Source organism: Plodia interpunctella, chromosome 15, assembly GCF_027563975.2.
Source record: "Plodia interpunctella isolate USDA-ARS_2022_Savannah chromosome 15, ilPloInte3.2, whole genome shotgun sequence".
NCBI lineage: Eukaryota > Metazoa > Arthropoda > Insecta > Lepidoptera > Pyralidae > Plodia > Plodia interpunctella.
The window spans coordinates 4,265,816-4,499,144 of NC_071308.1; the positions used below are offsets into that span (position 1 = coordinate 4,265,816).

At 33.8% G+C, this 233,329-nt stretch overlaps 4 protein-coding genes and 1 long non-coding RNA gene across 7 annotated transcripts; 2 read left to right on the plus strand and 3 right to left on the minus strand.

The window, feature by feature from the left end:
• The first annotated feature begins 931 nt into the window (after nucleotides 1-931).
• LOC128675730 (uncharacterized) lies at nucleotides 932-3,095 on the plus strand. The gene has a single exon (XM_053755321.2). The coding sequence runs from the start codon at nucleotides 1,096-1,098 to the stop codon at nucleotides 2,869-2,871; it is 1,776 nt and encodes a 591-aa protein (XP_053611296.1). The 5' UTR covers nucleotides 932-1,095; the 3' UTR covers nucleotides 2,872-3,095.
• Nucleotides 3,096-3,541: 446 nt separating this feature from the next.
• LOC128675732 (odorant receptor 46a) lies at nucleotides 3,542-8,921 on the minus strand. Of its 2 annotated transcripts, none has more exons than XM_053755323.1 (9): nucleotides 8,570-8,921; nucleotides 8,205-8,416; nucleotides 7,494-7,606; nucleotides 7,216-7,291; nucleotides 6,686-6,803; nucleotides 5,688-5,787; nucleotides 4,340-4,453; nucleotides 3,960-4,115; nucleotides 3,542-3,723 (listed from the first exon to the last, which is right to left on the minus strand). In XM_053755323.1, exons 1-9 carry the CDS (start codon nucleotides 8,863-8,865, stop codon nucleotides 3,670-3,672), a joined length of 1,239 nt encoding a protein of 412 aa, XP_053611298.1. In that variant the 5' UTR covers nucleotides 8,866-8,921; the 3' UTR covers nucleotides 3,542-3,669. The 2 variants fall into 2 exon arrangements, with proteins under 2 accessions (XP_053611298.1, XP_053611297.1); XM_053755322.1 differs by having other exon boundaries at nucleotides 6,686-6,854.
• Nucleotides 8,922-17,906: 8,985 nt separating this feature from the next.
• On the plus strand, nucleotides 17,907-110,454 carry LOC128675734 (hemicentin-2-like). 2 transcript variants are annotated; one of them, XM_053755327.1, is made up of 7 exons: nucleotides 17,907-17,954; nucleotides 80,726-80,853; nucleotides 85,363-85,499; nucleotides 91,784-91,994; nucleotides 94,303-94,402; nucleotides 98,275-98,432; nucleotides 105,628-110,454. In XM_053755327.1, exons 2-7 carry the CDS (start codon nucleotides 80,814-80,816, stop codon nucleotides 105,897-105,899), a joined length of 918 nt encoding a protein of 305 aa, XP_053611302.1. In that variant the 5' UTR covers nucleotides 17,907-17,954; nucleotides 80,726-80,813; the 3' UTR covers nucleotides 105,900-110,454. The 2 variants fall into 2 exon arrangements, with proteins under 2 accessions (XP_053611302.1, XP_053611300.1); XM_053755325.1 differs by lacking the exon at nucleotides 17,907-17,954 and adding an exon at nucleotides 76,330-76,579.
• Nucleotides 110,455-127,111: 16,657 nt separating this feature from the next.
• LOC128675902 (uncharacterized) lies at nucleotides 127,112-129,189 on the minus strand. The gene is made up of 3 exons (XR_008405338.1): nucleotides 128,969-129,189; nucleotides 128,617-128,782; nucleotides 127,112-127,598 (listed from the first exon to the last, which is right to left on the minus strand). It is a non-coding gene; the product is annotated as an uncharacterized LOC128675902 (long non-coding RNA).
• An 80,389-nt stretch (nucleotides 129,190-209,578) lies between these two features.
• On the minus strand, nucleotides 209,579-213,378 carry LOC128675845 (uncharacterized). The gene is made up of 6 exons (XM_053755551.1): nucleotides 212,845-213,378; nucleotides 212,197-212,506; nucleotides 211,923-212,019; nucleotides 211,733-211,843; nucleotides 209,879-210,052; nucleotides 209,579-209,711 (listed from the first exon to the last, which is right to left on the minus strand). Exons 1-6 carry the CDS (start codon nucleotides 213,296-213,298, stop codon nucleotides 209,658-209,660), a joined length of 1,200 nt encoding a protein of 399 aa, XP_053611526.1. The 5' UTR covers nucleotides 213,299-213,378; the 3' UTR covers nucleotides 209,579-209,657.
• Between the last annotated feature and the right edge of the window lie 19,951 nt (nucleotides 213,379-233,329).

Genomic DNA, 233,329 nt, shown 5'->3' on the forward strand with positions numbered 1-233,329 from the left:
AAAACTGTACATCCTGTCAAATAAACAAAGCCTTACGCAAAACAAACAGAGCTCCCATGATAATAACTTCCACTTCTACGTCACCATTCGAAAGATTGTCCATTGATATTGTAGGTCCTTTACCTGAATCCGGAACAGCCAAACTCAAATTCATTCTAACTATGCAAGACGATCTTACGAAATTCTCGCTAGCATATCCTCTTCGTAGTACTACTGCAGAAGAATCCTGCGAATGCCTGCTCCATTTTATTTCATTATTCGGAATTCCTAAACATATACTCACTGACCAAGGCACCAACTTCACCGCAGACTTATTCAAGAAAACCTGCGAATTTCTAAAAATAAAACAGTTGTGGTCCAGCCCTTATCATCCCCAAACACAAGGCGCCTTGGAAAGGTCACATTCTACTCTCAAAGAGTATTTAAAGTCATATGCCAATGAAAATCAAGACAACTGGCCCCGTTATGTCTACACAGCCATGTTAGCATATAATACCGCCGTACACTCTACCACACACTATTCACCTTACGAACTATTATTCGGGCACAAACCTCGCATTCCAGACTCCGTTTATGGTGACGCCTCTAGTGTTACTTACCCCGAATACGTAAAAATGTTGCAACATCGCCTAAGGCATTCTCGAAATAAAGCCTTAGCGCTCATACAAAAATCTAAAATTAGTTCTAAGACTTATTATGACAATCGTACTCGCCCAATAGAATACAAGGTTGGCGACTATGTATTACTTAAAAATCATCTTAGATTACGTAAAGCCTTATCACCTCTCTGGAAAGGCCCATATAAAATCGTCAAAGTCCATGGTAACCACACTTTATCATTGTTAATAAATAAAAGGCATGTAAAACATCACTTTGATGAGGTGAAACCTGTGGAAACTCACGAAGTTTAAATTAGGTTTAGGTATAAGTTTATATTTTAGTTACTAATATAGATAGGCACTAGGTCATACAGGTAAAACTAAGTAAAGTCTCTTTCCTTACAGCATACTGGCCCAAGGTCATCCGGAATTTATTCATCAAATCAACGTGAGCTCCGGAATTTACTTTGACCCTATCGGTGAACTTAAAATCCGTATGAGTCATTTAGACGTGGTCACCCCACTCGATATCTCGCACATTGAACCCCACTTGCAAAATATAAACTCAGTATTAGGTACAACACGCTACATATGTAACCAAATTAGATTAGAAAAATCATATAATTTACAATGTAATAACCTGTTAGAACCCTTAACAATAAGATATCATGACATTGTCTCTGAATATTCCACTATTTCGCACTTAGTAAATAGAAGATCTAGAAGAGGAGCCTGGATAGGTGCCGTTGGTTCTCTCTCCAAAATCGTGTTTGGGACCCTTGATGAAAATGACGCCATAAAATATGACAATGCCATTCGAAATGTTCAAGATAACGAAAAAAGACTGAGCTCATTAATAAAAGATAATATCCTAATAACATCTGAAGTTTTGACAAATTTTAATAAAACATTACAAAGTATACAACTTAATGAGGTCAGCCTTAATCTAGTTATCGATAATTTCTCTTCAACATTAAAAAATATTACTTTAATTTCAAACGAATTAGTTGTAAAGACGAATATAGATTTTATACTCAATAGTTTAGAAGCATCTATACTCACCTTATCATTCCACCTCGAAGACATAACAAACGCTATTATTTTTAGTAGTCAAAACATCCTGCACCCGGCCGTATTACCGCCCACGCACTTATACCAAGAAATTGTCAATAATTACAGATACTTACCTGTAGACCTTAAGTTACCTGTAAGCTTAACATTAAGTAACATACATATTATTACAAATGTATCCAGTGTAGTGTGTTATAGTATAGGCAACAAGATTATTTTTGTTCTGAAAATACCTCTAGTGTCCCCTAAAGATTATAGTTTGTATCATAACATAGCATTGCCAACTCCTCATATTAAAGATAAACCTAATACTTTTAGTTTCATAAGACCTAGTAGTAAATATATAGCAATGACCATAGACAAATCCGAATATTGTAACCTTGATTCGTTAAAGGAATGCATAACGATAAGCCCGCGCGAGTACATCTGTGACGTTATGACAGTGTTCCCGTCCAGTGTTAACCCCTGTTGTGAAAGTGAGTTATTGTCCAATACAATAAGTGTTCTCCCCGTGCAGTGTAAAACAGACTTCTTTTATGGATACGTAGATTTATGGCAACCACTCGATAATAATAATTGGCTATATGTACAATCTAAAAGCAGTAAACTTTACATTGAATGTCCTAAAGAAAAACTTGTTGATATTAACATTATCGGAACAGGAATTTTAACTATCCCTAATAACTGTATGGCCCACTGTAAAAGTACAAAATTGATACCTAAATTGGATAATGTAAAAATAAATGTTAATATTGTTCACTCTAACTTCAACTTAATTAATGATTCTTGTTGCACTTTAGATAAGTTTAATAAAATAATAAGTAATGAGCCTCCCCTTAAGTTGCATAATATAAATCTAGATTCATTCACATTAGAAACAAAATCTAAACTAAATTCCATTGCTAAAGAAACAGATAAAATTCTAAATGAACATCAAATTATTAAATACGAGACTCATTACTCAATTATTACTATAGTTATAATCTGTGTAATCTTAATCTTTTGTATAACCAAACTTATTATGTATATTAAATCGCGCAACTGTCTATCCCGTCGCCTTCCCGATACTATTCCTCCAATCCCTGCAGTTTCTCCAACTGATCAGATTCCAATTGCAGAGAATATTACTCCCGCTAAATTCAGTAAACCTTGTTCCGTTAAGGAAAATATACCATCTCCCAGTATAAGAATTAATGTTTAACCCTAAGTGGTTTTCCTCTTTACAATTCTTCCTAAACATAGTTTCAACCCTATGTTTAGTCTACCCCAAGGAGGTGTTATACTATACATATGCACCCTTTAGTGCTTACATCACTCACAGACTGCTGCATCAGCAGATTCGGTTGCGACGTTAGTCGCTAGTCCATTCCTTTCAGTCAGTCGAAATCGAGCTCCTTTCCATGCTAGACGGTTGCCTCAAATCAATTAATTCTTTTTTTAAAAACCTATTTCCTCAACGCCGTATAACAGAACGAAGTCGCGGGCATCAGCTAGTATCATGTACAAGGACTCATTATGAAAATCTCAAATATACTTTTGTTTTTATTGTAAAATATACAAATTCGATGTTATTTATTAAAAACGATTTTTAACTGCTTTAGTTAATTCGTGCTCTTTAATTAATTTTTACTACTTAAATATGTATGAAATTAGGAAAAAGTAGATGAGTAAATAAGAATAAAATTCTCTGAAAATACTTACATTACATGCTATTATACTCTTCAGATATAGGTATATTCCATACTTATAACACAATTTTCGAAAGTACTTGTGATTACGTGATTTATTTTTATCAGATAAAAGAAGATAACAAGGTAAAAGGTAACTTAAGGATCAAAAAGACATTAAAAGTTTATCATTTTTTGTGCGTTTTTATTATATTATTTTTACTACTTTTACACGAAAGCCACGGAGCTCGATTTTTCTATCCTAAAGCAGAGACAAATGGCCATGTAGAGTATTTTGCCCAGCAGTGGGCTATAAACTACTTAAAAATATTTCATTTCTTCATATTGCTCATTACCGCGAATGCTTTATAAGACCAATTTATAAGCTGTAAAAATAAAAGTAGTTTTAAAAGAAGACTGTTCAGTAACAATCCTCTGGCTACATAACTATTAAGAATTGAATGTGTATTTTATATTTAAATTATTAAATATAAACAAGTATAAGAACTTCCAAAGACTTTCACTTTAAAAAATACTGCAAATTTTTTGTAAATATCGATAACATGAAAAATTGAATGTAATAACTGTCTAGCTAGGTACTTTCTTGGAAATAAAAACTTACTATTGTATAGGTATCCAAAGAAAGGGTGAATACTTTCCCCGCGGTTAATTTCATGGGTCGTTTGCATCTCTCCATGAATATGACTATGTACTTCATCGACTTTTGTTCAGTGTTTATCCAGGGACCTTCGAATGCTGCATGGCTGAGGTCAATGCTCTGAAAAAATAATATATAAAAAATATATTGTGACACATAGAGCTAGAAGCTCCGAATATTATACAAATTCATGCGGCACAAGTAGGATTCGAACCTGAGACCTTTTGGTTCACATGCGGGTTTTAACCGCTGGTCCACCGCTTCAATATATTAGTTACACTATGATCTCATTGATTTTTGTTCAAGACTGTCCCTATTTAATTTGTCAATTGTTTTGTACCTACCTTCCAAATGAGGACATCTCCAAACCAGCACAGGATAAAAACTTCAATCAGCATACACGTCAAATAGATCGCCATCCACATTATCTGCATTGGGTGTTTAGCCGGCTCGTGGATCTACAAATAAGAGAGGTTCAAAACGGAAATCAAATTAAAATATCACCTAATTATTATAACGAAAAATTATGATATATTTATAAAATACACCTATATTTATAAAGTTTTTGCTAATAGGAGTATGAAAATAGCATGATTACTTAATTATCAGACTTTCTGGCATATTAGTACCACATATACATAAAATAAATATTTTTAACTCCCGACGACAGCCGACAAAAAGTTATAACTCCCCTTCGGGAGTTATAAGTTTTTGTCTGTGTATCTATATAACTATCCCAAATCTGTCCATGTTTGAATTGCATAAGGTCCCTACATATATTATTTGTCCTGTTTTAGACATAGTCATTAGCAGATCCTGGACTTTAATCCGACTTTTCCTGGGGAAGAACCCGGCATTCTTCACAAATACGAGGCCTTATAGACAAAGTTGACGTGAAAATGTGTCTGTAAAAGGTGAATTCATGAATAAATGCTTTGATTTAGGCATTACTTATCTCGTATTCGATTTATTCACTTTTTTTCTAACAATTCCTATACAGAACTCCTAACAATACAGCTTTTGAAGTAATCGCGAGATCTGGAAGCTGTTAAATTTTATGAAGCTCACTAATTTGTTATTGAAAAGAAATGGAAAGGCGGACATTACAATAAGACCGGTGCTTTTGCAAACTCCACGACAATACATATCCCTTTATTCTTGTTTACCTTTAAGCGAATGAATTTAAACTATTTGTATTTTATGTTTGGGATCTACGAATCTTCTTGTCGAGTGTGTTATTGCTGACACTTGTGTCAGAATTTATTGAAGTCGCCCAAAATAATCTTGTATGTACCTACTGAAAGGTATAAGACGCTGGAGCTCAAGTTTCCTAATATTTCTTCTCCATTTCGCATGGTTGGGCATACTTATTTTTTTCAGAGAATTGTTCTAGTAACTGGCTTTCTAGTAATTGTTTTTCTTTTACAAGAAAAGTGTTGATATTTTGTTTTTCATCCTACTAAGCCATCATTAAAGCCATTACCGATGACTCCAATGTTGGGACTGGGTGGATAAATAAGAAGGACGGACCAAGACCCTGCCTGGTGGCGGGGTCAGTGCGGTTTGCTAAGTTTAGACGACAAAGGTTTTTGAGATAATATATTTTTGGTCACTCTTGCCGTGAAGACCATTACGAAAGGTCGAGTGCGAATCACTGCGTGACCTCCTTTATTTACTTTATCAGTAACTTACCGATAAAAACTGGACTCCAACCAAACAGAGAACCATCACGCTTAACATAAATTGCAGAGCCGAAGCCAGGCTGAAGGCGCCCTCTATCATTGACACGTAACTGTGAACGATATACTCGTTTTAAATTACTCATTCGATCTGAAATTACTATTATAATTATTTGCTCCAAAATGATTTGCAAGAGTTGCTCAATTGTTACATATTTTGCATCCATTTATTAATTTGAGTAATATGGGCGAGACATACCCACTAGACCTTAAAACATTGAAATCTTTATTGGTTAGATACAGTTAGAGTATTTCAGTTATTACTTATAAGTATCTAGGTACATTTTATTAGAAATGTTCGTAAATAAAGTGGTAAATAAAGTTTAAAATAAATAAAAAGTAGATGAAGTACTCTTTTCTGGTTACTACCAAGAATTGTTATCAAAGGTTGTTCGTAATTTTTCTACGAAATTTTGTCAGAATGTAAAATGTTACTTGGCAACACGGTGTTTGATGCCGAATACATTAGCATATTCAGAGCCACAGTCATTGAGACCAATGGAAAACTAATTTGCCTAAGTCCAAATGGAACCAAAATAAGTTATATAGTAAGTTGGAGGCAAAGTTTTCGAGACTGATTTGTAAAGTAATTTTCGAAGTGAAACCTATTTCCATTATTTAATTTAAGTTTCTAGACAATACGTAATCATCCTTAGATAATTAGTCAAGTCAAGACAAAGTCTGCCACGTCTGTTTGTCTGTCTGTCTGTGAGGTCTTGCAAAGGAATCTATGACAGGAACTCAAATGAATGTCAAGTAAAATTTTCAGCTTCATTGCAGTAGAGTTTTATTATCTGTTTCGGGGAATCAATTGTTTGCATCAGGTACATTTCTAGGACAGCTCATAACTTGCTTCTGAATGACAGAGACAACGCATAAAAAAGACTATAAGAAGATTTAAAAAAGTGAAGAGAAGAACAGAGAGAGAAAAGTCTTAAATAAATTATTTACCGTATAATGCTATTGTGGTGTCTAACACAATCCTTGAGTACCGAGTGAATGTGGTAATCTCTGTGATAGGCCCCACTGGGGTCCTTGGCCGCGATGGCCCTCTGGAGACGCCGCTGCGCTACCAGGTCAAAATGGCGCAGGTTAAAAGATAAAATTTCTATTTGACCAACTGTAATATAAAACAATATGAGTAATAATTAACGGAACGGAATTAAGTACATTTGGAAAGCGAACGTGGCAAGTTTTAAGTTGCAAGGAAGGATTAACTGTTTTTTTTTTAATTTCACCTTTCACCAATTTAAATATTTCAAAACATTTGATGTTCAGCTACTTTTAAGGATTAATTATTAGGATACCATTATTAATAGGATTGTAATGACTGGAGTGTATCCAAGCAAAAAAATAATTGCACAAAGTGTATCCAAGCAAAAAAAATCCATTCTAATTTATATTGTCTTGGGCTATATGTGTGTTGAGCATGTTCACATAAAGAATGTGTAGAAATCACATCTCAATTGTAAAGTTCTTACTGGCACAGGCGACGAAAGCTGCAAGTATCGTGTCCATTACTCCGTCAATTATACAAGTCGCTGGTTTGTAATAAATCTGAAAGTTAACCAGAATTAATAAGTCTTAGTTCTTCCATGGAAATGTAAATGAATAACAATAATTAACTTTAATCTTAGCAATATCAAAAGCTATTGAATCAATTAGACTATCATATACAACTTCACTTACTCGCTTACATTTTAATAATAAAACTTATTTAAAACCTCGTCGGCAAAGAGTTCAAAGTCTGTTTACTTACATGATGTACGTACAACGTTTCATACGCGGGTGACTTGTAAACATCGAAAAACGGATATTCCACATTCGTTGGCAAAATGGTGAATTTCTCTGTTAACGGCATAATAATTCCCACTGAAAATTCCAATAGCAGTTTAATACCAATACGATTCATAAATGGCCAGTAAGTCCGCGAATGTGCCAATCAGTCGGGCATAAAAAATAATTTGTACAAAATGTTATTGCTCGATCGTTTGCACATTGGGAATTCTGTTGAAACCATAATCACGGGATTTTTGTTAGTGATAAATAATGCGAAATCGAGGGATGTTAATTTGCTTACAATTGAAATAAGTACATATATGGGTGAAAATGTTGGTTATGGACACATATTTAAACAAGGTTAGTCTAAAATAAGCTTTGCGAAACTGTTTGTATTAAAATTCTATTGTGATCGGCTGAGCCTCAGGATTGTGCGTTTGTAAAAGTTTTAAGGTCAAGTAAGGGTAAGTATTATTATCGTATTTTTGGTGTAATGGACGTAAAGTGATTCGGTTACTTGGAATAATTTTAGAGGAAAATCATAAACCCTAAAATATTCTGTTTCAAAGCAAAATGCGTACGCTTATACGGTGCGAGATAACTAAAATATGTATGATGAAAAATATGCAGAAACAAATTGAGATCTCTTTATAAAAGTAAGAGTATGTACTAAGTCCATAAAAGGCTTTACCCAAGACAGCGCCGACACATATTGTGGAGTAGTATGTCATCACAAACCGCGCCGTTTTAATACTCTTTCGTATAATCTCCCTATGCTCTGCCTCTGTCGGCTTAAACTGATCGCAGTGCAAATACTCGAGCAGACTCATAACTTTGTCTTTATTCAGCCAAAACACGGTTATTTTGAAGTACGTGTACATCTCGCTTAAAAACAAATACAACCTGCAACAAATGTTAATATTTATTGATATCAAAAAGAATTTAATATGGACAAAGTCTCGAGTGAAAGAAATGGATGATTCATCGTTCAATATAATCCATTCAGTCAATGATCAAAGTAAACAAAATACGTTGTACAAACGGAAATATAGCTACCCTTCAGCAATGTTAGCAATGTTTTCGCTTCGCTTCAGCAAATACACGACTTCTCCGATGCCAGGCAAGAAACACACGAGCCATAACACGACTATCGTATACGTCAACTGTACCCAGAATAGTATGTTTTTTGGCGAGAAATTGTTGTACCACATGCCGTAGAATTTAAGCCAGTAAATGTGCACAGCATGGTAAAGCCTGGGGTTTAAATCTTCCCAAGACTCGAGCACGCCATACGGAATTGCTGGTTGTAAAGGAGACAGCATTTTTTTCATATTTTCGGTGAGAATTTTCATTTTTTCTTATATTGGGATGTAGCGACGCCTTTGAAGGCTCATTTAAGAATACCTCTTGAACCTTATCACATGCGCCTTTGTACAAAGCAGGGTGGGAGAGCCGTTAAGTGGGTATTATACATTATTTTACAACCTTCTTTGTTAAGGGTAGACACATTGAAGGCAGATAAATAAATGCATATGATTAAAATTACATGTTCTCAATCAAACTCAAACTGATTGATAATGTGGCAAAATTATAGATATAATTATGTAATTATATCTATAATTTTGCCACACTAATATAGTAATAAATGCAAAAGTCAGTATATCTTATTGTCTGTCTTGCATTCACGGCTAAACCGCTCGGCTGATTTTGATGAAATTTTGGATTAGTAATATCAATCCAAAATTTCATCAAAATTATTCATTAAAGTCAAACGTAGACTACCTAGTCTTAAATGGTTTGTTCTTCAAGAAGCTACCTATAAGTAATCTAATTAGGACTTCTTTATTTGTTATCCAGCGCTGTCATCCGTCCGTATTTGTTTTATTTTTCTTATGTATGCTCATTTTACTAAATTGTGTCCTGTAATAAGTGTAATAAGTCCTAATGATAGCCATTATATTGAACTGTTTAAACTAATTGAGATAATTCGTGTTGCATATAGATATCAGATCAGTCACTTATTTTTTCTCTATCTACTCTCCATTACTTGAAGTTTTACTAACCATGCATGTGCCTTAAAACAGTTAATTTAATATGTCGTTGAAAGCAATTATTATAATTACAACAGCAACATAATTACACTCATAAGAAAGACACCGTCTCCTAACTAGGGATAATTATGTTTCCAAAGAAGCTTTCAGACATTCATAATTTTGTAAGAATCACATAAGGGGTTCTGTGTGATGTTTCGATAGTTAATTCATAAAGTTCCTCTACAAACAAAAATGTTATTTTATAGCAATAGGTTATCTATATGCTTTGCGTCTGCGGAACGACTGTTTCTTTCGTGGCACTTCTTCTAGTGGTTATATATTCCACAAATATTATTAATACGAAAGTATGTGAGGATGTATGTTTGTTACTCTTTCACGCAAAATCTACTGGACGGATTCATCAGAAATTTGGTACATGTGTAGAATATAACCTGTTATAAACCAAAGGGTATTTTTATCCCGAAATTCCCACGGAAGTGAAGCCCCGGGGCGCAGCTAATATCTCATATTATACGATTTTGATAAAAATCACGCCGTAAATAAATTATAACATTTTTTATTCATAAATACACATACAGATTTACAATACATCTAAAATCTCTAACAACACAAATTACCCACATTCCTTAAAAACAAATCATAGTTTAAAAAAGTACCTGGCTAAATGTTTCGGTTTAAAATATATATTTGCTGCAAGGCGAATATTCAGGAGAGCTCTAGCGAAAACAGTTTTTGTTGAATTTACGGCTTTCCACAACGGCCCTCCGCCGATCACTATTGAAAATGGGTTTCAATGCATGTAAAGTTGATAGTTTTTGTGTAAATTCTTTTTTATTTGAATTTAGGCATATAAAATGGAAAATAAAAAAAGGGAGAATGAAACGAGTAAAATGAATTTTAAGCTTTATTTCATACTCTTCGTTTCATTAAATATACCTATTTAAATAATGTAGCACGGTCATTGTAACACGTTCCGAAACGTCCCAGGTTTATAAAAATGGTCCGTGTGCGTTTCATACCCGTTCATTATTTAGGTACCTATATTTAATAGTAATACGAGTAATAAAAATGACGTATTGTAAATTTCTCATTTATGAATCATGGTGTGAAATGCCTTAATCTTTATTAATAGAAATGAATCAATAAATCATCTGTCAAAGGAGACGGGCCTTTGGCGGCGGCTGAATGATCGTCGGCTTACACAAAATATATTATGCAAAAAAGTGATAAAATATGAAACGATTTATGTGATTCGCAAGGGGGCGGACACATTTGCATAATCACCATTCGCGGGCCGCACAAAATGAAATACGTGATCTAACAAACAATGCGAAAACAGTACGAATGAAAATTGCCTTTGTTTTGTAAATTGACTCACTTGGAGCCTTCACTTTAGTGTTTCATGTTACACTGAAATACCTATTTTATATTTTTTATTGGGTTATGATTCCGTGGGAATTTCGGGATAGAATGTATGTATTAATCCAGGTTATATTCTACCCGTGTGCCAAATTTCTAATGATTTTGCGTAAAACAGTAACAAACCTACGACGTTAATACATAATGAATTTTCAAATCGTAGTTGTGGTTCAAGAAATGAGTGAGTTTAAATAAATTGCAGCTTAAATTATTTATTAAGGCATTACTGCACAAAAATACAATTTTTAAATATTCAGTAGGCGCACTCAATGCTAAAAACATTATCTAACAATCGACTTTTGGGTTATGTCAATACACAGGATGCTATGTGGGTGAAAAATATATCTTTATCATGTTAGCGTCAATTTATAACGCACCAGAGTTATCATTTGATTTTCACTGCAGATTATGTCATATCGGTATAAACTGTAAAACGCATACATCTTCCAATTTTTTATTTCAGTCAACGTACCTAAATTTTCGGTCTAACATAGGTAATTAGGAGAGGAAATTTTCGAAAAAATCTTTGATTTTAGATTGCCTACTTAGAGTGATTCATCTGCAGCTATTTCGCGGGCTTCCCTTATCTCCAGTGAAACAAAAGGCAGGCGATATTTTGCAAGAGCTATATTTTTTCTTGCAAAGCCCCGTAATGCTCTCTTCGGCAATTATAGGCCGTTAAATACTATAATGGATCTATTGGACGGCTTTATCACGACTGTATCTTAATTACTAATGTACGGAAATAATTCTCTGTGTTATCTTTGGGGCACGGCACTAATCGCAGATTTATATTGCCGCTGAAACAATATCAGTTTATGATGTGGTGTATACATGAGGGACCGATAAAACTATCACACCTCTCTCGTTTCCGCATGTTCCCGGTTGCGTTCGGGGCTGTGGTCCTACGACGCCACTGCTTAAAAAAAACCTAAAATTTTTTGCTAAAAGCAAACTAGTTATGGTAAATTTAAATGGTTTACATTTTTCTACCTCTAATAATAACCTAATTTCGTATTATCTTTATTCTTTCTACTTTCTCCTTTTCATACATTAAGAGAAATAGATTTGGGAGTTGGTTATCACAACAGAAATTAGAGAAGCACTTCCCGTGAAGCAATTAGATCAGATTCGTTTCGTTAAATCGCGGCTAATTCCCGATAATAAATCTTAGCTTCTAAGAAATCATTCAAATAAACAAACTGTTTAAAATAGTACCCTGTCATTCATAAATAAATATAATATCTATATTTTGTCTCTTTCTGTCAATGTCAAATATCATAAAGTGCGATAGTGTAAAAACATATTTTAGTCTGTGCCTAAAGCATGGAATTAGTAGGTACTCCGTGCAACCGGAGTGCCTATTAATTGTGGCCGTGGCCTTAAAGATGTTTTTACTTTTTTATGAAGAAAGGTTTATTATAATTCCGGTAGTGAACCGCATACCAATTCGACTTCGGTTTCGGTGGTATAATTATGCTTATATTTAAGATATCTAAAAAAAGCGACTCTATGTGTTCTTCTGTTGTCAGATCGTCAGATCTGTGAGTATTTGATGCATGTGATCAATCATTGTTGGTTCTTAGCGTTTCGATGGTAACAATTGTTGGTTGATCACTTTCTTGATAGATTATCATTATATACTATATACGGATTTTCATGCGGGTTTTCCCAATATATAGTGTGATTTCTGAGGAAGGTTTAGGTGGATAATTTATTATGTTTTCACCTGAGTGAAGAAGGGACATGCCGCTAGTCACTATATAACATATTGACGATACGATTTAATACGATATTGTGAAGACGGCTGGCAGATGGCAGCACAAAGGGTAGCACAATGGGGCACGGCATGTTGGGCAATCGTCTTTGTGCCTAGTTTATGTGATTTGTAGTGTACAAACACACACCGTATTGGTGTATTGGAATCCATAATCTAGGATTGCTCGGTTCCGTCCTAATCGTACACCCCGATTCTAATCTATTCAATTGGCGAACCCAATAAAATCTAGTACTGGTTATTTTGTTGTAGATATACATTTTTATTGCATATCTTCCATTGCTATTACTTGCTCATTCATATCATAACTCAACTTTTGTATTTCTATCAAATGAAACTTGTAACAATATTATAAACGAAATCAATGTTAGCAAGCAAAATAAGTGCTTTAATAAATACAAGCAAGGCGGGAGCGTGAAATTTTGAGTCGATAGTCTTTAAAAGAAGACTGAATGAAAGAATAAGTTCAAAGGCGACTTACAGTGAGGTCCCACCTCAAGCACGCCCTTTGAGAAACACCAATGAGGCTCTTAATAGCGAAAGGTCTTAACTGAACTGTACAATGTCCAAAGAACAGAAAGTTAGTGGTCTTATATTTCTAAATATGGGTATAGAACTAATGATCTAAAGATATTGTAATCTATGATGTGTAATTTGGTAGACAAATCCACCGTACTGTGTAAATACGTTAGCTATTTATCCGTTAGATATTTATGACAGAAATTATTGTGACTATTAAACTGTGTATGTGTTGGGAATCAAACTACACAGTATACTGTGTAGTTTGATTCCCAACGTTTATTATTAATGTTTGTTACATTATTTTCCTGTGGTTTTGTAGTGTTGTGTGCATTTCTATATTTGTGTTCATTGGACGCAATACAAACTTAATGCTCAGTAAGGGTAATTGTGTTTTGTCTTGTCCATTTAATTATTTCGTCCAGCTAGTTACGGAAGAATTTTACAAATGTATTACCCTCCTATCCTGGAGATTGAACAACAATTGGATTGCCTACCGATATACCACGCGGGAACCAAAACGTCAAACCTATCAGTAATTTGTAATATTTTATTTTTATCTTAGAAAACATGGCCGAGATTTACCCAGAAGTCTCGTGACACAAAGTTGAATGTAGTGTCATATCTGTGACTTTCCACTGTTTATGTCTGGTCTGGACTGGCATTGCGCGCTCTTTACAAGGACAGGGAGTCCTTGTAAAGAGCGCGAAATACTCGACAGTGGGTATCAAAGAACTTCGAGCATTCGGCTCTAAATCTGGATGTTGTCGATGCCACTCAGAGTTTGTTTATTTGATGATGTCTCATTCTAACTAGCATCGTTTTATTAATTGAACATACTGCTATCAATAGTTGTATTTTCAAAGAGACTTAACGTACAAAGCACAAAGAACACCCTTTTGTCTAAAAGACAGCGGGGTTAAGGTCAGCGCAGGTTAGTTTTTTGCATAGTGCGTGGACCTAGAAAAATAGTTTGCCAATATTTTAAATAGATCTGAAGGTATTTTTTTGAGATGAACAAATAAATGACTGTGACTGAAACATGCAAACTTTTACGCCAAACAATCATTGTATTATATTGTTGTTGATCTCTCTCTATTTGTATTATCCTACTAATTAATATTCTGTTTATTATTGGAAATACTGTTGTGCTTAGAATCAACCACTCAGATGGAAACTAAAGTCAGATGCTGCCACAGTTTCCTCCATTGCAAAGTAAGTTAAGAAACTATCTCGGATCGGTTTGTGGACTTCGGATCTTTGAGCGCTCTATGCAAGCAAACAGATGGTTCTTGTTAGGGCGGGATTAATGATACACGTTTATATAATTTACGAGGTAGACAGAGCCAAGAAGCGCCATTGCGAACTTATGGGTGGAATTAAGATTTTGAAATGGAGAGAAGTGGCAGCCCTTTCTCTTGACTTTGATTGACTTTTATAACTTGTACGGGAGGAGAAGCAATTGGCTCATTCGGCTTAGAACATAATGGAAGGTGTAGGGGTTTAATCTTGTTCTACTTTCTAAAGATAAGCTAATAATATATAGTAGAACTTGTATGGGAACTGACGGAACATTGTTCCAGTATTTTTTATCAGCACTTGATCGCAATCATAACCTGTACTTTTTGTCCATGTACTTTATATAGAAGTATATATAAAATGATTTTTCTATCATCTCTGTTAAGATGAGTTTCAATCGGCATTTCTTCTCAGCAGTAGTCGTTATGTGCGGTAGTTTTTAGCTTTGACAAATATTTATTATAATAATATGCTATTTTTATTTATTTCTTTAAGCCGACCCGTTTAACTCTTATTCTTTTCTTATAATTCTCCAAAAGGTTGCCTGGAAGAAATTGTTGGATTGTAAAGGCCGCCCTTTGTGCATTTAATTCAGTTAAGATTGTAACTATATATTACCCAATGCTTTGAAGTTGACAACTTTAGAGCAAATAAATCTTTATTTACTCTAAAACTTCTCTTTGATAATCATCAAATAAAGGGGCCATTAGCGTAAGTGATTATCGAAACGCGCTTGCATTATCAAAGCGGAGGTAAACTTGTAATGGAGCGATATAGTTGTAATTATTGAATCAGCACGAGTGATTACTTTATACATTTGCACTTTATTGCCCATTTTCGACGTCATGTAGGAAGGTTATAGATCATAGGGAAAAGAAGATATGTCTCAAAAGTATATTATTATATAAAATGTCCGAAGAAATATTTTAAAATTAAGAATTAAAGACATGAGGTAAGTAACTCAGTGATAACACCATAGACGGCGATTGTATTATTTCATTTGCAAAATTTTCTGAAACATTATTATTTAATAGTTTATCGAACCACGAAATAGACCGGTTTGAAATTGAAATAGAAAATATTTTATTTAAATTTCAAATACGAAATCTTTAATTTAAGTAGCAAGCAGATACTAGGAAACTTCATTGGAACGCTGTTATTTCTACATTGGCTTGGAATACGTCTCCCTAGAAACATTTTTTCAAGCTGACAAAAATTCGTATTCAAAATTCTATATACAACTTAAGATGATAAACAGTATACTGCAGACATCCAAAGCGCAAGTGAAGAAGAAGCGCCGCACCAATCTTCACCGCAGCCTTTTCTCAAACACGTCACAAATATAGGTCTTAGAAGAAGTTATCCCCTAGTTTTCCTAATCCATACTAGGACCAAACGTAGTATTGAGGATTAGTATTCGTCACGCCCCACAGGGCCTAATCTATATGATAATGAAGCTTTAATATCATGCGACGATATTGACACATCCTGTAGCTATGCAGGAGCCCTAAGGCTTGCCGAGCCGGTTATATGCTCGGACAATATGGACAAATTGAACTGTCAGTAGGTATCAAAGCGTAGCCTTCAATTTTATAATAATTTTATAGAGACGTTTGAATAGAGAATTTTCATGCGGTTCAATTTTTCCCGCGACTTCTGGAATATTTGTCTGGAGTTGTAACTGTCGTCGTACAGAATGATAAGAATATTTTGTCCGGCGATCGAAATTGAGACTGTTAATATTATTATATTGTTTTGTTTTTATTCAACAGTAGCGACCCCTTCATCGAGTCTGAAGTTTTACATTCTATTGCATAACAAGACACCCTGCACGTTGCTATAATTAATTTGGGTAAGCTTATGTACTGTTAACTGTACAAGGATACTAGCTAGCTTATATCGTCAAGCTATTGTGTCGACACTTAATTATGCATTATAGAGCTCAATTTAGTCACGTCGTTACATGGTAACTACACACGATATTCTGAATAATGTAGAGTAGACTATTATTATTGTGTATTCTTATTAACTAATAGTATAAATGCGAAAGGCCGCCGATTTTTATGTAATTTGGAATAAACACTGTTAATGACCCGAGGTCAAACATATTGTGGACGGAGCTGCGGATGACAGTCTCTAGTAATTGACCATATCTCTTTATTTTGCTCTATATATGTTATTAGTTGTAACTTTTCCAAAAAGAAAATATATAAATAAAAGAACGCTGCTGGCCAAAAATAGGATTGAGATTCGAGATATGTAATTAATACTGTCCCTGACTTGTAGTTAAAATAATAACACGGAAATATTCAACAAAGGAAAAATTATAATTAATGCAATGTTGACTTCAAAAGCAGCTAGTCCTGCTTTTCACTTTTTCCCTTAGTATTTTTTTTGACTGAGAGAAATATTCCATCTTTCATTGCAACTAGGCAATTAGGAATATTATGCTTATTTGGTATACAATTTCAATACAACTCGGCGTGTTTTAAAGAACATTGTCGGTAAAGTTTGATAAAGGGCATAAGGTTGATATAATATTTTCAAAAAGAAATGGTGTCCAATACTCTTAGTATTGTTTGTTCTTCTTTCACGTTAAAGTGGAGCGTTGAATTTCGGTGATTTTTGGTTAGAGACAGTAAGTGATATTATAGGCTACTTTTAGCCGCGGCTAGAGCATCGGTCAACAGCTAGTAATAAATATAGGTAGCCGTAACACACGTTACCCCTCATCTACCTTTACCTGCAGGAAAACCTGCCTAAATACAAGATCTATTCTTATATTATAAGATATGAATGGATATATATCTTACACAATAAGTAACACCTGCGTCTATTGGCTGCGGTGATCACTTGCCATTAGGTTGGCCACATCCTGGTTTTCTTGCTCAGCAGTATAAAATAAATTTGCAACAATGCGTCCTAAATATTGTTTAAAAAATATTTTATCAAATACTACGTTTCACGTACAAAGCTACCATTAGCTGACCGCAACACCGCGGCATTTGCCTCTGCGTTTGCCGTAGAGTGTACACTACAGGACAATCTGAGCGTTGAGGTTGAGGTTTTCCCATTACACACGTTTGTTTCGCCACTAACGATATAATAACCGGTGCTCTCGCTGTTTACTGCTAATTCTGTTATTAAAAAATACTCTGGTTTTGTATTGTTTTTTTTTGTTGGAAACACGGCTAAGGTTAAGTCAATTGCATGAGAAGTATTGCTCAGTATATTGTTTACAAAAATCATGAATGGCTGAACCGATTTTGATCAAACATATATATACATACTTATTCTTCTTCATTGTTGAAGGTCGTGACCGTTTGGTAAGTCTTTGTGGAGAGCCCGACAAGCTGATTCCACGCCGCCTACGGTAAGTGACTCGTTCGAACTTCTTTTACTACCTATTTTTTTTTCATATCAATAAAGTACGATCTACAAAGTTTTTCTTTAATTTGATAACATAATTTCAAATATTTATTGCATTATTAATGCCGAGTATTTACTTTTCATTAACTCAAACTTGTAACTTGCAATAATTAAATCTGAAAGATGTATAAATTAGATGTATAATAAGGTTATACAATGTCTGAGAACATCAACCATGTTACAGCTCTGTAATAATCATCGCACAGTCTGCAGTTCCTGTATTGACCACCTCATTACCCTATTGCGTTCAGTATAGGCGTTAATCACGCTAACTGAACTATGAACTACCTAATACAATTACAGTACAGGATCAGTAGTTTCAGATTGAAATTCACATTTAATTATCTAGACACCTCATACTCTCTTACACATTTTTTGAAATAACATTACTTTGACTAACATGATAAAAATTTGAATATGTTTATTAAAAACTAAAACATCTTTTAATTTGCAAATATTTATGTAAACTATTTACACGTATTTTATGAAATAAATAATTATTTAATTCGGAATTTCGCAAATAAAGATATCTATAACTTTATTTATTAACAAGATCGAGTGTTTAGTTCCGGTGTTCAATTGAACTAAGGCATCCCAAAACAAAATACACGTGAATGAATATCAATGTACTTCAAAGGGCGCTACTTAAAAGGATTTTTATACAAAAAAAATGTTTGGCCGTCATCGGGTTTCGACTGAAATGGAAATAAACATTTTCTTCGTTCAGAAATAACATTTATTTATGCAAATAAGGGGGGGGGTTATACAGGGTGTTACCGCTTCATTTTAAGTGTAATCAGTTTACGCTGCTCAGGAGTGCTCTTTCCTTAATTGCAGACATAGGATTTAACGACGGCGTAAGAAGCCAATTCCTTTACAAATTCGTATATTTTTTACTTTTGGCCAATTAACAAAAAAGATAATTAAAATTGTATGATTTAATCCTGTTTGCTTGAAGTTTTGGTCTAGGGTGAAATTTGAGAGAGAAATTAAGCTTAAGTTCATGTTTTTGTTTTGTTATTGTTTTGTTGTGCCTTAATAGTACCTAAATGAATTAATCTCAATTGTTATGTTTAGTACAGTTTGAAAATACAATTTTATTCTTTTTTGAAATTCTGAAATTTAAGGGTGGTGCCTTCAAATGATCGTTCCTCTGTAACATTTAAATCATCTTGAACACAAAATAATTAATTAAATTGCAAAATCTTAAGTTACAATATATCTAACAGAATTTATGGTTGAATAATATTTTACCTAAATATAAACTGTTAACACAATACAACAATATAAAGACCAGATCAGATTGAATGTTGCCTGTTGGATAAATGCTAAGAAAATAGACACTAGAAATCCCATAAAAATAATTGACGCGTTGTCGATTTCTTAAGATACCGTAGTTATTTTTTCTCAAAGCTAAATAAAAGTTATTGAGATCAGTCTGTTGACATTTTTGATTTGACTTGCTGATTTGTTCACTGGAATTTTTGTGCATTTTGCAAAGTCTTATGAAAACCAATAAATAAGAGAGTTTTTAATAAAAAGCATACTCCGCCACCGGTATGACAAAGCCTTGAAGCTTTTTGTTCCTAAGCGCTAGCGGCTTCTAAATAAAGCTGTTGGAAGAGCTTATGTAGTTTCTCTGAAATATTTTGCACTTTATTTCAAGCATGTAGGGTTTTACATTTATTGGCGCGCTAAAAAACGCTTTTTTTTAAACAAGCTATTGAATTCAAATAGTTATTTATCTGAAACAATCTAAAGTCAAATAAACGTTTAACTAAACTTATTTCAATACTTAGATGAGTTGGACAACATAGACTATTAAACCATTGTTTAAGTATATATTGTTACAAGTTCAAAGTTATTTAGGTATCAAAATTATTAATAAATAGTTTTGAACTATTTCAGAACACATAAGAACTAATTTAGTTAATTTGAACTAAAAGATGTAAAAAATAATATTAAAATAATAATTTAACATAATGTGAAACATATCATATGCTGAGTAGAGGTCATTTACATGCAAATCTCGTAGCTGTCGTAGAGGCCTACAATTATATTCTATAAAACTTCTATTGTGCTACGCTTATAGCATTCTAGCGTATCACAATAGAAGTTTTATAGAAAAAAATTTATGTATTTCGAGGTCAAATAAATTCTTCGATTTGATTTGAAAATTTTGTGTCGCAAAATTCTATTTCATTTCAATATAAATTCGTAATTAAAACATAGAGAGATTAGGTAATACTTATATTTACTGATAGTGTATACATTATTACAGCCATTAATTAAACATTTCTATTCCTTTAATCCTCAAGGATTATAGGTAAACATCCGGTATGAATTATTTTTCCTAGTTTTTCCATGATATATATAATAAGGCGTACTTTGTGAAAGTCGATGTCGGTGGAAGTTAAAAAAAATAGCACATCGTATTCTTTATTTAAAACACAGCGTATAAATAAGATTGGTAGTCTTATTTATATAAATAAATCTAACGAAGGTTGCCGGTTGACAGTTGAGGCACGCTTCAGATGAAGTCGATATAGGCAATCACTATTGATGAAGTATTGGAATAAGCTTTTGTAGATATAATAAAAGAAAAATAGTGTTATTTGCCCTTATTCACCTTCGTCTTGAAATAACACAAAAGCTCTTATATAGATAAGATTACTTTTACTCAGACAACCCTCCAGAATAGTCTGGCACATTATAAAATTTCTTTAATGTAATTTTTTTGAAAAACATTTAAGAAATTTAAAGCTGTAAAATTGTAGTAATAACATTGATGGTACCTATTGTCGTTAGAGTAATTTTGTTTCATTCAATGCGTGATAATCGTGTTCGTGCAGTAAACGGATGAGGAGTTCCCTCTCGAATTTGGTCATGAATATAAAGTATAAGTAATAATAATGAATTGTTTTCCAATCTAAAGTTGTATACAAAATTTCAGCTCAATCTAATGAAGATATTTGCTTCAAAATTGAGTTGCAAGATTCCATCCATATTCCATCAAATAAACGTAGAGACATTTATACTCGTACACACATATTGCAGTTAAATTAAAGGAATTTATAATTTTCGCAATTTTGGCTCTGTCTACCCCGTATGGAATATGTAATAGATACTGTAGCAGTAAAAAAAATAATACATGATATGTATTTATTAAATAATTCATTAAATTGCTTATAACAACTCATAAGCAGGTGTAGCAGATCAGCCGTGGACGACTATGGTCAAAATTCGATACCAGAAAATTATCCCGTATTTTAAGAACAGACGACCCTGTTACAAAGATGATTGACATTTAAAATTATCTACTTCTTCCGAGATATTTAAAGCGCGGAATTAATATTAAGTTCCAAACTTCTACGTTGAATTATAAAGTTTGAAAAGTAAATTGACGTTTTAGGAACCTTCCACATCGATGTCCTCGAACAATAAGAGATGTTAACTTAATTTTAACTTTATCCGCCACCACATTGTTCATGGGGTCGAATGTTTAAGTAATCTCGGAGCACGGCTGTGTTCGTAAAAACCAAATCTCTATTAGATTTACGTATTTTTAGTACAAATACTCGCCTAACAATTATAGTATTTTTAAATCTTTCGCGTTAGTGTATCATGTAATTGTTTTATAAGGGGTAGATTTCGCTTAAATATAGAACGTGGCATGTCATTTATGTTATTCAAGACATTAGCCAAAAATATGAAACATTTGATCAACTCGACTACCAACAGTTTTAAAACAGTGGCTAATCGACCAGCAGGCCGAGAATCTCCGACTTGACCACCACCATTTTTTATGCCCAACTTGGCCAGTGGTCGAGATTTAAATGACCGAGTAACTACCTAAGTCGTGATTTTCACGGTTGATTGGGATACAGATATTCATTTTATAAGCTGATTACGGTTGTGGCGTAAGTTCGGGGCTTATCTTCGATATCTATCCCAAGGAAGGCTAATGCTGCAGTACAGAGGACTTTAAAAATGGCTGAAAATAATGGTTACTTTTTTAATAATATAGATCATAATACAAAGCTACGCATAGAGTAAATCTCGGTTGACGAGCGACACATGTAACCCTTTATCTCTCATGAATATTCCAAAACATGTGTCTTCATTTACATGATAGTGATAGATGCATACGTTACTGCACTGGCTGTGCATCCCCTAATATTGCAATTATGCGCCACGCAATAAGCTAGGTACATAGCATGTCATAAGTAACAATACGAGTGTAATCTACACACATAGCTACAGATCATAGTAAAATGAGAAATGTAAATTGAAGATGTATGTTTGGTTATCCTATTATCCTAACTAGCAATTCTTATTCGTGTGTGATTGGATGTTTATATATATATATATATATATATATATATATATATATATATATATATATATATATATATATATATATTTATTTATTTATTTATTTATTTATTTATTTATACTTTTACAAAACAGCTCTTGTGATTTTTTGTATTTTGACGACTATCATTTAGATATCACTTGCTTCTGGTGGACGAGAATATCATGAGGAAAGTGAGAAAACCCGCTCCCTATTGTTTTTTGATGAGCCACTATGTGAAATGGGATAGGCAAAGGTAAAACAAGTCTCAATATTATTTTTTTCTTTCTGTAAAGAGTCTCTGTTATACTTTCTGTCATATTCGATTTTTTATCCATAACCATAACAAAATTATTCAAATTTATGTTACAGACGTTTATACTGAGGCCTTATCCTACGCCCACATATTTGTGTCTTCGTATTCTGTGGAATATAATATAATTCAGGTATAATATATAATATATATAACTCCAACCAACGAAACGGATCAAAATCGTTCGTGTTACCGTCATCACCATTAATTGTTCCTAATGCTGGGACTCTGGCCATATGGAGTGTTAACTTGGATGTGAAACACAGGAGGCAATGGCGAACCACTCCATTAATAGTGCCAAGAAAGTTGTGTGTTTCATTCCACGTAATGATCACGACTCTCAGCCATGAGGAAATACGACTATGAAGAGTTTATCCTCATCCTTTTGGTACAACTATTTAAATATATCCGTTGTACTGTCTGGGATCTACATTGAAAGATTTACTTTTCTAACAAAAAGCAATGACTGAACATAAAATTACTTTTGAAGATGATTAAAGTCTGCTAAAAATATATTTCTGGGAATTCCCATTAAAGCGGAGCCTTTGGAGTTTTTTTTTACAAAAGGATAGATGACAAATTTTTGTTTTAATGACTATTCAAAGACCTTTATTAATAGAAACACCAGTGGAAAAATGCTGTAATGGCAAGAATGCTTTCAAAGATAAGATAAAAATAAGTAATATGGTCGCAAAAATCTATGCATGTTCGACAGCTAAATATGGCGTTTATGATAATGCTAATAAAACTTGTAACAATTTTTTTTTGTAATATTTTTTTATGATGATGGAATTTATTTTCATAATAGTATAATTTTTTTTAAATGGTCTTTCCCATTAATTTTACATATTCCTATAATGATCCAGCTGCATTTTTATAATACATTACTATAATATTTGACAACTTCAAGAAATTATCTGCACCATGCATTTAATAAGTACTCAAGTCCCTATGTGGTTGATATATGTGCACACACATTTTTATCACATTTTTACCGATTTATTTTATTTTATTTGATTTTTATTTTATTTTATTTTGACTGAAAATTAAAAAATATCTTGACTATATATAAGTGAAGTATTATATAAAACTATAATAATTTGTACTAAAATTCTTTATCTAGTGTGGCTGAATCTGTTCATAGATTTTTTATTTCATTGCTAAGAAATAAAAGAATAATTCTAATAAGTTCGCGGCATAATTATATTATGAAAGAACATCACGTTCTATATTCTCATTTAGTATGAAGCGTTTGGACGAGTTCAAACATATGTGATTTTCAAAGTGATTAGTGCACTATTAACGTGTGATCCTTGAAAAAGTTACTAAACCAAAATAAAAATCCGCCATCCAGTCTATTCAGCTCACTGATTCCTCAGTCTACACAACACAATGTTTTATATAGATTTGCAATCCAATATTCAACAATATAGAAACATGATATTTAATTTATTCTGCGTCGTGATATTGGCAACTCGAACTGAGTTCAGTCATACATTATTGAGGGCTGGCTAAGCCACCGAGTAAGGTTATATGGAGCTGGGAGCCCCTCAAAAGTTTAGGCATGATATGGTCTCTGTCCCCTTGCGGGGTTACAGTTTTACATAGTAGGGTTGTCACCATAAATTCAAACCAGCTGCTCCAACAAAATATGAACGTACTAAGCGATAATTTTTTATAAAAGTTACAAATATATAGAAAAAAAAGGTTGTTTTTCTCTTCTTCTAAATTTATAGATTCGATTTCGCGTGTAAGTTGTGCGAATACAATTGATTAGTTCGAATTAGTACAACCTACCTTTGGAACATGACAATTGTGCCAGAATATACCTTCTGTAAGAAAAGAGGATACGTATTCTAGGATATAGGGCATCCCCTGAGCGACCCGGCGACTGAGGTTATATGGGGTAACCCCTCAGCGAATAATTATTGGCTCATTAATCGAAGGGAACATATTGGGACGAATTTGCTAGCAATTATTCATACCTTATATAACTTTCGAGCTAATAAATTCTTCGTCCTTAGGGACAGGTGTAGCGTTTAGTTACGAGTATTGTTTTCATATTAATAGACTGACCTATATAGAAAATTGCTGCACTAATGTTTGATTTGCTTCAAAAATGTCAAATCGTTTTTTTTTGTATATATACTTCTATACTATTATTATAAAGAGGTAAGCGTTTGTGAGTTTAAGGCGGGTAATCTCAGAAACTACCAAACCGATTCAAAAATTATTCCATCGTTAGATGGTACATTATCCGTAATTTCTATAGGCTATATTTTATCTCAAAATTTTCACGGGAGCGAAGCCCCAGGCAACATCTAGTATTATATAAACAAAATTCATTCATTTTCTGTGACATATCGATCGAGCTTCTTTATCAGTTTTCAAATATATCCTTATAATTGTAAGAAGAGTATGTACCAAAAATAATTATTTATTTTTGTCACCAACAACACAAAAACACAACATACCTACAACACCTCAACTTACAAATCCCGTTTTTATTCTCACTTCACAATGATTTGAAGCTCCAGCCTAAAACATAAACCATTTTCTTTTAACATATTTAATTGTGATTATAAAAACTTCTGGCTGTCTGACTTCAACCATCCTCGGGAATGCTGCTGTAGCCTAGGCTTTTTATCTTTAGTCACCTCATATATTATTATGGTTCTGCTTTGGAGTCAGGAATCACAAGCGTCCACTGACAAATACACAGCCTTAAATTTGACCGCGGCTGATAATAGACTCCAGGACGTTCGATTCCCAGCCGCGGATAAATATTTGAAATTGTGACCACATATATTTGTCTGTAGTGTGTCCATCGGACCTGCGATACAATTTGCTTACTTATTGTGGGCCATTGAGTATTGTTCAATTTATACATACGTAAATTCTAACATTTGTTTAAAGTAGGAAATTCGAGCATTTTATTCTAGCACTCCGTAAAATGGGTTCTGACTATAACATATACATAACATAAGTGGTAAAGTATTCTCCCAGAGGTGCCTGTATTATGATAATATCAAACGGATAGTTATTATTATGAGCGTTTTATTCACGGTTTGCAATTTATGCGTACTGTTTTACATTTATCATGGTTGGCGTGGACTTGTTAAATAACATAGTTACAACAGAGTTCGGAAATTATTTACGTCTGACTTTATTATCTGAGCATTCTCACGTTTACTTCCTTAGCCGTTTCATCGAATTACCTACTTTTTCTTTGGACGATCTTTGGTATATTTGCTATCCATCTCCATGTCTATTTATATGTTTATAGATAGATGTTGGTCTTAAAAAATATTTCTAAATAAAAAAAAATATATATTTTTTTTTTGGATTTAGAAATTAATCAGCGAATTTTCAATCAAATGGAAATTATGATTTATTTTTTATAATATATTTTTTAGGATATATTTTCTTGAATTGTTTTTTATTTATTTGAATGAGGGAAGGCTTGATTTCTATTTATTTGTATGAAGGAACTTTGCAAGTTTTTTAAATATTGAACAACTCACAACTCGTTACCTACCTAATGACACTCAACAGATATTAGTACAAGACGTATCTGTATCAAAACGGTTACCGGGAAGAAATTGCGATAAGGCCGCCTTTAGCGCATATAATTAAGATTACTGTATATTTATTTTTGTTTAGTATTTTGTATCTATACAAGTACCTAACTAAGTATGGTTTACGCCGTTTTATTTATAGTTATAATAGCTGTATCCCTCGGCTTTGCTCTTGTGGGAATTTGGACATAAAAGTAACTTATGTATATTTATTCTATCTATCTTATACATTTTTTCCAGGTTATATTCCCAATTTTATAATAATCCGTCCATTAGAATTTGCGTGAAAGGGTAATAAACATACGAACATATATCCTCCCAAACTTTCGCATTTATAATATTAGTAGGATATATATTCCTAAATTTTGAATGTTCAAAATGCTTTTAAAATATTCAACAACGAAATAAAGAAAGGGAAAAAGTGTGCGGTTTCACAAAGCGGTTGAAAGTTTAACAGCAGTGCTATATCCGAGCCGCAGGCATTTTATAATATTCCTATGAAATATTATACTTCTGTGTGCATATTGCATTTAGAGCGACCAATAAAATGTCGGGAGTCGTATCGCATCACTATACAATATTCTCTAGCTCCTTTGTTCTATTTCTCGGTATGGATATTTCTGTGATTAAATAACTGATTAAGATTAAGCCTGAGGCTATCAAAATTAAAAAAGTTATGAGCGCAGACTACTTTTGAAACCATTTAATATTAAACGATACATGTCAGGTACACGTATAAGCTAATGTCAGGTACACATATTTACTCATATTATACACATATTTTATTATAATATTTGACATTGACTGAAAGTGATAAAACATACTTTAGTGTAAAGTATGCTTCGGTGAATAACAAGGTAGGTATTTTCTCTTTTTCTAACACTTACATTTATATAAATGAGATTTTTGTAATAGATGGATACAATGGTAAAAGCAAACAAACACAACTTTTTATTTTAAATTATTTCAGGCAATAAATAAAATATCTCTAGACTATGAGCTGGAGCCAAAACATTTAGGGTCGAATGCCAACTTAAAAAAATGACGATGCGCTTCGAGAAAAAGTATTAGTGCGCTTTGAACTATCGAACTATCGAAATACGCCAGGTATTTCGATGGTGGCACTCCCATACCTCCAGATGAGACAAAGAAGATTATGAAAATATATATCTTTCAGTATTCTGAGTACTATCCAGAATATCCAGAGTATTTAGCAAGATATTCTGTTGAATACATTAAGAGGATCTCATACGTAACTTGATTAGACATGAACAAGTTGTTAGCATCTAGACTAAACGTGTTTCAGTTTCGGACTTTAAGCTGTACAGCCAAATGCAAAACGTGACGTGTACTGACTTTAGTACAATGGACCACATATACTCCGTAAACATCACTTGTAAATATTTATAAATACAAAAATATTTCTTCAAAAAGACATTAGTAAATTGAGAATAACGCAAGTTTAAAGTAAATAGGATATAGGAACGTCATTACTCCACAAATGACGATCATGATGGGACAAACCATGGATAAGCCATGTGCAGAATATTTCTGTCATTTTTTAAGTATTGAGTGACAACATCAAAATTTAAAAAATGGGATACCTATATGAAAATCTGAGCTACAAAGTAAGTGTAGTAACTTGCGACGCATCAGTCTTTGGGGTATTGTATAACTATTTTCACGTCGATGTGTACAGGATCTCAGCTACATTAGTAACTTTGTTAGTTGCATGCAAGTTGTGGATCTCGGAGGACTACGTGTCGCCGTTCAACAGCTTTGAAACTTCACTGTTACGTCGTAATCTCAAATTATTTCATACATCCATGTCAATGACATCCAAGGTTTCGAGAAGCGTATGGAACTTTATCTATTAGGGGATGTGTTTAGGTTATGACTGGAATTTAAAATAAAATGTATTTATATATATTTAAATATATCAAAAATTTGGACAGTAAATTTTCAACCAAGCTGAAAAAATTATAATTCTAAGAACTTAGATAACTTTGTCCCACAGCACTGTGATTCAGATTTTGAAAAAATTGAACATAGGATCGAAAATGAAATTTTCTCTATACAAAAAAGGTTTTAACATCAATTTTATATACAACATTTTTGCCAGGCTTGTGCCAAAGGATGAAAAAAATACTAAACTTTGTTCTTATCCAGGCGAAATACTTAGCATACTTTTCGGAAGACTGGGCTTGGGGACGGAACGGAGTAGTTAAGTTTAAAATAAAAAAATGACAAGAAATACATTAGAGACATTTTGTTGTCTTTTTCTTCTCTGTTATAAAAATTAGCTGCAATTCGATTGAAAACATATTCTAAGACAATGTTGTTAACATTATATTAAAAATAATCTTTCTGCTATTTAGTTCCCCGATTTATGACATAAAATATGTAAGATCTCCTATAAATATATTACGAGAGAAGAGATATTCGACAAACCTACTCAGTTGATGGGGGCTATTCACTAAAGTCACAGGGGTCGTATCTTAATGAGGGCCCTCGTACGTTGCACTGTAATTTTAGCCGTTTAATGTTTACGACTTTTGTATAGATCTCGTAAGATTCAACTAACAGTCGGCTTTGTGCCAAAAGAACAAAATTTGATAAAGGGCGACGAGACGCCTTAATGTATACGCACCTATCGTCTTTGTGTTAGATAGGTAGAAGATATGAAAGACATTCCGTCCATCTTAGTCTATTCAAACACGATGAACTCTCAGTTGCGAAATTAATTTGTACTTCAAGCGAAATATATAGACTACACGATTTTACTCTGGGTATTATTGAAACGCTGGGTATTATTTGAAACAAATATTGATTTAGCTCCAATTTCGAAATAGCGCCTTCGATTTGAATACTTTAGTGCATTGGTTGCTCTAAACTAGACTAGTAGATCAACGGGAGAAAAACCTCTAGGCACAGCTACTTCTTCATGAAAATATTAAATTCTAGCTGATTTCGCGTAGTGGATCCGCTTCGGCCGAAATTCGGGATAAAACCGGATTTCACGTATGTTAATCCAAGTCGTATATCCTACACATGTACTATATATGTATTACAATCCGCTCGAGTGTTTAGCTGTGCCTGAATAATTTGTTATAACACTTAAATCATGTTAACAATAAGATAGTGGAGAGATAAGCTTTTAATGCAGTAGTATTGTAGTGTAAACTAACTGCTCAAAAATAAATACCTTAACCGTAGATTAATATAAACTGAATATTTTGGCTACATTTTTGTTAGGTTGAGAGTTAATACTAGATAAATACTTAATATGGCTCGAAATATCTACTCGATATTTTAAAATGGCTTTTCTTGTAATTAGTTTACGTGAAACTTACAGCCTATGTTCAGCAGTGGACTTCTTGTGGCTGAGATTATGATGATCAAATTTGACCAACGCATTTCAGCTCTATTTTTAGTTGAGTGCTAGACTTTAAGTGCATTCCAGTTCTAACGTCATTAAGAGTTAAGACGTCAAAGAGCGGTTCCTAATAATATTACTCTAAATGGGGAGAATCCAGGGATATAAATTGCTTTATGATGCAATTAGTTTTGCAGCTACCTACCTAATTTAGAGACCCTGAGGTTTGAGTCTCAAATTGAATTGTGCCAAAGATGTAATCCAAAAGCTTTTAAAAATATATTTTAATTAAATTAAAAGATATTTTTAAATTTTATTAACAGCATATTCAGTATCTTCGAGAATGCTGATCAGCAGCGGCGAAACTTTAAAAAATTCTAATGAAAATACCATCTTCCTAGAAAAAAATGAATCTCATAGTTTATAAAAGTAAAGCAATTGGCATCGATGTCCAAAACACGGCCATTTTGGTTCGTTTCGACTGTAAACTCTTAACGATGCATCACTCCAAAACTTTTAAGGAACTCGAAGTATTTTTAAAAATAACGCAGGGCAGGTTTTTGCCGCCACATAATTTCGACGATGGACCACTTAAGGCGTAGTCAGCTTATCATAAACTTTATAAAAGCGGAGTTCATAAGGCGACTTTATTAGATGATTTCCAGGTGTGGAGCATCTGACGTCTCAGATATTAATTTTGACGGATCTCGGTTCTGGGGATCCGGAATTTTAATGGCCATTCGTCGCAACGTTTTAAAGGTGACTCACTAGACTGAGATGGTCGACAATCTGTTGTATAAAAATTAGAACTTGAGGATTACAAATTGTCTGAATAAAAGATTTTTAATATTCAGATTTTTATGAATCGACAAGTAAAGATAAAAAATGTGAATTCTTGACAAAAATAGTATTTTCAAATGCAATGCTTGTTCGTTCAGGAATTATCATGTATGTGCAAATCTGGTTGTACTTTGTTGTAGTTCGTTTTTGATATGGTAGTGAAAATATATGAATCACCTACCAGTAGACAATATTCGTCTCGAATACATCAGATTAGTGTATCAACCCTATCAACGCTGAATCACTAATAATTTGCGGGATCCTTTAACCAAGGTTTTCATTGACAGTCACATTTGTATTCCATCCATAATTGATGCCAGGATTAAGAGGGGGTGTGATTCAAACTATAACTAGCTTAACTTATCCGCTCATTATTCATTCAGATACCTCAGCGTCACTACTTTGTTCATTTTAAGTGATTGCGTACCCGATAACCGCTGTCCGAGGTGAACAGCTGAAAACTGAACAACGCGGTGTGGCGCTGTTGATAATGAAAGTAATAAATATACCTAGTATAAAAAATTTACCATATAAACTAGCCAGAATGACTCTTTCATACAGAAATGTTATTATTATTCAGATATTTTATAGTGATAGTAAAAAGTTATAATCGATAAGTCAAATGATTTGATTGACAGCACTTAATATGCCATTGCTGGGTAAAAGCTTCCCTCAATATGAAAGTTTTTACATTACACAAATATTTTCACCCTCTTTGTTTACAGTATTGCGTAGATCATGTCTGGCAGGTGGTCGTAAAATTACAGTAAATTTTTAACATTTTAGGGTTTCGAGCCTTACGGTGAGATGAGAATGAAGGTAAAAACGCGCCCCAGATGCGACAAGGTTTTATGTTCACGCATAGTAGCGTGTCGCGCTGTTTTGTAGCGTTTGTCGTTGACCTAGGTCGTCGGGTAACACGCGCACAAAGTTGTTGGATGAATTGTTATTAGCATAATTCTGTTACAAAATGATGGGTGTTTGTCATCGGGATGGTGGTATTACGAAAGTAAAGTTACTAATGAGCTCGAAAGATCCTAAGGGTGAGTTGCACCGTCAAATTTGACTTTGTATTTAAACGGCGCGCCGCAGACGTTTAGACAAAATGGAGTACTTTTAATATTCCTGCGCACGTTAAAGTTGACGGTGCGACTAACCCTAACGCTGATTATGTAGTATCAAAAATAAAATTATGGATTTATATATAATACCAGCCGCGCCCTAAGATACTGCTCCGGCAGTAAATAATTAAAATAATTTGATTTTGACCCGATTTATATGTAGCTCAATTACATACCATTTTTAGTTGCAAAAATAATTCGCTGCGAATTTCGGGGTTAGTGTAAAAAATAAACCGTATTCGGTTTTGATTTTAGAATCGGACCAGAAAGTAATTTTCTTCTTTTTCATTTCTGTACTTTTTTGTATTTTATTATGTAAATTAAGTTATTTCAAACAAACAGGAAATCAATGTAGATATTAAAATATCAAATGTAATAAAACTAAAAGCGAGCTTGTTAACGACGGACTGTTTATCTCGAAATCTGCTTCTGTATACCTAAGGGCTCGACCCAAATAAAAGGGTCGCTCAAAGGTGTCCTACTAAGCAGATTGGGGTATACGTGACAAGACAGACAAGTGCCCAAGGGCTCTAATCATCGGCCAAGTTACCTTTCGCGTGATATTTACTTTACTATTTATTTGGCAACCCGATTGTGGTTTTTCTGCCTAAAATTACTATAACAATTTTGCGCAAATTACCAAGTGGTATTTGATAAAATTAACATAAAACGTAAGTACGTTTTATGTTAATTTTATCAGAATATGCATAAAATAGTTGAGAGACTGAATAATGTACTAAATACATAGTATATAAAAATTGGTTATTCAACAAAGTGAAGTAACAGTACTTAACACTTGAAATGAAAAGTTACAAACAACTAGAAAATGCCATTAAATCCCGTGGCATCTTTATATTGGAGAACTTAGCAAATATTTAACTTTAAAAGGTTTTTTAGTATATAAGAAATATGTATTTATTTATATAGAAGTAAATTTACGTTTATTTATTATTATTTTTATTATATTTGTTGGATGTTGTGCTAATTTGATCCTGTTAAGTTGAAAGTTGGCTGGAAGATTTGTGTACCTACTGTGTTTATGGGCAATGAAGTTAATTTATTATAATGATATAAGTATTGAATTTATAAAATCAATTTGGGATTTTTAAAAAATGAATCTGTCCAGTATTTGATTTTGTATAATGTTCGTATTATTCGAACAGGTTTAAAAAAATAAAATGAAATTACAGTGTATTTTAGTGACTAGAAAAATAAATCGCTTAAAAAGAATCCTTAATTACACAATAGCTTAAACAAAACCGTGTAAAAGTTAGTTCTAATATTTGTTTACTGTAACTAAGTGTATAAACTAGGATATGCCGCATATCGCGATGTTAGAAAGGCACAACATTTAAATTGGGACAATATTTAAACTTGTCCACACGAGACCGGGACGAGGGTCAACACCCGGATTGTTTACGTTCCAACACCGAATTTTAATAACAATCTTGTTTATACATTTTATCATAGTGCGCTCAAATGTTTTCTTAGTCTTTGAACGTTTATAAAATCTCTTCGAATAAGTAAATCTGTTTTAAGTTAGTTGAAGAAAGGTTCATTATGATAATAATATTATCAGAAAATAAAAAAAAGTGACGTGAAATAAAAATGTGTCCGAGTTGAAATGAGGACTCAAAACTCCATTTTGTTCACCCAGGTGATATCACTGAAGGATCGTGGAATAAACAATGTTTAATAGGCTATCTGAGATCTTTAAATATTCATCAAAAGTGTATTGCCTTACTGCATTTATAAATCACAATTACAAATAGTAAAAAATAAAAATATACACCTCAGTTCAGAAAGAATGCCTTAATTTGTGTAGAAACCGACTTACAAAAAAGAAGAATGTTGCGAATGTTGCTAGCGGCTATCAAGCAAATTCCGGCCTTTGTCTGTGCTGCGAAGAGAGCAGAGGTCTCCTTATAAAACAGTTTCATGAATATTTATACAGATTTAAGGATAGTGTAGAGCCGTTGCGCAAATAATTGCGGCCGAGCGCGGTGTTGAATTTAAATCGGTGCTATTCCTAATTCAAAGCATCTACACATTTTATCTTATGGATCAAACGGTCCCAGGTTCGAATCCTACCCATTAACATTACTTTTTATACCAATTTGTAGACTCATGTATGGTGGTAAATGTCTCGAGAAAATTTACCCATCACGGGTGAACTGTTTAGTTTGCTAGTGTTTTTTACACAACTATTATCACTAAGTGTACTTGGTAAAGTCATGTCAGATGACTTTAGGTGACTTAAATAAAAGTTGACGAGTACTTATTGCCAATATTGGTATATTATCAGTAACACACTCAATAGTTTATTTGGTTATATATTAAGAAAAGTTGGTGTCTGTTGTTTGTGGATAAATGTTTAGCCTCTATAACATTTGGAACTTGAATCTCTCAACAGTTACTGAAAATCCATGTAACATAAATATGCCTAACTATTACATCTAATATTCACAAATTCTTCATGCAATTATTGTACCAAATATTATATATTACGATCCATTTAGCAATGACGGATACCTTTCAGTATTCCTCGCGTGTACAGTCTGCATGTTATCTTATCTTTCTTAAAAAGTAAAGAATAAATTAAATACAATAGAAATGTTATTCTACCCGGTTTTGGTTTACAGTGTTTCGGTTCGCGTGCTTTGTTAACAAGTGATCTGTATAGTACACTGACGGTATCGCAAAATGGTTCAGAATAACAATCGTCTGGATTTAACTAAAATGGATTGCAACGATTTTTTAACGTCTGTGGCACTAGGCGTACCTGGGTCGGACATGTAGGATTAGAGAGTAGAAATTCAAGCAAGTAATTAAAGCTTCATAAGAAATTATGAATGAATTAGGACTGTCAGGGATCTTGGGTTATATGATAAAGAAAATAAGTTGGAAATGTTCTTGTGATACGAACTTAAAAAGTACCATATTATCGAACACAATTGCCGCAATTTTTTTCTCCATATTAATGTATGTATGTAAATATTTCTATGTTATGTAGTTAGGTCAATAGTTATACGTTTTATAATGAAGTCTTAAATATATAATTATTTAAACAAATTAATTTGTCATTCCGTTCCGCCATAGCTTAAATTGCAGTGGTAGACGAATGTCCTTCGTTAAATTATCGTTTTATATTCCTCATTAAAATGTATTATCATCCTAATAATAATTACAAATACTTACAAAAGTGAATTCATAATTTTTCATATAGATTAGCGCAAAATGTACATGCAGGTTTGGATGCCTTTGTATTCCCTAGTAGTCATATTAATCTATTCCCACTGTACAATTATAAGACGGAGATACGGGATTATTCATTCATTTCAGCGACAAGATAACCAGTGTAGGACGTGTCTCTTAACATTTAACTACATCGCTACTGAATTAAATTCTTAATAAACAGTATTTTGTGTTATTAAATTTATAGCATTCTGAATATGTGTATCATTGTTTTATGATACACATGAGAAATGTGCTATGTGATAAATTCTTTTATACCTGTGTTGTCTTGTATACTTAACATTATTAATGATCAAAGATGATTGAATTAATATACATTATTATTATTAATCCTGTGTATTTTGTTTAACGCTATTTAGCTTAGAAATAAACTAAGAAATTACTCAGATTAGAGAGATGCTTATCTATCTTTTTTCGGTAAATGACACATCGCATTTAATGCAAATACATTTAAAACTGCACGCTATATAATCATATGTAGTTTTAAATGTATATATATATATACACATTCTATATAATCGTCTTCGGACTCAGCCTGCGCAGTGGTTAACCGCTGAACGCGACTGTACTTTGCAATGGTTTACCCCGGTGAATGCGACTGTACCGACTTTGCGGTTACACGGAGCCGCAAACCACTTCGCTGGTAACTTTCCTGTGAAGCAAAGATCCAGGTATAATTTCAACACAGTTGGATTTAGATGGAGAACATATATTCTTTTCTGTTCTAGCTGAGTACTAAAATGCTGCACGGCCCGACATGGCGTCATGTATCAGTAATTACGGCGACAATATAGATTATAAGTTTTTTAAAAATATAAATATATATGGACACACAAATTGTATGAATTGATTGTATATATAAGCATAGACATTTAAAGACATATATCTAGCAACGTTTATCGTTGATCTAAGATATCAAGGCAGAAACATAATTAATTTAACAATATTTTCTCATCAATCTTTTAAACATATATAATTTAATTATAATAAGATACTTTTGTAGATTTTATTTAATCTACAAAAGTATCTCATAATTAAATGATATAATGAAATTACTATTGTATTTGTGGCTGAACGTTACAGATGCTTCTTTAATGTTGATAAATTAGAAATTATTTTTTACGTTAATTGTATACAAAAGGTCTACAAAAGGGTGTTTGTTCTGTAAAGGGATCCAAATTCAAGTGGTTTGAAATCCATTGTCACGAGACAAAGAAATTTCGTCAGCCCGTTGAAGACGAGATAAGTCGTCAAAGAATTGATTATAACTTAATAAAGATATTTGAGAACGGGCTTTTAACCGACGTCATAAGTAAGCGACAAAAGTGGCAAAATTTTATTAGATGCGTCAAATAATTCTTATATACTTGAGGCCTATGTTCTCGCCGTAATAACTCCGTAATATAATTACAGCATCGAATTGCGTTGTGCAGTGCGTCACTCACCTAGGACGTCAAAATAATTTTGGTAATATATGAAAGTTCTTGGTAGTATATTCGGCATTTTATATGAGCAATCTCTAGGTTGCAGCAAAGTTGTGTTGTAGCTGCTACTATGTTCTCGTAGCAAGTCGTAGAGGTCGTAGCGAGTTGTAGAGGTTTCGTAGCAGATCGTAGCTATTCGTAGCTTGTAAAAGATATATAAGAAAATTATAATGTACACTAGTTATAACTTGCAGCTTCGCTTCTGTGGGAACTTCGCAATGTGGCTGCGGCTGTACTAGATAGATTGCTTTGAAAATACGAGTAAATGTCTAAATTTTTATCTTCGTCACATAAATATATGAATTATAAATACCTATAAAAGACAGTAACAATTAGAATGTCATTATCTTAAAATTTAAAATTATTTAATACAATTAGTAAGTTTGATAGATGGAAACATTGGACATATTTTGAACCATTATGAAAATTGGTTGTTCATACGAATATTTGTTTTTGTTGCAACGCACACAAAGTCTTTCTCATTAGCGACGTCTACAAACTTCGGAAGCTCTAATTACTATCAGTATCAGCTTTAGGGCACCATATGCAGAGCTTAATCCCAAATTGAAACAAAATGGCTTTATGCAATCCAAACTATAATTTCTTATAGAAATACTATGTTTAACTTGAAAGATCTTGCCATTTGAATTCCAATATTAAAAACTTATTAATGTCAAAATATTGAAATTGAATTCTGCTGTTAATTAAAATGTGCATACGACAGTACATCAACCTATCAAAATCCATTGCAAATTCATTGCTATTACCAAGGCATAAAATTTTTTTAAGGTAACTTGACATGCTGTTGACTGTAGTAGATTACAACATTATTATAATCGCAGTGCGTTAGGAAATATATGAAATGGTTTGTGCAGATTGCGTGTTACTCTATTCAGTTGGTAACTGTATAGTGCCTAAATATAGGTATGGCTTACTTTATTGAGGGGCAGGAAGTGTCCGTAATGTACGCATTTATTTTACTGTACGTAACTAAAGACAAAATATGTGAAAGAGTTTTAGGTTTCACCACTATGAATGCAGGATCGGATTTGCATACATATGTACACGAACAGAGTCCATTAAGCGGATATATATTTCAGCACAGAACGGTTTTTCATAAAATAGGCCATGACTACTGATTTATTATACAAATAAATAATGAAAGAAGATCCAATGGAGATAAACAAATAATAATCTATATTTATAGTAATTGATTCTCGGAATCGCGACCACCAATATGCTACTAGGAATAAATGTATAAACATTTAAGGAATTGTAAATTTATGACAGAAATAATAATTTTATGATAGACAGCGATATTATTATACGCATATGCAGCAGTCCTGCTATGTCAATGAGCTGTTGGTGGCGTTTTTATCGTTTTGAAAACGAATCTTAATTTATATCATATCTTTCTAGACGTTAGTTTCCGTATATGTGATTTTGAATCTCACAAACTTGATACAGAACGTTCCAGAAAGACGCGACTAGCGACTGACTGAATTACCTATGTTACTTTTTCTTGGAATGTTGGCGACAACCGTCATGTTTATATGTTTTTAGCACAATTTTTGATGTGATGTCACTTTATCGTTCTAAATAATCTTTTTTAGGAGCCTAAATATAACTTCACGGAGAGTTCTACAAAAATTATTTAACACACTAAAGATAAAAAACGTTAAAACTGTATTGTTGATTCAAAGATTGGCATTAAAATACGTTTTTCTGATAGTTGTGCTATAAAAATACTCTGATAATAAATATCATTATACATTCTTTCTTATTAATGTTGTGATGTTGTGACTACGATTAGTAACGGAATATGTCTCCCTTATCTTTGTGTGTTCCTGATTACATTTGGAGCTGTGACGCCCAAAGGCCAAAGTTCGTTCCATAACATTATAAAGATTTTGATTTTACAACCAGCCGCCTGGCACATTCTACCTTTTACTTTCCCACCCAGACTTGCAAGGAAGACATTGGATAACCATAAGAAAAAAAGAACAAACATATACTATTCAAGAAAATCAACATCACAGCGACTCCAAGCGCAGTTAATGGACGAGTTAACCTAATAGCCGAAAGCACTCAATGCTTACAAAGTCGCGGCGGCCGCTTTATGGCCCACTAACTGTTAATTTCCTACATAGCGTTAAAGGAAATTCGTTTCTAAAGAAAATATTTGCCTTATTCTGTGCCATTGTTTAGTTCGCTCCGGATAGTTCTATTGTGAACCCGTGTAGCGAACAACTAGTACAGATACAGAATAGGCAATGGTATTTGTGTACAGATGCTTCAATTTTGGGAACGTAAGTTGTTTCGAATCGTAACTTATAGTAATATCAACTTTAATATGCCATATCCTCATCGCTTACTTTTTATCATAAAACGATTCCATATTCTGTCGGCAACGCAGCACCAACACTGCTGTTCTGATTTATTTTTTGGCTTATAGTTTTACACTAAATTTAACTTTATTCTCTGGTACGAGTATTCATATTTCGTTTACGGCGTACCAAATTAAGTTGGAGCGTTGCTGATTTTTGATCCCTCATGGGGTATGAAGATTATCGTACCTATACTACAGAATGATGCGGAGGTGATCGGGAGCCGTGTAGAACACAACTAGAATGGTTTTGGCATTGTCTGGCCTTTGTCTGGAGCCTAGATGTTTTGGCATTCACTTGAAATAATGGCATTTGTTGTCTTGTCATTATTACACAGACACCCTTTACCATGAGATTCGTATCACTGACAGAAAAATAATACATTATCTATGTTTTATTACTTTTGCAGTACATACTTTTTATCCATCCATAAAGAACAGCAGTGGGGACATTTAAATGTCTGTTGATGATGATGGCATGATTTTTAACGTTTTAAGTAAAGTAAAATCATTATTTTATACAAAAAAGGATAACGTCATTATTACCTAAAAATAAAGCATTGCCGAGTATACAATTTTTTTTATTAAACGGTTTTTTTATTACAGGAAGTATTTGTTAGCAATAACGGGCAACTTTGATCCGGCCCTTCGTAATGGAAAATACAGGCCGGAGTAAGGAAGATACAAAAAATCCTTGTCAATGTTACACTTGAGTTATTTACTGAATTGCGGCGAATATTGCGTTAATATTATTTACTATCACTTTCATCTTGAATAACATTACAAAAAGCCTCAGAATTATCTGTGGTATGTTATGTATATGCGTAAACACAACAATTAGGTGTTATTACATCTAATTGCTATGGTAGTGTTCGTCGGTGAGCCTGAGTAGCAAAATAAAGCTTGAAATTGTCTTCTTGATACAGAATGTACAAAAATCTTTGATTGGCCCCTTAAATTGTATGAAAAAAGATGGCCGGAGTGAGTAAGATAGGTATGCATTTATTTGTCTCGCATATTCCATTCTACATAAGTTCCATAATTTGAACCTGGGGAAGGCTTATTGATCAAGCGTATGATTATAGGCTAAGGGATTAAATATCTGATGTTAAATTTGTATAATTTTGGTAGTGCCTACCTAAATCGAATTTGTAGATTGGACCGAGTAATCTGGTAGATACTAGTAAACTCTAATTGTTCATTTGTTAGTGCTAGTAATCTATCTGGTTTAGTCTGAATTGCTTTCGTGAAACTCAATTTCAATTTCGAGGAAAATTTTCCACTATCGATATTGATTGTCGGCTATGGTAGTATAATTTTTTTTAATTACAGTTTATGGAAGCCACGTACCAGAAATATCTACTATAATTTGATAATGAGACATCCTGCCAGTTTGTCTGGCGTAAAGCAGCAAAAAACAATGAAATTATTTATTTATCTCCACAACGTATATACCACATCAGCACCTCTACTTATATGGGCTGAGGCGCTTGAAAGTTCATCTGAACCGAATCAACTCACCCAGACAAATATTTGTGTAAGTACTTATGATCACAGATATTTATCTGTATAAGTATATTTGCCAGCGCTGGGTATCGAACCTAGGACTTCCAGATGGGCGCGGGCGCGGTGACCACTACGCCACTCCTCCTTATATCTATCCAGATAATGGAACAAAAGCTTCCTAAAACAAGTTGTAATAACGTATGAAGGTACAAAGGAGATGGAATTAAAGGTGCCAAGAATTTTCTCATTACGGTTAATTAAAGATGTAAGTAGAAATTATTATAGTCTCGTGTAAAAAAATACAAAAGTATATAAATAATTGGTAGATATAGTGTGTCAGAGTTGGTCTTTCTTTATATTGTTGGTATTTTAATAATCAGTGGAATGCAGTCAATCAGGGGGTAGTTGTATTCTCAGTTCTTAACTGTAAAAAAAATGTAGTTTATAGGTGAGATATACATACGATTTATTCAATCAAGAAATAGGCCAGTAGTTTCTAGCTTGTGAGAAATAACTATAAATTTAAAGATTGACGAGAAAAAGTGCCTGTGAAGGTCTAATTTCTGAATAAATGATTTGAATTTGAATTTGAATTTGCCGGAGTTTAAAAAAATACACAAAATGCGTCTTCTTTCTGATGCCACCATGGAGCTGTCGAACTAGTCACGTTTAATTTTCAAGCACTATAACATCAAAGGCGACAGTTATAAAACGCCTTATAATATAAATTATAATTTAAATGTATGATGCTGAATTGTACTTGCACAAGAACTTCAAAAGGAGAGACGTAAATCAAAATACGTTCGTTGATAGCATTTAAAACATATTTGTTGGAGGCATAAAGTCTGAGGGTGCTGAGCGAAATTTGCGCTCTGGCCACGTGGTCCGACTTCCTTTATCCGACTGATCGGACGACATGAATTATTTTTTCATATTGCTTCGATTAACTAATCATTAATTTTATCATTAATTTCCACATTGCAATGGTGGCGGGCAAAGTGATGGCGGGGTGGGCGTAATGATGCTCTTAGAACTAAAAGCATGGCATAGTGACATCAAACAGATAAGTCCCGAGACCGAATCGAGGTCCTGAATGGGGCATATATGTCTTTAAGGACCTTTTTTCTTCAATCGGATTGGATATTTGTTCACAACAGTTTTCGTCTCGCCGATCATCAGTTAATTAATTAGATTGAAGAAGCGGGTTATTTATTTAATAATGAACGTTTGTCCACGCCAGTATTCAAAAATATGGATGGATAATGGGTATTAGACACCTCAGACTTGGCGTGGACATGTTGCGTGAGCAAATGAGAAGAGCCGGGTCAAAGAGTCGGGTCCGGTTTTTAATCGGATTCGTCAGACAGAGAGACGAACTGCTTCATGGCTATGGTCCACGATATTGAAGCGGTACGTGCGATGCAGTAGCTAGCGTGTTAGAGCGGGGCAGCCCACGTTGCAAGACGCGCCGCGCAACGCGCCGCTCTCCGCTTCAAGTCATAGCTCTCGAGTAAAAATCTCAAACTTCATACCTGCACCCCGAAAACAACATTACAATTCATGTCGTTACATTTTAATTTATGTTGGAGCTTAATGCGACGTTGAAATTTATTAAACGTATCCCCTAATATTACAAGTCGTAAAACAAGCAAACGTCTACTCAAGTTTTAAGTTAGACGTATGGAGATAAGCGACTTTTGATAGGTAAAGCTGTAAAGTTAACAATTAAAAGCAAAAGCGTGTCTTGCAGTTGAATTACTATTAGTCATTATATTGTATGTACGTACATATATATATAGAGATTATAGCCAATGAACTATTATAATGCCTATAGTTCGTTAATGATACATTATATCGCGTTAACAGATACGTGATCATCTTATTAATCGATTGATATGACGAAACTATTTTTTATCAATTTTTATATAATTAAATCACCTTCACATTGCATAATACGCATAGATTATATAATGCCATAAGTATTTATTATAGGATGCGAATGTTATTCTATTACATAAAAATTAATGAAAAATATTTTCGTCTTCGTTTTTTTTCATTTAGACTAAATAAAATAATTATTTCAGAAACAGCACATCTATCTCTTCTCAATGTAAAGTCTTTTGAGTTTAAATTTAGAAGTCTTTTGAGTTTAAATTCTCTTTTGAGTTTAAATTTAGAAGTCTTCTTCTTCTTATTCAATTTAATTTAGAAGTGACACGTGACCGTCTGGCATGCCGCGACCAACCAGTCGCGGCATGCCCCTGAATATGCTACGGAATCTACGAAATCCAGGTACGGAAGATTCCGTACCTGGGTATATCTCCTTCGGAAAGCTATTTAAGGCGCGTATTGATGCGGGAATAAGTGGCGAAGTTTCATAGTCCTTGGTGTAACATGCGACGTTCACGGGTCTCTTTTAGCGTAAAAGAATTCTTCGCGTTTAGGGTCGCTAAATTATATTCGTGTATTAAATTTTGTTTGTTGTGTTTTTATGTAACTAATAAAAAACTAATATCTAACTAACACGGAAATCTAACTAAGACTGAAAATACATCCAATAAACTAAGACTGAAAATACATCCAATACTAAAAAGTTATATCGAGAAATTTTATTCCGTTGAATTGTATTGTTTAGTTCGTAAAAATTTAGTACAGTCCTTCAATTTATGTTAATGTGGTTGTAATCACCCACTTAGCAATGAGTGCCCACTACCAAGCCACTTATGAGAGCCTACTCAAGACATGACAGTATATGTATGTATATTGAATTGGAGTGAGTTGAACCAGTCAACTTTGATGTTGACTTTAACCTCCACACAGCCAAAGTTTAGCCAATGAAAACTTAAAGGTAAAAAATCTTAGGTAACCTATAAACCGATCGTTCCGAAGGGCCGCTATCAAATTTAAATTAATAATTCAGGAATGACTATCAGCAACCATTGCAATAAAATGGTGCAAGTCATATTAGACAGAATTTCAATTTAAAAACTACTTCTTGACATCCCTAACGCTGTAGATAAAGTTGTAAACATTTACAATTTTGAAGTGTCTCGTTCAAAGCAACGACATTCTACTTTGTACAGCGTTAATTAAAGGCAAAAACTGAATGCGATTATGAGATTAATTCTTAATTGTTGTACACCGTCGTAGAAATATCCTTCACGGATTATGACTTCAGATTTATTAAGTCAGAAACAAAATATAGGGAGTAAGATTACAGGGTCGGATATACCATGTTCGGGCCCTGAATTGCATCCATGACAACATAATTCGTGGGACATCATATCGGTTATTGAAACCCGAAAGAAATAAGTTTAATGTAATTATGATTGATTGAATAATAAAGATGCAAGAAATAGCATAGCCAAGGATAGTTGGCGACAGGAAGACGGCCGGTTGTAAAATCACAGCTCTTTATTTAAAGGTTTATTTTTTACGCCGACCCAGGCTGACGTTGGCCACAAGTCGTCGTCAGTTCGAAATAGCAATATAGCACTAGCAGCGTCTCCTAACTGATGCTTAATCGACAAGAGCTTATTACACTGTTACACCGCATGTTGATAAAATATCTGTACATATCGAACAGGAAGATAATTTGTGTAATTTCGATTAAAATTGTGTTTCATAAGTATTGGATATTAATGAGTATCTGGCTTCACTTCAGGAAGATTTATATAGCAGTAAGTAAGTTAGTTTATCTGTCAAGTTACTATTTGATATTTTATTGGAAAGTGGTGAAACAGGCTCTACGTTGTTCTGAATCCAAAATAATATGTCATAAAAATATAAAAATTTCGTCCGGGGTCCGGGGCCCCTAGTCAATTTGGGGCCCCGAGGTAGTTGCCAACTCTGCCTTATGGTATAATCCGGCTCTGGCAGAGTCGCGGTTCGAGCGTTGAGCAAATTGGTTAATAAATTAAACGCCGCAGTCTAAGGCCGTCGTCGACAGATGGCGCCTGAAATACGACAGGTATTTAGCGTGTTGCAACACGGTCCACGATCCGCGTTTTAATTTTATGCTTTACGAGCAATTTTTATATCAATTTACGTTGTACAAGAACGAAAGAATACAGTCTACATTACAGCGACGTTCTAACTCATAACCAATTTGCGGTTATTATTGCCGCATAGAGGTCTTTGCAGAGCAGCTTGAGGCGCAGTTAACTATACAATTTAAACTTAAAGTTGAATATAATTTAAACTGTGCCTAATCGCTGTCCGATTCTCACGCAATTGAAGATCACTACTCGTGCAAAATTACAAAAGAAAATTTCGTTCGATCGATCGATTGATGCCTAAACTTTTTTACGGTGATTTTGTGGAACTGCATAAACCTTTAAAAAAAATAGAGAAAACTGTAGAAGTGAACTTCGATTGCGTGAGAAGGGCTCCGAGCGTCACTGCACCGAGCGTCACTGCACATTGCCCCTGGGCTAATGGCCAACGATCTTCTTTTGCTTGAATCTCTTGCTCCAGTCTTTTTTTTAGTTTTGTATTTTATTTATGATCTATTAGAATCAACCATTTTTATTTTGAAGCCAACGTCCAAACATCTTAAATGTTAATTTTTCATTAACCTTTTTGAGCAATCATCGTGTGTAAAAAGAATTTTCAAATCCAAAATAGGGTTATTTTATTAAGTACTTTGGATATGTTCGTTGAAATAAACTCATTACTTTAGATATAATTTATGTAATCATCAATACATATAATAAAATTGGAAAAAGGCCAAATTTGTACATTGGATATATTTTTTTAATTCTTCATGGAATATACTTAGTTACTTTATAGATGACGAAAATATAGTTTAGGAAATGTTTATCTGTCTGTCTGTCTGTCTGAACGCGCATCACTCGAAATCTACTGGACCGGTTTGCTTGAAATTTGGTAGGTACCTTATATACCGGGTTAAATCTTAGATACATTTCATCCCGGTAGATGGTCAGGTTCCCATAGGATAATTGAAAAACGAATTACGAATCAAAAATGCCTCAGAATCCCGGGTTAACATCTTATAGACTTTCATCCCGGAAAATTAGAAGGGTCCTGTAGGAAAATTAGATACATTACATAGTAGATCCATAAAAGACGACACAATACTATCTATCTTTTATAATTAAGTATATACTTAATTATAAAAGATAAGGCATCATTGCAAAAAACATGATGGCACAATATGTAGGAAACCATACGGGATATCTACTTTCATTACATAGCAGGAAGCGGGATTGGACAAGACACGTCTGTGGGACAAGACACGCACCGGGAAACAGGAAATTGAACTTAAGATGAGAAAAAATGAGAATTTGAATCATATATGTTTACCAGTCTTACAGAGTACGGGATAAAAAAAATACTGAGATTTTTCTATGAATTTCACGCGGGCGAAGCCGCGGGCAAAAGCTAGTATAATATAATATCAGAAGTTTTCGCTGCAGATACTGATATCAATTCGCCAATATAAACTTATAAAAATATTAACTACTAGACTCACGTGTTAATAAACACCAAGATAAAACGAAATGTAAAATAATTACACACAAAAGTGATAACAAAATTTGCTAACCAACATTTAAAATAAAAATACAAAACAATTTAACGAATTCAGAATGTTATAAAATTCAAAAGTTGCCGCATGAGATATCTCCGAGATTTTATTCTTGGCTTCTCCCTCAGCAGTTGCGGAAGATAAAAGATAAAACATAAAAGAAAAAGATTTATTCAAACCAATCTGCCTGTTTTGATAGAAATTCAATGAAACATGGAAGTTTGCGAGGAAACTAAATATATGCTTGAAATATACGCTTCTAAAACTACAATGTGACTGTGTTTTTTATCATTTTTGAATAATCTTGTATTCTTTGTTTAAAAATCTTACGTATGAATAGTTACAATCGATTTTAGGAATAGCATTCGTATAGTTTAGTAGCCGTTTCACTTACATTATAATTCCATTAATGAAGCATGTCTATCATATACTATGTCATCATGCATGTCGCACACACGAAATCCACTACTTATGTGTTAACATTTTTAAGTGTTATATGCTCATTAATAAATAATTATAATTATGTACTCATTAACAAATAGTTTGTATTAATGGATGTGTACACTTTGACGATGAACTATTGATCCGTCCCGGCTTCGCTCGGGTAAAAACATAACAAATTTTACACCTAAACCTTCCTCAGGAATCACACTACCTATTGGTGAAAACTTCATGAAAATCCGTGCAGTAATTTTTGAGTTTATCGCGAACAGATAGTATACACATCGCGCGGATACAAAAATACAATCCTTATATCCTTAGTATATCAAATAAATAAAATAATAAGCTGTCAATTTGTATGTGCATTTAAACTTCCTCCATAGTACAAAAAGCTGATTGGGACTGGCTAAAAATAAACATTGTGATATATTCTATGCAAAATAAACGCAAATCTACGATGAATAATTGAATAAAAACAATTTCAATTTGACCTTCATAAAAAAACAGGAAAACATAGTCTGGCAATCTTGCCTAAAGTAATAACAACATAAGGGAAACTTCTTTGTTTATCGATCCGAAAGTACGACGAAGTTTCTGCGCTAATAACAAGAAATATCAAGAGCTACGTGACAACACTCACTTGATTTACGAGTAAAAATACAGCCGTGATAACCTCCCAGAGACGTGAAAGCAAGTACAACTTGACGAATGTTTATCGTTTAGCATTAAGGCTGATTTACATTAATGTCGGTGTACACGACGCGTGTGACTGCTTGCAAAGCGGCAAAGTTATTAAACTTTACACAAATTGCGCCGAAAAGATGAGTGTACATACTGTGCTCGCAGTTTTTAAAGGATGTGTTTGCGATATATATATTTTACCCTGATGCAAATATAGATTTTCACATCAATTTTCACCTATCATCATATAATGTACTTGATGAGAGCAATGTTTCTGGATAAAGCTAAGCTAGTGTACGCAACGAATGTTCAAAATTTTCCAGTACGTTATCATCAACAGCCATTTATACGTACTTACAAACCACCACGCGGGTCCATTGTTTCAGAACTAACACAACACAATGATTCTTATGCGTACATGTAAAATGCCTAAGTGTAGCCTGCCTAGTAGTAGAAATAAAATTAGGCCTTTGCAAGAAGGCTTAGCTTCTTAACTGGTATTAATTTTACTTAATTTCATTTCGTTTTTATCACTTATTATTAGTCACTCATTTGTAACAAAAATCCCAGCAGTCCCACCGAGTATCTACTAGAAGTTTCCTTCCTTAAGGTACATCTAATTAAAAATCATATCCAATAAGCGACTAACAATTTCATTATTAAATTATACCAAAGCCGTTTCTCACTTCAACAATGACATGAAACGCTAATACGATTTATTAATAGTCGACTTAGTCGCATTTTCAGTGTTGCTGTCCTAAAATAATAGTTAAATATTGACACTAGCAAAGGTCAAAGTTTGCGGAAAGTTTTGAAGTGCAGGCGTTTTGTGTTGTTTTGTTGGAATGTAAGCCATTTAGTTTGTAGCTACAAGATGTAATATATAAGTTAGTTGATATAAACAATGTTATTAATGTCTAATGTTAAATAATAAGAATATTTTAAAAAACTATTTATGTAAATTGTTAGAGCCGCACTACAGGCCAAAAGCCTTCCATGTGGCCATTGTTAACAAATAAAATATCCGAGAATAATATCACCGTGTTTATTCTTCGACAGCCCTTACGATAGTGGACGAGATACACTTTTTTTAAGCTTTTAATGGTTTTAAAGTACATTCATTGGGTTAACAATGTTCGTCGTTAACAATCGTTAATTCGATTATATCTAATGTATATATAATAATGTTATGATTTGATGGCTTGACCATCAGACCACACGAGGCTGATATATTTTATTAAGTTGGCAACACTGATTTACTATTTGTCGATATTGTTTCCAAGTTCAAATTGAAACCGAGTGAACGCATGTTTACCAAATTTATAAATTACAAAATTATAAATTTGGTAAACATTGCCGTTAAACCTATTTATAATTTTATAATATCAAATAGAAAATAAATTAAGGGTTCAAATCGCACAAATAATAAGCATTTATACAAGTGAAAGTCATGCGAAATTTTTTCCATTACATTTTCACAGATGTCAAGCATATCCGGCGAACAACCATGAAATGGGAATGTGTTTACACATGAAAACTTACTGATAAGTGATATTATGAATATGAGGTTATTGCCCTTTTATAACCTGAATATTCAGAATAAAATCTAACATTTTTTCTGGAATAACTAATATTGAAATATGAAAAAATATATATGAAAATGTTTTCATGTCATGAAAAAAAGAGGTTTTTTTAAAATATAAAAATCGAATTGTTGTTTGATATTCTATGATTAGAGTGAAAGGAAGGGATTGAAATAGGTTCTTATGACATTTTAATTAAATTTAATCTGTTTTAATGCCCCCAGAGCCATGTTGGAATTATGTCATTCGAAAAATCACACATTCGTTTTGGAGACGAGAGTTCAATCGCGTGGGCGTCATAGACTAAACAATCTAATATAATATGTAATACTTATAAGATACATTGTGTTTTCATGCGATGGCCAAGTCGATCTATTTATTTAAAACCTAAAAGATTTTTAATATTGATATGATAATAACTTGCGTAATAACTTAAGACAGAAGGTCCTTTAAGTAGGGACTAAATAAATTAATCGACTTGGTAACATGGATCTTACAACTTTTTACGGTAGAAAAATTGAGCTGCGAAACTTGGGTTTAATAGAATGTTTTTGATGGCATTTATTTTACATAGACACAAGAAAGAGAGAAACAGTAAATACTACGGGTTCAGTTGAAAATTAAGATGTAAAAAATGTTTGCTCTCTATTTTCGCGCTGTCAAACTTCTTTAATCACGTCTAAAAAATTGATTCCAGAGCGATGTTCGATCCAATTGGTTCCCGTCTACTCCCTCCCGGGATATAAGTACACTGCTACTGATTGTTTTGTTTTTTTTTTCGCTCACACAGTATTGTGTAAGAGCGAGAGCCACATAGCAAAGTTGCCATTATCGACGCGTTTTTTCTGACCTTCCGTGTTAAAATTGATTTCAGCAATCAACGTGATTTGGCCGAGTTACACCGATTTATTTTAAAACAGCCTTATACAAATTCAGGGGGTGTTTCGTCACGTCCGCGGCCAACACATCGGCGGACGCGGAGTCACGCACCCTTGATTTATGGGGGGAAGGTCGGCGGCCCACGAAAAATGTTGCAGCCGATAGCAGCCGAACGTGCGCCAAATGAACGGAACAATTTAGGCTCATAAAGTACAATTACCAAAATGTCGGAATGTACTCTTCCTATTTGTCCGACCATACCAAATTGTCTTAAGAAATAACCATTACAGAAATCATGTGGATCACACTGCAGCTTTTGACAAAGATACATATTTTGATTTTCAGAAATATTTCATGGACTAGATATTAATTCCATCTGTAAGGTTTTAAGTTGAGCATCAAATTTTAAATTTCATAATATGTGGCATGACATGACACGCGAAATTTTGCTATTAAAAATTATATGCAAGTTAATTATTTTAAAATTGGCCATTCTGATATTTAGACAATTTGAGACCGATGACCATTTTGATATTTCGACCTTATGAACCTTATCGGAAGAAACTCATTTTGCCCTGTGCTCGATGGAACTGTGGGATATTTGTCTCATTCGTGCTTGGTGGTCAGTGGGTTCGACCTTCGATTAATCTTACCCTAGATTGATAGCGGCAAACTTTGACAATGTAACACGTATTTGCTCCTTAGCCAACTGCCGTGAAAGGTGGTAAGTACTATGTTTTTGATAATATTTTACTATGTAAACAAATAATTTATTTTTTAATAGACTAGCAGCATATTTATATTCTATCCTAATCCCCACTATCGTTACTAGAATATCACAACTAGTGTTTTAAACAGAAATGTTTATTTGTCATCTCTTCCTGCTATACTAAAAAAAACATAAAAAAGATATAGGACAAAGAAATATTACAACCATAGATAAAATAAATATTAATTGTATCTATGATTGCGACATTTTATTCCGGAAAAAATACTATTCTCGGACTATTCGCAAAAGTTAGTGCCCAATAAAGTTCACTCAAAAAATTACTGCTCAAGTGCTTGTCGGACCACGTGCAAAGTTAGACCAATAAATAAAAAATATATGTATGAAATGTAGCCACAAAATTTATTCATTTATCACGTCCCAACAATAAGCAAAGTCTCTGTCTCTCTTTGTTCTACTGAATGCTTTATTTATATTTTTTACAAAAGTTTCGCAATATGCGATATTTTCGTGTGTATTTGACGTGCAGTTTGCTAAGGTGCAGAGATTTTTGAGCTCAAAGGAGAAATGAAGTCTGTACTTTATAGCGTTTTGAGAGTACTTTGATAGCCAGCCAAAGAGGTTATTTGGAGAGCTCCAAACGTGTGCTGTTGGGACCGTATTTATGGATGTATAAAGATTAACTACGTACCTAGGGAGGTATTTTTATTTTGAGGTTTTCTTTTGGTTAATCCTTTCTTACAATATCAAATACTTTCTTACATATTAAAAAAATAAGTCCATCCCCTGTCGCATAACTGTCTGTCTATCTGTACGAACGCGATAAACTCCAAAACAATTGAGTTAATTTTTGTACGATTGTCACCAATACATAGTGTGATTACTGAGAAAAGTTTAGGTGTAAAATTTATTATGGTTTTACCCGGGCGAAGTCGGGACGGGCTGCTAGTTAACTATAATTTAGATAACCATTAAAACTCTATACACTTGAATCGCATAAAAATTTTATCAAATATACATAGGAATGGTTTTCATCAGTGGTCTTTTTAATATGTACCTATTAAGTATATATACACAGTATTGACAGTAATATGGCTTTTAACTTTCTCATATGCTAGCTCTATACTTAAATTAAATGTTTAGTTTGTACGCGAGTTACCTTAAGTAAATACCAGAAATGTACTCTGAAACTACCAAGTATGGCGAACAGCAGGCCTACCATCAACTTTTACAGAACGATTCCAAAGCAACTCAGTTCAATTTAGGCACCTAAAATGAATCGCATTCACTAAAAATTAAGTCGATGGTACGAATTTGCGATGCAGTTCAGTTTAGGTTCTAAAGTGGATCGCGTTAAGAGATGATGGTAAACCTCCTGTTTGCCGTTAGTATGTAGTCGGTAACATAATCATATTATTTTCCTAGTAATATTTATTTGAAGGTACTTCGAAATACAAGTACTTCGATGCAATAAATGAATATTTAATAAATAGTAAACAGGTATTTTCATAGGCGCTGCAAAGGCAGCAAGGCTCATTATTTATGTTGGAGGATGTGCACGGAAGGCTTAAATATGCTTCGTTATGAGTTACGGGTTTAAAACTGAAGCCAAATTGTCCGTCTAGGACAGCGGTTCCAAACCTCTGGGGCTATCTAAAGCTATTACAATGTGACTTTGACACAATATATAGTAATGTATACCACATTCAAATGAATAATATTGTACAAAATGGATTGTGGGAGATGGCGTCAACTAGTGAGGGGTAGTGGTTGGAAACAGAAAGAGGAGGATTTTGTTCATCAGTGGACCTGGTAGCTACATAAGAAAATATTTTAATTTCACTTTTATATTTTTTATTTTCGGGGCAAAAGGTTAAGAACCCCTGGCTTTAAGTTTTGATAAACTAGAACAATTTGCTCGCAGCGCAAGCTGGCTAGTTTAGCTTGGCTTCATTTTGCAGCCGTGAGTTTTGGCAAGGATGGATTAATCTTATGCGAAGATTTAACTTTTTTTAAAGATCATTCTGATTTTTTATTATATGAAACTGTGAAACATTATATTACAGTATACATACACAGAAATTAGAATAGTTACATACAAAACCTATAAGACTTAATATTGTTTGTAAATATTTTTAGAGATAAGATATAGCTGACAAACTGTTCCTATATAGAATGGGTTAAGGATAGCCGGATAATCTTTTGCAAAGATAAAATTACCACAGAAATATTCTTAATGCAGATACTACAGACAAATATATTTAAACTAGGCGACGAAACGTAGGTATATAATGAATAAATGCATTTTTCAGTACGAATTTATGACGAATACGAGACTCACCTAGATCAATTTTAATAGCAAAACAATATTCATGTCGCAGCAAAATTTAAATCACCTGCCTGATTTTACGTCAGCCGTCTTAAAAGGGCTAGCTTAATAATTAGTTGGCTTATTGTAAGCTAGCCCGTTGACCGTTGATTGGTGCTAGTATAATGATCGGCCTAGGCGTTAAATTGATCGCTGGCGTTTAATGAACGGGCTAACCTTCCAAATAAATGGCTGATTTAACCAGATACCTGTGACATATATAGGAAATAGTTAACACCAATAACAAAAGTTGCTCCTGTAAAATATAGGATGAAATCTTATAAGTTAGATAAACTTAGTTCTCAAGCAGTGACCGGGCGCGCCTCTGAGATACTTGAAAGAAGTTATTACAGTTATTTTCTCCGTTAAGCGCTAAATTACCTACTTGAAGCGTTGAACTTGTAGCTTCTTAAGCCCATAATAGGCTATATAGCAATCTAGGAGTGGAGAGAATTAGCTAAGCTTACCGCTTAATCTAGCCCCGGCCAAGACACTCCGCCACAGGAAAAACAATTTAGTCGACTAATGACAAAGAAGCTTCGAGAAAATATGGTTTTTAGTCGCCCCAGGGCAAATTTCCTTCAACTCAAGTTCGGTCTTTCGCTTGCAATTTCGCGAGAACTAAACTATTTTAACTATTTTAAGAGGACTGTATAATTTTATCGCAATGTTTATCTTGTTTTCATAATTTAGAAGTAGAGTCATTTTAATTAGAACGATTCAATTTAGAATTATTAAAATTTATTTCGTCTATTGTCTTGATTAGGTACATTAACATGGGATAGAATATGAAACTGCAAAAAGGAATATATCATTTCTTTATAATTGCTCAGTGTTAGAGTAATAAATTTTCTTAATTAAAAGTAATTTATACATACAATATTTCAGTAATACATAGAACCAGAATCTAGTTGATGTGATATAGTGACGACCTCGGTGGCGCAGTGGTAAAGTGCTTGCCTCTGAACCGAGAGAACCCTGGTTCGATCCCCGGTCGGGTCATGATAGAAAATGATCTTTTTCTGATTGGCCCGGGTCTTGGATGTTTATCTATATATGTATTTGTTATAAAATATAGTATCGTTGAGTTAGTATCCCATAACACAAGTCTCGAACTTACTTTGGGGCTAGCTCAATCTGTGTGATTTGTCCGTATATATTTATATTTATATTTATTTATATATAGAGCGGTAGGTACTCGCGAGTTGAAGAATTCGCAAAACATAAATATTTTCTTACGTCGATAGACCGTAATTTTAGCATTGTTCTACAAACAGTACGTTCTAATTTCAAAGTGGAATCAAATTCTGCTAGATTCATTGTTTTTAATCGAGAACAAAAAGGCACTTCTCACAATGTGATTGTTCCATTCACACTAGCTGCGAACTTAACATTCAGCTAGAAGCAGCGACGTTCTTTAATGGTTTCAATTGTGCAGAAAATTTTATTGCATTCAATGAATCTGCGGAATCCAGCCGCGGGCACCGCTTTCAAACGTGAACCTTTTATTTATCGATCTTCAGGCTTCGCTTTTCGAATAGTGGACTGTAGGTGGCATATGAAATTATACTAATTGGAATTTCGCAAAAAGAGAATACAATTTATTTTTGTATTTTTCTTTCATGTCTGTAAATTAGTACTGGGGAAAACATTTAAACATAAACAGAATTAAATTTTTGAGTCCAGTCGAAAAGTGAGCAAAAGTTAATAAAATTTATGCGTTTGTATTATGTTGTATTGTATGTATGTAAGTAGGTACATGTAGACATCCAGGTTCTGTTTCTTCTGATGATCTGAACTAAAAAAACGAACGACGAAACAATCGCCTTTAAAAATGTCTTAGTGGGTACTAGGATATGAACAGAAACGGAAGTTAATATTACCGGGATTCAAATCTTAATTTATAAAACGTTGGTCCAAATTGGCGCAGGTGGTCGTAGTGAAGAGGGATTACAGGTATTATTTTATAAACACGACGGAGACTGGGACCGGCAGCGCCCGCCGGATGTCTTCTTGTCCAACTTTCAACGTGGCTTTAAACCTTCAACCTGTTTAAACTTTTCTTGAGGACTCAACCACAAAAAAAGGGTTTCAATAAACAAATTCACGAAATATTACATCAATTCGGTATTTATTAGCTTTGAAACTCGATAAACAGAATTATTCGATTTATTTCCACATTCAACAAGGTAATTGGCTAAAAATTTAACTCAAATGAGCACGCTCTCTCTTATTTGAGCCACCAAACCAAAAGCCTGAATAAAACATTTGAGTCATAATATATTTTTTGTCCGTTTAAATAAAATTTCAAGACTGGCCTCCTGTCCTCCTGTAACAGAAAAGTTAACAGTCAGGTTGCATCTGTGGGTTGCATTATGTTGCGTTAATATTTTTTATAACAATTAATTCTATTAAGTCAATAAAAAGAGACAAAACTTACAGTTCAAATCCATGCTAAAAATACACTTCTAAGAATATACTAAAACTATAATTAAAAATAAGATAAATAAAAATGTAATTTACTAATATAGTAGAAATTTTTTAATTAAAATACTAATTAGTTTTACAGTAATTGTAACTTTTTAAGTACTCTGTTTGTCGGTGCACTGGTACGTTGGCAAAAACAAATGAATAAATACTTTAATATACAACATAGACTTTACAATGTCGTTTTATTTACCTGACAAACATTAATTAGCATTTCGCATGTAACTTTGATTAGTAACATTCATGGAATTCGCTATTTTGCATTATTTTCAAAATTTACAACCTCTTTCTGATGTTATTTGGTTAAATGGAATAGGCACTATACCAACAAAACACAAAATGTGTTAATATATATTACGTTGAATATGTATGTATATCCCACGCTGGGGTGTTGTATACCTAATGGCGAAAGGCTGGGGTACTGAGATCTGCTTGGTTTAGAAACCAGTTTCTAAAAATCTAAATTGGTTTCACGTGTCATCAACCTACCCAAATTCAATGCAAACTCGTCGCTATTACCGCGCCATAGAGTTTCATGCAGGGTAACTTGATGTGCTGCAGGGTAACAATTTACATAGATTGTGGGGGAAAAATAAATAATTTCGAATTTTTTGAATGTTTAAACACACTGGTAGTTGTGCAACAGTACGGCTGTTTGGTAACAGACTGGAATTGGCACAACTACATCAAATTATGATTATGTCGAATAGGTTCTCAAGAAATACCAAATGCTCATCAGCCAAATTATTTGTGACTAAAACTACAGCCGCATGACTACCACGCGTGGTGCTCGCACCTCGCGCCCACACGCAACCTCTAGATTTCTTATGAATATCTGAAAAAAATATTTATTCCCTTTTGTACAAACCTGCGTCTGATACCTCTGGCGTTACAGGCGTTGATAGTCTGTGGTGACCACTTACCATCAGGTGGGCCGCATGTGTTGTTGTGCTAAAAAAAGTATAGTAGTAAAAAATATATATAGTTTAGAAAGAATTGCATCTTTTCAAGAGAGTTATTGCTTGTGTTTGATTCTATTAATCCTCTCACGCGCCACGGAAAACTTTCCTTACGGTGTGAATTCAATAAACCCTCATCAAAGACGATGTGAATTTGACGCAGTGGAGTGTAACTGTTTGTTATAAGAGGTTGTAGGAAATCGATTTGTGGGCTCAAATATGTTTGGGATTGACATTTTTACTCACAAATCGAACAATTGAAGTACCAAAGTTGGCGACAAGACATCCAGATTATGTTACCTTATTTTCAACATAAAATTAAATCAAGAAACCGAAACCTGAAAATAAATAAATATAAATCTATTATTATGTTGATAAAAAAGTATTATTATTGTTATAATTAAAATCGACACGTTGTAGTTTCAGCGCTTTTGGAAAAACAAGGAAATTAGAATATTTTTGCAATGAAAACTACTATATATTTTTATACGTTTTATAATAAACCTGCCTATGGAGTCGCGACACTGTCCGCTGGCTATCCGGAAGCCAGTGCATACTGAATGCATATGCAGTAATTTGCAGTTGCAGCACACATTTTATGGAGTTGAATATGTCGCAATTACAAACAATAATTGTTGAAAACGTATGATTATTATGTGTACGCATTCGTCGTGCTGTTTAATCAGAGCGTGGAATTTTCTTTACGTTCAAAGATATTAGAATTTCACTCACAAATGATACAATTTAGAGTGTTAAAATGTACCATATCGGGACTATAAAGGCCTAAATATCAACTTAGGACCTTCGGACTACTATCTTTGATTAATATTATGTGATTTTTTTAAAGGCATTTACTCCTCGCACGCGTGCGCCGCCTCACATTTTTATCTATTAATTTTATTTCTTAGAGAAAAAAAACAGATTATTCCACACCACATAGCAAAAAGTATCATCTTTTTCCATTCCATAATGTAATCACAGTTGACTAATTAGATTCGAAGGGCACAGGCGTCGAGGTAGATCACGAATAATATAAAAGGACGGTCTAGACAAGTTCCAGCGCGGTTGGCAACAAGCGGTTCAAGACAAACCTATAGAAGACAAAAGGTGAGGCCTTTGCCCAGCAGTGGGACATATAATCACATTATATGAAAGAAAAACATACGTAATTATATTCGCATTGTCAGAGAACAATAGAAGTTGACAGTATAGAACATTTTGTTTTTAAAAATGCAGCGTCTGAAGCGCTTACGCAGACTGCCCGGAAGCGCCTCACTAGCATTAAAGGCTGTTAATGAGGCAGTCGGAGCTCTTGAATTTTTTTCCCTGTTCCTTAACATCAAAAGTTTCCCTTTGCGAGCGCTAACGAGAACTTCCATGTTAATTGCCCCTTGCTACCGGAATATATAATTGCATATATTGTTTCTCTTGTATAAGGGGAGATTTTGTGATTATTTATACTGTTTAATTAGAGTTCGAATAAGAAAAGTTCAGACAACTAATTGTCTGAGTTTCGAACTCGCACGTAAATATTGGCTGTGGTTCCGGCATTCCGGTTTTGCACAGTTTCGTACGTATTTTCGCCAGTTTTCGGCGATGTGTTAGTTATTCATATAATTTAAATAGTTATATAAATAAACGTAGATGTAAGAACTTTTATAAAAAAAAATTAAATCGATTACATACAAATCTGTGAATATCAAAAAGCAGGTTTAATCCAAGAAACCATGTCATAACTCAACGCGGATTGAGTTTAAGTTAATTCCAAGTTTAGAATAAGGTATTTAGGTACAAATCGTTACATGTATTCATCATTACACACATGTGAATATTTATGCAGAAAGTAATACTTGGTAATGATGAACCAAACCAACCAGACTTTTTGACGCCTCACATTCTGACAGCATTATGTGCGCACACTTCAATATTACGTTGTGACATGACGGAAATAATTTTGAAAGAGGGCTCAATCCAATCACCGTGAGATAACAGTGTGGAAAAAGACAATTTTCTGTCAATTCTTTCACCTCTCAAAGTAGGTCACATAAACATTATTTCATTAAAGTCGCTCAAACGTAAACCTTGACTTTTGCATCAGTGAAGAAAATAACAATATTCTTTATAATATGACAGACACGTAAGCCCCGGGCTCGGGATATTTGATGAAAAATAAATTATGTTCCAGCCAAGATTTCTAGTGGAGTCCTTGAGTGGTGACCGTGTTTCAGTGGCGGATTTACCAATAGACACACTGTAGACTCAAACCGAAGCAGATTGTGGGGGGCGACATATTTGAGCCAAAGTAGGTACCCATTTGTCTACAGTCATTATCAGAATTGAAAAGCTAGGCTATTGTGAGTGCAGTTCCACCCACTTTTTTCTTACCATTGCCAATATTTTATTGTTTTATTTCGTGATACGACAGTTCATATAACTAACTCTTGGCCTTCCTAGAACTCTTGTTCATATTGTCTAGAATTAAATATGCCAAAGCATAAAAAATATGTTCCGTTACATCATATTTTAGACATAGATATAGACTTTAGAGTACAAATAAATATGTTTCAATTTTCTTGATTGAATAGCTAGTGATCTTTTGATTAATAAATACGATTACGTCTAGGATATCGAATTTCCGAATCGAAATTGAACAGCCAAGCCAACCAAGTGTAAATTCGTAGAAATAAGTGCGCCACTGTGGCCTAGATAAATCATAAAGGGCACCAAGTTCTGATGTCATGAGCAAGACAAATCGACGGGAAACCCCGTCAATATTAACTCCATCTAAAAGTTTAATAATTAATTGCGTGTACCCATCTTAATGCCAACCGAAATGTGATGAACGATCCAAGTATTTAAACCAATTGGATTCACAAATCTCCTTGACGCAGGCAAATTGTGTAAACGAGTTAATTAGCCTAAACACATTTTAGAACGCCTTAATTGCTTTTGAAGTTTCTTAGAAATGTTTTGATAAAATTATTAAAATGTAATATTTAATTGTAATTTATCAGAATCACTATAATAATAGTTTAATATTCATGTAATATTAAACTAATATAAAGTGATTCTGAGAATGTCAAAATTTGTAAGATGATTTTTAACGTAATCTTGTTTATTTCATTTTTTTGAGATAAAACAGGTTAGCAGTAATGTGTGCAATGAGATGTGAAATGCTCTCAAAGGTAATTTGACGTGTCTCCATATAGTTAAATACAAGGCAGATGGGTGTCGAAATTCGCGATTGTAATGACAGGGGACTGTGTCATAATCACGTGAGTGCGTAATATATACGTACGTCTATGCCTGTGGTAGACTCATAAAATTCATATCTAAAGGAATAAATCTGAAAATCATAATAAACAAAAAAAGGAAATATGAGCAAAGTACAAACCCAAGATATGTATACTATGTTATGAGTTCAAAAATTTAATATTTTCGAAGCAGGTCCAAACATTTATAGTCACACTATTTTGACAGCTATGCTTGTTTTTGTCGTAAAATAAATATTTATAAGTAAAAATATGATGGATGACTGTGAAGAAAAAGTCTTCTGTGTCTGTGACCTCTAAACAAATAAATATAATAATAGAAATACTAGTATATCTAGGTAGTAAAGTAACGAGTAACAAATGATACCTACATCCTCTATATATGCATGGAGCCTATCGTTCGTACACGTGGAACAAAATGTACATTTTTCCTAATAAACATTATTCAGCGGGTTAGCTTCCTAGCAGAGCTGTAAAAGCGACAGGGCAGCGCGACGCGACATATTCTAAAAATAGGGACCGGACAAGTTATGTGAATTATTAAAAATATTTAATTTAACACATTTAACTACTTGTCAACTTGAATGTATGCCCCTGTGTTAATTTATTACCGATCAAACTCTATGGGAAAGTCGATTTTTTGCCGATGACTTAATAAGAAGGTTCAATTCGTATGTGTTTTGATAAGTCTTTAAGTTTTCTGTTATATCATCGTTGATATTTTTGATGTTTTTTTTTTTCACTGACAATTGTTCTTCGAAGAGGCATCAAATCAAAATGGTCATTATTATCGTCGCCGTATTCATTCACTGTCACATAGCGTCAAATATCTTCATGTAGTGTTCCGCACGCAACTAGGACGCTGGGTAACAACGTAACGTAGCGTAAACCAGCGTCGGCTAAATGGCCCATTGCGGGTGGATGTGGATCCAGCAAAATTATCCTAACTTCTCATACTGGCGTTTTTAACAATTAATTCCGTTTTATGCATTTTGCCTGACCTTGGTTTTCTTCTGTACGGTTGCGTGTCTACGAAATTAAATATCTTGTTTATTTCCTAATTTTCTTTTTTCAATTACAATCGTCAATAAAAGGAAGGTAAAAGATGGCTTGAACTTGAGATGCCAATGACCGTGCGAAGTGGAGATGAAAAAGTAGGAACACGGACCCTGGGCCCCGAAGCTCAATGACTATGAAAGAAGCGGGAAAATACCCAAATGAGAGAGAAATCTAATGCTGAGCTACGCTGAAACAACGAATTGTTTTTAATCATCTGCAAGTATCCGTATACTTACGTAAGTTCGGTATACAGAGTGGTATACGGCAAGTTATCCCGTCTGACTCTGTTTTACAAACTTGAGACTGTAATTAGAAATGGACTCGGGCGTTCCATTAATATTTAAGGGTTCTCTACATTCATTATGCACCTGGTGTTTCAGTATTTGCAGGGTCTACTGGAGGTAGCTGTGGTATTTTAGTAGTTGCTGTGATGTTTGTGGAAAACTTTAAAAATACTCATTTTTTCAACATTCCGTCCCTTTTCACACAAATAAGTAAGAAAGGTAAAGAAAAAATAGCGTATATCTTTGTCTCTCATCTCCGCATATTCTCGGTTTCATGGGGAGCCGTGACGCCACGAACCCCGGGGCTAGCGAGAAATTCCAACAAATTTTGAAGAAAACATAACGGCCATCAACAATCAAAACTAAAATTAGAAAAATATTTCATGAAAAATGTAGTCATTTCTCAAGTAGAGAAATAAGTTCTCAAGTTATCTTATGTAAAATATGGCAAGGTTTCCCGGCTCCCCGCGCAATCTTGATATATAGCTCCCTCCATAATACATTAGTATTTGTAATAGTAGCAGTGTAAATGGCCAATTATTATATTCGACATATAGGTAGATATCGATATCATACGAATATTATGATGTGAATATTACCTATATTCGTTTGAAAATTTTAAATTTAGAACAATTGTATTTTCTTGACAACAGCGTATTAAATTGTTAGTTTACTACATTGAATCCTATTTGGTTTACTATTTGTACTTGAGCGGAGCATGCGTAAGGTGATAATATAAAGGAAACAAGTGAGGTTTGTCATTATGTCTACCCTCTGCCTATACGTAAGTTAAGGGACAAAAAATTCTCACGTGATAAAATATGTATGTACTCTGCTATAGCAGTCGAGAATGTAACTGGGCAAGCAAATTTCAACATGGCTTCGGTACAATTCTAATTGTATGTATTCGACATAGATACTTATCCAAAATTCTTTCCGAATTCACATAACTGTTGCTATCGCATAAATTCTCTCCTCTCTTCGTAACATCATAACCACGCTACAATAAACAAAAAAACATTAAATCAGACAATTTAAGTTCACATATCGTTCCATTTAAACAACAAATAATAAAGTAAATTTAAAAAATACCTCTCGTTTCTAATAAAAATACTTAACTGAAGTTTTTATATTATTTTCTGCAACATCGCCCTTTGGCCGTAGAACACATAACACAAGCCATGGTTTCTTTTAAAAAGTCGAGCTACATTGGTTGTGTATACCACGGGACTTTTAGTAACAAGTTACCGTAACAAGCGGCGTATCATTAGGCAAGTCTAATGAGCGAGTCTGACCCGACTTGCGCTGCCGTTGTCATATAGACGGCTATCAGTAGGGTTGCCATATGACAAGTATTTACTTTACAATTAGAATAGTAATAGAGCAGTTCACCTCGTATTACGAGGCATTCAGTATAAGTAATAATTTTAGTTTGCGATTTACAAAAGGTTAATCGAAAAATAAGATAATTCTCACCATAAGTCCCACATTAAGAGCCACTAAAAGAGACAACCCTAACTATCGAACACAGTGAAGTTTCTTTCTTGTTAGCAAACGAGAAAAAGTTGTCTGATCCAAACAATTACTAAAGATGAGAGAATGGTTAAAAATAAATGTTTTACTCTGCATTCCTGATTATTACCCTGATAGTGTTATTAAATAAAATTATTATATAAAAAAACAATTTTAAAGTATTTCTTGTTTATCCAAACAGGTAGGTAGATAAATATCAGTAGATGTTCTATGCAACTACCTTGTAGATTAGGCTGTATAATTCAATAAAAAGAGGATACAGTCAAATAATATTTGACTGATTTATCTGCGGCCTAAACCAACTTTTTAATACCTGAATAAACGCATTACAGTTTTGCATCTCAAAATTGTCCGATACGTGATGTAGCATCCGGCGTATGCATACGTAAATGAGATTACGCGCGAATCCTCCAATGTGCAGGTTGCCCGTAATCCCTGTTTCCACGGAGGCTGCCAAATTTACTAGCAAACTGTTTTGATCGATACTACCCCATCGATACGGTCAGCATTTTCAAGAAATATTAGTTATTAATTCAGATATTGTATTGTCTTATGTATATAATTCACTAAAGGTGTGTTTTATGAGTTGAACCATTTCCCGTAGTCCTGATGGCTGTTGCCAGTGGTCCTCAGTGTCCATTTATGTGGCAACTGACGAAAAGGACCAAGTCCAAATTAGTTATTCAGTACGAACATAGTTCTGTACAAATGTTTAATGTGGGCCATACTTGTATTTTTGTTTTGTTGCCTGAAATAAACGTATTGGTCATAACGCATTGGTATTTATGTTTCTCCTTTTAAAAATTCACGGCACTAAGTCCGCGGTCCTTTGAGAGGCTTGCATGGAGATATGGATCCAAGACGTAGAGGCCCTTTGGAGAGTTTAGATGTTATGTATATGTCTCCCGCCAAAACCCACTCCCGGATATACAATGAAATGGTATGCCCATGAGCAGGTATTATTATTCCAGCATACCCCATATCAATGACCAGAAGAAATGACCTTGAGGAGGCTGTAGGAATTAACACAAATTCCACTAAGATGATCATAGTCAAATGACTCTGATTTTTTTCCCTAATTATTGAAGAAAGCTACTCTACTCTCCTGCCCTCGCGAAATTTTATATGCTTCAAAAAATCTAATTACATAGTTATTTTAAGTAAATTTAGTGCTTTTATGACTATGAAATTTGAGATGGTACACAAGGTAACTTCTGGTCGAAGTGCAGCATTTTTTCTATTTGAGAAATAAACAGGCTTGGAACTTTATAAATGATTTATGAAATATATCGACACGATTATAAGAACTATTACACCTCTTATAATCAATCTGTTTTCTGTATAATTTCTTATTTTTAAATATAGCGGAGAACTATTTTGCTCGCTGTACTGCATGACACAATTTTACAGCATACACTTGCTACAAATTCGTGGTTTTGTTCAATTTTGAATGTATTGAACTAAAACTAGCTCTAAATTACTTTCATGTCCACATGAACCTTATTCGAAGGGCCTTATTCGAAGTACAGCATAGCGGACTTTTCTGACATTATGGCTCAGGGAGTTAACAGGAAATTGCTCGAATGAGAGGGAGAAGTGCAGCACTAAACACTAAAATAAAAAGCGTTTTGTTACTCTGACAGTCATCAAAACAATGAATAATCTTGCGCATCAGTGCACCGTTGCTGACACAGGTTGCTTAGCCTTACGTTATTAATTCGTAATATTAATTAATTCCTTACACAACACAAAATGAAAAACAATTTAAAAAGAGTACTTACCAGTATTCATAAACAAAAGCTTTGTTAATATGTAAATAAGAGGTATGTATGTATATCCCTAATGTTCATAATAACAATGTATCTGGAACGTCTTCCCATATCTACTTACATATAATTAATTAATCCTAGGAATTCTCTCGTATCGTAACTTACACAATGCTTCGACATACATATATGTTTATACATAGTATATATTCTACGAACCGACATAAAGGAAGCGGCCGACCTGTCAAAACTCACAACTATCCTACTAAAACATAGTCGGGCACAGATGTAAAAGTTTCCGCTAAAGTTATCAAACTCCAAATTTTACAATTAACCGACCGTGCGGTACTTCCATATTTTAGCATAGGTAAGCGCTGGTTTCTAATATGCCGCGAAATATATGGGGTCTTTCCTTCTACAGAGAATTAGGCCACGGTCATAAAGGCGGCGAGAAGCGGTAACATTTTTTGACAGAAACTATTGAGCAAGCAGACGGGCATGCGGCCCTAATGACAAGTGATATGGACACAGCCTATGGACGCCGACAACACTAAGGGCGTCACGCGCTGCAATACAGTTGCCCAATGCTCGTTTTGTTTTATAGGAATTTGTTCCAACCCGCTTGTATTTTCAAAGCCCTGGTATTAAACTTGTACGTTGTTTTAATACCTGTATGTTTGCGCTATACAGCCAAATACAGAGATTAGAATTTTACGAACTGTCTAGAAAACTATTTTAGCAAATAGATCCATTTAGTTTCTTAATTGCTCCGTATTTTATTTCTTTACACAAAATCACAAATGTAAGTAAATTGAAAGCATGTCGTTTATTTATTTATTAGCGGTCCATCCCATCTTCGCTCGGGTAAAAATTGTACATAAACTTCCTCAAAAATCACATTATTATATATTGGTGAAAATCGCACGAAAATCCGTGCAATATTTTTTAAGTTTATCGCACACAGATAGACGTGGCATAGGACTTTCTTTTATAATATGTACACAATAAATGTGGTTGTTCAAAATATTTACAATTTTTTTACTACCTGGTCTAGAAAACTATTTTTATATTTCTTCCTTCAAATACTGCACCCAATGGATGCAATTAAAGTATCTAAAGGCAAACCCGAGCTCTAACAAGAAACTTGCAATGGGACCCACGGGGGCGATCAACTATACTTACACTTGCGTTAATAACAGTGCTCACACCGGTGTCAAGGTTCACTAGAGACGAATTTTACCCAAATTATCTACTGAACCTTTCATTTAGTAAGTGGGATAACTTAGACTTAGGAGATAAAGTATCACGTCTTTATAACTTACGGGATAGACAGAGCCAGGAGTTGTGAAACTGGAAGTCCACGTTTAATGTATAGGCCTATTCGTGGGATTAAGATTAAACTAACTCCGTCATTGGCAATAACACCCCTAGATGTTGCTAGTCCATCGAATATGAAAATAATCTCCAGCACTCTCCCTTGATTGACTTTTACAAGCTGGGCGGGAGAGAGCAAACTGGCACATTCTATGTTTATTTTGCTCCCAGACGAACATGACAGACTATTGAAATTACGTATTTATGGTCGAGTCATCGCCGGAAATAAAGCTCTGTAGGAAAAGTGAAGAACACAATATTTTTGTAAATCATCTGTTTTTGAACCTTTTATTTGGTGCTAGCGGCGCGTCTCGGCTTTGCTCAGGTGAAAACTTGATAAATTACACATTGGTGAGTGACGTGCTGATATTACATTAGATATTGTGATATAAAAAAAAATACGCCTGACGCCGGTATTTGCTATTAATACTCGAAAAATAAAGAAGTGAAAATCGAGAATTCTCAGATGGTTTCGAGAAGATAATCAATTGGGACAAATTTAATTATCAATATTTGAGCCACGCCTTTTGAGCCTTAGGTGTCACTGGAAAGTATTTTCAATATTGTTTGAATGTCAAAGTTGAGGTAGCTTTCGTGTTGTGGCATTTCATCGTTCCTAAATATCACTTTTCATAATATTAAAGCCTTCTGGTATATTTTTAGAAGGTATCAACCGGAGAAGGCTTATGTATATCTTAACCTTACCTGATGTGGATATATTTAAAAATTAAACATATAGTCTCACTTATCTAAACGGTAATAATAGGTACTTAAGTCCTACTTTTTGTAACTACAAATTAAATAAAACCATCGTTAAGGTTAGTTGTCATTTACGTAAACGATTGTTAATAATAAGGATATGTTCTAAAAAATGCTTTTATACATTTTTGACCATGTGTCTTTAAGTCATCCATTTTGACGTGAAAGAAGGATAAACAAACTTACATGGGTAAGTTTGTCATTACCCATGTAAGTTTGTTTGTCCTTTTTTTATGTCAAAATGGATGAATGACTTAAAGAATTCTTTGTTCAAATGGTTGGAATGGTCGACATTCACACAGCCTATTTTTACCGCAGAAGAGCTGCTAGCAACAGCTGGTTTGGTATAATTTTCAATCTTCAAGTAATAAATTAGAACGAACACATTACTAATTCTCCAAAAATTCACTTATTAAAATATTCAAGTATTCGGAATGCTATTGAAGCGTAAATCTCGGAGTCAATCGTAAAAACAGTTCCCAAGAGCGCGGATTGTTACTGTTTCATTGGCTCGTACCATTGTCCTCATACGCACTGCGAGAAAAGACCAATTTCTGAGATTTCCGAAGGGCTTAGCTTCATTTCCTTTTATATCTCCCAAGATACTAAATTCGTTCAGCCAATAATAAAAAACCGGCGGGGACACTCGAAATGGACTTCGTGAAATTTACTCACAATCCCTCCGGCAGATTGGACATTATAACGCATTTATTTAGTAGATCATTTTTAACTTGTTCGGATAATATACAATGCAATTGTTCTATTAAAACTATGGATGATTTATTTCATGTTGAAAAAGCATTGCAAAGACGTTCAAAATTTTTGACTTCTGGAGAATTTAACAAATAATTTAGACTGATTACGATATCGATTACAGATATAATACATTGGATAAACTTCTTTTATCTATGGGATAGACACAATCAAACTTATTTTACATAATATACATTACAAAAAACTTACTTCAGTTAAATAAAATATGTATAACTTCTCTTTCTCCACCTTCAGATATATTTTCAGATATTCACAACTAGAGGTAGACTCATCAATGGTTGCTTTATGTATTGAATAGACATGTAATGAACTCGGTAATTTTTTCGTAATACATCATAGTATTGTTCGTATATTTCTTTAACTATGAACCAAATTAGCTATTTACGTCTGTGATCCTTAATAATAAAGCCTAAAATAATTGAAGTCACAGTATTCTTCAATAAATCGAATTTACATCGTGTTTTCTTAAATTTTGTTTTTTATGAAATTTAAATGTAAAAAGGTTTAATTTCTACTTTTAGTTCTTTTCAATGTCTTTTCTAATTTAGAATAGACTTAAGACTAGAATATTGGAAGATAGAATATAGTTCAAAGAGATCCAAGTGAAATATATTTTTTATTTTCTGTTGAATTTTCAGAATTATTTTGCATACTCTCTTAAAAATATTAAATAAATTAAATGAGTGTGATTTTCATGAAGATTCAGAAGAAAGCATTTCTTAGTAAAAGTTTTTTTTTCCAAAACTAATGAATTCCATATAAAACTTGGCAATACCAGACCAGATTCATTAATTACTTACAAACATCCCAACTTTTCCAATTCTCCAACTCCACATTGTGTTACTTTACGGCTTTACAAATAAATTTTATAAGTACGTAACAAATTGATTACGATCAAACTTAACTTTTATTCAAATTAAATTTTTGATGACAATTTTTTTAGGCAAAAAAAACATGTGAATTTCATCGTTTACATATATCACGTCTATTATCTCTTACGAGGTAGACATAGACGAATCTTGCCATTTTAGCTGGGTCACTGCTGGGACTGGGTTCAAAATTTTTTACCGTTTGCTTGCCCATCACCTATAAGAACAATTCCTTGTTTATGATCATTTTCCTTGATTGAATTTAACAATCTGCGAGGGACGTAATACAGCTGGCATATTGTAATGTTTTTTCCTTGCTTCTTAACCATCATGTGCAGTGCTAATTTTCGTGAAACATAACTACTAAGCACCTTAAATTAGAGAATTTCTTGTAATTTATCTGCAATTACAGAGTATCCTTTAATCTTTTTATATTCTGTACAAGGCACCTAATTAACTTTTCACTTTGAACGTTTATCAATAAATATCGATAAATTATTTAGGTGTCAACTTTTATATAACATTTTACACCCACACTTGTACAGATCAAAAGCTAACTTTACTGGTTAGTGGAAAGTGCGTTATGTGTCATTGTATCTACGTGTACAAAGAAACCTCATTCACATGAGAGTAAAATATAAATTCGAAAACGTTTTAAAAACACTTTCGATATAGGTTTGTGACATTCCACTCGTCATCGTCCAACGCTCAGGGGGCTTACCATCATCTCTCGATCCGCTTTGAGACCTAAACCGATCGCAAATTCGATACATCGACTTAATTTTTAGTATGAATCCGATTCATTTTAGGTTCCTAAATTGGACTGAGTTGAATTGGAATCGTTTCGTAAGAATTTATGGTATTTTTTATTAGTATTATTTGAAACCCTCTACAGGCCGCATAGGGTTTAAAATAATAATAATAAAAAATACAAAGCGTAATAAAAACGATGTGCATGTCCAGTTGCCCGATATTATAAACCCATGGATTTAGTAAATACTTCGTAATTCCATTTATAAACCACTGTGAATGTGTATACATATACCTACATAAGGTATATGTATACAAATTCATGGTTCTTCATAGCAACGATTAAATAAACGCAGCGAGTGTCGCTTAAAGGTTGAATATAAATAAAACAGCTAAATATTTACACCTCATGCAGATGTATCCGTTAAATATTGTATCAGGATGTGTCTAATCGATGTATTGTGTAATTATAGTAATTGTGTGTTAGGGCTGAGTGACATCATTTATAAATAAAGCTCTATTTACGACATGAAAGAATCTAGGTTGCCTGGGAAATTCTAACAACTGTGGACATACAACCGCGATGTAAAGTTGGACATGGACATGTATTACTCAACTAGTGATGCCGATAGAGACGCCATTATCGATAGTCTATCGATAGAAAGTTAAATATATCGATAGGATAGCACTAATAAGAGTATCGATAATATAATATGAAATAATATCGGTATTGATGATAAATTTTGCAGACGTCATTTTGATCCATCAGCAACATGCAATGTTGAAATTTGTGTTGATATTATTAGGGTGGTCATGGACGAAATAGTATTGATAGCATTGTGTAGTGACAACCATTATGTAACAGGCAGTACTGACATTTAAAAATCATGCAATACTATGTATTATTGCGATCGATATTTTAAATGTTTTCGAAGTCCAATATCGGTAGTATAACTATCGATAGTTTTACATCACTACACTCAACTGAACAGCAAACTTACTCATATTTCAAAACCATAATGGCTTGTTTCACATTAGTTTTATGCTGAATGCCTGCTGTGCGCTCCGTTAGGTTAGTAGGTATATAATACATTTGTTTTAAATTGTTTTTGATAATGCCTAAAAATATTTACACAATCAAGATATAAATATATCAGATCTGAATCATAGATTTTTAATACGATTATAACACAAAATAATATAAGTCAACATAAAAATGTCGAGTGATTTCTTTGTAAAAAGGATCGTTTTCGGTGTCTTTTATAATAACTGAATCGTAGTGGAATATTTTTATAGCCTTTTCTTTTTTTCTATTATTATCAGTCTGTGTATATATTTACTGGTCTAAATTTATTTATATTTTTCCTATTATTGGAAATATCTTGCAAGTTACATTTGACCCATTTTCCATCACCCGAATGATTAAAATATTTGGTATAGGTACCGCTTCCGATGACAATGAATTATGCTAAAGCAACTCCTCAACGATTAAGTTATTTATAAACCACTAGGTAGTATTTATCAGGTGATATTGAGTAATGTTTAGAAAATAAGACGAAATTGTTCTTACTTCCTTGATATATATTAAAAAGCGATTCCAAGGCAACTCCATTAATGAGATTATCATATTCACAATTCATCTTCCTTTGAATTCTCCGGGATATATTTAAGTCTCTGAAAAAAAGATTCGTATATTTTCAAATCGATTATTCTTTTTTTAGATCTATTTATTAAATACGTTATAAAGTGCTGTTTGGCGGCAGAAATAGATGGGAGTTAGATAATGACGACCTTTGTACCAAGGTATGTCTGGTACTGAAACTCTTACACAAATAGTTATTTTACAAAATTGTGTCGAAATTATACAAAAGTATTTTCTTATTATGTGAAAAAACTATTACATATACGAGTATAGAAAATAAATTTAACCAGACATGTAAGCAGGAACTTGTATCGCACGGACGTTGATTTCAACAATCCAATAGAACATCTTCTCTTCTCTTAATGTTTTGCCTCCATGCAAACTGTGTCGAAAGAACAATACAAAATGCCAACTGCTTCTCCTCACGCGTAGATTGTAAAAGTTAATCAAGGGAATGTCACAAACTGGAATACTTTTTATTGGCCTGGGCCTAACATCTTGTCATCATTTCAGAATCTCAATTTCACCAACACGTGGTTTTCGTTTCTCGCGACTTTTAGCTCTGTCTGTAATTTATATAGATGTAATTATAATGAATTGGATTATTCTCTTTTTAGCTACTATTTCACCTACAATAGTTTTCATTACGTCTGAAGCCCTAGAGAGATGTCGCACTAAAATCGTTAGGACAAAGTTTGTTCCAGGCACAGGCGTTGCTTTTAGCAGCAAAAGTTTGGACTGCAAGCGTTTACACAGAATGCAAATTGTGAGCCGTGCACTGAGGTCATGCGATGTGCGCTCCAATATGAACCATACCGCAATGAAAAAATATGTACTATTACTGTCTTTATCTATACGACCTTTGTTTCACCTAAGCTTAAGTCTGTATTGTCATTGGTCCCTATGGCACGGTCCGGATCTGTACGACCATCTGCACTTATATTACCTTGATAATGTTGTTTTTTTATAATAATTCAGAAACGATTTCCAGGCACAGCATACAGAAAAAGAATCACTATGTTTATGAAATTAACTAGACTGGTATACGCATAGCCAAAAACGAGAGGTCTGTTATCTTTCTACCAAAATTTCGAAATATGCTCAGTTTAAAGTACCCTTTATTGTACTGTGGTTTTACCAAGGAAGACAAAGAAAGGTTCTTGAAAAAGACCTTGCGCTTATGTAATTGGGCAAAAATTAAATTCAATAGCTCACAGACGACGCCCCGTAAAGTGATACAGGTCCAATATAAACCACATAAATTTTAGCCTACTTGCTGTACTGCGTAATTGCGAAGGCTTTTGATTATTTTTTTAATTTGATGATGTCATTTTCAGTTACTTGAGTGCGTGTCGAAATAATGATGTTTGTGATCGACAGTAGCGCGCGGGTTAAATTTAACGACAAAGTTGACTGGTGCTACACACTAAAGGTTAAAAAGGAGAAGAAAGTTGACGTCGAAAAACAACGAGCTTCGGATTAAAAATTATTTGCCGAAATTTCTCAACTTCGACTTCATTAACATTGACTAGTAAACTAATAGATTAAACTTAATGACAACACAAAAGCAACTAAATAGCTGGTCCAACCTAACTTACAAGCAAAGAAACTCTTAAGTACCTTAAAGTTATCGAAGAGTACGACGAGCTTATGGCATTGTTCAAGTTTAATTCACTTTGGCACTTCACTCTTTGTACGACATTTACATTTGCCTGTTTATTTTATTTTTATTTCTTTGGACAACTGTTGTTTTTCGGGGAATTTAATTCATTCCTGGCGAAGGTAACTTGGGTCTTTTGGAACGAAATGCGTGTTATTAGTATGAACAGGTATTTGAAGACAATTTCGTGTTAAAGTATATTTATCGACAAATAAGTTAAAAGAATTGAAATATACAATTATTTTTTAATTATAATAAATGAAATGGCAATATCAAGAAGACCTAAACAATTAAGAAGTTTTCTTTTTTCTAGAACATTTTTTCTAGAAGTATTAGTTTTTTTTTTCATTTTTTATTGAGTCAGGTTACCTGTGGTTCCTGCAATATAGGACCCCTTCATAAGATAATACCTTCCGAGAATGCCGTTGGAGGTAACTGTTATACATTAAATATGTTCTGTAGGTAAAGCTTATTGGTTTAGTTCTATTAGTAACAATTTTATGTAGATTTTTAAGGTGAGTTGCGCCAGATAACTTTGACGTTAACTTAAATCTACGCAGATAAACGCAAAGTTCGCCATTTTATCTAAACAGCATATCAACGGTTAACCTCATCCTTATTGCATGCACAGAATGATTTGCATTATCCAGCGATTTTCCAACCATTTTATATGTCGTTATCTATATAACTATTTCTTTCCAAATATTCCGAAACAAATAACGTAGTACCAAAAAAAACAAAAATTTATTCAACCAATGGATGCAAATTGGTTTTGAAAAATGATAATTAATTTTACCTTTATTTTGTTAACATATACTTAATTTGGATTCCATTTGTATTATTTTAAATTTCCTGCCTTATCACGCACGAGAGTTAATTAAAACGCTGATTTATTTAGCAGCCACATTAAATTTTAAACGATACTTTGTTTTGGAAGTGGCACATTAAATTAAAATTGTATTTTTTTTATTCTGGTACTTCAATTAAAGTTAAATCTTTACAAAATTGGACGCTGACTCATCGATTGATAATAAACGTAGAAATGAAACTGCTGGAAGTAGGCACATGAAATGTTATAACGAGGTGTTATACTGCAAAGGTAATTTTGGGTAAATTATTTTATTCACTATAGAAAAAGAAGAAGACGAGCCGCCTAAAGGCTTCTGACACGACGTTTTACGACTACCTAACGCGTCTAGTGGCAAGTGACTGTTAATCAGTATGCAGGTTTTCCCACGACATTTTCCTTCACCGGAAGCAAGTGGTTTTCTATGAAAATTACGAAACATGAGTCAGATTGGTATACAAACCTGGAGAACACAGGTGGACGTTCTTAACCACTTGACCCCCACCGCTCACCGCTGAGTGTGGGGTTTCATGCGAGGGAAACCAAGAGCGAAAGTTAGTCTGTGTATGTGCCTTACACTTTCAAAGATTAGAATTTGAAAAATCTCGCCTTGTAACCGATTACGTAAATTTGGTTTCAAAGTGGACGAAGGGTTTTACAACATAGGACCATTCCATATAATCCCATGGTTGTCATATTAGGCAGCTAAGAAATATTAAGCCTTGACAGCAGATAGGTCACAACAGTGTTTCCAAAGAGCGAGAGAGGGGACTTCAGGAAAGCGGATGGTTATGAAATCAGAATCTTTTGAATTTATGTGTCTACTTTTTCCCGTCGTGTGAAAGATAATAGAAATCGATTTTAGATAATTTAATTAAAATACAAGTTAAAATTGCACTTAAGAGTAGGTAATAATTTAGTTCCCAACTTAAATTTAAATGTCAAACTTCACTTACGTTGCAATGCCTCACGTATAGTACAATTCCTGTTTTGGACAGGTCTCCTGGATATTCTGTTTCCTGGATATATCCAGGACTCAGCTAATGCATTGTGTAACATAATTACTTTCAGTTTTGGACCAAAATTTAAGTTATTTCTATTGCGAGGTTTTATGATAATTTCCGGGTAAAAAGTAACTAGGTACCAAATATAATGTTATATATTCCTGTGAGAACAATTAACTTGTCTAGGTATTAGATTGAAACCTATGTATATCAGGACTATATTTTATTTATGTTATACTAGAACTTATTATACAATAGATATATCTATACTATATTTATGCAGCGGCAATTTTTCCCCACTTCAAAACAACTGTGAAGGCTCAGGTGGGTCAACATCTTTAACAGCCATTTAAACATCCCCACTGCTGGGGCACAGACCTTCCTTGTGTATGCATAAGGAGTATAGGTCCATTGCAGATTGGCGAGTTTTAACGACTGCAAATACCACCGGGAACAACTTAACGTTCCTTCCAAAGTAATGAGGAGCTTAAGATAATACATTTTTGGTCACCTATCGACCGATGACCGACCATTTGTGAGACTGATTGAAGCCTTAAACGCCACTAACCACTGCGTCATTGAGCTTCTCTTCCTCATCGGAAGCTGGACGAGTCGTGGTAATCACAGGCTACTGTGGCAATATATTTGACCCTGTAATTACAGCGATGAATATCAGTAAGGTTAGTGTGCTATTGACCGCATTAATCAATGCTTTTATAGACAACTGGTTTCGGTCATAAACACAACTATTTATGATTATTGATGCGAAATATCGTTGACAATATAATGCTATCTGCTGCGATGGTTTGCAATAAAATTGTTATAGCACGACGCGGGTGGCTGCATTAGGTTACAGAATAAAGGCGATAGCGATATCTCATAAATTAGCCAATAAATCTATCATATCATATTTTAGGCCAATTCGTCCCTAATAACTTTCGAAGGTCGAGTTTTTCTTAATTTTATGAAATCTACATCGCTGCAATTGTGATTTAATTTGTGTATTTTTAGACTAAGTTTTAGGAAAAATAATACAAATCGGATATTTATTTTATTTTTTTAAGCATATAGTCAGCTAAAACATTGAGAACATATTCATATATTAATTTTACTATAAATACTAGATCATATTTGGCTATTTCTAAGTAAATAAAAATAAAAGATCGCTACGATTTGAGAGCTTCCTCCTTATTTTTGAAGTCTTAAACGTGTGATTATCTGTGCGCAGAACTAATAGTTATTTCTGTGATCTAAATATCTATGATGGTAGCTATTTTCATTAGAGCATTAAGTCAAGCCGGCGAGGTAGGGAGCATTAATCTGTTTACGAGATATCAAGTTACGTAACAAGCAAGATATTACCATGTCGCTGAGTTATCACACCCCGATTTAGGCATTCGAGATCGTGGAAATTATTTTAAAAAATCTAAGCGTCAGCCGCAATGTACCAAATATTAAAAGGGCACCATGACTGGTGCAACTTTGGCATAGTACGCCATTTTGTCCAATCGTAGGCGATTAAAGGTTAAAGTCAAAGTTGAGTGGTGCAACTCACCCACCCTTACTTCCTATAAGCATGTTTCAGTGAAAGTATCATAGCATTGGAAATTGTACGACAACAAGTGTTACGATCACAAGTTTTGGATAGGCCTAACTGGCCAATCACATCAGGTAGATTTATATTAGTTTATCTGTTAGATTACAGTATGATCATTTATCAGTAAGTGGTGAAGCAAGCCTTAAATGTCGCAATAAATACTAAATACAAATGCTCAATACAATACAAGTTTGAATGTGACACTATGTAAGTAAAATGTTGAGTAAAGTCACGAAAAATTAACGTTTTTAATTAAATTTGATTTACGAGTGGAATATAATCTAGAAAAGCACATATGGTGGATGATTTATAACTCGAATTTCCTCAGAACCAGAATTCACATTTCTTTTATTGAAGTACATACAAAAAGCGTGGTAATTGCTTAGTATATATACGTAATATTTTATTTCTTTTTGAATAAAAAAGTGCCAAATTCAAAAGGCAAAGATGCGGTATAACGTAATAACGATCGGGAAATCGCTCCCTCACTTATGCATAATAGAGGATCTCCTGAAGACGACATGGAATTTCCCGTGGATCGTGCCAGGAATTGACAAGATAAACAACTTGCATTGAATAAATATCTTTCGGTGACAAATACTCGGATAATGTAGTTGGATAAGAGTTTTAGGAGTTTTATTTCTAAAGAGGTGGTTGACGTAAAATGACGTACGAGTATCTGCCAGTCCAGACTGGTATTTATGGTTTGTAATAAGAGTTGTCACGATCTTTTCGGCCTTTGTAGTGTACCTCTATAAAATATTAATATATTTTTGTCTATACTCATTAGCCAGCTGAGAAAAGGTCCCCCTCTACTTCACCACCCTCTGTGTATGTATAGAAGAGGAGATAGTTATCTTTTATGTACATATTTATATTATAGGCAAAAAGAAAACTATGTACCTACTACAGCTTATTATGTAATTTTCAGTTTATTCACTAAAATAATTTTTACAAGTTTTACTTGTTAAGTTTTTTATTCGTGGCGGTTAAATCGAATATATTGAAGCCATTAAAAAAAAAGAAGAACGAAAATAAAATAACAAACATATCTCCATTCGCAACGCGACCCTTAAAACAATAAAGTCCACTAAACACTATCTCGAAAAGGTTTTTCTCAACTAATACGGGAGAGGAACATTTACAGGCATTTCACAATAGCTTGATAGGGAGATCGTAAGTGCGCATGTTCGCTAACGCGCCATAGAGGCAGCCCTAGCGTAGGTACCACTTCAGTGTGGACGGAACTCGCGTGCGTGACACCGCCTTCGCGGCTCGCTCTACCGTGCTACGAGCGAAATGTAAACACTTTAAATTAATCATAGTATAGTGCTAACGTTACCAAAAAATTGTGATTAAAAGTTACAAAAAAAGTTTTAAAAAATATACTTTGTGTACATAAACACGTGTTTTTTGTGATTACTGGAGAGTTTTTCCGTTTTTCCGCATTGTCGAATTACAAGTTGTTACAATTCGTCAACATTATTGTCAAGGTAAAAGTAGTTCAGTTTTTATCCATTGTTAACTTTGGTAACTTAATCGCATAATAATAATCTGAACTTTAGCTTTATGTAGGTAATACGTGAAAGCATTATACTTACATTAAAGTTACGAGGTCAGATTTATTTTTGAAATATAATTTTAGTGGGATATATTAGGACCTATGTTACCTAACCTTTTGTAGGCTTACGAAATGTAGCGGTCATTTTTGATTTATATATGTATATTTGGCCAGTAAACTGAAATTATAATTGAATTATATTATATTTATTACACCTTAATTAGTACAATAGCGGGCCGTCCCGGCTTCGCTCGGGTAAAACCATAATAAATTACACACATAGCTGTGTGTAATCTAATGTATAACTTTCCTCTTGAATCACTTTATCTACGAGTATAAAAAAAATCTGTATCAACATCCGTTGCTTAGTCTTAAAAATCTAAGCATACATAGGGACAGACAGACAGCGTGAAGCGAAGCATGTAGTGTAGATATACATTTAAAGTGAAGCGAAGCATGTAGTGTAGATATACATTTAAAATTATGAAAATGATGAATCTACAATAAAATTATTAATTATTATTAATTATTATATAATGTAAGTGTTTGTGAATTGAAGATTATGTGAAGGAGGTAATTTTCGTAAATACTCAAGCGATTTTCAAAATTATTTCACTAATTTCATTATTTCTAAAAGAATTTTAGGGTTTAAGTGCCCTAGTACTTAGACACAGCTAGTAAATTAGGCACAGAAACGGATTAGTTAACAGAAAGATACGTATTTTAGTTTGGACCAATAAGTAATCAATTAGAATCTAGGTATATGTACTATATCAAAATTATATGAATCATCAATAATAACGCGGTAATGGGTCAACAGACTAGACTTCTTATAATCTTATTCCTCATGGCTGAAGGTCTTGTAATACAAGGAATTCTTGGCTATGTTTTGGTTTGCCATTACCTTCTCCATTAGCTAAATCAGCAACTATTGTGCAAGTTTCCTAACCACAATGCTCTCCGAGAATTTGTCAAAAGCGAGTATTTTCATCGATATTCGACGAAAACTAGCATACATGTGTCAGATTGGTAGATTGGTGACTCGTGTGACAAATTTAGAATTCGATGTGTTCGTTCGTGTTAACTACTGGTCGCACCATCGCTTTTAGCAAGCGGATATGAGTCGAAACGTTCGAATTCCACGTGTCTGGATAATGTAATATCTCCGTATCTTTTTCACTTTCCCATGCTCTTGGGCATGATTTGTACTTCTTTAGATTCATGCATAATTCAACCATTGATACACAGCTTGCGCTAGATTTAAATTATGTCAGTTGTAGGTGACTTGAGAACACACACAGACACAAGTAGTCATCCCACACTTGAACAAAAAGATCAACATAGTATGTCAAAACCCTTATGACTTTGACATACCATATACTTATACATACATCCTTAATTGATCTCCGCCTTTTCGATTCGAAAACTTCAGTTCTCGATGTCAATTCTGCTAAGATAAATAAAGAGAACATTAAAGATAAATCATCACTCTCGTATCTAATAGGTACATCTAATTGCGTAGGCATAAGCTTATAATTTTGATTAAAATTTTAGTGAATACTACGCTGATTTTCTCAGAAACAATAATTTTTAATTAACTTCTCGTATAAGCTTCTATTCTTCTTCTTTGCGTGTCGATGGTAAATTTAAAACAGTATGACACATCAATGGCTTCATCAGAAGAGGCTATTAAGTCAAGTCAAGCTGCTATTGAAAAATTATTTTGAATCGACACCCTGATCCATTACAATTCTTCCCCCAACCATACCTAACACGAGGAGATTTTTCTTAATTAATCGCTTAATATAGATCAATTAATCTCTGCCAATTAAAAGCCAATAAAGTCAATCTCAATTAATAAAGTAATTTTAATTTAAAAACTTGTATAATTGAGAGCGAAATCTATTAGCAAATCATACACATCCAATTTTGATTATAATTTTAATGAATACTACGCTGATTTTCTCAGAAACAATAATTTGAAATTAACTTCTCGTTACCATGAATATCTGAATTATCGTCAGTGTTAGATTTATGCGGCGTCTTAGTTAATCGATAGAACGCTACACGACGCTATGCGATGCTGTGTAAGATGTTACAGCGAAAAATTAAGCCAAATGTAAATATACATACATATGATGTCGCATTTGTCGTACTCCTGGGACGCCGTACAAGTACGTAAAAGCCGTAAAAGTACTTCATTACATATACATTCTAAAATTAAAATTAAATATATGTTTACGTGTATGTAGACTTCTATATACGAGTACATGTACTGTCATTAGACTCAAGAATGTATTATACTTACTGTTAATTAGTTTAGCTAATTAGCGGTATATATGAGTATGTAATTAATCATTTTATGTATTCTTGAATTCTGTAGAAGATTTTAATGAAATAGACATTTATAGGGACCGAGATGGGACGAATTATAAAGTATATCTCCTAATACCCTTCATTATTCATCTCAAAAATAAGAATTAGATTTCGATGAGATTTCAATTAGGACCTCATTTTTCACACCTCAGGTTAATTTTTTGAACAAAAAAAAAACGTACAAACGCTTACCTCTTTATTTAATAGTATAGATTAGAATAGCTCTTACCACGTAGGTGACAGATTAAACTTTGGTAAATCTTGCATTGCAACACAATATTGCATTACATCACAACTTTTACTAACCAACATAAATTACATAACAACTACGTAATTTCTTGCTTGTAGGTAGATAATATTTTAATATAATATGATAATACAATTAATTAATATGTCCAAATATTAACTATCTATAAGAATAAAAATTACGCAGTCTATGCCCTGTTGTCGATGCAAATAAAAAAAACTATACTTTAGATGTCTCAGTGGAGCTGTCAAAGCGAAACAATGCAGTTGGCATGCAAATTCCTGCAGTTTAGTTTCCGATGCACATTGCTTGTCTAGGCAATATACATTTCACATACATGTCTTGTATTGACGGAAATATAAATAAAAATTGTAGAGTTCTCATTGAATTAAATTTTGACGATTTAGCTGTTTTCACGACCGACTTCCTTTTTTAATTCAACTCTCCTTGGGAATGCTGTTGGCTATAAGCTGACAAGGCTTTATATTCCATGGTCGAATCTTACATTCAAGGGAGGATATAGAGTGGTCCTTTCTAGGGCGGGAACTATACGTCTCCCGACTGAATTTGTCTAACTTTATGGAAAGCTAGAACTCCATTGTGGAGTTTAAAATATGAAGTGAAAATGGTCGTAATATTGTATTAGATAACAGAGTTGAAACAAAAGTAGAAATAAGCCAAGGTAAAGCTAATATAAATGAGCGTTAAAAATGAAATGAACCTGTAAAATCCTTTTAACTTTGCACCGTAACAATAAAACTGAGTTATAAAATTTACTTGACAGCGTTTTCAAGTTTCAAAGAGATAAAAGTTGAGGTATTTTATTATAGAAACAGCTCGTTCTACGGATAAGTGACCTTTGTTTCCATGGAATTATATTTATATTTTTGATTGTTTTATCTAGCTTTTGCACAATTTCCCACGGGAGCAGTTATTTTTCCGGGGTACTTGAACTTGATACCTCTACGTGTTCTAAACATTCGATTTTATTATTTCTATTAGAAAAATATCTCTGTTTTGACAGATACATCCACTCAGATGGATGTATCTGTCCTACAAGGATTTCGTTTTTTACAAGCTTTTATTTATCTTGTAATGTAACTATGTATGAGTGTCGCTATGTCCCTATGTCAATGTGTCTAGGGTTGAATCTCGCAACTTACGTTTGAAGCTATCTTTAATCGATTGAGCTAAAATGTTGTACACACATTTAGTTTCGATAACAATGCTTTATTATGACTTACTTGACCTTATGATGCTCCCAGGAACAGCTCCAATTCAACGGTTTATTGAAACGACATGATTTTTTTGTCATACATATATTAAGATCTCTCTGACAACAATAAACCGATGTATTAAAAATTAATGATATTCCTTTAAATTTCCGAACTTAAAAAAACATATAATTTTAATAATAGACTTGAATTTAATTAATCAATTTTTTGTTTGTTTCAGATTTGGCTATCGCAAAAAGGATGTGGTTAAGTGAGCCATGTGATAAGCAGTGTAGTGTTGGACACAGTATGTGAACAGATACACAACAATGTGGGCGGCGGAGCTTAGCTGTTTCTTCATATTGTTCGGTGAGAATATTTATATATATTTTTTTTTAACATTTACTGGTGATATTGAAAAAAAAAATTGAGAGTATCATCTGTCTGTTCGAATGCAATTATGGAAGTGGCAATGGTATTTAAAATAAAACTATGTGTCCAACAGTCACATGTATGAGAAAGGCTATTATGCATCTACGAAGCTACGTAGAAATATAAACAAGCCGAAACACCAGACCAAATAACCTTTCAATAGTCCTTACTTTTTGTAGATCTTTAATAGGTACATTTTTTTTTACTTTTTTCGTAAATCGTTGAGAAAGTATTTAATCGTGTATTTAATTTATAAATTACTAGCGGCCCGGCCTGGATTAGCTCGGGTAAAGCTTTAATTAAAAAGTAGCCTATGTTACCCTTGAAGGTTTCTTCTATCACTTTGCCAAATTTCATCAAAGTCGGCCCCTTAGTTTTTGAGTTTATTCATTACAAACAAAAAACAAACATTCAAATATTTTCTATTTATAATGTGAGTATGGATTTTACTTTAGTATTATAGGTTTTTTAATGAAAATACTTTAGAAATTGTAATATCAAACATTTAATTTTTGTTGGAAAAAATGTTATGTTAATTCGCATATCATAATTTTATACCCTTTTCCGGAAAAAGCAAGTAAAAATAACAGTCCCTAAATAAATAAGGCATCAAACTTGTTTGATCTTACATATATAGTTTGTCATGTTTAGGTTTGAGCCCTTTCTGAGGGGCCAGTGGCGAATAAATTACAAGGGCTTGACATATTACGAGGCTCTTTTTGTTATGGGACAGTCACTGCCGAGACTTACACTTTGGAAGCTCAGCTTTTACGATTAATCCTTTCGAAATTCTATAAATATTTTAAGAAAAGTGGAAGAGAAATGCGAATATATATCCTACTAATTGTTACAGAAAAACAACAGTTATTACAAGCTTTATTTTAAACCTATGAGCCTAATAGATGGAAAGCAATCGCGTAGTCTACGTGTAGAAATTTATAGACTAGGGATTTTTGCCACAAAACACTGTAATCCTATCATACTAATATTATAAAAGCGAAATTTTGATGTGTGTATGTATATTTGTTAATCATTCACACGTGTATCAATTGGTAAATAAATGCAGAATATAACCTGGGATAACACATAGGGTACATTGTATCCCAAAATTCCCACGGGAGCAAAGTCCCGGGGCGAAGTTAGTTACTTATATATCTCTCTCACCTTTCAAATTTACAATAATGCAAATAATTATATTTGTGTTCTCGTTTGCATTTGGTGATGTCACGCCGCGAAGACTCAGCGTAAAAAAAAAGATTCAGCAGCTTATTTACAACCTGATACCTACCTTAGGATTGCAATTTTTGCCTATCAACTGCTAAGGCTTAAAGTCCCTTAGTCGCCGCGCACGACATCCTAGGGAGGATATCGAGGAGTAGTCCAATTCGAGGGTGGGACCCCACACTTCAAATATATTGGGATATAACTCAATTATGGATAAAATTTTTCGAACAAAAACACATTGTTTACATCACGAACAATAAAGTAGGCAGTCATGGCCAAAACGCAATTTTGGTATCTAATTTAAACGAATGGAACCCTTTATCTCTGCAACAACAGGATTTTCTTTTTCAATAGGTGGACTACATAATGAAATATTTACAAAATGCCCCGGCTGATGTTAAAAAAAGTGGGAAATAAAAAATAACGGAACGTGACGGGAAACAAAACAAGTTTTTATCGCCAAGGGATCGACTGATGGTACAAGATTCGAGATTGGCGAAATGTTTGGAGAATTTTGCTTCCGGAACTGGGTATTTTATCAGGCCCTCTAATGAGGGGCAAAACACAGAAACTCATGTCTTCACGGTTATTTAACTGTATTGCGATTTATCATATTATCGTTACAATTACAGAAATAACTCTTTTTCGTCGTCAGGTTTTTCATATTTCTTATTCTTCATTCATTTTTATTTTTTCTCTTCCCACAGAATGACAGTTGATTTCAGTTTTTTTACGATAACATGAAAGGCATTTTTTTTGCGTTTAAAAGTTTGTGGATGTATAGGTGTATGTATGCGTGTTGTTTTGTTTAAAATGTCTTTAATAAAATTCATTGCACATAAAAGAAAACAATATTTATATATATAAAAATTCAAAAAGCAACGGCAAACTTATCCCATAAAAATTATGTTTGTTATTCTTTTACGCAGAACCTTCTGCACGGATTTTGATAAAATCTGATGCTCCGTTGGAATTTTAACTAAAATTTTATTTACATTTAAACTAGCTGGACGTGGACTGTCCGCAGCAAAAATAGCACCAATCAATGCCACACTTCCATATCTATGATATTAGTCTGGATTTGTTATTTATATATTTTGATTTAATTTGTTATCATTTTAACTTCTGTATTACTTAATGAAATGCACATTAGATACTTTTTATCACGAAATTCCCACGAGAGTAAAGCCCTGGAGCCTAAGTAGTATTCTATGAATTTGTCATCAATGATTGCCCATATTTAAGGTGTTTCTCAGAGCGTTTCGACCGCAATGGCCGCGCATCAATACAATTTTCAAATTGATCGAGTTCATTTTCAACCCAACAACGACCAAACAAATTCAGTCGAATCATTTTTTTAACATCACCTTGTTATGTACCATACCATATACTATATCTATTAGAAATACATCATTCACGCACATGTATTAAATTATCAGTGGTGTTCCACTGCGTTCACACAATCAATGCAGCACCGAACATCTCAATATTGGAGATATCAATTAGGAATCACCAATATACAGGTTAAACCAAGCATTTACAATTGAATAGGTAGGTATTATATTTAGTAAGCGGTAGTACTCGAGAGGTCTCAGGTTCGAATCTTATTAGTGATAATTGAGTCTGTATACCAATCTCATATTCCTTTAAGAAACTATCACGTGCTTCCACAATTGCGTTTATGGTGTAATTCACTTCGTATTTATAGTTGTTACCAAATTTTACATTTTTACAATGGACGAGTTTATTTTTACAATTTTAAATCTTTCCAACTTGACAACAATGACGCCTGTAAATTTGAATTCTGCTAAATTGATAATACCAGTTATTGCATTCTATTTTTAAATCAAGATACTATTGAAGCGAGCAATTGAACTGATATACTATGACAACTTAGGTATTCTTCGCTAAGGATTTAAATTCCATCTGATATTGTGTTCAGAAACAGATTTCACAGCTTCAAACGCTTCTCGTTTGAAAGCCACGTGTACTGAATATGGACCACTGCTTCCCACAATTCAGCGCACAAACCAATCTTGTCAGTTTCGTTCACACCGGTTCACCGTTTCCTAAATTGTGAGAAAATCAAGCGATATACTGCTTTATACATTCACTCTCATTTTCGCCGATATACTCGAATTAATTGATTTGTTTGTATTGATTGATTGATTTCACGCCCGGCCTGCCTAAAATTATCATCAAGTATTCAAACTTTTAGTACACCGTACCATTTTTCACGCATTGTGTAAGATTATTAGAAAGTTAAATGGCTATCTGTAAATTAGGAAGTTATTTCACATACGCTAAATATTTTTTCAAAAGAATGAATATTGAAATAAATTCAAGTTTTGACGGGAATCATCCGTCAAAACTTTCATTCTAACAAAAAGTTGCAGTATACATTCGTGATAACTTAATCGCAATATAATGAACTATTGTGCCATAGCATGAAAATATTCGGATCTGCATGAGTAACAGGTTATATAAATTGCTTTATGCACGTGAGCATAACAAACAAACGAGTTAAATAGCGTTAGTTTTTATCTGCTAACTCAATGACCTAACTGGAATTTAACCTCCAGCTTTAACTATTATAGTTAAACCATCGTGATTTGACTAAAGTTTTTTATATAATTAAACAAATAATTACTTGTGTTAGTGTAGAACATCGGTGTAGAATGTAGGAATACTGCTATGCAGAGTACACCATAGAAATAAGAAGTAAACAGCATATTTTATTTACATTATCAACGATAAGTCTTTCAAAATACCATGGTTACCGTGTTTTAATTGTTGTTTTTTTTGTTTTTTGTCATTTATTTATTTGTATGTTTATAATAATTTGCTTAAAACTATACATGTTCCGATAAATAGATATACTTTGATATATTTATATTAAAATGTTTTTAATTAAGCTTTATTAAGAACTTCCTATGTTGCACCTAGATTAAACCACAGACGATATATTACACGCGTCAAAATATTGTACTAAAACTGTGCATGGTGACATAATGTGGCGAAGCTGCCACAAAATTTCTACTATGTAAAGTTAAAACCCTGTAATATATGTATATATCGCCCTTTAAAGCCAATAGAGTCGTTAAACTGTCGCTTTTGTATCCTAACGTCTTCTTTTAGCATCCCCGTGAGGATAATAAAAAAGTTTTCGTAGACGAATGTCGGCCGTATGATAAATGTGTTAAGGGTGTGATTTGATTGCAGGTGTGTCAGCCGGCGGCGGAGGCTGGGAGCCCTTAGGGCAGCCATACTTCGACAACAGCACGAAGAGAGAAGCCACCGCCGCCGTGGGCCAACCCGCATATCTCCACTGCAAAGTGCGGAATCTCGCTGATAGAGCGGTGAGTCATTTATCACTGAAGTTTTTGTGTCAGATTTTTTTCAACTTGCCTAAAGGCATCAAGGCCTATTACTTTTTCCAACGACTGCTATCAAGTGTCGCATACAACTAGTGAACTAAATAGACAATTTACTTGAAGCATGTGGTGGTCTATGAAAATTACTATACATGAGTCACATTGGTATAGAAACTCATATGGCTTCGATTGGTGTTCTAGGTCAATATGAAAAACGTTTGCAACAAAGTATCTCCATCTCAATTGTCATCTGATGTGTATGTTATTACTCATATCATATTCAGACGTCGAATATGTATTGTGTATTTTTTGTGTAACTCGTTGTCCTAGGTGAGCGACACGACACGATACTATGAAATAAGTACAAAATCTATGTGACACGACACACTGCAACGCAACGTGACGTATACTGTAAAAGTTTGTACAGTAAATAAATTTATCTTGAACCTATTATATTATTAAGACCTCATGTCAAGTCTGGCTGCAGTTACGAAGGATGCAACGTCATTGAAACGTCAGCATTTATTAGTTGTAAATAAGTAAAGAGTTCATGCTAATATCTGTTATTTTCCATAATTATGCTTAAAGGAAAAAAGGCAAAAAACAATATCATAATTAGGTCTGTTACATTGTATGTCTATATTACAAACATGCAACAGGCCACACGAGAAAATCGTAAAGGTTAAGGTGACACTAAAAAGGTTGTGGACAAAAATAATCTTAAATACTCACGGGCAAAGCTATAATTACAGTTTGTCAAAATTAATTACACTTATTAAACCTTAAACTGTGCTTAATTAAGTATCTAATTAAAATGTAAGGCTAAAACTAATCGTTGTTGATGTGGAATGTCCTGCTCACTTTAATTTGTGAAAAAAAAGATCGAAAAAAATCTATGAGGTAAAAAAGGAAAAAGTGGACTAGGACCATTATTAAGGAAAAATGTCGAAATAAAATTTATTTAACAATTACTCTTTTAGAATTTTTCCAATATTTTATTTGATCATTTTTTTTATTACCTTTCTTACTTGGATATACCATAGAACGGACATTTGTACAGACACGTGAAACGATTGTATCAAGCCCATCGATAAATCAAGTCTATCCGATATATATTGTTATATATATCACAGTAAGCACTGGCTTAACGTTAGTACAAGGAACAGCTCTCTACCGCACTAACGATTGATAGGATCCAATATAGTCTAGATAAGAATTTATGGATTGCTCGATTTGGACCGCATTCTTATGGAAGAAGTCATAGTGATGTTTTTTTATTTTCTATTACTCATGGGTAACAGTTTTTTATTACTCATGGTAAATTTATTTTTCATTTTTCCCCAACTTTTGAAATAACTGCTTGAACCGAGTCTATAACGACATTGTTCGATTGTACCTATGTGTATTGTGTTAAGCCAATATCAACTTCGATTCCATGATTAGCAACACCAAACTTTTCTTCGTTATTGTTGACGTTTATCAAATCTCGGTACTCATTCCTTACCAGTTCAGTGCGATATTAGGAGAAATATCAAACAGCGCGTGCTAAATAGTTCCAATCTCATGGAATTTATCTGAGGGTCGTTCATAGATTACGTCACACGTGAAGGGGAGTAAACGATGTGTAACGTTGTGTGAAGAGGTTAGGGGTCATAAGCTTCATATACCGTACTCTTGTTAATTATGGTAAATCTCATTTTGATAACAATAATCTAATAAACAAACCACTCTAATACACATTTTGTCGTATGAAATTCGATGTCGTTAGTTCGTTGCTTCTATGTTGAGTCTTCATACCAAGTGTAAGTCTAATTCAAGATATAATCAAACTCGTATATCAAAGAATTTATATTTCTTTTAGTTTGTATATGTCTATTTGATGATCTTCTAGAAAAGATCAGTATTTTTCTCACATACAAACAAAAAGCTTTAAAATTAATACTTGCAATAAAGCTGGGAGCATTTTAGCCAATTTAGACTCTTCAGGTTATGAGATACTTCAGTAAGTTGTTTAAAAAGAAGTTTCAAATCTTATTAGACATCTGTGTTTAAGTGATAAAATATATTTGCATTTAAAGTGTAAATATAACATTTATCATTTCATCTACAATAAGAAAAGTAAAATGCCACTCAAGAACGAAAATTCCTGGATTCATCCAGACTGCTACATTATTAACTACTTGGTAAATTTAGATACTGTCTTATAACAAAACAGTTAAGCGTGTTATATTTACATAAATTGATGCATTAATAGGACAATCATCAATCATGCTAGTGACAAGGTGAATATCGCAATGAGCGTAATGTACGGGGGAGTTTGATTAATGGAAAACATAAAATATGTAGTTAGGAGATTATTACTTCCACGTTGTTATCATAGTGCGGTAATGATGTAGATTTATGACAGAGTATTGAAATATATATTTAGGGAATAAAATCTAGATATACTAACATACTATTAAGTACATAGGGCAAGGAAGTTATAGTTCAGTATACTGCTTCCTACTTTCACGCATAATATCACACCTTTATGGTTTAAGTAAATTTCTGCTGTTTCAAAGATTTTCTAGTAAACATTTCAAATCAAGGGATATAATTACAAGGCCAGACTCTAGTAGAAATTTGTAAATGCCTCTGGTTACATTATTTAATGTTACAAATTTATATATATATAGTTTATAGTTATATAGATATAACTACCCTAATTAAAAATAATTGTAATGTCAATTGAAATTTCAACTGATATGATACATAGTTAAGAATTTAACATGAATAGGTAATAATAAACATCATGAACTCTTTAAAAAAAATACTGCTTTAAAAACTTATGTCGAGTTAATAGTAAAATTATATTATAGGTATTTTTAGCCAGCACTTTATAAGTAGGCATCTATAAGATTTAATTTATTAATTATGTTACTTAGTCTTATGAGTCATATAAAAACAAAAAATAACATGTTATAACGCTCAAAGTTAACAGATAAGCATCTGTAATAAATACCTAGGTTATTGAGATATTTTTTCTCGACGGAATTCGGCTTTTTATTACAATCAGATTAGTTGTTTCAGTTTTATAATAATTCGGTCCATAGTCAGCTGGATAGGTCATTAAATAGAATTGTTACTCACCTACCAATACAAAATGGTGGTTTGAGGTGAACATATCATACAGAAAGTCGCAACAGGCCACCGCGACTGACAATTGCGAAATGACGAGGCAACCACAATTCTTGTACGCGAAATGGCATTATTTTTCTCGCATCCCATTAAATTTCCCATATGACGACCTCCGTGACGTAGTGTTCAAAACAACCATCCAGGTGGAGGTCCCAAGTGCGATCAGATATTTGTACTAGCAATGCCAGATGATGTAATCACAAATATGTGTCTGCATTTCTGGGCGTGTTGTGTCCATTTCTGTGTTTGTGTACAACGCACCCGCGGTGCAAGTTCAGTGCTTAGGGTGGGCCGTTGGGTGTTGTCTATTTATTTATTTAAATGATATACATCTAACGATAGAGAGATACATCATTTTATATTAATTTATCGTTCCGTATCTTTGACAGAGAGCGCACCGCCGAAACTATTGGACGTAGAATGCTGAAAATTATGTTGATTTTTTGAAGAGCGTAGGAAAGTACAAAGAGAACATTTACCGAAATCCCTATGGGAACGGGAAAATCAATAGTTTTACTAAATCGCGAGCAAAATCCAGTTTTACTTTAACTTACTTTTTGCGACCACTAGTGACTACTTAAAACGGTAAAGGTGTATTAAGGTGTAAACCTGTATTAACCTAGATTGACACAAAATTATTATTGCTCTCGAAATTATATTTAATAAGACACACACACAAACATCTCTTTATTATTCCAAGGTTAGTAGTGTGTATACAACTTAACGTGTGGCTACATCAGCAGTTACCGCGGAAAATATTTTAGGTCACCTTTTTGCCAAAGCACTGTACCATTGAGCGTAGTGGGCAATCTTTTATGTGGCTTCCGATGGGACACGAGTGAATAGTGGCCAAATTGCTGTTGGAGGACTGCATCATTCCGCAGATTGCGGCTATTCACTTTACTTATAACGAAACGAGCATTTTCTCTGGCGATTTCAATTATCGAATGAAGTTAAACTTTTAACCCGTTTCGTAAAAACGTTAGAACAAACTTTAAGCTAGAATATGTTATGTCACATTGAAATTGTCAGAAAGAGATAAAACATATTTTAGCTTAAAGTATGTTTTAAGTTTTTTATAAATAACAGGCTTATTTGAATGCTGGCTGATAAATTATCTGATAGTATATATATATCGAACAGATAGCGTTAAAATTATGTTTCACAAATGTTGGATAGCGCTAACTAACCAATCACTTCACTTAGATTTATCTAGCAGTTAGTTTATGTGTCAGATTATAAAACGATATGTTATTAGAAAGTGGTTAAACAGGAGCCACATCTTGTTTCATTCTTGGCTATAATGTCTAGAAAGAATGCGGTCCGCTTGAAAATAAAACATTGATTTCTAAGAATCGGAAGATCGTCTGCCTGACGTTAACCACTTTAGGAATACTGTCGTACATTGTAGGGTGGTGACCAGATCATACATATTTTTTTAATTTTAGTTGCTATGACCCTGCACCCCAAGTGCCTTGAGACTTGTGCCCTGACTTCCGTGGGAATTTGCAATATTTTCCTCATGAAAACATTCCGAATTCCAAGAATTACTGAATTGATCTAAGCTTTATCTAAGAAGTGTATTGCGACTATTTTTATAAGATTTATTTAACTTGCAAAATCGTGCAAATCGAGAGCGTTCTTAGCTATATCTGGAAAATTATAAATTTACATTTTATATATTTTTTAATTTGCGATTAAATAAATATATAGGGACAAATCACACATATTGAATTATACATCCAAGACCCAGGTCAATCTGGAAAGATCATTTTCCATTGACCGGGTTTCGAACCCAGGTTCTCCAGTGTAGCTGTCCGGTACGCCGGTCAAGGAGATTTTCAATAATACTTCAAGTTGAGGCTAATATAGGAGAACACTATTTTTGCTTAATAATTTCTAAATTGGATCCTCAAAATTGCTTAGTTCCTTGAGGTTTACCAGAAATATAATTAAAACTACAGACAATTTGGTATCACCCGAACTTTAAACAAATTACTTTGTTTTAATCTAACCTGAACAAACTATCGAATTCGTTTCTGCTTTTATACATTGAGTGTAATTAAGGCCCTATTATAGACTTATTTCGAGAACTTTGACACCGTCTAATATAAAACAGAACAACATAGTAAAAATATCTCAAAAGACAATCAATTAAAATGAAGTTAGAGCTAAGCGAGAATCAAATTGGTGTCGATCAGTAAAAATGGCCTCAACTCAGTGGGCCAATTTACATAACGCAATCTACAGTAAGCACTGTCAATGTCGTTTGCGCCCGCAATGAGACCAATCCCGGTTGATCTAGGTTTGACCTATAAAAACTTCTCCGGAGAAAAAGAATGAACGGGAATATCCAGTTAGTTCTGTCTCCGCCACGCTTTAAACCGTGTCGCGAAGAAAGTTTTAAACCCCTTTCTGAACCGGTTAGAATACAAATTCGAACGCGGCAGCCGCAATAAATGGAAAGATTTTAGTATACAATTACTCTGTCGTCGCGTATTTAACACCGCCATCTAAGTAGTAACTGGCTCTAAACGGAATTATCAGTAACGCGCGTTTGTTAGTTGTACAGTAAATAGCAAACAAGCAATTCTGTATATCTATATATATCTACGGATTATTTGAGATGTGGTTCACTGTACATTATGACGATGACATTTATTGAATATTTTTATTTTACGTATATTTTGTGAGCAAAATATTTTAGCTGTTGGTTAAGCTCACTTTATCTGTCGTATCCTAGTTGTATTGCTAAATGTGATAGGTAGCCGTCAAAATTGAAAATTTGCTTTTTACTAGTAGTGTCATAGGAAATTAAAAATTACCATTTAATAGCTGTAATTATACAAATACCGGTGCCAAGCAGTAGTGACTAAGTAAAAAGGGTCAAAATCATATCAGATGTCTTTTAATTACTTGAATGTAATCGGACACCAGTGTGAACAATTAATACACTCGAAAGGAGAAGTTGTTTTATCTCCAGTTCCACAACTGGCATTTCTGTCTCCCAGTAGTTCCATAAAACTGGCATTTTTTGTCAGTTCTTTTTCATATTTATTACAAGACACGTCAACATTTAATTTAATTCTCAGGTATCCTGGATCCGTAAGCGGGACCTCCACATTTTGACAGTGGGAGTCCACACGTACAGCAGTGACGCCCGCTTCGCCGCGCTTCACGCTGACGGCTCAGATGAGTGGACGCTCAGAGTGGCACCCGCTCAGCCCCGCGACTCAGGCGCTTATGAGTGCCAAGTCTCTACTGAGCCGAAAATCAGTCTGTCTTTCCGACTTACTGTAGTTGGTAAGTAATCTATATATTAAAATATACTAATACTCCACCAAACGTACGTACGTACTCCACTACTTTACGTCCACATACATTGGACAAATCACACAAATTGAGTTAGCCCTAAAGTAAGTTCAAGACTTGAGTTATACAATACTAACTCAACTATACTATATTTTATATCATATAATATAAATAAAAATCCAATACCCAGGTCAATCTAAAAAAGATTATTTTTCATCGTCCACCTGTCCAGGGATCAAACCGGGACCTCTAGTGTTCGGCGTGATGATCATTAGACCACAGAGGTTTTCGAAATTTATACTAATATAATAAATGAAAAAATCTGTCTGTCACTGTTAAACAGGTGAATTGATTTTAACGAAATTTGTAATATACGTAGACAAAGACTTGAGCTACTTTATTTCTAAAAAATCTGTAATGAAGAGTGAAAATTTGTATGAAAAATGGAACGACATGAGAGGAGCCATGAGCCACAGTTTCATATTTATTATCATTCGCCATGACGTATATGTCTCTGACAGCTTCGTTGAAAAGCAATTTGTTATTTAAAAAATAGTATCCAATCGCGTATTTCTAAAACTGTGTCACAGCATCTCCAGCGGAAATAAAAATGGAATGAAAATTGATCAATACCATTATCATTAAAAAATTAAAACTGTTTTACATTTTGTCTAGTTTAAATTATTCTCTGGCAGTCAGTCGTGTAGTTTCAAACTAAAATAGACTTTCTATTGTTCTTGCCTTGTTTTCAACAGACGAAATATTTGCCGAAGTGATAAACAGGGAACATTATTGCAGTAGTTGTCTGTAGAAATTGTAGCTCTGCCTTTTTGACCCGATCTTCAACAATTTAATTTATTTGGAAAACAGAAAACCAAATCAGTTGTACCAACTCAATATTCTAACCGTCTCGTGATATTATAATTGCCATATATCATTTTGTGTATTATATATTCTTAGGTAACTTATAACCCCTTTGTCATACACTAAACAAGACAATCTTTTGTCCTGTTTAGTTTTATTTCTCTTTCTCATATTTACGGCTGCTATGCCAGAATCTCCAAAACTAGTTTTGGGGATTCTGGCACTTTTTTTCTTCTTCAACTATTGTGTCCACCACTGAGTGTAGGTCTCCTCTTGCATACGCCACACTGTCTTGAGCGCTTCTCATCGAAGTCCTACCTATTACATGCGTTATGTCATCGGCCAATCTTGTCAGAAGTTTTGCCACGTCTCTAAGGCAAATCTCTAAGGAAATTTATAAATAACAACATTTTATTTTGCCTTTTCTACATCAATGTTGTAAATTCGAAAGTGTGCCTTTCTTTCCGTCTGTCTGTCACGCTTTCCGCTGGGCTGATTCGCATGCAATTCTGAACAGACTTAGTTAACGATCCGAGACCAAACATAGGCTCAAAATTCAGTTTCAGTTTGTCACGTAGGCTGATCCAAATGAGGATGAGGTCAAAGAAGTCGAACTGTCACGTGAAGAAAGTCAAAATTTAATTATCTCAATATTTAAGTGAATTCTAACTTCAAAGTATGAAAGTTTGCAACACAAATAATTATGTACAAAACTTGAAGAATTAAATTAATAATTAATTAGTTAAAGTTAATGCCAAACTTCATTAACGCGTCAATATTTTATTTATAATGTTTTTCTTACCTTAATTCAATAGATTTGATGGTAATTATATTTTAAAACTTCAGTATCTCCAGTATTTTCTGTTTTGTAACTTTTTCTGTAAAAGTTTTTCCGACAAATATTAAATATATTTTTCTCTGCAATAAAAATATATAAACATAAAATATTATATTTATACTAACAAATATTTATAAATATATGTGGGTATGTCTTAGTCTCAAGTATTCTACGCTGATCTTAATGTTCTTTTCCCCATATGAATCAAGAGAAATAGCTATAAACTTCTCATATGCTAGGAACCTAGCTCTGTCTACCTCGCTAAGAATAAAGACGTGATGCTGTCAGACGTAAATGTGTTACAATAGTAATCATCGAATGCTACGAAATTGCGTAGTACATCTACGACACTACGACTTTTCGTAGCACATCTACAATGTCGCACATCGTATCAAGTAAATTTTATCTATACATTTATAAACTTAGATATCGCATAATCTAATCTGAATTAAATGTAACCTTTATCTGTACTTATATGAGTTTAAGTTAAAATTGATACGGTTAAACAATTGCAGGCTAGTTTACACACATTTCACAGTACTGTTCCTTGTGATTTCTACTAAACATGTATATCTTAATATATTTTCTTACCAACAGTATCCAAAGCCGAGATCCTGTCCGGGCCGGAGCTGTTCGTCCGAGCTGGGTCAGACATCAACCTGACCTGCGTCGCCAAGTACGCACCGGATCCACCCAGGTGAGATAGCCGACCTAATCATCAAGGCCATAAACGCACTTATAGAAGACTCGAGAGCCTAATTAGAGTTTATCATAACTATATATCATAGTCATGGAAATTGAAATAACGTGAAATATTTCTATACTGTAGTGCAAACGGAACTTGGTATTTAACTTGCAAGATTCTATTAGAGACAGATAGGACTGGGGCAACTAACTAAAAACTTAGAAAACATAATCTCACGTGCGTCACTTACATAGTACGGAACCCACAGGGTGAGGAAATTATGCCATCAAGTGGCATGAGTGAGTCACGAAACTGACGTCGCGTGTATAACAGTTCCATAATGTTTTCTTTGTGCTCTTTCTTATTTTTTAAGAATTACGTCTAGCTCCTAAGTGCACCAAAGTAACGTGTTTATTTTGTCGTGAAACGGAATTTCAAAATTTTTTCATTAATATTATTTGTTTTGTAGCTCATTTTTCTTTCGTAATATGCGATTTCAAAATCTTTACATAATACCCAATCAATTTCGAAGAAAGCTAAAAATTAGTTTTCTAATAAGCCATGTAAACTCTGAGAAACTCTACCATTCAAAAAGTATAACGTTTCCGCTCATTTTAAGGCCTGCTGATTTCCAATCATGACCCTTCGTAAGTGGGTGTAAATGAAATGAAAAAGTGTCTTTAAATGTTAATGGAAAAACTTGGAATATTTTCTTGCCTTTTCAGTGACGACAAGTATTATAAGCAATTCAAGTATTATACAAAAATTCATTACGTGGTTAATAAAAAAATGTATATGTTTTTTAAATTGTAGATTATAAATACTTTTATCATTAATATTTATCTTTGTGGACGTCAGTTCAAGCACCAGACGGATTATCAGTCTTCTAGTACTGGAACAATTTTATAGTTAACTGTTAACCTTAAGTTGGCAGCGGTAGTATAAAATATTTACTCTATTTATATTTTCTTTAATATTCAATGTTATTTAAAGCCAACTAGTTTCATATTGTTACGATTTCAAAAATTGACGACACAAAAATTTCGCACTTATATGTCAACCGGTTGTTCTCCATAATATTGTTTGTACAACGAGTAAAGTGTACGGGCAATTTAACACAGTGCCGCAATGTTGCCAATTTCAGCTACAATATAGCTTTATGAGTGAATAATTTCACAATTACATGTGCTGTGAGCAAACACACATCTCATATAAACTCAAAACGTATTTGACTTTGAAAATGGACCAGCTAATTCTGTTCTTGGCTTGTCAACGCTACAAAATGAACAGTCTTTTTTACTCCGATCTTCGCGTATTCCTAAATCTTTGAATTCCGAACTAGGACGCTTCTGGGTATCTTGCTGGATTTAAGACAAAAAATTATATGAAACATCTTACTTATCTGTAAACTAACGTATTCTTACCACAGATACTATTATAGACGTTTTCAATATTTCGCCACAAATCTATGTTTTGAAATGAAACTCTAAATACAGAACATAACAAATAAAGATCATCGTGAGGAATCGTGCACACTAGTAGGATGTCAAGTCATTGTGTGCATACGTCAATAGCCAATAGGCGACTAAACATGACACCTCATCGAAAGAAGAATATCTATTTTTAGAGTCGTTTATTTTTATCTAGCAAGACGATTGATGTCTCATTGAAAAAGAGCACTTAACACGTAATGCGCTGGTGAATAGGTGACCCATCTTTCAGGCCCTACGACCTTATAATGGGAGTGTGTTATCGTGTACCTTTTCACACCAAGCTGCGTCTATACATTTAGTCTTCGCATCCATAAACATGATAAGCTTATTTCCAGATAAAAGGGTCGGTACGGGTCCCTAAGTGAGGCATTCTTTGCCTATCACCATTTAATGGGGACCCTGTGTTTGAGATCTTTCCGCGAGGGACTTCAATTTGAATATCGATGGGATGATATGCCTTGTGTGAGGACACAAAATGACATTTTTTATTTAGATCACCTCGTGAGTTATATATACATCCTACCTATATAAACTCATAATGACTCTTATGAAAGAGATCTTAGTAATCGAACGAAATGGCGTGGAAATATAAGTAGCAAATTAATTATCAATATTTTGGGCCAGAAACCTTAAGGGGCTGATTTTAATTTGTAATAGTTTCAAGTAAACTTGTATTTATGTTATACTGTACGAGGAATTTATATAATTGAACTAAATAAATAATAGGTATACGAAAATAAAAATATAATATTTTGGTTATTTAGAGTGTGAAATTAAATATCATGGCCTATTAGGTATTTCTTGCTGGCTCTAAAAGTATACATAGCAATATCTGTACGACTCTAAGGGATTAGATAATGTCTTTATAATTAAGTTCGCTTATTGTCCTTTTACAAATTGTATTTTTATGCAATACTGTTCAATTAAAAAAATACCCAAGTGGCCTGAAGCGGTAGACCCATCATAACTATAAGTATATTTTCCTATAAAAATATATATTTATAGTTACTACCATAAAGTATTTTAGAATATCGTTAGTGTTATGAATAATTAAGTGTTTAGCTAGTAAATTTCTGAAATAGCTTCTAAAACCTACAGACGCGGCGCGCCACGTTATCTAACCAATTTAGTTTCTGCGAAATTAGATCTAGAATAAAATTAGTTACACATAATGGATTTGGGCAATGTACAATATTCAGACAAGTGCATGTTATTTGCAACGAATTTCCAATGAATTTTTGTTGGTTACGGTTTCCTCAAAATACGTTAATTCTGTCTTTCAACACAAATAATGTTTTATCCAATGTTTCATTGCTAATTCAGCCTAAATACATCTGACATGACTTATACAACTACCGCCATCTAGCGGAAAGTTGTCGTAAACACTCTTGAAAATGACATAGCCAACTAGTGCACCGGTTTCCATGTTATCCTTCACCGGAAAATAGAATTTTAATATTATTTGACAGTAGAGATGGTTGGTTTGTAACTAGATGGTTAAATGGATTAGTAAAGTAGGTACCTAATTATGTCTTCAGGATAGATAAATAGATATATGAACTCTTTTTTGCACAATTTACAAAGGAGTCATATGTTACAGCAATGTATTCAAACTCAGAATTCAGAGATACACAGAACACACAACTAGTTAATTAGATTACCACGTAGCTATGTATGATTAATGACCGTTAGACCATAATAAGACATTACGTTTGATCGGCTTTGAGATATTCAATACTATTGCTGGTCGTAAATGTAGATCTACTATTGTAGATATTACTGAAGTAAATAAATAATGTAGGTATCAATTTTAAAACATTCGATTCATAATATTCTCTCTCTCTCATGGCGTTCTTCCGATTGCTACCTTGGTTGACTGGAAGAAATCGATATCTGGGATAAGTCAGACTTTGTACGCGAATTGTTTTGTAAATTTTATTGGTATGTAAATTTTTTTATAATCCGTTGCGTAGAAGGGAAGAAAGCCTTCTATTTTTCTTCTATTCTTCATATGGTTTATCGGTTTTCACAAGACGTGACCATACCAGTACAGGCGGCACTCCAGAAGTGTATCTTTATGTCACAGACTAAGGATTAGTCCGCCTACCCTTATCCCAATTTATATAAGGTCAGCAGTATTACCTATTATGACTAAAACTATGTTGTTTTTTTATGGTACATTGGGTAAACGAGCATGCAGGTCGAGCACGACTCTTTACTTGAAAGCCCCAATGTTGAAACTATTAGGGAACACTGCTGAGGGAAGTTTATTCCATAGCTTAGTAGTAAAGCGCAATACAGCACAAGAAGAAGTTACGTGTAAATTAGACTGTAGTGGAGTGGAATTTCTCCTTGTGGTTATTATAAATACTGAAAAGTTGTTTGTTCCAGTTTCATCTACTGGTACCGCGGGGAGCAAGTGGTTAACTATGCGCAGCGCGGCGGCATCAGCGTGGAGACTGAGCAGCGCACGCGCACGAGCAGACTACTGATCGCACGCGCAGCGCCGCATGACTCTGGCAACTACACGTGTGCACCTAGCAGCTCTGGTATTTATTTTTTTAAACCTGTATTGACCCACTGTTGGGTGACCCGCTACTAGTGTTATCAAATTTAGTAAGTAACTTCATGCTCATTTTTATACATTATATTCATGTTTCGTAATAATTTGAACTGATATTACCTCTGAAATCTTTCTTTTATCACAAAAATGAGGGAGAAATCTACAAAAATAGATACCTACAATATTGAATTTTAAAAATATTCATTTCAAAGTCTACACCGAATATTTATTATACGATATTTATTATACGAGTACTCTACAATCATTATATATTCTCTAATTCATTCCTCATATTTTCCCATACGTTTCGTATGTAGCTTACTTTGTATGTAACTTAAGTAAAGCTTTTTTTAACAGTCGGACACACAAAAGATTGAAAATTACTCAATATTCCTTACCACAAACAGCAAATACAAAGCTAATGGCCAAAGGTATACCGAGCCTGGGTGATCTGAATCAAAGCCAAAACTCCCGGAACGTAGACATTTATTATCATTGTATCTTTACACATAGGTATATAGCAAAAACGAAACCATGTCGAGTTCTAATTTCGAACAGCGCCATCTAGATTGAACAAACTAAATTAAAATATTACATACCTATACGGTTAAGATTAAACATATCGCCCACCAAGGACCATCGGTCCTTAATAAACTGAAAAAACATCTAAAATAGCTTTACAAACTGAATTGTTACTCACATCAAATTAGCATGCAAAAGAATCATCGGTATATAAGCAAACAGAATGTAAATGATCGTTAACAAACAATATAAAACATATCAGTGGACTGTAAACACTGTGGAGCACTTGGCATAAAAATTAAACTATTTCATGTTAACGTTAGAAACCAATACATACATAATGTAAACAAGAACCTTTAAATAAAGAAAACATAAATATTTAATAACTAGACATGAGTAAATCCTACTCGTTATTTACAGGTAAAGGGCAAAGTTTTGAAATTGGACGTTGAATAAGCGACATTTTTGTAAAATGCTACAATCCTGAGTAAATTATGCTTTCCAGTATGCACTTTTTCAACTTCGCCATAGAGAAACTTTGTGGGAGGCAAGTTAAGTTATCCTCGCACACTAATAAAACATCACCTGTTCTCAGTTGTATAGTTTTAGATTTCCATCTATGGAAAATCAAAGGATGTTCTCTCCAATCAGGTAAGTCTGATTTCTTTATTCTATTTTCAATTTTGAATAATCCATTTCTGTGTGAATAAAAGGTTAACATAGATATTTTACTTTTACTATTAATATTTTTATTTCTCAGAAATATAGACCATTCAGAAAACCAGTGACGCTGATGAAGGAGTATACAACATGGAAGAGCTGACTGAATCTCCCTAGCAGTAAGGTAAGATAAAAATTTAGTTTCTTTTGCAGTAGCATTCTTCAAACGTAAATTTTTTCTGCAATAAGCAATTACTCTTATTAGTTTTCGTAAGCTACAAAATCTTTCATAAATATCTTCCATCTCTTCACAGTTTCCCACACAACCAGTATGTACTTTTATCTGGCGCTTTTCTAATTCTGTCTTGGTGCAAATAGAATGTGGTTTTACATACTGTATTGTGCTACTCTGCAACCAGCTTGGACCATTCTTCCATAACTTGTGCTCTAATAACTCTGATGGCGAAATACCTCGTGACGCGCAGTCAACAGGATTTTCCTTAGTCTGGACGTACGACCACTGAGTAGCATTTAATGAGGTAAGTATCTCTGAAGTTCTGTTGGCGACAAACGTCTTCCAACGACTTGGATGGTCCGCCAACCAAGCCAACACTATTGTCGAATCCGTCCAGGCATGTATCTCTGACTTATCAATATTTAGAATTTCAGATACTTCCAGGAGCAGCTTGGTGACCAGAACCGCGGCGCACAGCGGAATGGATATTTGCTTGATGGGTGCCACCTTCGTCTTAGCAGTTACCAGGTGAGTATAAATATTATTATCCACAGTAACACAACGGATATAAACTACTGCAGCATAGGCTGAGCTAGAAGCGTCACTAAACCCGTGTAACTCTATGTTTATATCGCTATTTCTCCTATGGACCCACCTTGGAATGTGATAACATTCCAACTTCAGTAATTCCTTGCGATATTGATACCACTCTTGAATAAGCCCCGGTGGTAATTTATCATCCCAGCTCAATCCAGCAATCCATAGTTTTTGGATAAAGACCTTTGTTGTTATAATACATGGAGCTATCCACCTTAGTGGATCATACAAACGACAGATTTCACTAATCACTTCTCGTTTAGTTTCAGGAGCAGAAGCATCAGGAGAGATTTTTAGTTTATAACCAAACTCATCCGTGCGACGATTCCAAGCAATACCTACTATTTTAGTGACATCATTTTCCTTTAGCTCCCTTTCCATTTCCAGTTCAGTTCCCCCAAACAAAGCTACTCGGTTACATGTCCATTTTTGTAACTGGAATCCTCCCTTACTTAGCAATTCATTCATTTCTTTATATACTGTAAAAGCCTCTTCTTCTGTCTCAGCGCCGGTGAGAAGATCGTCCATGTAGAAATCCGTCAGAACTCTACTTGCCGCATTCGGGAAACCACGACCTTCATCCACAGCTACTTGCTGTAATGCCTTTACAGCTAAATAAGGAGCACATGAGGTGCCGAAAGTGACAGTTAAAAGACGATAGTCTTGTATAACTCCATCTTCCGATCGCCATACAATCCTCTGAAAATCTGTATGTTTTTCAGCCACTTTAATTTTCCGATACATTTTAACGATATCGGCTGTGAGACATATGGGATGAGAACGCCAACGCATGATCAAATGACGTAAATCCATTTGAAGCGTTGGACCCACCATCAACGTATCATTTAACGATAATCCATTAGCGCTTCGATCGGCTGTATTAAAAACCACTCTAGTTTTAGTCGTACTTCTGTCCAACCGAACAACAGCATGATGAGGTAACCATACTTTACTTTCTATGGTCGATGACTTATCGTGAACCTTCTCCATATGCCCAAGTTCCAAATATTCTTCTATTACTTGAGAATAATTCTCTTTCATTTGACTGTTCTTATCTAATCTCTTTTCCAGACTAAACAAGCGTTTTACAGCGACTGACCTAGTATCACCGTAGTCTCTACGAGCATTTGGACGAAAAGGTAATTCTACCACATAACGACCAGTCTCATCTCTACGGGTTGTCATGTTGAAATGATTTTCGCAATCCTGTTCTTCCGCAGTCAATATACGTTTCTTTGGACTAGGTTCATCTTCAATCTCCCAAAATTTCTTGAGAAGTTCGTTATCTTCTAAATTAACATGAAAGCTCATAACAATGTTATGACATGCAGCTTGTTCTCCATCATAGCCGTCAACTTGACCCGACAACACCCATCCAAGGTGAGTATCCTGAGCAATAACCAAACCATTAGGGCTTTTAATCAACCCTTGTTTCAGGACAGCACAATACACCTCGGAGCCTAACAGAACATCGATTCTATTAGGCGAATTATACTGTGGATCAGCCAAACTAATGCGGCCAAGCTCAGTCCAAGTAGTTGGCCTGAACTTCTTTTGTGGTAACACAGTGGTCACCGTTTGAAGAACATGTGCTTTCACTTGCAACTTAAAGGTTGGATCGTAGAGCGACTGAATCTTGACCTTAACCACATATTTTGAGGTTAAGCCGCTCAGACCACCGCCTAAACCTGATATATTGCTTGCCTCAGCAATCTTATTCAGTCGTAACAACTGTACGGCTGCTTCTGATATAAAAGATGCTTGAGACCCTTGGTCTAGCAGAGCTCTTAATATCAGAGGAGAACCATTTTTGGACTCAGCCTTTACCAGGGCTGTGGCTAATAGGGTTTGAGTTGACCCCATTCCTGTCACAAAATGGCTTACAATACTTGTGGTCTCGCTCGTCTCAGTGGACGGTTCCGGTTGACTTTGCTCAATCCCTGACTGCTCGGTAGCTACCGCAACTGTGAATGTATTGTTTCCATGAAGAAGTGTGTGGTGTTTTCTTTTACATAGACGGCATCTCGTATTGCCACGGCAAGCCTTCCCTGAGTGGCCGCTGCCGAGACAATTAAAACAAAGTCCAAGATTTTTAACAATATTCTGACGACTAGATACGTCTTCACTAACAAACTTACTACACGAATAGATCTTATGTTCATCATTACAATGAGGGCAGGTTGAAGTTGAAGTAGTGTGCAGGACTTTTGGTTGTATGTGATTAAGATTTAACTTAGGCTTGTTTTTAGTGGGCTCAACAAACTCTAACGCGCGATAACGTGACTCTATAAAGTCTTTGAACAAAAGGAAAGAAGGCAAATCCTCACCGCAATTATTAACATGGATTTCCCACTGTTTTCTAGTTTCAGCGTCCAATTTCTGACTAATTATATAAATTATAATTACATCCCAAGTGTCGACTTTAATTTCCAAGTTAGTTAATTCATGAATACAATCAGTTGTCGTATCGATTAAATCTTTTAAAGCTTGAGAAGACTCATAATTCATAGGCTTTAGGTTAAACAAACGCTTAAGAATACAATTAGATAAATACCTCTTATTATCAAACCTATTTTGCAACAATTTCCAACACTTTTTATAATTATCATGCGTAATAGGAATGTATTTGATTAACTGTTCAGCTTCTCCTCTTACTTGCGTCTTCAGATAATGTAGTCGCTGAACGTCATCGAGTGAGGAGTTGTTATGAATAAGAGACTGGAACAGATGCTTGAATGATGACCACTCTGTGTATTTACCGGTGAAAATCGGTATAGTTATCTTCGGTAGTCTAACAATCGGACAATCCTTATTCTTATCCGTGCTCTCAGACAACGACGGCGTCGCACGTGACGTACTTGGAGACAACATTTTCAGCGCAGATTTTAACTCTGTTTTATAATTAATATACATTTCATAGCCCATATTGTAAATATCACTTTCTATATAAGTTTCAACTTCTTTCTCTTTATATGTAGCTATGATGTATTCATGCTTCTCTGAAAACTTCTCTATAATTGTTTCTAAACTTTCCAAACGCGTCGACACATACGATTCGGTGATTCTTTCCTTCGGAGACTTTTTAAAATTACTTTTTCCTTTTTCTATCTGACTATACAAGTGTTTCATTACTTTTATAGAGCCTTCCATGGTTAAAGTATTCAATTTTATACTTTAACTATTTTTCTTCAAAAATTTTCTAAGTCCAAAATTTTAGTTTCGAAAATTTTCTAAGTGTTTAGATTTGTTTACCACCGCTATGAAATCCGGCATAGATTCCTCGTCTCGTCACTTTTTCTCGAATTATTCTAAGTCCTAGAATCTACGCCTTGAAAATTTTACAAGTCCTAATTTACTTGAATTTTTTACTAATCAAATGTACTTACAGTTTTTCTTGCATCACTTACTACTTCATTGCATTTTCACTTTGCTTCACCACTAGCGCCACTTCACACTATTTATTACTTAGGAACTGCCAAGTGCATATTTCTTCAAAAATCGATCCGACTCGTAGGGACCCTTGGCCAAAGGTATACCGAGCCTGGGTGATCTGAATCAAAGCCAAAACTCCCGGAACGTAGACATTTATTATCATTGTATCTTTACACATAGGTATATAGCAAAAACGAAACCATGTCGAGTTCTAATTTCGAACAGCGCCATCTAGATTGAACAAACTAAATTAAAATATTACATACCTATACGGTTAAGATTAAACAGCTAAATTAAATATGTTATAACAATATCGCTCTGTTTGGATAAGTTACCTAACATTTATGAGCCAATAAATAAATTCAATAACAAATTAATTGCATGGAACAGGCAGATATTTCACATTATGCCTATCGCCGTTACAAATCTCATAAATATAATTACCAAATATGGAACAGCTGACACCGAAACCGTTTCGATAATGTATTGAAGCGATAAATTTGTTACCGGTTTTATCAAATCATTTGAAAATCTGCTTAATTGTAATCAAAATCTAAAGAATAAATCGAAAGATTCTAAATGGTCATTGACTGTTATCGAAAAATAAAAAATGAAAGCTATTTTTCAAAATTTAATAATAAATTTTACATTTTCGGCATAAATTGTATTTCTGTAGAAATTCGTAATGGTTTTCCTTGTTTATTTCTTCCAATCTTGCTTTTCTGATTTCAAGCTTACTTAAATTCCTTGGATTTATATAGACAGGATATCTTAATACCAGTGTAAAATTGCGTATTGATTTTTTTGAAAGCTGGTTTGGTTACTACCTACACAAAACACACACAAATTGATTTTTAATGACGTGTTTTGATTAGACTGCACGTAAGCACGTATCACTTTACGTGTCTACACACATTTAGTGGTAAAAATAAGTACATGTAATATTAACACAGATAAATAAGTACATGTAATATTCTTATATGTGTGGTAAAAATTGTCAATAACCACGTTTTGAAATTTTGAGGAACAAATACATATTATGTATTTATATAAACTTCATTAAATAAGAAGTCAACAAAAGTTGAAATTATTGCCATACGTCATTTTCTGCCAATCAAACCTTCACACCAAACACGGGGCATCCTTTATTACATCAATAAGGGAAAAACAATACATACAGAATATAATGATGATGATGAAATTAATGCAATTTTTATCATCTAGCTTTCAAAAAAAGGGTTTCTATTTATCGAGCATTCAGCCTATTTTTATGCCAAACCGTTTAGTACCTATATCTCAATATTTACTTCAAATACATAATACATAAGTCACTTCCCGCTGTCGCCATAGATCTTTAACACTACGCAACTACGAATTTTGTTGCAGGTTTTTTTAATTGTCTACAAATCAATTTGGGAAAAATAATTTTTATATGTATGGATGTTTGTAACGCTCATCGCGTTTCGAACTGTTGGTCTGATTTTGATGAAATTTATAAGGTATATAGGATCTGTCAATAGAATGTTTAAGTCCGTGGAGTGACAAAATCGGTTAAATAATTTTTGAAGTGTTCACAATTTTGTAAAAATGTATTGTATTCGCAAGGTCTAAGTTCGCGGCGAACAACTAGTATATATGACAATGATTCTAGAGGAAGTTTTGGTGTATAATTTATAGTGGCTTACTCGTAACTCGCGTGTAAGTGTATATTAAATTGAAACGAAATGTCCAACAGAGTCTGCCTCGGTGATTGTCCACGTGCTAAGCGGGGAGCGTCCGGCGGCCATGCAGAGCTCGGGGTCAACGCCCCCTCGCTTCGACCGGGCCATCCTCAGCACCGTCTGCCTCATCACCACCTTCCACCAACCGAACACTTGGATGCTCTTCATAATACCAATCATTGCGCCTTGGATCTCCACAGCCACTCTGCTCATCACCATTCTGTCTGCAAACCAAATAGTTGACATTATCACGGCTTGCTCAACTCTAAGGCTGTCTTTAAGATGACCAATTTTCAGCCAAATAGAATCTTCCCAATCGTTCTAAACAAGGAAGAATTGTACATTTACAATATTAGGTAATTATAAGTAATGTCGTTCTGTTATGTCGAAGTATTAAATACAACGAGAATAGATTTTTGTAAAATTCTAATTTGAAACAATTAAGTCGAAAATTATTAAAACGTTGTCAATTTACGCTTCCAAAATTTTATTTTTAAGATGAATCCTTGCATGACTTGTTATCAGAATTTAGAAATGGTTTAATAGCATTAGCGAGCGTTTATGTTACGATCGCCCGTTGCGAGATTATCTCCAGCTGAATATCCTTTGTTTTTTCAGCAACTGCGCTCGTCTTCATCTAATAAGTTCCACACCCATTCACCCCATGCATTTCATCTGTATATTTTATATATGTTTTGAAAACTAGATAGTTTTCATTTATATTATTCAAAAAATGGCGTTATTGGAGATTTTTGACAAGGTTATTATTAATATTAATAACTAAATTTGATTTAAAAACGTTTTATTTTTTTATTTGCAAAATAAATCTAACTTAATATTTGTGTTTTATTATTATTTTGATTCTGTTCGATTTATTTACATGATATTAATATGATATTAAATTTTATTCTCACTTGAAGCAGTAACCAGCAACTAGAGAATAAAAACTCAATTAAATATGTATTAATTTCCATCTGGAATACCGGTAAAATATTATTTGAAGTAATTTCAATAGAATAAAGGACTGCAATAACGAACTATATTATTTTCGAACTGTATCGAATGGAGTAGATACCTAATTAATAAAAACAGACGTTATATGAGCGCGAGCGTTTTCTAGGGGGAGATTAGGATTACGCGAACAAACCGATCTTCCCAATCTGGTATAAACCAACATTGAATCTAAGCAACCTTATCTATGTAATGGTGGATAATCCCGCAGTTGCTCTCTTTACCACGTTATTTGCCTTCGATCAAGATGCGCAAACATTTGGCGAGAGTAGAATCTCCTACCAAGATAAACTAGTCATATAATGACCTACATGCGTTTTATCTTATTTAACATTATGCTACGTCTACTTTAATATAATTTTCTGTCTGAGTAGGTATATATTATGAGAATTCGTATTTGAAGACACAAATTACTTATTTCAATAATCTTCAAAAACATTTTTATGCGTGCTGTGTAAATTTCATAATCTACCTCTGCGTCTACCCTATTTTATGCAAATAATAGTTTAATATTGACTGTATTGAAGATAAACAGGAAAAAAAATACTTCAGTCATCTTTTGATTATTACTTGGAAAAAGTTGTTGTTAAAGCAAGAGGTAGCGCACGCGTTTGTTGAAACTTAAGTATTTCAATATTTCACCATCAAAATCCAAACTTCGCTGCGTACCTTGTGTTTCGTATAATTTTGACAGAGAAGAAATATGTTCCGCTGAGAAATTGCTACGTGCTTTCCTATCATTAAACTTTTGCGAGTTATCAGAAGTAACTCTCGAGAAGTTTCTCTTCCCGCGGTATTGGTATTTGTATGCATTTACCAAGATGTAACGAATACAGACTAAATGTACTATATTAAAGAAAATAAACACGAATCGTTTTCTTTTTTAATTAACTAATATATTAGATAAATAAGTTTTCGGTAAGCTGATGTTACTTGCGACGTAGCAGACGTAATAGTCACAATAAGAGTGGAGTTTGAACGATCGCATGAAACGTGACGTTTGTTATACAGAGCGCGAGGTGCAGGTTTGTATTTCTTATCTCACTATCGATTCGATTCGAAGTGAGACGCAGCGAACCAATCACATTGCGGTTTGGTTATTCTTGCGCCACAATAACGCACTGTAATTGGCTCACTTCGAATCAACTCGATGATGGTGAGATGTAAATAGCAAAGTCGCACTACGCATACAGTACACGTATCTAACACTGACATGTATATCATACAGAGAAAGTGCTTGTAAAGTTTGTGTGTAAAGGAACTACTCAACTGATTTCTAAAATTTTTCACCAGTAGGAAGCTGCATAATTCTTAAGTGACATAGGGTACATTTTATCTCAATATTTCCAAAATAAAAAAGGTTAAATTCCTGTTAAATCGTAGTCAAGTCATATTACCCCGCATGAATCTTGCAACAGTGGCAGTAAAATCGAATTTTCAGTAATTTTTGGTAGTTAAATGCGCTGTTTACTGTATGTACGTACATGTAGTTATGTGTTCAAAGTGACTATTAATACAGACTTCGATACTGAACCACAGTCAATGTGCTCACAAGAACATTTAGTTTCCAAAACCTCCTGATCCAAAAATACATGGAGCTGGTCGTTTCTCGGAATCTGATAGACAATCGGTCACGGGCGAACGATTGGTTATTGTTTGGTCTGTGGTGATCGACACTCATTCCATCCAGTTAGAGACCATTTTGGTCCTAGACAAGTTAAGATTTATTTGACAGAAAAGTTATATTTTTACGATATGATTGGTCGATTTTGTGTCTAAATTTGCAAAAGTTCTATTTCACGGACATTCACTGTACGGTTTACTAGAATTTGGTAACCAGCTAGTTTTCACTAACTAATAAAAATGTCTCAGCAAGATAACTGATGAGGCTTTCTCTTACTGTAGATAGATATTTTTTGGTACTGTCATACATGAGAACTCTGTAGTTTATTATGTGTTTTTATAATGATTGTTGCAAGATCACAAATACTTATATTTAAATAAAATGTTTAAAATGTTGTTTGTACACAATCAAGCCTATATATTTTTCAAACAAGTTGAGTCATAATTAATCAACGCCATCATTTATAAAATTAGAACGACCAAATAATATCAATTTTGTCAAAGACATTTCTATAAAAAATATATTTGATGACATCGACGTAACGATATTATATTACCCACCGGGACGCCACATATAGGAGAATATGAAATTTTCTGATAATTGATTGATTTTTACGGTACCTAGTACCCAAAGTATTAACAAATTGAAGTCCATAAACTTATTAATATCAGTAAATTTAATTACGAAGATTGATGTTGGATTAATGATTTTATGTAAAGAAAATTAATTATTTTAATAATAAACTATTTCGGAGAAAAAGTATATAAAAAATTGTTTGTATAAAAATTAAATATTTTTGCCTTTTCTATAGGACTATAAGTACGCATTATTATTGCTCCTTCCAAAGCTAATGAGATTAGAAAAGTTTAAAGTGGAAAAGTTTTCTTAAATCAATTTGTTAGCGTACTTAATACGACTGGTGTGTTGACACCAAAAAAACAGTTATGAAGTAAGTATATACTTCATGTTGTTATTTAATATTTGGTATTGAATAATTATTTTTACGGGATTGGATCCCGGGGCGAGCTACAGATATGCACATTGTTGAAAAGTTAAGAATGAATCACGCATTTATTGCAAACAATATAAAATATCATTTGCGTTACGTCTCAATTTGATAAACTAAAGAGAACTAGTGCATTAAAAACCGTTTACAATTGGGCTACTTGACCAGATAGAAAATGCATGTAGGTAGAAAATGCATAAAGTGTTATATTCTAATGTCTGAAAAAAGATAAAATTATGTCGTTTTAAATTTATCACTTTTTAATTAATTTAAAACTTATTCATTAACTCGTTTATATCATATTAATTAAAGTTTAATAAGAATGTGAAAACTCCAAAATCGTGACGTCATAACACATCGCTGTCATACAACTACTTTTGTTTTGACAGTTAGAAAAGTATCTGATTTGACTAGTTAGAAAGTGGCTAGTTGAAAACGGTTTTTGCAGTTCACAATTGAGCGAAGTTACAAACTGTATTTACAATTTACGGTGGCATCTAGCTGTTCCGATTTCAGTCGAGCCAGATCGGCAAGAAACAATCTCCAAGCCAGTTGTTTTTATTCAGCACTCGTCCTTGTACTTATGTCGAAAAGGCGGGACAAACAAATTTACGACTCCTTACTAAACGGACGGAAGAAAATGTCAAGAGACATACGGCCTTTAGGGCATTTTATTATCGTTCTACTATTTTCGACATTTCTGATATCTTTTGTAGCTTACTAACTGGTGTTATCACGCTTGATTTCTTTGTCGTGGACGAGTAAAAATGTAAAATAAAGTTTTCTGAATGATCTAGCTCATATTTAACATTTGTAATTGATAGATTAATGTGAATTCACAATTCTTGTTCTAAGAAAAATAATCGATCGATTGTATATATAGCTATAGGTGTGTAAATATTGGATGTAAATATAATTATTTAATCCCGATTTATTGTGATTTTTTTGTCGGCTTAAAATCTTTTTACAGTATTTGTTTCGATTGTTTGTGCATAAAAAATATATTTTAAGCTGGTACCAGATTCACAGCCCTTTTGGTTAGGGACCGCGGAAGTCGACCTAATTAATTATTTTTTTAAATTTCAGTCGTTAAAGCGTAGTTAAAAAAGGGTTGTGTATAACTATATTATAGTAGACGTATTTAAACTGTTAATTAACATTTGTAAACAATACAGAATAGAATAAAAACTATTGCAAGAAGACGTGTAGTTTTCTTTTATAAATTGGATAAGTATAAGTATATGTTATTTTTATTTAAGCTGAAGGTATTTCTTTTAATTAAATTTGTAGGACAAAGTTAGATTAAACAGATTCGGCTAAAGTTGCCGTCTATATAAAAAAATAATCTGCCGAAAAGAATTCATCCCTCGGTTGGGTGAAAAAGTTCATTGTATTAAGTAATGTGACCACAGAATGGGGTAGGGGAGGCTGGATTGAGGGTAGGCCGAGGCTATATAAACGAAAGGAAAAGAGTGAGCGCATGTTTTCTGCCTTTCGTGCCCAGATCGAGTATATTTTCGACTAAGAGAATCATTTAACTTGATATATGTGAAAGGGTTGCGCGTTGGAAAGACACTCTATCAAACCAAATATATGAGGATACCGACGGCAACTAATGTGAGGCGTATTACCTTCTAGGTAGAATTTTTTCATATCCTGAAAATAACATTTGTACTCTATTTAGGCACTACCTACTCATTTTGTTTAAAATCTTTGCATGCATGAGCATCATTTGATCATATAAATACTCCGAACCATACAGTAACAAAGAAGGACCCTGGCTCCGACGCTCTACAACAAGTAAGGAATCAGGAATATGCTCCAATGAGTGTGAGAACTTAAGATGATATAGGTGCCAATGGCATGACACGTAGGGCTGCCGACGACTGTACAAAGTGGAGACGAAAAAGTACCAACCGGACCCTGGGCTCCGTCGTTCAATGGCTGCAAAAGAAACCAGGAAAGCGCTCAGATGAGAGAGAGAGAGAGAAAGTGTGAGAACTATAATTAGTAAAGTGTGCTACAGTATATATACCATTAGAGGAGAGAGCCAGGGCCCCGGGACACAGATTTTATTTCATTTCATTTTGAAAACATACATCCATATGGAGCATGAAATTGTTTTCAAAACATTTTAAAATCTGTGTCTCTGTATTCTATCCCGTTCCAACCGAAAATAAATGAAATATGTCTAAGTACAAATGTAAATAGAAAATAGCAATTTCTTCTGAGCTGGTCCGGTTTTGACTACAATACAAATCAAAACGAATGCAGTTAAATCAGTACCGAGTCCTATTGGTAACAATGAGCGTCTGGTTACTCTTTGTTAACAAAACATTTCAATTCTGAACGCATTGCATTTTCACGTTCAAGGCATCTATTTTTAAAACCTATATCATCTCAACAAATACGTTGTCAATGGACAATAAAAAATTTATTGTACAGGTGACTTTAATTGACGAGATTTTCAATTAAAATCTTACGCTCGGAGAGATTACGTTTAACTTTACATACTTTCGCTCAGAAGCTGTCATGGTGGAATTTCGAAAAAAAATATTGACTTGCAAAAGTATAATTATATAATTATTGTATTTTTTTTAGGCAAATATAATTGTTGAAACTTCATGGGAGTTATTCTAATTAAACAAGGTATTCTAAAAAAATACTTTTACAAAAGCGTTAAAATGTCAAATATACTTTGTAATACAGTTTGTGACTTGTCAAAAAGTGCGCTGACTAGTACTTTCACGTTCAAAAATAACGATAACTAAAATATTACTTATCTATACTTTGAAAAATATGTTCAGTTTTGTTGACAAATACATAGTTATTAAGACTATATCATTTGTTTTTTTTATGTCAAAACGAAAATAATCGCTTAATATTAAACAAAACTTTCGTTAAAAATATTTGAAATATAAAGCTGAAATTCGGATTATTTTTTTTCTCGAACTTCTGTTGCTGAACGTATGGTAGTTTATAGTATCAAATTAAAAAGCAGTTTATTGTCTCTTTTTTCTTCCATAGACACTACATGACACAGAAAGGGAAAGCAAAAAATAACAGACTTCTTTATTTAGTAGCGCGATTCAAATGTGTGCGCGTTCCGAGCCAAAGGGGGTGACATATATTGCGCACGAAGTCGATGAGTCGAAGAGGTTTACGTGTCAATAATACCATAGGTCTCAGTTCTGGGAGTCGGTCTCATTGCAGTCCGGAATAATTTGTAGGTACAAATAATTAGGGTAAGTTGCATCATCAACTTTGAAGTCGTACGCAGAAAAACGCAAAGTACGCAATTTGTCCAAAGCCCAAACTCAGCGGCGCGCTGGTTAAAATCAACATCAAATTTAACGGTGCAACTCACCCGCTACATAAGTAGTCATTCGCAAAATTATTCACCTAACCACATTTTGATAGGTTAGCTATCTGTCTAAATATTATAACTTCAAAGTAGACTAAACCAACAAAAAAAAAACGATATAATCCTATCCTATATATTTTATACATTCCACTTGGCGACAGTACCCAAATGAATTATCACACCTCAAATAGTTTCAAATGAAACATTTCTCATTTGAATGAAAGCTGCGATAGGCGTAAGTGATCACACGAGTTTGTTGTGAATTCAACCCAAAAGATTTCCAATTTAGCGAGAAAGGTTCGAATGGCGGGTCACAAAGCTAATAGTAAAAATACATTCTCAAAACGTGACCGTAACTTCGGGACCCGAGAGAGATGTGGCCACAAGACTTACATGAAAATATCATTTCATGTTGGAGCAACGGGTAAAGGATGCCTATGATGAGATTTTTTATTCATTTACTTTTTCCTGAGATATATATGATATAAACAGAATAAGGATCTTTATATAAAACACTGAAATAAAATATCCTATCTTTATAGGTACTCAAGCAGCCAATTTTGTATAACATTTCTCATTGGCATTAAAATGTAATGCTTTATTTTCAACAAAATCTTCAGTTTTTTTATTGTTGTAATATGAAACAGGATATATGAAAGCAAGGCAGACAAACCTATAGATATTGATAAATCCACAACCGCTTATAACCTTCGCGACATTCAAGATTTATAGAAAAGAGACAACGTGAGTCAGGATGGCTTTCGCCCGGGAGGCAGCATCTATTTTGTTAGTTCCGCCGAGTCACCGGGTCGCTCGTTTGTCATCCACCCTTATTGAGGAGCAAATTTCGGTGACCGCCTCCTGCCTGTTATCGTCCTGATATTTTCATAATTCCCCCCGAAAGACATGTTCGGCCAGCGTGATGTCCTGTCGTTTACCTCGTAAAATGGAACACGATTTTGTAAGACTTTGTCGTTTATGGATGCCACCCTAATTGTGTTTCAACATTCTTGGTCATATTTGGATAACTTATTCTGGTTAATTCAGTTCGAACCTAATTAGTATTAATTTACAGTTATATGTTACACTAAGCCAAAACAACATTTTAGTAACATTATATTATTCATCAAGTATTAGTTTGTTAAGCAAGTACTACAGGTACCAGAGAACGTAGTCTACTTACATGACGTGAGTTAGGGTGGCTTGCACCATTAAATTTTTCACGTTAATTTTAACTTGCGCGCCGCCCTTGGTTTAGATAAAAAGGCATACTATGCGCTTCGCAGGTTAAAGTTAATTTCAAAACACACTGATACAACCGAAGCTTATTAATCAATCCAAATAATACCATTTCATGTTAACTATGTGCTTATTTATAGCATTATAATTTTTTTACATTTTTAAAAACAATATTTACATAGAATTAAACAACAATTGTAAACAACACATTTAAATGTTTACACACTATTTTTAGTTTTTTACTTTTTTTTTATTTCAACCATTTATTTTTTTCATGACCAAAATTGTCAATAATTAGAAAATACATTGAAAGTTATATAGCTTGTTAATTTTGTATGCCTTTTCTTAATGGTTGGTTTGCGTCATGTCATGTTCACGTTGCGATCGATGGTCAATGGTATCATTTATCATTCTCTCTATAATTTAGTACCTCGTAAGTTTTTGTGTTTCCGTGGCACTAATGACGACAATGTGAGGAGTAAAAATCATGTAGTGTTTTTATTGTTATTGACAATTAATAACTAAGATAAAATATACACTCGCCCGAGGCTTTACTAGCGTTAATGAATCACAAAGTACAGTTTTTTATGAATCAAGGTTTATCTTTATGATTTTCTGTGCTATAGAGTTGTCTATACTCGTTGGAGTAGCATTGGATTTTATAGAAATCTTCAACATTAAAGAGGCCTAGTCATTTGAGATTACAACTAAAAAAAGAAACAAGTTTGCTTTGCGAGCCTATGATTTTGTAAAAAACACATCATCGGAATTTAAGAGCTAGATCTGTCTTGTTGGTCCAGTTCCTTCACATCGCAAATGGTTTAATTTCTTCTTTTCTAATACCCTATCAAATAATACCAGTGAACGGATATTTCTGAGAAATAAAAAACTTTATAATATTTAGTTCCAATTGCCACTATTATTTTATGACTATCACACGAGGTTATGTGCGATTTTCCATAGTATTCGCTGGCCTGTTATGTACATTTTATTTGCGCCTTTCTCATAAATTAGACTGAGAGCCAGTGTCCCTCGCGCAGCTCGGAGTTAGCCAAACTACGCCATGTTTCATCGCCAATATCGCTGCGCCAATCAACGGAAAATAATCTGGCTTGTTCCGAATTTAAAAAATAACATCGTTTTAACCGTTAAACGATTTATTTTTTGTCACTGATCACTGTACAAAATAAACATAATAAAATGGAGTACTTTACGTTTTTCTACGCAAATTAAAATCAAAGTTAAACTTAACTCTTGCAACTCACTCTCAAGTTATAAAATAAAACTTAATTATGTATCTCAAGCAGAACAGTCCATATTGTGACATAATATATTAATCTAAGTTATGGTATATTGGCTTTAATAAAATCATTTTTCGACATCGACCCCATATCATCATATATCAGCCACAAGAAGTCCACTGAGAATACAATAGAATTATAAGCAAAATATATCTGAAAAGAGGAACATGAAATTTATTGCATTCATTATAGTATCTATTCAAAAAATATGCGTAATAAGAAGTAAAATTGTGTACAGTTTAGTTCAATACAGTTTGTATCCTCCTACCTGTCATTAGATAGCGGGCCAAGTAGTCGTAAACGTCAGTTGCCTTTAGGCGACTTGAATAAAATCTGATACCAGTAGTGTTATAAAACACTCGATATGATGATGGTGACCATCTCACTAAACTATTTCGTTTCTTTTAATCAAATAGTAAATATTCTCTGAAGCGTCCGTTAAAATTGAGAAACAAGTGGGCAAACCATGCTTACATTTACGTGTAATCCTGTTGTAAGCACTACTGCCATTAGCATGGAATGGTCGTTTGGACAGAGGACCCAGTGTTGCCAGCTCAAAATAAACGGGACGCAAAAAGAAATGTAATAGCTCTTTCGCATACTTAAAACGAAATAGGATTTGGTTTCATTTAAAATTGTAATGTTCTTAGTAAAATTTGAACATAGTCGGTCATTGATATATTTTTACGACATATATTTTTAGAATAGTTTTTCAGCTCCAAAATTAAGAACATTTTAATTACAATGTTAATTACACGTTTAAAATACATAATAGCGTGTATTTATATATTATGACGCCTACGTGAATGTACATTGCATGTGCGGTAATGGAAGACAGGCGTTCAGATTAACATGCGATACTTAGAATACTACATCACTTAGATATGTTTCCGTTTCAGCCTTGCCTGTTGTATTACAATATGATAATTCTTTGTAGACACTTACCAGTTATTATAATAAAATGAAGTTTCCGTAGCTTATTTGTAGTGTTCCATGGCTGCATGACATTTGCGTTACTACCTTTGACACGTATGGGACATATTTCAGATCTTTGTATGGAGAACATGGTATTCTTTTTATCTAAGAAAAATGCACGCCGCCGAATACGTGGGCAAAAGCTAGTCACAAAAAAAATTTGAAGTTCATTAATTTATATCGAGTGTGCTATTGCTAACACTGATGTCAGATTTTATTCAAGTCGCCTAAAGGCATTTGACATGACCTACCGCCACCTAGTGGTATTTGTAAAGGAATTTATTAATTGTAAAGTAACAAAATCAAGAGAGGTCGACGACTTCTATATGTTCAGATAGTATTATAATCGAATGACAAGATGGAAAAAAGGAAAGAATCTGAATGAGTTACATAGAATGGTATTTGGCAACATTGGGCCACTCGATCCCTGTTATTTTTTATTCCACACCTGTCATAAATCGGTGCAAGCGCCCGGACGGTAGAATCACTCACGTTGGCTTCCTGGCCACGTTGGCCCACTTGTTATATTTACACTCAAATCATCATTTACTGAACGACTGCAAATCAGAATCATAGTCGTACGACTTTCGTTTCCTCTTTTGTGCCTTTAAATACCTTTTTTTAAGATTTATTGTTACAATGCCTAAAAGTTATTTTAAGTTATTCGGAAGTTATTCGTATAATTTATTTTTATTCCCGCTTTAAAAAACATTTTTCTTAAATTGTTTTTAAATCAATACCAGTGCTACGTTTTTCTATTTTCGATCATAATAGAACGTGTAAAATGTTATAACAAATTAACGTTACAACGTTTTATCGACATTTGTAAAAACCAACACAAATTACCGAGTACTTTAGTTATTAACCACACGCAACGGTTGGCAAGGATAGCAATGTCGGCGCGCTGTTTTTTGTGACCTTTAGGCATACAGATGGCCAACTGAGCTGGGCTTTATATAATAATTTATGTTATATTAGCACAAATAAGAAAATTTCTGACATTAAGTAATCGAAATATTATCAAATTAATTTATATGATAACATTATGAGAAACTTCAATTTTCCTGATGTCAAATTTACCAACACAATTTTAGGTTAGGTAGTAAACATTTACTATGTTGTGTAGAGATAAATTACGAACGGAAGATGTTCCGGGCGACCGATCTTCAATCGCAAAATCCACACCTATTCATCCAAATGCTTTTCCGTCGTAGATCTATACGTGAAAGTGAAAACCTTAATTTGATTATAAATTAAGTTTAAGTAGGTACTTAAAAACCTAATCTAGATTAGTATCGTAAATTGTTGTTCTATGTTGAATAAGTACATTAGTAAAGCAATTATTGCTTTTCAAAGACAAAGATTATTTATTTGCAAAAACATTAGTTTACATTTTTTACAATGTGGTGTTAAAAGAAAAGCTTAATCCTACATGTTTCACGGTCTACGGGTATGCAAATTTAAATGGAGAGCATGCTATCATTCCACAAACAAAATCGAATAAATAAAAGTAACGAAATTAACTCAATTTCATCTAAATCTATCATTAAATAATCGTTCAAATTATAATAACATTTATCAATCAGCAAGGACCTGAGGTGCTTTTTAAATAAATCTAAATTCTGATCTTTAATTTGTTGTGCAATTTTGTTATAAATTTTAGGTGCCATACATACAATACTTTTACTGAGTAATGCCGTTTTAGAAGGGTGTAAACATAGTCTATAATTATCCCGATGATTTCTTAACACAACATCACAAAGGCGTGGGCGCTTTAAATGTGTATATTAAAATACGTTTAAAACTTATTTCCTAAACATGAATCTTTAAGACATTTCTATAAGATACATCATGTATACCAAGCAATTAGCTATTTAACTAGGTAACAATTAAAACTGATTGAGCCGAGCTTGTATGAAATTCTTCTACGTAGGTATAATATGGTCCCGCGCGCGGGTACCTTTCTAAATCTATGCTTTTGGTTACACTCGTCCGTTGTCTATGAGTATAAATAAAGATTTTGTATAAGAGGGGGTATAATATTACGCAAAGCTCAGCGCAGATGGCGCTACCGGTACAACTAAGGTACACAAAAAGCGCCAATATGCATTATTTTGTCAACTGTGGTCATAAACTGATATAAACTTGATTTTGACTGAAGATCTTACCTGTATGAAATCCATATTTCCAAGTCTTCGTGTGAAGTGTTCTGAGCTTATTTTCGACCGTTTACTGGCTTGAAAATTTTACAGCGTGATGCGTATCCCGTAGGTTTGGAAGTTTTATATCTTATGGAAAACGATTTTTCCCATTATTTCGGCACCCGAATATGCTACATTGTTGTATATTTTCACAAACGAATGCTTACATAATGAAAGGATTAATAAAGTACTCTAAAATAAATGTTTTATTCGACATAGTAAAAGGCGGCAAAGCCTTTCTGTACCTAACATGCAGTGCTGTACTCTGGTGGGATAAATGTGCAGTAATACTCCCCTATTTTCTTTGCTTTTGAGATAAAACTTTTTTTGTTTATGGTTCATACATGAATGATGATAATTATGATGACAATGTCAATTTTATGTGAACAATATTACAACTTCAAACCAACAAAATGAAAATGCTGTATTACTTTCTACTGCTTTATATGTGTTTTGCCACTGTATTATATTTTACAGCTACATTTGAGGTTTGATCTCTGTTTTGTAAAAAATGAGTTGATTATGTATAAAAAAATATTTTATTTTATATTTTGTTAATATTATTTGGATACGAATTTTAACCTGCACTCCATAGAGATCCGAGGACGGAACTTGATGTAAAGAATATATTAGTAGTGTTCTTGTCAAATTTATCTTACATAGATGCGTTTCATTTTTAAAGAAAAAATAGTTTTTGATAAATTTAACAGTGATCTTGTTTACCTATATATAAAGTCTATTTCTTTGAACATGTTGGGGGGTTATATCAGACAGTCAAACGTTCTGAGATTGTACTATACTACGTCACTGTTTTGCATAGAAATAGTAATTTCTTACCAATTCGTGGATAAGGCGAACTCTTTTACTAGTTGCACATTGAGAACATCTTCAAGCTGAATGCGGTACGCTTGACCACAAAACCTCTCTGTGTGATAGACTCCTTAACAATTTTTAATGCAACTTTATTATTTCTCAAATATTTCAATGTTTCCAGTTAATAAGCAGTAAGTATAATATTTCGATACCATAAACGTCACCATCAACCAATGCAATAAATTTAAAAGGTCAACATTAAATCAGGTCAATTTGTAATTTAGTACGACCGTTAAAACTTTTACGAGCAATCTTCGTCAGGCAATAATCTCTTTAGTTGTCATCAAACTCCAGATCCGATCTCTCATTTTCACGATTCTATTGGAAGTAAATCTTCTTATGTAACTAATAAAAAATCCACTGGTATAAAATTAGTGAAAGTATGAAAGTAGCTCCGGTAGTAAATAAATTAAAGAGGCCAGAGGCTATCATGATTTAGTTTGGTGGTCAAGTTTAGTTGGGTGGTGGTCGCTAGAGAACAATCATGTTCTCATGTGCCGCCTGCGCAGCCTGGTAAATTATGTAAAGAACAAATGTATTATTATGTCGATTCCTCCTAGTTCTGGTAGAAGGGGCAAACCCAAGTAATGTTGGCTTGATGTCGTCAGGGATGATGCGTGCGAATGGTCTGACAACTAGGGATGCCGACGACCGTGCAAAGTGGAGACGAAAAAGTAAGAAAGCGTACCTTGGGCTCCGATGTTCAATGGCTGCGGAAGAAACCGGGACAATGCGTGGAAGACAGAAAGATAGCTTTTACTTATAATCACCTACTGCTAAAATGTTATAAACAACTGTTTACTTGTTACACTAATGAAGTAAATGCGGGCTATAGAATGCATTGTAAATGGAATAACTTCGAAATTGTATGGATCTTCCACTAGACGATTAATCATTTTGCATAAAAGACGTTGGTTTTGTTGGCTTTTTGGATTATTAATAACCTAGTTTTCACCAAGGCGTAGTTCGCATAACCTTTTATTAGGTACAGAATATGTAGCTCACGTCATTTTTAGGTCTTACAAATTGATTTACCAATTTAAGTAAAATTAAGGCATATTATAAATAAATGGAGGTAAAATGGCTTTGTCCGCTGGCTACTATAAGAGATTACTTCAAAATATCAGTGCAGCTGTGTCCTTCAGGAAACCATCTGTCTGCCTCGAGTATCATTTGTCATAGAGACGATTCGTTACCAGCGCCTTTCGCTTCGTTCTGCTGAACAAATACCATCAAACATCTTTTCTGTGTCATTTACCGTCAGCTACAACGGTTATAATTTTATCTCGCTAAATGGCCAGACGAATCATATTTAAGAGGCAGAAATAGAAATAAGTATCAAAATAGAAATAAGAAATAAGGTATCAAGGTATCAATCAAGTTATAATATTTATTATAGTTATAATATTATTTTTCCCTTGGTCCGGACCGGACATCTGTACTGTGCCAAGGGTACAAAGAGAACTTAACTTCTATTACAGAATTTACACGCACGTACTAATACTTATTGTGCGTAAAGGAACAGTAATTCTCTAATACACTACTACTAGGGGTACTAGTACTAATACTAGTACCCCTAAGGGTAAGGTAAAACATAAGTACATTATATTTGTTTAAGCACGATCGTAAACTGGACTAAAACCAGAAACATGTCTACACCAGCATAAACCATCTCTGGCCGCGGGCACTATGCTCATGTCGATGTATCATAACAATATGTTAAATCCATTAATTAATTAGGTGTCTAATGTTCATTTTACTTATTCAATTTCAGAACAATGGTTACCCAAAACAAAAGAAGATATTATTTACATTATGTAAGGAATTCATTCCAAAAGGATGAGTATATCGAAAACTTAATGAGCAGTATTACGTTTCACAGTAATTAAATATTTCAAAAAAAGGGTTTTTTTTAATCGGCTTAGTTAAAGTTCAGTATGGTATAATTAAACAAAAACATACAGGATTTAATAAAACAACATTAAGCAAGAATCTAAGCCGAGAATTAGGTTACAAAAGGTAGGGCTCTATTGGGCAATATGACTATATTTACCCTGCAGATTAGACTTACATTTATAAAGCAATATACAACAGATGAATCCTAGGTTACTCCTGCTACTCGTGTCCATATAATTAGGGTGATTGACATCAAGTCAGATACTTCTTTCCATGTGTCAAAAACAAAAAAATGTTTGTACGACAAATGACGTCACAAATGTTGGAGTCAAAAAGCGTTTTAATCCTACTTTACTGAGAACAAAAAATACTAAAGGTATACCATAGATAAAAGAAATATATTTGGTCACTATAAATAAAATTTATCGATTAAAATGGAATTAGTCGGTACTCCGTATCTGAATACATTTATACATCTTATTGTATACATAGGCTAGCTATCCCGTTATATATATGTATATAGATTATATAATAAAGAAATATTAACTTTCAACTAAGAAGTGGGTGGATTTGCTTTAAAAATAATGATAAGGACGGGAAAGTTCAGTGAAGTGTCAAGTGACAGAGCTAAATGGAAGGAGTGGGAAAATGAACAAGAAGAAGTATCTATAGTACACATCGATTTTATCATTGGATTTTCCTTATTCCAAGTATTTTAAAAGCTTAAATATAACTTTGTTGATATGTTTAAAACCACTCTTATGTGTTATCCTAATAATTTTTAAAGAGGGATAAAATCCATTTAAAAATATTAATAAATAAATATTACAAAGAATATTCTTTCCCATTCCTCAGATTAAATGGATTTTGTTTTTCATTTCATTTCACTTACTTAATCAAAAGTAAAAGGCTGTTATAGTCACTATATTTAATATTATTATTACAAATTGACCACATAATCAACAAAAACAAAAATCCAATGATACTATTATTCAAACTATGCGTAGGATTTACAGGCATTCTATTTATAAATCTGTCAATAGTAAGTATTATGCTAGTCTAGTAAATGCTTCCTGAATTAAATCCAAACAAAAGTTTTTTTTAGTTTCACTAAAATTTCACAAACATTGTTATTTTTTCAAATTTTATAGTTAAAACACAATCCAGTTATAGAAAAGGAACATTAAAGAATAAAAATCCATCAGTGTAAAGTAACTAGCTAAAATTCTGAAAAAATCACTTTAAAGCGAGAGTCATTACGAGAGTTGATTACCTACCTTTACATAATTTCTAAAAGGGACCCTTGTCACTCCGTACCCGTGCCTTTAACGCTTTTTGTTGTATATTTACAAATGTAAATGAGAAATGCTTTGAACAAATTTGCTTAGCCATAAGTATTTAATGTCATTGGGAGAGGCCTAATTTGTGTATAGTACTTTAACTTGTTACACAGCCATTTTAATATGCATTTATCATTTTGTACTTAACCAGCTGCGCCCCGGGACTTCGCTACCGTGGGATTTTCGGGATAAAATGTGTTATTTTCTGCACGGACAGAATTTGGCACACATTGCATGTAATAAGATCTCTCTAACAACAATAAAAGCTTTATCTAAAAGGACATTTTTGTAAAAAAAAACTAATTTATATAAGAAGTTCCACAGAATATTACCATTTTTTCTGATTACAAAACAGAAGCTGTCTTCAGCGTTCTTACAATTCTTAGAAATAAAGAGAAATTCAAGTATCTGAAACTAAATTGCATCAAAGAACCAATGCTGTATAAATGTAGCAGAACGTATATCAACGATCCCTAGGAACACAAGTGGAGTAGGGCGTCTATATTTTTATAAAATACTGGATTCGATACGATTCTTTTTTGCAGAACCAAAAACAATAATCTGTTTTGTTAAGTCTAGACAAAGTTAATGTAATTTTTCTTTATTGATTATTATTTGATAGATTTTTTTATTATTATAGAAAATATATAATGTTTGTGCAGATCCAGTCGATGTTTCGGAATAACTTACATTGCTAACTAAATACTTTAAAAAATGTGGATGGCAATTTTAAAACAATTAAGTTAATTCGTTCTAATAGCTAACCTTCACTAGTTAGATAATCATAAATGATAAGATTTTAATGTATAAAGTTAACAATAAATGTAAAAAAAGCTTTGTCCTTATTTTTCGTTAAGAATGGTCACCTCGATCCGAGCTATCCTATCGTGACACGTCGCGCTCTCAAAACTGCGATGATAAATGGAGAGCCTACGTGATTCTTCGTGTATCTGCCCCGGCCAGCCCCCACGGAGCTCTGAATTATTTTTATGTATTGAAAAAGCCCGACTTTGACTTATTGGCTAAGAGCAATTGTATATTGGCTTAGTGTGAGATTCTTGCGAGGCTTGTATGTATATAGATAACTTCGAAAAGTGTATAAAATATTAATGCCTCCAACGTAGTAACGTAGTCCAACGGGATTTTATGTTCTAGATTCATATCTTGTATGCATAAAGAATTAACATAGAGAAGTAATAATAAAAAATACTTGGACACTAACACAAATTTACACAAAACCTAATTATTAAAAAAGTCGAAGTAGTGACGGTGTAGTAGCAGCCATTATAATAAATGTAAGTATAGTTTCGAAAGCCATGTATTACTGGCACGATACATGGAACAAATTAAATGTTTAAAAGTTCACTTTAAAACAAAATCGGACCCTCGTCAACTGCGCCTGCTTATTTCGGCTTAAAAAGATTACATCACGTAATTCCTAATTAATGTTCTACATTACACATTAAAGTAAAAACCAATTTAAAATATGTTCTATCCCTTTCTCATAATCTAATATTGTAAACAATATTAGACATCGACAGAACAAGAAAAAAAATTCATTAAATCATTTAATTTAAAATAACATATCGCCAACATGGTATGTTAGTGGGATTTTACAGCATGCGTGCGTATAACGTTTTCCATGAATTCCACCATATCATAAATCATAAACAAGTATAAAAATATGTTAATTTTTAAGTGCGCTGTTTTGATTTGATCATTAAAATATTTTATTTTACGATTTTCTTTTAGGAATTCGATTTGTGTGAAAAGTACAGAAGATTGATGGAAAAAATAAAAAAAAAATTGTGTAATAATGGCTGTTAAATAGAAAAAAGAATGGGTAACTTTTCATAGCTATGTTATTGTATTGTGTACAATGTTAAATTCCATGTATTATAAGGCCTCAAAATATTTTTAGAAAGAATAGAATGCTGCAGTTAGACACATGCGCAATCTAGGATATAGACAATGGTTGTAGTTGAAGTCATAAAGATTTATGGACCGCAAACCAATCACCCCGTGGCTAGAGCGAAGCAATTTTAGTTGGTAGAGATAACCAAAAGGACATTTACAATGACTTCAAAGCAGGATGTAGATTGTAGTTAGTCAACATCGTGTTTCAATATATTTCCATAATAACGCTTCCCAGATTATAAATAATCTGTATTGAAACACAATTGAGACACGATTATGACTTACGTTAACAGGATCGACGGATATTTTCTTACAACTATGACAGAAAGGTGGTTAGTACACTGGTTGAACAAGCACGTTGGTTATACCAGAAGCATATAATAATAGGCAACCATTTCATATCTAAACCAACATACGTATTGGAATTTTGTATGTACTATGTTGGATAATACAAAACTCTATATTCCTTTCAAGAAAAGCCCATTTATAGTGGTCACACAACACACTGGGAGTCCAAATACATTCTCTTGTGGTATTGATATCTAAATAATGTCTCAGAATTTTTATAAGCCCAATTCAGTCTTGCCATGTGGTAATTACGAATATATCTGAAATGCATTAGTTAAACAATGTCTCTTCGTTTCTATTTCAGAATTTAATTTGAAGCAAAAACTTTAGTCTTTTTTTTCCTTCATTGTCTGAATTCTCTTTTGCAGTTAAAATAACTTATTGAAATTGATCAAACCATACTGTCTAAAAATACCAGGCTCAATAAAAGAACATAAATAACAACGTAGCAAAAATGTCAGTTACGAAACACAGTCCTGTCAAGTGTTAATATTACGTAAACTAATTTGGAGTTGGCAACACTAATCGCGGGACAAGGGGATAAAAGCCCACTTCAGTCTTGCCATGTGATAAGTACGAATATATCTGAAATGCATTAGTTAAATAATGTCTCTATTTAAAGCAAAAACTTTAGTCTTTTTTTCCTTCATTGTCTGAATTCTCTTTTGCAGTTAAAATAAGTTATTGAAATTTATCAAACAATACGGTCTAAAAATACCAGGCTCAAGAAAAGAACATAAATAACAAAGTAGCAAAAATGTCAGTTACGAAACACAGTCCTGTCAAGTGTTAATATTACGTAAACTAATTTGCGGTTTGCAACACTAATCGCGGGACAAGGGGATAAAAGCGGTCATTGTCCCCGGGACAATGGGGAAGGAACCTGGGTCTCTGAATAGATATTCAGACATTCAGAGCTGTGGCACTTGTCGCATGACAAATGGCCGTGTGTCGTGTTTCTCACCGGACACGGACATGCCTTGCAAACAATCGCGCTAACGACTGTATGGATGCAGATGTGAGTTAATGATCAACACTCGATTGCTGATGTTAACCTATTGTTCAATAAGTGCATTTATCCAATAAATATAGGCGACGTGTAGTTCCGTCCTGGAATAAGACCTCCTAAAAGATAAATCGTCTCACGGATGCCGTACGAGGTGACTAAGGGAAATTTACCCTTATAAGCCTCGGAATAATACATTTAATTCCAACATTCAGCTATTCCAACCTGCCGGCTGCCTGACTGAATGAATGAAGAAGCTCTTGTAAGTATTTTTGATAGAAGTACATTGAGAAAATGCTTCCGCTGCTTTAGATTATTTATAACAGGCTAACAGGCTTCGTCCGACTATATTTAACATTTGCTACAAACGCAAAAAGTTAGATATTAAGAAGTTCACATGAAAAATACGAATGTAAAATCTGCCAGAGAAAAGACTTCGCTCATTGGATTTGTTGATGATTCCCACATCTATTTTTAGAGATATTCAGAACAGTATGAAAAAAATGTTGATTAACCATTCAAATAAATTATATTTGATGTTAATACATACATGATGTTAAATTGGATTTTGATGTATAATTTCGTTGTCTTAATTTTTTTGTTAAAATTTCTTTAGAAATAAGCAGTGCCTTAGTACTTTGTACTCAGTTTCATATTTGTACGTTTTATATAAACATTGTTATGTTGTGTACATAAATAAATAAATATATTTCATTCTAGCTACCCGTCCCGGTTTCGCTCTGATAAAGTTATCACACTATCTGTTGGGGAAAACTTTACAAAAATACGTCTGGATGTTTTTGAGTATATAGCGTTAAAAAACTGTTTGAACGCTATATACTCAAAAACATCCAGACGTATTTTTGACAGACCCTAAATATCAATAAGTGTATATCGGTTCTTAGGGTAATCTGGTCCTGGGGTACCGCTGTTTCCATGTTATATCAGTGTAAAAATAGGTAATTAACTAATATTTCTAATTTAATTGTTATTAAGCATAATTTATATGTTACTAAGCATAAAATGAAACATTATTTTGCACACAGCACTATGAAAACACACCATTATTCTTTTTACGAATGCAATCGCTCCTTTTACATTTAATAACCAACAGTTTTTATGAAGGTACGAAAGAAAATACAAGTCAATTTCATAAGTGAAGTGGCAGCGAGCGACGCCAGAGTTCCGCAGTAATGCCTACCCGTGACACGCGGCCAGGTGCTCGACAATTTGATCATACCCACTTGTAATGGAAACTTCGTAAACGGCCGTTAAAAGTAAGTGATCCCCAATACCCATTCATACTCGTAACTCAAGGTTAATTTACTAACAGGTTAATTTATATTTAAAATTGTTATATACTTAATTATGTTTATTTAATTTTTAACATAGCAGTGTATTAAAATACGAAACGAAACGTTAAAAAAAATTGTAAAAATGTTTTTAAATAAAAATAATTAATGTATTTAATCCTTAACGTTATAGAACTCCTTAACGTTGAAACGTTAAGGAGTAAATAGGATAGACACATTCTGATAGACACATTGTTATAAATGTTGATTCGGAAAATGTGTTTCCTTGAATATTTCCAATTCTATTTCCGAGAACTTTTCCTGACAAATTCCATGCATTATCGAAGACTTCGAGAACATCATATGCTGTTGAGGTTTACATATAACTGTTTCGTACATAAAACTAAACCTAAGCGAACCAACAGTAAAACCGCGTGGCTTTCGGAAACCTCACTCTCAGGTATGAGACCACAGGTTATGAATGGGTGCGACACCGACAATTTGAGAGGCGCGTCACCCGGACGTTTCCGGTTCCGCTAGGCCTCCGCCCCGACAGTTATTATTTTTATTGCACGACGTAACTTCATATAACCTGTAATAACATAATAATGTAAGAAAAGCATAAGAAGCATTCGTAAATGTGACAACCATGTGACAATTACTATGTACCTACCTACTTATTTAATGAAATTACTTTTATTTTAACTATGAGTTGATTGAGAAAATAATATATATTGTGACAAATAACGATCCTGTAAGGATAAATTTGATCAATTGTACGTAGGAATTAGTACTTTTTAGAATGAAATGTGAAATATCTTAAAAACAATGATATAATTTGATAAAAATTGAATTTAATAAGATTTTAATACCTTCCAAAGATGTTCCTAAATATTAATTCCTAAAAATGATTCCTAATGACGACTTGTTGTCGTTGAAATGTGTTATGGTTTCAGGAGTTTTGAGTATAGGTGTTATATTTCAATAGTGTACGACATTGAACAACCGTTTAGCAAATAAACTTAATGTAATGAATACTAAAAATATTATATTAAAGAAAGTAGAATTTGAAACATAAATTAGCATAAAATGATTGAAAGCAAAATTAACTTAGACTTGTACAGAGGAGGGCACTTAAACGGCTACCAAGAATATTTGAATTAATCTGTGAATGATATTAAATTGATCTCAGAAACAATTGAGAAATGCTGGCTGCTCTTCACTTTGAAGATTTCTATTAAAACATAACAAAATAATGTATTTAAATTTGCAATTTTGTGCATTAATAAGTCATATTCTTGATGGATAACTTCTTAAATCCGTATAACTTTTTGGTCGGCATATTTTCAGATTAGGAGGGAGTAGCGAAGTTTCTTCTCGAAAAATTGACATTGTCTGAATTGGTGGTTAGTTGAATATTCAATGTTTGCTTTAGCTATTCATTTCAGGTAGAAGTACCCAATTATTTATGAGCTATCTATTAGACTCTAGGCGGCTTTGACGTATTTGAACCAGTTCCAATTTGTTTTTACTTTAGCATAATTTTATTCTGTCATTTACATGTTAATGCAATGTAAAATTCGCAAATTATTAATGTAAAATATAGATACCTGTATTGAGACTGATACCTTTGAATGTTTACAAATTAACTACTTAGAAGGTATTGTACACGTAGGCACGGCTTTTTTCTTTTTCATTATTTTGCGAACCAATATTTTGTTTTTGTATTCCAAAAAGAACGAATCATTCCGGCACAGACTTTTAATGTCCATACATCTGAAATAAAATTAACGTACATTTATCTTCTTTTTGTCCATGCATTGTCTGGACTGTCCAATAACGCTTACGTCGAATTCGGTTTGCAAATGGTGCACAGTGAGGTATTTTTGCGTAAAACAAAAAATGAATGAAAAGGATCAATTTAGTGGCATTCATCCAAGACTTTTTAAATAGGATACATACACAGGCGGATAATTACTTCCCTTCGGTTATTTACGGGTACCCTCGTCACAGCGAACGCTTGTTTTACACGTCATTCTTGTTTGCTAATGAAAAAAGTGCGCGGGAGAAAAATAAATTGCTTTTTATTGTTCGGTGGCGGTCCGGCGTCGGGTGCGTAAATCAGAGATTATAAAGGTTGGCAATGCTGTTCACTTTTAGCCGGTGCAAACAATTTGACAGAAAATGAAATAAACCTCGGCCCAAACTATGACATCTATATTTATAGATTTAAAAAATCGGTATGCACAGAGTTCGCAATTCGATTTAAGTTGTCATCGAAACTTTTTGCAGTAAGACGCTACCAACTAAAAGTGGTTGTCACACTGTGATTGGTTGACTGCGTTGCGTTCTCACCTCATTGTAAAGCCGCTGATTTTCCCTAACGGTAAATAGTTCGCCGATAATATGTAGAAAGCATTAATGGTTTCAATGGTATAACAAATTGCTCAAGTTCAGTCGTTTATTGATTTGTTAAAGTCTAAAGTAGTAAAATTTATTAAAATAAAATTCACGTACTTCCCTTAGAATTTGTGCTGTTACGAATTCATATTTCATTAAAATTTGGATCTTTTGCGGGATAAAGGGAAAAATATCACGCAATCAGCTCACAGTAAAGTTTCACAAAAGCTTTACCGCTAAGAACGGCGAAAGAATACTAATCTTAAGTCGTGTCGCCGCTAAACCCCGCATAGGAGTGGGCTCTAGAGAATAAAGGAAATCTTGTACGCTGCAGAAAGAAATGTACGATTTACACGCACTCGACATGTATTATGTTATGGACCAAGTGATTAATTCGACGCTATAAAAATGCTATTCTGGAATAAAAAGTATTCTGACGGTCAACACGAAGAAGGTATACAATTCGCATAATATAAGACTTGCATCTTCTCGAAACACGAGCTTCACCCTGCAAACTAGTTGCATGTTAATTCAGTGTAGCATCACGTCTCATCCAATTATCATCCATCATAACGATAGTTCCCAGGAATCCCTGATAAGCGATGTATCACCGAACCGTCGTCATTAGCTATGGTTCAATATTCGTTACTAGCGTAGAATAGGCTGAAAATTCATTCATCGCCTCCCTTTAATAGGAATTCTAGAAAACTACAAATGTAGTTATATAATAGCGATAAAGATAAAAGTAAAAACGTATTAACGCAGATACAATAATAATATATCTCTATAAAATATAGCAACAATTTTCAGAAAAGGCTAGAAATCCGACACAGATTATCGAAGAAAGCAAAACGAGAGAAAAAGCAAACCGCGTCAAAGAGCGACTATCCCAATTCAGAACTCAGCAACGGACATTTTCAAGGTACAATACATTGCTAGTTAAGTCAATAAGTTTGAAGAAAGAAATCAATTTGAAGTTTACGTACCTCGACCCCGTGTGCGAAATAATAACAATATAAACATTAAATTGATTGAGAACTCGGACAGGGAAAGAAGAAGTACCGAACTTCTACTATGTAAACCTATTACAGTCTTGTGATTGTTCATGTTCATGCTTCATGTAACCAATACCATTTGAATTGAATGATTTGTTTTCAAATACTTGTCTTTTTTACGTTTTAGCGCTCTCTTGTAAAATTTACCTTTAACCATTTACTTAGTTTTGAAATGGGACAGCCGTACGATTCTTGATAAATTCCCTCGCAACTTTTTTCACGCCATTTTTTTCTATGTTTGTTTTTACTTAACGTGAAACGCGTCATTGAAATCCTTGTTTCGTGCCGGCAGCGTAGGAGCTAGATAAAATATTTCTAATGTTTTGTTTCTTGGAAAGATTGACAATTTTTATTGAGAACTACATAAATACGCTCCGGAGCTTCGTCGCCCTGAGAATTGTGGATTATATTATACTAATGGAAAAGTCCAACTCCAGCAAAAAATCCACCATTCAGTTGAACATGGCAATAAAAAACAATGGTACCGCATCTCTTGGCGAAATTAATCAAATTTAATCATATAATTTGCGTGATTAGAACTAGACATTCTCACAGCGCAATTTTTAAAGGATGAGACGATGGTAACAAAAGTAAGGGCAAAACTTAAAATATACAAATGTTTACATTCACTATCATTATGATCTGCAATACATTTTGTTCATCGAGCGCATTAATAATTCGTGAGCCAATCGAGCTACATTAATACATACAACATTATCTGTTGAACATGTACACAATAATCCAGTATCGAGATGTACTTAGCAGATTACGATCAACTAATTCGAGTAAATCTATTACATATTTGTAAATTCGAGTACGTCTAAAGATGTATAAGTATGTAGGCTCTGTCTGTACATAGGATAAGTATATCCTAAAGAAACATTTTCGGTGACATCGCTATTTGCACTAGTATTGCAACAAATAAATCTGCATAAAACCACAATCACAAAAGACAAGCCAGGATCCCGCGGAGACAAATCCACCCTTCATAATATAGAATTAGTCACAAACATTAATACAGTCGGGCATTTATTTAAGCATTTCAAGTAAACCCACTTGTAAATATGAGTCCACGAAACGCGACAAAAACAGGACACAACAAGAGCTTTACTTAATGCGAATCATATTTCATTGGGCGGGCGGGACTTCCGCCTCCGGAGGTATTAGGGCTCATACACATGGGGTTTTGGAAGAAATACGGCCGCTTTATAGCGATTTCTACTAAGAATATTCATTGTAGTCAAGCATTTTGGTCAAAATAGTAGCGTAGGCCGTAGATCGTGTTCTGCTATGACAGCGGCAGTTAAGTAATTTTCGTAATGGTTAGTCATGGAATGGGCGAGTCCATATTGGCACTCGCTTTCCCGGTTTCTTCCGCAGTCGTTAAGCGTCGGAACCCAGGGTACGCTTTCCTACTTTTTCGTCTCCACTTCGCACAGTCGTGAATAGCTCTAGTTGCCATTATCACTGGTTAGACCATTGGTACTCATATCATCTTCCTGTATTGGGCTATGTGGTGTGAGTCATACATGACCGACGTACCTTGAAAAGATTGGACAAAAGGCCAGTCCCCAGCCACTATAAATGTAATTAAGATTTCCATAATATATATTATAATTCCAATTATAATATCTAAGAGGATTTTTGGTAAGATTCTCGTCTTAACACCTCAATTTATTTTTACACTAGCTGTTCCTCGCAACTTCGCCGACGTAAGCCTATGTTTGATCGAGCATCATAACTTATCTATTCAAAATTCTATTAAATCTGGACCAGCGGTTTAGCCACGAAATAGTGACAGACCGATAGAGTTTTGTATAGTATTATTATAAATACAGAGTCTATCTGTCTGTAAGGATATGGGTGAAAATAAATCTTAACGAATTACCAAAACTCGTGACAACAACTTTGTTGTTTATGATGTTAACTTTCTAGTCCTGCGAGGTTACTATTTGATTGAAATTGTCCGCTTGTCTCTCGAACTGATCGTAAAAGTCGGTCAAGGCATTGAAGTTTCTAATCTTACTGAGAGATTGAACCTCTGGCTGTCTCAAGCTTACACATATGTATTACGTAGGTAAAAAAATCTGTAGGTTAGACAATCTCGAACATATGTTTCAAACTTGCTGCAGATTCCAAAGGCAGTTTTGATAATATTTCTGATAAAAAAATTCGACAAACCGTTAACGACATTAATATTTTCTAACAATAAGAATAATCTTTACTCATCAAGTAATTATACTGACATTACCTAACGTACAAAATTATTTTGATTGATTAATAACGAAAATTATTTTTAGTGTAATTTATATAATTTCAACGTAGTTAAAACGTAACGTTAACGTTTTTAGTAATAATTATCACGATAAATACTTGAAATAAATTAATTTTATTTAAAATATTATCAGATTGCTGCACCTAATTCAAACCGGTCGTCATGTGAACATAACCTTAAATCTTTCAACACAGGTCTACGCTGCGTTAAAATGAATGTAAGCGAACCCCTTTAAATTGTGGTAATATCATCTTTATTGCAGGTAATCTGCAGAATACATTGTTTGTTGGTAATCAACTTGATTACCGGAAACAAATACTTTATCACGTCTTTTTTCGTACCCGTCAGTCAGAGCCAAGAGCTTCGAAAGTCGAAGGCCACGTTTAATTGTATGGCAGGCTTATATCGGTGAAAGTGTGAATAAATAGTAATTAACAACTAACTGCTGCTAATGAGAAGAATCTCATTTGTTGACTTTTACAATCTGCGGGGCAGGAGGAGCTTATGGCTTTTATTATATGACTTTTACAATCTATGTTTCTATATCGGAATATTTTCATTGGTCATAAAAGTAATGCCAGATGCCTTTAGCAGATTAGAGTAAAATCTGACACCAGTGCTAACTAACACACTCGAGAAGAAGAAGACTGGCAAATAAAAATATATAGATTTCTTTGTGAAATGTAAATAATACTTAAGCATTATGATGTTACCACAACCCTTTCGTAAGTTGTACTGAGAAAACATTTTTATTTAAAGTTTGCTCTTTAAAACAAAATGTAATTAATAATATTACTTTTAACAAAAATGGGTTAGATAAGGCCAAAGGCATATTTATTACTACATTTTTACATTTGCCGTTAAAGTTTTATTAAAAAAAAGTGAGAATAAAAAAAAAGAAAAGTAAAATATTATAAAAACTAATTGTTTGCAAGTTTCTGTGTAATACTTCAATATATTCGGAACTACTCAACTGATTACCACAAATTTTCACTAGTACCAAATCGATTGACCTGTATTTTTAGTAACAATGAAAGAGCATCAATGTAATAAAGAGTACATATGTTTGTATAGTACAGAACTAATCCAACTGTATTAACAATAGGCTCTTACAGTAATGCGAATAAGTTGTTCGCACCTGCTCCTCAAGTCTGACGTCCCCACAACTGGGAACGCCTATCAACTTTTCTGTTTCTTAACATGGCACTTACATTTTCACGTACTAACATACATTATACGTGGCATTATGATTATATATGTCATCGTGTTTTCTTTTTAAAACACTTCAAGCTCTTAAAGCGAGGAAATTATTTTATTTTATATATTTTACTTTTTAGTGAGATATCTAGGCTGGCCAATTACAGAATTCTAAATTTAAAATAATACTACACTTGTTTCCACAGCATGGATTTTCAAAGTCTATAAATAAAGAAACCTTTGCAAGTGAAACTTCTCAGGCCCGAAAAGTTTCTTTTTTTTTTTATAAATTTTGGCCATTTATGGTTACAGATGGCCAGTATTTGGAAACACTCAAGTTCACAATATGGACGCACAAATCACTGCCAACAAATAGCATTGTGTGGGGCCCGGTGGAATCGCGTGGATGTGACATGAATAGGGATGGAAATTCACACATTATTGAGTCATACTAAACGTTTTCTAGTAGTCTGGTACTTTACATGTATAGTAACAAATTTATTTTTTATTTTCGAGTTACGTTACCCAGATAGAAATAAAAATCTAATGTCCGATCCAAAGATCGCACAACCCTTGCAACATTGCCTCGTTGGAGGGCCAAAGAAATTATTAGAGACTTTAAATATGGCTGCCTAAGGGAATTCATTAAGTTATTTGTATACAAAATTATAAAGAAGATAATTTTACTGAGACTGTTTAAAGATATTTTTAATAATTTATAAAAACCAACCAAAGGAGCCTCGTCACCTGAGGCTAAAAGTGAAAAATAAAAAGCTGCGGCCATTTACCCGCCGAGAGTTAAGAAAAACTGCGTCTTTAACTCTTAGTTAAAATGTTGCAAACTGAAAAACGCGAACTATTTGTCATAGCTACTTAGCGTCACAGACAATAACTTCACGTTGAGAATTCCCGGGCCATCTCTTTGTCACATTTTGCCAAGAAAGAGTGGCCCTCTTATTCATTTCGCCATTTGCACTTTTCTGATTCTGAAAATAAAAAATAATAGTGTTACTTTATTTCCACGAGTGTGCCTCAAAAACTAAACATATTATTAATATTTTTATTGTGATATGGAACCTTGCTCTTTATCCATCCAATAAGGAAGTATGAATAGCTTTTGATTATGATCATTAATATTTTGTTGTACGGGTCTATAATTGGTTTTTAATTTTGTATGAGACTAATAAAACTGACTCACAATTATACATAAAAGTGTATATATATATATATTACAGTGAACTGATTTAGCTACGTAAACAAAAAACATGAAAACGAACATCTGCATAATCTACATAATAATTACAATAAGTTAACAATGCGTCGTTATGTTCGATAATACATAGTCAGGTACTTAACTAAAAACAACGCATTACTTTTGAAAATATTCATATTATAAAATCTTTTTAACATTTAACATTTCATTTTAACCATCCACGTGATCGAAATTATTGTTAAGTGAATGTACGTCAATGACAAAACACGAATGAAATAAAACCTGAAGCGTTTATTTATGTCTGTCAATCAATAAATTCACTTTCGCTTTTCATTCAATATATTCAAGGGAGAAAAAGAAAAGTAATCTTAAGGATTGGGCTCGAACACGCGAGAAAGATATTGAAGCCATCCGCGAAATAGGAACGCTTTTATTCTGTCAGAGATTATCCCTCATATATTAAGAAACAAACTTTCGCGGGACTTATAATACATTTTGTTGAAAACAATCGCGGCAGGCTTTTGCGGCTTGAATATACATATATTTGTCATTCGTCTGAGGAAAGTTCGTCTGTTTTATTTACTCAAGTCTATTTGCAAAAGTAAGATTATACCCAAGCTATAGCCTCGTTAAGTAAACTATGATTGTTTGATGATGTTAATAATTATGGAAGAAAAAAGGCTGATTTTCTTTTTTCTTTAATGTGCATATCTTTTACCTAAGGTAGTTAAAATTACTGACTCGCTATTATTCAAATTATCCACAAGCTTGAAAGCTTGTAATTTTTGGCATGCCGAACACTATCACTTTTTTACATATGAATGCAAATATTGTTGATCATTTTATTTCCTCGGGAAAATAAGATGAACCATAGCAATATAAGTCTTAAACGAAAGTATAAAAATAGTTCATAGTCAATTCCTCCTCAATATTTTCATTCAGTCCACCTATTTGTATTCATAGGGAAATTTCTTTGAATAGATAAACGGATAAAAAGGGTTTTCCGCATTATATTAAGGTCTGATGAATGGAAGACGAGCGAAGCGCAACGTGATGAAGTTAGCTACATATCTACCCACTAGAGGTGCTTATATCATATGTTGTGTTTTATGTTAACGCATCGTCACAATTTAAACTATATTTTGTCGCCAACAAATTCATGTCTATAGTACTAATACTCGTACTGTGAAAATAATACTCGTAATGTGAAAATATGTTTTCCTTCTTTCAGCATTCGACTGGGGTAGAATTTGGGTCATTTTTGATGTGGCGATAACTAAAAAGAATGGAAAGTAATATAGGCCTACTTCACCGCGGGCGGAGTCGCAGGTAAGAGATTAGTCGAAAATAAAATAAACAATCTATGTACTATTTAGTATTTCATATTAGCTCATTGATTCATGGGTTATTCAAATAGATCGAATGGATTTATAAACTTGAAATTCTATTTTTTTTTCTGGCAAGTGGAACCACATACTATTATTATTATATACTAAAATGTTATGAAACATTAAATTTATCACTTATAAGCACCGATGCGGTCCAATTATGAATGCAAAATATACAATTTTAGAGTTAAAATCATCCACTTCTATGGTCAGTGTCGAGTGGTCATCAGTGATTTGAATAAGCCATTTTAGTCTACATAATAATAACGACAAATATGTTAGAGATAAAAATACAACTGAGACGGATATGAAACAGAGAGATAAAGATACGCTTCTTTGTCAGAAAACTAAATGGAAGCGGTTAATTTATAGCAGCATAAAATAAATTTTATTGCAATACCAAATAGCGTTACACTCAAATCCACAGCGGCAACTAATAAATATCACAGCTGAAATATCAGGACAGTCAATACCACATCATCCACACAAATTCATTTATAAAATCGCCCATATTACAACCCCATAACATCCATGCAGGGTAACGAATACTGTTAACTGTACGTCAAACTTTCGTTTTATTTTGAAATGAAAATGCCAACTTATTAACTCTTATTCCACTATTGGTCTTACGCGAATTGGCGAAGTTTATTGTCAAAATTGTTGGGTATTTATTTGACAGACATTGACAAGTTAAGCCCGCGTTCCCTGGCTCTCGTTGCACGGGCCACCAAAGCAGACATTCGGCGCCTGTCAATTTCAATGATTTAAAGATACTTAAAATGTAACATTTCTTAGGAAGTTCTGTATTATATCAATAAATTACTCACACATCATACAGAATAAGTAAAGTACTCTAAGTTCGAGTCTTGTGTTATATATGTACGGATACTACTTATGATATGTACATACATTCATAATGTATAGAGAACAGCCAAGACCCAGGTCAATCTGGAAAAAAATATATTCCATTCTGGTTGTATGGTATGATCTAATATGGCACTTATTTGAAAACCATAAAATATTTTGTAACAACTGTGACATTCTTAGGGTGGGTTGCACCGTCAATATAGATGTTAATTTTAATATGCGCAGACAAACGCAATATGCACCGCCATCTTGTCTAAACGTAAGCGGGGCGCCCCGGTTAAAGTCAACGTCAAATTTGACGGTGCAATTCAATTGACCTCAATGATATTTAAAAAATATGCTCATAATTTGCTGCCGCACTTCCTACGCTGAATTTAATTTGTATTAATTAATTACTGTAATAACTGCTAAATCATCATCAAGGGATTTGAATACTAAAAAAAATAGCATAAAATTCATGCTATAGGTATATTTTCTCTCGAATTGTTTATAATATAAAAAAAAAAACATCAATGGAAATACAGAATCAATCATAGTAATTGAGCTGCGTAATTTCCCGGGGATCAGGTAAATATAATTCCATATAACAGCTACTTTGAACCACCATAAAAATATTCTTAACAACATTACTACATAAATTTATATTTAAAAAATGGTAAGCCCTTCTGGCATAATAGGGACCAACACTGTTTGAATGAGTTTCTTTCGGCATTTCTTCTCAGCAGTGGTCGTTCCGAAATGCTAGTAGTTTGTAGCTTTGGTAAACATCATTTAATTTAGAATATGACGTGAAAAAGTGCCTGTGAAGGCCTAATTTCTGAATAAATGATTTGATTTTGATTTTGATACTTCATAATCCTTATTTATACTTCCATACTAACATTATAAATACGAAAATCTCAATGTATATCGTTCCGTCTGCCTGTCACGATTTGAAGGCAGTCGCTGGTTCGATTTCAATGAAATTTTGAATAGAAATAGTTAATGACCCAGAGTCAACTATACGCCCCCGGGCAAGTTATAAACACAAAAATGAATATATTTCTTCACTTACTAGCTGGTTTGTTTATATAGCATATAGATTTTTACTGATGTTAAATCGATGTCAGTTTTGTATAATACAGATGGCTATATGATAGGATATACATTAAATATATAAGTATTATAGATTTAAACATTTAAAATATTTGCTTTCGAAAAGTCCGTGATAGGTATGTTGCAAAATTGTCAATTTATCAGTTAATTGCGTCATTAATTTTTCCTCTGCCATTCCAACATATTTCCCGCCATTTCACCGCAAACATTGCACGTGATTGTTGATTTCACGGGGCGCTCGAGTATATAACTTTATAAAAGGATTCATTTACGAAGTCTTATAAAGTTATTTACCTTGTCTTATGCTGGTCTGAGAGCGAAGAAAAACCATAGAATGTGCCAGCTTGTATTGTACAGATTATAGTCAATCAAAAGAAAGGCTTTCAACTGCATATTCTTCTTATAGGCAATAAGCTAGCAACCAATGACTTCTGATAATTGTGGCGGTACTTGGCGGAGAAACAACAACCGTATGACTGATCGTACCTTAATACCCAGGGCAAAAACACGTACATCGATTGGCCGCGTGCATGATTATTCCACATAATTTAAAACAGCCGCAAGCACTGAAGATTTTTTACTAGATAGTCTAACGTGCCATCGCAACCGCCTATTTTTTCTAACATCGAGCCTAGTTAATAAATTCTTCCTGTTCTCATCGTTGGCGAGAGGAAGAATTTATATTCCGCAGTGCGACTCATAAATCCGTGTGTACGTCCCCTACTGGTTGTACTACGCTCTCTCATTGCAATTTATGATTGTACAGTTTAAGATTTCACAACTAATAAATAAAGTAAGGGACGTTTTCTTTTTGCCGCGCGGGACACGTTCTTAGCACTCGGCGGAACTTAATGGGGAAAAATAAGACCCGAGATGTCCCCGTTGGAAGCAGCGTGTTATTTTTACAAATATCAGCTCTTTTTAAAATTCTTTATTGTACTATTTTTGTTAGTATTACGTCGATTGTGCTAGCCAGAAGGCTGACTTTGGACAAATGCGAATACCTCGTAATCTACTAGTGATGTTCGAAGAATAACTGATTGAAATTAGCTAAAGTAAGTAACGGCCTACTTAGTAATTGAAAGTGACTAAATCGGTAGATATATATATTTTTTATAACTATTTATAAGGTTTCACAAAAAATAGAAACAGCTGAAAAAGTAAAAACGATTCTGTTATAACGTCTTCTTTTTATCGTTTATAATTATAGCATTTGTCTACAACTCTTAATTATTGATTTGGTTGCAACTGTTTGTTTGCGCTGTCTTACTGCTTTTGTCGCTCAAATACGATACACTTCGTTCTAGTATCCGAACATACCATTACCGCAATCACGTGCTCATTTTTACAGAAATATTCGCGCTCAAGCGGGCAATGATAACATAATATTCGTGAAATCTCGAGTAACTGTATAAGGCTCGTATCAATCTTATAAGACTCGCATATCATTCAATTTGTCACACACCTAACGTTAATATACAAGTAAATCTGACGCGAAGGAATTCAATTTCCACACGGAGTGAGTATTTCCGTCTTCCCCGGCATATCAAACGTCACTCTCAAACGTCACTTTAGTCATATTGAGAATATAGTCTAGTCTAGAAATCTATATAAGTACATAATTTTTTCCTACGAGTTTTCTTATGACTCAAAAATACGAAAAGTACGCCATTTTGTTTAAACGTCGGCAGCGCGCAGGTTAAAGTTAACGTCAACCAACTACACACAAACTGGGTGCAACTCACGCTAATTTTACAATACAATTATTTTTATAGACTGACATGAATAAAATGTGTAGGCTGGTCACAATAATAACACTGATAGCTATCTAGTCAACACGCAGTTACAAAATTCCATTAACTGATAACTTTTTGTTAATTTCTACATTGTACTTTTAATAAAAAAATGTTAGAGGCATCAATTCTCCATCGGGAATCTACTTATCAGATTGAACCATTATTGTTGTCATTCTGACACATGACGTATGCCGTTCTGTACATCAATTCGAATAGCATCTGTCAATATTTTTAGATGATATTCGAGTTACAATCAAAATTAGTTCCTCACAGAGGTTTTCGAGCTAGTCATTACTAATGAAGTGTTAGAATTGACCTCGATCAAATCCCTTCATACAAATTAATGAGTACGTAATTACGTCCTTTTTTAATAAGTATTTTATTAAATACACAGGTGACATATTGCAGAAAATAGCGACATAACATAACAGTGATAACCTTAGAATATTACACTGACATCTAAGTGACACTTCGTATACGATTCTATATTATTTTTACAAAGTACTCTGTCTCCGAGGACTCACTAGCACAGACTGAGCCGAGAATAGTGAAAATCAAACCCACTTTTACTCCCATTCTTACGGTGTGCTATGACATTGCACTCTCTGATTGGCTGACATTTTTTTATGTGATCTATGGCGGTTAGTTCAAATTTCTTGATTTTTTATGTGACATATAAAAATGTCACATAAAAAATCAAGAAAGACGAGTATTTTACCTCTAAAAAGGCACATAAATAAATTATTCGTCAAAAAAGCGGTGTTATTTAAAGGTCGCTTTTTAGGTACTCATATACCCCTATCAGGCACTTCCGAAGGGGTGTCTAACCTTATTTATATATTAACGTGTATACTGCGTAGCTACCAATATTAAGAAAGAAAGAATTTATTTATCAAAAAAATATTACTTCATTATATTTATTTCTTTTTTGACGAGCATAAAGTTACGGATTCGTAACGACACGTCTTCATAATACCACGCCGGTGACCACTTTACATCTGGTGAACGTGTGTTCCATAACAATTTGCCTATTTTGTGGTATAAAAATTGTAGGTGCATTGAAACAGCAACAAAAAGCGCATTTATATGAAAAGAATTTTAAAAGAATTCTTCTCTCGCTTTAGAAGAAATTAGAGCAACCGAGACAGAAAAGTACTCGTATAAAAACTTCCAAACAACCGAACAAATGCAATTGAGAAAGTTTGACATTACCAACAAAAAAAAAACAAGTTTGGCAAAAGAATTCTCATCAGCGTGACACTGGCAACACTAATTGGGTCAAGCGCCTCGCAAACTGCACTCTATGCCCCGTGCCCTCTTAATGAACTGCTCTAACGAAACAATCTTTTTTTAGCACTATTGTACAACTCCTTCACGACTACAAGTGCTCATGAAAACCTTGGTAATCCATTTTTAGTTTTTTTCGTCGATTGCTGCTTTCTGAGATTTTAGGAGCTCATATTGTTGCCGGTTAGATATTCATGCTTCATATGTTCTTACATGCTTTACATGTTAAAATACAGTTTTACAGTTTTTCCATATTAGCTATTTTATAATATAAAATATCTAAGATTCAAAAACATTTTCAACGCAGTTTACAGAAAGAATAATTAAATAGGTATAGCATTGTCCCTCAAAAACACAAAATAATTTACTTTAAATGTCTGCAAAAATCAATCAAATGAATAGAATACAACATAAAGAAGTACCAAAAGACATATAGATACTTTCAATAAATCGGATTGAAAGTAAGTCTAATCTGCTTGTCTTCAATTTTGTCATGATATAAAAGGACAGTGATTCTAATTGACTATGAAACCAATCCCTCTCATTCACGGCGACTCTTTTGATATGAATATTTATGTAATTCTAAATTCTCATCTTTGAAGCTATAAATAAATTTTGTCGATTTAATACCGTGTACATGTTTAGTCTGCGCTTTTTATTTCCAGTTACTTCCTTTTGTTTTTACCAGGTCCTCATCATAGCCATAAGTTTGGCATTTTATTATTATATTATTATTATTAGAGCCACTGTTGGACAAATGATTTTAAGACAGGGTGCCTGCCCGTGAACCGTCTTTCATAATGCTATTGTTTCCTATCAGCTGACAAGACTTCTTATACCTTAGTCGCCATACAGCAATGGTGATATTCTAGAACGAGAGCCACACGCCTTAAACGTGTATTGCTAACTTAACCGCACGCAATCCAAAAAGCAATTGAAGTGCTTGAATAATTGGAGATGAGTTTGGATTTAAAAGATTGACGGGGCATAGACCTTTCAAGTATACTATATTAATTGCCTGTTCATAATGTACCTAGATACAATTAAATTCAATTGAAATTACATACATATTACTCGTTTAAAATGTGGAGCAGCATAGACTTGGAATTTTTGTTATACCATTTTTACAATCTCGCATTTATTTTCAGGTTCCACACTTCTAGTTACCCTGCATTTACAGAACTTTATACTATGGCTTTAACGCCGAATTTGCAATGATTTTAGATAGCTTGATGTGCTGTTCTCCTGCTGTATTTCTTTTTCATTGTCAATTAAAAGAATTTGATAAAAATGTAATGCTGTCGTAGATCAGTGAATTCAATATAGACACTTTGGTGTCATTCTTAGTAGCGACGCCAGAAGCCCGGAGTCCAAACTGCGCAAGTTAAAGTTAACGTCAAAATTGACTGGAGCCGAACCTTAGTCGCATTATGGGATATGAAGTGGTCATATTCTAGGGCGCATGATGTACTATCACGTAGTAATAAACAATATTAACATTACAGTTACAAACATCCTTGAAAAGTCGCCTTTCAAAACTGAGCGAGTCATCTCAATAAAAGACAAGTTAAAAGGTTAGATCTACCCTTCAATGTAATGTTTTTATATCTGTGGATCTACCAAACTAAATTAGGTCAAACGTTTATCATTATTTACCACGGGGGGATTAAATTTTACCCGGTCCATTTAAAATGTGTTTCACATTCCACAACAATCTTCTCACCAATTTTAACGAGCAAATTTCCGCAGATCTACTTCATCCGAGTTGAGACAACTTTTCCATTAGTACTTTGGGCTTAACTTCCCACTTAAATTTCAACTTAATCGCGAACAAAATATTCCTTTTCTTCGACTCATTCAAGTACCTATTATGCATTCTTTCGTGTGTATTATGAGAAAGTCTTTTTACTGTAACTTTTTAACTTCAATTTACCGAGCGGCGCACAGCGGAGTTTCGTTACAGAACGAAAAATTGGACGGGGCGGCGACATCGTGAAACAAAACAAGCCACAAGTAAACACATAATACATTTGAAGTTGTCGCACCGCGTAGCGCTGCTTTGTCGCATTTGTAACTCAGCTAGAACGCAGGTTTAGGTACGTTGTTTCCAAAACATGGCGGAGAAAAGGCGTGCGTGAATGAAATCAAACATGAAACTGCTGTTAATAACGTTTATTTTTCACACTTTTCCAGATGTTTGATAAGACATTCTATTTAATTACCAAATAAAAAATCAAGTATATATATTTTTGTTATACTAACGAACAGCAAAATAGGCATACAGCTCACGTAATAATAAGTGGTAACTACTGCCTATGAACAGCTGAAAATCTTGGAGTGTCACACCACGTGTTGCCACTTTATGGTCTTAAGATCTTTTCTACAATACCCTGTAATTATTACCCCACTCACCCTTCAGACTGGATAACTACGTGCAATGCAAGCACGCAATGCTGTTTGGCAGCAAAAATAGGAGTCAGGTACCCGTACTGACCACTATTATACCAAAGTCTACCACGGGTAATGGTTAAAAAAAATGAATCACAGTCTAATGGATGATACTGATGTAGATTCAGATATGTAATATTCTCAAGACTAATAATATTTCCTCGTAACAATAACACTCACAAAATATATTGTTGTACGTTGTCGTGCATAGATAGATATACATAGTATACTAGTCAACAGTACATCATCTACAGCAGAAACTCACGGGAATAGTAATAATTACATTAATGTTAATTAACGCGTAACATCAGTGATTTTAGCGATAATTTCACTTCCAATAACCGATATTACCCGCCCGGTGGCATAGTTTCAGCAAATTGAAATTCTCGAGTTTTTATTAAAGTATATTTAAATTAACGACATTGCTTTATTTATTTTCTGAGAAGTTATAAATTGCATTTCATACCGTTCATGTAATTTATATTTTTTAAAGAGCTCTTGCAGCCTAATTATCGTCGTGACGTAATCTTTACAAAAATAAATAGGTAGTATAGGATTTCAAATTCAACTCTCTAATTCATGACAATGATTGATATTTAAAAAAAAAAACCAAGTAAGTATCTTAAATGTTTTTCGTCTAAAGGAATGTAACCACCATAAAACACACTTATCACTTAGCGATGTGCACACAGGGGCGCCCGCTGCCAAACAACACTCAGGACAAAAACGAAGTGTAAATTTACAAATCTCGAAATTTCTTTTTATCTGTTGCTCGGCTACTCGTGGCCAGGGAGCGCGACGCTCGCCATATATCAAACAGCCTGCTTTTAATCTCCCAAGCCCTATTTATTTACATTTATTGTAAAGATATTTTCCCACTGGAATTTCTGCCTTGGAATTGGTAACATTTCCCGCATTTAGTTGATTCCTTCCGCTTCTATTGTGGTTTATTTTACAAGAGCAACCAAAATATTTCCAGTTTAAACAAAAGACGCCAGTGGTAATTCATAAGACGTTTTATCAAAGCTACTTATAATGCTCAAACACAACGGATTAAATTAACAATTAATTTATATTATTCGGGAAATATATAACCAAAGATAAAATAAAGCAATGAAACTAGGACTAACAAAACTAGGGAATGAGAATCAGGACAAAGAAAATAGAGAATTCTTATAACAATGTTATTTCCGAAATTTATCTATATACTATATAAATTGCCGACTTTAATCTAATCTTTAATCTCTTTTATTAAAAATGCCGACTTACTTAGTTACTACTAAGATAATCACTTTTTATTAAGACCATGTAATAACATATTTATACTCTTATTTTCCGTAAGGTCTTCAATTAAAGAAGGAACAAATTCTGATTATGCCAATAATTAAACTATATAAATTACCTTCGTGCAAATCTTGACAAAATCAACCGTGTCATTAACAATGGTAAGCCAGAGATTCATTTTTTCCAACATAGCAACAAAGGGTGGAAAAATGGGAGATTTGTCACGAACAGCAAAAGTTTCAGCTACGTCGCGGCCAACTGTTACTATACGCATTTGCTTTGTGATTTTTACAAGCTATGCGTGAAAAAGTTGCTGTAGTACGAACAATGCTGTGCTTTTAGTCGAGATACGAGTTTTTTATTTTATGTCAGCGGAATGCTATTTTAATCTGTGCATCTGTGCGATTTTTAAATGTTTGGTTCTGTATTTAAATATCACTTTACATGCTATGTAAAGTGATATTAGTCAATTTTACAATATTATTTTTATAAAATATTGTAAATGTTCTCCGGTGTGTTATTGGAGATACAGGCTCTATTTGCTGGCTGAAATTTATTGGACGGTTAAAGATATAATAACAAAAGCGATATTTATATAAGGCATGAGTAAAAAGGTGCAATAAAATGGGTCGATATACGCTAGGGATACCGCGACGTATATACGGAGCTATTTCTTTATTATGTCTTACACAAAGTTTCACGGTCCTGATGTTGACCGTTATGGAGTTTCCTCATCAAGTCTACTTTATCTGTGCATTTAGAATGTACTTCAAAGTATGGCAAATACTTTCGTGGTTAACTAGAAAGGTGTGACGCACATAAAAATATGCACACATTATGCGGAACAGCCTTCTGCTGTAATTAATATAATTTCGCCAATTTTTCGCCTGTGTAAAAATCGCGGGGTATAAAGTGAATATCTATTGTTCAAGCGGATATAACTGTTGAAAAAAGTGTCAAAAAAACCTCAATGAATTTACTCAATAACCGTAATGTGTGGTAAATACATAAAACAATCATGATAGTAGCAATTACAAGAAATTTATAGGAAAATTCGTCATATAGGATTCACACATTATCGAGTAATTCTACAAAATCTGATAAACAAGAAAAATATTGTGGATTTTCATTTATTATCATTGAACTATTATGTCGTAATAGTTAAGTAAATTTGAATCTAATACATTTCTGTACATGTACTTCTGGACTTAATACAGAATAGGTACAAGAAATTACAGATATTCGAGAAAATTTTAATAAAAAATATATTAGAATTTAATCTAGAATTCCTTATAAACCATTTAATTCTTTGTTCACAAAGAGTTTAGATTATTTACCCCAGAAATAGACGGGTATATGGCACAATCTCTTAGTCAAATAGCAAACGGTAGTGAGAGCCGCTCCGACATGTGTGTCAAGTGTTATGCACACTAAAACACGTATTCATCCCGTCGCAAATGATATAAAGATCGTACAGTCAGCTACAAGTCAAGTTACCACTGCATACACCTTATGTAGTGGTAATAAGGTGATTTTGTAATGAATTTTGGACATGTTACTGGTACGTTAGACTGTTCATAGCGGCATTCTAAGTAATTACTTCTTTTCGTACTTCCTATCAATATGTTTCAGACAAATTAAATGAAAATATAAAAATGAAATTGTAAATGCTTTTATATTTTATATATATTATTATGTAATAAAATAGAGAGTATTTATTGTATACTATTTAAAATACTATTCAAAATTCTTTCCCTATCACCATGTTATTCCATAGGACACTCATTTTATTCCATTACACCCATATGAGCGAAGTCACAGGACGCAGTTATTCATACCTCGTACAATTATAAATCTGAACGTGTGTTTATTTGTTTGCCTTTCTTTCACGTTACATTGAAACAACTTTGTGATTTTCGTGTGCGGAGATTGTTGGAAAAGTTGGAGTGATGTACGCTACTTTTAGTGGGCAAGTCTACCAACAGCTATTTTAAAAACCCAACTAAAACGTTCTATGTATAAAAGCATACTTGGATGAATTAGGGAAGTACATTTTCTGTAATAAAACTTCAACTTTATTTGTTTTAAAAATTTGCTTTAAAACTATCTTTACAACTTTTATACAACTTCGCTTCAAATAACAAACTCGGGTTAATTACTTTAATTAAAACCTTGTTCTATCGTATTAATGGCTTAACTACATAGAATAATTTAATTATTTTTAGTTTAAAATAATGGAAAGCTTTAAATCCGTTTCTAAAGTTTGGGAATAAGTTTGATAAATATCTTAATATTAGCACTGGATAGTAGCGAGCGACACTCCGAAGAAAATGAGAAGACGCGGTGGGACGGCGCAGCTCAACGCACGTATTTATAAAAGCAAAAATCGCCCACTAAATGGTAGTATGTAGGTACATAGATATTGCCATCATACTCTTATTACACTGCTCAGAGACCAATAAGATGCTGATCCGAACTCTAGAAATCCAGTTTCACAGAGCAATCATCTGGGCCGCATGCTATGTATAGGGACGAGGTGATCCGTGAATAGGAAGGCTCACATAGCCAAGAAACTCTACTTACAATTTACAAAATAGATGTAACAAATTTATTTGTTAGACAATTAAAAAAACCCTGATTTTCAATATTAATTTCGCAACAACTTACGAACGGGGCTAAGAACACTCGGGATAAAATCATCTATGACACAAAAAAACTAAACGAAAATAAGTTCATCCATTTGGGAGCTAAGATGACATAGACAGATACACAGACAGACACGTAAAACTTATAACACCCCTCTTTTTGCGTCGGGGGTTAAAAATAAGTTAATTTTCTTTTGGTATAATAAAAAAAACGACGAACCGATAATATCAAAGGGTAAAAGTACTAAAATCATTAGAAGCAGTCGCATAATTTATCAATATTAATGCTATTCCACTCGAATATCGATGTTAAACGTTTTTATGCCCACAGTAAAATGGATATATCAAATGATATGTAGCTGGAAGGCAAAGAGCCCACAATTTTTCCACGCTATTAATTTTCACGAAGCATTTGATAATACTTCTCTAGGTGTATTTATTTTCACGCATTAATGGCCTATTTTTTTCTTGTTTTCCTTTATGTGATTTACTTAAATGTATAATATTATTTGTTTCATTATTATTGATTACTCGATTTTAGAAGAACTGGATTATTGATTGTTGTTGATCTGTAAGGTGAAATAGTTACATTGTTACAAAAGTATTTAAAAAGCTCTAAAATTTCAGTTCTAACTGATGGACAATATATGCTGATATATTTTTATCAAATTCAAAATATATTACTTACCTATATTAAAATGTACTATGTATTATTGACATTGCAATAACCATAATTTACACACTTGTAGACAGGTATCATAATTACTTTTAAAATTAAGGAATAATAATTTGAAAAGAAAAATTTTATGCATAACGTGTTTTAAATGCAGCAGTACATCACCAGCCAACGCACCAACCAATCAAAACTGCTGATTTGTGAATCGGCCATTTGCTTCGACCCAAAAAACTTGAAAATAAAGTCGGAGTGCGTCGTTTGCTCATTAATGAAGATTGATGAGCGGCTCTTTGTGACGTCACACCCTCTTCGTTTCGTGTCTCTGCTACAGCCTACTTAAAATTCTGAATCAACAAAGAAATAAAAGAGAAAGCCGTTTCTCATTCATTTGTGTTTCCCGTCAGAGATTCGTATCTACTTGTAAAATATATACATAAATCTAGCTGAGAGCCCGCTCCCTGTTCCTATTTGAAATATGGCCATGTGGTATGGCAGGGAAATCTCGAAATGTAGCTAGGATGTGGAAATTTTGAATTACTTTTTGTAATCTAAAATTGCGTTGTTTAATTTTGACTACTGTTATGTATGGTTTTATGGCCGTCATACCTTTTAAAGATTTAAAGTACCTAATAAGATACTAGCCGAGGTTATGTACTTAATGATAAAGGTTATGTAACTATTTTCAGTATGTATATGATAAAAATTCTGCAGTACATATCGAATCTATCGGCATCTAGGGTGATGATTGTCACTTTTACACGAAAACCCTTTAGACGGATTTTGATGAAACATGTTTGAATAAGGAATCACACATATGTTATTACATCTACGGAATTTCTTAGATGGGCGTAGTAAACAATAATCGAGATTAATCGCATAAATACATTACACATTTAAAAGAATACTTTAAACCAAAGCATTTCCTCGCGCTGGGAATTCGGAAAACTCGTTTCCAATTAAACGCTACAGATTATAAATGTTCCGACAACATAGCGATCGTCGACTTGGGAATCCTTTGTAGATCTTCGCCGATTTTAAACAAAGTTGCTTATCTGATTTCGTATTACGGTGGGAGGCCAGCTTGGATAAGTTGTAACCTTTGCAAAATATGCGCCAAGACAATTTTTTTTGTAGATTTTCATATATAAGTATATTGGAAACACGCCAGTTCTTATTTACTTTATATATTTCATAATATTGCCTTTTGGTCCTGATGGTAGATCACGTCATACTGATTCTAGAATAAAAATATTGAAAAAAGAACGTAAGTCTACAAAAAATTGTACACAATTCCAGCCATGTGTACCGCGAGCAGAGCAAGCCAACTCAGTTTTGCAGACAAAAGACTCTCGCCGTGTCTACTTGTACGAGTACCTGAGAATTTTACGCGACATTCCATAAATAATATTTGAGACGAGGCGACCATTTTCATTTTCAATATATCGCACTTTTTCGTCTCACTCTGGGCAAAAGTCTGCTATGTCTCTTTTCAACATTTTCTGTCCAACGAACGTACATTTTCTTTAATAACTTCATTTTCTATTTAATAATTTAAACTACAGAAGGCACTCTATATTAATGGAAATTTCGTAATTCATTGAATTCGTACTGCTACCTATTTTCCTATTCAATGGGCACTTTACAAAGACCAATGATCAATATCATGCGTATCTATTACCATTCATGTTCATTACCAAATATTAATAGACATCTTGGTATAGTCAGTACGTCAACTTCTTTAATAAATTCGGTGCTATTACTATAGCATAGACATGAATGAAAGAGAATATTTTGATATGTAGTCGATTGTACTCTTCTTATGCTTTGATGTCGTAAGGGGTAATGTCTGACAACTAAGGATCTTGTTGACTGTACAAAGTAGTTACGAAAGAAAATGCCGGTGTTATTGCTCAGATGAACGAGTTAATTGTACTCATCGAACGATACGAATACAATATAACATCATTTCATCTCTCATAAAATCTCATAAAACCGAAAGAAGTCATATTTTTTCTTATTTCAAACTTCTTGTACAAACTTAATGTAAATGTAAATTTTCTTTTCAACTCATTCAATAACAGAAAATATAAAACTTGACACGTACCAAGTTAACTGTATTAATTTATCCCAAAAAACATATTACTATTATTACGTATTGTGACTAAACTTCGAACCATTTCAATCATAATTCAAATTAATAACGTTCTATATCCTGATAGATATTAACCATTCCAAGTTTCAATGATAGGTATGAAAAATAAAATAATTTATGTTCTAAAACAGCCAGTACGAATAATGAATGCAGATGTCTTCTTTATTCAAGAATAGAAATAAAGGAGTGCTCGTCGCCATCAATCTTCAGCTTATTTAGCCCGAGTGGCAGGTTGGCAGGCTACACCGCGGTAAGGCTGTAGCTTCGTATGTTCTCACTGTGAATTACAAAATAAACTAGTGTAACTTTGCCAAATATATCGCTCTAAACTATACTCGATTGGTCAACCCTTTAAACTTATAGTAATTGTCTAATTGAATATTTATCTATATGTGATTTATCTGCTTAAATTAAAAATGCGTATTTTATACACATTTTACGGTTAAACCCTGCGGCTACAGCTAGATTTAGCCGGCTAGACCTAGGTGTAACCGATTTTACTTGGCCAAACCTAAATGTAGCCTACTTACGTTCGGCTAGACCTGGGTGCACCGGGTCGACGGAGTTGACAGTTGACAGATGGTTACACCTAGGTGAACATCATTCAGGTAAAACCATAACAAATTATACACTTACACTTCTTTCAAGAATCGCACAAAGATCCGTCCGATAGTTTTTGAGTTTTGTCATACAGACAGACGTAACAGGGGGACGGACTGCTTTTTATAATTTTACATATCACGAATCTTGCCTTTCTCGGTATATATTTCTGCATCGTGAATTGTCAAGATTCAAAGTTAAAAAGTTAAGCTTGGAACTAGCCACAAGCCACAAGCCACAAGAAGTTTATATAAAGTTTTAGTTACAAAATATTGCGAACTAACTTGCTGTCCGTCCGAACGCACCAATCTTTATTTTCTAGTTAATTCAATTACAGATTATCTTTTTTAGATGGAATGGAACTGAATTATGTTTATGGTATTAGATTAGATATACATATACCACACGCTTTTCAACACGCTTTTCGAAATTCAACTATTATGTTATTACATAATTTTATTAAATGAAATACAAATATACCCTTTATTTTTATGTAGTAACAAAAAATTCGAATCAATGTAAATCTTTCGACGTACCGACAGCAAATACATAGGCCGCATAACTCAACTGTCAAGAAGAAAAACGAAATTTCTCATTCATTCAAATTTAGAATGTACACAGCAAGGCGGTGATACGTTTGGAACATGCGCTCGCGTGTTCGCTGACAGATAGCAATCGGAGAGGGGCCAGTTGGGGGGGGGGGGGGGGGCTGGGGGGCTCGTAGTCTCTAATTAATGGCGCAGAATCGCGTGAAAACGAGCCATTTGTCTAAACAGGCGTCGGATGTTCACAGAAGAATTGTAAGCGATACAAATACCTTTAAACGTCTTGAAACACTTACCCCGCCTTTTCCCGCCATTTTCGACCGCGATCTGCAATTATAATAAACGAGATCGAGATTGTGAGTACACAGTGTAATGCCGTTTTATTTCGGCTGAAATATGGACGCTGAAATATTGCTGGACGCCGTCTACGTGTTTTAACATAATACTCTGATAAAAGTTTAAACTGGTGTATACAGTTAGTAATAAGATAGTATAGCATTCGAAATGTTTGTTTAATTGCAGTAAAAAATTGCGCACATAACAGTTTTCCGTCAAAAAACATTCTGTTTGTATTACTCGACCGAAAGTATGCAGTAATATAAAGAAACGAAACGAAATAAGGGGTGGGTAGGCCTATGTTATTTTTCACAATGTTTATAAATTTAATAATAACTGACATTGACTGATGAGAACAACGCTCAGAAATCCAGTGATAATGAGGTTTAGAAAGCATTAAATAGCAAATTATTAAACAAAACACGAATTGTATAAATATAATTATGTCTGCCGCACAAACACGTAATTTACTAGGGAGTGAGTAAATAAAATATTAAAAGCATGATTGCTGGTATTCATTGCTTTATTGTCATATAGTAATGTATTGTTACTCAATATTAGTTAGTAAACCACAGTGACAATAGCATTACGATACTTAGTTAGAGACTAACGCAGAAAACGCTACGCAGTTCGATGCGTGAACAATCAAATGTATAAATAAATATAAAAACCCATGGCAAATATATACCATGTTATAAAATAGATAAAGCATACTTTAAGCTAAAGTTTGGTTTGCCTCTATTGCACTTTATAAAACAGGCATTGACGGCATAGTTTAGTATAAAAGTATAAATAAAAATATTTGAAATGTGCGATCTACGAAAACAAAATCGTAGTCGTAGCCGATTGTAGATACGTGCGTGCATCGTAGCGCGCAGCAAGTTCGTAGCATTTGTCGTAGCCACCACGTAGCACACATATTTTTTAGTAGGATGTCTATTGTTCGCTCCTATTCTGATTTTTAACAGTTGTATTGATACTCTAATATTTTAATTGTAATAATAGGATTATTTCTAAATGAGGTGTTCACTGTCAGACGTTGATTCAAAAAAACACAAATTTGTCGCTCTATTTTGAATTGAACTCTATTAATGAGAACAAAGGTTCTCATTAATGAATACCAAACAGTTTATTGAAGTTACTTTGTCGAAAAAACCCGAGGCTTTAAATACACTTTTTTTATATAATAAAACTAAATAAATATATTAAACCTCCCTTAATACATCGTTTCCATAAAGTCGAATAAAAGCTTGTAAAATAATCGAGGCGCGTCCATACCTCTAGCTAGAATGAGTTATTACTGAGCTTTGTTTCAACGCGAACAAATAGTAGAAATGGGAGCACTTCCCGATGGCCATTACTCGTTTAGATGCGGTGAAAGTATGTATTCACTATTGTACTTTGGGAACGTATTCTATTGAACACCATATTCCTTTATCCTTTCTAAATAAAAATAAAAGGTACTAATTAAATGTCATAATTTTGATATATCTGTATATTTGTCTGTATATTGTATCACATAAACGAACAAGCCTGTTTTGACCTTGTGTTTTTTGTTTGAAAGATTAAACCTGAAGATCTGACATTAATATTTTCAATTAAGTTTAATCGATTGTAATAAGGTGATTTTTTTTTAATTTCATAATATATTATCATTTTGGACATAAATTCATATTTCTGCCTCGTGTCATCACATACACTAGCTGTATATCTTATCTCGTGTTATAATTGTGATTCATCACGATTCCAAAGACAATAGACCTCGAAGAGCATCGTGCGGTACGCGCTAAGATTAATGTATGCCGAATATCGTCGAAACGAGTAAGGAAGTGTTTATTCCGAATTAATTGTGTTTGAGGCGATGAGACATTGAATTTCAAAATTGTTGCTATTAAAACATGTATGTTTTTGCGTCATTCTAATTTGTACGTAATACTTGTTTCTCTATACCATTCTAGCGTGATCACGGTGTCATCCACTCCTGACGCCTCGAAGTCATAGATTCACATAAAAAATGTACCCTTTAAATTTTGAAGATTCGCCTGTGATTTTATGACAGTCACCTTCAGTCGCCTTATACGACATTCACTAGTGAAGATCACATGCCACTATTTGCGTATTATTACAGCATGCCTGTATACAATGAGAGATTTCCACTCGCAACGATCTGATTTTGACCCCTCAGATAACAAGGTGATTTTAAACTATCAGCAAAGTTATATCGACTTGAATAAAATTGACTTTTGGAAACAGTAAAAGCGAGAAATATCCTGAAGCCAATGTGCAACTAACTGTGCTAAAACTACTATACTCGGACGACCGTGCACAGTGGTGTCGCATTCAATTGTGTGAGACAATTATATGCTTACTGGGCCTGGCCTATTATCATATAGATTACCCTGACTCGCTCCTAACGAATACAAATGTCCTTCGCACAGGACCAGTTAATATAAGGCCCTTAATACTTATTTGTTCTATTCATATAGCTTTTGCTTTTGTAGCTGGGAATAGTCTTGGATTTAGATGTAAAAAACGTTTATTTGTATTGCAGGCTTCTTCCTGGCATAAATAATATTGATATTAATTTTTATCGCACCATTCAAAATATACACAGGATATGCGAAAAAATGATTTACGATAAATTTTAAGACGACCCGGAGCAGAGTTATCTGGCGCAGGTGTACGAGGCGATCCGACCCCAAGTCAAATGGGATCAGGGATGCAGAAGAAGGTAGGCAGTGTAATTACAGGGCACTGTGGCAAAAGATCCTATGCCACAAAGTAAGCAACGCGCGAGTGACACCCCTTATCTTGCAAGCGTTGATAGGCTGTGATCCACTCACCATCAGGTGGGCCCCATGACTGTTTGCCCGCTTGGTAAAATAAAAAATGTATAAATGTAATAATATTATTATTTTTAGAAACGTTTAACGATTTATTCAATCTACTAAATTAAAACTACTGTCTGCACAAGGAGTGTGGCAAGACTTGACACACTCCTTGATGAATTGCGACACCGCTGTGCGCGATTGCCCGAATATAATAATGACCCAGCGTAGCAATTAAATAATTTATACAAAATACTTTTGATAGATATTAATGGCGGAGTAACTTGTGGTTAATTTTTAGGGCAAATAAAATATTATATTTACCATTAAAATAATATAACACTCAATATGCGGACCAAAAATGTAAACCTGTAATCCAATATATTTGCACAGTGGAACAAACCGAAATCAACAGAAATTTTATCGAATTCGTTTAATCTCGAATAAATTTTTTTTAAAAGTCTGCGTTTAGTTTTAGCTGAGCGCTTCCAATTTTATTTGAAAAAGGAAGTACAGCAAATAGCGCGCCGGAACCATTTGCGGGCGACGCCGACGGCATACAATACTGCCGACTTCTATTGTTCACTATAAACAAGATTTTATTAGAAACTCCTTAGCCTTTGCCATTTCTACGTCTTATAACGCTGAAGTTTAATCCCGTCTTAAATTTTACTTATTGGTTTTAGTATTTTGACATTTTGTCGGACGAAATATAAAATTGTGTGTTTATTTTGTGCGTATATGAGCTCATAACTTATTATTGTCAATATATCAGGTTTTAAGCACGTTCAAATTTCCCGGAATTTATCAAATATTAGTCAAAATGCTAGTCATTGTTGTATTTTATATGTAACAACTTCTCGCTTTATTATCAAAGTTTTAAATTAATTTTACAGTTTGAGTTTTAAAACATTAAAGAGTAAGAACTTGGCCTTATCCGGTTTTACTTTTAAATGTTCATGACCAGCCCGCTGGGAATAGCTAGTTTTCATTTAACTTTGTGTCGTCCTAGGTGAGCGACAACGAACTATGCTGCGTGACGTGACACCAGCCGCTACTCATCATCAGTATAGATCTTTCGGATTATTTTGTAACAGTCATCACTCAAACACATAAGTAGCATCGATTTATGCAGCGCTTAGTCGATATTTTTCTGATTTTTTCCAGAGTAATGTCGTTCTGCATAATAACTCTAATAAATTATTTTAATTATTCAAATCAAATAGACGAAATAGCACCCGGGTCCTTTTTTTCTTTTTTATCAATCTACGCATATCATACTCATATCTAGATACCTCTTTAAAGTGGAACCCCTAGAAGCCGAAATTATGAAACCATCTTCAACCGAGTGTGTTATTGCTAACACTGGTGTCAGATTTTATTTAAATCGCCTAAAGCACAGATTAGACAATACTTCCAGTACCTATTACTAAGTTTTTCCTTCACCGGAAGGAAATTTGATTATTTATGAAGCCTTATATACATGAGTCAGATTGGTATACAAACTCGTGCCACATATGAGTAGGATTCGCACCTGGGACCTTTCGATTACAGGTGGACAGTTTTAACTACTAGACCTCAGCCACCGCGACATTTTGAAGTCGCAGAAATTTAAAATCTTCATCATAAAAATCAAAGACTCAAGGGTGATTATGGCTAAATAACTGACAAATGACCCTATCAGCTTAGTCCAATCTTATGAGATTCCACCATCAATCACTTTCGATCACAATCCGAGCATACCCAGGCTATAGATACTAATAACCGTCCATTATCGCGTTCACCTCCCGCCATAGATTAACTTAGCCCGCATTAAGTCAGAATACACAACTGAAATCGGAATAATAAGACACATAGCATAGTCATTAATAAACACTAAGAATAGCGTACACTTACAGCTATTCTATTTCGAATCGAAAACAATGGTAAATTATGTGCTAAGAGAGAAAATGAAATGTTTTTATAATAATTTCACTTTTTTATCTGTTATTTAGGAACCTAAAGCATTAATACCATTTTGTTTATAAAATATGGTTTTTGTTTAATTGACGCAGACGCATATTTGTCATTTTGACATTTCACACTATACACAAATTTGGTGAATGTGACGCCAAAATTGTTAACGTATAATAAAAAATTACATGGTGTTTAAAAGAAAAAAGCATTGGAAAAGTAAAATTTTCATTATCTTCGGTAAACTACGACAAAGGATTTCTAAATGTAGATTTCTTTAACGTTAACAAATATTGATGTAGGACGCTGTGAACTCAGCTCTCTCACTAGAATAGTATATATTTTCATCCTTTTAAGGTAATTTACGAGGTAAATTATACACGTATACAACATGAGAAGGGTTACGAAATCCACAGTCCATAATTGACACTTTCACAGCTGAATACACTAACATCTACTATTTTTATATTATACAATTATTTATGCATGTAGCAATTTTTACTTTTATTTGTACGAATCGTGTTTCTCCAACTGATAAAATATAGTCATTGAAATGAACAATAAGGTTAAGAAAATTACATTATTTTTTTTATTTACTGTAGAAAAGAAATCGAGATGCATACTAGGTATCTACTACGTTTTCAACCATACTTAGCAATTAACATATTTGAAAGGAAAGAAATAATGTGACATCGTTTTAATTACAGCTCTGTCTCGCATGTTACACTCATTTTCGCCTATTTTCAATTATATCTCAGTAAATTCAAAATAATACCTAACATATTGAAATAAATTCAACATTTCACATTATTGCCCTTTCAAGATTCGGAAAATCACAAATTATAGACATCCTATTTATGACCCCGTCAGTCTGAGATTACCGATTTCATTCAAAATCGTTATTACGTTGTTTAATTGAAATGGGAAAGGTAAGGAAAATGAAGATAATTGTGTTGCTTCAGTTTTGATACGACATCATTTATCTTTCCTTTTAGAGTTGACGACGATTGCCTTGCAATTTTAATGGGCCTTGTAAAAATTAACGAATTTTAATAAATATATATTCTCACAACTAGCCTACGTAACTGTTAAATGCCTAGTAAGTACATATGTTATACCGGCTTAATTGGATCAAAAAGTATAAACCGAATGAAAATAAGCGTCCAATATTTTCTCTCCTTTTATCTTTTAATTTTCTTAATAAAATGTCATTATAGACATTTTTGTCTCACTCTGCCTGAAATTCTGTCGAGCAGCGTCTATCGTTAATGCCTTGTAATTTGAACGTTACCAGTTTACGACTTAATTTGAACTCGTAATCAGTTTACACGAGCACCTCACTGGAGATTACCGCCGAAAACAGACGGCCTGAGCGTAAATCTACAATATCTTCTATAGAGGTACATATACTGCGTTTTATCGCGACAGACAGAAGAATGCGTTATTTTTTAGGATAATGTTTTTATTATTTAGTTATTCGCTGTAATATGCTTATCTGCCTCTCTTTTCAGCTACGTCTCGTGGAGCTACTGGAAGAAATTAATTATTAAGCTACTGGAAGAAAATAATTATATTTAATTTGAAATAATCAGCATCTTTGTATAAAATAATTTCCTATTTACTGTCTTTTTCTTATATCTCTGTGCGTATTAATTTAAAGTATCGCAGACATGTTATAGAATGCAGAGATGTCTCTGCATTCTATAACTAGTATGATTTGTTCCTGAGCTGTCAAAATTGCGCCCGATAGTTGAAAAGACGCATTGTAGATAGGTCTATCAACTTTTATTGTATTCCTTTTCCACTATGCTACCATGAATATTAAAGATAAGGATAATGTTCTTAGTATAAGTTTAGTAACATAACTCTAACGAAATAGTATGTAATGTATCTGAGCGAGTTTGTAATACTTATATCTACGAAATTTAAAAGATTTTTATAAAAAATTGATGTTATTATTTATTTGTAAATTCATGGAGACGCTAAAGGAGTACTTTAAAAGTTGGTTGTACCAGATGCAAAATGTAAAGTTAAATACATAATTTTCTCTTTTTATAGTAAATTGGAAATAAAGTTTCGACCAATAAACACCTTCATAGATTCTGTGTAAAATTTTATTTGTAGTGTTACACTGATCTAACATTGTAATTTGTCGCTTAGTAAACAGATTACGCAGATCTAAATTACTTAAAACTAAATAGAAAATACCGTCTACGTAAAATTAAATAGGTATGCATTTATGTATATCCCTACGTGTAATCCATTTTAGTCTTCTAATACGTTTCAAAGGGTTAGGATCCGATAAACAGACCCACAGAACATAGTTTAGGACATCAAAGCTTGTATTGAAATGGACTCGAAATGGGATCTGAAAAATAACCTCCAGTTATCCCAGGTCCTAGGTAAGTGACAAACGCGACAAGTCAATGCGACAAGTCAACTTGACACGACGCGAATCAATATAAATTTGCCTATTAATTTACTTGTGTCTCGTGTCCTATGTATGGCGGAAATCAATCAAGAGTAGCATTGAGTCCCGTTGGCCTCGTTCTGCCGCTCACCTATGACACCAGGTCACGACGCACAGGGTATCGACAGAAGTGATATACGCGATCTCCATTTTTCCCTTTCATTCCTCAAAGGTCACATTTATTATATTCAAGAGAGAGCAAGGCTTGGAAAATTCAATTTGCTCACAAAGCTTAAACCTTACCAAGCGGTTTTTCGTCTCCGAAAATCTTAACTCGACATTGTGTATGAAATGTCGACGTACCGAAATTACGTGGCAACTATAAGCAAAAACACAAATATAGTTTTGTTTTCTCTGTAACTGAAGAATTTCGTGTGCCTACGGTTATTTGTCTCAATTTTGAATCCTGCACACGGTTTTGTATTATTGTTAAACTATAGTCAATCAAAAAGAAATTACTAGATCTCCTTGACTCAAAATTTAATATTATCTATTGATCAACTATTTAATAGTACCTACTTGTAAGTAAATATATTTCACAAACAAATATATTGGTTGATTCAATTTTGTGATTTTATGATAATCTGGTTATCTAGTAGGCTTATACTGAGTTATGTTTTAATCTAGAAAATGCCATCATTTTCCACGTGGCATCCCGTCAATCTTCTAATAATCCATAATAATTTAACCATAATTGTACGATTGACACAACATACATCCATCATACCATTAATTTAATCTTTGCTTGAAGACGCAGCCGAGCTGCATAATGTATGCGCCTAACGACCGACAGCCGTGTCACTTTGAGCACTCCAGCAATCTACTCTGAAAACGATTAACAACTATGTATGTAAAATATGTCCTTAGTAGATAATTTTGTTAAGACTGACCACACGAGCGAAAGCTCATTCTATCCTCATTCTCCATCAATACCGCGACGGACTAAAGACAATTTTTGTTTAGTTTATCAATATAGAAAGGCAATCTAAGCCCATACAGCCGAAGAAAACTACCTAAATACGACGGGCTAGTTTTTTTGTGTACCAAGAAAGCTATATAGACGACAGCCAAGTATAAACAAACGATATAGAAAATCTCATACAAAGAGGCAATTTAGGCCAGGCACGTGATGAAAATTAGTACATTGATCATCGAGAAATTAAAGTCACAGATTCTCACGAGGGTGTATGTCAAGACGCTAACAATTTCTTATAAGCAAATGCACAATTTACAAAACATTGTATACTATAGATAGATAGAGTAAAATTTGTGAAGATTTTGACATTCCAATTAAATTTGTGAACCTATGGCGTTCATTTGGAATCTTTTACGTCGTGCTATAAAAAATTTAAAATAAATAACTATGGAAACTATAAAACAAAATACGGTCAGTATTTAATTTATATTATTTTTGACCTTGTTCAATTCCGTAAAACTTCTTGGAATTTTGTTATACAAATACCTACGACCTTTTTCTCGAGCAAATTATGTTTGGCTCGTGTGTAGAAAAATACGATTTCGGGTGTGCTACGTTGTGCCTGTTTCTGTAATTCTGAACCACGATACAAGTTCAGTGCTTAGTGTGGCCGTTGAGTGTAATCAACCACCCAAAAGATAGTGGAACGTTAGGTCCAAAGGATCGAAATAAGTATCAAATAGTCGTAGGTCAAAATAATCTTTTGATACGTCTTGTATCTGATGTCTGGTGTTCAGAAAAGCCTCATTCACTGCAAAATTGCCGTTTACAACAGCGTAGGTAGGTATACTTGACATGCAGTTGTGAGACTGTTTAATCCACTTGCCCAATTTCAGGCAGGTTTTCTCACATCTAGCGAAAGCAATTTCAAATTCATACAACACGTGCCGTGCTGTAAAACTTTATGTTCCACGTTATCTCCCAAATAAACTGCGTGGCGAAGGAATACCGGCGCAGATTGCTGGAGGGAACTACTCAGAAGCAGTGTCGGATTCACTTTGACACAGTAGGGTATTAAATTTTCGCCGCCCTACTAACATCTAAAGTTCAATAACCTGATTCGTAATAATGATGATTACATTTAAATAATATTGCAGCTTTACATCAGCTTTTATATATATATATATATATTATGCATTAACGTATTGTATCAGGTTATATTTTACCCATTATAGATATCATCGAAATCCGTCAAATATAATTTACAGTGTTGAGTAACAAACAATATAGCTCCAAAACTTTCGAACTGTATTAATAACTGTATTAATTAATTTTGAGCCTGTTTGGAACATGTAGTAGTTTGTAGCTTGAGAGAAATTACTGCCTGTGAAGGTCTAATTTCTGAATAAATTATTTGATTTATTCAGAAAGTTGACATGAAAACCAGCAATAGGAGGACCCATTGCTGGTTCACTTAGCAGTATACTAGCAGTAAACTATACATCACTTTATCAAAACATGTTTTGCACACCGTACATAGTGTAGCCGTAACTTCATTGGTGCCAGGACCAGAGTTATTTTGAACTGCTTGTAAATGATTAGGATATAAATACATCACTATCAATACATAGTATAAAACAAAGTCGCCCTTCGCATCTGTCTATTGCTAAGTTTTCCGCTTTGGTCGGGTATTATATTATTTAGTTTTAATTTAGTTTCAGCTAGTTACAATTTTTATGTTATTGTTAAATAAAAAGCGGATATAAATTTGTCATAAAAAGAGTTCATTTTGTATGGTTTAGTTATCGAGCCCCCTAAATTCGGCAGGCGCTAGGCCTGCGTAAATTCGTATTGCCGCCGACAGGCTAGTGCAAAACGTTCGTGACTTATAAAAATTTCCTATATAGTTACACTAAATTTCTGTTAACTCAAAGAAATCTCAATAAGAAGAAAAACAACTAAAACGTACAATCAAAATGAAGTAAATATAATTATCAACATTTGAAATCTGTTTAATATCTATTTTGATTAAGTTTTTACAGTTCAACTATTTTTACCGTCATATGACACCAACTGGGTCCTGATTGAGTGAATAGCCAAGAGGGTGCGACACGAGGCATCACCACCATCTACTTCGATCGGTCAGAATGTGTCTCGTCCGAAGTAACCATAGGCGCTGGACTCGGCTATTTTTGTTCTGTATCCTGTATCAGGGATACAGGATACAGAACAGAAATAGCCGTGGTGTCCAAATTTGTGTGAATTCAGACAGTGTGCCCCATAAATTTTGTGTCCGAGTCGTCTTAACTCAAATTTGAAGGTAATATTTCTTTAATCTTCGTAATTGAATCATTGACTAATGTCTATGATAACATATACAATCATATAGCATCTAGCTACTAACACACTAGCCTTGCCAGTGTTTTTATTATTTTATTGTAGTAATCTTATTTTAAACGAATAACCAAGCCTATCAACTACATCCAATATTCCTGACTGTACTCGTAACGAACGACATTCACCAGAGCCTCTTAGCTCGATTTGATCGTCCAATCAGGTTTGATTTCAAGTCACTGAGCGGTGTAACTTGTTACATATGCGACCTGTGAGGTACACAAGTGCAGTGGGTGCTCTGTGGCCATGAATATTAACACACATGAATATTCCGAGTACGTTTGCACATTTCTTGCATGTTTCCCCACCGCACGCCGTACCGAGGCAGCCGTGAACACGGATTATCTTGATAAAAACGTCCGCGAACCATCCAAATTTTAGCTCGCTTTTTTATGCTGTTGCGCTGGTTTTAATTATTCCGTGCCCGTTTTTGGCGGTCATAGGGAAATTACTGTGTTTTGGAAACAAAATGCGGATTCTCTTTCAAGTGGAAAGTATTTCTAAATGCCGCGAGTTATTTTTTCTTGTTGTAATACATAATTTTTAAACACGTTTCGGAAGTATTTTATTTAATTAATTAAATTAATCTCTTTTTTTTTAATAATGTGTTTAAAGGAGATGGCGGGACGCGATATCGACAAATTCCTACTGCAATGGCTAGAATCTACGATGGACAAACACGAGTGAAAGAAAAAGAAGGAGACAATTGCCCAACAGTAGGATACAACTCTACAGGCTAGACAAACAATCGGAGCCACATATCAAAATACACAATGTAGATCGAGGTAAAAGAAAAATGTAAAGAACTGGAACACATAACTACCACATACCTAGTACTTAACCAAATACCAACCACATTCTACTAATTGTACTTCCTACTAATATTATAAATCCGAAAGTTTATGAGGATGTATGTATGTTTGTTTGTTACTCTTTCATGCGAAATCCACTGGACGAATTGCTTTAAAATTTACTACACTGGTCGAACACATAGGGAATAACAAATAGGCGCAACTCGTCAACTATAGATCACTTCTTTAATGTGGACGATCATCAGTATTCTTCGATTTTCCAATATCTCCAATCAGCTTACTAAACCGGCTTATTCGTTATCCGTCAAATAAAACTAATACAAGCAGTAAGTATATGGCTACAATAAGAATAATAAAATTACTGACAAGGCTACTGTTGCTAGCCAGAAGCTAAATATGGCAAGATTGCATATGTCGCCGTAGACATAAATCGCTCTTTATGGGCAGTTAAACGCTTGTTATTCCACAGACATAAGTAACGCTAGTATAAAAGACAAATAAAACCCAGGCAAAAACATACCATGCACTGACAGGCCTCATAATTTAATACGGTTTTACGATTATTATATTTGGGCTGATTTCAATAATGGGTTTTTTCATTTAGCCTAATTGAACAATTAGGCTAAATCAAAAAAGCCATCAGTGAAGTGAGACTTCCCTAAAGGGAAAAAATCTCCTCCAATGTTGCTTCTTCATGGACAATATTTGTATATACTTACTTATAACGCTTATAGCTGAGTCTGGTATTAATACGTCATGAAACGGATGAACGAACCTGAAGACATGAACCTGTATGAGTGCTGTTTTTCCTTTTGAGGTAATGACTAATGTCAATCATTGACTACGGGTGTGTGTAGTTATATTAGTAGGTAGCAAAATATTTACGATTTTTTATATCGACTATAGGTACTTACATACATAATTGAGAATAAAAAATATAAAATAATATAATAAAATATTCCTTCGACATACGAAATGCGGCAAAATACGTCTCGACTCAACATCACGTCCCAATGAGCCTAAATTTCACGAATCACATTTGTCAGTTCAGAAATTTATCAGAAATCGCTCGAATCTTCATAACGAAGTCCCGATCCACCTCAGTTTTTCTTTCCACACACTGCTCGACTTGGGAACGTGCCTCGTTTGCAAAGTAGAATCCTCTCCAATTCTCCAAACGACATGCATTTAGGTCAATTGTGGCATAATATGACGATTGTTTGGCCTTGGATATCTGTCACACAATGTAATAATAGGATAATTTAAAATAGTTTTGTTATATGTTGACATGCTTATTAATTAATTTTCAAAAAAATGTTTGCGATAAAAATATTCAGGACTCGACCTGGAATTGATCCCAGGACCCGGTCTAGACAGGTTATCGAAACCAAAGCAATTTGGCGGAATTAATTCATCTCTTTAGGTTTTATGCCAACATTTTCATTACAGCTGTTAATCAACACACCTCACTTTTAAATACAATTAAGAAATTATGGTTTTTAACAAAATGTCTTATTTAATTAATTTTAGAAACATTTTGGCCTATTTAGGTACTTCTCAAAATTCTGAATTGAGCAAGTTGACCTAGCAGTATAATTCGGAAATAAAATAGAACGGAAACTGCCAACCTAAGCCAACGGCCTGTGTTCGAGACGGGCCTCTTATCCTTTTCGCTTTGTACTGGTCCGAACTAGACTAGCCTGGCTCTGGGAGGCTCCCCACAGAGTTAGTATTCAATATCACTAAGAGTGGGTTGCACGGGTCTACTTGGTCAATATCATCCGTCAATATTCTTGAGGAAGGAATAATTTTCAAAGTCAATCATTCATAAAATTGACATTACCAAAGTACAGAATGATTTTAAAGTCACAAAGTAAAATTAACTCACACATGAATGTATTTGGCACTTAATATTGCATAAATGAATGAATGAATTTTATTTATTTAAGTAGAGACTCATGATATTATTATTTTCTAAATGTAACAAATATGATTATTATAATTACCATATCAATAAACATATTGTTTATCAAAATCCGCCAACCTACTCATACAGAAAGTATGGTCTGACTTTTTTAAACCCACTCAAAAATCTTCTATAAAACCATAACCACTCTCTATAAATATTGATTGTTCTAACTTCGAAGTCTTTGTTCGCCTGGGCTGGGTACTTGTCCATCAAAAGGTGGACCAGGAACGGTTGGTACTTTTAGTAGAACTTTAGAAATGCCAATTGCTTTTAAACTTTCCATTAAATACCTAATTGAGAAAATTTATGGAAAGATATGCCTATATATAATTATAAAATAAATAACATAAAAAAGCATTTATTTTATGTATAACTTTTAACTTTAATGTAAGTATTCGAATGCTTTTGGAATTTATGGTATAAAGGATTAATTTGAGCATGAAGAAAAATAAATAATCCAGAAATAAAACCGTACAACGCAGATATATAAATAAATAAAAAATATACTGTTGTTAGTTTGTCTTGTTGCAAAAATCGTAGCCTGTGATATTTTTAATCAACATTGTGGTAATATATTCACCTGAACAATGAAAAAACATGACAATCACCCTGTTTTGAAGTGCGTTTAAATTTTCGGACGAAAGATAATCCCGAAAATTCGGTAAATAATATTGCAAACTGCTTCCCGAAGCACCTAATTTGAATAACGGCATAAAATTGTTTAACTTTGCTAACCCAATAAAGACAAAGTGCTATCATCGCAACTCGTCCAATAAGTTTCATTTAAATATTCGCAGGTACCGGAAAATTTTTATTTCATTATTATACCAATGAATAGGGATGTTTGTAAACGAGCGCCTTTTTATCCCTTTCATACAATTTCTCCGTTTCCCTTTCCACTTATCGTGTCTCTCGTATCAAGCGATACTGTTGAGAATTGGGCTCGGCGAAATATGGGACGTTTGCTGAATACTTAATAAAATTTATACATAATCATAAAAATGTTTCCCTCGATGGTAAAGTTTTATTATGTAATATGGTAGTTTATTTTACTTCGTCAAATAAGTTTATATACGATATTTCTCTTATACGTGGTAATAAATTTTAGACATAATAAAATATAATTTATAATGTGTATCTAAATAGTGGACCTCTGACTATTGTCATGTTCATATTCGTATTAACTAGAAAACCAATCATTATTCTTTACGTAATTGCATGCTATTTCCGTAATGGCAATTGCTTATCAAATTCAACGATAACGTTAAATAAAACCAAAGGAATTCGTAGGTTTATGGAAACAAATATATTTATTAATTCGAAAAAGTTCCAAAAACTTTTGCTTTTGCGCTAAACCAGATTTGTTCAAATAATTCAAACAATTCGCGAACAATGTTGTTCATAAAGAAATTCGAAAGAAGTAGAAAACACCCTTTTGTTGCCTCGTTTTGTTTTGAGTTATCTTTAATGTTCAGTTATTTAGGGTCGTTTTCATCGTCATCTTAGACATTAACTTTAACGTGCGCAGAAAAACCCAAAGTACGCTATTTTGTCTAAACATCAGCGGCGCGTCGGTTAAAATCAACGTCAAATTTGACGGTACAACTCACTCTGAGACGATAAAGTGTATTTTTAGAGTAAAATTTCTTTTTGAATGAGTTTTATAAAGGGTCAGCTGCTTTTTTTGGAGTGCATATTGAACAGATCGTAGGAATGTTTTATTGTTTTGTGTAAAATAGTTAGCATTTGTTTGTTTCGAAGTCTGATTTCTGCATTATATATCCTTTTTTGAAAATTTATTCAAATACGGTCACACATGGTCCGTTCATTAATGACTCGACATATAACAACAAAAAGATACATACATATTATCACGCCTGTTTCTCATGGGCATATGCGGAGACTAAGGATTTCCCCACTCGCCACGATCAAAAAAAATCTCACTCATCAACTAAAAAATGAAAAATATCTCGCAAACAGTAATTTTAGACATTGTTCTCTCTCTTTCTGTCTGCTCGATTTTGCAGGTCGATTGAAGAAGCTCATATATTTTGGTATATAAGCTTTTAATATAACTAAAAAATTAAATTTATCTCACAAACGGTAATTTTAGACATTGTTCTCTCTCTTTCTGTCTGCTCGATTTCGCAGGTCGATTGAAGAAGCACATATATTTTGGTATATAAGCTTTTAAAATGACACGACTGGCTTATGGCCAAATCGATTTGTAACGGCCGCACCAGAGGCAATAAAAACTGAACGTGTATGATAACTGCGATGCATTCGTCATATTATGACGTCCTGATGCTGCAGCCTAGAAAATATTTGAATTTATTCATTTATATTTTCTAGGGTGGACCTAATCTAATCTCATCTCACTAATTAAGTTAAACTATTAAGTTTGCAAATATATTTGTAACCTTTTCACGGTCAAACGGCTGGGCAATGTTTAATGAAATTTGGTTGATAGCTGATACCTTCAATTAACACATAGTCTAGTTTGAATCCCGAAAGTACGCGATTCCCGTGGGATTTGGTAAAAAATCTGATAGTCAATGGCGCTTCATAAATTATATAGCGCTACTGTGCATAACGAATGATAAACTGCCGGTAACACCGCGGGGAGCACTGCGGGATGCAGCTAGTACTAGATAAATTTAAGTGACTACAATCGACCTATCCCCCGGTTATCGCTGGAGATGTGGAAGACAAAAACCCGTTGAGTGTTGTCCATTTATTTAACTTGGTATTAAAGAAAACCTATAAGTACCTCTATGTCTATTGGACCGAAATAATTTAATAAACCAGCGGAAAGATTTCATGCAATTTTCATAAATAAAAAAAACGTTATATATTCTCTCTAGCAAGTTTAGTTTTTAATGTTTGCCAATACTCTTACCTCCGTTATAAATCAGAACAAAACTCAGTGAAACGTATCAGTGAACATCATTTTGCTACGTAATACATTTTCAATTATTTGCTGATAAGCACAACCATTTCGATATTATCAATATGGAATTCAGGAACTAAATTTAATATCACATATATTAAATTCAGGCAACGACACATTTGCAAAAATATTATTCACTGAATTTGCTCATAAAGATTCAATTGAGTATGAAGACACAATATATTTGCTTGCTTTATTTTAGTGTGTATGTGACACACACCTATATAGTGAGCCCAGAAATAAAACAATTGGTCAAATGGTGTTGTATCACGCGCAATGTAAAAGATTTATCATGTATAGTTAGATATATACAATAACAATGACAAAAGTAAGATAGCATTAATTTACAGATTTACTTAACTTACGACCATGACTAAATATAAATCTAGTTATGTCCCCTCGACTATTACGTATATTAGTACAAAATTACGTATATATAATTAGTAAGTTTTGTACAAAATTAGTTTTCTAAAACTATTAACTAATTATAATTAATACCTCTCTTTTTACTTCGAAACCCAAAAAAAATTAACAAAATTTTAACCGATTTTATAAAAAGGAGGGAGTTCTCAAGGTAATCTAATAATATTAACAGACGTATTAGTTAGTATCAGAAGGCCCGATTTATCAACCTTCATAATATTAGAACCCCACACTCCTTATGTAAACAACGTACCTACATTAATACCTAATTATTTTGCAATAACACCAGTCCTAAGTAAACAAGAGTCTCTGATAAATTCGGGGCCAATTAACAGCGTATGCTTATTACCAAAATAACAATCAAGTATGTGTTGAGTTGAACTCGTTGTGTTTACAATATAGTAGTAATAAAATCTTATTGTTTTTTTGTTTTCGTATCTTTTACCCGCGGATTCGCCCGAGTGAATTATCAAAGAAAATGTAGTAGCTATTTATACACGGCATGAAAGACCCTACACCGTACGTTAATGTTTATGTAACTATCAGTATACGATTGGTTGAGAAGTGGACAATGAAAATTAAAAAGATAATACAAAAAATATTTAACTAAATATGTTAATAAGTTCAGTATATGTAACAAATACTTATTTTTAACTACTAAGTCAGATTGGTTACGAACTCATTTGGCTTGGATTCGAGTCCGAGCCTTTTTGATCTCAGGCGGGATGTCACCTGGAATACCACCGCTTCCTGCATATTCTTACATATCTAAACAAAATCCTTTGCCGCATCTGTCTGTCTATTCGCGATAAACTAAAAAACTACAGCACGGTTTTGGTATATAATTTGTTATGTTTTTACCCGAGCAAAGCCGGGTCGGGCCGATAGTACAGATAAAATACATTCATATTTCACATTCCTAAATTAAATGAAATTTTAGTCACAAAGTGGCTCGCGCTCACGTTTGTTGCAGCAGTGTAATGCAGCTTTACATAACCATTATTTAACCGAATAGTTTTCCAAGAACACTTCTGCAGTGTTATGGCAATTGTTCTCTTGGCTATACAAATATTGCTCCGGTGTTTATCATAATATTTTCGTCCGATGGGATTTTTTAATTTTTTGTAATGATACTAATGGACGGTCAGAATCCTTAAAATAATAAAAAAAAATTAAAAAACTAAAAACTGTTTCGTGAAAAAGCCGTCTGTTTTTTCTTATAGATACATTGATGTAAATGATATTCCAAGTAGTAGTTCTTACATGCCAATAGCTGAAAGATAAGTTCGACGTGAATTCCTTATGGGCCTATGTTATACAAGCACCCAATACGTCAATCAGTAGTTACCTATTTCTCTCTTTACTTTCGTATTGTTCGTTTTTATTACAAACACCAACCACCACCGACTTCGTCTAATTGAAAAGCAATTTAGTGCTCGAAAATTAGTATTGTTTGTTCTTATTTTTACTGTCACTTCTGGAAATGTGTCACAGTATTTGTGACACACTTCAAAATGTGACTCAAAGTACACTATCGAGTAGCCAAATACTTAACAACAATGATATTTCAAGCACTAGAAGACCAAACGAGCCATTGCGACCCGCAAGACAAAGCCGGTTAGTTAACATTTTAATCTGCGTGTAGAGCGCGCTAATGGCTACGCTGCGTGATATACTGCGGTCGCGCGTTCTATTGCTCAGTGATCTACGGCACTATAGTGCTAGCTTGGTGGGTGCAGGAATACGATATTTTCATATCTACACTACCGGCCCGACCCGGCTTCGCTCGAGTATAAACACAATAAATTATACCCCTAAATCTCAGGAATCACTCTATCTATTGGTGAAAACCGCATGAAAATCCGTGCAGTCGTTTTTGAGTTTATCGCAAACAGACTGACGCGATAGAGGACTTTGTTTTATAATATGTGAAGATTCATTTTACAGCAACCAAGGATATTATAGACAGTAAGGATTTATTATTTCGATCGTAGCAACACAGCATTTCTTTCAAAACTAAGGAACTTTAATTTTGATAACCTCTTTTTGTAATAAGTACCCTAGAAATTCTAAGTATGAATCACATTCGAAAAATAATAAATTGAGATCTCATGATCATTGAGTCATTTTTGTTTTGACAAAATTACACTTGGGTTTTTTAATGCAAAAGCAACAATCCTTTTTAATTACAAAATAGGATTGAAAAGAAATCGATGATAATTAATGTTCGTCCCGCTTTCTCTCAAAAACTGCGATATTAAATACTGAATCCCAATGCCCCATCCAATATAAAATTGACAGACCACGCGCCCTCCATAATAAGGTCATTTTCCTCATGGAGAGGCATTATCACTCTCCATCAACAAGTTATTGGCAGTGAATGAACGTGAAAATAATCTAACGTAATACAAACTAGGGATCGTGCAGGTGGCGGCGTGGTAATGGGGCTGGGGGTTGATGAATAGGCTGGGACGTGTTCAGGGTGCCAAGCATCGCCATTCTATTGCTCTCAGTGGGGGTGGACGCGGTGGGCGACCGCCCAGGACACTGGGTACAAAAGGGCGCTTCTAGTCTACGGTGTTTATTTTTTACAAGCTTTTATTTCACTTTCTTTTTTATTATTATCAATTGAATTGAAATTTTGTATACTTGTTAAGTTTAGCTGACAATATTTTTTATTTGGATGGCCATATGGTGCAATCAGGATCGGCTCCTCAACGGTTTATATAGAAGGGCATAATTTTTGTTGAACGACAAAATCTATAAGACAACAATAAAAACTTGTGTCAAAAATAACGTTTTTCTAAAAAACTTAACATACTCCTAAAATTTTAGATGGACTGGATACAAACATGCGCTCGAGCAAGATCGGCTAACAAATGTGTATTTTTAGGACACATGAAAGGAATCCCGCGCTTGAATTTCAGATGGCTGGACACAAAAGTACCCACAGGCGAAACGGGCGCGCCCATTTGTTTCTGCAAAAAAGAGAAACGTTTTTCTAAGTCCCATCACGACCGCTCTATAATAACAGAGGGGCGCGTCATAGAAAATTACCCCAGAGCGTTTGTGGCCTCTAAACCGGCACTGATTGCCCTCCCCTCTAAAATATTGCCGAAATCGCCCGTCCAACATCAACTAATTCAATGTATAGATTGATTCAGTCCGCCCGCCGCTGAGCGTTTACAAATGGTTTAATTTCGAGAAGGAAGATTAAGGGATCCTTGTTCGAGGACCCACCGGATATTATCGGCCTGAAAGATATTTCCAAAAGCATTGTTAATGGCCAGGTAAGGTCCCTGTCGTTTAATTAGATTGTGATTTGTTGATGTTACACAAATTTTATGAGTTTACATTCGGACGGAGAAAAGTCTTTTCTTAAATTTTCGTTAATAATCGTATGAACTTGTATTAAAATCTATTTAACTGTACTATTTGATATAGGTGGTGTTGATAACATTAACAATTTAAAAAAGAAACAAAGTAGTAAAATAGACACACAAAAGTTTTCCAGTTGTTTTTTTTAGAATGATTGAATTAAATAAAGAAATTCGAATGTATATAACTATATAACAAACACATTTTTGAACATTGAATGTCAGAGATATCAATATGCTTAAATTCACCTGTCGCTCTGTTACGGACACAAATTTTTGATCACCCATATAAATTAGCCGGCCTTGATCGTAAAAATTTGTGCAGTATATAAAAAAAACTATTCTATGGCTTAGGGTTCAACAATCGTAGTCCTGACATGTCAAATAACTGCTCTGGTATTACAGGCTACAATGACCGCATGCCTATTTGCTTAGTATATGGAACAATAAATATATTAGGACAAATCACACAGATTGAACTAGCCCCAAAGTAAGTTCGAGACTTGTGTTATGGGATACTAATTCTACGATACTATATTTTATAACAAATACATATATAGATAAACATCCAAGACCCGGGCCAATCAGAAAAAGATCATTTTCCATCATGACCCGACCGGGGATCGAACCCGGGACCTCTCGGTTCAGTGGCAAGAACCTTACCACTGCGCCACCGAGGTCGTCGTGTATAATATAATATACGAGTTGTAACAATAAGTACGAGCGAAGCAATTTACGAGCAAAATATATTGATGATCATGAGTCAAAAAACACAGAATGTTTGCGCGAAATTCTGAGTAGAGATTTATTGAGAGTGCTTTGATTTATGGTTCACTCCACACATGGGTCCAAAGGTTCAAAGACAAAAACGAAAGTTTGTTTTGGCGGGAAAAACAAAGAGGACCTCGCGCTTGAGTATACAGTATACCGTCGCGCTACCTTTTGTTTGACTTCTGCTCATTTCCTTAAAATATTTGTACTTACCTAAGTAATGCACGTTCCAAGTACTTTGTACTACTTGCTTGATATTTTCTCTGAAAAAGGAAACGCTAGTTTTTTTATGCTTTGTTTTTCATTGTCCAAATGTTCTCCATCATAATGCTTGTAAATATCCTTCCAGATTTTAAGTTATATTACATTTAGGTATATGGGTACAAGTAGCGTCAGTATCAGTTCGCGATTTTACAATTTTCAAGAACATCACTTTACTCTGTACACGGTGTACTACTTGTAATCTGTACTACACTTGAATAGTTTTCTTGATTTCTGTAGAAAGTGTTTAGTTATTCGATAATAGTTCCTTATTCTAATGCAAATTTCCCCGCTACTTGATGAAATAATGTTGTTTTTCATTATATTTCAAGTTATTTGAGAACAAAGGGAGCACCATAGATAAAAGAAATTAATTTTATCTATGGGGAGCACACATTGTTTCTTAACCATAAGTATTCAAACAAAAACACGGACGCTAAATCTATCTAATCTAGTATGATTCTCAAAAGTAAGTTTGAATCAAAAAAACTATTTTTCTTTACTTCTTACATAAATCTTTCTCACAAAACTATGCGCCAGTTAGCGGCATGAATCAATGTCATTTTCCATAACCTGTCTGTTGAACTTCAAGAAGAATGGTTTCTGTTGGAAACTACTTCTTTCATCTTTAGTTAAACCTATTTCCGAACCGCAAGTTTATCGAAGTTATAGCGAAGTGTAGGGTTACCATACGTCCAAAATGTCCGTATTTCATCATCCCGTCCCGTATGACGACGTGTCCCGTATTTCGTCAATATGATTGCGGTATCACCTAAAAAAAATCTGAGTCATATATAGTTCTCATAAACCACAACTTGCTTCCGGCGAAGGAAAGCATCGTGAGAAGACCTTCACATTGGTTGACAGCTCACGGGGTGTGTGTCTACTTGCCAATAGATGCCGGTAGATAGTCGTAAAAGTCACGTCAGATGCCTTTAGGAAACTTGAATTAGTTATAATGCCAGTGTTTAACAATAATACACCCATGTAAGGTTCGCCAAAATTAATCTATACGGGTCTTATTATAGCGTGACCCAAAAAAAAAGTTCTTCGCAAAAACTAGCTTCGCCTTGTCCCGTATTGGTGAAAAGACTTTATGGCAACCCTATTACCGAGTTGGAAACTCCCACGAATCGGATCAAATCAATTCCACTTGCAAAGAATAGGCGAGCCGCCAAGTCAAAACTTTAACTACCTTCTAAATAAGTTCGTTGTTGGGTGTTTAATTAAGATATTGTAAGGCCTAGCATACACGGTTTCTTTTTAGACGTAAAACAAAAAATACGCAACAGTTGCGGTAATTAACCAGATGGGAGTCAACAAACGTTGGACTGAAAAACACAAGTTTTTGCGCGGCCAAAAAACTGAAAGTGAGCGTATAAGAGGCCTAATAGCTGCTTGATTTAGTAAATTTATTTTTTTCTCCCGCCGTGGGATGTTAAGCGTATCTTGATATAAACTCCATTTTATTGCGGCCTCTTTAATGAACAAACTTTTTGCTTTATTTAAAAAACTTTATCCGCCTGGGATAAAAAGCCAATGGCACACTATCTTAGATGTGTATATAAGAACGTACATGCATATAGTCACCTACTTCTAATTATACACAAAAATTTATGTAGTAATAACGAAATAAATAAATATATACTATACATGAGACGACAAGAGTTCCTAAAAATATGAATAAGTATCATTTTAGGATAAAATATCTTTCTTCGAAAAATACGTCTATTTGAATCAATCAACTGCTTAAATAATTATTTATTTATTCACACATTTTAACATCAAACATTGCAATAAACCTACGGTTATAAACCTACGGGATAGAATAATCCTAACAATGGGTCGTGACCCATATTATATACTTAGGCAGTTAATTGATAAATATTATTAAAATCTACTATAAATTTCGGTAGATTCATTTGTATGTGCAACAATGTGCCTAATATAGCACATGGTATAGTCAACAGAACATCAAACTACCCAATATCATTGCAAACTCGCGGCTATTACCGCGGCATAGAGGTCATGCAGGGTAACTCTATGTGCTGTTAACTGTACATGGATATTGGGGCGCACCACGCATAGGAGACTACTAAGATGTGAGACTACAACGGAAGGGAACCAAATTTTATAAAGTTTTACGCCCGGACCTAAACCGAGCGTAAAGGTTTCTCCCGGCGTAAATCCATATATAGATTGGTTTACACCCGGGCCGTAAACGTTTTTTCCTCGCGTAAACCCGTCTTTACTCCAGACTATGAATAAATCTCAGGGAGGATAATCACCGAGGGGTGTGGAAAGTGAGCCGTCTTCATAATAGCTGTTAGTCAAAGCCGGCCATAAAGTGCGGTGCTGTGGGATCTTATGTGTTATCTCTATGCTTCAATTTAGATCATCGTAGACGTCGACGACTTTAAATATGTCGAAATTATTACTAATGAAGATTGAAATATTTATGAATAACTAACAGCCCGTCCCGGCTTCGCTCGGGTAAAACCATTATACATTTTCCTCAAGGATAACACTCTCTATTAAAAAGAACCCGCATCAAAATCCATTGCAATTTTTATAGATCGATACATAGGGAATATATACATATATACAAAAGACAAAGGTAAGCTACTTTAATTTATATATAAGTAGTGATAGTCATACAATGTAAAGCTATAAAGAAAACTTAAAAATGAAAAGATCTGTATAAACCACAGAATTCGGAATATAATATGTAATCATTTTCTCTCGATTAGAGCTCGTATCCAAAACAAGTTTTCCAAAACACATACAACATATGCATTGATTCCAGTTGTACAACGCTAAATATATTGTGCACACACCCTAAATCTGCGGTCTCAATAAAGGCAATAGGCAGTTGTTTATGTCCGTCAGAACCGCCAGACCGTGCGTCCGGCTATTTCTGCCACAACCGAATATATCTAGCTTATGACTAAAATATATGCTCGATGTAAAGCGAAATAATTCTTTTAACATTTTGTTAGAGCAGTTATAAAAAATAACTCATTTTGCTATTTTTGTCTCGTTCACTCTCATGCTAAATGTTCAGAAACAAATATGCTAAATATTTTAAATAATTAATAACCTTATGAATGCTGCGCTCCAATATTTCATTACCGAAGGAATTTCGCCTTGTTCGCAATTCGTCTTGTGGATTTTGCGTTATTGTTTAAACGTCTAAATTTACAATATTAAGTAGTAATTAGGATCTTTTAAAAAATGCTTCAACTTTACCTATGAGTAAAGGTAAGCCACGTATTGAAGAGATCAAAAAAAATATTATAATGATATGAGTGTACTGAATGTAGTTACAATAGATTCACATAAAAAGCTTAATCTGACCCACCAAGCTTTACGAGTTTCATAATAATACAAATTGACATGAAAGGACACATGTGCAACGTGTCCCGTCCTGAATACCGTCGTTGCGTATTCAAAAACATCCAATCATGTTACATTTCTAAAAAAGCAATATTGGACAAGGACAAACTTGATAGGATACATTTTTCAACATAAATAACAAAGAACGTATCTTATTTGTCCAGTTGTTTATACACAATACTTACGAAGTATTTAAACTTACTAAATTTACCATTTGTATTTAGTATACAAATGGTTCAGGTGATTTTAGTCATCTCAAAAGTTAGTACCAGGTTATTTATAAGAATACTAAGGATTCCTGGGATATTAGTCATCATATAGCGTATTATTAGCGCAGATTGAATCAACAGTAATACAAAGAATAGAAGTACAGAATAACTTTGGCCTGATTGATGCGCATTCCTAGAATGTGTAGAAATATTATGCGGTGTTGTAAGGAAGCAACTAAGCCGTAAAGCCAAGGTCCGATTTCGTACATTGCCTTCTCCACTTCTCACGACCATCCAGACTGTTGATAATTAAAAAATATACTACGAAAATGATTCATTATTTGATTAGTGAAATGTCTATCTACAATTTCTCGTATTACCGGTCATGGCGTATTAATTTTCTCCTTATCCAGGTGAGTCGAGATATCCAGAGTATCCAGACTTAACGACACGTCGTAACACTTAAATTTAAGTGTCCCGTTCATCACAGCCGAGCTTAGTAAACTCGGTACACCTAACAAATTACTCGCAGAATGACGGGGACGTTATCTTGACTGATTTTACTCCCAATTGCTGTATCGGTGTTTTATTACGCATAGGAATTTAAGTCGTGTTACACCGTAATTAAGTTTACCAATTAGGCTTGACGACATGCAGGCGTGCGGTTGTAAAATCGTAGTAGATTCTTCATATTTTTTCTTGCCCGGATATCGCGGCGTCACAAACTCTAACGCAACCGGAAACATGGACACAGGAGATGAGAGACAAACATATAATCTATGACCATTTTGTATATATTTTTATTTATTATGGGTAAATCTTAGATTAGAAACCGATAATTTTAGCTTGCTTAAACCAATTAAAGCAACAAAAAGCCAGTGCGGGCTCTTTGGACCTGCCCAAAAAAATTTACCTCTTGTAATGAAAAAAAAATTGAAATAAAACGTGGAACTCTTGTGACGATGCATGCATTGCATACAAACTGTAATAGCCGAGTCATTAAATGTTTCCCATCAAAAAGCACGTTAGATGTGGAGCCATGTTAGTTGATCGATCAAAAACCAACACGAGTCCCGATCAAAAGGCGAATAATCAAATCGAATCGTATATTTTTCATAAACTTTTTGGCAGAACTCGCATATTGACTTTGATCCCATTTTAATTTCACGAGCGAATGCACTAATTCATTCGTCTACGATGAACTAAACTTTGAGAAGTTGGTGAAACTGATCAGGAAGTGATTTATGTTCACAAATCGATGATATACGCGGGAATATCGTTTGAAACTATCTCACACGGTAAAAAAAATGTGACTATTATGACTTATTCGGAAATGGTTTACCCGCGTCTCCCGCCTCGGGATTCACATATCACGGATTTACATGAGATTTATGGGCGAGAACTATTTCATTCCATTTATGAAGTGCGCGTACGGCCAGGAAAAGTTATGGCATTTTTACGGCGCACATCTAAATCTTACCTGAGTTTAAGTTATCTGCGTACTTTGATAGATTAAACCTGGACTCTTACATTTACAGTATTAGAATAAAAATACAATTAAACACAAAAAAAAATATTTTGAATTTTGTCAATTACACAAATCTGTTACAATCACAAGGCTAGTCTGGAAGTAGAGTTTCCTAACACCATAAACAAATATACACATGAAGTGAAGTCAAAAGTTACTTTACTTTGATACTAAAAAAATACACGTCATCCTCTAACCAATGCGTCTATAATAGACCACATTTGAGGTCGTGATATGTGATTTGGCTCAATTGTTGAGCTGGTATAATAAGACATCGTCTATATTACTATTTTCGCGAAATCAAAACATCACAAAACAAATTACATAATGTATTAATAGAAAATTAACAAAAGTAATAGAGTACCCAGCAGTTACACAATTTTCAGCAGCAATTGTTGCGGTTTCTGATTTATACCGTTTGCGATATTCAGCAAACACGGTAAATCGTGACTAACATAGTGGATATTGCGAAACTCGCATTTCGGCGTTTCTGCAGTTTTATAATCATATCAACCCTTTCATTTTATTTATATACCGTATGAATCTAGAAAGATTCCACTTAGAAGCTAATTATCCAGATTCATACATGTACTCTAACGTTACGTTGCAACTACTCTTTAACCTGCGCAGAAAAACGTAAAAAATGTGCCATTTTATCTAAAAGACCGACGGCGGTGCGCAAGTTAAAATTAACGGCATTGTCGACTGGTACAACCCACACAAAGTATATTCGACAAGCGTAAATCCCATTATCTTCTTTGAAATAAGAAACATTTTCAAAAAACCCACAAAAATATTAAACCAAAATAAACGTAAGCCACATAGAAGAGATCATAAAAAATATTATAATGATATGAGTGTACAATAGATTCACATAAGAAGCTTAACCTGACCCACCAAGCTTCAAGAGTTTCATAAAAAATAATAACGAAATGCACTTCAAAATATTTTGTCGTTAGATGGAATATGATTATCATAACTTTGTTATATGTAAGTCCTATATCCCTAATCTTGGGTTTGAGGCGGAGGCATTATTGATATTTATTTTATAGGTAGTAATTAAGTCCAGTTTTAGTATATGAGGTAGCCAGCAGGTACCCTCAAATAAATATATTTACGTCACTCATCCATTGACTGGTAAAAATATTCCCATATATATAATAAACTTAAATATGTTTTATAAGTATTAAATTTATCTAAGTATTCTATTATACAAAACCAACACTGTCGAAGTTAACAACACTGTCCAAGTGATCGATTAATCTATAAATACAAACATATACAAATTGACGGACATCGAACAAAAAACTAATTCCATTAAAATGAAAGTTTAAATCATCTTGATAACGATCGATTCTATGGAATACCTGAGGGGAACAGAGATAAATGAAATTTGTTACAAAAGTTCCGTCGGATGGCTCTCGGTCACGATATTAAATTTATGCCATCAAGTGGCATTCAAAGAATGAGCATTAAATTTAACTTAGATTTTCAATCGTGGAATCCAATAATGTTTTTGGACAATCGCTTGGGAGTTTCGATTGTTGTGATAGAAATCGGAACACAGTTTAGTGCATAGAAATATGTATAATTTAATAGCTATTTTACTTGAGTAAAAATCCGGAAGCTAGTGATTCTATGTTCTATCTATATGACAGCTGCTTGACAACGCAACATTGTCACTAACGATTAAAAAATAAAATTAATTGTAGACGACAATTTTTTTCTTTAAGAAAACGTCAAAACCTATTGAGGTTTTAAGTCAATGTGGCCTACATTGCTGGGGCAATGGCAATGGCAAACCAACCCACCACACGGGCCTAATATGGTTTGGTGCGTTTCAGCAGTTTCATTTGAAAAATATACCTAACTATTTAAAACGATATAACAGGGACAAGATAAAGGAAACGTTCGAAGAGAAATGCTCTGTTTGTGGTTTGAAAAATACCAGGGCGTAGCGTGGACGACGTAGTCCAGATTTTATGTTCCCAGATTTTCAGCGCGTCTCTTTTTATACTCCATAAAACTTTTATTTTCCCTTTATGCTTTTATGGATTCTCAACCTTTGTCATTCATGTTATGCAACACAACATCATGTATGGAAATTATTACTCTAAATAATCCTACCTATATCACAAATGATAAAAATTGTTACATAATGATGAGTTATATTCTAATTGGTCTGGTATTATATGGTTTTATGATTATTACAACCATTCCCACTAATATGTGTTACTAGCCGCGTCCGTGGACATTGTTCCCGTAGGATTTTCGCGATAAAATGTATCCTATATATGCTATTTATTCTAGGTTATATCCAATATCGTACAGTACCAAACATCGAAATCCGTCTTGTAGAATGAGCAATATTTGGTCATATACATCCACACAGACATTCTCACAATTACCTAAACCTGTGCATTTATAATATTAGCAGAGTAAACGTAGTCACAAACAGGTGACTCAGATAGCCACGAACTCGCGCACATTTTTTTATTATCCTGTAAATATGAGCCAATTTATAAATCTTTCAAACGTCGATTTAGAAACAAGCCAAAGAAAAAGAAACAAATATAAGTACACAAATGGCATCTATATTCTACAGATTACATTAAATGATGTCGTAATAAATCTGAAGGGAGAGGAGAAAAATGAACGCGACAACGGAAAACTGTGCTACTTTTTGTTGTCAATTGTGAGATAATGATTTCCTTCATCGGAAATCGTTACAGGCACTAATCCGACGGCATATTTAGGTATTTATATTTAGGTTTGGGTACCATCTGTTGATGAACTTACCTTCAAAAAGAACTGTACAAATTACGCAAACTATTTTTTTTAACTTAAATAGTATTTTATCACGTACATAATTACTATTATGTAGATACTTTTGAAATACTGAAAAAGTTAGATCATTAATAATCATAAAGTCGAAATTTTTTCATGAGATTATTTAATGTCAAATATTGTGTATCGAATTTATTACAAAGACAAGACTCCAGCACGTTTTACCAACGTCTCCAAGCGTTTTACTGATGTTTTGCTGGGTTTCACAAAACCGCTCACACCCAACTGAGCCCACAAAGTGGAATGTAATTTGCAAATTGTACATGTAATTAATTTTCTGATGTATCAAACGTACTATTATTGTTTGTAATTTCTATTTTAAAATTACTGCTTCGTTTTTATTTTATTTTTTATACTAGAGAACAAGTAAATAGTCATGCGGCCCACCTAATGTGAAGTGGTCACCGCAGCCTATGGACGCTTGTGTCTGTCTGTTTGTGCGTGGATCAACGTACATAGTTATCTAACCTAATACAAAAAATTGCAAAAATGGCCTCATAAAAATGCATTGTGGAAAATTGCTTCCATGAAAAATTAAAAGATTTTAATCTCCGAGATGTAAAATCGAAATTATTCAAGGCCCCAAGCTTATAGTCTATATTTGCATATTTAAGTATATGCAAAATGACTGACTAATATGGAATGTGTAGAAAAAAAATACTATGAAAAGTTATTCTTGTAAGTTTTCCGTTTCTATGACATATTTGGTTTAACACAAATGGTATGATAAATATTTGTATACATAAAGTTTCAATGTCTATTCAGTTAACCTAACTATTATCGTAATCCTAAATTATCATAAGGATAAAAGTCGGAGAAAATGTTAGTATACAGTAATTCTGGAGTTTTGATACTGGTTTCATATTTACATACACAAGCAACTTACGCGCTTCCCCGGATATAAATAACATTTATTTTAGGGTCATATTAAAAATGGAAAATTTATTTCCTCGTAAATTTTCGGTCATTTCTCATAAAACTTTTAACGTTAAAAATATTATTACCCTTTAGATATTCTAGTAGAACATTACAATTTATACTCATACGAACTCTTTAGGTAAAAAAATCTTATCACATCTGCTTCAACGAAATAATGTGAAAACGATATACCTGTTCCAAATTCAAAAGCTATGTTTCATATGATTAGTCATAAATTGTTTGTTTGTAAACTTTTTATTGAACGAAGAAAACACATACAGAAAGCAGTAAAATAAAGAAATACTAGTTTCAGTCCTTGGCACTGAAGTCTTCAGACGTCTTCTCAAAGGAAAAAAATGTGCCTTATTTGTGCATAGACCCTTAAGATTCAAATTTACTCTCCCTGTTTTGCAGATTTCCAAAAAGTAAAAAAGGTACATTAAGCATTGGTTACACCAACCAACTTTGACGTTAATTTTAATCTGCGTGGAAAAATGCAAAGTGCGCCATTTTATCCTATAAAATATTTATACAACTTAAAGACGCAACCACGGCGGTGCGGAGGTTAAAATTATCGTCAAATTTGATTGGTGCAACTCACTCTTAAACTTATAGGTCTTCTGTCTGTCTACAGGCACGACCCTCTTTCCCAGAAGTGATCTGGAGGTATCAAGTTAAAATTAACATCAAATATTTTGAAGCCTCTACTTTTGTTACGGCAATATCTAATTCCTAAGTGAAAGCAAAGAAAACTTTATAGTTTTGTGATAGAAAATCTTGGTCCGAAACAAAACAAAGAAAACTTATCATAAACATGTAATTTTTGTACATTGACTTGGTAAATCTGAATGTGATGAAAAAATTTTCAGTTAAAATTTACAATTGCATGGTGTTTTAGGCGGAGCGGGTTAATATCGGATTAGTGCTGTTAAAATGATACAGCGTGGTGAGAGCTTTCGCCTATTATTCGAACGAGCGCATTAAGCAAGTAATTGAGTGTGCCAGCGCTATGTGGAATGTTCAGGCTAGTGCTTAGTTTGGGGAACGTTAATCTAAATTAATTAAGCATACTTCTGTCATTAGAACAAAAGAAAGTTGGCCTCAATTTTATGGCAGTCCAAAGGGGGATTTATTTAGGGACTATTTTGTATGTCACTAAAATATTTTGTACAATAAATACATCATCATTATGTAATTTAAGTGCGAGAAGGCTCTTGTCGGTGGAGTTCCTTCCATTGTTCTCTCTGAAAAGCTAACTCCTTCACTTCTTGATACGATACGACGCCCACTTTTTCTTTAATTTGCTTGATGTAACTATCTCTTCTTGGTCTTCCTGGGCCCCTTCTTCGTTCCGTATAAACATATACATTGGCAATTTTTAAAATATCAAAAGATCGAGATACACCAAATGAAACGCATAGTATCTAATTAACTGCAGATACTTTATTAATAGTCTAAAATTGTCTTACATACTAATGGGTTACACGTGTTCAATACAGGTACCCATAGGTATCGTATTACAAAGGAAATACCGAGCCGTTTATTACAAAGGATGCCGTCTGTATTTCATTTAATAATTCTAGTTACATGATGTCGTAATTTGAAACATATTACCTAAATATAATATTATATATAAGTACTTACAGTTTACACACTACAAAAGCTTCATGTTCTTTATTTTCAATTTTGAAATTCATATTTCCTCGAAGTTATAAGATAAAAGAACGAAATGATCATGTAAAAGATTTTTATTTGAACAGTAAAATTATATATTTACATGTGAAGTATGTGAGTAATCGTCCCATTTACCACGGCAATAGGCCGCCATGCTACCTCTGACTGAAATTAAAAAGCCAAATTGCTGTAGCAAAAAAATGTGAGGGATAGAAAAAATATTGAATCATCATGCAGCAGCCGAATCGAATTGTTTATGGTAATGTTCCTGCGATACGTGAAATATTCAAGTTTTATTAGCAACGTCGACAACGCCATTAATGGATCGTATATCTTTTATACTTTTGGCGTCAGATCGGGTCCAAACCTCGTCATTATAAAATAATAAACCACTGTTCCCCGCCATTATTTAACGTTAAAAATAGTAATAAATCCGGCTATTCCGTTTTAAGTCAGTGTTTTATGCCCTGCGTAGACGAAGCTAAAATTATTGAATATGAGAGTCAATTTTAATATTCTTAGTTTCCTAAACAATTAAAATGCTATCAAATGATTCGTAAAACAGGAACAAAACATATCGTTGTAGTACTTTCATGAAGTGATGAATTAATAAGCCCAATTTGCATATATCGTTTATGAATGAATACAATTTTGTTGAAAATATTATTTATCTATGATTTTAGTATAAAGTGCTTAATACGAGTAATATGTATGGTATAATAGGCATGGTAGGTATGACTATTTGTAAATAAAATATAAAAAAATATTCCAATGTTTATATCGTGATGGTTTGCGTCCCAATGGTTTAACAATTAAGACAATGTCAAATTAAGAAGTAAACGAAGAAAGCTGATTCCTTGGCTTAGATGTCTTATGGCTGTGGAAGTAACAGGGCTTGGGCTCTGCTGATAAACCCAATTTTTAAAAAATCTCTTAAAGGATAAAATTTATTGATTGATTGGAAAAAATATAATGAAACCGATTAATTGATCTCCTTAAACAAAATAAGCCGATTGGTATTTCAACTCTGTCTATAATAGATTCTTCATTAAACTTTGTGAAACGCAATCAATGGCCGTCGCGAGCCGGCAGTGATCCGAGACTCAAACAAAACAAATTCCCGGGTAACCGCCACTCCGTTACTGCGTCCACTAACCCGTAAAGAGGGTCGCAAGGAAACCTATGATATTTGGCTAACAGTAGATAGGTCGCCTTTACATTTTAACAATGGAAACTAGTCTTTAAAATATATTCAAGCTAGATCGTCTCAATATGATGACACGAAATTTGTAGTTTCTAGATTTGAAAAGCACGTGCCCAGTAAAATAAGGTTTAAGACTTAGTTTTTAAACTTGGTTTAAAAATAATATTTTGGTACTAGAATGACTGAGTCTTAAAACTACCTCTACTGTTTGTAATTCTGCTAAATCCTCCTTTATATCGTTAACACTGAGTTCATTACAATTTTTATCTTGTTATAAATATCCATATATTTTACTATGACAAATTAATATGATAATTATGCCAAATAAATGATGACCCACGCTGACTTAGCGTAGGTTAAAGAAAAATGCAAAATTCTGCGTAGGTTAAAGTTAACATCAAAGTTGACTGGCGCAACTCACACTTAATGTGACATATCTACACTTAAAACGTCATCGTAGACGTGGTTGAAAACGAAACATTTTGCACGGAATCGATAACGATCAACGCTCGTAAAAAATAAGTAAATACTAGGAGGCCTTTGAATATGCAGTGCATAAATTGACCGGTATCTGACCATCGCCTGACCTCTAATGGGCACAGCAGCGGCGTAAGGGGTGGACACGGTTGAGCCAATGCCCAGGGCGTTGGATACAAGACGGAAGCTCTAGTGTGAACCGTCGCCCTAAGAATTGGCTTTTTTAAAAGTCTATACATCTCATGTCCTAGAATTTGTAATAGACAGGATAGAAAAGACGCGTCAGTAGAACGCATATTTCAATCCCGTTAGTCTGCCGAATGTATATCCTACAACCGCCCTAGAATGTTAAATAGACTAGATAGAAAATGCAGGCGTTAATTTCTGCTAATGAGCTGCCTTTAACCGATGGATGGGTGCACGATAGAAATTTCACCTGGGGCAGTTGGAGTGCTACACCGGCACCGAATGGGCACAAGGTGGGACAGATCTTATCGTGAAATGGGAGTTCTGCCGCCGCCACTTTGTCGATACAAGGAAATTTTGTTGGTCGTTTACTCGCTAATGTAGCACGACTGCTGACTAAAGAAAAGGTGATTAATAGTGTACTAACGGCCGAGGCGCGAAATGCTGAATTATATTTGATTTGCTATTTAACGTTTCCATTGGTAATGTTTCTTGCATATTTGTGTAAATAAAATAAATAATTAGTAATAAGAACATGTAGAAACAAATCATAAATTGAATTAGCTGTAATTTAATTCGACTCACGGCTATCCTATTTCTCTTTGAGTATATTTTTGTCACGGAAACATCTCAACAGAATTACCACCTAATGTTAAAATTAGCAAAACATATATGAACTTTATTGCACCATAATTTCGTATTCTAACATTTGCACTGACATCATAAATCTATCTAGTTAAAAAATAAGTAACTAAAATAGATTAAGTATCGGTATTACGTCTTCGAGAATAAAATACTTTTATGACATAAAAATCGCAAACGACATCCACAAAAACCTGCGACTCTTCCTCTTGTTCTCAAGAAAATATTTAGCTCAACTGCAGTAAAAACTGTGATTCAGGAAGTTTATATCGCCAAGAACTGGTTGCGGGAACAGTTGGTCAGCTACTTAAAACTAGTAAAATAAAGTGAGTTAGTGTCGACATGAACCGACAATGTTGTGATCAAAGGTAACAAAAAAACTGAAGACAGCGAAGTGACCAAATGAGATCATCAATTTCTGCCGCCAAACAGCAGCAGTGCTTGCATTGTGTTCCGGTTTGAAGGGTGACAGAGGCAGTGAATTACAGGGTACTGTGGCAAAAGATCCCAAGCCCACCCACGCGCGTGTGATCGTGCTTTTGCAGGCGTTGATTAGCTGTGACAACTTACCATTAGGTGCTTTTAATATATAGACAACTAGCGGCAAGTCCCGGCTTCGCTTGGGTAAAACCATAATAAATAAAAAGTAGCCTGTTATGCATGTTACACCTAAACGTTTCGTCTGTCTCTGTGCCAAATTTCGTCAAATCCGGTGCAGTCGTTTTTAAACTTATTCATTACAAACAAACGAACAAAAATAAAAACCTTTTTTATGATATAATATTGGTATGTTAATATTATAATAGAAGTATGGATAGGTATTTAAAAAAATCAAAGCTTTTAATTATATAAATATCTACAATCGTAGTCCGTTGCGGCTACATCCATCGTAGCATTTGTTGTAGCTACCACATATGTACCACACATCGTTTCATGATAAATCTAGTTAGTCTCAAGTCCATATAATGCATAGGATACTGTATTTATGCACAAAAGCTAGTATAATAATATTTATACTATGTAAAACATAGCTGGATCTCTGTGATAGATGATAAATAGTATGAAAATAATACATCTGTCTCTGTCGCTCACATTTCGATTGTATCGGTTCAGCCTGCTGTCACAGGGATCAAGCTATATTTTACAACGCATAATTCAGTTTTGTTTCAGTGACAAAAAATAAAATTGACAAAACTAAAAGAGCGAACTAGCTACATGAATTGAAGTAGGTGAACTAGAGAAATTTTGTTAATAGCAAAACTTGAGAGGCGGCTCCGCTTCTATAAATCAAAATTATTGATAAAGTTGGAGGCAAGCTAGGCACCTGAGAAGAGAATTAATTCGCCCATATTTCATGATATAAATATTTCAGTCCAATTATAAATTGGCAAATGAACGAGTAATTAATAAAGTTCCAAACTGATCGTACAGTCTTCAAAATAACTCATTGATGGTTGAGTTGTTGATGTGATTGTACTTATAGTGTCTCTGAAATATTACAGATTTTTCATATAGGAATGTGTAATTTATACTGTTTTACCAATAGGACATGAACCATTAAATATATCATTAATAAGTACTTAACACTTCGTAAGTTTTGATAAGTTAATAGTTGTGTACATAAATTTAAGAAACGCCGAATGAAAACCCACACTATCGTCGACCTCGGACAGGTGCGCCCCGCGAATACATGAACATAGGGTATTATGTAGAGCTTTTATTTACCGCAATGAAAAATAAGCAATGTACACCGAATCCACCACGATTAATTATTGTTACTTATGAAGAAGCGTTTGCGATAAATCGAATGTAAAATTTATATTATCAATTACTAAATAGCATCGTTAGTAACTTAAACTGTTGCTGAGGTATAATAAAACCACCGCAGTTCCGCAAGTTAGCGGGGCAAATCTAGAGAAAAATATTTCTTTCGCAAAGAAAAACAAAAGAGACTTCATCTCGGGTTGAAATTTATGAGATGCGCCCCGGATTAAAATGTTTGCTATGCCCTCGGGCGGCCTTCATTAGTCCATGTTCTGGGGTATTCTGATTAATATTTACCTTACTCTTCTTGAGGATACCTTACAGTTCGTTTACCTTTTGACCAGTTATTGAATTGTAGATTACAGGTTAATCAAAAAAATTAAACAAAAATCAAATAGCTCTTTTAGTAACCCACTGAATTATTTCGTTCGGCTTTCTCAATTTATTATAGGTTATTTGATTAAATTAAACTACTCATAATTTATTCATGATAATTCATTTATACAATATTTAAATACTGATGATTTAAGTTTTATTATAATTATATTATTTTTATGACACATTAGAAATTCATAAAATATCCCTTTTATGGATGAGTACATATTATATTTATCGTTTTTATTCACAGACTTATGTTTTATTTTACGAGCGATCACATTGTCCTTCGAAAGAATCATTAATTTTACCAGAGATAGACCTTGGTACAAAGGTCGTCTGCATGGATACCTCACGCGCATCTATTTCTGCCAGTACCGCTGCTTGGCGGCATTGTTGTATTCAGCAACGGTAACAGAGGCAGTATAGTTACAAAAAGCAAAAGATCACAAAGGCCACAAGGTAAGCAACGCGCGTGTACCCCTGGTATTGCAGTTGATAGGCTGTGGTGATCGCTTACCATCTGGTGGATGGCTGTTGGCCTGCTTAGTTAAAAAAAATCACAACATTTAGCTGATGTCCGCTTCCGATTGTATCCAATGTATTTTTCTCTTTAATGGTTAGCTGGAAGAGAATGCTTTCGTCATTTGTTATAAACAAATGGCGTAGTATGTTTTTACTTGGAACAATAATTATTAATAAATAAATTATCATGATTATCACAGCTGTCAATTATTTAACTAGACAAATTAATATTCGTCTCGTGTCCAGCACCTTCGTCTCGGATAAATATTTTTATTAATATTCCGATCCTCGCCAAAGAGCCGCTATAAATCTGTTAATGCCAAATGGTATAAATTGAACTTTTCACTACGGCCTTTTTATTTTATAATGGAGTGGATTGCATATAAATTTATTTTAGTAGCACAGTCTTTTTTCATATTTTTGCGCTGCAATCACATTTGTGTTGCAAACATATCCGCCAATTGGATAATGTTTCATTAATATTTATTTTAAAAAATACAATTAAAATAAGATAAAAAGTAGTACTGATTTTTATGATGCATATGCATTCGACGTCTGTAACAAAATAAATAAATGTTTTTATTAACACAACTTAATATGTTTACAGACAGACTTAAGACTTTTTTCAATGTTGGTACATAAGCTAACATCTAAATGATTTTGTGATTCATAAAGACATGCATTTTTTCGGATTTCTTAATAAGTGGAGTGGGACTGCAACCCGACGGGCTCGAGGTGCCGCAACTTTTTATAACCTGTTAAGTTAAAACTTAAACCACCGAAGCGATTAAACTTAAACTCATCTTAGATTCTTTCCCGTTGTGTGGTAAGCTCCTCAACCTATTTTCTCCAGGATATTCTGGTAACCGGCTTCAACGATAAAATATATATTTTTTACATAATTTTTATTAACATTTATTTGCGTGCCAATGATCTGACTATTAAGGTGCCGAAGACCGTCGAAGTGGAACAGAAAAAGTAGGAAAGCGGCGTCCGGGCCCCGACGCTTTACGGCTGGGGACAAAACGTTCAGAAGGAATTTATTACTCAAAATGCCAAATTTCTGTCGATATTTAATCTTCTCTTTTTCATTTATTAACTTCTTTCTCTTCATAACCAAAGGCAGGCTGGAATAGGTTGAAGTATGCACCTAGTTATAATTTTGTTTCTTCTGTAAATAGTGCAATATGGAACTTATCTATCTATTCTATCCCTGCAATAAAAACCATAAACAAGCAACAACCAGTGATTACTAAAGACAAGATAATAAAGAGCTACAAGGAACAGATAGCGGGCATGGCAGGAAGCACGCGAGCACTTCGCTCATCCATCAGTGGTCCCCTGTAGTGGGGCTACAATACAGAAAATACAAACATTGTTTAGAAAAATAATTGTATTAATGTGACATATCATTATGATAATATTGTGTACAATAGTGTTTTTGTTTGGGTGCGCCATTAGTGTGTTTAAACATTCGCGCTTTGAACACAACTAAATATATGTGACGTTCCACAAGAAAAGGTACCTTATGGAGCAGTCGCATACGACTAATTATGTCCTTGCTTTCTTATCCTTTCATATTATAAAACGGCACTGAAATGTCTACTGCATTAAATTAATAAAAGATTCGTGCTAATTCTCATTAACATAATATATTTAGTTATGTAACCAAACATTATCCGAACATTTATTTAATGCTACAAAATTAATTACTTTCATTCGGCAAGCTAAATTTGTCTATTGCTTCTTATAGACCAATTTAGCTTGTTCCTCTTCCCGCATACATTGTAAATGTCAATCAAGAAAAAAGCTAATAACTGGAGAGTTTCCAGACAAGCGATGACTAGCATTTATTTTGTTACAATCACAAAGTACAATTAATTTTTAAACATCCATCAGTCATTTACATTTTCGCTGAGTTTCCCTGTAAAATAAAATGCCAATCTCTGTTTTAATATAATTTGAAAAATATTTTCCGTTATAAAAATTAAAGAATTGTGCGTCTGCAACAACAAAATGTAAATATTTAATGAGATGATTACATTCACGACTCAAGCAGGATCTCTTTTTTTTTTCAAAAATAAGCATTTTCAAATAACAGGCATGTGTGTTATATTCATAATGAAACTAATTTTTTTAAATATAGTGAACATTCTTCAATTAAATATCACATTGTTATGATTTGTAACTGTTAACTATTAATAGAAATCCCCGCCAACTAAATTTCCAATGCATCTTCTTTAAGTATAGGATAACATTAAAGAAAAATATCCCTAAATTTACCTTCCTCGTGCACGATTTAGTTATATATTAGTTAAAATACATTTATGTATTACACACATGTATGTAGCATAAAAAGGAACAAAATAAAATTCTTCTTTAACAAACAAACCGCAAAATTTATTTAAGTTGCGTGTGCTTAAAGCGAGGTGTTTCTGGTTGTTTAGGCTAAATGTTGCCTCATATTTTAATATTTCTCTTCTTATTATCCTTCTTGCCCTGAGGCAGTTTTCATTAGTAAGGGTTTCGTATTTATGAAATAAACGTGGTAAAATACGGAATCCCTTGGAGCGAAGGATTCGACTTGTATTTTCCCTGTAATAATAATGTATCGTATCATTTTAGTCTCAGTGTAGGAAAACTAAACTTGTACAATATTTTCTCTTTTGTTTCGAACTTAACTCAAGGCAATCTGATGGCTACTTTGCAAACTTTGTAAGCGTCATTTTCTCATTTTTATAACAAAAGTTAACTCACTTAACTAGTTATACACAAGGTATACACATGTCTTTACTTCTCTCTTAGGTACGGAATCCCAAAAAAAGGCTTTAGGCAATTTGAACTAAATCTGACACAAATGTTAGCAAATAACCAACTCAATTTGAAGAAAGACCGTACTGAAAAGTCGATCAGTGTACAGCTTTCCATACCTGTTTATCTTCACCGCATGAACTGTTTAGAAGATCCCAAGGGAAGCGGATCTCCGTATCTACATTCTAACGTATGAATAAATTTAATACTCATAATCCTTCTCATGATAGAACATTGCGGTTTATTTATAAAGGAGTATTTTTTCAAGCTTAAAAATAATAACGAAATGGATCATACGTTTCGACGTGCCTCACGCTTATCAAAGGTATTTGATTAACATTACACAAGCTCGTTTGAAGAGGCATGTTAAAACATACCAAATATTTAATATGTCATGTCCAAACATGGCGGATGGATAAGAGGATGCTTGTTTGTGTAAAGAGCTCTGTACTTACTTGTGGTTAGGGATGTTTTAAGTGGTTTTTTCGTGTTATTTCAACATGCGACAACTACTATACACCAACGAGATCCGAAAGCCATTTTTTATCATCTACTAGCGGCCCGTCCCGGCTTCGCTCGGCTAAAAACATAATAAATTATACACCTAAACCTTCCTCAGGTATCACACTATCTATTGGTGAAAACCGCATGAAAATCGGTTCAATAGTTTTTGAGTTTATTGCGAACAGACAGACAGACAGACGCGGCAGAGGACTTTGTTTTATAATATGTAAGTTCACGTCACAGTTAAAAACCGTACCGTAACAAAGAAAAACGTATTGACTACAACAAATGAATAGATTACGTCAATAAAATATACAAGCTGCTCTATTTAATCTTTTCAAAGAATCTCCCATTTACAGCCACTTGAGTTAAGTCAAGATTTTGTTTTTCGAAGTCCTCTGTCTAAAGAAAACTTCCGTAGTTTTAATTTAGTTTTTTATTGCTTTTGCCTCTTAAACATAAAAATGCGAAAGTAGTAATAAACTCATTTTGTGTCACGTTCCCCAAAGAGTAAAACAGCCTTTTTATGGTCAACACTGCGAAATATTAAGGTGTCAATAATTAGTTATCAAATTACATTATCCATCAATATACACGAATACCTGCGTATAGGTACTTTACATACAAAAAGAGTCTTAAAAAATTAGTTCCCGTACAGTTAAAACAAGTCCAAATTAAAATTTATGTACATATTTACAAACGCGGAGAAAGTAAAAAGCTTGTGACACGCGACGTTCTCCACCTTCTTCGCTTTTATTCTAAAATGTTTGTTAAATATTTTTCATGTAACTCTTTGTCTTATTTCATTTGTTTTACAAGATTTCAGCTGTGTCTCTTTCTCTCATCTACGCGTGTTAAATTGCATTCAAGACAGCGAAGCCCAGGTTCAGAGTAAAATAAATAAAATTAAATATTGAAATGTAAAACGAATTATGATAATATACTTTTTACATCCGTTATTAAAAATAATAACGAGATGAAAAACGGTTTCGAATGTTTTACGCCAATGTAAAAATTTTCGGACCAACTCGCACGGGCTCGATAGCCCAGTGGTGGAGGATAGATAGGGGCGTGAGTTCAATTTCCGCTCGATTCCAGAATGTTTTCATCATTAAACATTTTATAAACCTTGGAATGTTGTTAATGAAAATGTTTCATTTTAATTCATTTTCGACGTCGAGAATTTCGTTCCTAGAATACGTTCTTAAATTGGCTTCGTTATTTTTTACGGAGGTAGTAGAAACAATAAAAAAATATACTTAATCGACACTTTTTTTAGAGAAATAATATGTACAAAATGGCTTTTAATCTCCTGGTTTAGTTGGTCCCCAGTTAGATCAAGATTTTTATCCAGTTTGACCTGGATTTTAGATATTTATACTTAGTCTTATAGCTGAGCAATTTTCCGAACTCTTCATGAGCAATCAAGCGTTTTCGTAGTCCAGAGTCCGCCTGCCTTATTTTCTTTACTATCGTTGAGTTACTTTTCCATTACGCATTACTTTATTATTTTCAAACTGGCTGAATGTGTGTAATTTGTAAATTATTTATTTGCTAATAACAATGTATATTTTACTTTGCTAATAACAATGAAATAAAATGTTATTGATATGTAACATCAAAGCGTGAATGAAAGCCATCTAAGATGAGGTTTGATACCGGTTTTTATCATCAACAAACAACAAACAAAGATGGGGAACAGTCATAATATCATAAATCGGTCGTTCAGGCACAGAATAAGTAATATTGTTTACATATAGAAATGATTCTTCAACGAATGTCGAACAAAATCGCCTGTCACTGACACAGCACATCAATCATCTTGCGGGTTTACAATTCGAACTCGATAGTAATTTGTTATTTTTATTGTAGTAATTTGTGAAAAGTTGTTTTCAAAATGCATGCATTATAAAATAACTAAATAATTTATCCCAAAAAATAAAGAAATTCACACGTGAATTGCGGTTAAGCAATGAGCTACATTCGTTGAGATTGATTTTAATCAAGGATTTCGCAGCTGTCAAACATTAATTATGCTTTGAGTATGCGTAAATTGAGTATTATTCTCAAGTGAGCAGTGCTTTGTTAAAATCATTTTTTTTAATAATTTGACAGCTATAATACGTTTGAGTATGAGTTGAGCGATGATAATCTGTTAAGAACAGACTAATCATTTGATAAGCTTTTGAGTATTCGGCCGTAAGACTTAATTGGCTGCGTCCCGCAGCGAAAAGTTTCTATTTTCAAACATATTTAACAGGGTTACCATGTGGTAGGACCACTAATTTTGATGATGGTTCGAGTTAAATTCTTTTAATGAACTACGTACATACAGTATGTTACTTCCGCTACTAACCGCACTACATAATGTTTAATTCAATTTTCAATATTGAATCAAACTTACATAATTGACAATTAACTACTAGAAGAAAAAATGGAAGGGAAAAGAGAAAAAGAAAAACCAAGAAGGGCTTATATGAACTAAATGAAGGAAGTCCTGTCGTGTAGGGAGGTCCAAACAATGGTGGAATATAGAGATAAAGGTAAATGAGCGATAGAAAGAACTCCGCTGACAAGAACCTTGTTCTTAAATGTTGAACGAAAATTACTAATCGTATTTTTGTAGGTATGCTATGTGCAAGTTGATTATTACCTATTTAAATAAGGCATTAGGGATGCCCCACGTGGGGTTCAGTGGACATCGTACTTAAATTTCAGAATGATGCCCGTGCGTCGTGGGGTCGCTGGAGACAAATCCGATTACAGATTCTCAGATACAATCACTTTGCTGAAAAAAGTTTTCGTAATAGCCGCTTTGAATATGAAACCAATACCGAAGTTGTCTAAAATCGTTGTTTATTTACATTGTTTCTTTGTAACAGGATAAAATTATTTTGAAAATTGTAACTAATAAAGCATTTATTTCTTTTGTATTAAGTAGTGCCTATCTTTGTTGAGTACATTTTAGTTTTTCTTTTATTAATGTTTCTTGTAAATGGTACAATAAACTCAATTCTGTATACAATATATAATTTTATACATACAATATGTAGATGTTATAAAAAATAATTTCTCTCCACTCCAGCAAAACTAAAAACTAGCCAAGAAATAGAATAGAAGAAAGCGTTTAAATAGCAGACACATATCTCTGTCGGTCCACGTTTTATATACGGCTGCGGTTGGAGTGCGCGCGGAGGAAGCCAGGGCGAGTCCGGCTGACAAGCGCAATTGTACCGAGATACGAGATAGGGCAGGCACGCCCAGTTGTTAACACTTCCCCGACACGCCACCGAGCGCTGACCCCGCTCTACTGCTTTACTGCGCTTGTAAAGCATAATGTACACGAACGTTTTGCGCCTAATTAGTCTTAGCTAATTTCCGTGATGGAGTATACGGAAATGCACAGATAATGCCGTATCAATGCCGTATTAGTTCACACAAATTTAGCCGAGTTGCCATGCTAAGAAGAAGATAACGTAGTATGCGGAAATTAGCGATGACGTATTTTATATTATTCTAATATCGTGGGGACAAAAGTTCTCATTGTCGTTTAGGAATAACGTAGCTTTCAAAAGGCGAAAATATTGTGAAAGAGATTCAGTTATACACCAAAGATTTCCCCCTATAGACAAAGTTACAACCACTTACTTTTTATGTAAAGATAAATGTAGATTACTACCAACTTCTACGTAACTAACAAGAGCAGTTATAAAGTTTTATTTCTAGGATCCACAGATAGATCAAAGTGGAAAAAGGGACGGCTAGTGAATTTTCGCTGTCAAATTAAAGTTGCTTTGTGTACACGGACACTTCGCGCCTAATATAACATTAGCATTACGACCTACTTTCAATCTATAAATTGCATCTATGTTATTCTGCAACTAAAATAAACATCATGGTTCTTTGAGATGCAGATTCTATTGAAAAAAAAGTAACTTTCACAATGTAACAAAACACTCTTAATCATTAAAGACAACTATTCTATAATGTAATCTGTAGCTTGATTATGTTTTACAAAGGTTCACGTTTTACCTTTTTTAAATAATCCCTAATATTCTTTATTACTGTAATTAATGTCGAATTATCACTAAAGACTTAAAGGTTGCAAACCCATCGAAGATCGAACGAAAAAAACACTGTTCTTGAAAAATATACATACTTAGACCTCGCAAAAATACTTTAGTCATAGTAGGTATATAATATACTAAATGAAGACGAATAAGTAAGTTTGTATTCCAGCCTTTATTATACCACAATGACTCTCCTTATACTATTGTTTTTGGAAAAGTGCCAGAAGATAATAAAGAACGGGCAGCTACAGAAAAACAAAAATGTGTCCGGCACACACGACCGCCCATGCGTGAACCCTTCGATAGGTGAGCTTTTGGTGGTGAACCTTGACGTTTTAACAAAAACCTTAGCAAGGATATCATATAACTCATCTTATGATAGCAACACTGTTTATATATATTTCTTTTGGAATTTTCTCAGGTCGTTCCGAAATGCTAGTAGTTCATAGCTTAGATAAATATTATTTTATTTAAAATATGATGTCATTTGGACATCATGACAAACATTCATACAACAACACTGACAAACTTCGATTCACGGAAAACTTGGGATAAAATATAGTCCTTAACACTATCGTTTTCACAATAAGTATTGGAGAATTCAACCACAACAAACCGAAAATCAAAAAGAAATACTTATATATGAAAATACTAGCTGCACCCCGGGGCATCACTTCCGTGATGTGGTGGTAAAAATTTCATAACAATCGGTCCAGTAGATTATGCGTGAAAATACACATATACTTTCGCGTTTACAATATTAGTATAATGTCTCAGTTTACCTGATTGATAGTTACATATTAGATTGAGAGTTACTGAGGAACGTGAGAAACTTGTATTGTAGCACAAAGATCGTAAGCAATAACAAACTCTTTGTGGATGATAGTCAAAATAGCAATAACAAAATTGCCCCAGCACCTGCCGCCCGAGGACCAGGGAGGGTACAGGACACGTGTTATTGCTTCGTGACACAAAAGGCTGGCCAGTAAAGTTGTCTTTGTATTTTATCCCCGAAACTTCCAACTGAATTTTCTATTTTAGACTGTCTATTGGCGAGAGATACAATTAGATAAAGTGCTCGGTTCGGATAAACAAAGTAACGGTGATGTTTCTTTATGCTAATTTATTTATTTATTTATGTACACGACATAACAGTGTAAATATAAAACATACAAATAAAAAGCTAAGTACTACTTAATTCTATAAAAATATCTTCCAGTAGTCCCGCGAAATGTGCTGTGATATAATGTGATTTGTCCATTACAAAAAAATTAAAACAGGATATGTGGGTCAATAACTTATATGTGGACGGTGGACTCGGTAGGCAACTAGCCAATTCTTCTCTTTTTTCCACCCACTTCATATTAATTGTAGCTGCCAGATTTTAGACTGAAAAACATGTCATGCGCGGAGTGATACATAATTAAGTAATGATAATTATTTTCAGCCTTTTCCGCGATAACACATCAAATGGAAGCTTATTTAATATCAATTTATTACAGTGGTTTATTTTTAAGAAAAAATATATATTAATACTAATAATATATCTGACTTTTTCATTGATTATCTAGTCCTATAATTCAATAGATCGGCCAAATGTAATAGGTAATAATTTGGGGATCGTTAAAACTTTTACGAGCGATCACTGACCCTCGCTCGATTTATCTTGCACGACGTTAACAAGACGATCTCTTTCCACCTCGTCATTAGGATAAAAAAAAAGTACAGATTAAATATCCTGACTTATATATAGACGGATTAAAACTAAATGTACTCTAAGTAAATATGTAGGTTAAGTACATTTAATTAATTGTACGACTAATAAAATAATCTTAATAATCACCGAATGCGAGGTTCAGTTATAAAAATTTAAGTTTGAGACTTGTGTTAGGGGATACTAACTCTACGATACTATATCCAATAACATATACATTTATACAGATAAACAATCAATCTGAAAAGATAATTTTTCATCTTGACCTGACCGGGGAACGAACCTAGGACCACCAGCGTAACAATCCGGCATCATATCCATTAGGCCACGGTAGTCTTCACTTATTTCATTTAACGCACCTATGTACCAAAAATGGTCTGTGACCAAACACCATATAAAGACCCGTATTTTTTTACATTTTTCACACCTGCCTATAACTTTCACATATGCCATTAAGCTCTATTCAAACCGGTGATATATTGCTTTTGTATCCATATCACTAAAACGAAATGAATTGCTATCGTTACTTGTAATAACAGGGTGCTAATAACATTTTGGGGTTCTGAAAATTGAGGAAGAAAGCCTTTTAAAACAGCTCCGATGGACACAAATACTGAAACGGCCACAACACACCCTGAACCGTAGATATATATTTGTGATAAACCGAATAATTACCGAAATAGAACCCAGAACGCCCATAAGTGCGTGGTGACCACTACGCCACGCTATTTCTTTATGTTTGTCACAAAATCCTTTTATTGTAAATAATTGTATTTATTTTGGTACTTCATTATATTTAAGAAAAAGTAAACAAACATATCCACCTATAATAGAAATAAAATTATTATTATTATTTGCGAATTTATGTTCGTGCTACACTGGCTCATTACAGAAAACAAGTAAGAAATAAAATAATGGCTACACTGGAGATAGAGTGGAATTAGTTGATATTAAGAGAATTTCGAAACTTTTTCTGTTTGTTCGACTCTGTCTTGACCGTTGCAAGATAATACTACCACCGTATGTTAATAATAATAAATGTTGAATAGTTCGCTAAAAGCTACTAAAATGGCAATTTACGTATGCCTTAAAAATAACTTATCCCTAAACGCTTTTGTCATGCAATATTCATATCAGAGACGTCGTCTTCCGACCATAAATTTAAAAGCTCCATATTTTTAGCATTACATTATGTAGGTGAGGCTTGAATACCTTTATAGTATAAAGGTATTCAAGCCTTATTATTAACGTGCAAGATGCCTTCGAATCCTATCGTGGAAGTCAGGGATATGGAGTGGTCATATATCATCTAGACGTTTACGAAGCGTGTGTTATAAAAAAGCCATTGGACAACTGGATCAATTATTTCTGAAATTCCATTGAGATTCTGTACGACAACTCTAAAAATTCGCTTCTGAATCCGCGCGGACAGAACCTATCAATCAATATTAAAATGTTAGTTATTTTACATGTACACGCCCGATTTAAATTAGTTTATTTATATATAAGTACATACGAGCACAGTAATTCAAGTCAAGTTACTGTTATTTATAAGTATGTTAGTAAATATGTTTATGTTAATAAAAATGTAACCAAATCACTATTTGGTTACATTTTTACAACATTATTTCTGAATCGGTCACTTTCTGAATCCTTTATCAGTAGCATGCAATAATATTGCTAGGTAGTGTAACGTATTCATTATTGTTACATATTCATGTAAATTTTAAGCTCAATTGAAAACAGGGAAGCGGGTAAAATTTAATTTGCAAGTTTTGATTACAGACAGACTCTGTCTTCAAATAGTTTCAACTATTTGAAGACCTCACAACCTACATTAAAGTAATTATTTATTTTCAATGCAACTGTAGAGTACACAGTTTTTATTTTTTGTGACGAAAAAATATAACTTATGGAAGGAAGTCGCTTACGACTTATTATGCGTCTTTATAATAAAAATGAGCAAGTGAAACGTCTTTAGCGGCTTTCCTCCATAATACCTTTACCCGTGGAATGTCTAATTTGTACATATAATTTTGTTGCTTTGAGCAATAAAGTATTTAAAGCTCATAACAAAATCAACAAAAATTTCATAACTATATATTTTTTTCAATATATGATACCTATCTGATATATTACATAGTCACAATGTTTTTTACTCAATCATCTTAAATTAATATTTGTTAGTAAATCAAAATTATAAAAATGTCCCTGTTTCTTAAATTGCAGAAATTCGCGTACTTAAAACTAATACCAACAGCTCGCCTAGCTTTGTGAAAATTAACGCTATTATGTTAACTTGGGTTCAACTATGACTATCCGGGATAATTGTTCTAGTTAAATATACTGTGATAGAAATAGCTATTGTCAGCTAGGTAAATTAACATATAAATGACCCAACGCAAAGTTGCCTCTGTTGTAGTACTCGGACACTACTTAGTGGTGGCGTGTGATCCCCTAGATTCACGCCATACCATCCCGTGCATGTCGTAGGAGACGACTAACATTCCCATAACAGGCTATTCCCATAGCCTCGAAAATAAGTAGGAAGCAGATCCAAGATTCCAGTTAGAGAATAGAATAACGTTCGGTGAATTTAGGTACGTTCACATTGGCTATATATTCGAAGAGACAATTAATGTTACGAGATCTCGGAATTTATGCGACTAGCAAACCTACAATAGGCTTTCTGTTTTATCAATTGAATTCCGAATAATGATGAATTCCGGATTACTCGGGTCAAACGACCCGACACGTCGACGTCGCTTCATCCCTAATTTGAACAGGGATTTTCCGCTTTAAATTGTGCCGGTGTATGTACAGGTTCACATATTAATGTGGATCCACCCAAATGGTATCAACACATTTCAGTTCCAATGAGTTTGCATTATTTCGAAATTTTGCTACCGAAAACAATTTTATTGAGGCAAATTCCATGAAAAAATTTTCGAGAAACACATTTCGTTTATAAATAAAATTAACACAGTACCTACCTAACATAACTACTATCAACATTTCAGGGAAGGTATCAACAAATTATACAGCAATTTATTTTCAATAAAGTTTAGAATGCAAAACGCCAGTTCCCCGCGATAGAAATATTATAAACTTTATGAATACCAAATGCTGGCAACACCTTGTAATTTATTCCCGCGTGTTAACCGACCGGTGAAGTGGGTTGTTTACAAATGATCTGAAACCGATAGCAACACTTGAAATGGTGCAATTAATAGTTGCGGTCAGTTTTATTAACAAACTTTCGTTATAAATAATGAAAGCATAGAAATAACTGCAGGAAATCGCATTTTGTTATTCTCTTCTACATAATCATTTTCAGAGGGAAATGGTTATGTATCCAAATTAGATTTTACATAAATTTGCATGACCTTTACCTCCGACAATGTATAAGTACATTGACGAGGATAAATTTGTATTAAATTTGTTAACTAGAAGGCAAACCGAGAAGAGTCGTTTTTAAAGTTTATTCTCAGATATTCATCCATGTATTGAATACGCGGGACGTTCTCCAAACGGGACTTGATCACACTATTATTTTCCAGAAAGTCAGGCGAAAACTGCATACGCGCCTGAATTTTTAATACTTTTGACACTGTAATGCTATTCCTAACATTTATCTATTAACCTATCGCGTCCTACTGCTGGACAGAATAAAGTGAACAAACATAATGTAATAAGATACGCTTCTATACCATATTTACTGTATCTCCCCCGATTGTTTGGGAACACTAATTAGGGAGTTAGGGCCTCGCGCCGATAGTAGCGAGTTATCTCGCTGATCCCGGAATATGCTCTCTACCGTTCTCGAAATCATTTGGCTTTAATTATTTCGTTTATAGTAACAAAATTAGCACATATCACATTAACAATAAATCAATATTTATTCAAATGTGAAATACATTTCAAAGTAATGTTCGAATTCGGGTAAATAAACTACTTATATATACATAAGATTAAATAAACAAAATATAGTCTACTAGCTCGCGCCCCGGGGCTTCGCTCCCGTGGGAATTTCGGGATAAAAAGTACCCTATGTATTATTCCAGGTTATTCTATCCGTGTACCAGATTTTATAACAATCGGTTTGTGAGGATGTATGTGTATGTTTGTTATTCTTTCACGCAAAATCTACTGGGATTTTGCGTGAAAGAATAACAAACATACACATACATCCTCACAAACTGTCGTATTTATAATATTAGTAGGATTTATCCTCTTTTACTTAAATATAGTGATTAAAAAAATATCATGCGAATATAAAGGACACCTTACATAACCATAAAACTATCTTCTAGAAATCGCACGTGAAGCTGTTCTAAACATGTTAATTATTGGACCCTGTCTCGCGCCGGCGCAGCCATCACACCATTGTGTAGCAAATGAGATGTTAAACAGAGAGTGGTTTCACGAAATCTCTAGTTTTCCGCTCCCGCCGCAGAACAGACAAACAAATTGCCCGAATCGCAAATATAGATTTTGCAGATGGGTGAAAAACTGATCTAACTTATTAAGTAGGAAGTCTCGGGCTCCACTAGTTCGTACGGGCGTAAATTGTTATTTCGTATTAGGTATCAACGTTGAGCTATTATTGTTCTCCACCACTACTAGCTTTTGCTCTAACTAAGCTGTCCAGATATATTTTTTCTCTCATAACCCATCAAGATTACGAAGTAGCGTTATTTTTATTCACGCACACAACACAAGTAATATAAAAAGTTGTTTTTTTTATTTACAATACAAAAATCACTTCCAAGATTTACTGCGCATCGGAATATGCCTAAGTCATTTACTGTAATTACTGTAATTTAAAACGAAAAGTTATCCTTTTGTAACCTCATTAATCTGTTGCTGAATGTTCACCGCCGACCTCGAGAAACATTCCTAGCGGTCTAGCGAAAGATATCGTACTTGAGAATAAAGAAAATGGTTGTAACAGAATAAAATACTGGAGATTTTAAATCCTTCAATTTGAATAACCTCGACTGGGCTACGAATATCTCAGAGGAGATTTTGTCCTTTTTTTTCTTTTAATATAGACTCAGTATCACGTCTTATAGGGTGGGTAGACAGGGGCGATGTTTGTAGGATTCAAATGTTACGTTGAACTGGATGGGTATTATTTAGTCAGTCAGTATTTTTTTATATATGTTGACCCAAACAGTGATAAGCAACAATCGATTACAAAAAAATATATATAGTTTCGGAGAGATAAACCAATGAGTGTCGATTTCGCTCTTAATTTAGGAATGATATTCAAATTCGAAATATAAATGATCTTTGTGCTAATAAGCAAAGTTAACAATACAATAATAAAGAATATCTCCACAGCACAACAGTGCGAGTGGTGCATAATGTCAACGTCAGTCACTGCGCGCCGCGGGCGATACCCAGACGGCTGTGCTGTGCGAATGAAATACGGTAATTATGTGCCAGACACGCTATTTGTACTGTATGTACTGTATTCTACAAATTTTATGCGGCAAAGTGCAACGGCTCAATTATAACCAAAAGGATTTGAAACTTTGAGCATAATAAAAAAAAAAACACTTTTCAATTTTTTTGTATAATAACACTTTTTTCAGATATTTCTTAATTTAGAACTAGTCCTCAAACTTAACATTTATGAAACGTTGCGTTATAAAATGTAAATCTTTATAAAACCTACTGCGGGTAGTGTGATTGCTTGACGAACTGAATCGACCACCACAACTTTACACCGCAAATACTCCAGTCTAGCTGCGACCACAGCGACTGCAAGGTCGTTGAAACATCAGCAATATTACATTTTAAAAAAGGTTCGTATATGTACTTAAGATGTAAATCTGTATAACTGGAAATAATAAGATCAATGCCACATTTACGACATACTTTACTATACTATGGCTATTGTGTCTAGACTTGGCCATTATCACATGTGTAGCCCAGTGTAATTGTAGCCTTACGTCAGCCCGAAAACATCGCCCTCATTTGGTAAGATTCCAGGACTCACGTAACGTAGGTGGTCGGGCATCTTCTAAATGAGTTACAAAGAGTTATTCGACTTGGCAATTTTCTAAGGTGTTCCTCTCTGCGCGCCTATTCGAATATACCCAAACTGTTATGTTTAGAGCACAATCAGTGTCTTCAGTTTAGTTATGGTGAGTTTCTTACCTGAATCTATACGTATCAGTTATTTAATTGAAATATTTCTATACAACCTCTTTGTCCACTTTTGATGGGAAAATACTTCGAACTGCAAACGTTGTGGAACCCACTTTAATTAAGTACCAATTCGAATAGCAAAAAATTGTTAGAGCTCTAGACGAAATAGCTAGGAGCTATTCAAATTGGTGCACTGAACATCATACCTCAATTTTCTTAGCGCGTGAATCGTGAACCGCGCCGGCAGAGAGTGCTTCCGTTCGAACGAATACGTATTTGGAATGGTAAATTGTTCATTCAATATGTTCATTTATATAGATTCTCTTTAAAGATTTCTGATTCCTTATAAATAATAATGGTTATTTTGGCTTTGAAATGAGAATAGTAATAAAATAAGTTAATATAAAAGACTTATTTAGTCTTGCTTGAAATTTGGTGATTTATATAAATTACATTATATAATGTCCAAGTTATGAAAATTCAAATAAGTGGAACAAAAAGAAACAGATATTTTTGTAATTCGTAATTCTACTTCTCATTGGCTTAGTTTGAGATTTTCATTATTTTAGTCATTTAAGGTGTAATATTACACGTAATTACACAATGCAGCAGCGTCATAATAGTCTTGTTCATTCGTAATTCAAACGTTATCTCATTGTCGTAAAATACGCTCTGGGTAAACTAATTTATATTTTACCGTTTATTCCTCCCACTTGAGCACAAACATGCAGTGATAGCACAAAATCACGAGAAGTCTAGTCTAGAAATGCCAAAAAACCATAATTTCGTCACCACCCACATGATTATTGTTATCTATTTCTCGACATGCTCACCCATACACAGACAAAATTTTAATTTTAATCTGATTTCGAATGTTACTTTCTAAACCGTACGTTTATGTGATTCGTATTGCAATAGGCAATCTAGCGATAGATTGATCAAATATTTACGCGTATAGCGGCTCGAGTACCTTCTGTAAACCACCCGTTGTTACCATGGTGCACAAGTCAATGATATAAGTTTTCATGCTATGGAAAAAATGCGATTGTCAATGTGACCCGAGAAAATTGACATTACACACTAAAATTCATGAAGATCTGTAAGTAACTAACCGATGAAAAAAAATTGTAAATTAATCTAATTAAAATAGAAACCTGTACTGAAGCCTGTGTAATAATGTCGTTAGCCACAACTTCCTTGTCTTTCACAAATACATGTCCATTTTTATTTCGACAGCATCGTTTTTAGGGTATCCACGCGAGTTCAGCTCGCAATTGACTTTTCTTATTTTTATTTACTTTTTGTTATAACCAAAAAAATACTCACACTAGGTAGGTATGTGTTTTTTGTTTTAAAATACTATCTATCTATGCTATCTTTTCCGCTGTTTACACCAAATGCATCAGCATTTGGTGTAAACAGCGGCAACAGCTGATCTTTCGCATAAGATTATAGAACTAAAATTGTTTATTGCCTTATTCCGATTTCAGTAGGTGTAAGATAGGTATTTCTTTATTATATAGTAAACACTATTTCATAATCACACGTATCCAGTAGAGTATATTTTTTCAATGTTATATGCGAATAAATTAAAATTATATTTTGCGGAACTTTCGCGGGTGCTAATGATTCATAAAACATTCAGCAGACCTTTTAATTCGACCGGGATAAACTATGTAAGTACTTTATAGCTTAGCGAATTAACATCTATTTTAATAATAAATGAAACGTACAAAAACTAATTTCATTTTGTATTACTGTAAACAGATTTAAAGAATTTCTTGGAAATATTATTATTGCGATTAACTGTTGAATCGAGTAGGTAGAATACGCGAGTTTCATTTTAAATAACTTGAATACCAATAAAGGCTACACACAGGCTTATAACGTTATTTTAGCAATACACAAAACAATCGTGGGTAAGACATAAACTCTTGTAAGAATCGCGCACCCTTTCTTTATCCGTTTGCTTCTCATTTTAATTCAATTTACTGGATGAAGGAGAAAAAGTAATCTCCAGGGTTGGGTTGGGACACGCTATAGAGAGATTGGAAGTCATCGGCACAGCATTGGGACGGACTCATATACTTTTATGGCGGCAAAAGTTTTTTTTTATTCGTGGCAAAGAAAAAAAGATTCGCAATCCACGAGCCCTCACATCGCGGGTCGCATACGTGAACAACTGGTATATAAATACTGGCATACTATACAAAAATGTTCCTTTTCATTACGCTTGGATAAATCAAGCGTTTGGTACTAATAGTTTGCCTATACGTTAGTCTTACCTGTCTGTGTCTAATTATTTGTTTTAATTTCGCTTCTATCGATTGGAGTTATTGTTTGTTAACATTTTGTGAATGATGAATCAGACTTCTGGCCTCGGAATAGTATTAATAATTTTAAAAAATTAGAAACAAAACCACATACCAAATTTGAACTGTGTAGTCTAAAATAGCCTCAGGATAAAGTGGCTATTGTGTGAACGGACAAACAGACATGATCATTACAAATCTAGTTACAAGAGTGCGGTACCATTCGGCTACCCTAATAAGTTGTAACATCTCATTTTCGACTCTATTTTTTTATTCATTCGCCAGTGACTTTTACCAAAACTATAACAATACAATTTCTGTTTTCTTATCTCCGCCTCGCTATGAATATGTTTGACACAAAAGCTTTTCAAAATAATATCCTGGAGCCGGAAAGAAAAAACCTAGACACGTCTCTTTGTTAAATTTCATTCTATTTCTGGCCAAATGTTGTCGATGCGTGAAACTTTTATATGTTTGAACGTGTTTTATCGAAATTTAAATTTACTTATATAAATGACGATATTATTGACTTATATAGAGTACATAAGAAAGAACTCCCATAAGAACCAATTAAATCCTTACAAATATATAAAATTGAAGTGTGTCTGTAATTTTAAAATAACTACATTTTTTATAATTGAATAGTATTAATAACCAGTTTCCATTACCAAAACAAGTCTTTCTTTATATTATAAATGGAAAAGTCTGTCTACGCTGGCTTACTCGCTAAAACTTAACGATATTTTTATTAAATCTAAACCCCTCGAACTGGCCATGATTTCCGATACGTAAATGAAAATTAATCTGCTAAATGTAATTCAATCCATGGCTATAGGTGCTCTTGCCCTTAGACATTCCCCAAAATCGGCATCTCTAATGCTCAGTGATTTGTTATACCGGGCTTTTTATCCGCTTGACCCAATTAGATTACTTCGACGAATCGCTGATCGAATGGCATTTAGGTCATAGGATTTAATTCGTTGAGTACAATTTATACTATTTTAAAAAGGAAACAATATAGATGTTTTTATTGATTAGTATGTCCTCCTCTCGTACTTCAATTTTGTGCAACAAAAGAAAGTTGTTCCACATCTGGTAGGGTCTCTTTTTTCTAAAAATGAGACATGAAATAGTAAGTATGAAAATGATAGGTATAAAAAAGGCGTAAATTGTGGAACATAAACAAATAATCGTAAGTCTTTCTAGCATGACAAGGATCAACGCTTTTTAAATGACTTTCATTCGGCATTTCTTCTCAACAGTGGCCGTTTCTAAATGCCCGTAGTTTGTAGTTTTTTCGTAACACTTAATTTAAAATTTGAAAAAAAAATCTAAAAAAATTGTGTGTATTTAGTCGTAGATGAGATTTATAGAAGTTATTATTTTAGGGATAAAATATCACTAGTTTCAAAAATCTTTTCATACAACAAACCCATAAAAAATAAACCGACTTCTAGTTTTTTAGGCTACTGTCGTAAAATAATGAGGTAGTGACCTTTATCGCCGAAGTTTCCTTTTAGGAATAGGTGGGTAAATATTCTGTGTATGGACGATTAAAGAATGTGACCCGTATAAGTCGTTCCGAGCTAAGTTATTTCTGCGGTCCTTTCCGCATTTTCTTATATTTCCGCCGCGGAAAATTTATTCGGGCGCGAGAAGTGAGAGTAATTCCAACCGCACAGTGAATATGCGACTCACACCACCTCATACATCACTGGAGCTAAACTTTGATCCTTCCCTTTACGAGATCTACGTGTAACTGTTTAGAAGTAAAAGTTACACATTATTTACAGTCTTAAAATCAAGGATGCCGAAAACCATGCGAATTGGTGAAAGAAAACGTGGGCGCTTTCTGGTCTTTGAATTTCTATGAGTGAGCTAAACACTTGTACTGACAAATCTATACAGTTTTCAAATTCAAATGACAGTTTTGTACTCAATTTCATAGTTGGCTAGACCTCATGTTTCACACGTTTCAGAATTCCACTATAGTAGATATGAAAATTGGAAAATCCCTGATTTCTATCTTTTATATCTGTTATTTCACTATATTCTTAAGATTACCTGAGGAACTCATGTTGATATCTGCCTGTACACGCGATATCGCTCATCAAATCGCTCAATATTTGCATATGTAGGTATGCTGTATTGAAATCTGAACGATACATCAATTATCAATACTTGCCATCTTATTTTTGTAGGTCTAGTTCGTGATTAAGCTCACGAATCATGTAAGTAAAACGGTAACCACACAAATGTTTTTGTTCGAAATCGATACGACGAAGTTTTAAATGCTAGATAGCTTCTTTTACATATTGTGTTTCTTGGAAACTTAATTTACTTATATGATTTTCGAAATCTATACTAATCATTGTCCGCTTGCTAAAACATGTAATTTTTCTTTGACAAATGTTTTTGATAACAATCAATTTAATTTCTAGTAGTAAATAGAAGTAACTTTAATTAAAATTAGATAACATAAGTTTTCGATATATATTTTTAAACGACATTTGCTTTATAATAGGTACCTAACCATACTGGTTGCACTAGGTTTACTTTTTAAAACATATCCTATTAAATCAAGATATATTTTGCATGTGTACGCAAAATTAATAAAGGCATTAAATATTTATCTTTTTTGCAAATTAAATATCTTGAAATAAATTGTTAACGTTGAGTTACAATATAAAACATATCGATATAGATAATTTAAATTTTATCTATATCGATATGTTTTATATTCGACTTAAAAAAAAACTAATTTAGATTTCGATCAATCTAAAATATAGAAAATAAAAAAAATACTTAACGTTTTCGCTCTTTGGAAATTCATAGGTAACCAAGTAAAATAGGTACATTTCACTACCACTTTATTAAAATTTACTTATTAAATAAATACTTAAGTAAATTAGCAAAGCAAGAAACTCTACGCTAAAGAAATGCATTATAATCACTACTTTTTTTGTGCATAAAACAAAGCAAAAACTGAATATGTTGATCTCAGCACCTGTAACAAAATTAGTATATTTTTTAATTACTTTTGCTAGTACTTATTACAATCCACAAAAAAATTTCGTCAACAATTTCATAACATTTTTCAATAACAAAAAATATAGCTGGTTTTCTTTCAATCATTAGCAATATATAGACTGTCCATTTAAAATAAATACTAACCGTCAAGAAAGTGCTATACGTAAGCTCTATCATTTTGAACGCCTTCATGATTGGTGGTTGCAAGGCCTGCGCGCACGCATGGCGCACCAGATGCTGGTGGTTGCGGTGAGGCGGGGGCAGCGGGGGGCACGCGTGCCAGCCGCAATGGAATATCGCTTCTGATAACAGCGAGGCCTGGAAACAAAAGGCAATATTAAAGCACAAAAATGTTCAAATTGTAAACTATTATTTATATTTTCCCGACATGATTGGTCTCTGTGAGATTCATCTACCCAAATCTTCCACCTTTACCACCACAAAGATTTGAAGACATTCTAGATTTTTAAATATTACTACGAAGGATGTGTAGTACAAAAACGTAACCCCATTTACAAAACTAAACAATACTCAAAGGACCAAAGAGAACATAACATTATCTCCAAGCGATACAAAAGTTAGGTCAGAAGCGTAAAGTGGAAATAAAACACAATTTTTCAAGTGCCGTTGAAACAATACCTACAAATACTGAATGCATGTATTGTGTGTATAAATCTCACGGGAAAACAAACTGGAACTATCTCTTTTCTTTTAAAATGTATTTTAAACCCCGAGCCACGATAGAATCTACGCTGTACGATTTCCAGCTCGCATTTTCGACACTTCAGTTAAAAGGAAAGTTGTAGATTGGGAACAAAATCTGGAGACTAACCACCGACCGACGTCCGAGCTCTTAAACTATTTCGAGTTTAGGTAATATACTTGAAAGGATAAGTAGTGGGGCTCGCAGGAATACTAACCTATTTAGATATATTGTAAGTTTGACCATTTTAATTACAGGGCTAAGTAATTATAGCCACCTATTCTCTCCGCGTCTCTGTCCAGTTTAGCGGTATTATACTGTGTAACAGTGAACATTTTAGGACATGTACTTGCTCTATGTGTTATTTTTAATACGTGATTTTGTGTGGGATAATTACAAAAATCCTCACAAATTGTGGCTTCATATAGTTTAGGAAAGACATATGTCCAGCGGTGGACTGCTGTAGGCTGACGATGATGATAACTTTTAAAAAATGTTTGATATATTTCAATAAGAAATACTTATTTTACAAGCTTTTATTTAACTTGCAATATATGTTCGAATTAAATCTTCTAACTCAATTTTGAAGCAGATATCTTAAACCGATTAAAAGGGAACTGAAATTTTGTACACTCGTTTAATTAGCATGATAATGTGTTATATCCCGGACAGATTGTTATAGTCAATCAAGGGAAAGGGCAATAAACTGGAGATTTTTTCATAGACTTATAACTATAGAAACTAATTTCCGCCAACAACGGCGGCCCGGCTCTGCCTACTCTGTAACGTAAAAACTTAAGTATAAGTATACCTAATGTCAAATTGGAGGAAACAGACCATAGCTATTTTTGACGCTTATCTGTTTTGATATTTCACCTACAGCTCTTTGGAGCTTTTGGTATCGTCTGAACTGATTTTATCATAATTTTTTAAAGACTGAAAATCTTTTGAAGTTAAACCACCATTACCTTATTTATACAAGCAACGAACAAAATATTTATAAAAAGACAAGGAGTTTTGCCAAGTACCTACATCTTAGAACCCGATCTTGGAGTAATTTATTAATTTCGAGAAATCTATTTATGAAACGTCTTTGAAATATTCTTCCTTTGTTTACTAATGTGTTTATCACTCGTTAGCATAAGAGTTGTTTTTAAAATGCAAATTCAAAACAAAGCTAATAAAACGACTTAAGTGTGAAACCAAAAATGCATGGCATTTAAAACGACATTAAAGACCATTACTAATAATTACAATTCCATTTAAATAATAAAAATATAAATGCTTTCAACAACCTGATAAGTTATTTCTCCGGCGTTGCAAAGAAAAAGTCCTAATAGGAAGAACAATGCGGCAACAAAGAATATTATTTTCATGCTCGCGATAAAAGTCAGCTGGTCCGAGAGCTGAAACAAGCGGAGTCATGAATTATTCAATTATTCACCATTACGCATTGATTAAAACATTCTGGAAAAAGAAACTCACGGCAATTTGCAGCAGAAGCGATACAGCTGATCCAGAAGAAAGGATAAGCTGCATTGCTATAACCGTACCAAACGCTTGGTCTATATTTTTTCCCAATCTGGAATAAATACTCGTATATTTTTACTGTTTTGATTTATTATGGACATATATTAATTCATTATCTAATAAAAATCCAATTATGTTATTTTGCGTTTATGACATCACTTGCATTTGGTTTTACTGGACTAAATAAAATGTATGTAGTATTTATATGACCAAATTTGACGCTACTAACTTTAGAAGCTTTTGATGCATCACGATTCCTTCTACGAGACCATCAGTCAACTTCTCTGCGGCCAATCTTTGATCACCAGATTTGTTAATTTTATCAAAATCCAAACGTAATCTCTCGAAATAATGTCTCAGAGTTTTAAACTTGTACTTCAACATGATGAGATACGCCATTGTGAAGGAGTCCACCGACACGATCATTGTCATCATCATCATGAACAAGACAGCCGTTGTGAACACTCTGAACAATGTCGCTACCATGGAATTGTCTTCAAAACTCGGGTAGTAAGTTACAATTGTCACGAAATGGGAGCCTGTTGACGAATGTACAATTGCGTTCATTGAAATAATAAAATTTAGCCTTAAGATTTGGGTACTTTTACAGCCTACTGATTTATATAAACAACAGACATCGCCATCATTATACATTTTCACCACATCAAGCCCACTGCTAGATATAGATAGGCCTCCCGTAACGTAGAGAGTGATGAGTATAGAGAAAGGCAGTGATATTGGCCAGGATCGTGGCAAGTGGAAATAGCCCCTAGCCTCTGCCTACCCCTATGGGGAAAAGGCGTAATATTTATATATGTAATAATAATTGGATCATATAAATCCATAAAATGTTTGTGTTTGCAGACGTAAAACTAACCTGAATACATTTTTCTCAAGCCTTCAAAAACGTAGAAGACAGAAGCGCCGTAGACAGTTACAAAATAGCCGATGACATTGATCTTCACTGTTCTGTACATTTCCAACACCAATTCGTTCTGTTCGTGTTTCTTGCACACCTTTATCATAGATTCGTTCATAGATCTCACCAGTTTCTTGTTAGATATCACTGAGAACATCTTTATTAAGACTATAGTGTGACTCACGGCGAATGTCAGAGCATCGCTGGATTCGTCTTCCGGAAAATTGCCATACAACACCGCTATGATTTCTAATATCGTCATGACTATATAGATGGAAAATAGACTGAGGCTATACAATCTGTAAGAAATACTATTATCGTCTCCTACCTCATTTTCATTAGACCAAAAATTACCAGAACCGACTAGGTATATATTTTTGCAATATGAATATAAAATGATGTTATAGTCCATGTTCTGAGAATTATATTTTGAAAGTAACAAGGGTATTCGCTCAAAGCGTTGTTCAGTAGCAATAAGCGGTACCTGTGATCCGCCACACTCCACCGAACAAAGGCAGAGTTTAACAGGCGTGTTAAGTAGTTAGCCAACTTGTAAAAGTAGAAACTAATCATGTAATTGCTCGAGCTACATTCATCCGGATAGGATTGTTTGTTTGTAAGTAGGTACTTATGAATGGCTGTTAAAGTTTTGCCATCATTATTATTGCCATATATTTTTCGAGCAAAATAGGTATCATTAACTAAATAAATATTAAACAATAGCTTAGTTTTATGTTATTGAGATAGTTTTGGAAAAAAGTTTAATGAGGAATAGCACCTAGTCTATACTGAAACCTTCACCGAAAAGATTAAAAACGAAGAAGTACCTACTATAGAGAATAAGTCCTGTACGTGTCCCCTCAAATTGCTAAGTATATGCTGCATCGACTTTACCTGACCATCGTTCTGAATATTCCAACGATATCTTTATTAATTTAATTCAAAATGAGAGTCATATACAAGAGTTATATTTGCCATTTCACGGTCCCCAATTACCTACAAAGTTTTAATATGTGTATCATTTTGTAATTTCACATAATAGCCTTTAATGACGCCAAAGCTGTGAAACTTTACGGTTCGGTTAACTAAATGTTTTATTTGTGGCGGGAAAAACACACAAGGGTTCAGCAAATAGTGCTTTTATCAAGTTAAATTACTTTCACTTCTATACAATGAGGACTTGTACTGTGCAGCATCTGTGTCGGATTTTGATTAATTATTATTTTGCCTTTTGTTTTCTCCCTTTTGTAACAAATTGTGGCCGATGTAAAAATATCAATACGCTCAGATTAATCATAGCTGAGTTTATTCATGCCTTAGATGCCGACTTCACCTGTTTTCGTTAATTAATCATTTAATCATCAATATCTCCAAGAAACCGCGTGATAATCTTGTCGCAATTGCTTATTTTTCACTGTTATTATTTATTATTATGCAAAAGCAGTACGCTAACCGGTTCGTGGTAAAATAATATGTTGTTGCAGACTATAAACTGTATATGAAAATTTTTAATAATCTTTAACAAATTTCTCTTCTCTATCTTGGTCTACCTGTGGACATTTCACTTAAACGCTCGACGGTGAAAGCCCTGTGACAGCGGTTGAGCTTCCGGTCCTAAACCACTCTAATATTGAGAACGTTCATTCACCGACGATCGATTGACATATGTCCATACCATGGATCTACTCAACTGAATGGAATTTGCATCCATGAAAAAATACGATCCAATTTAGCTTCGTTCGCACGAGAGTTAAAAACGCGTCCGACGTCGTTGGCTTTATCAAAACTACCTTTCATTAATACAAAACCACGTTTGACATAGTAATATTCAGCATTCTGACTTACTACCAGCAAGCCACATCGCTTAAAATGCAATGCTGAGGGGAAAAGGTCTCTGTATAAAATGCTCGTGCAAAATTATATTAAATGTCATATTACATTTCAATCTATTCCACGTACCGCTGCAACACTTAAAAAACATGCGTTGAAAAAATGCTCGTACAAACGAATCCTTATTTACGATCTTTGAGCTGTGATGAATTGCTCGCTATTGAATACACCGTTTTATACTTACAACAAAGTTGGAAGAGCATCATACATTTTCCAGTGGTCGTTGAAGTAATATGTCTTTTCTATAGAAATACTAAGGCTTTTAATGTATAATAACTACAGCAATGTTATGAAATCGTATGGAAGTACACAACATGTAACCAAAGATGTAAGCTCTATTTGAGTTGACAATACATACCCAATTAAAATTTTATTTATTAGAAAAGTGATGAGCATAAATGAAAGCAATTTGATTTTAACAAAAATATTTAGCTACAAATTACTTAGCATGACATTTTTAAGCTATATATTACAAAAAATGACATCTTATCTTAATGTCTATAAATTAACAAGATTTGATAAGATATTCCTCCAACGACTTATTGTTGAAACGGTAGGTAGGTAAAGTGGCGATTGAAAATTATTTTCTCTTAAATATTTTTTGTGTTTATTTCCAAAAACAATCACAAAGGAATTAATTTAGAATTAGTATTGACCTTTATGAAATATTCCCAACGGCCTGCTTTCTTTTGAATAGAAAAAGGGTATATTGTTATTTTGTAAAAGTCTTTGCTGAAGAATTTTATTTATCAAAGTATGTATAATATATTTATTATTATTATTATATTGTTTCTGTAAGTAATTCACCGGCCGTGGCCCTGTTCTTTGAGTCTTATTATTATTAAAGTTACTTTAGGTAATTAATTCAGTTATAATATATGTAATACATTAAAAGTTAAACTTTTCTGATTCATAGCGCAATCGTGATCTCATTACTCATTAGAGTTAAACTGATATATCGTTTCAAATTTTGGCAAATTAATTCAGTTTGTTTACGTTCAAACACTCAATTACGAATGCAAATTGCACGTCCATTGATAAATATGTTTGTAAAATACTCGTTCAAAATCCTAGATAGAGATAGATTTATTTAATAGTCACTCACAATTAAGTTTATACTGATTCATTTTATGCTGAAAATACATACCCAATTAAAATTTTACTTGATAGAATAGTTAAGAGAGATAGTGAAAGAAATTAGATTTTAACAACAATTTTTACAAATCACGTAGCATGACATTTTTAAACTATATTCCAAGATGACACCGATTTGGATAAAAAAAATCACTAATCCAATTAACATGTCCTTATTCCACTCTTTGGAAAATTTCGATGTATAATTGATTAGGCATATTTTTTTCTTGTATTTTTAAGCACACTACGCCACTATAACACTGTAGCTAAACAATCTAAATAATATTTAGATGTGATAGATATAGAAACAATGCTCTAAAACAGGGAGGAAACATCAAGTCTCGCCTCTAACGCTTTTAGCCGGTAAATCAATACTAATGCCAATTGAATTATTTATTGAGCTTAACGAACAATAATCCGTAAGCTTTGCCATTAATCGCTAATAAACGGTTTATATAATTTAACAGTAATTGCATAATGTCATTTTTATTATCAATTGATAAATTAATAAACGACAATAATGATTTCATTTTTTCTTAATGAGTGTGGTGCGAGTGTGTGACAGTTGAAGTGTTAGTAACACTGATGTTACATTTTATTCGTCTCCATACTACGAGTAACATAACTATTGAATGGATTTTATTCTTTCAATTTACCGACGTTCTTAGTACACCTATTGTCATTATGGAATGCGCTAATCTTTCTTATCTAAGTATTTTCCCGGTTTCTTCTGCGTCGTAGCCCATGGTCTGTATTCCTGGTAATTCTTCTCTTTACCCGGTCTTTCGATATTCTCAGTACGCATAAGCTAAACTAGCAAAAGCGCAGCACTTTTTTTGAATTGTCATTTTTCATGTCCCTGCTACTCAGTTATTAGTTGCTATTAGTTGGATTTATTTCGAGATTATTTCTATTTACTTTCGCAAGCAATATTATCTAACATACATATATTCCCAGATGTGCTCAAATAATTTATTAAGTTATTGCAAATCTGATTAGGTATTATTGACTATGTTATTTACAGCCGAATCTTCAACATTTAAAGCTCACGGCTTCCATGCGTCATATCCATAAATGCAACCAAGAACACGCTCAGAGGAGACGGATTATGGTCAAAGAATGTATATTTTTAACTATACAAGGGTGACCTAATAAATATTAATAGTGGCACAGCTGCTATCAGCTACATTTTCAGCGCTCAATTTGTAGCCGAATATTTTGACAGATGTCCCCGATGATGGTCCATTTTTAGAGTGCTTTCAGCCGTTAAATATTTTTTATTTAAATAAATGTCTAGATTTGTTATTGAAATTGGAATCCATATAAATATACAGAATTTTGAGAATGGTTTTCAAATGAAAATTTCAAAGTAAACTTTGAAATAATGTATCTATCTATTATGTTCGAATTTTCCTAAAGAAGAAGAGCTATGGAGCACAGCATGTGAATAAATTCAAACAGTAGTTTGGGTTGCCCACCTCATTCAAATGAAGCCTAACTTACATGCAAACGACGTAGTTTTGACTAATTGACTGTCAGTAAGTCCCACATTATAGGCTGTTGACATTTTTTTTTGTGTTGATAACTAACGAAGGCCATTATATCAATATAAATACCAGTTTTAAAAAATCTGTTAAATACTTCAATATTTTGTTAAATACCTAAATGTTTTCAAATGAATTCAACCAGTTCTTTACCACTTTGTTAAAAAAATAAAATAAATAATCTCTTCTCCGCGATGACTGCGCAAAACAACCCTGAAAAGGCAAAAAGACGGCGTATTTCGGCATAAATCATGTTATAATGAAAGACAAACGTCCATAATCTTAATAAGCTAGGTGCACAGCCAAATTGAATTATAAATTTCGCCGGTGCGGGATATTATGCAAATTGACGGGAGTCTGTCGGGTGAAACATTGAGGTACACTAGACCTTAGTCAAGTTTCTGTTTACCGGGATATGAGCGTCTCTTGGTTGATTTCTGTTTAGTCGTAAGGTAAGAGAATGTCTTCAGGCAATAAGTTCACCTTTATTTATGTATTAAAATGTATATAAATAAAGTAGTAATAGTAATTATACCAACTAATTATACCGACAATAATTATATCTCACTTAACTTAATTTCGCATGGTGCAGCATTGACTTCAGTCTCTGTTTACAGCCTGATATAATATTATTCATTCTAGTAGGTTCAGACATTTATCATAATAACGGATGAAGTTCCAGCGAGAGAGATATTCCGGTAATGGATCGCGAAGTGATTCCTGGAACACTTCACCATTCCCTTGGAAGTCGTTACTGCTTTCCAGCTAACTTGTCAAAATGATTTATATTCACAACTAGCTTTTGCTCCCGGCTTCGATGAAATGTCGATGAAACCTACCCTATGTACCTCTCCATACTTCAAACTATATGTATGCAATATTTCAAGAAGATTGTTTGATTAGATAAGAAGTCAATATTTACAGTAACACTTCTAAAAAGAGGTAAGGTAAGTAGGTTTTCGTAATCGTCGCAATGGACGAGACAGATGACTTTTTTTTGAAGTGTTTATATTCACTTGAAAGTTTGCTTAAAGGTGCCGCAAGCTCAAATTACCATATCTTACCAGTACATATGTATATAGGTTCTAGACTTACGAGTATATGCAGTAGTTATAGCGACGAATCTATGAACTTCTCAGAACACACGTACAGTTAGAAGTTCTTCAGTTTTTTCAGTCAACAAATAATAATTGCTGTGCCCTGGGGCCTAGCTCCCGTCAGAGTTTCTGGATAAATTTCTATAATTATACTTTATAAGTATTACTATAATCCTTACCTTCCTTATAAAGTAAATATGTCTGTAAGTATTATATTTATTTAGATTCACATTTAGTTTCAAATCAACATAAGAAAGTTACTTCTATAATAGTAACGCGAACTCGTAGCGCTCCACGTTATGCGCTACGAAAAGTGCTACGAGTCGTAGCTTCGTAGACGTAAAAGCACTCAACCTCTACGATGTTCTACGAAGTCTCCCGTTTATCAAAGCTGAACTAGGTCCGAATAAGAATGGGGTTTGTAGAAAGACTTTTGGAATTTAGATCATCTGAAATTCATCTTATAAGTTTTTACTGCCTCTTTTGCAAAGATTAATATGCGGAAGATGATCCTACTAATATTTTAAACATGATAACAAAAAAAAAAATCTGGAAGCGTTTGATAAATAGATGTGTATTAAAAAAATCGCTAGACCATGAATTTGGAAAACTAAAATAAAACTTATCTAGCACAAAATATGACGTCCTCATATATAAAGTCGGTGATGACCAACCGGGCAAATGTTTTTACACCACGTTGATAAAGTCCATATATCTTTGTATAATCTGATGTGGACGTCGAAAGCGTCTTATCTCCCGCGCCAGTAATGCACGACATTTGTCTTCCCCAAGCGGCTCATCATTCTGTCGAATCATATTATTCTTCATCTATCAGAATCATTAAGATACCCATGAAAAATATACCACCTTTTCCACTTTTTCCAATTTTCTTTTTTCCTGTGTCCCACGCAGTCGCTACGTTAAAAACAGAAACTAAAGGTTCACGGCGAAAATTGAGAAACTTAATTTGCGAAATGTAACGAACGCGGAGCAATCCTCTGATTACTTTTTAAAGTTCTTTTTTTTTGTTTTCTCATATTTACATTGACATTACTAGTGATATTATACATGTGATTCACAGCCAGTACTAAAACATATGTTTTACTGCCAATAAGTTTATGTACTTCGCTTTTGCCTCCTGTATTAATTGAATAGTTTAAAAAAGTTGAAAACAAAATTTAAGTACGTAAAGAAGAAAAATAAAAACATATGTACTCGGAGGTGTCTACTTATTTACTATTAGTGGTCCTACTGACATTATGCTTTTAACCATACAGGATAAAAGGACGAACCTGGCTCAGATACCATTAATAGTACTTATCATTGTCAGACCACTGAGATTATGTGTTAGCTTTACCGATGTAACCAGTAGTACTACACAAATGGCGAGCAAAATTCCTACAACTAAACGGGAAGAGATAATACAATTACAGTGGAAACTACACGGTTTTGCCCCTTAACTAATTAGTTTTACTAGAAACTCACGGGGAACTTTGTATAGCAGTACTTTGTACTGTCATTTGCACCTTCTCGCACTCGAAAGGTTTCGGAAATAACTGTTTGGGGCATGTTAATTACTGTGTTTGATGCGATGCCAACGGATTTATTTATATTTGAAATGGGTTTATTCCTTTTGAAAAAGTACACATTTTCATGATTTTAAAAGCGAAGTTAGATTTTGTCTCTTTCTTGTAATTGATGTTACAAATTGTATAAAGTGCGATAGTGACAAAACATACTGTATATAGCTTAAATCATGCTTTAACTTTTTTATGAATAACTGGGTAGGTTTTTTTTCTGTCGAGCTATTCGATCTGCGATAGATGGCTTGTCTTTATCGCAATGTTCACTTATTGGATGAGTCACCAAAAATAAATCTTGAGCTCCAAGCTTCGATAGCGCTTGAAGCCGATGGTACTAGCTGTAGTTGCAGACATGAAAACCTGCCAATCCACATTGAAGCTACGTGGTTGGTTATATATAACATATTGCTTCAAAAGAATGAATACAATTCTTAAGGACAATTAATAAACAATAATTTATTGTACTCTATCAAACTGTCTAGCACCCAGAGATTTTAGTCACATTTGATAAGATAGATTATCCTTATCATGTCTCGTGCTTTATACGTTTGATCCAATCATCGTAACGTAATTATGTTTTTCCTATTATCTAATTTATAATTATTCGAATAATTTCGAAGCTACACGCACGAAGTGAAAATCGAGTATTAATAAGTAATATGAACTCAATATCGTTACGGTAATGTAAAAATAAAATTCTCATACATGTATTGAAGACACGGCGAACATTATGTAAATTAAATGAAATCGGTTCCCATTTGCCGCTGGCTCGTCGGAATACGTTGTTAACATTTGAAGGTAAGCATATAAAGAGTCAATATCGCAACCCACGAATAAATGGGACATAATGAAAATATATTGCCTTGCTGCCCTCGTAAACGACCGGCGGAGTCGAATGTTATTCAAATAAACATTACTGAGCGACGTCGTCACGGGGTCCCACAATCGTAAACTTTATAACTAGCCTTCATACGGTAGTTTGCGCCAGCAAACATTTGTAAGAAGCTATTTTCTTTTTTTTAAGCAAGTATTTTATTAAATATTTAATATTTGTTTGTGTACTGCATTTAATCAATAGGATTTTGATATTTGTTTAATTGACAAGTGTAGCAAGTTATAAATGTAGTTGTATATGTCGTTATCGAAAATCAACATCATTTTCGGAGAATACAGAGATAAAACTTTAGCTCAATGGGACTGTTCCTCTATATTAAAAGTCACTCTAGAGGTTAATTCTATGCTAGCTATCATGCAGGGAGCGAAGTGAGAATTTCAGAGGGTTTTCAATTTCACGTGCAAGTGAGCAGAATACATTCAGACGTCACATTGAATAAGTACTCAACGCTGTACCAAGTGCCGCTGTTCAACAAGTCACAAATTGCTCACTTACCACCTTATTTGTCACTTTTTTGTTTTGATATTTTACAGGACTCTACAAATCTACAAATTTATTCCGTAAAAAAACTCTCAGTTCGAAAAAAAATACAGCGCTGTTGGAATCATTATGTTACGTAGTAACAAGATAACTTTACGAAAATCGCAGTAGTATTTTATGTGTACTATTTTTTTATTATTTATTTGGGTCGACAAACAACTTTACATTCGGTTTGAATATTTCTTGGATCTAAGATTTAATAATTAGTATATTTTGGTGAAACCACTATTAAACCCGATAACACTAAAACTAACATTTTCAACCAAATATAAAATATCAAATTACAGAACTGTAATTAATTTAGCAGCCATATTTTATAGAAACGGAGTCCAAAATAATTTGTCTACAAGATCAATAGTCAAGCTTTCCATTTAACGACGCCTGGTGTGATAAATTATTCGCTAGACCCAAGAATAAATAGTTTTTGTCGCCCGTTTCATTCCACAAGGTCACAGATGAAATATACGAAGCCATATGCCATGTAATTACATTCTACACGGTCCCAGCATAAGAAAATCGCACCAATATGTAGCATGTATAGCATATGTGTATGTTCTTAATAATTTTACGGTAAAAGGGAATTCCTTTTTAGAAGGTGTGGCAACTATGTAATTATTTCATGCAATGAAGCATTAGAAAAGGATATTGAAATACGAGTAGACTCAATTTAAATATCATTTGAGATGGTATGTAAAACAAAACGTCACCAAAATCAAAATTAAAATTCTGAAGAGATATATAAATAGCGCATAAAAGATCAAGAAGCATTAGTAGTTATTTCATACATTTCTTCTTTCTTATTTCTATACGTGCTGATGGAAATTGAGATGAAATTAGTTTTTTTGTTCGACCTAGTTTTCTCTGAACCGATTACTATTATTATTAATAAATTATTTTTAGTTTGACGGCTACTTGAGGGGGAAAATAGAAAATTTAAAAAAAAACATCACAGTTTCAGTAGCTAGTAGTAGAAGAAGAAGTTAAGTAGTTTCGGAGCAAACTAGCTGTGAAAGTCGGACCGACAGGCGCACAAGTGATTTTATAAGGCTTTTGTTTTTTCCTTTTGTAGTGCGAAACCTTAATAAATGAGGTATATGATTAATGCAAGTAATTACAAGTTGAGCAGTTCCGTGCGGTGGTATTTGCGGCCGGGGAATCAGGGCGCATGATTGATCCAGTGCGAAGGCTTCGCGGTGATCCATCAGCTCTGTGCCACTGACTGACTGTCAACTAGACGACATATACGAAGTATATATTTAATGATGTTGTGTAATAATAGAAGAGTTTGTTTGAATGCGTTATCTCTGGAATGGATATGAAAAAAATATTATGCGGGTTACGGTAAACATATCAAATGTATGATCGAATATGTTTATGATCTGCACAGTGTATAAAACTCAGACATTCATACATTTGATATTTTCGCGTCGCGCCGCATCACGCAGATCACGCCGCTGAGTCTCAATGAAGTCAAATAGTTAAGTTTCAAATAATATTCACTGCAAACTAAGGCGCTCACGTAAGGAGACACGCTCTGTATAAAACAAATTATTTTATTTTAAAAAGTATATAGTAGATTATTATACTAGTCGTAGTCGTTAGTTATATGTATCTTGAAGTATATAAATACATATCTGCATTATTGTACTTGTCTGTGTAGGACATGAGCGTCTCCTACTATGACTTTTTTTGTTTTGTCTCGTTCTTTTAGCCCTTCGATCCTGGAGATGAAAAACAATTGAACATGTTCGGGCCGCGCGCGGATACTAATATTTTATTAATAATCCCTTGATACACGTATGTGTACTAACATCACAAATTGGGTGTGATTCGATCGAAATGTTAGTATCACTATATAGTATAAAACAAAGTTGTATGTAAATATCCACTGATGTTAATATCGGTGTCTGCAACCGATTAATTATGATATCACACCTACGCCTCTCACTTTATTGGTAATTTCTGCTAGGTTTCCACCCAAAATGAATTTAAATTACTTCTGTCTACACAAAATTACGAGGAGGTAATGGAACAGTGGTTATGACGGTCGCGGCCGCCTTCAATCGAAAGGATCCAGGTTCATTTCCTGTTCGTGCCACATGAATATACCAAGCTGACCCATGTATACTAATTTTCAAAAACAACCACTTTGAATACTGACTTGGCTAACAAAAGGCCTTAGATATCTTTAGGCGACTTGAATAAAATCTGATACCAATGTTAACAATAATACGTCACTCGATAAGTTAGCCTATCATAAAGCTATAAATAAGAAGTCTATTAATATGAATATTCCACCGATTTTCATATATTTTCTTTTTTCTTCTATTTTTACCATATGTCTTTATCTACCTTGAAAATAGCTACTTTAACAACGAATGAAGGTGTAATATGAGCCTGAAAGACGAAAAAAGGGGTTAATAAATCTTTAATCCAGTGGATAATCCACTTGTTATATTGGGGTGATAAGAGGGCAGAATGTCAATGAAGTGATCAGGAGTGGCAAGTGTAGGGTGACCATCATTCGCCATGCGGATGGACATTTTTACTTTATTCCTCTTTAGGCTTTTCGTAGAATTCGTCGATTTATTTATTGAACAAATGAAACATTTCCGCTATGTAAGTAAATATTATAAAGAGAAAAGATTTGTTCTTTTTTGTTTGTAATGAGTAACTCAATAAACTACTAGACCGATTTTGATGAAATTTGGCACAAAGATAGACGAAACCTTCAGGAGTGGCAAAGGCTACTTTTTATTACGGTTTTACCCGAGCGAAGCCAGGGCGGGCTGCTAGTGTACACTTTCAAAATCTATGCCTCAAATGTTATTGAATATATTGATCAACAAAAAAGAAAACAAATAGCAAAATTAATGTTAAAGACAAGTTTTTTACATGGTAACCCTGGCTGCGAGATAGCCGTTCTGATGATGGCCATTACGGAAATTCTGCGAATTCGCGGGCTCACCCCTTTCGGCACGTGACCCGCCCGTCCGCGACGCGTGAGCAGCATCGCAAAGACATACACCCAGATATAAGAAAACAGACGGCACTAAATAATTTTGTTATTGTCTACAAGTAACTTAGACTTCATGTTCTCTCATTTTAGTACATCTAAAATAGTCCATACTAATATTATGAAATGCGAAAGTCTGCCTGTCTGTTATGCTAAACCGCTTGGCCGATTTTAATGAAATTTGCAATGGACTTAGTTAAAGAAACCGAAGCGGAGTTGCGAGATTGCCGACAACAGCTTAGTACATGATAAATCCGTAATAAAATCGCATTTATTAAAAGTTTATTTGAAATTCGATTAAATTGTTATTAGCACTAACTCATCTTCTGTTTTTCTTTTAGAGAAAAAGTATTAACTAAGTACTGAATGGATTTATCTAGAAACAAAACATGAAAGCACGAAATTCATCATTCAATCAATCAATCGGCAATCCACTGCCTTTCAAAGATTTTTACTTACATTCAATTCATGTCGTTTGTAGTTGCAATGATGCCTACAGTTAACAGATATACAGTTATACTTCGTGTTTGAAGTTTACATATATGATTCATAGAAAGTTAGAAAATTCTACGTACATGTAGAAAAGTTTTAACAAATTACGAACTAGGTATCAGCGAACCACTATATTTGGCTGACCCAGAGCATATTTACATCGAATCAATGACAAGAAAAAGGTAGAATTTTATATGGACGTCCCAAAACATCTTGTCACATCAACCGAAGTTAATCTTCCGTAACCTATTTTATATTAGGTACAGATCGTTGCCAAGCTCCACGCCGCAACTGGGTGTCCATAGCTCCATTCATTTGTTAGATACCTTATTCCAGTCACGGAAAACGCAACTCCATTATAAATTCGTTGACTATTCCCATCCCACAGGCTCATTCTGTTTATCATATCAACAGCAGCACAAAAGTCAAAACTATACTAATTATTAATTTGTGAACATTGTATACTCGTACTTGTATTGTAGAATTTATTTTATTTTAAATTTAATAAAGTTCTCTTGAATTAAGTAAATTTGTGAAAATATATTACTATTCATTATCCAGATATTGCTAGCTATTAAATAACCCAATTGAATTGGTAATATGGGTAGTTATAAACATTGAGTTAGAAACACTTGTAGGCCGACTGACTCCGTCGTACCAAGTATCCAACTTGTCTGATTAGCGCGTAGTAAATACATTATTAATAGACATGTGCGAGGGTTTCCTCCTAAATAGGCGATGAGCTATAAACCGACCACAGTTTGAGAAGCACGATCGATTACTAACGCTTAATCATAAAACTGATCTTAAGTCCTCTTTTGGGGCAGATCAGCAAGCTTTTTTGTATTTAAGATACACCTATGTTGTCACCGTTATTTCACAAGTAGGTAAGTACACTGCCGTTGTGCCCGGGACCCGGGACAGGTCGAAAATTATAATACTAGGCTAATCTATTTACACATTTACATAGCCCTAAAAGGAATTCTATTAACAAAATATTTTCTTGTTCTCGATTACTTACTTAAGGATAGTTTGATAGAACAAACCTTTAACTATAGGTACACCAAGCCCTTATACTTGAACAATGAATGTAGGTACATGTCGCGTAGTGCCAATAGCGGCGGTAATCCCCGCGACCGCCTCACCTCGACATAAAATAACATGAGAACAGGAAAAGTGAACTGCAAGCCCACTTGCAAAAACAAAACACTGTTGAAGGAGGTCCACATTGGACACTCACACCCAAACACTGAACCACTCAACCACCAGAGGCACCAACAACCTGCAAAAATATCATCTATCATCTATATATAATCAGAGATCGGTTAGTGATTAATGAACCTCTTTAGGCTGAAATAAAATGTGCATATACATATATCGGACCTGACATATACATATATGTCAGGTCCGATATATGTATATGCACATGTATGTGCCTGTGCATATACATATATCGAACCGGAATATGTGGCAAATCGTCTGCGAAAAGGAATGTCAGTAGTGAAGGATCCCAAAGTACGTTCACCCTCTGGGATATAGAATCCCGCAGATATCTAAACATAGTATCTATTTTCTCTGTATTTTATGCCTCAACTTTTCCAATTCCGTCCGCCCATTTCTCAGGGTTGCCACACTAATCCCGGATTGTCCCAACTTTCATAACGGGAATATTCAAAAATGTTTTGAAAGTCGCGATGTCAAAAACTACAAAACAGATGCGCTTTGTTTGGGAATGTTGGCAGCGGTACGTCTTCCTGTGAAGTTAGTTTAGAAGTGAGCGCATAGAATGTCCCGTAACTATTGTTCATTTCCTTTGCACAAAGGACGTAGTGGAAATATTTTCCCGCTCTCAGAATATGAACATTACAATTATGAAAGGTCAAGTCATTAGTGATAGTGATCATGTTATGATTAGGGATCTTAGGTCTTTATGGCGCTTCCTGTAAATGAATAAAAGAATCCTACTAATCCTTCCTACTGATATTATAAATGTGTAATTTATGAGGATGTACGTGTGCATATTTGTTACTATTTCACGCAAAATCTACTTGACGGACTGTTATGAAATTTGGTACAAGGGAATATAACCTGGAATAGCACATAGGGTACTTTTTATCCCAAAATTCCCACGGAAGCGGCCCAGGACATAGCTAGCCCCTCATATTTGAGAATTAAATGAATGTATCGATAACTGAAAAGATTCGATTAGGGTTGAGCAAGATTTGATTTTAGTCTACACAGTGCACACGGTGACGGTCTAGGTGGATTTAGTAGTGAGTATACACTCACTACTAAATCCACCTAGACTACATCAGAAATGTATTCATATCCGTAATCTTCATCTCAAATCTGTATAGTAGGTAGGTTATATTAACAAGTTTGATAGAGTAATATTTGTTGGGTTTTTTTTCTTATAGCATCTTTATTGTACAGAGAACACATGTTAAAAGTACATACATAACAAGAAAGTGAATATACAATGGTGGACTTCCCCGGCTTGCTATCAACCAGCGATAGTTTCAAGTTAAATCTTAAATGTCATATCCATATCATTTCTGGTTTTACATCAATAATGAAGCCTCATTACACGGCCTAATAATCAGTAGGCGGTAGTAGTAATTAAGTATATTAAATACGGTGGCAAAGGACGGTAATTAGGGCTCTCGCTTGAACATAAATTTAGTACTTAGCTCATTTACTGCCGGGATCTTGTACCAGTTGTTTGGAATATATTAACGTGCTAGTATAAATATTTCAACATAAAAATTAGGGAGCACGGTTGAATTTCAAGTCCATCATTTTAGAATATAACATTATGACATGTATCCATTTAATTTATTTTTGTAAATACTATTATTATAAAGTGGTAAGCGTTTGTGAGTTTGTGAATTTGTATGTTTGAGGCGAGTAATCTCCGAAACTAGCAAACGGATTTCAAAAATTCTTTCACCATTAGAAAGGTACATTATCCAAGATTGCTATAGACTATATTTTATCCCAAAATTCCCACGGAAACAAAGCCCCGGGCAAAATCTAGTCTTTATTATTTTTAAAGAAAATATTAATGTTCTAAATACCTATTAAATATCAACAATGATCAAAACGTGTAGTCGGTCCTTACGAACTCTAATATTTATCGAGCACAAATAAAACTTCTAACATTTTGTAAGTGATGTCGACATCAATAACCACAAATCAGGCGCTAAGTAGAACTTCCGCAGCTAACTTCAAGTCCAATATCATCTATCACTTCGCATTTAACACTGGAACAAGCAGACTTCGCTACGAGTCCACTGGGTACGATTTAACGTCACACTTTAAATCTATTGTATTGTGAGTACCTTATTTTTTAGGCTTAAACAGATTTTTGTTTTGTTGAATATCTAGACAGTTTTATAACTCAGTTGGGCCTACAGAACTTTTATTATTGCATTATTCCCTATCACTACTTTAATTTTTATCTAGATTACTATAACAGAATCTGTCTACGGGGATTAAAACTTTTTTACGAAATCTCGACTATCCCTCCCGAGCATGCAATTCGAGCTAGCAGCCACGGCCCGTCATTGTGCATTAACTATAATTAAGCTGAGTGCACGGTGGTGAAACTGGGATACAACATACGGACGATACAGAAGTAAAGCTTGATTGCTGTTTTATTTGTATTACTAAATGCGAAAAGTTTGGCGTATTATTGGCTATGTGAAATGAAAAGTGATCTGTCTTGAAATGTGAAATTTTCTCGTACTCATGATGAAGACAATAAAACTGATCTCGTCCAAACTTGAATTTCCCACAATAGTGGAGTATTTTTTAAACATAATTTTGTATCTTACAATACAACTAGTAATTACAAATCAAAGGAATAAAACGGAATTGTTCTGTTCATTGTAATTAAGCACTAGTAATAAAATGGCATATTGTGTGTATAAATAAATAAAGAAAAAAAATCCAGGTAAAAAACAACAACAATCTGTAAAAAAATCCGTGCTCTTTCTAAATCCATGTCAAAAGCTCACTCACACACCTCTTTATTTCTGGTCAGTCAGTGATTTACACCTGAAGAAGCAACACATGGCATACCGCCTGTGTTGCGACCTCATCATTATGATTACAGGATCGTTTGTGCTTCGGTTTACCTCACTATTATCACATTTTGCTCACGATAATAGAGATAAGGTAGTAACTATTATTCAATTAACAAAATAAAGTCATTATAAATTACTGTGTACTTAATTTTATGCCATTAAAATTCTGCTTCTTAAAGCTGTTGAACTTGCTACTTGCAATAATAATTTAAATGTCATTTTTTTAATTATCTATGCTCATGACAGAGTAATCAACAACCAAACTTTCACATTTACCTATTAATTTGATTTTAAGAAAAATATGATACTTGTTTACATAAGTATTCCAAGTAATAAAAGTAAAAGTACACCAAACAAGATGGCTGCGACACGAAGCACGTTTTATTGCTTACGATATTTTATTTAACATTTAACTTATACGTCAACATTAGTTAAATGTACGCCTGGGCAGCAATTTGAAGTTGAAGTCCACCATCCAATCCAACCAAGATTGCGGTGGTGGTTTTGAATATGAACAACATAATTTGTTGTGGTCTTTCACCAGATCCACTGGTATCTCTCTTCATAGATTACAGAGAAGAAAAAGTCATCTCTACAGCCCGTCGGCCAGTCGATGGCCACTCCTTTGATTCCCCTCACCTTTTTACTGAGCCCTACCATTCGCTCCACAATCTACAATTAGTTACGAACCAGCGGAATGATCAAAGAATGCTATTAAAAGTTATTAAAGTTAGTATATTTTCATTGCTGGTCGTATCAGTAAAGTAATTTCCGGTCAGTCATAAATATACCTTTGAAAATATATTTCAGAGCAAAGTTTTATTGAATATTATGTTTTTCATACTCTTCAAAAGTAGGAAAGCTTTCCCGGACGTCTCCTAGTAGAGCTTTTCAACTTTTTCCTTTACTTTCGTTATTTATTGCTTGCTGACTAATTAGCGTTTTAATGAAACCGTTGTAAATGCAGATGCCTAAACTTTATCTTTTTTATGAAAGATGGGCTTGAATTCATTTGAATCTTAAAAAACTTTGACAACAGATATGGTATGGTAAGAATATTACGAATATACAATTTTTTTTGCTTGTTACGTGTATGTACTTTGGTAAATTGCAATTGCGGCGCTGGTCAGGAAAATCTACAGAAATAGTAATTATATACGAATATGCATGGTTCTTGGGTAAAACAGAGACAACCAACAAAAGCTAGAACAAAATCCAAAGATGTTACAGACAATTCTGACCGTTGTACTAGAGCGGCCACATTGGCAAACTTTGGAAGAATCACTTTAGAGCCCATTTATACTGGCCGGCGACCTCGCCGGAGACCAAACTTCATCTTCTAACTGTGACCGCTCCAAACGCCAACAGTTTCAGTGACTTGGGACTGCACTTCCTGTATTAGTGAAACAATAGTCGTTCCATTGTATTTGCAAAATATTTAACTAAGCACCGTCTAATATTATTGACGTGCGAGCGTGAAAACAATATTTAAATTGAATTTAAATAAATAAGTTTTTAACGTACCGCACATGAGGTTCAGAGGCAAGAGGCCTTCGAGACTGAGAAATAAGCAAATTATTAGCTGATATTTATACAGCAAAAAAGTTTCATTCAATTTCGTCCAGTAGATTAGCGTGTGCAAACAAACAGACAAACAAACGGACTTTTTTTTTTAATTCTTAATCTATTACTGGTTCTCAATTTCTACTCTATTGATCTCAATTTTTTTATTTAAATATCTTCAATGTACAGAAACACTTTTGTTACTGTTTTATGGATTCATTTATTAAAAATACAAGTAATAAAACAAAATAAAACATAAATAATTGCAAAGTCAATCAAAAATGCCACCCCGAATTGTACCCGGTTCAAAAGTACCCATAACGCTAGCTGCGTTTCCTCGTTGGATAGCAATTGATAGCCTTTGAACCAAGTACCATCCGGAGCGGTAGTCATATCCACACCTTAAACGCCGTCCTATCTCACCAACAAAGCGCTTCGCCTCCGAACACCATGGGCCAGCCGTTTCCACGGCAACTGGAACAAACTCGTACTGGTTGGATAAAACAGAATACTTGGCCATTTTAAGTTCAGCTGCCACCCATGAAGCGGCCCCAGGTAAACGCTTACTATTAGTGAGGTTGGACGCCGCATATGTGCTTACACATGTTGCGTCCCATAAAAGGCAACGCCCTCTCTGCCACGGTATTAAAGTGATGCCGTCAGGTCGCTTTCCGTCTGTACGCGAGAGGCCAAGAGGTTCCAATTGACAAGGAATATTTGCCGATATCAAAGTTGTCTACTGTTTTATTATATGTATTATATTATATATGTATTGATTATATGATATTGATCTATGTACTTATCGATTAAAATACGTTAAACCTATTATATATTTAAAAAGCAAAAAATAACAAAACCGAGAAGCTAATGTGAACAATCCCTCGCCAACATTGATTCCATTCAGCTGAATAGACTGAATAGACGTGATGTCCCAGAATATATCGCCATAGCTGTGTGTTACAAACTTCCAATGAAAATGTATTAAAGTATTCGGCCATATTTCAGGCCTAACAAGAAAACGAGGATTCAACCTCAATATGTGCTCAAGGTGTCGCTATTCAGTGAAGCGAGGCGAAGGAACAAAGTTTCCCAATTCGCTGGGGACCGAACTTCTCTGTTGCAATAAATAAGGATTTTAGCGACAAATTACCGCACGAAAACGTTTCACCCTTTCTTCTGAAAGTTAGAAACTAGTGAAAATAGGATACGCAGCTGAGAGGCGTTACAATGCTAACAATGGTTTCGAATTTGGAACGCTGAGTAACTTTGTATATAGAAGGTAGAGCGCGGCGGGAATCTAATAACATGTTAACTAGTAGGTACTTATTAGCCGCGCGCAGGGCACCTTTCTAAATCTATGGTTATTAGATTTGATTGTGATTTGTTTTATTGAGTGTAATTTTTTAACCTATTGAATCACGCGTATACGCTAATTACTCGTATATCTGCTATATATATATATATATATGTATGTGTAAGTGTTTCATTATATAATTTATTTTATCATACATATATATATATATGTATGTGTAAGTGTTTCATTATATAATTTATTTTATCATTTATTTAGTGCTCATGAGAATACCAATCTAAATTTTCTGAGATCACAAAAAGGCAAAAATCATCATCACAGGGGATCTCTTTTAGATCAACAAAAATATAGCAAATTTCACTAATTATAACAAAACATTGTAACAAAAGAAGTTCAAACTTAAACTTCAATTTAAAACATGTCCCCGCTCTATCAACTATTTACTCTAAGGTTGTGAATCAATTTCACTGACTGTAAATGTTTCTGGTAACGTTCCCATTTCAGCCTTTGATTAAACTATAAATAGAAACCGTACTATGTGGAGTTGCTGACTGTGAGCCGCTCGCATGGACCTTCAAAACTTCGAATGTCTTTGAATAATTGAAATTTGAAATTTTAGCCTATATTCCAATGTCTTCATGATGATGCGAATAACTCTTATCTCTAAAAGTAGTTTCCAGTTTTTTTGCGGAACTTCGGACTTTCTGTTAGTTTCATTATGCAGTATGCTCGTCTTATTAGCTCTATTTTATGTATTGGCTTATTAGTGTCCGCCCACAGATAGTGTGCCCACTATCAGGGATAACAGATTAAACTCATTGTGTATCATGTAAATAAATTCAAATTTCAATTAAATAATTTAAATAAATTCAATTTAACATTTAGCCCAAAATTTTGCATTTGGATTTTGATTTTCTTCCAATAGGCACATAGGGATTTCTCTCGATGAAATTGAGTATAAGTATGATGGATACATAGTTGTACACAACGTGATAATGTTACAACTGAGTAAAGAACTTCACAATCAGGATATATATTAATGTCTTATCTTATACTTCAATTCAACGCACAAAGCAAATATTGCGCCGTCTCGCATATTTTCATCGCTGTTGGCTGTGTTTTGAGAGTGTAATAAAGACATTTTCCAGAGCGATAGACCGTCCGATATCTTATTACAGCGCGCTTGTAAACTGAAGGAACGCTTCTTGAATCACTGCCTTTATGGCCTGCGCTGCCGATATTCACCTTCGTGAGCGGTTCAAAAGCTACATCAATGATGTACCAAATTG

What these genes read in the sequence shown, in the direction of transcription:
- LOC128675730 (XM_053755321.2), top strand. Translation starts at nt 1,096, where the DNA reads ATGAGTCATTTAGACGTGGTCACCCCACTCGATATCTCGCACATTGAA.
- LOC128675732 (XM_053755322.1), bottom strand. Translation starts at nt 8,865, where the DNA reads ATGAAAATTCTCACCGAAAATATGAAAAAAATGCTGTCTCCTTTACAA. An exon ending in AAACGTTGTACGTACATCAT is followed by an intron (nt 7,292 to 7,493) that starts GTAAGTAAACAG and finishes GTTAACTTTCAG; the next exon opens with ATTTATTACAAACCAGCGAC. An exon ending in TTGGAGTCCAGTTTTTATCG is followed by an intron (nt 4,454 to 5,687) that starts GTAAGTTACTGA and finishes TCTTATTTGTAG; the next exon opens with ATCCACGAGCCGGCTAAACA.
- LOC128675734 (XM_053755327.1), top strand. Translation starts at nt 80,814, where the DNA reads ATGTGGGCGGCGGAGCTTAGCTGTTTCTTCATATTGTTCG. An exon ending in CTGTTTCTTCATATTGTTCG is followed by an intron (nt 80,854 to 85,362) that starts GTGAGAATATTT and finishes ATTTGATTGCAG; the next exon opens with GTGTGTCAGCCGGCGGCGGA. An exon ending in TTTCCGACTTACTGTAGTTG is followed by an intron (nt 91,995 to 94,302) that starts GTAAGTAATCTA and finishes TCTTACCAACAG; the next exon opens with TATCCAAAGCCGAGATCCTG.
- LOC128675845 (XM_053755551.1), bottom strand. Translation starts at nt 213,298, where the DNA reads ATGGACTATAACATCATTTTATATTCATATTGCAAAAATATATACCTA. An exon ending in CTTGAGAAAAATGTATTCAG is followed by an intron (nt 212,507 to 212,844) that starts GTTAGTTTTACG and finishes ATTCGTCAACAG; the next exon opens with GCTCCCATTTCGTGACAATT. An exon ending in ATGCATCAAAAGCTTCTAAA is followed by an intron (nt 212,020 to 212,196) that starts GTTAGTAGCGTC and finishes TATTTATTCCAG; the next exon opens with ATTGGGAAAAAATATAGACC.